Raw genomic sequence first — 283,916 nt, forward strand, 5'->3', positions numbered from 1 at the left:
AACAACTGTGTGGTCGTGCAGCTGGGATCACTTTGCTTTCCAGTGGTTCTGCCCTCACTCTGAAATAAGGGCAGGAAAAAGCCATTATTTTAAAGGGTATTGTTTGTCTGGTTAATGCTTTGCGTTGGTCAAGTGGGATGTGACCAGACTTGAGTAGTTTTGAGGAAGGTCCAGGTTTGGATAACCTAGATTTTTTGCTCAGATCGGGAGTCTTTTTGGTGGCTGGTTCAGTTCTGCTCGTAACCTCACAGGCAGAGAATTTACCTGCTGGAGTTTCCCCCCTGTGCTGCTCTTCATGATCAATGTCTGTGATAAGGCTCTAGGAATGAGCTCACCCTGCCTTGACAAAACTACCCGTGCTGGTGCTCCAGCCCCACGCACATGTGCACAGCCTTGGGAACAGCATCTGCCTCTCCTGTATGCTGGCTTTGGCTCATACCCAGCTCTGCCTCTATTGTCCCACCCTAGCAAAAACAAATGCGATCTGCTCACGTGTGCGCTGCAAGAGCCCTGCCAGGAACAAAGAAGTTCAAATATTTGCGTTCGGTTGTTACTCTTTCCATTCAGGCAATAGATGACAGGCTTCAGCAGAGTCCGTTGGTGCTGAGTACAGGATTTCCACCATACTGGCTCCAGGTTCACAACCTTACCAAGATGAAACACCTACAATTAACAGTTGGGTTTTACCTGGGGAGGGGGAGAAATGACTGAAGGTAACAGAAATATGGCCTTTAAAAAAATAACTTTGAAAAAATCATCAAACTTTCCCTGGGTCAAATGAGAAGCGTTGGGTCTTTGTGTGCAGTTTCACACAGAACAGCATTTTCACCGTGAACTCTGGAGCTCCTTTAAAGATTTCTGCCCTAGTGTCTGGGATGCCAACTGTCAGTCTGCAGGCAAATATTTCAGAGCTGACTTTCTTTGGAAAGTCCCAAGCTCAAAGCTGCACAGAAGCATGAGTTTCTCTGGGACTGCAGCTCTTACTTCTATTTGGCTTAAGCTGATCAAGGAGCCAAAGCTGTTTGCTAACAAATTAATTCATGAACTTCAGATCTCTACTTCTTGGTATCTGGGAACAGAATGGTGAAACAGCCCCAGGTATGAACTAGCTCAGAAAAGAAGCTGGTTTGGTATTAATGGGCCTGTTGAAAACTTGGGGGATAAAGAAAAGAAAGGCACAATCCAGCCTCACGGGATTTCACATGCCAACATGCCAGATCAGTAGCAAAGAGTCACTGGGAGCGCAACCATCCCATGCTCTGGCTACAGCAAGACAGAAGTCTTATGTGGGTTAAATCCTGTCTTAACACAGAACGACAAGGTAAGCAGCCATCAGGGCAATGACAGATTTTTCTTTCCTCTGTCACACCAAAATAGGTGGTGCATGAGGTCCTCACGAGTTCAATGTCTGTAGTTTATAAAATAAAATCCCAAGGAAGCCCATGCCGCTCTGTCCTGTGGGGCCTGCTTGGCTCTCAGCAGCCCACGGTCTTAGGTCAAGAGCAGGGATTCGTGACAGGGGAAGCAGCGGCGGATGTTTATGCCCTGGGGCAGAGTTCATGCTCCACCTGACTCAGTTCAGAGGGACAGGCGTGATGTGCTGATGGCACTTTGGCTGTGACATGACCTGGGAATGTCTCTGCGTTGGTTTTTTTTTTTTTGGTAGGATATGCAAGCAGTTTTTGCCAATTCTTGCAAAACAATGATGTAATCTGTGGCAAGGCTTGATCTCTAACCAGATGGCATGTCTCAGGAGCCGGAGATCTCCGTGTGCTCTTCTTTACAAATTCTACCTTTTTCTTTTCTTCCCCCACCCCACCCTCTTTGGTCTCTTTCTTTGCATTACTTTGGATCTTCCATCATGTCCAGAAAGTCACAGTGCTGCCAGCCTCCCCTAGCATCACTTGGACTGGATAACTACCTGTGCTCAACAAATTCTGGTTGGCTTCTCAAGTTAATTTGGTATTTTCCATTAGTCCCACCATGCGTTTTCTGGTTCAGAAATTTCTTATCAGGAATTCATTAGCCCTGAAACTTAAAGGACTGACTCTCCAGGCTTAAATACCGTCTATAATTACCTTCTCTTTGTGCCGTACCTTGGAAGGTATCTCCAGTGTTTCATTTTACACAGCAGGCAGCACTCTCCTAATATTAGAACATGAAATTAAATCATCTCTACTTCAAGTAACTGAAAAACTATCAAAAAAACCTCAAGAGTTTCAGGGAAAAAACCTAGTGTCAGTGATGAAGCCTTTCCTGGCTCTCTTTTTTGTCCTATTCATTGTACACAACAGAGGTAAGAAGCACTGTTTGAGTCTGCTTCAGCTGCCACCTGTATTTCCAAAAAGGGTCCATTTTGGCAGGCTCTTTAAGCTCCCTCCTTCTTACTTGGGTCACTTCTGAGATCGTGTAAGAGCTGAGGAATCTCCCAGTAGCCTGCTTCTCTAAGTGCTCTGTCCTGTTTTGCTTCTAGGCTCAGCCTGACACTGGACAGTCACGCCTGCTGGGGCTGTAATAAAAGTGCATATTAAAATGTAGATTTCCGGGCAGAGAGTAGAAGTGGTAGTGGGTAGACACTATAATGTCCGCACTAGAAATTCTTAAATTCAATCTATCAGCATAGCCTGACCCTTACATTTGCTGACTGACACCTTTGAGAAGTGGGTAGCAGAAGGCTAAATCCTTTATTGCCCTTGGGTCTGTAGCACTGGCAGTGGGTAAAGGTGGAAGACACAAGGGTGCAAGGAGATAACTTTGCTAAACATATTTCCTTTTGCAAGATAAATGAAATACAGGTTTAAAACAAACCCTTTGCAGAGGCTATGTATGCATCATTGTCTAGTTAAAAACAGCTGATTGATAACAGTTCTTGCAATCAGCACAGGGAGTGCTGTTGGAAACTTCCTGGAAAACACACGTACACAGCAAACCTCTCACAATGAGCTGCGTGATAAGAGGTATTATACTTTAATGAAGTTAGTGGGTGAAGAGTAAAGAGGCCTTGGTTTCTTGGATGGCAGAAGGGGAAAAAACCCAAGCAGATGTTGTGCAAGTCAGCAATGTGTAAGCCAGTCATTTGGTGTAGTTAGAGAATGGGTTTAATGCTGGCTTTAATCATCGCACATTCTGAACCTGGAACACCTTCATTAATTATGTTCTGAAACTTTTCATCTCTTCTCACCAGGCAGAAGCAATCAGGCAGGTACCCTGGCAGCCTTGCAGTCTAGCAGCCCAGCGGTTCTTCATTCCCACTTGCAACCTCTGGCGCTCTAGTGAGGAGGCATTTGTATTGCAATAGCCTAACATTGGCTAGTGTGTTCTTAAAAGCTAAAGAGTTGGCAAGAGCTTTGCTGAAGAAGAGCAATGAATGGCTAGCCTAACTCCAGAATATGGTGTGCTATTCAGGGCCTACCAGCAGGGCAGCTAAATAACTCGCTGCTGCCGCGGTGCGTAGTGATGCCTTCACGCGGCCGATGCTGTGCTGGCAGCCAGGGGCAGGCAGGATGCCTCCCATGTGATGCTGGTGTCGCGTGCCTCCTCTGTATCATGAGCGAACTGGCGAAATGATTATGAGGAGGACACTTGATTCATTGGGTAACAAGAGATCCTCTATGATTCAGATAAGAGTATACTTAGGTTGTTAGGACGGTATGCCTTGCTCCGGGGCCTGTTTGTGCATGGTCTTTTTACTGAGTCCAACCACAAAGAATTTCTCTGATCAAATTGGGCAGGTTGGTTTGTGGGTGGGTCTGGCAGCAGTAGCTCTCATCCTCAGCGACAGCGCTGACTTGCAGTGCCTGATAAAGTTTGTTTTGTTTCTGGTGTGTGTGTATATATATTTAAACGCTGTTGGGGCATCCTGCTTGGATATGGGGGACCCTTCTTCTGAAGCTCACTGTAAGAAGCAACTAAACCTTCCATCTACAAAGGCATAATCCTCCCAGCTCTCACTCGTACGCAATGATCAGAATGAATACGCACGCATGAGAAACTGAGTGTGCATCTTGCTTTGGCTACGCTTCCTACTCGTGTACACTGGCTTTTTCTGTGTCAGAGTCACAGGGATAGCCCTTCTGTGCCTTACACAACCATCTGTACCCGTACAGGTATCAGCAGAACTTCTTTTTTTATCGTGGCCTTAATTTGGAGTCCTGTGACACATTAAACTAATGCCACAGTGGTTACACATGTCTTTCAAGTTGATTCTCCTCCTGAGCATGTTGGCTGGCATTAGCCAGATCCTCTGCTGGCACAAGTCCATATAATTAGCATTGTTTCATCTGGCTGAGGCTTAAGGCTCCTGTAGGAGTGTGACATTAAGTTGAGAATGGTTGACTATAGTCTTAAAACATATGACCTGAGGACTATGAACTGCTTGGAGTTTTTCATGAAAGGTACTACATTAGCTAAAAGATTCAGGTTGTTGACAGAAAAACCTGACTCTCAATATAAACCCTGAGATCTGAAGGAAGTTATGCCAAACAAATCCTAGTCTTATAAACTACAGGATAATGTCATCAAAAAATAAACAAGTTCTCTTAAAACAAATAGTTCCAGTGCTCCTCTTTCTCCTAAATGCCATTTAAACTCTATTCTTCTGCCCATTTTTTTCTCATTATTCATCATATATGGTTTCTGAAGGAGAAAAATCTCTTAACTTGTAATCAGTGTTGTTGGAATGACACAATATATGTTATTTAAGCCCAACTGACTATGATGTTTTAAGTGTAAAATGTATCGTATTGCTCCCTAGACTTAGGTTCGTATTATTGTCTGTGCAAGAGAATTCAACAACCCATTAGGATCCCAGATATGTTAAGGGTCAGACAGAGACCAAATGATAAATTAAAAATAATGGGGCACTTTCTATCCCCTGTAGGTCCCCCAGCCGACGAGCCTTCCGCTGCCAATCTCTTTGTGCCCCTCTGGAAGTTACACCTGTTCAGCCAGCAGCTCCCAGGCCTTTCCACGGCCTCTGTTACTGCAGTCGAGCACCCGCCCCCACAATACTTAATGTATTTCATCCTCTCTACTCTGCAATTCCACTCACCCTGTTTTACAGAGAAAACAGAGGCATAGAGGGATTAGAGAGGTTTGTCTACAATATTTAGTTTACCAGCATTATTGTGTTGTAGCCGTAGAGGTGTCCAGAGCTTCCCAGGAAATTCTCTGCAAAGCAGGGAGCGTGAATGCACACAGGACTCTGGAAACATGCGCTCAGAGTCCCCCTCCGTGCCCTGACCATGGGGTCGGACTATTCGTGTTACAGGGTCAAGCAAGTATAAAACGTTTTGGCAGAAGGGAAGACAGTTAACCTTGTTTACTGTATTTTATAATGTGGTTCGTTTAAGGCTACATTCTGGTGTCTATGTATTTGCTAAATTTGGTTTAGTTGCAGTAGAATGGAAGGGAACTGCATTTAAATATAAGCTAGTATTAATAACTTGTTGCACATGGTCACACTTCCTGTAACTGGATTATATTAATATTGCTATTCAAGCCTCGAAGCTGCAAAAAAGTGTCCCATCCTAATTACATAACCTCAGCTGAGGTACCTTGGTAATAAGTGAGTGGATAAAACTCTTCCTTACGAGTTTCTCAAGAGTCAGAAAGAGGATGTTGGTATCCTATTATGCCATGTTAATTTTAAAAGGCTCTTGTCAACCAACAACCCAATAGCTTTCCTTCCCTCTGGGCTTTGTTAGGTTAATCCAGGAGTCATGGAATATGTGCCTACAATTTCGTGAGTCATGGGAGAGCTCCACAGCCCTCATAGTTCTGGATGATCTTGCTGTCCGGTACGGCCAGGTCAGGTGTCTTCCCAGTGCCTGTGTACACATGGCAAATGCATCCTGCAACATTTTGCAGTGTCAATAAAACCAAAATCCTTTACTGGGAAATGTTAGAGCTAACCTGGCGTATTAGCGGGCCAACTCTCAGAGCCTGTACCTAGCCCTGGCGATAGCATTAGCTGCGGACGCACAGTTCCCGTACCAGGGTTAGCCTTTTTCCTCTTGCTTTCATTCAGGTGTTTCTTTTTATTAGCGATTGTACCTTGTTGCATTTGACAAAGGGCAAAATGACAAATGGTGAGATGCGTACCTTTCTGATCTTTGACTGGACATAACCATTACTGCATTACAGTCGCTACCAAAATCAAAGTAGTACAGAAATAATTATGAGAAATTAGGTCTTCAAAGACCTTGCCACTTACACGGATGAGGGAAAGGAAAAGGCAGCAATCTAGAGGAGTTAACTACCTAAATACCTCTCAGAAATACACCTCTGCTTTGTCAGGCAGGAAGTCGGCAGCTAGGTATCTTCAGTCCCAGTCAAATGCTTCGGCTAAACTGCATTTCTGGGCAATTGCTATGCAAATTCATGGAGCAGAGAGCTCAGATGTGCAAAGAAGAGAGAAAGAATTTTAAAAATCAGGTTAAAATAACTCTTATTTCATTATGTCCTTGCCCTTACATTGTAGTCTTGGCTGTGGGGCAATAACTGCAGATATGGGTGGGTCTGACATCCTAACAGATCAGTGATATATATTTTTTTTTTTAATAAAATGCATCTGAATGCACTAAACATTACAGAAAATTCTCTGATGCTCTGCTGAAAACTCTTCTCCCCCGTCACTTATTGCTTCAGACTTCCGCGCTGGAGATTTGTCCCTGTGGTTTCCTAGAAACGTGCAAGGACGAGGGATCATCGCTTTGGGGTGTTGCAACACAGGTACAGATCCCAGCCGCTTGCTGCTGCCAACAGCAGTGTCCAGGCTCACTGCAGGGTGCATCTGTGCCGAATTTTACATTCTGGCGAGGCAGCCTGTCCTTGCCAGTTGAAAAAGCTGGCTCATAACAGGTCCAGAAGAAGTAGGGGTTTTCCGCAAGTGCTTGCTCTTTGTATCTGTAGGAGTGGGACTCAGGTGATACCTTTCAAGGCCTGAATTAGGAGTAACTGCTTGTCTTGGGCTTTTAGGGAGATGAAACCTCAGCCTCTGCCCAAAACCAGAACACTGACAGCAAATCACAGAAAGGGGGAGAGAGCTGGGCGTGGCGTAGCCTGCTGATCCGAGGCCACGGTTTGCCCTTGCCTGTGTTATTCCTGCGAGATGTTCGCCCAGCCTGCCCCAGAAAGGCTCCCGCAGTGACAGTGCTCTGCTGCCCAGGCAGCCCGCTCCCCTCCTGAACCCATCAGCGGGAGGAGAGCTCTCCTTCATTGCTGCTGGCGCTCATGTCTCGTCTTATCTCATCTCCTGTGGATGTTCCTCACCCTTACAGCTGTTCCTTACACATGCTTGTAAATAAAGGAAACTATAATTTCTGCCCTGGCTCTACATGAGATGAGTAAGGCCTCGGCTGGACCAATGCCTACTTGAAACTGTATATGCTACTGGTCTACTTGAAAACATAGACTCCTCCAAGCCAGTTAGTCATAAAGAGAAAACTTGCATTAACAGTCCCTTCCCAAAGCGAAGCTGGAAGCAGTCAGCCATCCCAAGTGAGCTGCTCCCAGGCACGGGGTGCTCCTGGCCATGCCTCCCCTCCCCAGGGGCAGCAGTGCTGAGGCACCAAACCCCAGAAAGAGCCCAGCTGAAAAAAAAAAAGCAGCCCAAGAATCCCATTTTTAAGCTGTTGCAGGTCTCGGATTTCCCAGGCTTATGATAAAGCGGTGATGTTCTATAAAGCCTGCACGCTTCTGTGGCTCTTTGCCATAAGCCTGCAGGGAAAGGTTGTTAAACCTGCTCTCAGATGGACAGGTTTTAGAGCAGGAAAATCAAGGAGGCCTCTGATTCATAACAGAAGAGATGCAGGCTTCTCTGGGAAGTCACTGCTGACTTCTAATATTTTAGCTTTCATAAGTAATTGTTGTCTTAAGGCAGCTTTTGAGAAGGTCAAAGACACCTGAGGTGGTAAACGTGTCTTCACTGTCCACCTGGACTGCTTTGGAAAGACATTCTTGGGCTGAGAGGTTCTTTCTGGCCATGATTTTTGGCGCTCTCCTGGAGAAGGAGGTGGTCCTTAAACTTGGAGGTTTCCCCTGTATAAGTCATGCCCCCTCCTCACCCCACGTTGGCCCTGCCTTATCTGGAGAGAAGCCCAGGCTGAAGGCTGAGCAACCTTCTGGCCTCCTAAATGCATGACTCCATAGATGTGAAGATGAGGGATGTGACACTCCTCCTCTTCCTCCCACCATGAGGTGAGTGATTATTTTTAACACAGAGGTCACCAAAGCAAGGGCTGGTGCTGAAGCCTGTTGGAGCTGCTGTAGAGGATCCTGTCAGAGGGGGTCCCAGAGGACCAGGGTGCCTGTGTCCCCTCCAACAAACCCTGGCTTCCCCAGGACTGATGTGAGGGGCCCGGGGTGGCACGGACCAAACTGTACGCAGATGCAGAGAGAGGCTAACGGTGGATCTGTTCTCATCCAGGACAGAAATGAGGTCTTGTAAGGAACTGCGTGATGATAACTGCTGATTTACGGACAACCAGTGTTCTGGCAAGAAATAGCTTCCAATTAGCCTGAAAACAGACTGCTCTGGGTGGAGGATTTGCAGACTCTCTCTTATTTATTGCCAGACCTCATTTTAATATTATCAGCTGCTTGACAGGCAGGTTAGGTAATGGTCCTTGATGTTAGCACTAACAGATTTGAACACTGAGTACAGCTTTTAGTGCCCAGAGCCCTCTGCCAGTAGCTGAAATGCATCTAATATCAAAATGCAAGGGGAACCTAGGAAGCCCCTTGCCAGAGCACCTTGCCGAGTACATTAAAAGGCTGCCTTCAATAATTCATAAAATCTGTTCAGTGAGCTGGTGTATAAGTCTGGGGAGGGGGGTAATAAAACATCTCAGACCTGGCCTGTCAGGGTAATTGAGTGGCTAGTTAAATCTCTCAACAGTATTAATCAATAAAGGGGCCCACAGCATAAATAAATCCAGAATGTAACATGACAGGGCTGTGGAAGTGCATGGAAAGCGATTCCTCCTCTCCTGTGCGTGATGCTAGGTGCCATACTGCTCGAGCAACTGGTATTTGAATAACCTCAATGCTCTGATAGTTCAAACATCCAGTCTTTCCAGCTGTGTTATCCCATGTTTAGATGTCACCTAAATGTCTCTGAGCCGTGCGTGCGACTGGGGGAGCAGCTGGCTGTGAAAGGTAGGCAGCAGACTGTGAACTCCATCGCTTAATTGAGTGTCTCTAGTTTCACTGATCAAGAGCTGACGTCGTGGGTGGGGGATCACTCCCTTTGCAAGATAAAAGTATTTTAGCAGAGTTGGAACGCTGTTTCTGCAGATCCCTGGTGTGGTACGAACAAATACTCTTGACATACCTTACGTTGCTGCTGCAAACTTGCAGATGTTTTCAGGGCTCCAAATTACTCATTCACTCTCTCCAGGAACGCAATACAACATGGCTGTGTTCAAAATGCACTTGTCCTGGTGTGACTTTGGTGCAATTCTACTGTCGTCTGTGTCTCACCCTTGCTGTAACCAAGCCAGAATAATCCACTAACAGGCACCTGAAATGGGTATGATTAAAAGATGTAATTTTAATTTTTTATTAAATTCAGCCTGCAGTTGCCTTCTCTTCCATTAATGCTAGGCTAATATTTACTTTCACCATTTAGATACTTGTGGACCTTCCACATATTTCTTCCACCAAACTGATTCTCGGCCAAGCATTGCATATTCAGTTCCTTCACTCCTGATGAATCTGGCAAAAATTCCAGCATTCAGGTTAGTATCGGCTCTTCCCAGATACCGGCGATTATGCTCAGCTATTAGGATGTTTTTGGAAAGCGAATGTGTAACTGTCTTAACATGTCTGAATTTGAATCAGGTTTTGAATCCAGACTAATACAGTGTCTGTATTTTCATCCAGATGTACTCTGCAACTAAGCCGTACCCGATCATTCCTATTGTGCTATTCTAGCCATCATTTTGGCTATGAAATTCTCAGAATAAGTTTCAAGTACCCATTTCTGTGAGGAAAATTAATTGCCCCGCAGCAGCACGACCTCTGTATATAGCTATGACTGTGCTACAGCTCATGTTAAAGCTCATCTTCAGGCTTAAGCTTCATGCACAGAGGAGATGTGTGGCCAATTAACAGGCTCAGTCCATGTGCAGTAACTTGTTCAGTCACACTTTGCTCATGTGCCCAAGCCTCATAGTTCGGCATTTCCCTTCCTCCAGAAACACCGATTTGTTTTCCTGGCCCTTAGTGCCTCTGTCTGTGAGACAACTGCTGTAATAAGATTACACAGGAGTGCCTTGGAGAGTCCCTCTGCATCGAGCAGAGCTTTGATTTCAGAACAGAGGTACACAGCGAGAGAAATAACTTGTTCTTTGCAATTGTGCCTGGCCAAGGATTCCCTCTCGCTTTGCAGTTACAGTGGTTCAACTCTGTGCATGGCCACTGTGAGGCTGCAGGTCTCTCCTGGGACAGCGTGGGGACCACTGGGATGGAGCTGATGAGCTAGAGAAGCAAAAGCATTTGGATCATTGGAAATGTAGCTCTCCAGCCCACAGAGGATGCTTGTGGTAGCCAAAGCCATCTAGAACAGCAACAAGAAACATGTCACCCATCTGGCACAGGTTCTTTGGCATATGTGAATGCAGGTCTTTGCTACGCAGGAGCAAATGTGAAATGTCACTTGTCCTAGAAGACATAGTCAGATGGATCCATCTTGCTCTTGGCTGTATCAGGATGGGACTGAAGTCTCATGTTCACAGAGGCTTGGGTGCCTACAGCAAAGTATACATAGCAGCAAGCAGCTGAGCGTGTACCTGCCCTCCGCAGCATCCACCCAGCTTCCACGTTAGGCTTCGCAGTCTAAAATGAAGTCCATGTTGCTCCAGGTTACTGGGAAAAGAGTTAGCTTGTTTAAAATTAGCGTAGCTGTACCTGCGTGAGCTTCAGTCACACCTTGAGCTACTGGTTAGGTACATACGTAATTTATTCCATAGGCTGGACTATGATGAGAACAATTTAGCCCTAGACGGAAAACTTTATTCTGTCTTTATTCTAAATCTTTATTCTGAGTTTGCTTGTTCTTGCATAATTCCCTCATACTTCTGTAGCTTTAACCAATTCCACGGCATAGAGGCGGTGCCAGAGACAGTTACGTCGTACCTCTGCAGCCCCGAGGCAAGGACAGCACTCTTGGACTCCGCTAGGTAGAAAGAGCCGTATTTCTGACTGCTGATTAAAACATGGTACTGGGAAAGAGTATCATCTGAGTCATCAGGGTATCAGTTGTCTGTTGCTTTCCTTCATGTGTGAATTAGAAAAAAGAATAAAGTTGCATTAAATTTAAAAAAAGAATTTCAAGGAAATATTCAAAGGTTTCCCACAGTTGGGTATACGCTTACATTTTTCTCCACCCATCATAAATCGCAGCAGTAGATCTTCCCCTACCCATGTTTTGCATTAGTAAATTGAACTATATACTCTGTCCCCCCAAAGATTAATGCCTCCATCTGAGGAAGCAGTTGAATACGTGCTGGTGGTAGTACTTTCATCATTAGCAAATGGGAGACTGTGGGAGGAGAACAGAATTTGCATGTGTTGGATGTTGGCCTAAACATATTCTGACTGAGTTCTGGACATCAGGGAAGAATTGATAGAGCATAAGTATTTAATCAGCAAACCACAGAAAAAAAATCTGAGGAATCCTACTTTTAATTAAAAAGCTTTTCAGCTGCCTTTGTTCCAAAACGAACAAATGTTTTGCTAATACCGTGTGTCTGCACAGTGCACTCCAAATATCTCGGAATTGTATTTGCTGTCAAGCAGCATTACATTTATTAGCTGTCCTTGGGTAAGTTTTTAAATCTCTGTAGACGTTTGAAATCTTTTCACTAGCCTATTTTTGGAAGACATTTAGCTGCTACAAATGTTTTACTGTCAGTTCAAAGAAAGTGCCGGGCCTCATGTGTGCGCATGGCAGCCAGTACCCCTTGGTCCTGACCCTCGTGGAGACCTCTGAGTACCTTCACAATTCTTACGCTACCCTGAAGTTCCATTTAGTCACTAGAAAGCTACCCAGTGAGTCTGCTTGAAAACAAACCCAGTTTGCTTAGAATAAAAATAAAAAGTCAACAGAGAGGAGGCTGACTTTACTGCCTTGTTCTATATGTAGCTGCATGCAGAAAGCTACCTTAGAACCCGTGTTTAATCAAAACCGATTTAAGTTAAACATTTTTTTTTTCCACAACCATCAGCACGTGAAGGAACAAATAAGCACACAGAGTACAGAACAAAGAACATTCATCACTCTGCTATTTTGGCCCCTAATTGAACAGCATTCGTATCAACTTCCTCCTTCGCCCCCGCGCTAGGACTGCGTGTCTTTGCTGTGCTAGGGAAGTAAAGGCAGAAACACCTGTGGTCGCTAGAGATTTTTACCGCAGTTCTTGCAAGAGTACACTTGCTAACCATGGTGCCCTGGCTATTCTCCAGCGAAGGGGGATAAGATTTTGCCTGCCTAGAAATCATCTAAGAAGTTTCAAAACATTTTCTTCACTTCCTGCCTTAAACTTTTGCAACTGTTATGTTCTGTATTAGAGGCAGCGGCTTTTAACAACTGGTAAAATAAATTCCTGTGTCTGCCATTTGCCAAATACCTTGATTTTTTTTTTTTTTGCAAGTTTGATGATGTTTGCCATTGTTGCTGGTTTCTGTCTTACTTTCTGAATTACCCTCTTGTGATCACTGACAAAAGCCTGAAATTATAGACCTCGTGGACGGCACAGGCCTAGAAGTGAGAGAGAAAACAAGTAGCTAAGTACATTGTATTTTTTTAAAAAGTAATTTTTTTAATTAATTCATGCTGAAGTCACAAATGCACTCTAGCCATGTTTTGGCTTAAAGGCTACTTCAACGGACCTTGTTATCAAACTCCCACTGAAGAACACCCTTATCGCTTTTACAGTTCTCACTAAGCACCAAATAACTGCTGGAATTTGAGAGGCAAATTACCACCGGTCGGGCACTGCGACTTTTATATCAGTGTTTGGTACACGCTGCCATTTTTCCACCAAAATTTTAAGCGCGGGATGGCAGCTGAACACGAGGTATCCAGCAACCAAGGTCAAAGGACCACAGGCCAGACGTTGGATCACTCAGCCGCTGCTTTTGTGCAGAAAACAAGGCCTGATGCTGTGAGGTGCTGCTTGTTCCCCATTTTTGCTGAAAACAGTGATAAGTGCAGACGCTCAGCACCCTTTGCATGGCGTATCTGTAGAGCCGCCGGCATCGTGGGGCCAGCGCGTGTTTGGTATTGCAGCGCTGATGCAGGTCAACGTACGGGTCGATACTGCGCAATTGTGTCAAAAGCAAACTTCAGGCTGGAACGTGTGAGCACAGGCGCTGCCTGTGAGCGCGTTATTGTCCCTGCAGCTGGAATATGATGTTCCGCTTTGGACATTTTGATAAGGTTGCAGGGGAAATGGAGCGTGTGCGGAAGCGGTCTGGATACCACCATGGCTGGCGGGAGCGGGCTGGGGCAGCCCGGAGCCGGGTCAAAGGTGTGAGCGGTTCCTGCAATGGGCCACAGGGCAAAGCGTGTGGGCTACTGCACAGCGAGGGACCGAGGGTGGCCAAACCGAGCACCAGGCTCAGGCTGGGAGAGGCTCCTCATGGCAACCAGTTCACGTTGAGCTCTGGAGCAGGGCGTCTGCAAAGCTTTCTGAGGAGAGCTCGATGGAGGAGAGTCCTCCACGGCTGCTCAGTGCGTGCTGGGGGCCTGGTTTGCTCCCCTCACGGGAGCAGGAGGTGGCTGTGGGTGCCCAGCACGTGTGGAGAAGGGCCAGAGCGCGCGGAGGTGGGCTGCGCTGCGGGAGAAGGGACCTCCTGTGCCCCTCGGGTCCCCCCCCCGGGCCGTGTCATCGATCTTGTGGTGAATTTTTAAAAAAAACACCTCGAACGGACTCATTTATTTAGTTGTTAGAGACACTTCCCAGAGGCTCGGGGCGGCGGGGACGTGGGGGGGTTGGCAGGCGCCAGGTGCGCAGGGCCACCGCAGACCGTGCCGCGGCGCTGACTCAGGGCCGGCCGCGGGCGGCGCCTTTAAATGTGTCGGGCTCGGCCCCCTCCGCCTCAGGTGCCGCCGCCGCGCATCCCTCCCTCCGTCCCTCCCCACCGCGCTTGCGCCGCGGCCGCCGCTCTCCGCCGCTCCGCTCCCCTCGTCTGCGCCGCGCTCCGCAGAGCTTGGCCTGGGCCCGGGCGGGTGGCGGGGCCCGGGCGAGCGGCGGGACCCTCGGGGTAGCCCCGGCCCCGCTGTGTACGAACACTCGGGGGGCGCGGGCGGCACTTAAGGTGGACTCGCGCTTAAGGTGGACCGCGCTCGTAAGGTGGACTGGGCGTTAAGGTGGTTCGCTCTTAAGGTGGTCTCTCCGCGAAGCCGCGCCTGCGAGGCGGGGAGGGCCGGGGCTCGGCATGGGGAGCCCCGCCTGAAGCGGCCGCCGGAGGAGCCGCGCCGGTCTGTCCTGAGGAAGAGATGGGGAGGGCCCGCTGCTGAGGAGCCAACTTCTCCCCGGCTTCTAACAATGACCAGCTCCCGGCCGTTCTGCAGGAAGAGGCAGCCCATGGACGAGGGCGAGGTGGGGGAGCGGAGCCCGGCGCCGAGCTGCCGGGGGGTGACAGGAGAGGGGCTTCCCCCGGGGGGCCGGCGGGTCTCCGGCTCCTGACCGCCTTTCGGGGGGTGGTTGGCGGTGTGTGTGTGTGTGGGAGGGTTGCCCCGTTGTGTTTGGATTGGGAGAGGTTTAATTTTCTTTAAAGGGAGCTCCTTCTTCACCGGCCCCCCCTTCCTCCTCCTCCTCGCCCCCTTGCAGCTCTGAAGCCCTCCCGGCCGCAGTGTCCCCGCCGGCTCCGGGGACCCCCCGGCCCAGCGCCATGGAGACGGTGGGAAAGTTTGAGTTCAGCAGGAAGGACCTGATCGGGCACGGAGCCTTCGCCGTCGTCTTCAAGGGCAGGCACAAAGAGGTGAATAATCCCTTCTTTTTTTTCCTTTTTTTTTCTTTTTCTTTTTTTTTTTTTTTTAAATGTATGTTTGGGTCCGGGCTGAGCTGGGCACCACGTCCCGGTCACCCCATCCCCGCTGGGCTGTGGCGGCTATTCTTAGCCTGGGCATCAACCCCGGGCTCTGGGGCAGCTCTGGTGATGGTAGACATATTTATTATTAATTTTTTTATTGTTATTGTGGGGTTCCCTGGGGAGGCAGGCGTGTGCCCCTGCAGGACCCGGGCAGGTGGGTTCACCTTGCGGCTGGCCGGAGCGGGGCTGGAGGCCGGTGCCCAGGTGTCCGCAGGGATGTCCGGCTCGCCAGAGCTGGCCCTTGCCTTGAAATCAAGCAAACAAAAATCCCCCCGTACCATCTGTGAAGTGTAGAGGGCTCTTGCTTTGGGTTTGGCTTGGGTTTTTTTTGTTTGTGGTTTTTTTGTTTTGTTTTGTTTGTGTCTGTGAAGTTTTGTCTTTCTCCACTTAATTTTTTCCAAGAGGAGGGGGAATCATTCACTGGTAAATAAAAAGAAACCAATCCGGCAGTGGATTTTTCCATCATTAGGGCTTGGGATAAGCCATGGCTCCCACAGTGCGTTTATTTCTAGTGATTAAATAAGAGGATAATCATCATATAAAGTAGTAACAAAAACCCAAACCTTGGGCTTTTCTCCTTGGGCTGACAGGCATAATTCGGGAAAGGGCATGTCTGAACAAGCAAGGGATAGGCATTAGGATGTGAAGTGAGAAGTCTTTACTGGTGCTGCAAGATACTTGTTTCAGTAGTACTTGTGATCTGTTAAGAGGCTGCTTATCCTAATGTAAATTAATGGTGAAATTTACATTTATTATTGAATTACATATGCATTTTTTCAGAAACCTGAGCTGGAAGTAGCTGTGAAATGCATTAACAAGAAGAACCTTGCAAAATCTCAAACTCTGCTGGGCAAGGAAATAAAGATACTTAAGGTAAAAGTAGACTGGCTTATTTTCTTCAGTCTTTGTTCTGTATGTCCTTTGTTGCTCCTAGCTTATGGCTTTGTTTTACTTTTTTCTAGGAATTGAAACATGAAAACATTGTTGCCTTGTATGACTTCCAGGTAAATACACTCAATTATGGCAAAGCATTCTGGATTTGGGAGGGGTCGAATGAATGTTGTGGAATTTCAGTTTTTAACAGATGTTTGTAATCAAGTGTGTATCCTCAGGTGGGGAGGAACAGAAAGTCTTCTGATAAGTTAGGGAAGGATAAACACGGCTGGACAGATCATGTATTAATTGTTGTCTGGACCACAGAACTCTTAATGCAGTTGGGAGTTGAGGCGGGAGCTCCTGCTCCCAGGATGTTAGGCAGTGAAATGCAGCGTGGGGTGAATATGTCTGTGCTGGAAGCTCGTAAGTTCTCAGGATGTTAGAAATAAAATTACAGTAGTTACTCTTGGCATGCCTACCTTTTATTTTCTTTCTCTGGTCTGGATATACTCCCTAAGAAAATTTCTTTTTCCTAAGCAATGTAAAAATAGCATGAGCGTGACTTTGTAGCATATGATTGTCTTCAGTTCCAGAGGATTTTCATTTGCATTTTTCTGTTGTCCTTGTGGCAATCACTAAGTGTTAAAAATTGCAGCAGACATTTTTAGATTATTGTGGTTTCCCACAGTTGCTTTTTCCTTCAAAGTCAGCTCTGAAGATCTAATATAAGAGGCTAAAACCGATCTGCTCTGAAACCCAGGTTATCCAATGACTTTTTCTCCTTGAATTTTTAGTTAAAAAAAAAAAAATCCTGGTGGGTCATGGGGCAAGTTTTCTCTGACATGTGTGGTGCTTTTTAAAAGAAAACCACCAACCTGCAGGGGGTCTAAGAGCCTGAAATGGAACCCTTCTGTTCTTTGCGTGCGGTGTGTTGGTACAGCCGGTGCCACCCAAAGGTCTGATATTTGCGAGTGGTGATGGCTGCGTGACTGCTGTCTCCGCCAGACCCCCTGGGTGGCCCTGGGGTGGCTTATCTGGAGCTGCCTGCCCTGTCCCTGATATCGCGTGTCCTGCAGGCCGCCGTGTTTGTTGACATTCCACCTTCTCCAGTGGATTGGCTCCGGTGGCCTCGGCGTCACCCCGAACACGAGTCCCGGCTGGTTGGTACAGCCTATTTGCAATGCCTTCTGGGTGCTGTAGTCGGCTCGTGTCACCCCGGCCCCGCGGGGCTCTGTCACCCGCCGTGTCCCTCGCCGTCAGGGCGGGGGCTTATGGCGAGGTGCTGCGGGGGGCCGGGACCTTGGGGGGTGTTTAGTGCTTGGTGGTGTTTTGGTGAGAGGTGGGCGTGGGGGATTTCAGGCTGCTCTGGGAGGGAGGCAGGGCTGCTGGGAACGGGTTTGCTTCTTGGAAATATCCTTTGGGTGGGAGGCCAGCTCTGCATTGCTCCTGAGCCGCAGCGTAGAACTGGTCTTGCAAAGCAGTGGCCGCCTTTGGCCTGATGCGCGCTGCCGAGTAGCTCAGAGAGCTGGGGAAGTTTCCTCTGGCACAGGCTGCTTGGGGCATTAGATCTCATGATTTTTCATTCTCCTCTGTACCTTTTACTTAGTAACTTTTCAGCTAAGGGAGTGAGTAGCTGCTCCTGCAATTCCTCTATAGTTTGCATTTGTATGAAGCATTATGCTGCTGGATTTGCCTATTGCAGATCTTTTAAAACCTTTTGTTCATGTTCCGTTCCTCACCCTGCTTCAAGTAACTGCTGGGTAGGAAGCAGCTCAAAGACATTTCCTGCGACAGGCGTGATTTCATCACTGTTACGACTGCAGCAATGCATTTTTCTCCTTGTGTGATGGCAAATGAGCTTTACTTATATTCTGTGTTTAGCAGTGTAGCCTGGTGAGATGTTAGCAAGAAGCTGTGTAAGATACCCCAAAACATGAATTTCTGAATGGTGTGGGGCTCAAGGCATGCCCAGGTGTATGTTTAGTTACCAGCTTTGTCAGAAAGTCCTTGTATGACCTGGGTAATTTGATTTCTGGGACAAAATGAGATGACATAGGTGGTGTTGGTGTGGAGTCTCCTCTGGTCTAAGGTGATGGGTTATCGGACACAGCCTGATGCGGTCCACCCTCTTAGGCTGTGTGCGTAATGCGCCTGAGTGTTTGGCCTTGCTCTGTGCTTGCTTAGCAGTTGTATGAGAGTAAATTATCTGCAGAGGTAAAAGTGCAGTTCTGTGGAAGGCTGGGTTCTGCCCACCTTTCCTTGGTTTGTGGAAAAGACTAGTTATTGCTCACCATGTTCCTCCGATACAAGATCAGTTGCTTAATTCGTAGCTGCATATATATATTTACCCTCGAAAATGTCGTAGTTGCAGTTAATTGAGCCCTTACTTTTAGGCTCTCTAAAACAGAAGAGGGTTATTCTTGTGTTACAACATCATAGAGCAAAAAGGAAAAAATATTCCTTGTGACTCTTAGTGCTGCCCTGTAGCTTTGTCTATCGTTGCACTTGTCCCTTCCTCCACACCTCCTGTCAACAGTGACTTTAACTTTTACTCGTGTGTTCCTTACACACAAGGAAATGGTTGCCAAAACCACAGCGGCTGTAAGCGAGTGATTACACCCAATGATGCTTTTGTTTGCGCTTTCCTGGTTAAAAGCTAATGCTAAGCAGGCCTCATACAAATCAAGATTTTCTGATGTAATGCCAGCTTTGCCCAGACAGACACTTGCAGTGCTGATATCTAATACTGGTAGCAGCTCTCACCCTGGCACACTTATTTTATCTTTCAAATCCAGGAAAACTGCTGTGTTCCTTCTAGTTTCATAGATCTTTGTGATACTCATTCATAAATAATAACAACATAAGAAGCCTCATAGGAATAAATGATACTGGTGAATGTTTAATGTATATAAGTGCAGTGTCTGGACTTGTATAGATCCCCTTGCTGAGTCCTGAGAGCAGCATCATTCATGAGAATGGATCACAAAATGAAATATGCATATTCCCATTATTATGTGCTCATGTATTAGTGAGAGGTACTGTGAATAGTCTGGGAGCCTAATGCGAGAGCCCTCGCTTTAAAGAGGATAAACCATATTGTATTGCACTTCTAAAAGGACCGTTTAGTGTCCATGTGGAGTTGTGGATCTTTGCTAGGTACGGGAGATGTCTAGCATAAAGTAAAAAACGGATTCCTCCATGTGCTGGGTGCGTTAGTTGCTGCTGAGCGACGCCTGCCCAGCTCCTCAGCTGGGTTGCAGAGGGGCTGGAGTTGGGGTCTTCAGACTGCAGCAGTCGAGGGGAGTACAGCAGTCTAGAGAGACATCTGGAGACAAGAAGTCTCTTTACTCTTTTTAAAGACGGCCAAATAAGCTCTTGTTCCTTTAGGTGGAAAACAATGACAACAAGGGTACAGATGATGGTTTCTGCCACATGAGGACTTGGTCTGGAAATGAGGTTTCTTACAAAATGGATTTCTGAAACTCTGAGGATCAGCTCAGCTCTTTGCGCGTGTTGACACTGAAAGCTTTGGCAGCTTGTGGTCCGGTGTATGGAACTTGCTCTGGTTTCTGTTGCAACTCAGGACATTGAATCTGTGGTCAGTGGTCCCTGGATTAGCTAAGGGGATCCGATGGTAGGAAGGTTACTCTTGAACTTGCCAGATCCTGGGAGCACCGTGCACTAGACAGCTGCTTCCAGCACTAGTAAGAAGTAGGTGCTTACATGTAACTAAGATCTTTGGGGCAATGGGAGGTCCTGGGTATGTTTTCTTCCCTGTGTTGTGCCAGCTGCCCAGGAGGTTGGTTGAATACGTGTCAGCTGAAGATCTCTCGTGTGGCTGTGTTGGTGCTAGGGCAGAAAATCTGCTATTCCTGGACATAAATCATGCTTTGGATTATTAGAAAGTGTTTTCCTGTATGAAATAGGAAGAAGGATTATTTTACTGGCACGTTTTCCCTAGTAGTGTGCTGTGATCTGAGCTTGCTTCTTAAAGCAGCCTAGTTATGGCTGTGCTTGTGGTGGGTATTGGGTGGGGTTTTGTTCTGGGGTGTTTTTTGTTTGGTTGGGTTTTTTTCCCCTCTGATTTTCGGAAGGGTGGGATGGACTGGTGGTAGAAACATAGCTGTTAATGTCACACAGGGCACTGCATTGCTGGGTTTCTGGTTTAGCCCAGGTTACCTGAGGGTCTGCTTTCCATAATTTTGTGTCGGGTTGGCTGCTTATACTCACCAGCTCGAGATGAGGGTAATGTTTAACTCACTTGTGCAGTACAGGCTCACCAAAAATATTTCTGCTGGGGTGACTGTATCACTTGGAGATCCTGGAGGCAAAGAACATGGAGTCCTTGCAGTGCAGTTTTTCTTCTGCCACCCCTGCCTGAATCCATGGGCATAACAAACACTTCTCAGCTTAATGATCAGTCAGCCTGGGCTGGTCTTCAGAGCTGAGTAATAACAGGCTTGTTCTATTGTTGCTGTATAGAATGTCCCTGTGATCAATAGGATCAGGGCTGTTGGGCTGTCACGTTCTGTTGTGCTGCCTGCACCATCATTCTTTCCCAATATGGAGCCTTCAGCTGCTTGTCTGCATCTTGTGTACGTGCCTCCTGCGGTCCCCCGGGACCTCCGGAGCTCGGTGTACGGCAGTGTCCCTTTGGTGTGCCCTCCAGCACCGCTCGCTTGTGCTGCAGCGCTTCGCTGGTGAGTGGGATGTGGGATGAATCACTGTTGCTGCAGTGTCGCCTCCTGCCCTCGCCTCCTGCCCTCACCACCTAACGCAGGATCTTCTGTTCCTCAGGCACTGCGGTTCAGGTGCCCCAGCTCAGGAGACAGGGCTCCACTGTGACGCTTGGAATGAGTAAGGAGGCACTCTGTGTCTGGGAGATAGCACTCCTGGGGTCAGGCTGCCTGCCTGGTTAAAGCCTGTTTTAATTCCATCCCTGAGCAAAGCTGGCAAGTTTCCTGGTGAGTGGGTGTAAAGCGCAGGCTTCTCTGAACTGCCAGGCAATCCTCTCTCTGTTTGCACTGCAGACAAGAATGGGGTGTCTGCTGTCCTGCTCCGTCAGCATCCTCACATCTGTCGAAGGGAATCACTCTGTTACTGAAGATTGCATCTGCCTTAATTTAGAGTTAGAAGGCAAAAAGGACAGAAAATCCAACTGCTCTCTGCCAGTAGTTTTGTAGGATGAGGCTTGAGAGTTTAGTGGACCAAAATGGCTATGTTTGTGGAGAGTAGGTAATTTTACAGTCTTGAACTCCTGTTTTATGTTGGCTTCGCTAGCTGGTTACCTCACTGCGCAGGTCACAGAAACATCTAGCGAATGTTGACCACTAAATACAGACCTTAGAGGAGTCACTGGCTTTTTTTAGAGGGAGTGGTCTTGTTGCATTTCTGAAATTATGATCACTGTTTTACTCATCCTGTGTGTAAAGCACATACCTGTGTTCCTCTCACATGATTAAGATGTCACGGAAGAGCCGAAGGAAGTTAATAGCCTCTAAAGCTCCCGTGGAAGGTAGCATTACTCAGACTATAATGACAGATTAAGGAATGTTTCCCAGGAGTAATCGGAAACTGGTAGGCTGTTGAGTTCACAGGTTGGCAGCCAAGCTCTGGTAACGGCTGGGGTGCTATTGGTGCTGCTCTTCATGAAGCTCCATCACTGTTTCTGTTATGAAAATTCCCACTGTTTAAATCCTCGTGATGATTGAATGCGTTTGGTTGGAGTGGGCAAAGTAAGGTGGTGGACATTTAGAAGATGGATGGGAAGAAGTGCCTCCTAATCAGTGGCTGGGTGGGACTGAATTCAGGTGGAGAACCAGTGTTTGCATGTCTCTCAAATATTTATAGCTCCAAACCAAATCCCAGTTAAAAGATTTGATTTTGTGGCCGGACTGGACTTAACCCTAAACTGTGAAACTGCAATAAAACTATATTTCAAAAGCTCATCTTAATGCTCAAGCATGTATAGAGAATTGGAGATACAGTTCACTGTCATGTGTCTTTCTTTTTCCCCTCTCCCTTTCCTGCACCCCCTGCCTTCCCACCTGTTGATACCGACTGAAAAGCATTTGCACAACAGGCAGACTAGCAAACAGCAGACATGGAGCTGGTGTTGGTGGTAGGAATCTGAGCTGGATTCAGCTCCCAGAGAAGCTGTGGGCCTCTGAAGCAGACACATCTGTCCCATGAGGCGGGCTGCCTTCAACCCGTGGCATGAAGTGAGAAGTTAAAGACCGGGGTGGTCAGCAGAGGTGGTGTTTGATCTGCAATGTCAAGGACAGAAGGCTTTTTTGTTTTATTTTCAAAATAAGTGTGTTCTTTTTTTTACTTGGTTTTTGTTGGTTGGGTGGGGTTTTTTTAGTTTGGGTTTTGGTTGTTTAAATTTTTTTGCTGTTGTTCATGGAGCAATAGTAAATGGCAAACTTGATGGGAAGTGAAGACAAGTGATGTGGTCTACCAAGGCAGTGTTTCTCAGGTACATACCTAAACATACTTTGCTTAAGAGAAGCCATCTTAACTGTCTTCAGATGTTATGGTTCCTGTCTGATAAATTTTAAAAAGAAATGTCCACAGCAGAACTCTGCCAACAGATAGCTTTAGAGCCTCTTTCGCACTTAGTGTGTAGCAAGAGGTGCTTTAACTGTGTGATGACTGCTGCTTTATGATGGACAGGCCTTAAATGCCACCATAAACATGAAGAGATGCTCTCAAAATGCAAAGTGAAGATCTCAAAGCTGCGTTTGTTTAATAAGCAAGGTTGTTTCAAGAGGGGCCGATAGAAATGAATTAAATTCTGTATCACCAGTTGCATAGGGCAGTAATGTTCTGTCTGGCTGCAGGAGCACCTGGCTTGTTTCTCGGCATCAGAATAACAGGAGGAATTAGGTCAGCTGAGCTGGCATACTAGAGATCAACCAGACAGTGTGGTTCCGGTGGGGGGAATGAAAGATGCAGAATTTCAAGCCGTTCGAGATCCTATTTAGCAAAGCATCTTATATCTCCAGGAAGGGAAGGTCTCCCAGCCGGCTCGGTACGTGCTGGCAGCCTGGAGCGCGAGAGCCGCTGGCGCGATGGGAAACCCCACGCATCGCAGCGGAGGGTGCGGTGGTGTCAGGCAGGGCTGAGGTGCAGCCCCGCTGGGCTGCTGGGTGGGTTTGGAGCACGTAGGTTGCATGTTTCCTCCCCGTGTGTGCTGATTAATGTCACTGTGCATGCAATCAGGGAGCTGGGGCTGGTTTCTCTTTGCAGTGCTTTTTGTTTGTGTTTGGTATTTTTTCATCTAGCTGGCAATTGTAGCTAGCCTGTTAAGTATGTTAAAACATATTCAGATTTCTGGTTTTATTTTTATGGAGTGTATTTTTGTTTTTTTTAAATACTGCAGATTCAAGCCCATGTTACTCTGGCTTCTGGTAATTGGATTCCCCCCCTTAATCTAAGACAGTTTTTATTTGAAAACCTATGCTTTTTTTTCTTCTTTAAACTCATTTTTGTAACACCTTTGTGCTGTAACAATGTGTGTTTGTTTTCTTAAATCTGGTAAATAATGAAATAAGTGGGTGTAAAAGAGAAGACTTGCAAAGGCCAGTCAGTCATGCAGCTGCTATAGAAAACCCTGTTGGTTGTTGGGCCTATAATTTCCAAAGTTGCATTAAAAAAAAACCCCTGCAGGATATCAGATTGTTTGGGATATGCCATTAAACAAACAAGCCGCTCCCACCTTTATTTGTAGAACTACGTTAATTGGTTCTAAAAACTTAAACTTCCAGATCAAGTGGCTTTGCTGTGTTCGAACATCTCAGTAAGTGAATAGGTCTTGGTGAGCGTGTGATTAAATCTGAAACGTTTGCTCTTGTAGCCTGCCTTAGTGTCTGCCTCGGCCCGTGGCACTCCCCCCAGTACTCCAGTGCTTTGGGTAGGCTCGTAAAACACAACCTTATGGCGTGCAGGGATTTCGTTCCAGTACATGTGACTGAGCTTAAGGTAATGAGGAATTCAACCTGAAGCGTTTGTTTTATGACTGTGATAGAGAAAGGAGATGAGGAATGAATATAGAAAAGCAAATCGGGTCTTCAGTATTTTTGTCTTTGTTTTTCGAATTCTGAAGTCTCCTCTCGAGAGCTCTAGTGTAATGCATTGCCATTTGCAAAAAGGAGCTTGCTTTTGTTTAAAGAAGCTTCTAGGTCTTACTCTGCCTGTTGCCAAAGGGGTAGCTACTTCTTTCCACCCCCATGTCAGAAAGGCCAAACTTTTCAGGATTCTACTGCTTTTTTTTTTTTCCCCTCTGCTGTCTCTTATCCTTGCTGGGCTGCTGCAGCTGCTGCGTGCAGGTGTGCCCTGCGCTGTGTGCTCAGGCAGTGATGCCTCCTCCCTTAGCACTGGCCAGCTGCAGACACAAACTGGTGTAGGTGGTGCCGCATTACCCGCAGACGAACATGACTGCTGCAAAAAGTGATTGCTTTTCAGTGTCCCAGCAGCATGAGTCTTCAGTTTGCTCTGATGCATGGTTCTGGTCTCACCTTGAAGCTCTGTGACTTGTGAAACCTGCCACTTTGCCTCCATACTCTTATTATGACATTAATCTGTTACTTCGGTTTCTGTGGTTAGGCTCAGATGCAACTCTCAGCTTTGACTTGCTGTAGTGTGTTGCTCTGCAGAGGCCCAGTCTGCCTCTGAAAGAGTCATGTTTTCCTGTTCAAGCCCTCCTCGAGCGCTGTAGCTCTCGGTCGTCCAGTACATGCGTTGAATCTCGGGGCTTTGACCAGGGCCTGCAGTGAACCTGCGTGAAGCCAGCAGCACCTGCCCGGTCCGTGGGGCTGTGACTGGCACCGCCACTGCCTGGGGGTTGAGGTGGGGAGGAGGAGAGAGCTGGGGCTGGTTTGGAAGAAGCTACAGAAAGCTTGTGTCCAGTGGAAGGGATGGTGAAGTTCCTTCAGGTCGCTTGAGGACAGCTGTTGTACCAGCTTGTCCAACTGTTTGTCTGTGATGATAACACTGGCCTGGCAAAGAGCAGCTCCGTGGACATGACGCTGTCTTGTTTTTTGTTTTCTTTTTTTTAATGTCACACAGTCAGACTTTAGGACTGTTGCCAGGGGTTGGGAAGTACTTTCCCTCCCTTCCGGAAGCCTGTGTAGGACCAAAGGATAGCTTTCCTGCTGTTTTTATCTGCCCTGAAGTACTACCTGTCCTGAAACAACTCATCTGTTTCATAAGCAGAGAATACCATAGTGCCTGGAATGGGGTAACACAGACCCTTTGTGTCCTTGTTCTCCTGGTCCTGCAGAAATCCACCTGCTGCAAGGCTGGCCATAAACCCCTCCTGTGGAGCAGGGCCTCCCTTCTGCTTGCCCTGTGCCTCTGCTGGTGCTTCACATCCTGGAGCAAGCCGACAGGTCTGTAGGAAGCAGAATGCAGGCAAGAGCCAACACAGACATCTGTGAGCCTCTCTGGGTCTTGCCGCTTACGCTTATTCCCTGGGATCTATGTGAAGAAATTAGAAGCCCTCCTTCTTTTGGGAAGTCAAAGATCTGCTGACTGTGGTAATAACGCTTTCCAGTCAGTAAGCTTTATTGCTGGACCCAAGTGTGCCAAAATGTGCGAAGATATTGAGTAGACCATTGGTTAACGGTGTTTGTTTGCTTGCGTACCATCTCCTGGACCCTGCTTATGGGTGACTGCTACTGCAGCCCAAGAGGAGAGTGGCTGCTGGTTCCTTACAGCGTGCTAACTCTCTTGGTGCAGGACCTCACCGGCGGCATCACGTGAATCCCAAAACTCTGTCCTAAAATGTGCTTTTGTCTTGCTGTGAAGCTGTGTCTGGGTCTGAGAAATGTTTTGTGGTATTGTGTGTCTGTGCAGAGAGGAGACTATACGGCAGTGAATGAGTACTTTCTTTGCCGTTTCTCCTCTTCTTCCTTCATCTGAGTCAATTGTTGTCTCTTGAATTGGAAACCTGCTTGAAATGTTCCTGAGTCCCTTACTGGTGAGGTTCAGGAAGAGTGAAGAAAGGGAGCAGGGCCAGAGAGCAGAGGAACACAGTAGGCTCCAAGATATTTTTTTTTCTTTCTGCGTGAGGTCAAAAGGCACGTGAATATCTTCTGGCTATTTGCTTTAGATCTATTTTTAAAGGGTCAGTATTGGTGGATGCTCCCACAATTCAGATTAATGTTACTATTGTCTTCTATCTTGCTTCCATTCAAATAGTTGCGTCAAGAGATAATCCTTGCATAGCATGACAGTTTCCCTTTCACTCTTCCGAGGTTAGCCTGTGCAAGCCAAGCTGCGAGCCAGAGGGAAATAACACCAAGAGATTTTACTGTTCGGAAAGTTTCTTCCTTCTCTTGAACAGTGGGTTGTGTCTCCCAAGCCCAGCCAGCTTGTGAGCCCCTGCCTTAGCTAGAGGCTTTCCAGGTGCCGCTGGCCTGGGAGTTGGTTTCTGTAAAGCAACGCTGTTTGTTACAGCCCGTGTTGGTGACTCCAGTACCGCTGTCAGGAGAGCAGTGACTAGAGACCATGAGCCGAAAGGGTGCTGGCTTCATGAGATCCTGCTGGCAATGCAGGGCGATGCGGTGTGCTGTGGTTCTGCTGCAGCGAAGTAGCAGAAACTCAACACCAACTGAAAGCTAAGCTTTTCCACTCTTTTTTTCTAATCTCCCACTGTCAGACCCTCAGCTTTGCTTTATGGTTCTGTTGTGTTGGTGCTATTGATGACTCCTAGCCCTGTTTAGAGAGAACTGCATGTGGGCAGTCGTCATCTCTTGGCAGCTGCTCCAGGCACTGTTTGAGAGGCAGTGTTCAGCCGCACGCGGTAGGTATCTTCTGAGAGGTACAAACCAGGAACCTTTGCCATTGGAGGGAGGCCAATGCACAGGCGGTGGTACCCTGTTCTTCACGAGACTAACAAAACCAGTTTTGAGGACTTGAGTCCATGCGGCTCTTCTCCTGTAGGCAGTAATAGCCGTGTTGGCCTCATGGTGCTGGGTATATGGCCCTAACAGTGGGGCTATGTGCATCCCCTAGGTGTTCCTCCTGCATCCCCCAGACTTCCTAGAAAAGAGGGTTTGTGTGAGGTGGAAGCCATTCTTTGCTTTTTTTTTTTATACAGCAGTGTCTGTTACAGCACTGGTTCCGCACAGATGTATGAGAACACTGCGTTGCTGAGAGTTTTTGAGTGTTTTGTAACTAAGCTTCAACTTTTTTCCCTTCCTAAACATCCTTCTAAACCTGGTGGCAGCCCAGGCGCAGGGGTAGGGTGCAGAGGAGGATTTCTCTAAGGAAGTTTTCCTCTCGCAGACTTTTTAAGCTGTGGTAGGAGGATGACTAACTGTGGGTACACCCAGACATTTCCCTTTGGACACACCTAAACATATACTTTCCACGAAGAGGATCATGCCACCTTCCAGTATGGGTGGAGAGAAAATTTAAAGGGGGACAGGACTGCTGGGTCTTGATGTCCACAGTGCCATCCCTCCCAGTGTCCCAGTGAGAGATTTTAACACGGCACTGCCCTGGGATGATTTATGTGGTACTGCTAAATGAAGTTTCTTCATTTCTTTGTCCTCCGTCAGCAGATGTGTGTTATTTGTAGACAGCAGAGGCTGTTGCCTGTTTTTACACTCAATTAAATTGTAACTTCATCGCTTGGGCCTCTGCTGCAAGAACTAAGAGTCAGGCAATGTTCCAGACTGATTAATTATCAGCTTAATGGCTCTGGCAGAGGCCTCTTGGTGCTGTTGTGGAGCGTGGTCAGGGTACTGCTGCACCTTGTGATGAGAGGAAAAGTTAGGGGGTTGCCTCTGCACTGTTCCCTTTGTCGGGCTTGTTTAGTGATGGGATTAGCCCTGTCTGCATGCACTGGCACATGGGGGTGAGAGGTCCAGAGTAAATTATCTGTAGTGCCTCTTGGACATAAGCCTCTGCAAAAACACAACACACTGTAATGTTTTTCTTGTTGCTGATGTGGAAATGAGTGGGTTGGGCATTTTTATGTCTTTTTCAGAGAGACTGGTAGCCTGAAAAATTTGGCTTGCAGCATTTTTTCCTTGTTTTGTTAATGAACAAATCAGAAATAGTGTGGAAGGATAAAAATGGAAAAGAAATAGTTTCTGCTGCTGAATCAGCTTGAGAGAAATCCCATCAGCCCATTTGAGAAAGTAGAAATCTCTTTAGACAGTTGTATCTGTTGTAACCACAGTAAGCTCTGACTGAAGGCTTTTTCCAAACAAGAGCTTTTTTCTGGGGCCCTTATTAAAATAAATGTTTAGTTTTGGTGGCCAAATTCCTGCAAATCTTCTGGTAAGTGGGTCTTGAAATGCTGATGTTGCAAATGTGGATGTTGTGTCATCCCTGCTACAGGCGCCTGCGATCTGAAAATACACTTGCTAAATGTTCTCCTGCAGTGGGTGAGCGTGCAGCAGGGTGGAGAGTGCTTCCTGGGATGGCTTGAATGTTCAAAGCATGCTGTTGCCGGTGGGTGGTTGGGGGAGCCACCTACTTCTCTCCTAAAAGCCTTTCAGGCATTGCCCTCTTATCTCTTCACCCTGTGTTGGTGGGATAAAACCACCAACCACCAAGGTCACTTTGCTGGGGAAGTTGAGCAGAGCATCTTCCTTGCCTGTGTAGGTCCTTATTTAACCCTAGTTACTGTACACACTGGCTGCCAAAAAATCAATTACTTGCTTGATGATGTTTGTTTGCAGAGTCTTTAAATTATGTACAGTGGAAAAACAACCAAACTGTACAGTGTACATACCTATTGACCAATAACTTATTGCAAATATCTTTTGGACTTCGCTTGTGTAAGCTAAGCCTCCTCTTCATTTTCTGTATCAGTAATAACACATTAAGCTTCCCCCAACCCTGCCGGCACTATACATATTAATGTGTAGAGTTACTGAGCTGCAACGATCACAGAATGTTTAAACAAGTGTCTCATTTAAAATGTTGCTGTGGCAGCAATGAACTCGGTGTGGCTGCTAAGACCACTTGAGACGCTTCCTCCATGCCCAGCAGTGGCCCTGTAGCGAGCTCCCCGGCCCGCAGCCCCGCAGTTGTTCCCTGAGCAGCTGCACTGCGCTTCTGGTGTGTCCTCGCATCTTCTGGTACGTCCATGTCTGCAGTTCCTGAAGAAGTGAAAAGCCTGGCCGTCTTTTGTGACCCTTGGCTTTCCACCGTTCCTGCTAAGGACGACAGGAGCTGGGGGGCTTTGAACGCTTCTGAAAAGTTTCCCCCAGCACTTTGTCATGTGCAAAGCTTGTGACGATGCCTGGTGTTTTCTTCTTGAACTGCTTCCCTGGGCTAGTGCTTCTAACCACAGACTGGTTTCCCACTTCATCTGAAGCATGTGTGAAAGTGGATGACTTAACATGTGCCGTATTAAATGCAGAGATTGGAAAACAAGGCCTGTTTAAAACAAGGAAAAACAACAGATGCCTTCTTGAAGTATCACAGAAAATTGCTTTTTGGACAAACAAGGGGACCTTCAAAAAGCTCAGCTGGGCTTGGCAGTGAGAACAGCTGTAAGAGCTGGGGATGGCCAGCCCCAGCATCTGATGAATGCTGGAACTGGGGGAGCCACGTGAGCTCTGGGGCTGCTGGGCTGCCCAGTGCCCCTCTGGGGGAAGGTGGCCCATGCTGCACCCAGCTGTAGCTCGAGTCTCTCAGTTGCAGGTAGCTTGGCTTCCTCCCCTCTCCCCCCCCTTCCTCCAACTGGTCTTCCAGCGAACATCTGGAAACTCAGACTTCACATTGTGAGGTTAAAAGAGGACTGCAAGAGGAATGATGGGAGGTGCTGAGGACTTGAGGCGTTGACAAAGGCAGTCAGTTTGGTACAGGATTGGTGGGAGGTAGAGTCCTGTGGGCAGACCAAGAGGAAAGGGGATGAGAGCAGACAGTGGAGACTGCTTGGGAACTAAAAGGCTGGTAGGGTGAATGCTGGGGCTTCTTGAAATTGTAGTCAGGCTTGGAAGAGGGATCAGGCAGACAGGTGTCTAAACAGCCTGTAAGTAAAGGCAGGCTGCCCTGGAGCTATGGAAATGGAGTAAAATCTCTTGCTCTGCCCTGCTTTCAGAGCTTCTCCACTCACCTGGGTAACTGCTGCCTGTGCAGGACTGGGCCTGGAGTTCAGGAGTGACTTCTAGCATACAGGTTTTTACGTAGTAGGTCTGCTTCTGTCTGTGTTCTGTTTCAGCAAGAGGATTTAGAGTTGTTCACCCTTCTGGGTCTACCCAGGGTTGAAACATCTGGCTGTTTTTGTTTGTTCTCTGCTGGTGGTTTGGCAGCTGTGCCAAACAAGTGCCAGGCAGCCGCCGGTGTCAGCGTGGGCATTGCACAGCCCCCTAATGCTGCTCCGTGGTGCTCTGTGGGGCACTTCTCTGCAGTATCCTCTGCGTGTACTGTGGACATAACGCCTTGTACACGCTTCCTAAGGCCAGGGAGGGTGGAGATCAGCTAAGGCTGGAGGTAAACTCTTGAGACTGTAAGTGCATCACAGTGCAGCACCTGTAGCAAACTTAGGAAGACGAGCATTTGGCCTGGACTTTGCTGGTGTTGACCCCCATGATAATCTGGAAAGCTTTAGCCACCTGATAATAGCACTCTGTTAATGCACATGTAGAAATTGGTTGTCCGATGTTGTGGTTTTGAGCTGAGATCTTTCCTTTTTACCCTCAAATCAAAGGTGAATCTCTTGGGTGCCTTTTGCCGTGGGCTTGGATTGCAAGTCCCAAAGTTGGGTTACTTTTATCTGTGTGTTCAGACCAACGTTGTTCATGTGGGCATAGCTGCTATAAAGGGCCAAGTTAAATGTGGAAATGATTAAGGCTCTAAGATAGTAGCGTGCCAGCATCTGCACTGCATGCCGCTGTTAATCCCAAGAGCCCGAAAGGAACATGAAGACCCAAGGCACAATACAGGAGATCTGCCTGGTTAAACAGATGTGGGCCCAGAAAGGAATAACATGCTTAAGTACCCGGCACCTGCAAAGTAAGCAATCTTCCAGGAATTAACCTATAATGAAGTTTTCACCCTCTCTCAGTATGAATCATAATAGAGCACAGTTTACCTGTTTAAAAGGAAGAGCAGCAGTTGTAAAGCATGTGAAATATATTTCAATGCATAAATCTTGTTTTTCCATTTTCTCCAGGAAATGGCGAACTCTGTCTACTTGGTTATGGAGGTGAGTGTGTATTGCATCTCTTTTTTTTTAACCCTTTCCCTCCCCCTTTCTCTCTTTTTACCTTTTTAAATTTTTTTAACTTGTGTAACAAACTGGTCTGCTTGAAACAACTAGTGCTTTCTGTTGGCAGTCTCACCTGTGACGCTTTTGCTAATCTAATCTGCAGCTGTGTGCCTTTGAGAACTGGAGCAGTGTGGGTGAAGACAGCAGCCAGGGGGATTTTTCATGCTGCTGCTGTCAGAAGGCCGTGCTGGCACAGGTTTAATCAGTCAGATGTCTTATCTCAAGGGTCACATGGGTGTCACTGGGTAGTATCTGCTTCAAAGATGCATGGAAAGAGAATTTTCTCAACACAGCCTCCCTGCAAAGCTTTTCAGTGTTTTCCTTCCTCTGCAGTCTTTGCTCTGAGGGCTTGTTGACTTTCCTTAATGATGTGGAACATGATGTGGGGAATTTCAGTTTTCAGCTGCGGCTGTTCCCAGCCTTTCCTCAACCAGATTCTGGTGGTGTCTCCAGTGGTGACCCCTCTGCTTTGTTCCGGTTTTTTCTTTGTCTCTGATGTGCACGAACACGGATGTGGATGCACACAACAGCTGGTTAATGCTGGTGTATCGTAATGCAACATAAAGTTTAGGGGAAATGGGACGAAAGAGGGGACCTACAGGAATGGGGTTTTTCCTGCCAACTTCTGAATCCGTATTTTGATGCGTGTGATTAGTTACGTTTAGATACTGTGATAAACCTGCCATCCTAGTGAAGTTTACTGTTTTTAATCTTTGATTTGCCTTGCATTAACTGAGCTTTCTGTTCTGTTTGCAGTACTGTAACGGTGGTGACCTGGCAGACTATCTTCACAGTAAGTAGAACAATATGGAGAACATCCTCTGTATTCAGAAGAAGACACTGTTTTAGCTTTTTTTAAAGTTGTTGGCATTTGTGGAAGACCTAAGCAAGCAGATTGTGTATCTTTTTTAAAATTCCTGCAAAGTAAACAGAGTATTACTGCTCTTCTAAGAGGTTCACCCTTGACAGTGATTTGAAAACTGAGAATCTATGACAAGAAAAGCTAGTCTTGTAGTCTTTCCTGTGAAGGTCAGTGGTGACTGTCAGTGGTTATGTGTTTTAGTTACAATGGCTTTATAGATTAAACATCTTCTAACACTGCTGGGGACATGGCTTATCTTTTTTCTCATTGGAAAAAAGCTATTTATTCTGAGGCCTTGCAGTTTTGTAGGGTTGGATTAAAATAAGATCCTAAAGAATATATTTCACTTTAAGTTTACCCCTAAGGGTGACCCCACATCTAGGACAGAACATGTTTGTTTCTTCAGTGTATAGAGGGCAACAGTAGTGTAGCCAGTTGTGTCGTGAGGGTGGTGAAAACTAGTGACTTCAGGGTCTTTTGGAGAATATAGCGCAGGTATCTGTGACTGCGGTACCCTGAAAAACCTTTTGGTGAGACTGAAGTATGTCTCTGCCATCAAACGGAAGGAGACATGCTTTGCATGTTATCCAGCTGTATTGCTGCGACTCAGGTGTCAATCTCCCAAGCTATTTTTCAGTGCAGCCCACTGCACGGGTACAGGATCCTGGTCTCTGAAAATCACATTGCACCTGAGTGCCAAAGCAGTATGAGGATAACATGTTGAATGAGTTGCTTAGCCGCAGTCAGACACAGCCCTTATTTTCTGTTGCCCTGACTGTATTTTTTTTTCCTTTAAAGTAGCTTTCTTGTTTTGCATGTTAACTAGAAGATTACTAAATGTGAAGAGACAACTTTAAGCTCATTTCTGGTGAGGCTCTGGATCATGGTTAAGCAAAGTTTGTTCCCTTTGTTCAAATTAAAATCTATTTGGATAATACTGCAGGCTCCTTATTTGAGGTGCATGATGCCTGGAAATGGCAAAAACTGAAGGATTAAAAGCTAAATTTACATGTGTTGGTATGCCTGGAATGATTATTTGGGGCTTGATGCTAGTATGTTGCACTCTGTTCATACAGGGTAATGAATTATGTTTGTGGACTTCAATTTTTGGAAGGGATTTAGTACTTGAAGGAAAATGAAGGAACATTCTGCCTTTCATGTGTTTCGCTTGTTTAAAATGTGAGTGAGAAGTGACAGGCATTTAGTTTTCAAAATCAGGTTTAGTGTGCTTTGTCTTAGGTAAGTGATGGTGGTTTGCATCTGTTGGGTATTGGTGTGCTTTAAAAGGAGCGTTTTTGGTGGTGGTGAAATGCTGTTATGAATACCAAGTGAAAATGGTTTTGTATTTGATGCCTTCTTTTTCTCCTTGAATACAAGTGCAAATTTTAATAATGAAATGCTTTTAAAATATAGCCAAACATCAGTTTTACCAATGTGTGGGCTTTGAACACGAAAGCTTTTAGCTTTCATGCACATGAAATGAACCTTGATGTTTAGACACTGGGTTGTGCACTCTTATTGGCAAAGCTGCATATGTAAACAAGGACGCAGCTTCTGGCCAAATGATTTATAGAAACATGGGTTTACAGAAAATCTTCCTGTTCACACTACTGCTTCTTTGTGTCTATTGTCACCTTCTCCCTTCCACCCCACCCCATCCAAAAAAAAAGGTGAAGCATATTGTGTAATTAGCTAGGACTATTAATGCAGCTCACTTCCTCGTTTATCAAATGAGACTACTCAGGAAATCGGTGGCTAGTTTGAAAAAGTGACCATGAATTGCATTTTCCAAATAATACTCAATTTTGCCCCAGTTTGGCTTGTTTGGGTTTGATCCTTCTTTGCCTGAGTTAATTTGAAAAAGTTACCTTTAGCTCTGTTTTTACCAATAAAATATTTTACCTTGACAACTGTAAAGAGCAGCTGTTGTGACTGGGAAGTTGGTGCTTACTTTTATTTTAACTCTTAACATCTGTGTGCTGGTTCCCAGTAAAGAAACCCAGCAGCACAGATGTCCAGAAGGAGCAGTCGGTAAGGGACTGCAGCAAGGAAGTTAGTTACTCCCCTCACTGCAGCAGAGATCTGGGTCTTCCAGCTCCCAGAGTGTAGATACAAGTGTCAGCTTCTGCATCACGTGGCTTTCTCTGTTCCACCACATGCTCCTTTGGGGTTTCTCCTCTCCCAGCCTCTGCAGGTGCTCAGGGTGCTTTTGATGATAATGATTTTTCTTCTGAAAGTTCAGATTTTTTCCAGGGCATTTCACTGGTACACAGGAGGCTCATCTCTGAGCGGCTGTTGTGCTGCTTCAGTTATTTTAATAATTGTGTGACAGTATTTAATTGCAACATCTACTTTCCCACTGACTCCTCAGACGTTTTTGCTGGCAGTTCCTGTAACACTTATGCAAGCTGCACATGCAAATCCCCTGCTTCTCATTGAACGAGATGCTTGTAAGCTTCCCAGTCCATTCTGCCCTCTAATTACAAGCATTAGGCAATATGGTAATTCTGTGTTGAATCCAAAGGCGCTCTAATTCTCCTTGTCTTCACAACTGGAAGACGTGCGTATGTGCACATTTCAGTGTGTTTTGGCTGGGTTATGCTGTTGGTCAGCCCCATCTCTTTGGTACAACCCAAGGTCATGTGTGTTCTAAGCACAACTTCTGTGATGATGATGTTGCTGTACTTTAACGGTACGGCACAGCTCCCTTTCTGATAGGTCTCTGCGGATGTTGCTTTCATTTAAAGCCCACCGTAGGGTGTGTTTTGAGCTGAGTGGCAGATTACTGCCGTGCATGGTAGAGCTGTGGGAAGGATTACAGAAGTGACCATCCTCTCTATAGGAATAACTGGAATTCTGTGGCCTTGGCTACTCAGGAGGTCAGAGTAGGCTGATCTTAAAATTTCTTCTTAAATTCTGTGAATTGGCATTGGCTGTTATGGACAGTCCATAAGTGCATATTCATGACCTTCCTTAAAGCTGCTGCTTGGCGAGCGTGTCTCTGAAGAAAGCTTCCTGCCAGAGCAGGGCATTTCTTGGTGTGCCCAGGACAGGTGCAAGGAGCTGTAATCTTGTAATTCATCCCAAGTGGTGCAGGGACCCCTTTGTAAACAAGAGGAGTGAGGCGCTGCGGTAACTTTTTACCCTCTACAGCTAGGGAATTAAGAATATCTGTGATAAGACCAGACTTATCTGGAATAAGTCCTCTGACTTGTACAAAAGACTTCACAAGAGTCCCACTGGCCACGCTCTGCATGGGTGGAGCTGGGGGAGTTACAAGATGGGTCTCAGACTTCAGCATGATTTGGATTGGGCCCATGTTAGAGACACTTGTGGCACCTTTGGGTAAGAGGAGAAGTTCTTTTTCCTAAATAGCTTTTCCAAGATGATGACGTCATGTAACATCAGCGGGTGTACTCCAATGCATCTACCCTTGGAACAGCTGACAAGGGCTGTTTACTACAGTTTACCTGGCAGGTTGAACATCTCAGCACAGGCTGACCAGGGTACTATTTTGGTGGTTTCACCCTTTTCCTACGTCTCAAGAGCTGCGAGGCACACAGGCCCCGCACTGACCTGCAATAAATACGTGCTCTGATCTACTGACCTGTGTAGCTGCCGTTCCCAAGGCAGTAAGCTGAGTGCCTCCTCACTGAAGTGGAGCCCATGAAAATAAACACAGGGATATTATTACTTCTCGGTAATGGCAAAGTAAGGCTTGTGAAACAGCGTTCTCTGCAAGAATGTGTTGCTCACTGCAGACATCCATGGGGATGCCCAGACTTCAGCGTAAGCTTAGTGTTCTGCCAGCAGCTTTCTGGTGAAGATGAGAATGTCCCCTTTTTACAGGGACAGGAGTAAAAGTTCCCTATTTGGGATGTAGCAAAGAGTTGTTTCATTCTCCACACTTTTTTTTTTGGTGCACATAAATTGAATGAATCTTCTGTATCTTCTCCCTCCCCTGTCAATGGTAGCTGGTCTAGAAGATCTGTTGTGGACCAATATCCGGAAGTTGCTGAAAGTGTCATTTTTATTTATGTCTCTGTCCTTCAGTTGGAGATTGCTGCTGTCACTTGGTAGACTGATGGGCTGAGTGTGAGAGATAAGGACTCTTGTTTTTCTGTGTTACGGCGTGTCTGTTAATGGAGGGAGGTAAAGGGTATGCCCCTATGCTCCTTAAGCAACTGACTGTCCCTTCTCTGTTACTGATGGCAGCTTCTCAATTTCAGTCCTACCTTGCTGCATTACCTGAATTTGTGATATTTAATGCTGCCGGAGGATCCAGCAGACCTCTGTCTAGTTCTGCTGTGCTGTGACATGGTGGCTCCATTATGCCACAGCAGATGAACTGGGGGGATCTATCTGCAGGCTCAAGACACCAGCTTAGGTTCTGCACAAGTCTGGAAAACAACACCTTTGCAGGGCTGAGAGCTTCATACAGGTTTCTGTGGAGAAGCTTAAATTCTGCAGAAAATAGGTTTAGAGGCCCTGTTTTCTTTGGGTGAATGGGTTTTTCTGATCTTAGTAGCAATGGGTTTTCTAATAAAGGGAGTTAATATTCACATTAAGGAGGCTTAACTGGTTTGCTGAGGGATGGTGGCTAGCACTGTGTTAGCCTTATAGCCGCCAAATTATATTAGGGAGAGGGTAACGCCTTAAAGATATGGCATGCTGTTGGAACTGCAGGTCAGAACAAGGCTCTCAACAGCACTGTGCCTCTGCTAGAGGCAGAGTGTATTTAGCCAGGAGTTTGTAATTGCCTGCTAGCTTAATAACATTAAGAACTGCCAAGTTTCAAGTCTTGCTTCATATTTGGGTGAAGATGAGACAGCCTGTCCCCTCCTGGGCCTGAGCTGAATTAGGAAAAAACCTTCGGAATTCTTGCCTTTTTCTTTAAGGATGGTGCTTTGACAATTCCTAAATAGATTTCCTTGAATAGAAATCACAGAAATATTGCAGAGACGTTTTGGTGGAGAGAAGGTTGAGCACAGCTAAGATGCTGGACCTTTTGATAGAAAATGGTACAGGATTGAGTACACTGACAGACTTCAGCAGAAAGTCAGGGAAAGCCTTGTTAAAGATGAAGCAGCGCTTTTTCCCAGAAGATGCAGGTGGATTTGGTAGACTTGCATCTGAGCTGCCTCTTAATATCCTTAAAAACCCCTTCACAGAACCTCTCCTTGCAGAGGAGTCTCTTGAATTCCAGTCGAGTGCCGGTTCAGGAGCAAAAAGGCCCAGTGAGGGGAGAGAAACTCTATATACATGTGCACTGGTCTCACGTGTATGAGTCCAGGACTAGCTGATAGCCGTGGTGACATTTTAGCTCTGCTTGCGCCTCCTTGTAGAACAGTGAGGTTTAGGAGTGGTGGGAGTTTATTTTCTATTCTAAGGTCTGTTTAACTTAGATGTGTCCCTTGCTGTTTCCCATGCATGCATTTTAAAAGTTAGGTTTTTAATTTCCTGTGTTGTGTTGAAGCTGAGTGCAAACTCATCTGTGTTTTCATAAGAATTCCTTCCTTCTAGCTGACTAGGTAGAGTAGCATTTTGAAGCTCCTGCCAGCTTCTTTTAATGTCTTACTAGAGAACAGCTGCAAAAACACTAATGAAGTCTTGAGTAATTTACAGGGACCTTTTACAAAAGAAATTATTTTATTCAAGTGGAATGGTGCTTGCTTTAAGCCTGACTTGCACAGTGACTGACAAGGAGGCAGGCTGGTAGCACTGTTGATCCTGAGGTTTGTTCAGCAGGCTGCTCCCAGCTTTGGCAAGAGTTTCATACATATAGCTCTTAAAATAATGAGAGCTAATATTGCATTGCTGTGATGAGAGGAGCCGGTTGAACGTTATTTTAATCCCTTCAATGTTTATTTTCACACCACAGTTCTTGGGAAGCCCATATCTCGGAGTGCAATTCAGAGCTTCCATATTTGGAGATTTTTATTACTAATATATTTTTTTAAACAAATTTGCTTATGAAAGCATTCTGAGTCTGTCTTGCTGCCTCTGTGGGTGTACGATGGAGGGTGTCAGATGACTGTTTGCAGGGGTTACTTGGTAGGGGTGTGTTGTTAGGTATTGGACTGTGGTTCACTCTCACACTGGGTTTGGGATTAGAATTATGGTTTGGTCTAGTGGGTGATGATACACAAGGGTTTGGCCTAGACTTGGACTCATAACCTGGACTCATACCCTGACATTACAGATCACTGCTGGCCGTGTACCCTAAATGACTGTCTGAATTTATCCTGCTGACCCTTTCCAGGCCCAGTATGAGCCTTAATGATTCTTACAGGCATAAATCCTAATTCTAACTGCCTCTCCTCTTATGTCCACCTTTAGTCATTGTCTTTGTGATAAAGCTCTGACCTTAGGGTATCCAACAGCTATCGACCATAGCTCAAAGGTAGTGACCCTCCCACTCCTCGGGCCCCAGGCCCTGCCTAGTGCTTGCCTAGATCTGCGTGGCAGCTCTTGCTGAGTGAGGGAAGCCCTAAACCTCACCAAATGTCACTTTTGGACCCAGTTGATAACCCAAATTCAGCACCTGCCACTGGTCCAAGTTCACCATAAGAGGCTTGGGGCTGAACCAGCCCTGACCACAGAATAAGCTGGGAATGCAAATGCTCTCTCTCCCTTGTTGCCTGTAGGAATAATTCAGAAGTGGTATGTGGAGAGTAAAAAAAATCATATGTGGAAATAAAAATGACAAATTATGGCTAATTGCTGTGGAGAATCTGCCCTCTGGGCTCTTCAAAGAACTGGCATTGCAGTTTTTACATCTGTGGTTTTTTTACCTCTTCCCTAGCTATGCGGACACTTAGTGAAGACACCATCAGGCTCTTTCTCCAGCAGATAGCAGGTGCTATGAAAATGCTGCACAGCAAAGGCATCATCCATCGGGACCTGAAACCGCAGAATATCCTCCTTTCCTACGCTGGAGGCAGGAAATCAAATCCCAACAACATTCGCATAAAGATTGGTAAGACCCCATTACAAATGTGACCCTAAGCATTTGGTGCATCGGGAGCATTTGGTGAGGGGTAAGGGGCAAGCCTCAGTCTGCCTTTGGGGAACTGTCTGGGGAGGGAAAGAATTGCTGCATTTTCTAAAATGTTCTTAAGTTTTTCATCTTCCTCGCTTAGTTCTTCTGCTAGACGTAATGATTAGTTGGCTCCAAGCAGTAGGAGCAAGAGCTTTCTGCTCTGCCAGGACACAGACTAATGCAAAAGGTATTGGGTAGGCCTTGCTCTGCTCCCAAGCTGAATGGTGCCTTCCTTGGTATAAACAAATAGCAGCCTGCTCTAACTGGCTTGTAATCTCCGGTTTACCAGCTGTTGTGACTTTTGTCTTCAGCTTTTAATAGAATTGAGGTAAATGTTGGTGTCTTAAGGCCTGAAACTAGCTGCTCTCCTGGCTGGCCTCAGAGCACAGTGGGAGTCGGGCACACCAGAAAGCAGGTGTTTCCACAGGCTGAATTAGAGGCAGGATTCTCAGCTGCATCTTGAAGAAATAAGCTTTTTTCATACTAGGCAAGTGGCACAGATGGACCAGTCATTGGGACAAACGCTCCAAAAATCCAGTTGCAGAGCACACATATCCCCTGTGGTCCCTCAGACACGAGTGCTGGCTGGTATCACCCACAACATGTGGACTTCTGATTATGTTACAGTTCACGAGCTGAAGCTGACACAAATTAGATAAAACTGTTCTTCACCTGAACCTTGTGCTGTGGAGAAAGTGTTCATGCTTTTATTCAGCTGAGAAATGAAGTCCTGTGGAAAAGTTTGAAACGTTGCTGCCGGTTTGGCTGGAGTGTATTTTGTGAAGTGCAGAGTTACCTGGAAGGCGGACGTGACTGGGAGCCGCCAGCGGGAGGGCTGCGGGCACGGCTGCTCTTCAGCATGGTGTACCCTGCAACCCCTCCCTCCTGCTTCCCGGAGGAGTACGTGGTCCAGGGAATAGCTCGCCATACCAACCCATTAGTGACACATGACAGAGCAAACAGCTGTGTCCATCTCCCAGCTTGAAATATCTGGTAACCTTGAGGGAACCTCTAAGTATCATATGATCAGATGCTGAGTAACCTGCAGAGGTAATTCGTCTTGGTATTCCTTGTCCCTGCTTTTCTAGCCACCAGGTGAACTACGGCTCAGCTTTCTGTCCTTGTGCTGGGGTTAGCACCGTTGAAACCCTTTTGAAGGAACAAAGCAAGAGTTTTCAGTAGGGCTGGTCTAGAAATGTGTATGGTGTCGAGGAGTGGTTTCTCTCGGATGTCTGTAACATTGCAGCCTTTTCAATGGAGGGGAACTTTAGGTTCCCCAAATTAAAAGTTGGGACAGCAGCAGATGAACTAGCCAGTATGAAGTGGCATCCTCTCACTGAAGTCAAGAGAGCTTTACCAGCTTCCAGCAGCTGACATTTCAGAGTGCAGGCAAATGGGTACAGGGAGAAGTGACTGTTGATATCTGAAAAATGGATGGGAGTTTGTTCTTCTGAATACTTCTTTTTGTGGCTTGGTCTGTGCTTTTCTGGTGCCTGTAGCGTGCATTAATAACTAGCACAAGGGTGTTGCTGCTCGAGGAGAGCTATCGAAGTGTAATTAAGGTGGGGTACTTCACTTGCTGCGAAGACTTATGGGAAGTGAAAGGAAAGTAGGGGGAATCAACTGGAGAAGGTGCAGGCTTTCTAGAACTGGTGTCTGATCTGGCCTACCTCTGTTTCTCTTTGTAGCTGACTTTGGGTTTGCCCGATATCTGCAGAATAACATGATGGCAGCAACACTGTGTGGTTCGCCAATGTACATGGTAAGTGTGTTTTGCTTACAGGTTTTTCTGTCTTGTTCTTGCTTCCAGAAGCAAGGCTTTGTTTTCTGCTAGTCTTTCCCCCAGATGTGAAATGTTATTTACTTCTCAGAAACCAGCTATTACACAGGGAGACTTAATAAAGTTCTAGCTGCTGGTAATGTTGGACAACAGGTGCCTGTGTGTCACCTAACTTTTGGGTGAGCTGTTGATAAATAAAACTGAACAAAACAGGGTATTGATTGCTGTCTGCTCCCAGAAGATGTGTCTTCCAGGGGGAACCAGGGCCTCTCCACTGAAGGCACTGCAAAATGAAATCTATTGCCTCTGCTATGAGTGAAGCAACAACAGAAAGTGAGAGCTGGGATGATATTTCCCACATCTGGCTGTATTTGAGGTGTTGCTTCCTTGGAGAGGAACCTCAGTAAATAACTGCTTCAGCAGGTCTTTCTGAGACAGAGTGGCTCTGCAAGCCTGCTGTTGCCTTGGGGTTTGCAGTCATTTTTGCTAAGGCCACAGCATCAGGAGCAAGATCCCTGTTTAACTGAAGTTTTGTAAAATCTCCAACTGTTTTTAGCTCTTGCAAAATCCCTTCAGATTTATGGACCTATGCAGGCAGCGATTTTTGCCATTCTGGCTAACTCACTCCCAAGTAAGCTTTGCTGTTACAGCTCAGCAGATGAGTGTAAATGGAGCCCACTTGCTTCTGTTGGCAACTTTTGTGCATTCCCACTCTGTAACCCTTCTCCCCTCACTAATTCTCTCACCAAACCAGCTGCTTCCAGGATGACTTCTTAGCTTGACAGTTGTGTTTAAAAAAACCAAACCGATCCCTTTCATTCTCTTTGTACTTTCCACTCTGGGACCAGGATGTGCAGAGGTGATTTCTTGTTTACGCTCCTGGTAGCAGTCAAGATCTCAGCATTGCATCAAGTCAGTGAAATTAAAAATGACATAACCAGGCCAGAAATAAAAATGTCCAAGCCATCCACGTAATAGTTCCTGGGGATGTGGGTGTCTGAGCTCAAAGTAAAAAGATGATGTGGATCAGTTTAGGTGGAATTTTTTGCAAGTGCCCTGGGGGCAGTAGGCACCTCATTTTGAACATGCTCTAATCCACGCTGAGTGTGTTTTTCTGTCTGTACTCTTCAGGCAGAGTTAGGCTGGACTGTGCTGCAGTGCACGGGGTGGTGGGTTTGGTAGTCTGTTCCACAGTACTAGCTCAAGGAAAACAACTTCCTCTCTCCCTTTTTTTTTTGAAGCCTGATGTTTATTTGAACTATGCTGTATGTGAAGATGATGTAAGTTTTTTTTTTCTCCTGCAAGAGCTTCCTGAATTATCTATTTTTAGTGATACTTTTTCTTTTAGAGTCTCTTGTGAAAGTAAATGAAAACACCCAGCTTATTTTTTGAAAGGGCTGGAGGAAGCTAGTAATGTCCTTTTTCTCTTTTATTTTGTTTTTTGTTTTAAACAACTCTGGACATTACAAGGAATCTCAAAGTTTCATATTGTTCTGTTTACTCTGATGGGTTTGAAGAAAGATGGGGAGGGAGGGTTCAGTTAGGATTTAGGGTGTGGTTGAAGTCTGTCCCTGCTGCTACTGTGGATCTTGTGCAGTAGCCCTGGGAACATCTGCTGGCAAGGCAGGCTCTTGTTCTGTGCTTTAGCTCATAGCTCGTTGCTGCACTTTTCATTTTTCTTTTTTTAAAAGAAAGGTATTTTACCTATGCCAGAATGATATTTCTGTCTGAACCCTGATATGATCTGTGTCACGTGAGACTTCTAACCTTCTTGTGCCGTTCTTGTGCTGTTTCCTTGGCTTTGCTTGGTGTCATGCCTGCTTCCCTTAGGGACAGACCAAGCTCCTGTCCACAGATTGTTTGCTCCCATTTCTCCCCACCACCCCATTACATAGTGTGGCCTTTACTTCTAACAGAGCTAGAAAATTGAGCCTGTTCCATGCTGGCAGCGCTGCGATGAAATCTGTTGTTATAAACGGGTTGGATTAGCAAGCCTGCCCTTCTGTCCCGCTGCTGCTGCTGCCGCTCTTAAGGCACGCTGCCTCCTGAGCCACAGGGCTTTGTGGACTTGCACCGTCTCCAGCTTCTGGAACAAGCCTGGGAGGGAGCAACCGAGGGCATGGTGCGAGATTAGAAACCAGAGTCTGAGGCACAGCAGGGCTCAAGCTGTTGGACTGAAATGCACAGACCTGCCTTTGAACCCAAACTGTGACCTTGGCAGCAGGCTCTGGAGCATAATTAATATGCTGCCATCTTAGGCTAAATGAGGAAAGTGCCTAAGTGATGCAGATCAGAATAGAGGCTGAAGCAGACCTGTGCAGTGTGAGCCTTTGCTTTTCTTTATCATTTACTTGGTACTTGCTTTGGTTTAGAAGATCTGTCCATGTGATTTCAGTGAGGCTTCTTCGGAGCACAGGTGGATTCAGCAAAAAGTGGTACGCTGAGAAGGGAAAGTACCGAGTTTGGGCAAAGTAGCGAAAAAGCATCTATATTTTTTTTTTGTCTGAGTGAAAGTCTCTGCCTCCCCCACTTATATAGTGAATTGGCCCTTTCAAGGTAGTGTTACAGTTGTGTTGGGAACAAATATTTCACGGTTATTGGGGAACTCACCTCAGGGCTTTTTAAAGAATAATAGTGACTTCTACTTCTTGTAGCTTTTTTTTTTTTCCTGGCAGCTGCATCTTTTATAAAACAGATCTCTCTCTCTCTCCCCAAAAAGGCACCAGAAGTCATTATGTCTCAACACTACGATGCCAAAGCTGACCTCTGGAGTATAGGAACCATCATTTATCAGTGTTTAACAGGAAAGGCTCCTTTTCAGGTGAGTTGCTCAGGTCTTATGTTTCTGACTCTCTTGCTTTTTTCTTTTTTTCCTTTTAATCGGATTACTCTAAGCCTTCTGTCATGTAGAATATTAACTCCCATAGATTGAGCCTCACAGAGGTCTGGCTGTCCGACACCTTGACAATGTGGTGCTTTATATGTTGTAATGCTGGATGTGTTACTAGAACATGACTCCTTCTCTGGGCTGTATCTCAGTGAAATGTATTTCCTGGTTAAAAACCCTTAGGAAGGGTCACCTCTTCAGAAAATTACCATGAATCAGTTAAAGCAGTGGCTTGTTTTTTGTGTGGTTCCCCCCTGCCCCAGGCCCACATTTAAAAAATCAGTTTCTATTTACAACTGTAGTCAGTGTATAATTTATAATTCTGGGTATGGAAGGACAATAAGGAAGATTGTAACTGCAAGGTAATGTTCGGGATGATTTGGTGGTAACTGGTGTATTGCAGCTAAATTGACCTTGTTTATAGAGCATTTAAGAAGGATCTTGTCAAAAGGATCTTATCTGTCATCTCACAGCAATTCCTTCCAGCCTGATATGTTTATGTTCATCAAGTCCAAACCCCTCTGAATATAACACAGTCCAGTAAAACCCCACCCTGTAATTTATGTCATAGCTTCTGGGTGAGCTAGAGCAGATCTTCTGTGAAAGGCCGCCTCTGATTTTAAACTTCTGAATGATGGAGAATTCATCACAGCCTTCTGCAAGCTGCTTTGGGATTACTTCATGTATTTTTCATTTTGTATATAGCTGGAGTTTGTCCAGGCTCGGTGCAGTTTTCTTGTTCCCAATCATTAGTGTGCCACACTGCTCATTACTTCTCTCCTTCCATGCTGAATGAGGTCTGCAGACTCTCCCTTGCAACCACTATTTTGAAGTACTGTACTTGTCAGGTTTTTTCCTTGCTGTCTTACAGCATAGCGGAGAGATGCTTGAGTTGCTGATACTTCTTTGCTTCTCTAATGTGTGAGCTCTGTAGAGCTCCTCTCTAATATGTGGAAAAAGACCAAATCTCAGATTTGTGCTGATGTCTAAGCTGATGCCAACTCTGCAGCTTCTTAGATAAGTTAAGGCAAATGTGAACTGTGGCCCTCTTTTCTCATGTCTCAATATCTTTGTCCTGACTCCCTAACAAAAAAACACCCAAAAGCAAAACCAAATAACAAAACACACCCAACGCCCTCCAATCAACCAAAGGAAAAAAAGTCACATTGGAGCTGTGGGTGTGTGTGAGTCTATGCTCATGTAATAAGGCAAATTTTATGAACTGCGTGACTTTCTGAGCTTTAGTTCCACAGCTTCTTGAGTGAAATTCTAAGACCTTAAATATTTATGCAGTTACATCATCAGGAAGGATAAAGTGAATTCTGAATCTGTTGCAGGAAGGAGTGGGCAAATACAGAAGTAAACTAATGGTATGTTTTGGTTTTGTCTGGAGCCAAGAACACTTCTGTCTTTCAGGGTAATTTTTTCCCTGCTGCTGTAAGAACCTTCCATTCCAGTGCTTTGTATTCTGTCCACCAGCTTGCTCTGTATTTAGAGCAAGACTTCATTTCCTTTGCATATTTCTTTTTTTATAAACACCCCTACAAAGTACACTGAAACTCCTGAATGGCCTGTTTCCCGGCTGCATCCACTTGTTGTCAGTGTTGGTAACTTTGTCTGAGAGGAGAAAATGACTGTCAGGGTAAAAGAAAATAAATATTTGTGCATTAAGGAAAAGGCTTTGGGGTAGAGAAAGCAAGATTTGACTCTGCATGCATAGGAGAGCCTTGCACTCGTTCTGTCTTGTGTCTTGGTGCCTTTTAGTCTCTAAAGGCACCTTGATACTATACTCATTCAAATGATTTAGTTATTTAATGTGGTGACTTTGTCATAGGTGTTCCTAGCTTAGTAGCTCACGCACAACCTTGGGCCATCTGATTTCTTTGAAAGGAATTGGGTGGCTTTTATCATTGGTCATTGAAGCATGTCACAAAAATGTTCCTCTGAAAATATTTGTTCTTATAGAAATGATTTTTCACAGGAAACAAAATTGAATACCAGTCAGCTTTATTTGGCTCTACAGCCAAGGTGTGGAAAGGGCAGGTGGTCAGAAAGCCATCAGCTCTCTGCCTCTGTGTGTGTCCTCAGGCTCGCACAGCAGTGAGAGCAGTCTCCTCTGTGCCTGCATCCCTCCGGCTGAGGCATGGCAATACCCTGCCTTGCCCTGGGCAACAGAGGGACATTTAGGTCCCTGCCCAGCAGGTCCTGATCCTTGCTTTGTGCTTGCCTGGCTGGATAACTTCACTTTCCTAAATACATCCAACACTTGTTGGGCTGGCGACAGGGGGGGTCATTGTTTCTCTATTTTAATTTTTCCCCACGCCCTTTCCTCTTTTGGGGTTTGTATTTTGATGCAAAATGCCAGGCCCCATGTGTTGTTGCAGTAGCAGCTGTGGATTTGTTTGATGAGGGAGAGAGAAGAGCTTAGCCCAGATGGTTCTCTGTGCACCATCTATTTGTTTTGACCATGTGTGTCACAAATTGCCTTCTCCTCGCTGCGAGTTTCAGGTGAAAGAAGCTTGTCTAGGGCAGATGTTGGAAAGCTAGTTAAAGGTTAACCGGCTTTATTTCTTGTTGGCATGACTGTGTTGTAAGAATTTGCTGATGGTCACTGAGCAGGCCAGAAGCTGTTGTTTACAGGGCTTTAGGCGGAGAGAGGGGTAGTGGTCAGAGGTGATGGAGAGACCATGAACAGGGCTGAGTGCTTTGGGAGGGATATCTGCAAATGGGTGGGGAGATAACAGGATGATTCTCTGTAGTGTCACCAGCAGACCCAGTTGTACAGGGCAGCCAGGAACTGGATTTCTGACATTAACCTCTTTGGGCTAAAGCCTCACAGTGCCTTCCCTCCCAGGCTGGCAAGGACAGCCCCTCGCCTCTGCCTGGCTGAGACTCCCATGAGAACCTGGAGCACAGGGGCGTGAAAAGTGCCGCATTTCTGCATTCTAGCTGTTCACGGGGCTGCAAACCAAAAGGGCTCCAGTGTTATCTATAGTGAGGAGGAATGAGCTGTCTAAAAATAAAACGGGGCTTTGAGGGGCTGGGTTAGATGGAGGAAAGATCAAATGTGTGGAAAGGCTGAGGCAGCTGTCAATCCAGAAAAGTGCTTGTAAATCAAGACAGATGCGTGTATGTGCGTGAATGTGATTTCTAGCTGTCTCAAAGTTAAAATTAACTATAGCTGGGTCACCCAAGGCAACTTCCCAGAGCCATTCCTGTCCCTTCCCTGCCTCCCTGCATGCAGACAAGAAAGAAGCTGCAGATGCTCAGGTGTGAACAGTTGGTAGGATGGCTGGTGAAGCTGTCTTAAGGAGCTTTTTGTATTAAATGTGTCCATAAACAAAACAGTGAGTCTGCCATAGGGATGAGATTAATGGGATTCATAATCCCTATAAACAGATTTGCTGAGCACTGTATTAATGTGGAATTGTTAATTTGCCTTGCCTAGTAAGTGGTCTGCCCTTGCATTTCTTCATTTCTGTTGCTAAGGACAGGACTTGAACAGTGCATTTCCTGGTCTTGCTGACTGGTACTGAGAAGTGTCTTGAGACTGTACTGGTTTTCTCTTGTCCTTACCTGATCTGAAGAGGTTGGGACCCAGTGCCCACCATGAGGTGATGTAGGCTGCGTAGACAAGTGGCAAGCAGAAGCAAAACTGGAGGCAGAGAAGACTTACACAAGGTCTAAAATGTCTTCCAAAAACAATCTAGTCCTTGTCAGATGACGTTTTAAACAAAATTAAAGGACCTCAATTTGGGGGGGTGGGGAAGGAAAAACAGATGGATGGTGGGGAGGGGTGAACCTTCCTGATGTTCCTGGTGACTTCTTTCATGTGATCCCTTTAAAAACTGGGCAGCCCTTGATAAGCGGACACACAGCCAAGCACATGCACTTTGTGTCAGAGCTGCCTCTGGCAGTGGGATGGGTCCGCTTGGACATCAGATCCTGCTAAGGACCGTGAAACCTGGTTGTCTGCTGCCTCAGCCTTTGCGTGAAACCACTCCTAGCTGCTTTGTGGACAGTGCCCGCAGGAGAGCGAGCTGGGGAGCAGGGAAGTGGCAAAAGAGGTGGCACAAGTTTTGCTGCCTGGTGTGGCAGCTCTGAAAGAGTTAACCTGCCTGTGTGTGTTCTCATCCCAGCTAGCTGCTAGGTGAAAAATTAATTTCTAAGCCTGGTGTACCAAGTCCATTGCTTTATTTCTGAGTTAATTCTGCCTGCATAAGTAGTAGGATTATGTATCACTTACAACAGTTGCTATGTTGTGAAATGGGCCTTGAGGAAGCCTAGGGAAGAGAGGATTACTTTATACCCAGAATTTGAACTCCTGGTTGATTTGTTAGGCAAGCTGCACCTCTGGACTGTCCTGTGTCAGTGGGGACAGGTATTCCTGGCAGTGGTAGGTTATTCCACTGAAACTGGGCACAGGGATTGACTTGTTGCTGTAGACAGCAAGCCAGTTCATTGGCTTTTGGCCCAGCATTTCCAGGTCTGGTCCTCCTCTGTTGGGAGGAGAGAGAAAAACATCCATGGATAGTTAAAGAAAAAGGTTTAGGGGGGCTTTCAGAATCCCCCGCATGACAACCACTTGGCTGTGGGAGTCTTAAAGTATCAACTGTTAAGACTGCACAAGCAGAAGGTATTTGCAGTGGGTTTTCAAGCTTTTCCCTAGAACTACTGAGCTAGAAACATCATTAGTCATTTCTTTTTTTTTTTTTTTCCTAACATATCTGAATCCCTTCTCTGCACCTCCAAATCCCCAGGAATCCCAAAGGAAGGGATTCAGACAAAAGAACAGATACCATACACCTGCTATGAAGTGTTGACTAGTGTTGCTGTTCACCGAGGGTGTGAATGTCTCTGGCCCTCTTCAGACTGAGCCGCTGGGCATTTGCATCCAGCCTTTCCCCAAGCACAACAAATCCAGCGCTGAGTGCTTTTGGAAACACCACCCTGCGTGCTTTTCGCGTGCAATTTGCTTGTGGGCAGCCAGCACTGAGTGGGATTTGGCAGGGTTACACTGAATGCCTTTGTTGGCTCAACATATTTCCACTGCTGCTCAGGACAAAGTAAGAGTGGCAGGATTGAATTTGTCCAATTGTCTTTATATATAGAAAGGACAGACAAAACCAGAGCCAGTTACACTAATGCAGCTGCTCCGCAGTAACATGAGAGGGGGAACAAGGGCATGAATTGGCCTGCTGGTGTGTCTCCTGTTCTTGGGGAAAACTGAGCTGTCCGTTCTGCATCCCTGTTTCTGACAGATGGATGCTGTCCTACAGGTAGCAGCTGGCTCCATGTGCCTCGAATGCTCTAATTGTTAGGTGCCTAAAATGTGCTTTTTCTGGTGTTTTTCTTGGGTAAGGTGTGTCTGCTTGGAAGGCAGGTTTCAAATTAAGTCCTTGGCTTCCTCGAAGAAGGAATTCAAATGGCACTTTTAGTGTCCTACAAAGATTTCTGCATTTTTTTTTTCCATGATTCTCAGAAGCACTGTTTATTGAAAGAAGAAATGAGCAAAGTGGCTGCAGGTACCATTGCTTTATGCAATGGATGCTGACAGCAGGAGAGCAGTGGGCACGTTACTGGGAGCCTGCCGCTAGGAGCAGAACTGTGTGACTCAGTTTATTAATAATGAAGTTACACAAAGATGCAGTTGGTTTTACCAAATTAATGGTGATCCGCCGTTGTCTGTGCTGGGCACTCACTAAAGAGTGACCCTGTTCCCTAGCAGGCAGCTGCCCGTGTCAGAGACCAGCCTTGGACTGTGCGCTCTTAAGGACAGCCCTCGTGAGGAAGCGGGGTCTGGGTAGGCAGGAGCCTGACACGCTGGATGCGGTCCTTGCAGAACAAGTGGGAATTGTACTGAGACAGCAGAACGTGGAGAAACAGCATCCCTACAGGGAGATCTCTTTAATTGGTACAAAGAGGAGGGGAACTTTACTGAGGATTTTGCTTCTGTCCAAGCTCGTGCATAGAAACCCTCTGTAATGAACTGGGCTTTGCATGTGTGCTGCTTTTAATATACTCAATCTTTATTGCCAGGAAAACTTCTGACAAAACAGTGTTTGAAATAGATCAGAGCTTCATTGTATTTGTGAAACAATTGAGTTGTTGTGACAGGAAATGAACAGAGCAAACAGCCAAGGCTTGTATCTCTCTGATGTGAGCAAGCACTTCGCTTCCCTGCAGTGGAGTTCTGTTCCTCCTTGCATGATACGTCTGTCAGGCATATTTTTCATTGTGCAGAGCATCGTGGCCAAGCCATTTGGTGCAGTGTGTACGCTTGCCTCGCTAAACTTTGCCAAATATTAAGAATCTAATTACAGGGCAAGATCTGCAGGGGGAAGGGTGTAAAATAGTTTTACTGAACCAAATCAAATTGAGTGGCAGCGATGGGAAACTTTGATGCATTTTGGCATCTGTGTAACAAGGTGCTTTGCTGAATAACATTCATTTTAATGGTTTGTGAAGCAAGTAGCTTTGCACTTCCTATTTGGGTCCCTGCGGCGTCTGTGTACAGCAAAGGATATGTTATTGCAGAAAGGAGAACTGGGGAATCTTCCTTACTTCCTTCTTCTAGGAATCCAGTAGATGCTATTGGTACGAACTGATAGGAGAGCAGTGAAGCTTGGGTTGCGAAGACTGTGAGAAATACTGCCCTGATCAGTGCAACACGAGTCTATTGATATTAGCAACTCTTGAGACTCTCTTTTTGGTTTCTCTTGAGGTTTTGTACCAAGCTCTCACAGTTATCCTTAATTTTCATCTTCAGCCAGAGGGAGTAGGTAATGTTGAAACAGCATCGTATGTGGCTGCTTTTCCAGCCATGCTGTGTTAGTGGTATTTTGATTCCCATCTGCAGATTGGCTTGTCTGATTTGCCGTTTTAAGCATCTTAATTGACCTTAAATGCTTCTAATTTAGAAATAGAAGTAGGTGGAAGGCTCCAGGGTTTTTTGAGCCTGCCCTGAACATCAGGAGAAGCTGCCTGTTGCCTTCTTGTTCACACTTTCCTACACACTCTGCACCAATAATTGATGGCAGATTAATCTCTCTGATCTTCCTTCCCTGTTTATATGTGCCTTCATGTCTGTGGCGTGCCAGCCAGCCTGCTCTGCCTTTATTAAAGAGACTTTGCCTTAGCAGAAAAGCTTGAGACACTAGGGTTAATTTACTGGCCTGTATTATTCATGGCATAAAAACAAATGGAGAAATGACGTTAGGAGATTTTTATGTGTCTGTGCTTCTATACTGGCGATTTTATTTTTAACCTCAGCCGTAAATCTCTTGTGCCTAGCCCTTTTCTTTTTTCCTTTTTTTTTAATTTTATCCCATCTCTCAGAATTTGGGATTTTGTCATCAACATCCCCAGCAGTTGTGTATATTAGTGCACAAACAGGAGCTGTGGCATGAGACCTTCTGGCTTCCTGGAATTAAAGTAGAAAATCCTAATTCAGTTGCTGTTTCCCCACGTTCCTGGTCTCTTTACAGATCCCTTGCCCATCGCCAGCCTCCCTGCCCCTCTTCTAAATGCCCTGCAGCACTAATCTGTGTTCTCGGCAGGAGCTGCCATTCGTCATTTGGGACTCCTCACGTCTGCAATTATTTAGCCTCCTGGGTGAGGCTGTTAGGCCAGCTCAGACCTGAGCATCAGAGCCCACTGCAATGAAGCTCAGCCCTTAGAAGGGGAGAGCAGGAGAGAACCAGGTCAGGGACAAAAAGACAGCAGGCTGAAATACTGTGGTTTCACTCTGGCACATGGCTGGCTTTTCAGTCTAAAGCAAGCTGCAGGTTCTCATTGTCTGCACTGGTTTGGTTATTGAAAAGTGCCTCTCTGCTCTTCAGAATAACTGTGAAATAGAAATGCTAATCCCCTTCCTTCATTGTCAACTGCTTCGTGCACTGATTTTCTTTCTCCTCTACAGGCCAGCAGCCCGCAGGATCTTCGTCTCTTCTATGAGAAAAACAAGATGCTGATGCCAAAGTAAGCGTTTTTCCAGTGTCACCGTTTGTATGCACTTGTTTACTCCATTTTTACACCTGTCCTCACATGCTCCTGGCTTGTCACTCAGGGAGGTGACTAAAATATTTGGCCATCTGCCTTCCCCCATTCCTTAAACCAGCAGTGATGTGGCCCAGAGAGAGTCAGCCAGCAGCAGATTGCCAAAGTTGGTGTTCTCTCTTTTCGCAGATACTATTTCTCTCCTACACTGCAAAAATTCACGTTTGTTAGTGATCTCAAGAGCCAGCTGGTGTCCTGTCCCACGTATGGCTTCCCCTAGGCTGGGAGCCTTGGGAAGAAATCGTGGCCGTTCTTGAATGGTGCGAGCATCCAAGCTTGCAGCCTCTCCTGTAACCTGCCATACCTGACTGCAGATCACATTCCCATTTCTCACGTGTCAGGAGAGCAACTGCTTGTGTCCATCCTGCTAATGTGAGGAAATATTATAACCTCGATGGAAATGGACACTACTGCAGTTTCCAAGGGGAAGATATAACTTCTTTCATCTCACTGGGCTGTATGTTACCTAGCGAAGCTCTGGCTGCCGCTCGGCACTGTGATTCGTCAGTGTATTTTGGTTGTGTTGCTGTGGTCTTTCCTTTTGATCTCTGAGCTCTTAAAGCAGAACCTCATGCCTGTTCTTAAAACCTCAGCTTGGTATAGAGGCACGACTGAAGTTCTAAGCTTATACGTCTAAGTGTTGGAAGGTGTTTTTTAACCAGAAAGTTAGCTTCCATTTGGCAGAGCTAATGCAGCCACATACTCAGGAAGTTTGTTGAGTCACTGTATGCGGATTTTTTTCCTTCCCTTATCAGTGGAGGCAGCTCCTGGAGAGAGTGGGAAGAACTGTCAAGAAGCTAGAGCTCTTTACAAGCACAGCACAAGTCATTGATATTTCCCTTTAAATACTTCCTTTTCTGATCTGGGGAGAAAGGGCAGATTTCTACCAGGATCAAATCTGGGGCATCTCTGTGCTCCTCTGGATTGAACCAGAGGGGCGTGATGGAGTAAAACACCCAAACAAAACAATCCAAAGCAAAAGCACCGCCACATAGTTGGAGCCAAATAGTCTGTGTTAGCAGAATGTAGAGCTTCTGTTTCCCCTACGCAGCCTAAAACATGGCTGCTCACCTTTGAGGTAGTCCATCTTACGAAGAGAGAAATTAATCCCTACAATTAATAAGCTTCCTTGTGCTGATCAGGCTGCCCTGCTGCTGCGTTGGCTCGTGGGGCATGCAGCAGGAGGCAGGCGAGGGGAGAAATGAAACTCGGCTCTAAGAGGGGAGCATGTCTGTTCTTGTAGGGATTAGTCCTCCTTTGTTGTGAGTCCTTGGTAGGCACTCTGCATCTACCACTTTCACTCATCCCTGCTTTTTTTTTTAACTACGACATTTCTCCAAAACTTAGATCAAGCCCCTTGTTTTCTTTCTCTGGAGAAGTCTGATGAGAAGCAGCCTTTGTGTAAATGCTGGTTCCCTGCTTTCCAAAGTTAGTTTCTCTTTAATGTGAGCCGCAATCTGTGCTATTTCCTGAGTAAACATGAATAAACTGCCTCCACCAGCCCTGCCAACACAGGATGAAACACAAAACCACTCCAGAGACCTCCTTCTCAGACTACAGCAGTGCCAGGATTTGGCTTCGTTCTCCTCGGGGCTAGGCAGGCTGGCACCCACCTCCCCGGCATCACCACAGAAAGTGGTGTGGTTTTGGCTTGGGAATGGGGTGGAGCAAAAAAGCTTATTAAATGCTCACCAGCGGTCTCTGCCTGCTGGGCTGGTGCTGTTGCTGACAGGTGAAATGCCATTCTGAGGTGGGGAGCCCATGTCAGTAGGAGCAAGCCCAAAGGCCTCACAGCTTTAATAGCGCTGATCTAAATAACTAACATTTGCCGTGCCGATTTGCACGGCAAAGTATAGTCTAGATCCTGGCGGGGAAGGAGGCAGTTTTGTTACTTATGTTTAAGAGATGGCCTTGGAAATAATACTGTCGGGTAGTGTAGCAAAGCTTGATGTTTCAGATACAAGAGATAAGAGGAGGCAAACCGGCTGTTAATCTGCACTGTCCTCAGTCTGCGTTGTGACATCTGAGGTCTACTACTTGACCTTCCTGTTTTTTGGCTTTAAAACCCATACAAAAGCTAAAGTCGTTGCTGGGAAATGGACTCATTTAGGATGAGAGCTTTGTGTCATGGATAGATAAATTATGGCAATAACACCGGAGGACTGCAGGTCTCCAGCACTAATGTATTTTTTGTGAGGCTCTGCTAGCTGTGGGTTATTCCGTTATGCAGTGTGCTTTTAAGGCACACCTTTTTATGACAAGAGGGTGTGGTTTTTTTCTTGGCTCAAACTGATTCCCAGGTTAACTGCAACCCTTCTGGAGTCCTGGTGGCCTCTTCCTTTGTCAGCTTGGGGAGGTGCACGAAACCATTTTGGTGTCAGGGATGGAAAAGCAGCTCCTCCAGTACAAACAAGGATGAGGGATGCTTGCCATCGTTCTCTGTTCTAGGAACTGCTGGGCTCAAATTCCTGTGCCAGCAAGGCCTAGGGCTTCACTGAAAAATAACTGGGTAGTACTGAAACCTATAAATACACACCTTGCTTCACGTCTCTAGTTTCACTGAACAAGAGTCTGTTAGTGCTAGCTAGCACCTCTCTTCCCTGCAGCATTTTATGTCCCAGCTTTTTTTTTTTTATCATGTTTGTGTTGGGGTGGAGGTGGTAGAAATGGTGCAGGAAGGGTTGTTTCTCCCAGGATCAGCTGGGCTTGGCTTCGAGGTGGTGAGTGATGCCAGCCCAGCAAAGCCGAGCCCTGCCCGAGCGAGCCACGTGCTGTGCTACTGAGCAGGCTTGGGCTCTGCGTAGTTAAAATTACTGTGCTGAGCACACATGCCATTACCCCAGCTGACCCATGCATGGGCAGAGGGGAAAGCCTGGCAGACCGTGGGAGCCATGCTGGCCACGACCGTGATAAACAGTCAGTACTGAAAGGAGTTGGAGCCACCTACGCTTCATTTGGAGAGCTGTGCTCTGGCTGCGGGCAGGCCCTGGCTGCTGCAGCCCCTAACAGTGCTTCTGGTTACAGAGGAAAGTCAGCAGAGCTGAATCCACTTATGCAAGAGCCGAACTTTGCTTTCCCTGCCTTGATCATTTATTCCCTGCTTCTCACAATCTACTGGGGTTGTGAAGAGGCACCCTGGCATCTCCCCCATCTGCTTGTGGGGTGAGGGAGAGTGCAATGATTTACAAGCTCTTTTGTGCTGTGATGGCCTTTGAAAAGAATATTTTCTTCCTAGCTGTACTGGAAAGTGGGGTAATAGCTGCACTAATTTTAGCTTGCTCAGCTGGCAGTTGCTCACATCTTAGTGGCCTTCGATTAATAAATGCTGTATATCAAGGAAGCAAATAGACAAAGGTCACTTGCTAGTCTTACATAAACTGCACTGAAAAAGAAGTGCCTTAATAAAATGGTAGTAATTGCTGATACATTTCAACCACTGGTGTCTTAATTGGAAGCTTCCCCTTAGTAACTGCTTCTTTTTAATGGCCTTATTCCCAATAGAGCAAGTACAAGAGAATTTATTTATTGTGTGCAAAGTGTTGTATGTTGAATGGACTTACAGAGGGATGACATTGGCACCACTGTGGAAGGGAAGGATCTGCAGGTGCTCATGGGAGAGGCCGCTAGAGCTAGACTTGCTGTAGCCCTGACAGTGATAATGGGGAGTAAAAGCCAAGCAGATGCAAACAGAGATGTTCCTGTTCAGCCTCTCTCCAGTGGCCGCCTCTTGTGTTCCTAGCCCAGCAGGCACAGAGTGAGTTTGCATTTGCAGGTTGCCTTCTTGAATATGTAAAAGCAATTTAAGTAGGCTGCAAGTATCTCTTATTTTGCTTTTGTTTTCAATCCTAGCATCCCCAGGGAGACGTCAAGCCACCTGAGGCAGCTGCTGCTGGGCCTTTTGCAGCGTAATCATAAGGACCGCATGGACTTTGGTAAGATCTCCTTTCAGTTTTAGCTCTGCTGCCTGTTTGTGGTGTCTTTTGTGCCATGGCATTGTACAAACCTCGTGGTGCTAGAAGCATCTTCCAGACACCTGAGTTTTACCTGTGCCTAGAAGACTGCATAATCTTGGGGTTTTTAGTATGTGTGCTGGAAAGGTCAGTGCTGATTCCACTAGTCTTGTAAACGCAGAGATTTGGCACACCTTCAGCAAATGTTTCTTACTCAAATTCCCTCTCCTGGCATCTGCTTTTATAATCTCTCTGAACTTTTGTTAAGTATGCTACTAGGCGAAACGTGCATCTTGTGTACCCATGTTCTTTCTCTTCATAGCTCCTTCCCAAAGCTGCAAGCTGCACCCATTTAATGAACTATTCAGTCAATACCCTCCCTTTCTCAGGATCTGCAGTGATCCAATCCAGGAGACTGTAGCTGCTTGCAGACCCTTCACTCCTTCCCCAGGTTTCTGTGGAAGGATGCCTTGGTTCTCATCAGGGCTTGAGCTGGCAGTCTCTTGGCTCTCCCTGTAGGCCTGTGTCTCAGTCTCCTGACCTGGCTGGCATGAAGATTTACTTCTTTCTTAATGTCTTAATTCATTCTAAACTGAGAACGATCATTATGTGCGAGGCACTTTTGGGTTTAGCAGCCTCTTCCAGATGTGTCTAGCTGAGCCAGGGTCTGAAGAGCTTCTTAGTGAAGCCATGCCCTAGAGCAAAGCAGGCAGAGATGGAACCTTTCCTAGAGCCCCTGAAAGGACCAGGTCATCTAAAGGCAGCTCTGAGGTCTTATACTCTTTCCCCCACCTCACCCTTCTCCTTGGGCAGAGATAGTCTAGACTGTCTCAGGTGAAAATCAGGATGTGAATGCTCTGTGTCACCAAGGAAGTTGGTGCTGGTGGTGTCGCCTCTGAGTGCAGGGAGCAGCTTCGCTTCCATGGGCCAGTGCTGCTGGTGGAAAGGGTGGCTTTGCCCCTCAGCCTCTGTGTTTGAATAAGGTTTTGTGCTGGGCAGGCCCGTTGAAGTGGTTTTCCTGAAACAAGGCTATGGGAGCAAAGCCCATGGATTTGTGTTAAGTATCAGGTGGACACTACCACATCAAGTCATAGAGCATTCTGCTTTTTGCACAGATGTTTCCTTTTTCACCTGAAAATAAAGTGTGCTGCTCTGTGTTTTCAGGATATTGATTTTTAGTCAGGCTTGGGGTAAAAGGGTTTGATATTTCTACCCTCGGGCATTGGTTTTCTGCTGTGTTTTTGTTGATTATCTGCTCAGGTGGATTGTTTCCTCCTGGGTAGCATGTTAGTTGATGAAGAGAAATTGTTCTGCAGCCTCTGTTACTCTTTTGGATTAGAGATACCAGGAAAGCTGTTCTGGGGACAGTGTCACCTGGGTGAAGCAAGCGTGTGGATTAACCGAGGCCTATCAGTTATCCAGTGCTGACTGCAAAGGACTACTGGTTACTGGGGTGCAGAAGTGAGGAAATTAAGCCTTTTGAAAAGGGAGTTGTTGAAGCTTCTGACAGACTGACTTGGATATAAGCACCTTTCAGTATTATTCCCTGCAGATCTTCTGTCTGGGCTGTTCACCTCTACCGCTTCTATCATGCTGCCGTGCATTTCAAAATAAAATATCTGAGGTTTCTGTTTCCCTGCTGTCAGAATTTGAGTCTGGTAAACCTTTTTAGCCCCCCTAGAAGCTGGTTTTGTACCTCTTGGGAGTAGACTGCGTGAGTCAGTGTCTAACACTTGGAAATTTGAGATAATATACTTAGATTTCACTCAGGACAGCAGTTACAGCACATCTTGCTGCAGAGAGATTGTTGGCTGCCCTTAATCACATGTGGGATCCTTTTCTCTACAAATCGGTGCATCCTTGTAAGATGTAATTGTTTCTCACGGAGGGTTTATGAATTTATTCTGTACAGAAACCTATATTTGAGATATTGTTTGTGCTTTATGAAAGGCCGATCTCGGTGGCTGTGTGGCATCCCATGCCGTATTCTAATATCTAGTGTCAATTGAGAGGAAAGCAAGTATGAGAGCCATGATTTATTTCGACCAATACACTTCCTCAGTATCCAGTTGTGTTCTTGGTCTCATCCACCTCTGCCTCCTCTCCTCCGACTGTCTGCTGAAGCATCTGAGCTTCCTTCCTGCTTGTGACACAACTGTTCCTTTCCCCACTGTCTGCTGGTGCTCAGTCTTAAGCTCCTCCATGTCCCTGAGGGCTTGGAGACTCTCTGACCTACACCTACTGAATGGACCCTGCTTCCTTTCCTTAGAGTGTCAGCTCAGGAGACCTTCAGGTGATGCCCCTTGCCAAAATGGTAGCAATTCTGAAATGAGAGTGGTTCCCTGTGCCCAGCTGTGCACAAACTGATCATGTCCCACAGCTCCAGATCCTGCCTGAGGCAGATCTCGCCCTTACCTTGGATGGCTCCCAGTAGACAAATGCTGTGTCCTCCTACTGGCAAACTAACCATAGGCTGCTCTCTTCACCTACACTATTGATAAAAGGTCTACTTTGGCTGATGGTCGGTGCCTTTGTTTGCTGTTCCTTCACCCTCCTGTGCCCTGTAAGGTGAGGATTCATGTGTGCTGCTGGGTCAGGGCTGATTCCTGAGCCACTCTCCCCAGCGGAGCAGCGTGTCCTTCTGCCTCTTGTTCCCTGAGGCCCTCCCTAGTCCACCTGGAGATGTGCGTGGTGCCTCCATGGAGCTCCCCCGGACTTCAGTTGATTCACACAGCAGCAACACATACGTTTGAAACTTTATTTGTTTGTTGTGTGTGTCTCAGCTGCTCTTCTACCAGGAACTGATGGTCTTTGCAATCTCAAGATTATCTAGAGGGAAGCCAGAGGGTTTCAAGTTGCAAGTTTCCTGCTGATGATTACAAGCAGGGTTGTCAAATTTTGCTTTGCAAGCATAACTAATAAGTAGTTTGGAAGGGAGGGAGTGAAAAATGAAAGAAATCGTCATTTCCACTCCCTCAGTTGCATCAGCTTAGCTGAGGGATGGCACTGTCTAGAGGAGGCTGAAGAAGAAGCAGGAAACTCCAGTAGCTGAAAAGCTCCCGGCAGGATAGGGGCATTCTTCATCCACAGCAGATCTAATCTGTGAGATTCCAGCTTTCCCTGCCAGAGACTTCCATCACTTTGTTTGTGCTGAGCTCCAGGCCAGTGCACTCCAGCTGCAGGAGCCTGACACGGCAGTGGCAAGGAGGGGCTGCGGAGGGAGGGATTGGTTTAAGTTTAAAAAGCAGACAAACAAAAAAAATGCAGTTGCTGCTTTCTGGAAAGCTCACTGGTCAAAGAGGAGCTGTTTACAGAAAGCAGAAGTTTGAAAACCTTGGGTGTTGCAACAGGAAATCCATGCCGGGAAAACAAGTTGAACTGCCTGCAATTAGCCAAATAATCGATGTTGATCCATGACTACGGCTCCTGAAAGGCTGAGTTGCTGATAGTGATAGGATAAGACTCAGCACAGAGCTGCAGTGGATCAGAGGTGGAGGAGTTAGGAGAGGTGGCTACTAGTGAGGACAGTGGCTACTTGTGAGGACAGGCAAATGCGTAGAAGGTCCCCAGCAAGCTGGGACAGAAGCTTTTCTTGGCCTGGATCTGTAGAATATCCTCCTGTAATGAGTGAAGAAAGCATCAGTTGTGTCTGGTGTGAAAGGAAGGGTGTTCTGGGCTGTAGTTCTATGGTGGCCTTTTAGAAAATGTGTTTATGCCTTCAGTGCACGATGGGTTCGGGTCTGTGTGTGATGGAAGATCATTCAGTGGAAGTCCCTTTGTCCATCATTCCTTTTCTGTGGAATGAGCGGCGGTGCAGTGCGATTAAATGTAGCTCCCCTGGATCCCTGCAGTTAGGGTGACTTGCCATCCTGATCAGCATGGGACTTTGTCTTTCAGTGCTGCTTTGCACCTTAGGATTTCTCCCTTATGGCTGATAGGAGCTTTTGATGCATGTGCAGAGACATGAGCGTGCCAGGTCTTGACATAGTCACACTATCTGGCCCTCAATAACAGATTCCTGTTCCTGCAAGTGTGAGAGCTGTTGCAACACAGAGGAGCATTAACTATTAATTTAGCTTATTCTGCCCAGTAGCCCAGGGTTGCAGCTTGCAGCAAAACCTTACTGAGTTCTTCAATGCCCTGTGGGGGAGGAAAAATCCATTAATACTGGTGGTGAGTCCCAAGGTTCAAATCCTCAAGTCTGGCCTTGATTTTGGCAAAGATTGTTTTCTGCCGTTCTTCATTCATGCAGTTGCCCCAGCTGATTTCCCTTCTCTGCCTGCCCAGCTGATTTTGCAGAGGTGGCTGGTAGCAGACGAGCTGCTCTTTCTTTTCCCATGCTTACGCGGCAATCCCTGGTTGCAAATAACTTCCCATCCTTTTTTGTGCGTAGGTCCTGCATCCAGTCCCCAGTCTGTGTTGTTGACTGCTACTGTACGCAACCGCAGTCAGGCAGCTTCCATGGTTGACTAGATTGCATGGAAAAATTACTGTAAAATACTGTAACTTGCTATGCTTTAACTGCTTTGTAAACGTCTTACAGTCATTTCCTTTCACTGAGTCATTGTTCTTGATTTTTTTCCAGATGAATTTTTCCATCACCCTTTCCTGGATGCAAGTGCCTCTATGAAAAAATGTAAGTGTTGCATTTTTGATTACAACTCTTTGAACCATGACATGACTTCCATTGCTGCTAGTTCAAAAGGAAAGAAAAAGACCGCTTTATATTTCCTTAGTTATTTAGGTAGGGGTTCAGTGTTTGTTACTGTGTCACTTCCAGATTTTGCCATCAAACTGTATTTAATTTTGCTGAGTTATCTTCAAAGGATGATGAGAGGGCTGTTTAGAAACCTGAAGCAGAAGTAAATGTAGCTTTGAAATATATTCAGCTGCTTTGTATGAAGTGCTTGGCCAGTGGGGAAGCTTGTAGGAAAGAAGGGCTGTGCAGCATGATCTTGCTTTTCATCCACGTCTGTAGGACAACTCAGGATAGCGAATGGTGGAAACTGGCACTCTGGGCCCTGCTTGCCAGGTGGTTCCCTAGGCTGGCTGTGCCAAATGACAGGCTCTGGTTACCAAATCTTGTTTGAGAATTTACCTCCGAATTCTTGATAAATGTAGTTTTAGAAAGATTAAATTTGGCTGTTCTGTGAGAACTGTCCAAAACAAAGACAGATTTCCATTGAAAGTTTGTTCTTTCCTCTTATAATTCAAAACTTTTGAAACTTTCCAACCACATGTACTATGATTCAGATGTTTGTTTTCAGAGGAAAACAATTCAGAATTGCTTCTAGTGTAAGGGATGTAATAGTCCTCTGGCCAAGAGACTTGGTTTAGTGGAATTGTGTATGGTGGTTGCCTTCTGGAAGGATTCTCCTGGGCCTTTAATCTCCTGAATACATGATAGAGCCAAGAGTTTTCATCAGTGACTGACTTGGGATGCCCAATGCAAGGGCTGGAAGTTTCGGAGGAAGCATGTCCAATGCTTTCTGAACACGAAGCCCCTCTTGGATGTATGCCATGGGTGGACACCCCTTGTCTGGTGTCCACATCGCTCCCGGCAGTCTCTTGCTTTCCTGGTTCCAGAGCAGGACTTCTCAGTTGTTCCTGATACAGATTTTAACTGTGTACTTAGGTGACCATCCTGCAGGCAAGAAAAGACGCTTCTGGTTTAGGGGAGCTTGCAAGCCAGCCAGGCCCTTATCGCCATCTGCACCAGCAAGATGTGGGGCGAGTCCTGTAAAACAGGACTGCTCTGCAGGCAGGAAAGGACTCTGCCTGTGTAGGACTGCTCCCAAGCCAGCTCACCTCTCAGCACCTGCCATACCACTGCCGCGTGGAAAAAGCCCTTCAAAGTCTGATCCCTCTGTGGGCAGACCCCCTCGGGACATTCTTGCGTGCCCACCAGCTCATCTCTTACCTCCTCTGGTAGTTCCGTTGCTTCATTGGCCAGGGGAAGAGAAAAGCCCTTGCAAACAGGAGAGGGTTCTCCTGACTTGGCCTCAGTTTCCAACGTCTGCGTGTTTGCTGTGCAGGAACCAGAAGCACCATTATGAGCAGGGGGCTGTAGCTCAACCTTTGCCCCGAGCCACACCAAAGTTAATGGTGCAGGGTCAAGGGCCAGTAAAAAGAGCACCTTTACAGGCACATAAGGACTACATGAACTCCAGACCTCTCTGCTGCCCTGCTGGTCCCCACCTCTGGACATACATCCACAGCCTAGAGTCCTCTCCAGGCAGGAGAAACAACTACTGGTTTTGAAATATGAGGGGAGAAATATCTCCACCTTGCTGGAGGTCTTTGAGTTTTTGTGCATGAAAATCTGCGAGCGAAGAAAATGGTTCTTGTAGTCTGCTGTGGAGGTCTCTGCTACAGCTGGATGGCCGTGATGGATGAAGGCCTCTGGGAAGTGCAGTGAAGAGCCTGGATGAAGAAGGCTGCATGTGGGAATGGTGGTCCTTTCAATTTCTGAATAGGTGAGAGAAGAGCCAGTGTGTCAGCAAAGGTCTGGGTTATGGTGATCTCAATAAGAAAAACTCACCTGAGATGTATGGAACGCTGCTTAACGGGGTAGCACGCTTAACAATCGCACAGTTTTAGCTGCAGTGGAAGGCTTAGCAAGGCTGCAGTTGCTCAGGGGATAGCTTCTCTGGCTGTGCATGCAGAGCTAAGATGAGTCCAAAAGTTTAGTGTGCTACTTCATCTCAACATGTGGCTCAGCATCATGAGTGTAGGAGGTATCAAAGAGAAGATACAGCTGCATCTGAATCATGGTGGTCATGCTCAGAATGAATTAGAGTCCTCGGGCCTGCAGCGGAGAACTGGGGAAGGGACAGCATGTCCTCGTGTTTTTGCTCTCCTTGGGAGCAGGCAATTGGGCGACCACTGACTTCGGTGGAAGCAGGACTAAGTAACTCACATTCGAGTGTGCATGTTTCTCTTAGGGTTTGTTGGATGATCTTTCCGGCATCTGTGTTTTAGCGTAGTATCTGTTGTGTGATGAACACACTGAGACCTCAGCTAAGCTCAGGGACCCACTGTGCAACCTTTGCCTAAAGGACCTTCCAGTTCAGAGGCACCTGCACTGCAGACGCAGGCAATCGTGCATCTCTTCAGGTCCCAAAGCAATTTCAAGGTGAGACGCCTCCTTTCCGTATGAGAACATTTTGTAGCCTGAGCAGAGCGCGGGGGTCTCTGTACCCCTGCAGGCAAATCTGCCCTCAGGTGGCAGGGGCAGAGCAGGAGAGCTGCCACCGGCACATGGGGCTGAGCACATCACCCCTGAACCTTGTCAAGGCTGCTCCAGGTCTGGTCACCCAGTGACCAAAAATAAAGCGAAAGCCATGGGCTCTTCGTTCCGTGTGGATATGTTAGTACACCATCTCATGGAATTGTAAAGAAACTTTTTTAAAATATAACATAATTTTGGAATTCTGAAAAACTGGGGAATCCTCAAATGTGGATAATTTTCTAAGTGGATAATTCTGAAGTTGCCAAGGCAGGGGCTCCCCCTTGTTTAAATGAATTTGCGTGCTTTTCAAGACACTTCAACAAAATCAACACTTCTGCCAAAAATCTTTAAATACGACATTTCTGACAAGGTCATCCTCTCCACTGCGTGTTCGAGGGATGGTTGTTCCCATGTCGCTCCTCCACTTGCTGCTTTAGCGAGGCAAGGGCCTAGGTCTGCTGCCATCCAGGGTCTACTGCAAAGCTCTGTCTGCCACAGGCTTTAGCCTGGAGAGTGGGTTTGGGGCACTGGGCTTTAACCAAAATGTGTACTTTGTTTTGTTTATATTTTATTTTATATTGTGGGGTTTGTACCTGTGACTAAGCATGTACTTCAAGATGTGTAAAAATTTATTAATAAAGTCTTGAAAATCCTGTGTCTAGTCAGAATGTCGTCTGTCTGTAGCCACGTCTAATCAGCATATGGCATGGGGCAGTGTTATGCATGAGAAGGCATAATTAGATGCTTGTGCAAGTCTTTTCTCTCAGTAAACACATTGTAATTGGTACCCGTGCAGAATTCTGGAGGTTTTTTTGCTCCTACCTTTAATGAATGGTAAGCTGGAACCTCCTTTACTCTGAGTTAAGAGACCATGAAACATGAGCAGCTATGGTTCAGAAGGGTACGGGTGGACCAGTGTCTGGAATATCTGTCAGGCTTAACTTGACTTTGACCATCTTTAAAATCTTATTGTACATTAAACATTTGAGTAAAAACTAGCAAAAAAATCACCATCACTTTTGCGTATAAAAGATTTTAATGGTGTAAACTTTTTAATGCTACAAAGCAGCTGCTTCTTTGGGCAAGTCCTTTCAGTTTTTGCACTCAAAAGTATTGCCTTGTCAGAGACTGCAATTAAGTAACTTTTTGATGACTGGTTTTGATAGAATCCAGATAATCAGAAAAATGCATCTCTCCAGCCTGTGTGAAACTTGGATTCCAAATCAAGCTTTTTTTTTTATAAAGCCTGAAGCTTGGGTATTTTTAGGACAACCAAGTGCCTGGTAGGATGATTTGTCAGCAGTGATTTCTGCAGGTGTAGGATCCAGTATCAAGATCCACACATCTGGAGCAGAGGCTTGCCCTTACGGCTACCAGCTCTCCCATTCTGAAACCAGTTGGCACTGGTTACACAACGTACAGGATGACTGTTTTGTTGCTGGAACAAGTTGGAGAGGACAATTATGAAAACAGACTTATTTACATTACAATTACAATCCAGCAATTTTTGGATTTGGGTGGGGGCCTACAAGTCCTGTTAACGTTCCCCGCATTCAGACTTGAGCTGAAAACATGATGAGCCAAGTGTTTGCACCCTTTTTAATTTTAAGCTGGGAGTGCCTGGGTGTGTGGAGATGGAAGCAAGCGTCTAGCTTTCAAGCCGCTCTGCGTGGCTGATGCTGAAGAATGCACCAGCAGGGATATGGTGGTCAGAGGGGGTATGTCAGAGACAAACCTTGTGCTTCTACATGCATTTTTAGTGTCAGGGCTGCTTGCGTTGAACCTCACAGTGTTACAGGGTGAATTTAGGGAGTTTACAGGGATTTAAGTGAGAACAGTGATTAATAGAGGCTGTATCTAAAGGTATGCTTCATGCAGATAGAGTTTTACCTTGAGTTTCAGATGATAGTGGCAAAGCCTGCCTGCTTGTCTGTCTTCCTAGATTAACGGAAAGCTGTCCAAAGCAAATAGGCAAAAATAGAAAAGTCTCAATTCAAGCCAGGTTTAAATCAATAATAAACACAGAACCAAAACAGAGCAAAGGGGACCTTGAGAGAGAACTGAAATGACTCTAACAAAAATATGAATTCCAGGAAAAATGCATGGTGATGCAAGTCTTGCAGCAAGCACCTGTGGACACAGTTCAGAAATGGCTTACCTTTCCTTAAAAGTGCCTTTCCATTATAGGAAGGTCTGTCTGTGCAGGGGTGAATTGTTCTGTAACAGTTGGAAGGGTAAAAATGGGGAGACCTTTTTTCCCCATCTCATACTTCTGCTATTAAATACATAGGGAAGGTAGCAGGGATTGCTCTGCAGGCTCTGTGGGAAGATCGCGGAGATCAAAAGCAGTGTGGTGCAGGCAGGACAGAGCTCTCCGTTTTACAGGCAAGTTCTCAGACCTCTGTGTGTGTTCCCTGAGCGTGGGGAGTGGGAACCAGCTCTGCTGGAAGAGCATATGGGGTGTAGGCGGTGTAGCTCTCTGTGCCAAGCCCCTGCCCGACCTCCCCGAATACCCATCGTCGGGGTACTGCTGTCCCTGCTCCTTTACCGGAGCCAGGGCGGTGCATTTTAACAGCACAGTCCATCAAGGGCACAAAATCAAGTGTAGAATAGATGCAGAGGCTAAAAAGTAGCCTCTCACAAAGCTTTGGAAAGATCTGTTTCCTTATGGACCTAACCCTGACACTGCTGGCAGAGTGAGCGCTGCCAGCATGGCCCAACACAAGAGGGGGAGGCGTCTGCACGTGTCACTGCCCGCAGGCCCCCCGCGGCCATCCCGCCACGGCTTCCTATTGCACAAGCCCCGGGACTCTGCTGAATCAATCCCTCTTTGCAGTGTAACTTAGCCTCTTCAGAAAAACACTTGGCTTTTGTTAATGTTAGCAAAGGGCAGAGGAGATCACTGTGACCCTGGTTAAACTGTTACGGTAGTTGATTACTTAGGTTAAAACGTATATTTTGAGTCTACACTTCTTTGGCTTCATTTTCGTGTTGTCGGATCTTGTTACGTCTCTCAGGCTGAGGGATTCAGCATCTCAGTGATTGCTTTCTTTGTGCTAGGAGACACTGGTCCAGTCATCCTTTAACCTCCTTTGATAGGTTCCACGGAAAGACTTCTTAAAGCTGTATATTAAAAGGCATATTTTCCCATTAGAATACTGTTTCAACAGTTAATTGCAGAGAGATGTACTTTTACTTTTCTAGCTGGTTGTATAGAGTAAGTACTCTGTAGAACCTAATGTTGTTAATGACAGAGGTAGTTTTACTTCAAACACAAGCATTCTTATTCTAGGTGTTATTAACCTTCCTCGTATTAAGTGCGGAGTCATTAGCACAGACCCTGTAAAGGCAGAAATCTGATACAAGGCGCTAATTCTCTGCCAGCACACTGGAAGAGAAGCAAAGTTCCTCTCCCCACTTAAGCATTGCCTCTGATATCTGTCTTAAGTCATTCAAATACCAAAATGATTGCAGAGGAAAATCTGACTTCAGACTACCTTGACGTGGGGATGTCGGGACTCCTCTCTAACTTGCGCACTGTTCGGTGTGCGGGTGGGCTGGGCAATTTGAGCCACTAAATAATTCAAAGTCTGTTAAAGAGCCAGTGTTACCTTTGACTTGTCTGCTGCCTCAGCTGAGCTGAGCTCTTCTAAGTTATTTACTGAACCTCACTTGCATAAGTCATTGGAGTTAAACGTTCTTTTCTCCTGTGATGCCGTAATTATCTCTTCTGCCTGAAGGTCAATGCTAACTAGTCCTTTTCAGTGTGAGCTTTATGCCTCTGTGAGAGTTACAAAAGCCATTTCAACAATGAATTGAATAAAATGGGCAGTTCTGATATTGAACAATGAAATGTAAAAGGAAAGGATGCAAGAACAGCCTGTGCTGTGGAACAATTTCTGTACAGAGAGATTAACAAAACCTCTTTAACTTGCCAAAGTGACTGAGGAGAGCGTGTTGAGGTGTAAGAAGCAAGGAACTATTTCCTTGTGGAATTATTAATTCTGTGGATTCGGGTTTTTTAATAGCATGTGGCCTGGGATGCCCAAGTGACTGTTTGGGCAGCAAGCACTCAGGGCTTGAGGAGGCCTGTGTTTAGCTTAGCACAGACCTCCCAGCATTTGATGTGTGTGTGCTAAGCCGCAAGGTCTGATGAAGCAGAAACTATGCGGGTATGGTTTAGCTTCTAACCTCTGCCCCGGACATGAGTAACTCAGTCCACTCTTCTGTTTATCTTCCCCTTCATTTGCAGAGGTGCTTTGGAGGGTCTTTAGGGCAGAAACCACCTTGCTACGTGTGTAGGTCAGCTGTCGGGTGGACAGCTGGCCTTGGTTGGGTGTTCTGAGACCTTCCACTCCAAGGTTTATAGCTCTGAAATAACGTGCAGAGGGTGGGATGGATGGATGCAAATCATAACTGAACAGAATGCTAATTTTTCTTTTGTTCTCCTTTAATTGGCCTTATCTGATACGTGAGATCCATGATGGTGCATGAGATAAACCTGATGGGAAAAGATGAAAAAGACCTTCTATTTATTTAATCTTAATCTAATTTAAACTTTTATTTAATCTTAGTTTGACAGCTTCTTTTGTTTTTGTCTTTTGCTGTTTTCAGCTGCTTCTGTGCCAATGCCTTCTTATCCCAGTTCAGGCTCTGGTAGTTCCTCCAGCAGCTCTTCTACTTCCCACCTGGCATCACCTCCCGTAAGTACAGCTCAGAAGTAGTGCTGCTTGTGTTAAGTCTCCCTGCTTGCTTCTCTGAAACGAGGTCTCTGCTTTTGCTGTCTTCTGCTGCAAGCCACGAAACGTCTTGGGTGTTCACCAAAACGCCTGGGTTTGGGTCACTGTCTTTTCCAGTCTGTTTAGAGTTTGGATCCTGAAGTTGCTTTTGTCTCGACAAGAAATATTTCAATGTGCCGTTGCCTGTTGTATGAAAAGCCTTTGTGAAAGAAGTTGGTATTAATGACACTAACTTGTCTTGCCAGAGACAGAAAGCTCCTTGGAACCAAAAAACCGGTCACTAATTCAGGGTAGAGCACTGCAAGTTCTCTGTTCTCACACGAAGCCTCTGCAGCTTGACAGCCCGTTCACCCTTCTTTGTAGGGTGACCCTCCTCCTTTCTGACCAGCGTTCCCCGGCGCCAAAGAGGGCCGTTCAGCAAAGCCCTTTGCTCAGACCAGACCTGCCACAGTCCGGTGGTCTCGTGAGAGATGATCTGAGCTGATGGGTTTTCTCTCTGGTTACCTGAAACGATGAAAACTATTCTGGAGGGCCGAATATTAACTGGCTAGTGAACTGACATTCCTCCAGCTCACTGAACTGACAGCTTGTTTTCAGAGGCTCTTGGTGAAAGCTGCCTTCTGACTTTGAACTCAGGAATGCTGGTGGTGTGATGGCTAGGGGAAGGGAGAAGGATTGAATTTTTTCCTTCCTGGCATTACTGCTTTTTTTCTTTCTTCTCTGAGTTTTCTTGGGCCGAGGTGTTTCAGCCTGGTGTGGGAAAGGCTGAAGTTGATGTAGGTGTTCATGATGTGGGCTGGACAGAAAGGAGAGGTCTGCTCTCTGAATATCGTGTAACTGCATCCCTGAGAGCTTCTTACCCCCTGCAGCCCCAGGGAGCGGGCTGCTTGCTGAGGCCCTCCTGACTGTAAGACTCAAGGAATGGATAGATAGTGTGAAAAACAGGTTCTCTCCCCTGAGCTTTCCTGGTTGGGGAAGGTCAGGGATGGTACAGACTCACTGCCAGACTGGGAGGGTGGTCCCATGTTAGAAGCATACTGCACTGGTCCCACTCTGCACTGTGAAGTTCTGCTGATGGAGGTGTGCTGGCTCAGCATGTGAAAAACGCCGTGTCTGCAGTGCAGAGCTAGCAGGTTGGGTGGAAAAGAGGCAACTTTGACAGCTGGAAAATTCCTTCTGCTTGCAGGTACTGCATATACAGTGAGAGAGAGTGTCCACTGGTACTGCAGGAGAGTCTTTGGAGGGTGTACAAGGCCTTAATAGGGCCCAAGTGAAAGCTGATTCAAGTCCTTCTCAGCCTAAAAATGCATTAGGATAAAGGCTGATCTGCTCCATGGGTAGCTCAGCTGTCTTAAAGCTTTCTTAACCCATCCGGCCTCTTCCATCTGTCTGCAAAACATGAAGATTGTGGGGCTGTTCATCATTTGGCTGAAGGAAGTGGGAAAATGGGACTTTTTAGGGTCTGTCCTGCCTCTGATGGCTGTGAGGTGTTCATCTATTGAAAGCTTAGCCTCCTTCAGGCCTTTCTTTAACTCCTTATCAGCACTAGAGCAAAACAGGGCTGTCCTGAAAGCGCAGGGTCACTTATGTACATGTTCCCGAGTGCCGCTTACTGCGAAAGCGTGAGACCAGATGTTTAATTTTTAAGAACAAAACAAAAAAACATAACCCAAAGGAACAACTGAAACTATTTCTGAAAGCTCTTCTCTGTTTCACAGCCACATTAAATTGCGTTGATAGAAAATGCATGGCTGATCCAGAAAGCCTTAGCAGAGGGATGCAATACCTCAAGTGAATTTTCCTTATCTGGGGAGCATCAGACATGCTGGTAGTAGGTTTTGTGTAACGAAAGATGCTCTGTTCTGACGCGGACGTAAAAGGCTGTTCCTTTTCAGTTAACTAGACAGATGCTTCTGGCAAACTATCAGCCCTGGTTTATCAGCAAAATGCTGTTTTGTAGCCTTGTACAGCTCAATTTAAAGGATCGAGCAGAATGATGGAGTAACTGTGCTGAAGCCAGTGTTTGTTTCCTTCTTGAATTAGCAGTCCCTTGGAGAGATGCAGCAGCAGCTGCAGGAGAAGGCGCTGGCATCTCCTACCCAGGATTCCCCCGGCTTTCTGCATGGATCTAAGGACTCTGCTGGAAGCAGCAGTAAGAATTCGTCCTGTGACACAGATGACTTCGTTATGGTCCCAGCACAGTTCTCAAGTAAGGCGGTTTCTGGAAATGCAGACGTTCTAAGCAGAGGGAGATGTGGATGTTAAGGATAGTTACTAGAAAGTTGAAAGAGTGATTAAACCTGTCTGGTTTGACTGAATAACCAGAATGTTTTTGTTCTCAAGCTGGACGAGACATCTGTCTCACTGGCCAGTTTCATCGGATATTTTGTAATTACCTTCAAAGATGGGATTTGAGAGTAAAGGTTACTTGGGGACCTCAATAAGAGGTTGAACCTGGAAATCCAACCGGAAAAAGAAAAGTAGGCTCACAGAAAAATGTCTTTCTCTCACAGAAGCTTGTTCCCATGTCATCCTGTCTTCGGTTTCACTCAGCATCACAGTCCAAGACAGGGTTTCAGCTAGCACACTGGCTTTTACACTTGAAAAAATCCCTGAGAAAAACTAAAAGATGATGGATTTTTCTTCAAACATTCTGAATTTCTTTTTAGCGCCTCTATGTGTTCATACTTCGATAGGAGTTGCTTGAAAATAAATACGTACATAGAGGCCCAGGCCCCAGTTCAGCCACGTGCCTAAGTATGTCCATACTTGAGTCCTTACTTAACCGGCAGGATATTGTTCAACCGTGACCATGTATGATGCTTTGCTGAGTTGGAACTTAGTGATAAATGCTGTCATTCCTCCTCCCACAGATGCACTGCATGTATTAAAACAGGAATTTGGATGAGTGGAACTGGAATCTGTGAAAGGCCTTTGCTGTGCAGTCTTTGTGATGAGGAGCTCAGTGTTGCTTGTATTTTTCTTGCGAACAGTGATGGGACCAGTACACACTTGTCTTGCACTGGTCATATTTCCAGTGTTGAGATGCTTTGGCAAAGGCACAAACTCCCGTGTTCTGTATCCAGCTGCCAGCTCATTTGGCTGCCCTGGATTTTTGCCACTTAAGAGGCAGATTTTTCAAAGCTCTATGGGCAATATGTACCCCCGTCTTTTTACACAGCAGCTAATTGCCTGCAGCGAGTAGGCATATACCTGTTCCCCCAAATGATTCTGTCAGGTTTTGTGCCCCTTCCAAAAGGGCTTCATTTCAGCCTATATTTTCCAAAACTTCAGGGTATAAGGATCAGCAGCATCCACATCAGCTTCAGCCCACATGTTTTTCTGACTTCAGAAGCGACTCAGCAGGTCTTGGAGGAGCAGGAAATTCTACCCAAAATCGCAGTTGCTCTGAATATATAAAGATTTTTAAGAAAATTAATCTGTTTCTGCACTTCCTTGTTCCTCAGGTGATCTGACTGCTGAGGCTGCAGGAGGGAAACCAATCCAAGACAGCCTGATGTACAGCGGGTAAGACCACCAAGGCACCTGAAATTGTTTAGCCCCTGGAGCGTACCGTGCATTAGGGACTTCTGGGATCCTGGTGGATGGGAGGGAAGATGTTGCTGAGTTAACTTTTGTTTCAGGGATAACTGTCACCTGCCTGGTTCCGACCATTTTCAGTTTGATCATCAGCATGTGGCACCTGAATTAACGGAGCGTATGTGGGGCAGCATGGCAGTCCCCAGGGCTCCTACGCTCAGCAGAGGGTGCTGGGCAGACACAGCTCTGTTGCTGTGCTTTGTTTTGGGGGAGCAGGGTTGGTTCCCAGGCTCTAACAGCTGGGTTCTTTCTGTCATTCTTCAGGAGTTCTCTGGTGACTTCAGCAGGCTTGGAAAGCCAGGGAAGGACACCATCTCCTTCACCCCCATACAGCAGTTCTCCTAGCCCGTCCAGGTAGGAAGGGCTGTTCAGTGGTGACTATGCAACATTGATTAATTGAACGCCCGCTGACTTCCAGGAGGGGATTTTACAGATGATGTTGTGCTGGGCAAGATCCACATCTCTCCTTTAATTAAATGATAACAGGAAACACCCAGGAGAAACTTCCCCAGCCTTGGGCACTGATCAGTCCCAGCTACAGAGCCTGCCTCTCCCTCTTCTGGCCCTCAGGAGGGGCTAGGAGAGAATGCAGTAGGGCTGGAATTAACTCTGTTCCCTGGGGGGGCAGGGATTCTTCTCAAGCAGAAAGTAAATGTGCTCCACTGGCATGCATGTGCTAGTCATCCCCTCTGTGCTCAGCCTCCAGAGGCGGGGAGTATTCCAGATAAAGACCCTTGTTCCTCAGTTGATGCAGTGAATTAGAGCACAATGCTTAGCCAAGGCTGAAATGACAGTGGGCTTGAGTTACTGGGCAAATGTGGAGGAGTGTTGCTCATCTCCCTTATGTTGAAGGCCAGATCTGGGCCGACTTAGTTGTTTGTAGTTTGCTTGAAGATCCAAAAAGCATCTTGTGCTCTGTCTGTATAAAGTAGTGCTGCTATGTGGGCCTTGTTTACTAACGGAGGATGCAGGAGTAGGAGTAACAAGTGCAAACGGGCACGGTCGTAAGTTTAGTTCCAACTAAACCAGTTGCTGTAAGCTCAGCTTTGGCCTTCAGAAATGGTGTAGGTGACAGCTGCCCACACACAGCAGCACTGGCTGCCCAGCACTGCCAGCGGGTCCTGATGCATTTGTGTTCAGAGGACGTTAATGGTCTGTGGAAGGTGATACCATGGACTCTAGAGCTTGAAGCTTTAGGGTACGTGCTTAGCTTACAGGGAACTGGTGGTGCTGCTTCCCGTCTCGCTCTTGCCTAGTGGGGAAGCAGGACAGCTTTCATCTTCTGCTCTGTCAGTGTGGCACCTGTTGGGGAGGGCAGTCGAAGGGGATTTCACACTGGGAGATGGATGACCCTAAAATCTTTCTTAAGAAGAAAATGTAGTCCCAGGCTATGTGTTGAACACAGTCGTCACATAAACAGAGCCCAGAAAATGACAAAACATAGCCTCAAAGCATACAAATTTAAAGGAGAAGACTATAGCTCAAAGCCTTGCTGACGTGATCAGATTAATTGGCAAGCACATACCACAGTGTGGAGTTTAATTGCATGAGGCTTCTTATGCCATCGCCTGCTAAGCTTTTTAACAGCTTATTCCTTAACTGATTCCTTTGCATTCTGGGGATCAGTCTTTATTAAAGGATTTGGCCTTGTTTCTGGACAGCAGCGAGTGGAAATTCATGGAAGCTGACTACAAACGCTGCCTACTTTTCACTGTTCACTGCTGTCTTCACCAAACTGACCTCATCGTATTCTGCTGGCTCACAAGGTGGCAAGTCAATGCCAGCAGCTGCGATATAAACATGTTTCTCCTCTCGCTGTCTTTCCTACTCGTTCCCAGCAGCTTCTGTGGCACCTAGCGCTACTTCCCGCTTTCTTATGGCTTTAAAGAAGCACTGAAAAGTTACTTCCTACCCTGTCCAGGATGGGGAATAAGACATAAATACTGAAAGATCGGAGCAGTCACTCCAAATCCAGAGTGCAAAGCATGATCTATGATCTGTCCCCTGAAAGCGCTTTGAACTGGTGCCTCCCAGGTATGCCTTTACTACGAACACGGGTTTCAGTGCTTCGCTGTAGATGTCACGAGGCCCCTTGGTTCAGCCCTTGGCTTCGCTGGCGCAGAGGGCTCCTGATTCTCTCTCCGTCCCCGCTCACTTGCGAGCAGCGGTTCTCCCTTTCATGTGCGGCTCTAGGCGAGCAGGCATTGCTGGATGCGGTCCAACTAGGACAAAAAGCAAAGGCTATTTTAGAGTGGCCAGCAGTGGGTTTTCCTCAGGATATCACAGTACACGCTAAAGCAGTTCTCCTTGTTGTTAACTAAGAGTGTAAGGACTAGGCAGAATTAAAATATGCTGACAGATGATCTTTTTTCTTTTTTTTATAAAACACTTCCTTGTTGAAAATGCTTAGTAAGTCTAACGAAAGGTAACTTCTTGGATGTATCCCACAGCAATTGATTCAATACCGTTTTCAAAGAGCTTTTAATTACCACCAAGTAGTTAAACTCCCTGTCCCTGCTTTATCTCTTTGTCTTTGCAAATTTATGGTCAATTGTATTCTTCGAGGCTTGAGGCCAATTAGCAGGTTTAGTGTATGTCAGCTCACTTGGATGCTTGCTTTTGCAACTAGCACCTTGTGGAGAAACCTGGCTCCTGTAAGGACTTGATATCATTCTTGGGGAGAGGGAGGATCCTTTCACCCGAGAACTTCTTTTCCTCCAAAGGATTTTGGCCAGATGGAAGAGATAGCATTTGAAATGTATCTTGAAAGTCAGGGTACGTACAAAGTTTGATGATAACGGTCAGATTTCTTGGTTAAAGTTCCCTTTGCTTTACGTCTGTCTGACACCGTGTCTTATGCTGATGGAAGGCAAAGACACCAAAGCCTCACCTTTCCACCGGGCAATTGGAAACCTTGAATGCTTTTATTTTATTGCATGTCAGTGGAGAATCAAGGCTTCCGTGCTGCCTTTTAGAGACAAACTCCAGATTAAGAGTCTGTTCTCTTGGAGGAAGAAATAAGAGCACACAAGGAAGAATATATATTAATTTTAAAAAATAGTAGACATGAGGAGAGAGGAACGAAGAAATCTGAATCATGTTTTGATCTTTCAGCTTTAATGAAAGATCTCTTCCAGTTATTATCTTGTGATGGAGTTGCATCTCTGTGCAGTGTGGAGATCTGCAGACACATTCCTGCGGGTCAGCTTTGTTCAACACTGTCACCATAAACCACAGAGTGCTACTGACACCTTCCCCAAAAAACAAATTCTGGTAATGGGATGCTTTGAGCTGCCACATAAGTCACGAACTCTTCTCTCTTCCCCTGTGCACACATGTATGTTCTTGCTGAATTAAATATCTCCTTTCATCGTGTGTAAAACACTTCCGCTCTGAGCGTTAGACCCAAAGAAGTGATATTCTCTGCTTCTCGGGCAGACCCAGGCGCGTGTCCTTGACTGACAACAAGGACAACTGCGGAAGCCTTTGTTACCAATAAGATCTTTCTGTAATTGTGCAACATCCCTGCAATTGGTGTTGGCAGTTGTAAATAGCATTGCCATAGCAATTAATCCTAGAATTCTGGAGCCTTTGGGGGAAAGAGTTTAGGTGGCTACTTAGTAAAATGTGGTGTTTGCATGGTTTTTGTGTAGCGTGGTTTGTGTGTAGTGCAGTGTACAGGCTAAGAGTAACAGGGGAAACTGTCACCCGGGGGAATAGATATCAGGCGCGAGCTGATGAACCTGCTTGGATGAAACTAGAAAGAAGTTTGAGGTCTGCAGAATGCGCCTGTCCTATTTTCTGTGTGTGGTATTCTAGCTGACCTTGATGGGTATATAGATACTAGCTCTTGTCCCCCAAGTTTATCCTCTCCTCAGTTGCCTTCTCCACCCTGTAGTTAACTTGCAAATACTCTGATATACACCACAAGTTCGCATTCTCTTCGTGGCGTGCTGCGGCTTCCACAGAGATGCCATTGCTGCAGCAGAGCCGCTGCGTGAATTGCAAGTAGCTCTTGGCAGCAAAATGTTTGCTGGTGTCCTTTGTGAGCCACGACTGCTTAGCCCCTGTTCAATGGTGTGCTCTTTGGCTGTGGATCTGAGCGGTTGGAAACTAGGCCAGTTGTGGCCTGAAATAGCAGGGCTCCAATTTTCCTGGAGGGAGTGGTGCGCTTGGGTGTGTGGTTTAACTTCAGTCTGTGGGTGGGAATCGTGCTGGAAGAAAGGTGCCTGTTTTCAGGAGATGTGTGGTGCCACTTCCCTTTGATATGACTTTGAACTACCTCCCGGTATAAACCCACAACCCGAGAGCAGCCAAGGGGACGCTCCCTGTCTACGGTTGCTTTACGAAGATAAAACTTCCAATTACCTGGCTGAAGGCCCACACCTTACCAGAAGCTTTCTTTGTGTGTCTCCTTTCAACAGCCGGCCAGGTCAGTTTTCTAGCAGCAAGTACGGACACTCCGTGCCCATTCCGGTCCCAACGCAAATTCACAACTACCGGCGGATCGAGCAGAACCTGCAGTCTCCCAATCAATACGCCTCTCCGCGGTGAGTGCTGAGCCTGGGAGGAGGGGGTAATGTCAGTGCAGGGGCTCTTGTGTTACAGCGGGGGGGTGTGTGTAAAAAAACCTGTTTCACAGTTTGTTGTCTGTACCTCTACAAATTTCCCTGTGTGATGGGCTCTCCCCCTTGCTGTAGGGAGCAGATGTGGTGTGTGTTAAGTGGTAATGTAGTTTTGGCGTATTTTTATAGCGGTGTTGAGATTTATTTGTTACCATGTACTGTACATTTTGTCTGTGTGCAAGTATGTGAGACAGCTACTGTCAACTCTCAGTGCAGGCTGAGCCCCTTTGAGACTGACAGCTTTTCCCATGCCAGCTATGTGGTTGGGTATCCAAGCAGAGAGAAGCATCCATCTGGCAGATACCTTTACAAAAGGAAAAAGCTGAGACAAACAACTAAGAGGATGGTGCTGCCAAACTTACCTGACTTTACCTTAATTGGTTCCTGTAGCTAGTCACACCATAGATGATGTGTCTTACACGAGTTGCATATTAATGTGGTTATGCAGCCAGGACCGATTCAGTCATGAGCAATTTATGCCTGTGAGGCAGAGCATGTTTTCTGAAGGCTGTCAGGAAGACCTGGATGCCAGCCTTCAGCTGTACAGCTCACCTTCTGAGTTCAGTGGTAATGCCTTGTACAGCCAAGACACATAGCGCTTCTGTCTCTTCTCGTATATAATTTCTGCTCCTTGCGGGGTTGACAGTGGCAGCCCAGGTCATGGACTGGTTGGAAGGAGACTCGTACAGGATCTTAACGAGTTTGTACAGCAGGGGCATTCAAACAGAAGTGTCTGTGAGGTGTCATGTCTTTTTTTGGATGAGTTGCTTTGGTATCTGGATTAAAGTTTAGATATAAGAAGTAGGGTAAATACCTATGTCAGCCTACGTTTGGGCTTCAGCCAGCCTAACTCAGGGTAAGGCTTATTCAAAGTGAACTCAGGGTAGAGACATGATATGTTGATATTAACCAGGGATCAGCAGAGAGGTTGTTTTGTGCCAGTGTTACTTTAATGCTATTTGATGTTCACTTCGAGTGTGTGGCACGTTTTGTGATAAGCTCCTTCCTGTTTCCTGTAAGCCTTGTATTTTTTACAGCAAAACTTGTGGACTCTGTTAGCGTTGGAATTCACAAAAGAGTCCTGGTTATTCGCGTGACATACAAAGTTGAGAGCTCTGGAGAAGGTGCACCCAGGCACGCTGTGCCTACCCCGGACCTGGTGATGGGCTGCTGAGCTCAGGTTCACGGCCTGCAGCTGCCGGTCGGGGATCAAATTGCCATGTTTTGCTCCCTTTAGTCAGCGCTGTGTAATGATGAGATTAGCATCATCCCTGCAGAGGAACTCGAGGAATGGACGCAATCAGATGATTCACGCTCTGCTTTTAGCATCTTCTCAAAAATCTCTGGTATAATGTTTTTTTTTCCTGCCCCAGGAAGGCATATTTATCTCTCACCATCACTTCCTCTAATCAGCAGATTCAGTAGACACCCTTCAGGAATGGAAGGAGAAATCTTCACTGAGCATTTAGTATGTGATTCCACTTTTCCATCAGGTGTATCAAACAGGCCATTACAGCCAAGTGCCTCGTCATGTTTGCCAAGTCATTTGACTACAGACCTTGACGTACGCTCTTGTTTCTGAAAAATCAGCCACTGTCACCTGACTGGCTGGTGTACGCCTGCGTAACGTAGCTTGTTTGTGGATAGATATGTGGCTTGTTGAGGTGGTAATTATGTGTGCGTGCTTTTGGCCACATCACCTGTCCTGCTCGTCTGCTTGCTTGCTTATCCCGTGTCTCGTAGGGTGGCATTTGACGTTCCACGTCTTTCAGCAGTGGCAGCCAGCTGGTGTTTTTTTCTGCAAGTTCCTGATAAGTAATATTCAGCCTTCTGGGCGGTTCATATTCTGGAGAATTAAAAGCCCGGGGGAGCAATACTTTCCGCCGCTGAATGTCGGAGTATCTTTTCACCTCGCCAGGTGTCCATGTCCTTGCTGGGTATTCATTTTGCTTCAGGGCCAGGCACTTGATGAGTGTTAGGCCTCTGAATCTGGAGCAGCCTGAGAAGAGAAGTGATTTTTAGGTTAAAATTTTAGAGGATTTCCTTCCCCCCCCCCTCCCCAAACATGTGAATGTAGTGTGAATTCGTTTGGCTGAGAAACATAGTAACCCATTGAAAATGGAAGTGATGGTGGATCAAACTCTTGTATCTCAACTACTGAAATAGACTATTTTAATTTTTTTTTTTTCTGAAAGTGGCATAAAGTAAAGCATATACCTAGTAGTGTTGTTGAGTAGATGTAGTGACACTTCATTAGGATGACTTTGCCATTTCTGGGTAATGTCTAGCCCTGCTTGTGCTGCTGAAACCCATATGTCTCTGTTCCTTCTGTTCAGATACATATGGGCAGCTTAATGCAGGAGGCAGGATGCCTTGGTGATAGCATCTTTCAGTGGCTTGAGCACAGAGGGTTTTTTCCAGCATATTCATTGATTCCTGTCCAGAAAACCACCTACTGGCTAAGACTAATGTTCTTTTAACAAGGCAAAAAATGTTTCCAAATTGAGAGTAGAGTGAAGGATTTGATGAAAAGTCTGTTTTTTCATATAGAGAAGTGTAGTGGGAATCTTGGGGAAGGAGCCTACAGAGGCAGAATGGCATTTCAGCAAATAGGGTTTAGGTTGTATGTTCTTAACAAGTGGTGAAAACATTAAAATATTGATAAATAATTGATGTATGATAATCCCATCTCTCTCCAGAGTGATGGAGTGGCTGTACTCACTTTCCCACTAGTCCAGTTTCCTCTTTTGTTTCATTTTAGCAGCTGGGTAATACTTGAGGTTCCTGCACACGTACGCTGCACAAATTAAGTTTAACTCCCTAAGTTGAGGCTTCACAAGGAGTTAAAGGAGTTTGGAGCCCAGGCAATTCTGACTGTCCAGCCCAAACAGAAATTCCTCTGGGTAATACTGAACGGTTTCAGATCTGACAGCCACACACTGCTTTGTCTTGCTCCGTAGCTTCTGATGTGAGTCAAAGCTGTGCTGCAGAGCAGCGCCTTCGGCACAGCTTGCCTCTGCATCGTACGACCTCTCTCACGGAGCTTTTTACCTAAATGGTAAAGAGCGTGGCTGACAGAGGAGCGAGTGGCTCAGCACAGGAGGGACACTTGAGTAAAGCCCTCTCAGGCCATTCTGAAGGTACTGCCTACAATAAACACCTTGGATGTGGCAAGATAAGACACTCTCTTTTTCAGGATTGGTGTAGATACCTGAAAGCATCTAAAAGTGACTTCTGAAAAATGACAGGCTTTGCTGCCTACGGCTAAGATAATCTCATTCTTTCTTTTCATTTGTTCTGCAAAATTTGGTTTGGATTGAAACTCTTGCAAATAAGGATTATCATCTTAATCTGGATTAGTGTAGTCCTGGAGCAGTGGGTTTTTGATCCAGGATAAACTGTCATGAAGCTCCACTTCTGTGGAAGTAGCTCTGTGTGTGTATATGTGCCTGGTGATACTGTTCTTACTCTTCTATACTGGCATCTGGAGTAACGTGTGTGCTGCTGCTGTTTCCTGTAAGGTCTGGTACGGTCCGGAGGTCCAGCAGTACAAGTCCTCTTGGTTTTCCTAAAACTGGTGCTTCCCCTCCTTATCTTGGAGAGCATGGACCTGTGCCCAGCTCTAGAAAGCTCTCCTTCGGCGGTGCCAAGCCGTTTATGCCATCACCACAAGGTAAGGTGTCAACTGGCATGTTGCTGCCCTAATAAAATCACGTGCCTTGTTCCTGTAAAGAAGGAGGTTACAACCAGCTGTAGCTGCCAGATAATAGGGAATTCAGGCTGTTGTGTTCTCCCATGGCTCTTGTCAATAGACCGTTTGACAACTGGTTTGGCTTCAGTAAAATGGAGAGGAAAATACCTATTAGCCCCAGGAGAGGCAAGCTTTGTTTTGGTGTCTGTGTCGAACATTTTGCTGCCCTCTGAAGAGGACTTCTGTAAGCGCAAAGTATCTTTTTACTGGCTCAGGCTGAGGTGAGATAAAAATGTAAGCCAGTTGTTGTCAGAGCAAAATTCTGACCAGTTTTGGAAGGGCTTGAACTTCACTGTTCAAACTGAAAAGTAGCTGTCTGAATATATGGTAGCCTGATCCAGATGCTAATGAGCAGTTCAAGTGGAAAAGGGATAAGGAAAACCCCAGTGCGCAACTGACGCAATTTGCTGTTTTCTATAAAAGAACAGACTCTGATGTAACTAGCTATTCTAAATCTCTAGTGTTTCCAATCCTGTATTAGTCTCTGCTGGTGGGGAAATGCAGAATATTCATATTCTGTTCCTCTGAATTAATGTCACTGCAAAGCCAGACCGAAACTGGCTAAACTAATACCAGACAGCTTTTTTTTTTTCCCTCCGCTTACAGGAGTTGTTAATCTTTTCACTACAGAGCTAGGGCTGAGAAGATGGGAGAGATAACCGGCATCTTCCTGTAAAACAGATGATGCATGGTGGTGTTATTGCCTATGGAAACTTGATACTGAATAACCTGTTTTCTGTTGTGTTCCCTCAAAGTTGGAACAATCCCAGAGCAGCCCAGCCAGACTGTTATCCCCTCTTCTCTTGGAGCAGAAGTGAGAAGCCGGATTCCTGTCGCCGGTGCGTTGGTCCTTACCTTCCTTCATTATTCCTGTGGATAAGGCCAGAACCGTGGTCTCAGGGCATTCAAGGTTGGGTATGGTCCTTCAGCAGCTCCCTCCATGCTTGGCCAGCCAGGATTTCTGTGTGCTGGTAGGAGTCAGGGCTGATCCATTCACGTACCATCAGCCAGCCTCTTCCAGTGCTGACAGACCCTGCGTCACAGAAATTCACATTTGTGACTTTGAAGTCAATGGATTGAGTGAAGGAAAAGCATCTCCCAACTCCCCCTCTGCCAAGTGGCCTGCCTGACGTGTCATTCCCTTGCTGCTGTCCCTTGTTCCAACCCCTACCATTCTGTGATTCTGTGACAGTCAGGGTCCCTTTCTCTGTACGGGCTGCAGTGAAGGAAAGAAGCTACACTGCTGTGTCCCTGTTGTGCCTGTCTCTTCCTCCTGTAGAGTCAAAACCCCATCGGGCCTAGCAGGTTGTGGCGCTGATCTGAGTGCCGTCCTTAGCATCCACTGAAGGTATTCATCTGTAGATGTGGATCCTGGGATCAGGCTGGCTCTTTGTGTTAGAACCAGAAATTGATGTGGTTTGTCGCTGTGTTTGCGCCCTCCAGGTTCCTCGGCGCCCGAACACTCTCCTCGAGGGATGGGCTCCCGGCTCCACAGCGCTCCCAACCTGTCAGATTTGCATTCCTGCAGGCAGAAGATAACCAAGCAACACTCTGATCCTTTCGTTGCTCACTTCGGTCATACCCCAGTCAGCCAGCCTCTGCAGATTCACGGCTTGCAGCACTGCCGGCAGCTCAGATCCTCACCGAAGCTGTCCGAGTTCATGCAGAGGAGCCCTTTGCCAACTATAATGGGCTCCCCTACAAAGGTACGTCAGGGAGTCTGCTTTTGGGGTTCTCACAGCTTGATCTGTTGGGTTTTTTGGGGGTGAAGCACCGCATGATCAGATAACTCTGACCTGGATTTATCACCACTTGTTTGCTTTTCTTCAAGGACTGTTCAGTGATCTGTGTGAAATGGGGTGGTGTCCTAGTTCTTAGTGGATGGATCTCGCTTGGCAGCAGCGTTCACCATCTGAGCAGAGTCCAGGGTTTTAAACAGGCAATGAAAAGGAGTTGCCCAGATTAGGCAGAAGCGCATTAGTGAACTGCAGTGCCCGGGCTGGTTTGTGCACAGCAGCTCGGCTTGTGATGAAGTGTGCGTCCGGTAGGAATCCCCAGCAGAGACAGCAGACGGTTAAGCAGGTGACAGCCCCGGTGTCTCACGCGAAGCTGGCGCTGTGACAGCATTTCCTCTGTGCTTGTGTTAGGCTGCTACAAACTTTCAGCAGTTTGTTGTCCTTTCATTTTAGTCTTTCTGGGATTGGGGACAAGTAACTGCGTGGGGTGGGATTCCTACCTCCTTATTTCAGACAGGTTAAGCATACGGATGAATTTTGATAAACAAATGTGGGGGCAAAGGGAACCTTCCTCCTTGGTTTTAAAGACAGATCTGTTTTTTTCTGTTCTTCTTAGGCTGTGTCCCCATTTGAGTTCCCCAAAACCCCAAGCTCCCAGAATCTTCTCACCCTCTTGGCCCATCAGGGAGTCATGATGACTCCGACACGCAACAAGACCTTGCCAGATCTGAAGGAGATGGGTCATTTTCACTGCCAGCAAACTGGCTTGGGATTGAGGCCTGTGGAAGAGATCAAGGGCAGGTGAGCTATAGTCTGCTTTATACGGTGGTGCTTTGTTCCCTTATACAGGACAGGTGGGGCAAATTTCAAACCCCAGCTAACACTGAAGTTGTAACATAGTCTGTAAACGTTCTGTAGTTACTGCTAGCACCCTTGGGTGGCAAGCAGATATGATGCAGATTTTTAAAGTCTAGATCTAAAGATTTTATAAAATTAAAGGTTTTCTGCAGCCTCACACTGTGTTTAGTGTCCAGGGTTTCATCGAGTGGGGATGCAGGATTTTGTGACTAGACCAGACTCCCTGCGATTACACAGATGTGTGCCTTGCTCTTTGTGTAGCCTGTGCCTGTTGTGGATGAGAGGGTGTTACAGGTGCTCCTTGTCCATCAAACAGTGGGCACAGGTCTTCAGACCAGAGATCTGTTTGAAAGCCATGTGCTGACTTGTCACAAGCATTGCAGGATACAAAGTCACTCGTGTGTTAGTGTTAAGTTTTCTTACGTGCCCCTCTGCAGTCTGCAGCTTTCTCCAGTGATCTGGAGGAGTCCTCTGGTATTAATCTCCATATCTTCTATCAAAGAAAAATTGTGTTGTAGCGATGCTGTAGTCAGTACTCGCATTGCTGCAGTTAGTCGCGGTATTTGTATGCTCTCTGCAAGTAGCAGTAGGTGCTTCAGATGCTCTCTTGAAAGAGGAAGAGTGGTTATTTCAGCTCCAGTTTGCTGTGTAGCGTTAAGTGGCTGTGGACCAGGAATGGCACAAACTGGAGTGGAAGTTAGCTGGAACCTTGCACCTGTAGACCTCCTGCATCGTGTTGTATGTCCTCTTTTTAGATCTCTGAGCACGGGCAGGCTCACTGACCTGCTTCTGAAGGCAGCCTTTGGGGCACAGATCTCGGAAGCTGGCAGCAACGACAGCCTGAACAACGAGAAGCCGATGGAAATTGCAGGTGAGTGGGGAGGCCAGGCAGACCTGGGAGGATGTCCTGGGTTGGGGCAGACAGTTTCCCTGCATGCCCCCTACAAATGGGAGACTGCTTTTCCGATGGCTTTTGGCAAGGGAAGTGACTGCCGTGAGGAGTGTAATGTTTGCTTTCTTTTGTGGAGCGCTCGAAGGTCTGTGAGCTACACGTGCTGTGTAACTGCTGGCTAGTGGTGTGATTTTTGTAGGCAGGGCTTCCTCTTTTGGCCCTTTCCGAATGTGATAACCTGTGGAAGCGGGACCTTTCTGCCAGGCGGATCAGTTGTGAATGGCTCTGCAAGGGTGGGTCTTCCTGGGCTCGCAGGTTGGGAAGCGAGGAGGGGAGAACAGCTGCAGCGATGCGTGACGCTGCCCAAGCTCGTGTCCCGTAGTCCATGCCAGCCTGGCCCGGTCCTGTTCTCGGGGGATGCCTCCAAAGGGAGTGCTGGCCGGTGCTGGTAGCCACTGTCTCCCACGAGAGTCTGCAGGAACACAAAACTGCTGGGTGAGGCACACCGCGCTCTGAGTAACTTTCCTGTGATGCCAGTCTGCGCCTTTCAACTGTCTCCCCAGCTCCCTCAGGTGCTTACGGAGGGACCCTGCACTCTGGTGCCCGGGCTGGGGGCTCTGCCAGCCCATCCCCAGTGATTTTTACTGTCGGATCCCCTCCCAGTGGAACAACCCCCCCACAGACCACGAGGACCAGGATGTTTTCAGGTAAAGGGCTGATACCTACCTGCCTGTTCCAGTGGGCATGCCTGGGGGCAGAGCGATGTCTTGAATTCCTTGCTGCTGAAGGCTGGTGGTGGCAGAGGCTGCTCAGAGCACAGTCCTGAGAGCTGAGCTGGTCTAAGCACCTTTGAGGTTCTCCTGCTGGCTCCTGCCAACCCCAGTTATTGCTGATAACTGTTTGCGCTGGCGCTAGGGCTAACGCCGTACTGGGGTTTTCCAGTACTGGAAGGGAGAGGCAAACCGTTCTTACACTTCATTTCTCTCTGCTTCAGGAATAACGCTGCAGCTGTTCATAGTCCCGCTGTTGCTGATAGGTCAACAAATGTAAAGGTTGTGTTGTGTTCTGATTGTTTTTCCCGTGGGTTTTGAATGAGCTATAAAAGATGAGTGTGGCCATCCGTGCCCAACAATTTCAGTGCACGAGCACCGTTAGGAAAGGGCCAGGATGGCTCTGTATGCAAAATTATTAGTGGTGTTACTTATGCTGTGAGCTGCTTAAGCAGGAAATGGGGAAATGCACTCCTGCTTGACAGATATTTCTTTTATGACTGCAGTGCTCTGGCCTCACCAGGCAACAGTTGAGACTCTGGTAATTGGCCCTTTTGGGATAGCGTGTCTGGGAGCTGGAGTCTATGTTCAGTTTAAGAAAATATTTGGACACTTGTATTTGCATTTTTGGCTTGTTTGGGTTCTCGTCTTGGCTGTTCCTCATTTGAATGTAGTCAACACTGTTGTTCTTAATTACTGCAGGGAAGGTTTGGATGTAACCATGAATAAGCTGCTTGACTGGGGTGGGGGAACACATGGGCTCAGTTCCTGGGTATGGCTTGGATTTCCGTCATAACTAAAACCACTCACATCCTTGATTGTTTGGAAAGTTAGGACCATAATCCTTTCTTTTGTCTCGTCTATTTAGAGGGTGAGCTCTGTAAGGCAGAGGCTCTTACAAAGTGTCTGATGGGCCTGTAGCACAGTGGGGTTACTATCCTGGCTACAGCCTCTAGCTCTACTGAAATGTTACAAAGAGAGAATTCAGGCTTCCTGCATTGCTTTTGCGGGGATAATAGCAATTTGGAAGCAGATCCAAGCACCAGTTTTTAGTGGGTTGATATTTGGATCCTTAAGGGTCTGCCAAACAGGCAGGATCTCAGATGGGATGCCTGCAAGAGGAGGCTGTTGAATAGTGAGCCTAGAGCACGTACCCTGTGTTGGGCTAGGGCGGTCAGAGCAATGCTGCTTGACCAGCTTTGTTTATTAGGGCTGTGCAGTAACTCCTCATGCTAAGGTCAGTGCACAAAGTGAATGGTGAAAAGGGGAGCTTTGCAAGCTGAAACTGCAAGTCAAGTGCCTGGACAAGCCATGAGTAAGAGCACTTGACAGATACAAAGGCAGAGCCTTTTCATGATTCGTCATAACAGTTCCTGCAAACAGCCTCTTGGAATTACAGGGTATCCAGAATGTGATGTTGTTGGTCCTTTCCTCTCTCTGAAAGATCTGGAAATGCCCTGCAAGCCTTTGATGATCCACTTAGCTTTGAAGCACAGCTGCCAACAGGGAGAGGGCTCTGGGAGAAGAGGAGACTGTGCCTCTCTGCAGATGAGTTGTGCATGAGGTTGCTGAACCTTTTGAAGGCAGGGTAAGGTAGCAAGTTAAATTAATGGGTAGAAGAGAAACATCTCCCTCCAAAGTATCCATGACAGTGGAGAATATCGCCTTGGTGGAATTAGTAGAGTGCTGTAGCTGCTATTGGCATCCCTGTCAGACGGAATATATCCCTCTGTGGCAGCATGTCAGGGGATGTGAAGCCCTCTGGAAGGGGTGAATATATTACGAATACTCTTGAGACAGAAATTCCTTTTGAAGTGGCCATCTTTTCTGTGCAATGCGCTCCTAGGGTGGATTCAGGGAAAAGAAGATGGTGAGGGAATTGTCTGATAGACACCATACTTACATGGTCTCCTGAATCCTGAGGTCAGCATCTTGACTCAGCTGAAGTCACTTCTCTCTGCCCAGCCTCCTGTTTGTGAAGAGGGGGAGCAGAAGTGCAGGGCATGTAATGGAGAGCTCTCCTCGTTTGCATGTAGGTGGTTGATGTTTTGAAACCACCATAAAAACCTCGCTTATCACAGGGGCTTACTCAGTGATAGTGTAAAAGGTAGGGAAGCAGGGTTCCAACCATGCTGATCCCTGGTGGGGAAGTTGGCTATGGTGGCATGTGATAAAAATCAGCCCAAGATATCATGGCAGGGTTCAGAAAGTGTTTGGACAAAAAAAAAAAAAGAAAAAGAGTGCTTCTGGATTGTCTCCATAAATGACAGATATTCTGGAAGGTGCGTTAAATCTGCATGAGCTTGTAAGCTGGTTGCTAAGGCGCTTACATTGGGGAGCAGTTATTCTGCATCAAGAGTCCTTGCACCTTCCTCCAAAGTACCTGTTGCTGGCTCCGATCAGAGCCAGGATCCCGGATCCTGCAGGGTTGTCCCCTCTGCTGGGTGGGCAATACCTGGCCTTCTGTTAATATCTTCACTAATTCTTTTGCCTGTTTTTCTTCTCAGTGGGGTCTTCCAGCTCTCTCAGTTCTGGAGGCTCGTTCACCGGCAGGCACTTGGCAGTGGGAACCGGTGGGGATGCTGCGGAAGGTCCCTCAAGTCTCCGGTACGCTTTTGCTGATCCGATCACCGCCAACCTGGAAGGTGCTGTTACGTTTGAGGCACCAGAGTTGCCCGAAGAGACGCTCATGGAGGTGGGTATATCCCAGGGACGATGTTAAAGGCAAAGGAAAGGGGGGAATAGAAGTAAAGCAAATCCAGAGGTCAGATGACTCCATGTGTGCAGCCAAGGGGCTTGCTTCCAAAGGTGGAGCAAACTGGCTTCAGAAGAGCTGGGCCAGTGCAGTGCTTAGAAAGGCCGGGGCGTGTTTAGCACAGTGACTTCTGACCCTGCTACCAAGCTGTTGAGCCCATGAAACAGCCCATGTCCAGGGTTAAAATCCACCATTTCCAAAGCTGAAATTGCAGGTTGGAAACATCAGTTATCTGATGCATTCCGTATTAGCTGTTTCTGAAGAAAACCTGAATGCTTTGGGCCTTTTCCCTTTCAAAAAGCCTCAACATCAGTAACAGCTGACTTGAGGGTGTGAGTAGCTTAGTGTGTCAAATGGCTGCCTGCTGCATGCGCCTGGGGAGCCAGGCAGTGAGACGGCCTCTGCTGAAAGGATCTGAAAAAAGTAAACCTGCCACTTCTGTTACTAACGGGGGCGGGGGGACACCACGTTCTGCAGCAGAACAGCTGAACCAGATTGCTGAGCTGAAAGGCTGCCAGGCTCCCCTTCTCCACAGGCTGAAGCAGAGCAAACGCTTTTGTAGCTGAGATGCGTTTGAAATGTAGGTCAGGCTGCCCACTTGCAGTAGAGGTGGGAGGCAGATTCAGTCACGGTTTCAGCTCTGCCCGATGTACCTCCTCGGGCCGTCTGCGACTGGGGAAGGCTCTTTGAATCTGAATTTTGCTGGTCTTGCTAAAAACCCCATGATACCCACAGAGATATGCATACATTGTTTTAAGGATGTGGGTTTGCTTTTCTACTTCAGATTTTGTTTAGCTTTTTTTTTTGTCTATGCATTGGATTGCATTCGTTTGCTTAATTACCTGCAGAGCCACGGGGCTAGGGCTTTCCACGTTGATGTGATCGCAGTAGTAGTGAGTTTAACTGAGCATTTTACCTGTGTGAGGTCCCAGAAGTACAGGGCCCTGTTAGCTGCCACCGCCTTTGGACACTGGTCTGAAGAGAAGTGTCCTAAGGAAGTATCAGCTTGATCTTTTTAATAGCACTAAGCTCAGCTTCTGTGTCTGTAATGAGTCACTGGGGTTCGGTCGTCATTTCTGCTGAGCACAGTAATGCTTTTGCATGTCACAGAACCTTTACAGCATATTTGGAGACCCCTTTGTGCTCTGTGGAGTCGGCCAGAATGGAAACCCGGCAGATCTGCTGATTTCTGCTGACACTTTCAGGGCATTGAAATCTTAGTGTTGAACCACCCTTGTTTGTCTTCAGCAAAGCTGTTAGATTCAGATGGGTGGTTCTTCCATCTTTTGTAAAAGCGTCTTTAGGTGCAGACAAGGCAAACTGAAGGCTAGGTTTTAGTTTCTTTTGCAGTGCTTCAAAAACACAATACAGAGATGGCTACAGTGGGAAAGACTCTTGTGATGCCAGGTGAGGCCACAAATTCCAGCATAATTAATAGAAGCCGACTGTATAAGCAAGAGAGGAAGGACTGTTAGAGATACCAGGCTGAGACCTGAAGGATCTCAGCAGTTCCCTGCTCTGCCACAAACTTCTTGTATGACTTGGCAATTACTTAATCTCCAAGTTCCTCCTCTGCTTTTAAAGAAAATAGAGGAAGATGGAGATAACACTTCCTTACCATACTGGACTGTCCAGGTGGCAAGGTAGTGGGAGTAGTGGGAGGGGAGATTCATATTTCAGATAGTCACAGCTGCCTTAGCAGCCAAGCGCCTGAGCCAGTGAATGAAAAACAAAAGCTTGCAGAACTTGAACATGGGGTTTTTCGATAAATTCATGTAGGAAACATCCTTACCAGCCCTCTTTGAGAGAGCTGAGCCACTGGATGTTTGAAGATGAAGCAGGTTAGCCACTTCTCTACAGAGAGAGTACGAACAATGGAGTTGTGTCTGATCCAGGCAGCGATTCCTTTTGTAGACCCACAAGCATTCCGTTTTTCCACAAATACTAACTTCCCAAGAATGCTTTCAGTGGCTTAAGCAATGCAGCTTCCCAGAAATGGGCTAATCCCCTTTGGTCTGCAATAGCAGTGGAAAAACGGCTTTGAAATGAACGTAGCGCGTAGTGTGAGAGGCTCTCTTCCCTCACCAGTGGGCAGGAGTGCAGATAAAAGGTTGTCATTGCAGTCTCTTCAGAGGACCTCACCCAGGGCTCACTGCACTGAACTGCGAGGATTTAAAGACCAAGGGCTGAGTGAGGGCCAGGCTGCAGGGTGGGACATGCTTTGTTTGCAGTTTTCTGTGGCGTAGGAGGTTGTAACTCTCATGAAATCCACACCCGCTTTCAGTTTTGCACCAGCATTGCTGCGGTGGGAACCAGAGCTGGGCCCATGGTGCAGATGGTCTCTCCCCCTTCCTGGGTGACTCTGAAAGAGCCCCACAGAGCAGGGATCCTCCTTGGGAAGGGGGCATGTCCTGTTGGAGCAAGTCTCACCAGCTTCTCCAGGGAGCTGACTGGAAATTTCTGGCCTGAGGCTGTCACTTGCTGCTACTCCTGTGGAGGAGGAACTGGTGTGGTGTGCGGACTCGAGGCTGAGTTTGGCTGTCCCTGCCCAAAGCGGAGGTGTAAGAGGGGGTTTGGGGCTCAGGTGTTATTTCTGTGAGTTGGGATGAGTTGCTGGCACAGCTCTAGGTGAGCAGCCCTGCCTGGCATGCCAGCTTTCCCCCTGTAACCCTCTCCTTGGCATCCCTTCAACAGCAAGAGCACACTGACATCCTGCGCAGCCTCCGCTTCACGCTGGCCTTTGTCCACTACGTGATGGAAATCGCCGCCCTTAAAGGCAGCTCCAGCGAGATGAGCAGTTCGGTGACATCAGAGTACCAGCTCCAGGAGAGCGTGGTGGCCGACCAGATCAGCCTCCTCAGCCGGGAGTGGAGGTAAGGACCGAGGAGAGAGCCCCCCAGCTCCCAAGTCTTCCCTTACTCACTCCCACCCCATGTATAGTTACGGACCAGAAGCCCTTCGGGAGCCTCACCGCTGTCCCATCGATCTGTTTGCATTGCGATGCGCTTTCCTTGCAGCTACGCCGAGCAGCTCGTGCTGTATCTGAAAGTAGCAGAGCTTCTGTCCTCGGGGCTGCAGATGGCCATAGAGCAGATCAAAGCTGGCAAGCTGTGCCTCTCCTCCACCGTCAAGCAAGGTAAGGGGCTGCTGGGCGCACGGCACAAGGGACTCACCTAGAACGGATGTATTAGAAGTATCGCAAGGGTATGGAGGGGGTTGAGCGAGTGTGACCCCCCCCACCGGTACGGCCAGGGCTTAGTTCTTATTGTCCCCTTGCACAGCTGGGTCTTATTTTATTCACACTGAGGAGAATGTTCCTCTCTTCACATTGACTTTAGGTCTCAAAGCTCCTGCTCGTGCCTCTGTGGGAATCTTCAGCACTAATTAGTGAGAGGGGAATGTATCTTACCTGATTCCTTGTTCACCTCTATCTCAGGTGTTTGTACTTGACGTAAGTCCAACTTAATTACACAGTGCATGTCCTAGGAAGTGCTTACTTGGCAGATGGAGACCTGTCTTGGCAGTGATGATATTTCAAGTGAAACAAAAACACAGGAAGTAAAATACTGGTAACACCAGAGCCGCTTCTCTGCTCGGTTTACGACCCTACGCTTGCAGCTGACTGGCCGGCTTGCGATGTGAGCTGGCTGCGATGCAGTGGTTAGAAAAACAATTTTTAAATGGCCATTGTAATATTACTGAGGGAGCTTTCTGAAGCACTTGAAGTACTTGACCCATCAGCCACCTTCCCCAAGAGCTCAGTCTTTGAAAGTACTCGTGCTGCCTTGGGATGGGGTGAAAAAAAATGGAAGTTAAACAGAATGAGCACCCGTACGTTGTAGCAGGCGGGATGGAGCACAGGACACTGGTTTAGCTACGCACCTTCCGCGAGTTCCGGCTAACAGGAGAGTTGTCGTAACCCAAATAAATGAGTCCTTTTCAGAGCAGGTTGCAGCTCCTGGATTCCTAGTGTAAGCTGTCCTTCGGTGTGTGGGAATTGGGCAAGGCTGTCTTTTCTTATTTCTCTCCCCACAAAATACTGCTCCCTTGAGGTTTTCCAGGGCACAGGGAGGACAAGAGGGTTTTCAAGGTGCTTGTGTCCCATGTATATGGAAAAAGCAGGGAAGCACGACAAGACGCTGCTCTGGAGTGTCCCCGGGCAGTGTGTGCCGGGCAGGGCACTACCCACAGCCACCCGCTCTTTCCTGATAATTTGGGTGCAGCTCAGAGCTCTGACTGACTTCCATGGAGGAGGATATTGCTGTGTTTGTGTGGTTTTTTGGGTTTTAAATAGTCTTTCTTGACTCCCTTCTCTCTGAGTTTCTCATTTCGCTCTCCCAATGTCACCCACAAGCTTTGGGGTTCCCACTCCCTCTCAAATTCCTTCTGGGCAAGGGTGATCTGATGGTGTGACCCTGGCAGAGCTACGTTTTTGTGCCTCAGTCCTCTCTCTGAAGAGTTACAGCAGCCTTTCTTCCTGGAGGCAGTCTCCTCTCTGGCTCTCTGCTCTCTTATCTCTGCCTGGGAAGGCTAGATTTAGTCGCAAGGCCTGGTTGTCCCATGGGGTTGCCCCTCTGCATCGTAGCTGAGAGGCCGGCTCATGCTGTGGGTTCATTTGCCTCCCCCAGGAGCAAACCATGCAGCGCGGGTATTCTCAGATGTGCACGTGGCAGTTAATACTCGTCAGATGTTGGCGGGAGTTTGTATTCGGTACTTTGTGTAGATCATGCCGTGCAGCTAGGGAGACTCAAGCCTGTGGCATCGCTTGCTGGTTTGGATTATTTAATTCCTCAGAATCATATTTGATTCCTGATTCTCTGTCCTGTAACCCTCCCATATGAGCTGCTGTGGTTCAGGAAAGGAGGTGGCCTTTTGCAGGCATCAGTGTCTTTTCTTTCTGGGACAGCAGAGTCCCAAGAGAGAGATTACCTCGCTTAGTCAGTGCCGCTCATCCACACTCAGCTCCACAGCTACCACATGCAAGTCACGTACTTCTTCACGGCACGTCATCGCCCATCGAGCAGCAGAAGCTTCGTATCTGGCACGTCTGTTGCTTCGGGTGGTGCGTGAGACATCTTGCACGGTGCAAAGTGCTCTCTGCCTCGCAGCAGCTGAAGGGAACAAAAATAGACCTGGCCTCAGGTGAACTAGGCGTACGTGTAGGCGATGCCACGTGCAGGCTTGTCACTGGTGAAGGTGACAGAGGAAAGGGAAAAGACCCTGTTGGTGCAGCAAGTACTTTCCTGCCAGTCTTTCGGCTTTAACGTAACCCCGTTGTCTGGAAGTTACTTGTTTGGGGTCCTGTGCATGGGGATGGGGAGGCACAGAGAGGGCTGGAAGTAGCGCCTAAAGCATTTCTTTCCTTTACTCTAGTTGTGAAGAAGCTGAATGAGCTTTATAAATCCAGTGTGTCATCCTGCCACTGCCTCAACATGAGACTCCAGAGGTTCTTCTTGGACAAACAGAAACTCATGGATCGGATCAACAGCATCACGGCGGAGAAGCTCATCTTCAGCTATGCTGTGCAAATGGTAATAACCGTACAGCGCCTGGGAGCAGCGTGAGCACGGGGCCAGCGTCGGGCGTTACCGGTTCCTGCTGGTGGCCTTAGCGGGTGGTTTTACTCGTGATGGTCGTGCAGCTGAGGGGCCGTGCTGGGAAAGCTGAGTCTGGTCTGGGAGTAACCTCTTGGCACGGGGTGGTTGCCCTGCAGGTGCAGTCTGCGGCCCTGGATGAGATGTTCCACCACAGAGAGGACTGCGCACAGAGGTACCACAAGGCTCTGCTGCTGATGGAGGGGCTCCTGAACATCATCACTGAACAGGGGGACATAGAAAACATCAATAAATGTGAGTGTTCTGTGGCTGGTTTTTTTCTCCCACTAGAACATGTGCTTTTCTAGCTTCATGGATCAGAAATTTCAGTACCCAGCATCCTTTTTTTCTTTTGGCTACATCTTGGTGGACATAACAGAGATCTCTTGGCTTGTTATAGCTCCTTGCAGCCTGGCCTCCTGATTTCCCAGCGGGAAAACTGTTAGAAATGCAGGTCCCTGTTCTGAGCTGTATTTTGAGAGCTTCCTATGGAGAGTTGGTTGCCAGGGCTTTGTTGGAGCTTTTGATGTGTGAAAGAACTTGCTGAAGGAAGTGGTTTGGCAGCAGCAGGGGCCTGGGTTTGGTTTCCAGCCAGAACCATCCTTCTGGCTGCACTGAGCACTTGGGAACGTGAAACTGCAGCAGCTGTCGGGCAGAGATGGCTGATCAGCACAGCGAGGGCTCCTTCCAACATGCCTTCTGAGACAGGACTGCTGGCCGGTCTGGTTCCCCAGCCCCAGGCCTGGCTGAGGAGGCGGCAGACAAATATTTTTCTCATCAGCAAGTGCTTGTTGTAGCAGTGAAAGCTGAACTCTTCCCCTACTTGCCATTGTTTGGCTTCCTCTCCCAGGGACAGACGGACCCCCCTACGTGCCACTCCGAGCTGGTACCTCTCTTGCACTCTCCCTTTGTCGTGAGGGGTGTTACGCTCCGCTGCTGCAGGCACCGCAGGTGACGCCCATGGAGTGGAAAGGCCTGACCTTACTTGCCCTGAGCGCACTTTCCCTGCCCTTATGGCTGGGGTTTAATCACCTCTCTCGTGTGTCTGTCTCTCTGTCTCTCCCCACGGGAGGCAGGTAGAGGGGATGGGGAGAGCCGTCGTCTGTTAGAGCAGCTTGACTTGGCCTCGGCTCCGCTCCACCACAGCTAAACCAGCCCATCCGCAGCAGTCCCCGATGACTGAAGGGAACGGGCGCAGCTGGCAAACCATGCCTCTCCCCTCCGCTGGCTACCGAATGCCTTTCTTGGGCCGGCGGCCAGGGCGCTGCCAGCCTGCTCTAGTCGTCTGTGCAGGCACAGCTCTCGGATGGGTAATGAGAGAAGAGATTTGTGGCTCACAGGCAATCAGTCAGTTAATTATCACCAACTTTCACAGTTGACATGAGGCTCACTGGAGGAGAGCAAAGGGAGATTGGCAGCTGGTGTGCGGTGCTGGAGGGCTAAGGGGTGGGGAATACTAAGTAGTTTCTATTGTACCATTTCTTACCAAACCTAAATCACATCTTTTGTCCAGAGATAGTTAATGCATCTAATAGAGCTCTCCCAGTTGATATCCCAGTATTCCCTGTTTTATGCTATGTTTCAGCTTCCTGATTGAGCTGCTCCCTGGTAGGCTGCAGTGGGTATGCTTTTCATTTTAGTTCTCAGGTATACGATTCCTTCCTTCTGAAAAGTAAAATGATGAACCTAGAAATACAGCAAATCTTCCTGGGGGAGGACTGAATTCCACCAAACGTTTAGCTTTTGAGAGAGTCTTGGGCTCGGGCAATGAGAACCTGGCACTGACCGTGCTGGGCTGGGCTCAGTCTCTCGGTTGTAGGCCATGACAAATGGCACTGGGGACCTTGGGTCGTCTTGCCCGCTGGCAAAAGCTGCTCAGGTAACTAAAGGTGAATAAATTGTGCCTGGCGGACGGTGGTTCTGTATAACATCTTGATACCCCTGTCAGAACTGCTGCCTCCTGGCTTTTGTTGTTGGATCTCCAATTATTCAGCCCTTCGACCTGTCCCTTCCCAGCGTGGCGTTGGTGGTCAGGTCCTCACCCAGTCCAAAGCAGTACCTGATAATGATTCTTAAGGGGCCACTTAGATTTGCTGAAGTTCTGCCTTGTTTTGTTTTCAGTCTCCAGCGTGTTTTGGTAGTCTTTATATTGCCAGGAAAATGAGAAGTTGATTTCTTCTGTTGGTTTTTTTTTTTTTTTCCCTCCCCCAGGTAAACTGTGCATCGAGCGCAGGCTGTCAGCTCTGCTGTCCGGGTTCTGCGCCTGATTTCAGTGTCGTCGTTCCTCACGCGCCTCGCCCCGGCTGATCGCTCTGTTTCCAGCGGCCTGCTGCTGTGGTGGGAAACGATTTTGGCAGTAGGAAACCTGGAGGATGAACTGCTCAATGTTTTGTGTTTTGGGAAATTATTCCACAGACTCGGATTCCTTCGCGGGGATGTGTGACTGCAGCAAGCACAAATACTTCCCTGCCCAAAGGCCTGGGCAAAGACGTAGCCGATGTGGAAAGGTTTTCCTCGTTGGCAGAGGGAATGAAGGATAGAAGTCTGCTTCCTCCCAGCACTTTGAAGGATAAGACTGCTGCCTACCCCTCTCGCTTAAGAACAGGGTATTCCAGTGCTGTGTCCATTGCAGGCGATGGATGTGCTGAAACTGCTGGCTTCAGTTCACGTTGGGGGGTGTCACTCAGAAATCAAGGCCAGTTTGTGTACTTGTCCCTACCCAGCTGAGAGCCAGGCGTCTTCAAGCGTCCTGGCAGCCCCAGGCTCCCCTCCTTTCTCCCCTGTGTCCCTCCTCAGAGGTGTTTATGCCTTGGAGTCCTTGCTGACTGGCAGAGAGGAGGGAGGTGGCTCCCTTTTCCCTGAGCGTTGCTGAAGCAGGTCCCACCTCCGACAGGCTTACGGAGCGAGGCGGGGGACGCGCTGCGCTGGGGAGGCTTGTCCCTCCCGTGGCTGCCACGCGGGCTGCCTCTCGCCTCGACGGGGAAGAGACCCCGCGCGGGAAACGGGAGGACGACAGAAAGCGTGACGCTCCTGTGTTTTAAGAAGCCAAAACGAATCCGTTCCTCCCTTGATCCCCAAGCTCAGCGGGATCAACGTGAAAGGCTCCTGGCCGTTTGGCTCAGCCTCGTCAGTACATATCTACCCGGAGGAAGCACTAGCGCTGTCCTGCTTCCAGCTGTTGGCTCGATCCCCCCCCGCCCCGGCGCCCTCAGCCCACCCCCGAACCGAAAACACTAGCTTTGTGAATCAAAGGAGCACTTTACACACTATGGGAACTTTGAGAAGTTGACTTTGCATCACACGACAACCCAGGAACGTCGCGACTGTTAGGAATGCTGTTCCTTTTATTCCTTTCCTTGCTTCCTGGTTGTTTTATTGCACTACGTGTGTGCGTATATTAATATGTATTCCTAAGGGTGAATATATATTGATATATATATATGGTTTGTGTGTAACTGTACGTATTTAACTGTACTGTATCTTGTGAGTGTGAGGCAAAAAGCACTGCAGAGTCTGTCCTGTTCCTCCTCACACCAGGCAAAGCTGACTTGCAGTCTGGCAGTACCACGATGTGTTTTGGTTTAGGTTTGTTTGGGTTTTTTTTCATCTATTTAAATGTTCTTCTAAGGACAGTCAGTATAAAGCTCCGTGCTTAAGAGCTCAAGAACAGGCAGTAAGATCCTACACACTTACAATTGGAAATGCATTTTTATAAGTTTTATTTGCTGCTTTGTTGTTGTTTTTTTTTTTTATAAAGAAATCTTGTAGAGTTGAGTTTTACGTTCAGCATTTCTTTTAAGGAGGCTCTGTAGCCAAATGAGACTGCGGGTGCGAGTGGCTCGAGTTCTGCTTGAGGCTTCGGATGCTGTGAGCACGTGCGTGAGAGGAGAGCTGGCTGCCTTTCCGTCTGTCTGAGTGCGCGTGTGAGTCTTAATTTATCGGAGTCGTGGCAGTATTTTGTTAGCGCTGGGCAGAAAAGTATCTTCAAAAGCAACTCGAAACCTCAGGCTTTGTTTTTGGGGATCTAAAATTACTTTGCACATGGTGGTTAAGTCCTTATTGCTTTTTTTTTTTCTCTCACTATTGGCACGTTCAGTGTGATACTTTACAAGGGTTTCAGGAGCAACTTAATTGAGTTTGGAGCCGGCATCATCTTGGCCAACGTGGGCGTTTCTGGTCACACGGCAGAGACGCCAATAAAGAAATTGAAAAATATTCAGGATAGCCCCGACCAGGGAAGTTTAACGGTAGCTTTCACAAACGCTTCGGTCTTGGGCCGCTGTTACGTCGCGCGTTCACAGCCTGCTGCTTCTGTGGCCGTTTGTGCTTGTGCCTGGGGGGGGGGGGGGGGGGAAGTAAACAAAAACGACAAAACCAACCAACCGACCCCCGCCAGCCTGTGGGCAGAGGTGCCGAGGAGACCCAGACTGCTTCCGAGAGGGTGGTACCAGTTCTGCAAAGGGCTACGCTGCCGGCGGGCGCGCTCGGCCCGCGCTGACTCCGCACCCCGCTGCCCCGGGCACCCCGCGCCTCCGGGGACGGGCCGCAGCCTTGGCGATCCCTGCGTGCGGCGAGCTCAGCGCTGACCTTCCAGCTGTACTTAATTACTTGAATGTATCAAAATTGTCCACATTCAATGTATACAAGTGTATATTGCTCCAAAAAATCGTGGTTTACAGACCTACAACCAATATATCTGTATGTGTTTGTGTATATACAAACGAGGATGTGTGTGTGCGTATATAGATACACACACAGACACAAACGTGTATATATGTTTTCTCTCAATACTTGAAACTTAGCCACTGTGCTTGAAGTAAAAAAAAAAAAACCACAAAAAACAAAACCCACCCCAAAAATGGGGGGAAAAAAAAAGAAAAAATCGGACAGCTGATTTATTTTGCCATCACTTTGGTGACTTTCTTTTTTATCTAACTGCATGTAGCGTGAAACCAACTTTTTTGGTGGAAAAATATTTATTGCTTTGTAGACAATAAGGTATGCAAGAAAAAAAAAAAAAAGAAAAAAGAGAAAACACCCCAAAAACCAGCCCCCGCCGTTGGTGAAGTTGCTAGTGTTGTCCGCCTGCTATCGTCATGGCTTTGTTCCTGTTGCAGCGTTTGTGTCTGGCGTCTTTACTTAGATTTCAAGAAACCTCAGTCTAATAAACACGTATCTTCAGGTTTGTGAGAGCGTATGATGGATGTTCTTTATAAGGTAATGCTTGAGACTTTGTCAACATTTTTTTATTTGTGTTTTCGTGTGACTTTTTTGGGGGGGGCTTTAAATTGTACAACATCAATTTAAGAAAATAAAATCGATTTGAAATTGTTAGTGGCCTGTTTTCTGTACTTCATAATTCGTTAGCGCAGTGTCCGAATAAGGAATTTAATGTGTTTGGTTCTGCCAGCCTTGACTGAGGCAAAAAAGTGCTGTTTCCCCCCTTTTCGCAGCGGGTGAAGCCTGGGACGAAGCACGCTCCGGTGCCCGAAGCCACGCACGGAGCCTCTGAAGCTGGAGAAGGCGAAGCCAGTTTCTGGGTGGGAGCTGTAATCGCTGGTTCGTCTGCCCGTATCTCCTCCGGCCGCTCCACTCTGTCACGAGCCGACAGCAGTGCCCTTCCCATCGTCTGTGTCTCGGTATCTGCAAATCCAGCCTCTCGGAGCTATTTACTTCCCGGTGCTCCGGCGGGAAGCCCCCTGGCGCGGGGCGGCCGTGCGGAAGGGTGCGGGCTAAGCGTGGGCTCCTGGTGGTGTTTCTGTGAGACCCGAGAGTTATGCATTATTTTAAACTTCAGCTTGTGTTTTAATCAACTTCTTACTTGAACAGAACGGTGCACAGCTGCGTTTTCCCTCGCCCACCGAGCTGTGCAAAAAATCACTGGACAGGGCAAAAAGTGCGAGGAGGACGCGTTGGGCCTGACTTGGGGTACAAGACAGGTAGTTGTAATCCCCGCTGTGCCTGAATCGGGATATAGAATCATGACGGTTGGAAAAGCCCTCTAGGATTATCAAGTCCAACCATCAGCCCAACACCCCCATGTCTCCTAAACCATGCCCTGAAGTGCCATGTCTACATGTCTTTTAAATACCCCCAGGGATGGTGACTCCTCCACCCCTCTGGGCAGCCTGTGCCAGGGCCTGACCGCTCTTTCAGTAAAGATGTTTTCCCTCATCTCCAACCTAAACCTCCCCTGACGCAGCTTGGGGCCGTTTCCTCTCATCCTATTGCTTGTTACTGGGGAGCAGAGACCAGGCCCCCCCTCACTCCAGCCCCTCTCAGGCAGCTGTAGAGAGCGAGAAGGGCTCCCCTCAGCCCCCTCTTCTCCAGGCTGAACCCCCCCAGCTCCCCCAGCCGCCTCCCAGCACACTTGTGCTCCAGACCCTGCCCCAGCCCCGCTGCCCTTCCCTGGACACGCTCCAGCACCTCAAGGTCCTTGTCCTGAGGGAAGGACCCTCTGTGAGAGAAGTCCTGAATTAATTAGTCCAGTCCTTCCATTCTTACGGAAACTGAAGCAGTAGAGGTGTGAACTCCCAGGAGCCAAATACTCTAATTCCACCAAACATTTCCCAAAACTCTGCTTGCTGGAGCGTACACGCGGCTGTTGGCCATAAGCACCCCTGGGGAGTCGGGCCCAGCAGCCCCTGTGTGACTCAGCATCGCCCCATGCAGTTACCAGACTCTGTTGGTTTTTTTCTAAGAAATTACCCTGTTTCAAAATCCTAAATCACCATGAGCTGGAATTGTTGTCTCTCACTCAGCCCTATTTATAACTTGTGTTTCCTGCCCCTGCCTTTCCCACCGCAGGGAATCACATATCACACATTCGCTCCGTGAGAACGGTCCTGCCTGGAAAGGCCGGGCTCTGCTCCCGTCCTTCAGGCCTGCTCAGGAGCAGGGAGAGGCGAGTCCTCTTCCCCGTGGAGCTGCTCCCGCGCTGCAGCGGCGTCGGGGCTGGGGACAGCTCGGGGGAGCCGCGCTTCAGCACGGTGAGAACACGGTGGTGGCGAGGCCCCACTGCAGCCCTTGGAGAGCTGCTCAGAGCCAAATAAATATTCATATACATATACATATACATATACATATACATATACATATACATATACATATACATATACATATACATATACATATACATATACATATACATATGGTGTTGCTTAAAGTCTGGCAGCTCAGTGCACTTGGATCGTTTGTTTTTGAGGGGTTTGTGGGGTTTGGAGGTATTTTTTAACATGTAAAGCCCCCTTTCGTGGAAAAGTTTTGTGTTTATGTGTTCCCTGCGGCATGGGATTGTGGTAAAGAATATACACATGTCAGTTTCTGATGCTGAGGGTAAGGGAGGGGGTTTGCTTTTGAAGCTGCCTATGAAAAAGTGTAAAGGTTCAGGTGGAAAACCCCATGCCAAACGGAAGAGGAGCGCTGTGTGTCACCTGCCCGTGCGCAGGGAGGGTTCTCTGCTGGATCCGTGGGACTTTCACAGGCAGCAAAGGGGGACGGTGCTGGCCGGGCAGACTTAAACAACAGAAATAAACAGTCTCTGCTAAAAGTGCTCAACCCAGGGCCTGAACAGTTTAAAAGCGCCGGGGAAAATGGCACACCTTTCTAGACGTTAACAGTGACGTTACGCTGCTGTTGGTTCTAGGAGAAAACAGTCCCGAGCAATTCTTCCAGGGCATTTGGCTTCGTTCCCGCATTCTATATTTAGTTGTTGGTAAATACGTCAGCAAAAACGTGCTCATTCAACCCTGAAAGATCAGAGGTGGCTTAGTGACATCAAGGAAGGCGAAATGGGTGGGAGTGCGCTGAACCGAGGCGATACAAAGACCAAGCATTCTGCTTCTAGTCACCAGCTCTTTTAAAGCTTTGTTCCAGGAGGAATTAACCCTTCGCAGCACATTTTTAGCTCTGCAGTGTTTAACGTGACCCTGCCCTCAATCCCTGCAGCGGGGCGCTGCGGTGGGTCTCGCAGTGTGCTGCCTGGGGGTCCCGCTTGCCGGGGCCGGGTGAGAGAGCCTGGAAGCTGCGATGGCTGGGGGGCTTTTGCTGAGGGAGGGCAAGGGCTGCGTGGCAGGGACGTGACGCTACCGCAGCCCCGCGGGGCAACGGCTAATGTGCTCCAGATAAGTCCTAGCGGTTGGATTTATTTACATTTATTACCATAAATGTAGCGCTGATGATGGTTGACGTTCCCTGGATGAGGAATGGCACGTAGTGCGGGGATACAAACTTCCATGGGACGTTCCTGTTCTAAAAACAGCATTTTTAGGGACAATAGAAGCAGAACCACCCCCCTCCCGGGAGCGGAAACCTGGCAGGGGATTTGGATGCTTTCAGAAAACATGTTGAATAATATATTTCTAAGAATGAGCTTAAGCAAGTGATGTCAAACACGGGTTTCTCCCTTACTTTGGACAGAGGGAACCGAGTATCCAAATGCTCATGGTTGTACTTTGTGAGCCCTCGCCGAGTCCCAGACGCTTCCATCAGCGATCCCTGGCAGCCGGGCCCAGCCACCTCCCGCATTATTAAACGTGCCGGGCTGTGTCCGCAGCAGGGCTCGGCCCCAAAGCCCCGCTGCAGGAAGGGTCGGTGCCCAAAAAAGTCATTCCCAAGCCCGCAGCGCACGGGGCAACGCGCCACAGACCTGCGGCGCATGGGGTTCGTGGTTTCGGCCCCTTCTCAGCCACTGCTCTCTGTGAGCGTTTCCTTAGGTTGGCAGAGGGATCCTTAATACACTGTGGCAGGGAATTACAAGGCTGCTAGGGTTCCTGCTGCAGGCAATCTGGAAACGCTTACAAGTGAACTGTTGCTAAACTTCTCCCAATTTAGAGTTTGTTTCAGGCAGTCAAGGCACTGCAAGTGAAAGCACACCGGCCCGTGTTACACCAGGAGCACCTGGTGGAGAAGACCACTTGACGTGCCCTCAGCCAGGAACGTTCTCCACAGCTGAAAGCATTTCTGGTGTTTTCCCCTTGCATTCTTCTGGGTGCTTATTTCCAGCTGGTGCCCTGACAGACAACTGTGGGAGAGCTGCTGACTAAGGCACTTCTTGTCCCTTGTGGTTCCCAACGTGGAGCTGAAGAGCTTTTAACGGCCACGTTGGGTGTCTCCAAACTCCCACTGCCACGCGGCAAAGAGTATTTGCCCAAATAGGAAAAACTTATCTCCTCAAATTTGCTTTGCATTTGCTTTCCCAGGACTGCAATGAAGACCTTCCTGCTGAGAGACTCAGGACACGCACTTAGCCTCGGCTCTTCTCCAGGGGACAGACCGGCTGCAGGTTTTCACCTGCTGCTGAAGTCTGGGGCTGCAGCTGATGGCCGGGTATGCTGTGCTTCCCACCCTGGCCCTTACACTCATTAAGACAATGGAACGGGTTTTTTGTTCCCTTTAACAGAAAAAAAAAATTGAAGAAAATGTCCTTCAGCACAATGTTTCTTCAGAGCTTTTTTATTATTGATTTAAATTATATTTCTCTGAAAATCTCAGGCAAATCCTCTTGAAATAAATATGTCCTTTTTCAAAACAGGCCCTGGGGAGGAAGATGAGACAGTTGCTGGGGTGACATTGGCACAGCGAAGCCGGAGGGCTGAGCACCGCGCGGGGCCCGCTCTGCCGGCCGGGGCCGGGGGGGGTAGGGGCCGAAGAGCCCCGGGGGGTGCAAGGAGGGGGTCCCCGGCCAGGGGCTGCAGGGCTGTGAGCAACAGCCCAGCCGCACTGTGTTCCGCAAGGGAACGCGGAGCAGAGGAGGGAGAGGCGTCGAGGGAGCTTTGGGGAGAAGGAGGCGGCGGTTGGTGCTGCCAGAACCCCCCCTGCAGGCGGCCGCCGCCCGGCCGCCTCAGCCCCGGGCGCTGCCGGGGCTGGGACCGGTTCCCGGGCCCCGCCGAGCCCCCCCGGGCCCCACCGAGCCGCGGGGCGGTGGCGAGGTGGCGGCCCTGGCGAGCGGCGCGACCCCGGGAGGGAGGACACCGCCAGGAACTGCCCAGGAAAGCGCTGAAGCACCCTCTGTGAGCGCTCCTATGAACCCGTCTTGAGTAAGAGCAGCTCGATACCCACGTCGTTATAAAAATAACATTAATAGCCCTCAAAAGGTGACCGTGCTGGAGCCCCTGTCCTGCAGCTGGTTTGCTCCCTGTTCCAGCCAGCTGTTTGACAAAGATGCAATTGTCCGCGAGTCCCCAGATGCGCTTGTGCTTAGAAAGCTTTTACGAGGCTGATTTCACTGCTGAGTAAACTTGGCGGCAGCGCTCTCAAGGCCGAGCAGGTGCACCATCCAACGCACCTTAATCTTATCAGTCCTATTAAACACATATGAATGTTCTGCTCCTCATAAACAGCATGGAACCTCGCAAATTGCTTGCACCGGTTTCAATTTAATCCTGGGTATATACGTGAGAGGAACGAAACCCCTTGTTGATTGAATCCCCGAAGATGCTGGATGCTCGCCGTGCGCTGCAAATCAATCCCAAGCAAGCGCGCTGGCTTCGCAGACCCCACGCGAGATCGGCAGCCGGACCTTCCGCTCCACGCCAGGATCTGCCGCCGCATCTCTGCTGCCTTTTCGTGTGAGTTACGCACCCCTGAGGGTCTGCCCTCCCGGTGCCTGCTCCCACAGAACCGGCCGACAGCAGCAGCTCCGGCAAGTCACTTTAGTTTCTCCTTGCTTTTGGTGGCTACCTGTTTAAAGATAGAATAGATGAATTAAAGAGGCAGCACGTGCCACAGCAGGTTGGGAGCAGAGCTTGTGCTGCCTGTTTTGAAGTGCCATGGCTGCTCTTGGAATGGGTAAGAGGCTGCGACACCAAAGCTTTTTCCTTCATATGTGTCTTTCTCCCGTCCCACCACTCTTTTTCTGTATGGGTTGGGGCCTTCTTCCCTCTCTCAAATTTAGCTGAAACAAGCCAAATTCAGAAATCACGGCAGGGAGGGAGGAGGGAGAGATGGTGGTGGACAGACCAGCCATGCGATTGCGTAAGCTTCACTTCCTGAGGAAGTGAGGCAAAAAAAGATTCAGACGCCCTGTTTGAAGCGATAGAGAAATTCGTATTCCCGCTTCCCCTGGCAGCAGCGCTGCACTGTGGCAGGCGATCCTTTATCACTTCTCTAAACAAACTGCCGCTGGGACCATGTGATAAATCTTCCCTTTGCCCCACGCCACTACTGAAGTAACTCAGAAGTGTCGGTTCAGAAAAGGACGCGCTGCATTTCTTCCCCTTATTAGCAGAAATAACAAGCCTGCATTTGATAATCTCGCCTGCTCAGAAACATCAACCTTTCCATTTTCCATCTGAATAAATAAATGGAGCCCTTTTACGCTAATCTCGCCGCGTGTCAGGGAACCCGCGTCCCCTCTGGGTAGCTCCGTCCTGCGAAGCACTGAAGCTTGTAGCATAACAAAACAATTTCCAGGTGCATTTGGCTTTTCGGAAGGTGAATGCTGCTGCCTGATAAGGGCGCCTGTTGCACGCGGCTTTCCCATTAAGTGCATCGCTGCAGAAAAAACTTGTTACAGAAGGCATGACCATGCGATTGCTTGAGAAAGCCAGCTGGAGGAAAACCTGACGGGAAGGTGAAACTGTAGGTGCCTGCGCTTGATGCCGGCGCAAGCAGAGGCTGTGTGGAAAGGGGCTCAGGGCCCAATGCTCCAGCCCTCTGGGGAGGGAAGCCTTGGGCTGGTGATGGCAGACCTGTGTGTCACGAGAAGCATTTCTTCCCGCTATGTTGTCCTCGTCTCACTGCAACTGGCTATTGGTAGCGCTAGTTTCCCCAGATGGGTTTGTAAGGGAAAAATGGACCGCATTACTTACACAGCTAATATTTACCACAGGAATGTGTTCGTTATCTTGCCCTTTCCCCTGCTGTTGCTTGATTTATTAACTGGACAGACATTTTTGCACGCGTTGGCTCCTCGGAGCCTGTGTGTGGCAGGTGAGACCGAGCAGGGGGAGTGCGTTACTGCAAACCCAGGAGATGGGCATGGCCACAGGGCTCCGGCGCCTGCTCTTCAGGCTGGAAAGCCCAGGCCTGATCTCGGATCACCTTGTCATCCCTTTCTAAAACTCAGAGAACGATTTTCTGTGTAGCCAGGCGCTCCGGGGAGGACCGGGCTTGCTGTAAGGAGCCAACGTTACAGGTACACCCCAGGAGCGGGCTGGGATGCTGACGGGGACGGTATCCGCGACCGCTCCCCTCAGCGCCCCTTCCCGCCCCTCAGTCCCGCCGTGTCCCCGCGCGGCCGCCGTAGGGCCGCACGTGTCTCTCTCGCGCCGCGGCCGCGCGGTGGCGTCGCTCCGCAGCGCCCGCGTAAGTGGCGGCGGGAGGCCGGGGGGAGCGGGGCGGCCGAGGGGCGGCGGCGGAGCAGCCGGAGCCGGAGCCGGAGCCCTGTTCCGGCCGGCGGAGCCCGCGCTCGGCGGACGATGCTGCGGTGGGGACTGAGGGCTGTGAGCTGCGGCCTCTCCGCCGCGGGGAGCGCGGCCTGCGGCGGGCTCCGGCGCCGGGCGCTCCCCGTACGTACCCAACCGGCCGCCGGGCTCCGCCGCTCGCTCGGGCAGGCGGGAGAGGGCGGGCGGGTCTCGCGGGGGAACCGCCTGGGCTAGGACCCGGCCTTACCCCGCCGGGCTCGCCAGCAGGGCCGCCGGGCTCGGGGCTGCCGTGCGGGCCGTTCCCGCGGGCCCCGCTGCTCCCCGGCGTGGGCTGGGCGGTGGGAGGGCCCCCTCCTGCCCCCGGCTGCTCGGACTGCCCCCCGGCGCAGCAGAGGGGGCCCTGTCACCTTGCGCCTCGGCTCCTTACTGAGTGCCGTCTGCGGCTCTGCCCCTTGCAGGCTCTCGCAATGGCTGAGGATTTGCGAGCAGTGGTTGCCAGCCCGACGAAGAGACTGAACAGCAGCAGCGAGGTGGTTGAAAGGGTAGAAGAAAACGGACATCAGAGTAAAAGGTTGAAGAGAGATGCGGGTGAGGAAGATGCGGAGGATCAGAATAAAAAGTCACCCAAAAGGAAGATTGTGTTGTTGATGGCATACTCAGGGAAAGGCTACCATGGGATGCAAGTATGTGGTTTGGTAAAACAACGTGGCCTGCTTTTTTCTGAAGTCTGTTAGGTTTCTAACTGTGGTCATAGTGGCTGAGCTTGAAAAGCCGGGGCAGGGATAGTGCATGCCTGGATTCAAATGGTAGCAACTTGAATAGAAAAAGACAGGTATTTGGTGATTCTAGTTAGGCTGCCTTTAGTGTAGAGCTTCAGCAGAAGGTCTTTCAAAAACTGCTGCAGACAAGGCTGCTGAGGAGACCGAAAGCATGGGCACTGCGGCAGTGTCAAAACCTGAAGCGCTGTCAAGCGATCCCCTTCTGACCAGCGCTCCAGCTTCTGCTTGAAGCTTTACATTTCAAAGTGGCTGGGCTAAGCTTCCCGTAGGTTAGGCCTCAAGCTGTCTCACTACGTGCAGATTCTGGAGAACTGAGCTGTGTATTTGAATGAAACAAGTGTGCATCTATGTTGCCGTCTCTCGTGCTTACAAAAAGATCATCTGTATTTGAAGACATTTTAAATTCTCCCTTTTCTGATGCACTCTGACGGGGTGGCTTGTAGCAGTTTAGAAACAGGAAAGCTGTTGCAAGGCGTCCGCGTATGGAGGAAAAGGGGTGTTGCTTCGTTACGGCACCGGCATTCGAGCAGTGCCCCAGCACCAGACCTGCCACTGCAGGCACCTTGCGGCACACAGGACTGGCAGCGAGAGGATGACTGCTCCATCTGCCGCTCCTCTCAGCGTACTGCAAGCTCCGTACACGCTCCCGAGGCGTGCTTTAAAAGCTCCATGGGATAGTTGGTAAAAATTGCACACAGACAGGGAAAGGGGCCTTTTGTGCTTATGCAACAAGGTAGATTTGTTCAACAGCGGTAAGCCTTGTGCTTGTGGGCACATCTGTGTACGCGCCTGTCACTTTACAGCTCTCCTAACTGGATGGTACGTGTTGAGGGTGTGTGCTCTGACGCCTCGCACACAAGTGGAGTTGTGCATTTCTGTTTTAGTGCATCTGTGAGTTGAGAAGAGTCACTGGAGAAAACCACAGGCTGCCTTAGACAGCAGCTCAGGTGAACTGGGCAAAAGAGCCCCATCTAATTTCTACAAGCAGAATTTGCAGAGGCTGGGTTTGGAGCAGCAGCTGTGGGCTTGCAGGGGCTGGAACAGGGTTTCATTGGTGCTGTTCCATGCAGCTGAAGGAATCATCAAAGAACTCCATTGCACAAGTATTGCACAGTGAAATTAGAAATGATCCCTTACTTGCAACAGCAGTAGAAAGTAAATCAGGTAGATTTTGTTTATGTACAAGTGTAGACTTGTAGATGTTTATTAACACTTTCTCTTAGGGATACCAGGTGGATATGTACCTCTGTATGTAAATATAATAGATGTTTATTAACACTCTGGTAAAATATAGTCAGTTTTGTTATAGAATGACAGTGCTTTTAGGGCTGTGAAGGGAAGACTTAAAGAATTTCATAACATTGTTCGATTTTAAGTTTTTCAGTTATAATCCTCAGTTATCCAGTTATTCCTATTTCTTCTACTTCTTATTTTTACTATATATCTTCTTTTAGAGAAACGTGGGATCTTCACAGTTCAAGACAATTGAAGATGACTTGGTATCTGCCCTCGTTCAGTCAGGCTGCATCCCAGAAAACCACGGGGAAGATATGAAGAAAATGTCTTTTCAGCGGTGTGCTCGAACGGATAAGGTACGTGGGATGGTTAGGGCCTGCGCTCTCATAAACTCCGGTGCACCCCCACTGGCGCTACTGGGATGGACTGGTAAAACGTTGTCTGGAGTGAGATCCAATCCAATAGCAAGTACTGTTCACAGTGAATGTTGTTTGAAATGTCTTCTTTCATCCACTGCTAAACTGCAAGCCTTTAGAAAGCGCAGGATATTGATTAGATGGTTTTTGTGAGGCTGGTGCTTCCTACCTACGCTTTGTCCATGTTTCTGTCACCTTCATCTGCTTCAGCCTCCCAGCCTGCTGCTGCTGCTCCTTGTTGTTGTTGCTGCGTGGTTGATGCGGTGCTTGAGAGTTTTGCTGCATCTCGGTTGGTTTTAAGCCTGCCACAGTGGGGTTCTTAGTCTGAACTGGAGTTCACGGCTGATCTTATGTATAAATCATTTCTTTTCAGTTGGTGCTTTGCTTATTAGCAGTCAGATGCAGTGGGATGTGATGGGAGGGAGTGCAGTGGTCCGCTCTCTAAGGTTGCTAAGGCACCGTATGGCAATACAGCACCAGCAGGTCTTCCAGGAGTACTCTGACTTGGATTTCTGCCTGTGGCCTTGCCTTTGCCTTGCTTCAGCCTGAAATGACCAGTGAGAAAAAGGAATAAACTTGTTCTTCAGCTATTTCAATTCTGCAAGTGCTATCCAAGAGCTTCCAAGGTACATAATGGTGTGTTTGTGTGTTTTATGGTTTTTATAGGGTGTGTCTGCAGCTGGACAGATTGTGTCGCTAAAGGTCAGGCTAATAGATGACATCTTAGAAAAGATCAATAACCATCTTCCTTCTCACATCAGAATTCTGGGTAAGGATACTGGAGTGGGCAGAGAAAATGTTGTTAAAGAGGAGCTTTCTCCTGCAGAAGGTCTCTCCCTTACCATTACGATTTCACTCCTAAACGGTTTCTTTTTAACATGAATCCTTGTTTCTGTTAGTTTGAAATTAGGGTCCTGTAAAATAACCTTTCTGTCCTTTGGTTGTGTTTTATTTAAAAAAATATTCTTGTTGGTAGAAACGAGATCACAATTGGGTTGTACCCTACTGATGCAAAAACTTAACGTCTCTTTTAAAATAAGGGCTGAAGAGAGTCACTGGGGGATTCAACTCCAAGAACAAATGCGATGCTAGAACCTACTCTTACATGCTGCCAACATTTGCCTTTGCCCACAAAGACCATGATGTGCAAGAAGAGGTTTATCGACTGGACAAAGAGACCCTTGAAAAAGTCAATAAACTGCTTGCGTGCTATAAAGGAACACACAACTTCCACAACTTCACCTCTCAGAAGGGACCCAGGGACCCCAGTGCCAAGCGGTACATAATGGAGATGTACTGTGGAGAGCCATTTGTGAGGGAAAACATAGAGTTTGCAGTGATCAAAGTGAAAGGTCAGAGCTTCATGATGCACCAGATAAGGAAGATGATTGGGCTGGTGATAGCTATTGTGAAAGGTTATGCTGCTGAGTCTATCATAGAGCTCTGCTGGGGAGAGGAGAAGGTAGATGTTCCCAAAGCTCCAGGGCTTGGGCTGGTCTTGGAAAGAGTACACTTTGAAAAATACAACAGGCGATTTGGAAATGATGGGCTGCATGAGCCTCTGGAGTGGACACAGGAGGAGGAGAAGATTGCTGTTTTCAAAGAGCAGTATATCTATCCTACCATTATCAACACTGAAAGGGAAGAGAAATCCATGGTGAACTGGCTAAACACCCTCTCCATTCATGACTTCAACTCCTCTGTTGTTGGGGTGCGCGCTAACAACAAAAATGCAAAGGTAATGATTGAAGCCATTATTTTATCAAGTGGAAGCTGTCAGGTTGGAGTAGCGCTTCCCTTACTAACGTTTTTGTTTTCCATGAATATCCCGTGGAAGATAACAGTCATCTGGAGTATGAAATGTTTATTATCTTTTCCGTCTTTGTGCACTTGATGATAGTGGAATGAACTATACGCAGTGTTTCTTTGCAGGGTTTTGCATGGCGAGGTTGAGGGAGGGGGGAAGGAATGCTTTAAAGCACAGGCCAATTTGCAGAATCATAAACTGGCAACAAAAATTGTGGGCGTGTTCATTACCAGCCTTGGCTACTGTGAAGCTGTTGGAGAGACTAGTTTTCAGGTTGACAATTTCCCTTTAAATACCCGCTGGCTCTTTGTATTCACTGATTTTGGATTAATTCTTCTCATTTTGTGTAATGCTCTGTTCACTAGATAAGGTTTGGAATCGGGGAAGTTTAGAACCGGCATTTTAAAGTAAACCTCCCTTGAGCTCAAAATGGGTCATCAGAACAACTCCTGAGTAAAATGGGATATTGCAAAATCTGATTTCTGACAAGGGGAACTGCTTTCAGCTCAAAGTTCCAGTAAAACAGGGGTGTAGGATACATTTTTAACCAAAAGAAAATTTCAGTTTTAAGTTAAAGAATTTTTTTTTCCCCCCTGATGGATACGTAGAATAGCCTCACAAGAGGAGAGAGGAAAGATGCTTGGGACATGCTAGAAGTAGGTTGGAAACCACACAAGGAATCTTGAGTTGAATGCACAAAGTGATTTCTTTAAACAACCACTGGATTGACTTAAAATATGACAGTGTTTGGACGAGTCCCTGATCAACCTGATCTAAATTTGACGTTGGGGGGCGGGACTTGATGGCCTAAAGATACCTTACAGTTCTATATGTAATTCAGGTTTTCTTGCTCACAGGGCTGGCAAATCCTTGAAGGATGAATGATAGGCAGGGCTAAAAATTCTGTTTAGTGTAACTCGGAAGAAAATAATGACCTTTTTTCACTTAATGGAGTCTTTAAAATTACCTTTATTTTGTGTAGATGATGATCCTGCTCTGAAGAATATTAGGTTTAATCCTGTCTCTGCCATTTTTTTGTTTGAGTATGAGAAATCTTCAACACACAAAGTAAAATTTACAGCCTCGTTGGCTAGTACAAGCAAGATACCAGCAGTTTCTCAGGGTTATTTTTGCACTTGTGGTAATTGTGTTTCTAAGCGTAGTGCTGTATGAAGGCATTTGTGACAGGAGGTTATGACAAACGCCACATTTGTTCCGTTAAGTGGGACCCAAGTGACTGTGTGGTGCAGAGAGCCCTTACCTGGCTCGGGGGTCTTGGTGATCCCGATGATCCCGGTGACAGGAATTAGTGCTGACAGGTTCAAACTCGCTGATGTATCGCTGGCAGGAGGGAGGTCTGCTTGCTTTAGATAAACTCGACCAAATACAGTCTTGGCACCACAGTTAGCACAAGCTGTCTGGAGAAGGATAAATAAGGGATGATATGACTGACTCCTTTGAGATTTTGCAGGCTGTTTGCACTTCAATGAGCTGTGCTTGCTGTTATGAAGGCAACTGTCTGAGTCTCGCAGAATTTGTTCTGTAGTAGGATATTAAATTGTCAATGTTAAATTCATGGGATTTGGGGGTTTGTATGTTTTCAAGCGGTGGTGAGGAAAAAAAAAAGGAGTAACTACAGGCATATTGTCATGTTAACCTTTCTTTATAAAATTGTTTGGTGCCAACCGTATCTGTCAAAACACTTGCTTCAAAAATTATGTAACCCCCCCAAATTTATCTCACTGTATTGACTTACTCCTGAAGGAGTGGCTCCCAGTTAAGAACTCCGACTTCAGTTTCCTTGTAAGTGGCTAACATTTGTGGTATTTCCCTAATACTACTCTGTACACCTGACTTTATTTTTAAACAAATATTAGAGAGCCCTTCCATATCTTTGCTACAGTTTGGACATAAATTCTCTGCAGCAGGCAAACAAAATTCTCAAATCTGGCTTTAAACAATATAACAAACTTAACTTTTGAGGGACATACATGAAAAAGGCACTCACTAGTTTATCTCACCTTTTATTTTGAACATCAACATTTCATGCTATTACCCCACTTTAAGTTTCCCACATACTGCAGTTTGTCATCATGCAGTTGTAAATATAAATAAGTTTTTTCTGCTGGTGAGTGTAATCCAATGTACCATTTTTTTTGCTACCGAGACGCGTCATTTACCATCACCAAAGTTTGTTCCAATAGATGGGTCTAAGACATGAAGTTGGGATCCAGCCCCAACTCCTTATACTTCTGGAGAAGTTTAAAGGCGATGTCTTTGATTTAGGTCAGTCTCTAGATGCGAATGAAATACCAACGAACCATTTTCTATTTTGCTTTACAGAACAGCAGTGATCTCGAAGGCAGTGATGGTTGCGACGATGATTCCGACTGAGCCAGTAAGTGGCTGGACGTAGGACCCTTACTGCTTGCGGTTCCCTTTGTCTACAAAAAAGTGGCCTTTCTAAATCCAGGAATCCAGTAAAGCAGGGGTTTGTGTGCTTGCAGAACAAGAACCGGATGCCCAGGAGAAACTGGGTGGGGAAAACAGCGCAGGAGAAAAAGTAAAAGAGGCTTTTTATACCACTAATTCACCTGACTGGTATACTTGAAAATAGTGTAACGTGAAATAAGCTTTCTAAAAGAATCTTGTAGTGCAGGATATCTTAATTGCTGTTTCAATAATGTTTTTATTATATGTTTACCTGGAAAATAGTATTTTAAATATGTATAATCTCTACATGAAGATGGGGCAAATCATTTTAATATACTTTTTTATTATTATCATAAAGTTATGACCCCATGAACTTTTGATTTTTTTTTTTTTTGTTATTTTCTTCACCTTTGCTTAACCTGATTTCTAAACGCCATTAAGCTTTTATTTTCCATGTCATCCGTGACTTTCCTGTGGAATAACGTGGATGGATTAGGAACTCATTATCATGTTGACTGCTGTGAATTCTTTTGGTATTGAAACAAATTTTCTGTGTTTTCTAAAGCTTTGCAAGTCTAAAAGAAAGGATTCCTTACTCAGTGAGAGGTCTTAATTTTGGATCTCGGACTAAACCATGTATTTCAAGACAAGACCTTTTATGTGGGAGATGCCACCCTCCCAGTATTGCCCCCGTGCTTGGGCAGACTCAATATAGATCGCAGCTACGTGTGTAACTGGGCTGCTACTACCTGAGGTGGTGTTTCGCGGAGCTGTAGTTGAGACGTGAGGAGATGTAAATGAACTATTAGGACTGCAGCTCAAAGCATGCAGCCATGAATGTTCTAGCGTTGCCTGTGGTGGATCACTAAATGTGTTGCTGCTGGTTTAGTATTTCTGGGTTTAGTGGAAACTAGCTATCTGCTAGATTCGGGGCTGAATCAGTTTAGCACGCGTGAAAGGAACGGTGCTGACTTCCTCTGGGCTTCACTTTGTGTGTGTGAACTCTTAATTCCAATCAAGCTGCTCAGAACAGATGAATGTGTGCAATGATGCAGGAAGCCTGTGTCTGAGGACTGCCTTCCTTTGGGAATTGACTTTAATTTTCTGTGTTTTGAGGGTCTGCATACTCAGGAGTTCTTGCTCCCCTCTCCCCAATTGCGGTTTGACTTCTCGTTCCTGTTTCCAGCTCTGTGGAGGTGGTGGGAGAAAAAATAAGTAAAGGCAGCAGCCTTCCTACCCTCCCTGCCTGTAGGATGCTTTTGGAATGGGTGGAACAAGACTCTCCAAGCATTCGGGTACTCGTACCAGTGCTTGATCCGCTTCCCTAGCTGGGTCTGTATGGAGACTTGCTTTGTAACACGGTAGCTATTGAACAGGAGGAATCACCTCTCTGCTCCGTCATTCAGCGGTTTCTGCCCAAAGTCTCTCATTTTATGGATGCTTCTGAAATTAGGGTTTGGGGTGTTTTTTTCCAGAGCACAGCTGTCCCTTAAAAAGGGATTTGTTTTATTTATTTTATCTGCATTTTAATTGGTGCTTTTTATTTTATCCTGAAGGCCTTGTTCTATTTTATCAGAGTGAGCATGGAAGTGTTCTGAAGAGGGACTCTACCTAAATTTTCATTTATATCCCTTGCTGCTTCATACTATTGACCTAATCTGCAATAGTCTTCTATCTAAACTTCTTTCTATCCCTTTCAATCTGGGAAAAAAAAAAATCTTTATTTGCTTATAATAAAGACCCCAAAACTGACATGCATCTCAGTTGAAATCAATGAGAATTTCTATTTATAGCCTTTGGAGAAAACAATAATAAAAAAGGACATTTCTTACCTCTTGGTATGCATGCTGTTTTATTTCAGGGGGGTTATCAATTTGCTATTTCAGCTCCTGTTTCCGTGCAGGAGCTGAATAAAAAATAAATAAATAAAAGATACAGAGGTGATTGAAATTCTAAAGCGGATTCTCTGAAAGGGGGAAGACTCGACCTGTGAGAGGAGGCTGAGGGCTGTGGCGGGCCGGGGGGCGCCTCAGCCCGGACGGCCCCGTCGGGCGCTCGCAGCTGCCCCCCGGCCGGGACCCGTTCCGAGGGGCGGCTCGCCCGAGGCCGGTTACAGCCGCCTGAGGGGAAACGCTGGATTTTGAGCGAAATGGAGGTTCTTTCCCGCCGCCCGAGTCGGGGCGGGGGCCGGCGTGGCGGAGGAGCCCTGCCCGCGCATGCGCCGCGCTGGCTGCTTTCCCCCCCTCTCCGTGCGGGTGCCGGCGGGAGGGAGCGGTACGGCTGGGCGGGCTGAGGCGACGGCGGGGCGGGGGCTCGCCCCGCCGGGCGCTGCGGGCTGTGCTGTCTGTTAGGAGCCATTCCTTATCTCTCCTGGAAGACGGAGGGCGCGAAGCAAACCGCCGCCTTCCCACGGGGGTGCCGCAGCCCCGTGGCGGGGCGCGGGGCCGGTCGGGAGTGGCGCAGCGGCGGCCGCTGCGAGGCAGCCTGTGGTTTCCCACCTTCCTGACAGGAAAGCTGCAGGTGAGGCTGGCCGCTCCGCTCCGCTCCGGCGGGTTTCTGGCGGGGCTTGCACCACAGGGGGTTTGATAACGCATTGCCCTTGTGCGTTCGGATAACTTAATCTTTGCACTGAAGCTTCTTCGCAGGCTGGCCAGTGGTGCTGCCGGCGTTATCACGTTTTCAAGGTGGCATTTAAACCCCGCTTGGCTTTGTATTGATGGCATACGCGGCTGTAACTGACAGGGTGAATCATTCTTTGTACTTGCAGGGTAAATCATCCTGCCCCTCCAGCAGCAGCGCTTTATGAAGCGAGAGATCTGGGCATTGCACGAGTGACGCCAGGCATCGCCCTTCGTTGCAGCTTCGTCACCGGCAGCGCGGCCGAGCGAGGCTGCTGCCCTCGAACACGCTGGGCCTCGTGAGTCCGTCCGCTGAGGAAAGCCCAAAGCGCCTGCCGCCTGTCCTGTGTCGTCTTCAAAGTGCAGGTGTGCCCAGTCAAGACCCAGTACGTGCTGCAGGAATCCTCTGCCTGACTGCTAGAAATAAAGGAACCGGATAAAGCTACTGGAATGATAAAAAATTTATATGGTTAAATCAAGTTAAAAGGTCAATGATCGTTGAGATGAACTCTTCCTGAAAGCTGAGCAGGAAGCAATTCTGTGACCATAAAAATAATTTCATAGCAAAATAAAGAGAATGTAAAAGGAAAATCAAAGGTAAATGCAGACAGAGCTTTGGAAGTGGTAGACCAATGCACCGTTTTATTGATAATGAGATACTTTATTAGGTTAACTTTACTTTAGTTCCAAAATAGTACTTCACATAGAGACTCATAATTAGCTTTGGTAACAGTTTAAAAAAAATGCAGCAACTTAAAAATTATGTACATCTAGTATATATATTAATGATTTGTGATAAAGTATTTATGATCAAATGTAAAGTTTAAGATGTGTAATTAAAGATAATTGCTTTAATGTGATTTTCTGTAATTGTAACACTATATCTAACACAATTTAAAAGCCCTCTGGAGAATATCTTAGAAATCTTAGGGAGCGCTGCACATCTCATTTTCCATGCATGGGGCTTAAATTTGTACCCTTTGTGCCTCATTTGTTGTTTTCTTTAATTGATGTTGTTGCATAAAATTTTTCCATTTGGGTCATTTGATACCCTGATAGAGATCGGTTGCTTAGCTAGCACCTCTCTGTAGGATCTTGTTAAAAAAGATCTTTGTGTTGTCAGGTTAAAGAGTAGAGAAGTACATTCTAGTCTAGTGTGCTGATTGATTTGCATCTTCATAGCTTTTAGGTATGCAGTCGTTTTGTGATACGGTAGAAAGCTGATTTGGCCAACTATGTAACAGTCTGTATTGCCGCTTTCTGTGGTTCTTTTTGATGTTCCATTATTGTAATTACTGAAATTGCAACTTTTAAAAGTTTCTCTGCAGGTGGAATGCATCTTGTTCTTCAAGTGGCTCAACAGATTAGCCAGGAGCAAAGCCAACAGCAAAGTGGACCAAACTTGGTAAGTTTACATAGTTCCTCACCTGCTCCACACAGCAGGAACCCAGCTTTCCTTCAGCAGGTACAGCAAGGAGGCTGTGATAAGAAGCACATGCTTTTGGGCCCAACTCCAGTTCCTGTACAGCAACAGGTATCAGATTTGCATATTTTATTGTATGCGGCTTTGTACAGCTGAGTTGTGTATTGTAGTTGCTGTTGTCTTCTATTTCGCACCATTAAACAGCCTATCTGGGAAGAGAGTATCCTTAGAAAGAGAGTGGTGACCTCTGTCTCGTTAAGAAAGTCTAGACAGGGTTAATTTTTGGCACTTTACCACTACTCTCTCTGGAAATTTTACTTCTGTGAAGAACATAGCTGTTCATTTATGTTGTTTGTGATGGCTACCCAGCTCTCAGTTTAAATGTTCTTGTACTGGATATTCATTTTCATTGAATCAAATTCATTTCATGCTTCCAAGTAAATTTCAGATGTGTGTGGAAGGTTGCAGGTAAGTTACAAGGCACAGCAAGAGGTAACAGCGTGTGAACCTCTCACTGTGTCCTGGCAGTGTTCTTCTTTGTGTTTTGTATTGAGACTTTGTGGATGACAGTATTTATTACTCCAACCTGGGGAGGAAGGAGCAAATAATTTCAGTAGGTTTTGCAAAAGACTTTATCAAGCACTAATAATTTGCTTCAGATAACTCTTGTGTAGCACAGCTGGCTATACATCTTTCTTTATAATAAGACTTTGTTTAAATTTAGAATGTGCTATAGATAGCTGTATCTCTTGGTTTTAATTGGCAGTGCAGACATGCCATATGGTTTTTCTTGAAGAAAGAAAAGGAATGAGAGGGAATCAGGCAGATTGTCTAGCAAAATAGTCTTTGTTCTTTTAATGAAATCCTAAAAGGAGATTTAATCAATTAATTCGACATTTTATGCAGCGCATTTAGAATAAGGAGGGGGGAAAATCACAGTGAGAATTTGTGCTGCTTGTGCTTACTTGCCAGCAGTTGCAGGACGCTTACATGTGTGAATAAAAATGCCATAAACTAAAACGTATTTGTGTATGAACTTTAGGGGGTTCTGGCCATCTGCCATTTGGCAGGGCATCTCAATTCTGTGAAAATTCTCACTGAATCATTCCTGCTCTTCTCCTGAGCTATAGAGGTACTATATTTTAGTTGGAAAAAGTAGAATTCTAAAGACTCAGTACCACTGCATCCCAAATTTCTTTACTGATTTTACATAATACTGCTGCATCACAGAGTCCTTTGGAGACTTTACATGAATCTGCACAAGATGTGTTATTCATTATCTTTTGATAAAGTGCAACTTCAAAGAGTGTAGAATGTTTCCAAGGACTGAATAATCATCTCTATTGGTTATTCATCTAATGTTTTTCACAGTGTCCCTGTCTTGGTTTTGTGTTGTGTGGTAGGAAACATACGTTTAATTGTGTTTACTTGAAGGAAAATGAGATTCTGCAGCAAATAACAGCACTGAGGAAAGAAGGTTTATGATCTCTGCAATGTCCGCCCAAACTCCAAGAGGCCTCACGGCACAAATCACACTATGACTATCTTTTGGAAGAAATGCAGTGGATGGCAACTGGTTTTGTTCAGGAAAGGAGATGGAAGATGATAACTGCCGAGAGAGTAATGGGAGTTTGATGTTTTCAACCAGAAAAGGGGGGAAGAATAGGCAGCGTTTTCATGGTTAGGACGTGGTCACTGAGGATGCGTGAATTTTGGTTTGCCTCTCCAGCTATGTTTGTGACGCTTGGGCAGTACTAAGGGAGTTGTATTTTTCTTCTTTCTTTAGAAGTAGGCTTGTTAGAATGGAGTGAAAGCTTCAAATAATTTTATGGTTTTATTCAGCTGATTTTAAGTGTGGCTTGTCATCATGCGGATATGATACTTTATAAGGAAGGATGCAAGGAAGGAGAAGTGACTGAGGGCTGTTGCTGCTTTTACTGCTAGAGAAACTGATCGTTTCTCATCCACCATTAAACAGGTAAATGTGAAAAAAAGAAAAAAATAATCTAAAGACGTGCTGAATAAGAACCTATTGGACTATGACAGCAAGAATCTTACAACTGAGCTTTGCTTGGCCCATGTGGTGAATATTTTCTGTTGGTAAAGATAGCTTCATGTTACGGTTGCATGAATAATTTGAGGCCTTTGCTTCACTAATCCTAGTCGGTGCAGCTGGCTCGCTGCAGATGTTTAAGTTTTGATGTGAGTTATTCTTGGGAAGCTCTCACTTATTAGGTGGATGTTTTCTATTCATGGTCAGTTCTGTACACGCTGTTCTTTTCTTTGAGTGCTCTGCATTGTAGCTGTGTCTGATGCCTGCCTGCCTGTTGAAGGAATGTTGAGTAATTCATAGCTGTATTTGAAGCTAAGTGCGTTCATGTTTGCAATTTCCTTCTGCTCTTTTCCCCCCGCTCTCTCTCCTTATTAGGTGGTAGGTTTAAATCTGCAAGTAGAGTTAGAAGAGAGGAGAAAGAAAGCATTAAACTCACAGAAGATCGCAAAAAAAGGTAATAACCTTTTTTTGTATGATCATTTTTTATTTCTTTTGCCTACTGGTAGTGTTAGTATAAGCTTACCAAAAGAAATGTTTTGGTGCTGCTATTGTGGTCTTAGTTTTGAGTCATAAATATCTCCCTTTTCAAGCTTGCCAACTTATTATAGCTTACTAAAGCTTTGAACGCACTGTGAAGGCTTTTTGTTGCTGAGCCCTTGTTTGTATCGGGGTTTAGTTTTACGTCCCTTGGGGGCCATGCGTGAGACTGAATTCACTAAAACTGTCACGTGTGCACCTGTGTCCCACTGCAGGTCGCCCTTGTTCCTGTAGTCAAGTTTGACAAACTGGAATTTATGTTATAGTGTAGGATTCTTTTGTTCTTCAGACCCTGGCTTAGCTGTAAATGGCATCAAATCTGTTAATGAATTATTCATCTCAGATATGGCAGCACCACACTTTTTCTTATTTTGCGCAGAAATAAGAGACACTCTGAGTAAGAAAGAGAGCCTTCAGGAGGAAGTGTTGCTTCCAGATCTTCTCACTCCTACTGTAGAGAAATATATGGCAGATTCAGCAGACGCTGCTGCTGCTGCAGAAGCGTTGTTACCCAAAGGCAGTGCTCAAGTCACAGCAGTAGTAAAAAGTTGATACTCTGTCCTTATTATGCAGCACTCTTAGGGCTTATCAGGAGAGTGGACTGGAGTGGTTAGCAAAGCTGTGTGGGATGAAGCACAATGGTGTTCTGGCTGATGAAGCTGGATTTGGAAAAACAGTGCAAGTTGTTGCTTTGTTTGCACACCTGGCATGTAATGAGGGTATGAAATATTGTAGATCTTTTATTTTATAAATCTATATTTTTAAGAGTTCATTAGTGAATGTGTTTTCAGTAAGAGGGGAAAAAAAAGAATTGCTTTTAATATGTGTAATTTAAAGAAATGTACCTGGAATAGATTTTATAGAAAAGGATGCACAGTTCTGTTCATTGTTAGCGCATGTGTATGTTGTTTGTATGTGCCCAACTGCCTTTCCTTGTTGTTCTGAAGTGGTACGTGGTCATTTCTAGTCAGGCTGTACCTTTTATCTCAGTAGGTAACTAGGGTCCTATTCTTGTTGTTTCAAAAAAAATTAATGTGCTGAAGTGGAAGATCGAACTGAAATGCTGGTGTACTGCTTTGAAAATTCTTCTCTACCTTGGGAACCCAGGAGAACTTTTTAAAAAAAGAGAGGTATTGTGGAACATTGTTTCATCTATGCATGTACTGGGTAACATAAGCATTATGCAGAAAGAAAATACCACCCGAGTCACGGTTATACCACTGTGGTTAAAAACTTCAGTATAGGGATGTCACAGCCTGGTTCTTTTCTCTTTTGTTATTTGGCATACTGGGAGATTGAAGGTATTTCCTCATTTTATGAGCCCTAGTTCATAAGCGGGGTTTGGTATTTACCAATAAATTTTGCTTTGATGACCAGCAACGTCTGGTGAGCCTCTTTAAGTTGTAGGTATGTACTTACTGGCATGATGTCCCTTTGCATGGGTATGTTTGACTAGTACCTAATCTCTGTATGGGAAAACTCACGTCTTCGCTCCAGTGACTTGTACCATGTCTCAGTGTTTGCAGGAGTTTATTAGGAAAATGTGTTGGATTTAGCCATTTTCTTGGATGAGAAATTGATGCATAACCCAGAAGTAGCAGGAAGTTTGGTGTGTATTTTGTAGCTTAGAAGCCATGTATGTGTTTTCTGGCTTCAAAACTTCACTGAACTTATTTGCAAAATATGCTTCTTTTTCCACCCTCCTCTAATTTTTGTATTTTCAACTTCCATAGTTACAAGAAACTTCTTGGTTTCCTCCATTAACGCTTTTACAACATACAACTTTTATTGCTCCTTTTGGGATGATGTGTCTTTTCCAGTTATTTTTCAGTTTCTTTCCTTGTTGGAATCCTTTATATAATCTTAGATTTACTAGCAATTTTTCCCTTCTCTCTTCAGTTTGTAGAACTGGGCCCTATAAATCATGTAATAACTTTTTCTTGTCTTGTGACCTGAGCAGAGCAGAAGAAAATTAACAAGCTTGCCATAACTTTGAGCATATTTATTCCTTTAGTTCTATGACTTCTTGCATTTTTAACTTTCTGGTTTGTGTTTCTAATATTTTATTTGCCCTTGAAAGTAAATATTAGGATGTTAATTCACACGTTTGACAGTTTTTGCAATCAAGTCCGCAATAATTTTGGTACTTCTGGGTAGCATTTATTGTGAAGACAGACACATATGAATCTTAGAGATTAGAATTTATCCCTGAAGTATGTATGCTATTGATAACCTGTAACAACAAGTGTAAGTATTCTGAAACGTGTCCAAACTCTTCAAGGAGCAACTGGGAGGATGGCTTTTCATTGCCAGTTGTATTTGGATGGCTAGGAAACTTGGTCTAGGGTGCTTTGTAGGAAAAGGTTTTTCTTCTTTAAAATAACAGTTTCCATTAAGGATATTTTATACAGTGTTTCAAACACCACAACCAGAGAGTTAAACTGAGCATTCTCTTCCCTTTTGGGAAAAATCCTAAACTTTGAAGAACTGCACTGGGAGAAAGTGCAAGATAATCAATTTTAATCCCAGAAGAGGAACCACTTAATAATCTTTACTCTGAAAGCCATCAAAAAAGCCCTTAGGATTTGTGTATTTTATGTTGCGGGAATGGACTGACCCCAACAACATTAACATATGTATTGCCTCCTGCAAGCAATTCTTTAAAGACTATGGAGCATTCATGAAACTACAATGGAAGTACCTAGCTTTAGATGACAGGCAGAATGGTAATAATCTGATGGAGAAGCACTGGGATGCGATATTCAATCTCCGGAGGTCTGAAGCATTCTTTCAGATTTTTCTTTTTGCTTTTATCCTTCAGTTACTTTCTAAAATAACTTCAGTGCTTATAATTGCAGGTTTTTAAAATTTTCTTGCTGTGATATAATTTAAGATATGAAACAGATCTTACCTTCGTTGTTATCTTCATTGTTCACAGTCATCATCATTTACTCTTGGTGGATATGCTTCTGCCTACTGCCTTGAAAGATCTGTGGGCTGTTGCCTGTTCCCTGATTCCAGGGATTTCCAATCCTGTCTGGGTTTTATGAAGGTAGCATCTGTGGAGGGGAATGAAGATCATTACCAGAGAGCTGCAGGGAGGCTAGAGAGAGTGCTTCTTCCTTGAGGATAGTTTCTTAAGACTAGTATCTCTTTCTCTGAGAACATACAATTAGGAAATTATTGTTTTGTATTCTTTTAGGTAGTGCAGGCCTTTATTTTGTGGAGGTCCAAAATGCACGTTGAGAAGCAGTTACCAAGGAAATACGAGCACGTGCTTGGATGCGCTCTTTCTGATCGGCAGAAGTCAATGTATAAAGACATCTTGTCTCGACCAAGGTACATCTGTTGAGTAGTTCTTAACTGTTCATTCACCGTTGAAGTTAGGAACTGTTCCAGTTACAACAGGAGAGCTTGTTTGCTAGTGTGTAATTTCTGAGTGAGTCATGGGCAAACCTAAAGATTAAAGCACATTGGCGTAACCATGGTGCTGTGCAGGCTAATCGTTTTCTACACTGAGTGGTAATTGCATTCAGCTTTTCTCCATTCTGTGTTTGTTTATTTAGATCTAGTTGTTTTACAAGGTGAAAACAAGCATAAATAAACAATATTTGTGGATTATGGGACAAACTATGTATGAACCAAAAATATTTATGATTTACACAATTGACCATGTGTCACAGTTTTTGTCTAAATTTAGTTCTAAGTAATCTAGGAACCGAATATCCTAGGTTATAAGCTACCTTGTTTTTCTGATATGTCTATTTGTATTTTCCAGTGATTTTGATAATTTAAAGTGGTATTTTTTCGGGTATTTAAAAAAAATGCCCCTAATATTGACAATATGTGTGTTTCATATATAATCTGATGTCATTTCCATTTGAAATAGAGTGGCTATTTGAGAAATTCAGGTTTATGACAATGTGAGTTTTAAAATCAGAATATAGTCTCTGAATTATTAAAAGTTTATGTGAATGTGAGAGAAGCTGGAGGAATGGAGGACTGCATTTTTAAACTAACTTTCTAAGTTTGATAATTTGGTGTTAGCAGATTTGAGCATGCAGAAAGACCTAAGCTCCTAAAAAGCACTTTGTTTTAAAGACAACTTAAATTATATTTTCATTTTAAAAAACAGAACTCAAGAATATCTTAGAAGCAGGCACTTTGTCGGTGTCCTCCATATTCTGATGCAGCTGCAAAGGGCGTGTAGTCATCCTGATCTGATAAGTCCCCAGCTTCCACGTACTTCCTGTGTGTTGGACACGCTGGAGTTTACAACTGCTTCTCTAGTGTTGAAGGCATTAGGATGGGATCTTTGGAAGGTGAGTAGGGAAGCAATTCTCTTGTGGTCAGCTTGATTTGATTGGGAGAGCAGGTGGCTTAGGACATAAAATTTCTTACCCATAATTCAGGTCCAATTAAATTTCAAAAGATGACTCGTTAATTCCTTTATTTTTAGAAGCAACTGCTAAGATTATAAATAATAACCGTTGTAGGTAGGCTGGGAGTTTACTCTCCGTGTCAAAAAAGATCAGACTATTTTGCAACATGTTTTGGTTTTGTTTAAAGTTCCCGACTAATCGAAATTGATGGTTCTTGGAATCAAGGGAAAGGTGCCATTCTTGTCTTGTCCTGAGGAGAGGTAAGGGATAGCTGAGCTGTGGACAGCTCTGGAGATGAGAAGCTGGCTCAGATTCCACAGTTTAGTTTTAACTAGAGTCTGTTTGTTAAAGTTATATTGCCAGGATTTCATCAGTTTTCTTCCTAGTGATTTCAGCAATACTAGAAGCTTAAGAAAGACTGGGCAAAACTAAAACAGTAGCATTGTGTGTTGTGGGAGATCCAGATAGTTACTTCTTTAAGCCTGTTGGAAAAATAATTTTGGGGCGGGGGGACAAGGTGTGTGTCAAAGGCTTGTGAAGGAAGTAGGGTTAATGCATCAAGGTGTGCAAAAGGGTGAGTCTGGAATGGCAGGTGTACAAACACAAATGTTTTCCGTACAAGCGCTGAATTAACTGCAGAGCTTGTAATTCGAGGGTGCTGTCCTGTGTTTGACTCTTGGTAACATGAGCATAACACTCTGCTTTCATGGTGTAGGTTGCTGAAACCTTTTAAAGTAACGGCAGCTGCTCTCTGCAAAACCATGTGACACTTGGCTCCTCCACGTTTTGGATTAATGCTGGCATCAGCTGTGAGCTTTTTAGTCATTCTCAGATAATGTGGTATTATTACTACTATTATTTTCTTTTACTGCAGCTGAGTGGTAGTAGAATATTTATTTAGGTTTGTTTTTTTCTTTTTTTCTTTTTATCTTTTTATAACTTAAGCATGTAGGCAGGTCTCTCATGTGATGGGGATGGAAAACCGAACGACTTGCAACGAGGCGCAAAAACTGCCAAAACTGAAGGTAACTAGGAAGCTTATTGAAGAGATCTACTCTTCTCCTTCGTCCCCCAGACTTGAGCCAGTGAAGCTCAGACCAAATAGGTATGCAGTGTTCCAGGGACTGATTGAGTTATTAAGTTTTTACTTAATAAGTTACAAGTAAAAAGGAATAATATTTGTGAGGGCCGAGAGGGTTTTGCTGTCTTTTGTTTCCAAACTGATCACTGCTGAAGACTGTATGCCAGTCTTCTGAGGGAAGGCAGACTGGTTTTTACCACTTAATAGTTCTTTTCATTTACGAAGGCTCAGTTGTAATCTTTCCTGCCAAACTCAAGAGAGTTGAAGTCTGTTGTGGTTTTGATCAAACAGTGGAAGTGATTTCTGCAGTAGAGTTTCCTAAGCAGAACAATTAAATATTCTCCTTCTAGTTAATTTTAAGTCTAAGATGTGCTTGCAAAGCACTCAAAGAAATATTGGGGTTTTTTTGTTTTGGTTTGGCTTTTTTTGGGGGACGGGGAAAAGGGGAAGAAACAAAGGTGTTCTGTTAAATTTTGACCTTTTGTTTTTGCTGTCGACTCTTCTCTCCAAAGAGCAGTTGGTAGGGTTCATATTTGAGTCTTGGAGCAAATGTAATTCTGCTGTAGAGCAATATAGGCTTTAAGATTTTTACAATAAATTAACCGGATAAGAGCGGAGTATGGGCATGGTTACTGCAGCCCCAGACAGCCTGTGTAACACTTGGCTGTAACAGGTGACAAGGCGGACACCCTGCACTAGTTCCATTAAGCAGTTCTGCCAGAGGGGAGCTTTGTCAGTTATTGAAATTTAAGAATTTGAAGTGATAGCTAAAATACAAAGCTGAAAAATAGCTCATTCTTTTACTGTTTAGACATCTTCAGTTTCCCTGCAGTAGTATACATGAAACAGTTACTGTGAAGTCAGCTTTTACAATTGCAGGATGTTTTTAAAACCAGCCTGCCTTAAGATGGGTGGAAGCAGAGATCCCCTGCTTTTCGTACTTACATTGCACCAAGGCATAGCAAAGAGTTTGCTCCATAAAGAAGTTGGATCCTTATTAGCATCTTCTGGGGAGTTTTCTTGCTGTCTCCAGACTCCAAAGATGATTAAGGAATATGGGAGATCTGTCATGCTTGTACCCCTCCATGTAATCTTTCAGAGAAAGCTGGAGCCTCAGAGCATTGGTGTACTTGCATTTTACAGTACTCTGTGTTTCTTCGGCCTGTTGAGAGCAGCAGAATCCCTCCTGCCGTATGCTCAGCGGCTGGGTACCTCGTCTAGCTCAGATTTCTAACTAAAAGTTACTATTTGCTTTTTAATTTGATTTTGTCTTAGGAAGAAGGGGTTAACAACTTCCTCGTGTGTGTAGAAAGACAATTTGTTAATTTGTAGGTTATTTACACCAGTGCAGTACGGACAGAAGCACAAAAGTAGGACTAGAGACTTCTCAAGGTCTCAGCTGCAGCAGACAGTGGGTGCAGCAATGGTTATGGTAGATCAGCATGAGAAAAAACAGATGACAACCCCTTGCCATGTTTTCAGAAAATCAGCATAGGAAAGGTGTGTTGTTCGTATAATAAACCATTGCTTGCTGGTTGTTTTTTTTTTTAATATTGCTTGAATTTGGGGAAGAAACGAGGTTGTACTGAACACGTTTGTGCTTTACATATTGGAATATCGAGTTCCATTAGCAGTTTTCTAACAGGAATTCACTCATTAAATCAAAATGAAATTCCTTATTATCTGTCTGTCTTTTATAAATAGAATGATACTATTGTGCAAACACCAGAAATTTTGCTGGCCATTGTGCTGATCTCCAGGTATACCGTCTTAATGAAACTCCCTCTTCAGACCTGACCTGCAGTGTGTGAGACAACTTTTCACATGTCAGTCTTAACTGACTGATGGGATTTAGGCATTGGCACTGTCCCATTCCCTGGGTCTCTGCTGAGCCGCTGCTAATGGTCATTATTAACTGGGTCTTTTTTACATGATGCAGCCCTTTGGAACAGACCCTTTTCAGATGATTGGGGATGCAGTGTGGTATCTCAAGTGCACTTTTTTCCAGGCCTTTTCTAAATTCTCTGCATACTGGTTTCAGCTGGGTCCAGTATAAATTTTTGCATGGCTGAATGGGAAGCATTCAGTATGAAGGGAGACTGAAAGTTATATCTGGTAATTATTCTTTTGTGGTCTTAACTGTTCGAAGAACTTCTTTCATTGCTAAAAATGAATTGTGCAGGAAAAAAAAATCTCTTATTCTGTGGCCATTTTCCCCAAAAACTTTGCTTAAAATACACCTGTGCAGACTCTTGAAGTCCTTGCAAAGTTGGTACATTGTCAGATCAAATGAGTACCACTGTGAAATACCAGTCAAACTGTATCTAGGAAATAATCCATTTTTTTTTATAGGCCTACCAGTGGTACTGAGGGGAAGAACATTTTGTGTGTAGTTTAAGAACACACAGTATTAGAGGGAGACCTATTCTGTTTGCAGTGAAGTGCAACTCAAGAGTTATGTCTGGAGTAAAGTTGCCCTCGTTGGAAATAGGGCGCGCTGTACGCATGGGATAAGCAGATAGTGTGCGGTGCACAGTGAGGAAATTCTTGTTTTTAAACCTTGTACCTTTTTTGTCTTCTCTTAACAGTCAGCAAGATAGTACTCTGCCCAGTGGCTTCTACAGCTGGGGCACAAGTGAGAGCTGCTCAGGCAGAGAAGCCTGTAACATTACAGTTTAGAAGGAAAACATGTACTTTGTCGTACAGTCAGTTCTGTGGCTTGTTGGTAGACAGTCTCTGAAGCATCAAGGTAAGCTGCTACATGATTCAATTCACTTCTCTCTTTTTCTGTTTCTTTTTTTACTCAGAAATCAAAATTCTAGAATCTACAATATCATATTGTAATATTGTGTCTGTGAAATTAAGTTATGTTTCTTCATTAAAATATTTTTCTTGTCTTGCTGCTTTCCTGGGAAAATGCATTTATTAATGTGACAGTGGATGACTTGAGTACTACTAAATCTAAAACTGTTTCTGCACTTCCATGTCCAACTCAGGTACTATGCTAACTCTTTATATAGAATCATAGCATCATTAAAGTTGGAGAAGACCTCTAGGATCATCGAGTCCAACCGCCATCCCAACACCCCCAGGCCTCCTAAACCATGTCTGCACATTTTTTGAACACCTCCAGGGATGGTGACTCCACCACCTCTCTCTGGGCAGCCCGTTCCAGTGATAGAGTATATACTTGATCATGAACAGCCTATAGCTTACAAGCTTCATGTGTGCTTATCTGTTTGCTGAAATAGTCAAAGCTTTAATATTTAAATCATGTTGAATATCGTAACTGGCTCGTCTCATCCATCTGTACTAGTGGAGTCTGCGGTGGTAGTTTGAAAGCCCCATTATATTTTTCCTAGTAGGCATAGAGTAGGAAAGCAGATTTATTTTTCATTAAAATACCAAACATAACATCTGTCCTTGTATCACAAATACTATTCTAATTGTCAGCTTTTCCCCTGCTCACATCTGCTTTCATGGTCCCTCATAGAACTCTTGCATTAACTAAATCATCCTTATTTTCAACTCTCTTTTGCATAAATTTTGTTTTTGTGTAAGCTTTATCTGGTCGAAATACATTCAGAAAAGAATTTTGAATTTAAAGGGTATCATAGAAAGAAAAGACAACTAAAGGAATGCCTGGACAAAATATTGAGTGTAATATATTGAATATATGAGTGTCGTTTTTCCAGAATCCCCCTGTATGGCTGAGACTTGTTGGAAATTTGCTCTTGGATCAGTGAAAGAGAAATCTCTCAGCATTGTTCTGCCAGGATTAACAAATGGTGCTGGGCTGGCTTTGCAAATTGCCTTCCCAGTTCGAGTACTTCAGAGGTCCTAAAGGATCCACTGCAAGAACTCCTTCCGACACTGAAGCAGCATCAGGTCGCCCCGAAGGATGTTGTTACTCGGTAATTGAGACAAATCCATTTGTGGTCTTTGCACAGATTTGAGGGGCACGTACGACCATCCAAACCAGGGTATTTATGTAAAGTACTGTAAAATGCTAAAAGTGATAAATGAGTTGCCTTGTTTTATCCTTACTGCAGCCTGAATTGCGTTGTGCAGAATCTATTTGCGTCCCTGATGTATAATATTAGATAACTCTAAGATTTTAAAACTCTTAATAGTTCCATGGCAATTGTATTAGTTATATAGCAATTCTAGTTTATTTTGACATATCTTGTGTTTTTACAAGACCTTGTATTTGTATACTTTTAAAAAAATAGGAGTAAGTCAGCTTATCTGCTTAACTTTACGGACAGTGGTAATTTCCTCTTGTCTTGTTCTGATCTTGAGCAGTTTTGCATTTATTTGATGTTAACATAAAAATTCACCTACTGATTAACTTTCAGTTACTTTTAGCCAGGCCCTTTATGCTTCCATGCAGACATCTTCTTTGTTACTGTTTTTGAGTAGTTAATAGCCCAAGCTGGTAAAAATTTAGTGTATTAAAGTTTTGGTTTGCTTTATAGAGGTCTGCGCGTATTGGCAGCTGTCACTGTTGCTACTCTGCATTTCTGCGTAGCAAATCCTCCTTACGCGTACACCCAGGAAATGAAGATCTTGAAGTTAAATCTAAAGGAACAGATTTTCCATTCAAGGCAGCAGATAGCATTTTCTGCAGTTCCCAGATCCCCGGCTGGTGCAGCGTGAACCAGGTATTAAAAAACCCACCACCTGTCACAGCTGTGCAAACGTGGCTCTCCAATTGCTGAACAGTACCTGTGGAACCTTCAGGTTCTTATTTCGTGAACAGGCAGGATGGAAGCTCTGGCTGTCTTGCTTTGGAAGCTGAAAGAAAGAGGATGTCGTGTATTGATTTTGACGCAGACGATTCCAGTGCTTGATGTATGGGAGCTTTTCTTGAACTTCCGTTTTCTCGCGTACATAAGAGTTAATGAGAGTGGTGCTCGGAGTTGGCATTATCTGGTAAGAGGACCTCTTACTCAAGGTAATAGTGAGCAGATGCTCATAACGGGAGGAAAATGCTAAAGGGAAGTATACTACATTTGCAAAATTCATTTGCATGATTTCATTAGTTATTTAAGCAAATTATGTCTGTAGCTGTAGCACAAAATATGCCATTACTTATGAAATATGTCAGTCATATTACTATTTGATGAGGCATCCGGGGTGTTTCCAGGAGGTATGCCACTAGTTGTCCTACGTTTATGAGTAATTTGTGCTTGAAATACAGATGTTTTATTTCACAACAGCGTTTTGATAAATTGCTTTTGCTTTCATTATCTGTAGCTGTCTACACTGTTAGTACTTTAAGTGCGGTTGCTGGTTTTGTGTTGGCACTTCCTCAGCCTTACTCCAGGGGCTTTTGTTTTTTGTAGAGTGCCCTGGCATTGCCTGAGGATAAATTGAAAGTATGCTCATTTCCCTCCCCAGTAAGATTCTTAGTATCCTCTGGGGCCTACGATTAGAGCAGACATTAACAATATAGTTAAGTTATTCTTTTCTTATTTTTTTTTAATTTCAAATTGCATTGCTCTGCTTTCCGTCAGATGCAGTATAAACCGTAAAGGGATACCTTGCCTTAAAGCAACACAAGGCAGCACAATAGGGGGGATTCAATTTATTCAATAGACAAGAAAAACGATGAAGCGCGTGCAGAATGTGATAACCCAGTCAGGTGTGCTTAGTCATAGGGCATAATGTGACTCCTGTGATAGATCCTCAGATGTTTATCTGGCTGACTGCACCATAAATTAATGGTTTTAATGGTACAGAAAATAATTTTGAATTGTATAGATCTGTAATGTGGGCAGATAACTTCAAAGGTTTGCAAGCTTAATGTAGGTTGGGGAAGTAATAAGAAAGCTATTTTTCTGAGCTTCTCATTCTGTAAAAAAGTTCAGAGATTCATGCTTTATTAATGTGAATTTGTAACTAAGTTGCTTGTCTCCCCATTTTAGGAATCCATAAAAAACCCCAACCAAGACAAGCGATTCTTCTGTGCTATTCTTTCTTCCCACACTCCTTCCACAGATGTCAGCCATGTAGATGCAGATATCATTGTCTTCTGTGACACAGATTTAGATCTGCTGATGGATACAAAAGCTAAAGAGTGGTGTCATAAAATTGCAAGAGACAGAGATATTTGCATATATAGGTGACTTTTATGCTAAGAAATAGTATAGGTATTTTAAAATAAAAAATAGAGGGAAGATGTTTTTAGGTGAAAGGATTTTTGGCTGAGGTAGTCCTTTTTAGTTCAAGTCATTTGGTCTTTTAAGACCCTGTTAAAGATTGGATCAGTCAGGCATACTTCCCTTCAGACTAAAGGGAAAATAAAATCCCTGCCCTGTCCTTTCCCTTACTGTATCCTCTATTCCTGCCTTTCCCTCCCACTTTCAGCTGGTGAGCCATCTGGATTTCTGTGCTGGGGCAGTCAAAACAAAGACTAATATCTGTGAGCATTTCGTGCTCTTGATAAACAATATATGTCTTTCCTGATGGTCTGTCACTGGATTTCAGATCCACTAGTGATGAGATGCTGAGCTTCATGTAGTTCTAAGATGTATTTGGAAGTTTCTCTGCAGTGACTGTTTCTTCTCCTGGAAGGATGTGCTAGGAACAGAGGGGAGCTCTTGCTCACCTTACGCCACTGGCCAAGTATGCATGGGTGGTGTCCGTTAGCGAATACCTGGATGTTGTAAGGATCTTTTTAAAATTCCCATTGTATAGAAGACACTACTGTTTAGTGTTCATTTTGAAAATAAGACCGTGAAAGAACCTGGTGTTTTGAAAATACGAAAAAAGATGTGAAAAGAGTGCAAAAAGATGTAAAAAGAAACCTGTCCTCTAAGAAACTGGAAAAGAGTACAAAACTTCCTATGAAAACACCTGACGGACTCTAAACGAGCGTGGGTGCTCACTGCCGTGGGCGAGAAACATTAGAGGTGAAACACTTGGGTTTCAGAAAGTGCCACTGTTTTCTAGGGAACAGCGTTTAATGAGTTTCTTTGTTTTACAGGCTTGTAAGTGGTAATTCTGTTGAAGAGAGGCTGTTGAAAAAAGGTATTAAACATTTGATTCAAGAAGTGGCTGCTCAAGGAAATGATTGTTCAACAGACTTTTTAACTCAGGTACTGTAACGTTACAATGGGCACAGTTCTTTAATGATATGTAAAAAATAAGTGCTTTACTGGATCAGAGTCAGAATTTTAAACATCATCTAGTTTTATATTTATTTCCAGACTTGTTTGGGGGCCACTGGTATGTGTTCACAGTTAAAATCAGTAAAAATCCTGAATTGTTAGCTTGCACAGAAAACAGGAAGATAAAAATATCTAGAAAAGACCCTCTGTTTGTTCCAATGATGATTTTACACTATTTTCGCCATTGTTTTAATCAAACAAAAACATCTCCTGCAGTAAAACGTGCCAGATATGTCTGTAATCTGACTTCTTAAAACTCAATTTTAGGATGATTAAAAAACTCTTGACATCATATGCTGTCTGATCGAGTACTTGAAAACATGTTTCCATAAGGTTCTTTGCTCTGAATATGGAAAAGAGGATTCCAGAAAGTTTATGGAAGAGACATGGTCTGAGTTAAGAGGTGACATAGATTGAGTTGTATGATCCCTCACAGTTGGAACAGCTGGCTGGCTTTGGGGATGAGGTATGATAATTTCTCTTGGTTTATGTAAAGCTTTAAAAATATTTGAAATCTACTTTCCTGAGCAACAACCAAATGGCTTTCATAAAATACTTTATTTCTGCTCCATTTATATGAAACTGTTCTGTGCAAACTTAAATACTGAACCGGTCCTGGCAGGTAAGCTGAGCTTGTTGATAGATCTGTTCGTGTACTGAGACATGTAAGTCACCAGATGTTCTCCTGAGAATTGTGAAGTGCATTGGACTAAATTGTATCTTGTGATATAAAACTGTTTTACAGCCCTGTGATTTGCTAGATACTTGTGTTTTTTCTTAAAGTCCTTGGATCTGTTCTTCTTAACCATGAAATGACTATTCCTAGCATTCCCTAAGTTCTGTCAGAGCCTCATGGTCTCCTTTTCCCTTTGGCTACCTGGGCAGAACCCAACTGCATCGTAACAACCAGTCAAGAGTGAGCACAGTAACTTGGATGGGATTCTCAGGGCTTTTTTCAGTGAGGAACATGGAAGCCAGTAGTTGGAGCCTGTTCTCAGTGACACTGGTGGGACGTGAGCAGACTCAAGAGGGACCAGAATGTCAGATTTTTGGTCCTTAGATCTCTTCTCTACCCTAATTATGGTGCCATTATTTGCAACCAAAACAAACACATTGATTGGTTGGGGTGGTGTTCTGCTTGTTTTTAAATCACTGGTTATTTTGTTTCTAAATCAAAAGCTAAATAACTAGCAATATGTCAAAATGTTCTTCTGAACAGCTTAATCCCATTGAAAAGTACGCGATGAATTCCGTGGATTTGGTTCACACTTTGAATGATCAAAAAAGCCAGAAAGTCAACAAGGTAAGCGACTATATTTCATTTTCTGAGTGTCATTGTTTTAGCTGGGATAGAGTTAATTTTCTTCACTGTAGCTGGTGCTTTGGATTTAGTATGAAAACAACGCTGATAACACACTGATGTTTTCATTGTTGCTGGGCAGTGCTTGTACTAGTCAAGGACTTTTCCAGCTCCCCAGGCTCTGCGGGGGGCACAATAAGCCGGGAGGGGAGGGGGCACAGCTAAGAAAGCAGATTCAAACTGGCCAAAGGGATATTCCGTGTCATGTAACGTCATGCCCAGTTGTTACCTGGGAGGGGCTGGCAGGGGAGGGAGGCAGCGATCGCGGCTCGGGGACCGGCAGTGTCGGTCGGTGGGTGGTGAGCAGTTGTGTTGTTTGTGGGGTTTTGGTTGGTTTTGTGTGGGTTTTTTTTACCTTTTTCCCTTTACCTTTTTATTATATTATTAAGATCAGTTTAATAATTAAAATAATTATAATAATTATGATGATAATATTATCTCAACCCACAAGTTTTTTTCCTTTTGCTTTTGCTCTTCCGATTCTCTCCCCATCCCACAGGGGTGGGGGCAGTGAGCGAGCGGCTGCGGGGTGTTTAGTTGCTGACTGGGGCTGGACCATGACACCGAGTAATTAATAAAAACAGAATAGAAACCCCTAACTATTGTCAGATTTTATTTTTTGTTTGTTTATTTGGGGGTTTTGTTTGTTTTTTCTTTGAGCACTGAAATTTTGCTCAAAACACTCATGGTCTAAAACCACACTGGTTCCTGATTAACGGGTAGACAGACATATTTCTCCTTCTCTACACTGGTATGAGGGCCTTACCCAAGAACGAACACTCAGTTTAACTAACTTTGCTATGACTGTTAGCCCGTAAAAGGTGAGACTCCAATCAGTGGCAATTTACTGCTGTTAGCAGATTTATTGTGAAAAGTGGTAGTATTTTAAAGTGTACAAATTTTCTTCCTAAAAGGAGTTAAAAACTGCAAATATAAAATGGGAGTATCAGCATGCCTAGGAGCTGGGAAAGGCAGAAGAAAAATTTCAGCAGGAAATGAAAGAGGAACTCTCAACCTATACCAGACAAGATGCTTATAACATGGTAACATCAAGGGATCTCCAAATCCCTTCTTTTCGAAGAATTTGCATATTGTGACTGTAAGCCCTGTATTGAAGTGCGTCTGTTGGGTTTGTGTTGTGCTGGTCTTGTGCCCTCGCCCAAGCAGTGTACTCTTGGCATTGAAGCTGGCGCTCTGGGGAGAGGTTTGGTTCTGTTGAGTAGCAAGTTGCTGTTCAGCAGGAGGGGTGTAGGTTTGTAGGTCGACTTGGAATTGCACAGTTATGTATCAAGGTAATAACTGGAGGAAGAGACTGAGAAAAATAAGCTGCCTTTTGAAAATGAAGATTAATTCCTTAAAATAAATTTTTTTTCTAACTACTGTTTATCATAGTTATTGCAAACGGGCTTATGTTTCTAAATGCTGGGTTCTAGGCTGGCTGATGTATTGAGGTATCAAAAATTCCTTTTTTCTCATACAGGTATTGGTCTGCAAAGGCCCAGATGGAGAAATATTTAATTTAATGCCTGTAAGTCAGTAGCCATTTATTTCACCTGAAGGAAACCTTGCCTAAAATACTTTAATTAATGGCAAACTGCGGGTTGTTTATTGATGTTTTGTGTTGGGTTTTGGTTTTTTTTTTTTAAGCTTTGGGCTCCTCCTGTTGTACCTGAGAACCATGATGATGATTTATTGATTCCATTATGTGTCTGATGTATCTATAACCCCGATTCCAGAGTCTAAGCTTCCACCTCTGTTTGTCAGGAGGGCGTTAAGCAGCAGAGAACAGATCTGTCCTGTAAGTTGGATTCATAATTGCATGGGGAGGTGCGGTAACATTTTTGTGTGAAACAATATGAAAACTCATTTGCAAGAATATCTTTAAGTTTGTGTTTAAAAATTTAGGCATCCGTGTACTGTTATCTCTGTTAAGCTTGAAATCGCTCAGGCAAAATGATTGAATGTAGAGTGAGAGCAGAGGGAGTGCACTGTGAAAACATGCTGTTGTCCTTACGAATTAGGAATAGAAACACGGGTGAATTAAATGAGCAGGAGTTAAAGCAGTGAGACTTGTGTGTGCCCATTTGATCTGTTTTTAAGCTTATTTTCTTAGTGAAGCGAGAAGCTGTTTAAAAATGACTGATTAAGTCAAATACTGCACTAGGATGATCTGCAGCCATCAGCTTTCTGTCATGATCTTGTTGCACGGGGTTCCTTTCTCACTGGAGATAACAACTTCGTCCTGTCAATTAGCTTCGGGTGAGAGAAAGAAGCGTTGCCACAGAAGGATGTCTGTTCTGCCGCCCTCACTTTTCAATCAAGTGACTCCAAGAATATTGAAAAGACGGCAGAAAAGCAAAGCTCAGAAGACCCTCCTTTTGGTAAAACAGCAAACATATTTTGGCAGACCTTTGTCAGCCCTCATCAAGTCAGTGGCTGACACTGTTTCTAGTCTTGTGGGGCCAGTTGCTGAAGACTCGGCCCTGTTGAAAGCAAGCTGGTACTTTGTTTTTATTGACTTCAGAAACTTTTTACTTGGAAGTTTATTACAGCATCCATAGACCTTGCTTAATACAGGATTATACATGCTTGTGCGCACAAGAAAAGCATTTAATTGGAACATTACACTGGTTTGATTTCTCTCCGCCTCCTAGGCGGTGAAACAGTTACAGGCACTTCCTTTAAAACTTGCTATTGTGTCACCAGGACAGACAGCAAACCAGGACTTTGTCAGCAATGTCGTTAACGCTTGTAACTATGTCTGCTGCTCCCCAAAGCAATGCCAAAATCATTACCTAACAGCACCTGCAGGTCCTGAGGGCAAGGTGAGTTTAAGTTGAAATGTGCATTACATTATAAAGACTTGTGATTTCTTTGTTTGGTTGTTTTGGTTTTTTTTTAACTCCTCATTGCTCTTAGTGGACCACATGAGTGTGTAGTAAGCATAAGCAGAGTCATGACTATATTTTAGAATTTTGAATAGCTTGGTATACAGGTGAATGCTAGTAAATATCTTCCCATCAGTATGACTGCTATAGGTTGTATTTATTATAGTTTCCATACACTTAAGAATATGAATTTCCCGGATACCGTGACAATGAAATGACCTTGGATGTATCACATTGCCTTATCAGTATATTAAAAATAAGGAAGGGGAGCTGTCTATTTTAACTGCTGTTTAAGTGGGAGGTTATGAATTGTCTTCAGTCAAGACTATTATAAACTGATTTTTGAGGGAGGGCACTTTTGACTACTTATTTTTGGTACCTAAGCCTTCAATTTCTAGTTATTCCAGAATGTAGGTGGTTATCGTCTGTGTGTTAGACAAGCCTATGTGAAAGACCAGAATTTCTGAGTGTACTCAAATCTCTATGAACCACTTTGAGTTGATGACAACTGCTAGAAAAAGAGGTTCCTCAGATAGGTTTCTGTACGTTTACTTCTACTGTCCGTGATGACTTTTTTCCCAGATTTGACATTTAAGCAGTTTCGTGGCCTGATTTGGTGATTTTTTTTTTTTTTTTTTTCTCTTAAGCATGTACTTCACAGCAGCATTTCTCATCAGAGGTGCTGTGGTGACCTTCAGCCTTAAGCTAAAGCAGTGCATGTGCCGTCACTGAGCCACCCCTGTGCTTGTGCTGGTGTAAAGAAAAGCTTGAAGTGCTTCAGGTAAAGAAGTGGCCAGAGCTCCTTGCTAATCCCAGCATTGTCAAATCTTAATTGCAGAGTCCTGTGGCAGAATTTTAAAATTCTTTGTGTTAAATTGTCATGAATATTAAATAGTTGCATAAAATTAAGTTAGTTTAAGCTACTTCATCTGCTTTCAGAGCAGACAACTATGACAGCATGACACCCATGTCTGAAGTTGTTTCCATCTGTGCAGAGACTGCGATGATGCAGGAAAAGGTCCGTTCAGTTTTTCCACATGAATTCCATTCTGTACATTCTTTTTAATTCTTTTATGTTTCAAATACTTTCTAAATACTTTTTCCTGTAAAAACAATGGGAAAGGCTGGGGAAAAAAATAGCATTTTTTGAAGACTGAAAATTATTCAGTGTGGGTTTTGACTGCCTAATCCCCTTTATCAGCACATCAAAGCTATCAGCTCTCAATTGTCCATCCCAGGTATGTTCCCTTACTGTGCTGTGGTGTTCTCGTTTTTGGGCATATTGGCCATGTTAGAAGCAGGCAACCATGATAAATAATAAATTTTTGTCAAGACAGAATTTTTCTGTTGCAATTATTGGTATAGAAAATTAGGAATTCATTTCAGGACAAACCTTTACATGACTTCGTGGTCCAGAGAAGGGCAGTGAAGCTGATGAAGGGTCTAGAGAGCAAGACTTATGAGGAGAGGTTGAGAGCCGGGGTTGTTTAGCCTGGAGGAGGCTGAGGGGAGACCTTATTGCTCTCTGCAATTGCCTGAGAGGGGCTGGACTGAGGGGGGGTTGGTCTCTTCTGCCAAGTTACTGGCAGTAGAACAAGAGGAAATGGCCTCAAGTTGTGTCAGGGGAGGTTTAGACTGGATATTAGGAAAAGTTTCTTTACTGAAAGCATCGTCAGGCATTGGAACAGGCTGCCCAGAGAGGTGGGGGAGTCACCATCCCTAGAGGTATTTAAAAGATATGTAGACACAACATTTCAGGGCATGGTTTAGGAGGCATGGTATTATTGGGTTGATGGTTGGACTTGATGATCCTAGAGGTCTTTTCCAGCCTTTGATTCTATGAATCATGGCAACAGTCATGGTTTGCTTCTATTCTGAATGAAAACATTTTAAAAAAAACCTTATTGCTGTGGTTTCTGCCCCCTGCCCTTCCCCTACCTCTTGTCATAGGCATTGACAGAAGAACAAATAGTTGCACAGCTGTGGGAGCAACAGCCTAGTCGGGAGCAAGAACAGGAGCAAAGGGTGGTGCAAATCCAAACCCAGTGTCAATCACAGGGGGGGAACAGTGATGAGAAGTAAAAACATGATTGCCATGTGGTGCGTGAATTCAGTTCACTCCTGCAGTTGCAGGCAGAGAAATCTGTTCGTCCTGGCTAAATGAATCTGTAAGCCCGGATTCACGAGCGCTTAGGGCGTCTGTTTTGTCTTCACTGAGGCTGCGTGTAGGACTCCCAGCAAATCTGGAGAATCCGGGGTGTTGAATAACAGAAGCATCTTGTTTCACCTGAGCTGAGGTGAATGGACTTAAACGTTACCAAAAGTACAGTCTTGTTGTTCAAGGACATAAGAATAGTGTTCAAAGAATAATTATAGACAAGCTCCTTCTTAAAGATAGAGAACTTTGGGCTTCATCCCAGAGTGGGTTTTATGACGCTGAAATAGGATTTCCACATATGGAGAGGAACAGAGGTCATTTTATGGTACTAATATAGTTGTACTTGTTCAATGTATTTCTCTCCCTCACGGGAAGAATTTTGTAAAACTTCATGCCCTCTTTCGCGATCTCTTCAGAACACTTGTAGATGTTAAAAATACAAGTTTATTTTATGGCGCTTTCAGGCTTCAGGAGGTACCCCCTCCCCAGCCGTAGCGGTGTTACAGCGGGTGTTCGTGGTACCGGCTGCTCCAGCGCAGCGGGAGCCCACACGCCTTGCACGTTTTTTCAAGCAGAAGCATCCGACAGCCTCAATTGTAACCATCGCACTGATGATGACTGTGCCGATGGAGACGCTTTCGATGACTCATTTACCTCCGGTAAAGTTTTACTTTTTATTTTCAGTTTACATTTTGCTATTGAAAACAAATCTTCAGTGCAGCACTGCTCACTTTAAGATTTACTGACAAGTGAAAATGATGGGAGAACAGCCTTTCAGTGAGTCCTTTCCACTTTAGAAAACAGTATAGCCCCAGATGCTGTATTATTTAAGTGTAATTATATTTAATTAAATATAATTTTAAGCACTGTCATTTTTGTATAGTCGCTCATTTCTTTCCAGTTCTTTTCCTCAAAGTTTTATCTCTATACTTTTTACTAGTAAGCAATATTAATCTAAAATTTTAGATTTAGTCACAAAAAGTCCCCGGGACCACGTCCTGATCCTCAGAGCAGGGCGAGACTCCTTTGGCACAGGGGGGATCCGTGCAGGAATCGGCCTCGGGGAAGGGCGCCTGCAGCGACAGCCCGCTGGCCTTCTCTGGCAGGTAGAAGTTATATTTTCTTCATTGCTGAACTATTCCCCACGTGTTTGGGGCACTATTTTGTTGTAATCAAGAGGAGTGGTAGGTTTTTTTTCTTCCTCCCTTCTGCATTTATCCCTTCACGTTGTACGAGGCTTTTATCGCGCGCGCTCCAGGTAAGCGGCGTCTCGTGCCTCCTTTTTTGCGGATTTTACGCTAAATCTGGAAGTAAAGGGCCAGCACCGTTCCCTGCCCTGACAGGAATTACTCCTCTAACGCCTCCTCCACCCCCCTCTATGCACCCAATAAACGTTACTTTTCTGTCCTGGCCCAGAGTCCGGTTCGTGGGCGCGCTGTCCCCCAGCCCCCGTCCCCACACACGGCGGGGCGAGCGAGGGGGGAGGGGGATGCGAGACCGGCCGGGGGGCGGGAGCGCGGCGCGCATGCGCTGGTGGCGGCGCAGGCGCAGAGCGCGGGCGGGCGGGGCGGTGGCGCAGGCGCCGGGAGCGGAGCGGGGCGCAGCGCAGGCGGCGCGGTTTGTCTCCTGCCGGCGCTGGTAGCGGCCGCCGCTCCCGCCGCCCCCCGCCCCCGCTTCCTGCGCGGAGCGAATGGAAAGTCCGGCCCCGCCGCCCGCGGTAAGTGGGGCCCGTCGGGCCGTGGCGGGGGGGGTGGTGGTGGCGGTGGGCCCCGCTCCTCACAGCCTCCCCCCTGCGGGCCCCAGGCCCGGCGGCGCCGCTCCTGGCGGCGGGGGCGGGGGCGGGGGTGGGGGGCGGTGGAACGGGCCTTCCGCGCGGGCCGGGGGCGGGCAGGGCCGGCCGCGTCCCGCCGCCGCGGCGGGGGGAGCGGGGGAGGCGGCGGCGGCGCTTCCCGGGCGGGCCGCGGCGGGGGGAGCCTCGGGACGGCCGGGCCGGGCCGGGCGCTCTCCGTGGGCTCGGGCCCGCCGCACACTTCGGTGTCCGCACACAAAAGGCGATCGCTTCTCCGCGGGCCGGCGGCGGCAGCCGCTGGTGACGCTCCCTTATCGGCCTGATAATTAATTGTTCTCTCTTGGGCCGTAAATGTTAGCGAGGTACAGGTAATTAAAATAATAAGACCTTGTTACTGGCGATAGGTGATATCGTTTGAATCTTAATTATTTGGTATCAGTACTATTAAAGAGTCACAATGCCACGAAGTATTGCGGTATTATGAAGTCTTTTGGAAAAGGTGCCTGTAAGGAGCGGGATGTGGTTTTCCCCTCCCGCTCCGCCCAGGGCTCTCCCCAGACGGGAGCTGCGGGGGGCGAGAGAGACGGCCCCCGCCCGGAGAGGTGGGTCGGTGCCGGGGCCCCGCGGCCGGCGCGATCCCGCGCTGCCGAGCGGCCCCTGCCGCCTCCGGAGGCAGCGCTCCCCCGGGGGCCGCGTCCCCGGCGCCGGGGCGGGAGCGGACCGCTGCAGCGAGCGCAGGAGAGCCAGGAGCCGCGCCGTGTTGCCCCGCCTGAGCAGCGAGCGGGGCCCCCGAGCCTTTGCGGGGTGCCTGGGGGGCGATACCGCCGCTGCCTGTCGCCACTTGCGACCGACTTGAGCAAAGGCGAAGGAAGGACAGCGTGCTTGTGTGTGCCTTTGGCCTGAAATACCCAAACCATTTTCAAAACGTGAGCGAGATTTTGAAATTTTGAAATAAAAAAAAGAGAAGGTTTCATTTTTGTGCTGCTGCTGCTGTGTGGTGCCCAGTGCTGCATCTACCTGTCCGTGCATGTCAGTGTAATTTTTTATCGTCAATGACTGAAATACAAAACCGGAACGTTTTTGGAATTCCAGATCGCTTGGCTCAATAAACGGCATTTTAAATGAAATGCAGATTTGGATTAATTTTCATCTCTTTAAGGGGTTAGCGTTCGGAAGGAAGGAGAAGGCAGAGTTAAGTGTTAGGTACAACACTTTTTCAACCATCTAGATGATTTAGGAGTGAGTTTTTCATGACACTTTTTTTTTTCCAGCAGCTAGAACAATAAAGTTGAATAGTCTGTCCATTTTTTGTCATGTTTCCAGTTATTGTTGAAGAAACATGCTGTAGATTTTAAGCAACTCTTGTGTTTTCTGGAACATGGTATTAAGTGTTAAAAGCACTGAAACATTGGGAATAACGAACACAAAAAAGAGTAGATACTTTTGATGTTGGAGCCTGTTGATCCTCCAAGTCCCACAGAAAGGGAAAAAGTAATTTTTTTAAAATCTGAAGTAATTCTAACTAAGAGGAACGTATCATATGCAAAACTATTCAACAGCACTTTGATGGCTAGAGAAATGTATGAGGGATTTGAGTGAGCTTTTGTGGCGATGAGGATTTCAGATGATGTATGTAAAGCTGATGATGTAAAGCATTTTAAGTAACTGCACAGATACGATAACCGAGTTCTTACTGTAAGGAAGTCTTTTGAATAGTAACTAAATATTTTCAGTTACAGAAATATTTTTACTTTCCCTGAATTTCTCTTTTTGTGTATTTCTTTAGAGTATACTGTAAAAAAACCTAGAACAGTGAGAATGCACCATGGTAATGGTCCTCAGAATGCCCAGCGCCAGCTCCAGAGGTCCAGGTCCTTCACGGGCAGTGAGGGAGAAGAGCAGCAGGCAAATTTACCCCAGTCCCCTGCAGCCTCCTTTGCACCTTCTGCAAGTCCATCTGCACCCCAGTCCCCCAGTTACCAAATACAACAGTTTATAATGAGCCGAAGTCCGGTAGCTGGGCAGAATGTGAACATCACGCTGCAAAACGTCGGACCGGTGGCTTCAGGAAACCAGCAGATCACGCTTACCCCGTTGCCAATTCCGAACCCAACGTCACCGAGTTTTCAGTTCAGCCCTCAGCAGAGGCGGTTCGAGCATGGATCCCCCTCGTATATTCAAGTTACGTCGCCGCTGCCTCAACAGGTTCAGTCTCAGAGCCCTACACAGCCTAACCCTGTGCCCGTGCAGACGCTGCCAAGCGTTCGGGCAGGCACTCCAGGCCCCGGCTTGGGTATGTGCAGCCAGAGCCCTACCAGAGGATTTGTAGATGCTAGTGTGCTTGTGAGACAAATCAGCCTGAGTCCTTCCAACGGTGGACACTTCGTGTATCAAGAAGGGCCGGGAATTGCACAAATTGCCCAAGGCGCTGCCGCGCAAGTACAGCTTCCATCTTCTGGGGCGCCTGCAACGGTGAGGGAACGCAGGCTTTCACAGCCTCACTCTCAGTCGGGTGGCACCATTCATCATCTCGGTCCTCAGAGTCCTGTAGCTAGCGGAGCAAATATGCAATCCTTGACTAGCCCAGGCCACATCACGACGACCAGCTTGCCGCCCCAAATCAGCAATATTATCCAGGGGCAACTTATGCAGCAGCAGCAGCAAGTGCTTCAGGGCCAGCAGCTGGGCAGACCCATTGGATATGACAGGACTTCTGGAGGATTGATAGCGGGAGTCGGAGGACCTGGTGCGTTTGGAATGACATCACCGCCTCCTCCCACAAGTCCTTCACGGGCCACTGTACCACAGGGGCTGTCGAGTCTTCCTCTTACTCCTACAGTTAACACGGCAGTGAAAAAACAACCCAAAAAATTGGAGGAGATTCCTCCTGCCAACCAAGAGACTGCTCAGATGAGGAAACAATGTTTGGATCACCACCACAAGCAGATGGAAATTCTTAAGGAAACTTTTAAGGAATGTTTGATTGAACTGTTTTTCCTGCAACATCTTCAAGGGAATATGATGGACTTCTTAGCTTTTAAGAAGAAACATTGTGTTCCACTGCAAGCGTACCTGAGGCAAAATGACTTGGATCTGGAGGAGGAAGAAGAGGAAGAACAATCTGAGGTCATCAATGATGAGGTAAGGCATCTGTTGGTTAACATTTTGGATTAAAATCGTAGATGAAGTTGTGGCACCTGGAGTATTAGAGAATGGGATCGTACCTGAAAAATCATCTTTACTTAAGGAAGTACGGCAATTTTTATTTAAATAGTTGGTCTGAGAGAACGCGGTTCTGCAAGGTAGCATGAATCGACGGGGTGGTTTGAGCGTGCCGTTAGAGGTTGTCTTGAAAAGAGAAGAACAGAGAGGTGAAAGGAGCTTTTGCTGTCCTAGTTAGTCCATAAACCAACACACGAATGAAGGTGCATTTGGTGTGGAAGCTGTTTTAAGCGATCAGAATGAATGTGAATAGGGATCATAGATCAAATTTCACTTACTAGATTTAGGCAAACCAAAAAAGTATAAGCAAGAAGTGTTGTAAGAGATTAACCTTTATTTGACTCGTGCGGCTTCTAACCATAGATGTTACTGAAGTTCATTGTTGCTGTGGCCAACAAAAGATCTGAAGTTATCTAATTTCTCAGAGAGCACATGAATCATAGTGTAATTGGGTCCGTAGCAATGATTCAGGTTGCTTAGGCTGCCTTAGAGCTCCGTGCATGTATTGCTTTCCAAATGATTAAAAACCAGCGCTTGTAGACTGGACAGTAAGAAGTTAACTTTGTTATTTACGCAAGGGTTTAAAATTACTAACTTCAATTCAGTGCTGATTAATGGCAAAGGACTTGAACTAAGCTCGCCCCAGCCAGACGTGCAGCATCCCCCACGCGTTCGTACCTACGCGTGCAGCCCTTGGCCTGCGGCGCCCCCGCAGCTGCGGGGGCCGAGCCCGTCCTGCGCAGCACCCACCGCAAGCCTGCGCGCGGTGCGGCTGATGCCGCTGCGTCGCTCGGCACTCACAAATGCCGTTTAAAATTTGTAAAAATGTGGATAGGAATATAGTGGCCGGTTTGTAAAGAACCAAACCAAACCTGTTAGGTAAAGAAACTCATACTGCTTTGAAATACCGGCTAGAAATGAGCGTCTTCAGTGAAAATTGATGACTGTCTTAGGTGTGAATCACTACTGATCATGTCTGCGGTTGGAATTTGTGGGAAGTTTTAATGTGAAGTTGAATTTGTTCGTGGTTTTGTGGTCTAAACTTCTTGACTAGGAAAATCTATTTTTACCTGTGGATGGTTATTGATAATTTTGGAGGAATTGTTTCTGTATATAGTAACATAAAAGCTAGCCTGGTATTGTAATTTATGGACAACAGATTTTCAGTATTTATTTTTCACCTGGTTTGTATTTTGTCAAACTGTTTAGGTGTCCTTGTTGGCTTGCGTGTTTGTCAGCTGAAATACCAGGTATTTTCAACGCCAGTACGCTCGTTTTGAGAGATCTTTAGCGGGTGTAAATTGTAAAGGTTCACTGAAGTCGGTGGAGCTTTACATCAGCTGAGGCTCTGCCCCCGGGTCTTTCGGGTCGGGAGTTTGCTGTACTTCACTGCCTTCTTGTGATGGATTGTCTTGTGTTCGTGCAAGCCGCTTGTCTGTTTAACTGCCGGAGAATTTTGCAAAGTGCAGCAGCAGAAGTCTTTACGTGTTTCCAAACGATGAACCCTTTTGAAAGATTAAGACATCTTTCGAGTATGTTCTTTCTTTGTATTTTTTCGTCGTCTTCTCTTTTATTTCCCCCTCCCCCCCTATCACTTTCTGCTAAAGCAACTCGCTTCATCCCTCTTGCCTGCAGAGGTTGATCACTTGGGGAGTTCGAGGGGAGAGCGAGTGGTGGCTGTGCTCATTGCTTAAATAAATGTTGGAGCTCTCTTAAGTTCAAACTGTCTGTCATGCTAATTTGTTGTCCGTTAGGCGCAGCAATCATTAAATTTAAAACACACTTTTCTGTTAACTGGATTTAAGAAAAAGGTTTCCAGTGGTGAGAAGTCACTATAAATAGTCAAGGCCATGCTGTGGTCTGCTATTAAAAGTGAGACAGAACTCTTCGAAAACAGCCTGCGTTCAAACCGAGCCGTACCGATGGTTATTTAGTTATAATCCCCTCTTCAGTGAGGTACCATCGGTACAAAGTGAGTGTGTTGAACGGTACAGAGAAAAAAAAAAAGAAGAAAAACTTTTAAAAAGAAAATGATTCTCCCTTCTTTTTTTTTTCCCAAAATATTTCTCTCAGGTAAAGGTTGTGACAGGAAAGGATGGGCAGACTGGTACTCCTGTCGCTATAGCAACCCAGCTTCCTCCAAATGTTTCTGCTGCTTTTTCATCCCAGCAGCAACCATTTCAGGTACTTTTCAATGGTTCTAAAATGTAGTTTCATCCCAGATTTTTTTTCTTCATTCAGATTTGACATTTCTTAGATGAATTAGAATTTTCCCAAGAGCCCATCCCTTATCATCTAAACAAAACAAAACAACCCTTGGCAATCTTCAAATGCATCGGTATTAATGAAGCCTTGAGGAAGTTAAATCTTTGTCTCCAGGTTGCTGGCTTATTTCATTAACTTTCAGCTTGAACGTTTTCACTTTGGTTTGTTTGTCTTTTGTTTCCCTAATGCATTTGGTTCATTTGTGCATTCTGCATAGTGATAATATGGATTCTTTTGTCTGTGGCGTTGTAATTGTGGATTTCTTCTAAATTTCTTTTCTTTTTTTTCCTTATCTGTTAAAGGTTTTGAGTATGGCTACAGAAGGTTTTGGATTTGCCTCCCCTGAAATGTTTTGAACAACAATAATAACGCTCTGACGCTTTTTTTTCCCCTGCTTTCCACTAGCTCTGCGATAAGTGTTGGGAAGAAGAAACTGAAGTGCTTATTTTTATTATATAAATCCTTTTTTATATCTTTTTTTTTTTTTTTGCATGAGGGAATACTGAACAAAGTAAAGAACTAAATGTGATAAACAGTTAAAATTTCTGTGGGTCAGTAATGATGCAACTTTTACATTCAGTCTAGTATGGCTTTATGCAGCTACCTTCAAATCTCTGCTACCCAGACACCATTGCTTGAGGTAATATACCCTAATTCCTCAGCACCTAAAATACTTGCCTTTTAGCTCAGTCACACTTAAATAGCAGGTGTTAGAGGGTGAATTACGCTGCTGTACCCTGGAAGCCATACAGTCTGCACTGCCTTCGTCTAGATTTTGGAAAATGGAGAGTTAAATGAAACGCAAAACGGGTTGTGTTCCCGTGTATAACAACCGGGGTCTTCACCGCGATGCTTTACAGATGAGGTGCATAGTTAAGGGGCTTGCACTGAGAGCTCGTTGTTGTGGCCAATGCTTGCATGGCTTGGAAGTCTCCGTAGGCTTCGTCCAAGCTCTTTAAAATCTGTAATGTTGTATCAGGTCATTTATTACAGTGATCAGGGTAATGACCAAGCTCTAGCTACAGCAATGATGAAGTTCTTTTGAAAGTATTACACCATTTCAGATCTGTTTCGGAGAAACGAGCAGGTACATGCCAAAAATGTACAAAACTCTGTAATTGTGATAATACCTTTTAGCGCAAACTGTTAACAGCAAGTATCATTTCATCAGTCTTTCCCTTTGTAACTGTTTATAGAGAAATAATGTGCCCCGATCAGCAGCATCATTCAAATTTGAGTGCGTAAGTGCAGCACTCAGAATGATTATTGTGGGTGTGCTGCATAATCATGACCTCCGGGGAACTACATTATTTTAATTAAAGTTAGGACAGTTTTAGTCTAATATTAGTGGTATGTGACTGCAATTTATAAAGACAGAACAGCTTTGCTCTTTGAAGCGTCTGGCCTAAATTATGTGGTGATAATGCAGACAGCTGGGAGGCATGCTCTTAAGAAAATGTCACTCAAAAATCCTGAAGTAGAGATGCAGCCTGAAACTGTGAGTATGCAATCATCCAGAGTGAGAGTGCAGGTGAAATAAACGGCGTTTGAAGCAGAGGTTGGAGAGCGTACTTTCTTAAACTGATGTCCCTGAAAGCATTTGATGTGAACGGGACGTAAGCTGAATTTGTTAATTAATCCAGTAGCCTTGTAGAAGGTATGTTTTTGTGACTTATTTTGAAAATTCTATGAACGCCTCAGTGTATGATGCTCTGCCAGACACTGGACTTGAAATGTGCTGCATGTCTGCCTTGTGAGAAGACAAACATCTGAAAACTTGATCTATATCGAGTGTGATGCGACAGTGAACCATGACCGTTAGGGATGAACATGCGTCAGAGATTCTTAAAGCCAAAATTCGCATCTTAAGGCTATAGCTGTATTGCTAGAGCGGCCACAAATGCCCTCACGGCAGCAAAGAGATTAAATGTCATTAATTCACAGCTATTGATAGAATCCGAGTGGCGTGAGATATATTCAGCTCAAAAAGGAGTGTTTGAAACCCAGTTGCTTTAGGTGACGTTGGCTATGTTTATTAATACAGTTCGATGAAGTGACGGCTATGGTTTATTTCAATATAGACTGGCGTTTACTTCCTTAGGCTTAATTTACATTGACAGAATTTCTGTGAAAAATCAGAGAAGAAAAGACCTGTGAGTAAACTAGAAGATTCTTTTGGGAAGTTGCTGTCTTTGCTCTGTTGTCATAATAAATTTTCACAACGTTTGCAAACCCTTACCGTACTTTGATATGGCAGAGGCTCTCACCAACAGCAAATTACACTTAGAGAACTTGAATGTTAAATTAGCTCGTTTTCCAGGACATAGAAGCGCACATAAATTCTGTCGTTGTATTTTCTGATAGAATCTCTTAAGCCCTTTCTTTAGACCCCTGTTTTACTCATAATAAGTTTCATAGTAAAATATTGGGTATAGCATGGCTAAATATTGAGAAGAACTTGAAAACACTTGGAAACTCACTGAAAAGAACTGGGCTTGCACAGACGCTGGCAGACATTAACTACTTACCGGTAGTGCTGAGGGCCCAGAGGGCATGGAAATCCTCATGTACCCAAACCTGCTTGTTTCAGTAATCCTGCGTGAGTCTGCCAACCGAGTTTGATGCTGAAAGGAATATCTAGGTTATAGTCTCTGCCATCATTGCCAATATTAATTGTAGTAATTTTTAAATAAGGGTTTCATGCACTGTGTAATGCTACTGAAGCTAAACTCCAACCTGCTGAATCAAACCCCTGTGATTTCTTTTGCATCTCAATATCAATAGTGCTCTTCCAGGGTTGCTAATTCATAGTTGTGTGACGTTATCAGACCAAATGTCTAGTACATTCTGATGAACTCTGGTGTCACATTAGCCGTATGGCAATATTGTGCTTCTCCTCGTGGTGTTCCTTTGCAGTACTCATTTTGCCAGCTGTGCAAACAACTACAAGTCTAGCATCCAGAAAACTGGAATTGGAACTTGTGTAACTTGGCTGAGATTCTTTTATTCCGAGTCTTGGCAGCTTTTCCTGAAGGATTTCAAGGCTCACTTTAATGGACCTTTATCCTGAGAGCAGCAGTGGTAGAGCCTCGAGTAAGCTTAAACTGTCTTCAGGATGAGAGTTCGTGTGTGTGTTACTAATGCTTCACCCAGAGCGAAAAGGATTCGCTTCCACACACATATTGACTCTCATGTCTTACTCTTGTGCCTTGCTGGTTATGATACAGTTTATGCACAAATTTTCTCTCCTCATTTAATTTCCCTTCTAATGAAGTCATAATGTTTAATTTTTGCCATGTGAGCTTTTTATTGCAGCTATATACTATATAAATATGTCACTTTGATTTCATTGCAGCATTTTGTGAATGATGAAGGGTAATGCATTAATGAAAATTTCCATTACCAAAAAAAAAAAATACTGGGCAAGTTTATTTTTCACATATCCCATTTTCCTGGGTTTGGTATCACTTTTTAAAAAACATAGACGTGTGTTATATATAACCAACTTCATCAGTATAGCTACTGTTTTAAAATTTAAACTCAGCGAAGGGTATCTGTCCATTATGGACATCTGCAGCTTTATAGCAGATATCAAATGAGCCTTATTTGCTGCATCGTAAAACTGTTCTCAAGGATTATTTGTTCTGGACCGGCCTCTTTAGATCCGTTTGTAAGTTATATCTTGATGTCAGACTACCTACAGATTGAACTTTTGTGATTTGTTTTCTTTTTCCAATAGCAAACGCATACAGGGACTCCAGTACCAGCGACTGTGAACACCATAGAAATTGAAGCTTTTAAGAGACAGCAGGCACTTGCACCAGCAGGTATGTTCTGCAGACAGATTTTCACCTTGGTTCTTTGGTTTTTTTTTTTCCAAACAGTTAATGGAGCCCGCTGTTCTGTAACTCTTGAAATACAGTTTTGCCTCACCTTGGGAGTTGCCAGATCCTTAGGACTATCTATTGTGAATGGTGCTGTGTGAAGCACGTGCTCTGCTCACAATAGATAGGACTGGATTTGGCAGGCATGGAGACATCGCTAGGTTGATTGTTCTGGCTAAGAAGATTGGAGATGGCCAACTTGGACTTAGAGGGACTCTGCCTTTGGAGCATGTTCTTCATAAATGCTACACATGTTTAGCAGTCGTAGCTTTCTGAGCTGATGTTGGAATCATGTGTAGTAGTTTGCTTTGTAAATTGAACCCATTCCATTATACCGTGCCATAAATGGAATTTGAATATCACAGATTCGTCTAAGAGACCACGAATTGAAGTGGGCCGTCATGGGATGGTTTTTCAGCACCCGGGTGTGGCTTCAGGAGTTCCTCTTCAACAGCTAATGCCAACGGCACAAGGTACTGTGTCACCACATGCCAATTGCACATTAATTTAACAAGGAGATGTTAGTGATGGGACTAGAAACTTGGGCTTCCGGCCTTCCAAGATCCTAGTCCCACCACGCACTTCTCCATGTAAATTAATACTTGGTATGCAATGCCTGGTTTGTTTAAGGAGCTGAGTGACGGGCTCCAAAGGTGCATGTGGGCATGGAAATACGTCACAGGTGCTGATGCAAAATGGTTAATCTGAGAATTCTGGAACCGAGCCAATGACTTATGAAAAGGAAACCTCCTAATTTGCAACATCACGACAAATTTTTATCCCGTAGTCATGCCAAGCTTTAGAATATGTGTTAGAGTGATTGTGTTCAGAACGAAGTATAATATAGGCTTGATGCTGTCACTTTAGGTTAAATTCCATTAGCTCACCAGTCCTTTTTTATTTAAAGTATAAGAAATGCAGAAGACATATAACGACATGGGTTTTTTTCATAGTTGCTGTGCTCCAAATTTTAGTTGCAATCCCGTGCATGAAATACTTTGTCATTTATTGTAACGGTGATTTATTTTGTGATTGTGATGTGGTATTTTCAAGTGATGGTGTCTTGTGGCAAAGTAAGTAACAAATTAGTCTATTTGCGGTTGATTTCCTCTTTGTGTCGGTAAAGAGCATGGGACGTTTTAATTTCATCTATGTTGTGTTTCCTCTCACTTTGTAGGTGGAATGCCTCCCACTCCTCAAACTGTGCAGCTGACTGGGCAGAAACAGAGCCAACAACAGTATGACCCATCTAAAGGTCCTCCCGTGCAGAACGCAGCAAGTCTGCACACCCCTCCGCCGCAGCTGCCGGGGAGGCTGCAACCTGCAAATGTCCCCATGACGTCTCTCCCAGCTGCGCTGCAGCTTTCACAGCAGCAGCCGCAGGTAGTGGAGTCTCCAGCTCAGCCTCAGATTCAGGTGAAGATCCAGCCTCAAAGCGTACCCCTGACTTCTGCTCCACTCCCAGCACCGATTCAACAGCAGGTGCCACCAGCAATCCACGTGCAAGGACAGACACCGAACCAAGTGTCGCAGCCACAAGCTGCAATACAGCAACAGGTATGTGAACTTTGTTGGGGTGAAAATACGCTTGTTTCGACGCCCAGTAAAATCCAAGAACCTTATCTTCCTGAAAATACATGAAATACGTTAATGTTTTTTAATTCCACTGGACACTGAAATCCTTTCCTTACAAAAATGCAGGTGTTTGTTTTTTATTAAATTAAGGTCAGCATTATCTTCTGCTGTAGTGTAGACAAGCATCAAATCCTAAACTCATCCACTATCAAATGTGTTTCTTGGGCAGACTGTGACTCTGACACGACCATCTGCAGATCCTGCTCAGACTTCTCAGCGTCTTACGGCAAATACCCTACCGCCTACCTCATCCGTTGTGCCAGCAGCTCTCTCAGGCACAACACCGCCTTCCACATATCCAGTACAAACAAACAGGACCTCTCCAGCAACCAACAAGTCCCTGTCTCCTATTGCATCAAAACCCCCAGGCTTAGCAGTAGCAGCAGCACCTAAAACACAAAGTCCGGCTCAGAATGCAGCAGTATTACCACAGGACAACTCTCAAGACAAGCTTGCTGAGCAAGTAAAGCTGGTAAGATTTTTTGGGTTTCCCCAAAACTTATGGACAGTTACGACGCAAATAACCATGAACACGAGCGATGTGTTTGAGTTGTGAAAATGGGCTGTTTTGTGGAGGAGCGGGGTGTTTGGTGGCGTTTCTTTTTTAGTCTGCTTTACGTAGTGAGTTTTGCATTTATGGGCATTCAGAGGGGTTGGAGAAGGCGTGCTGGCATTCGTACTGCTGTTGCGTTCTTTTTCTTTCTATATATTAATGGTATCTACTCATTCGGGATAACTGCAGCCTTATTTATTTTTATAGCTAACTGGAGATGTTGCTTTGCTTATTTGACAGGACCGTCATAGAGAACTTGTGGGGTTATATTTATTTTCTTTGGATAAACACATCTGCAATTTCAATTTATGAAAAAAAAGAAGAGGGTTATTTGATTGCAGTTCACATGTGTCTTGTAACTTGTTTTTTGTGCTGCCCAGCGAACCTTTTTCATCCCGTTATTTAGCAAAGTACCTCTTGGAATACAGGCTGAAGTGTTGTGATTCTCTTTACGCATAAGTTGAATTTAGTCCAGTCAATTTTTCATGGACGCGGTGTTCAGGCTTGATTTTTGTAATGCATGTGTTACACTGTTATTCAGCCTTTTTTGCTGTCAATTATTTTGTTGGAGTGGGAGCAATTGCTGTTTTTCTATTTGGCTACTGGTTTAGGTGCATTCTGCAGCTTCATTGTAACTCTGTGTACTTCTTTTTAAGGAAAATCAAATCCATCAGCGAATCGCAGAACTGAGGAAGGAAGGTTTATGGTCCCTGAGGCGACTGCCTAAACTCCAAGAGGCTCCAAGGCCAAAATCTCACTGGGATTATTTGCTGGAAGAAATGCAGTGGATGGCAACTGATTTTGCCCAAGAGAGAAAGTGGAAGATGGCAACTGCTAAGAAGGTACTTGAGAAAGACTGTTTTGATTCAGAACAATTAGCATTGCTATCGATGAGCGGGGTAGCAAAGCTACTTAAACGTTCTTTTTCTACAGATAGAAGTGATGGGAATATAAGGCACTGATTTTTAACTTAACTGAGAAGCCATGTTGTCAGCTTCGGATATTCCAGCATGTGAAACTGACTAGAGAATCGTGGATGCAAATAATAGTTTTGGATTTTGTGGATTTTATTCTCCTGGAAATCAAATTGCTTGTTTTGGGGACCCAGTCAATATGTCGACTGGGTCGTATTTTAAAAGTACGGCTCTCGTGCCTGTCTCATTAATCAGTTATTCCCTCTCAGTGATGAGTAAATACAGAATTTTGTAAATGACTTCCATTGGATGTGGTTGTCTGTCTAATTCTTCTCTCTTAGTCTCAGAAAAAGATGAAGGAGAAACCATGGAGTTCTAAGGACAGCAGGGGAAACATGGTAGAGAACTGTTTCCGTAGGGGAAGAGAGCAGCACAGTGGGAATAATTAAGTCAGTGATGGAATGAGAATTGGAGAGGTGTGAGATAACATGTAAAATCTGTTTATTTACAATAAGCAAGGGTTTTCTATGGATTCTAGCAATGTAGTGCCGCCTTCTGATATATTTATGACCAGTTTGGGGTAATGAAGAGAGCAACGGAAGGTCATTAGTTTAAATTGCCATGTTGCTTTCTATTGTATATTCTGAAGTGATGGAAACTCAGAACTCTCTTCCTTATGAGCAAAGTATTGAAAGAAGTGTATCATTTTGTAAAATGAAGGTCTGCATTTTGACTATAATTTAAATCTGGATTTGAAGCACTTACTCCATTTGTGGCCAGTGGTGGGTTTCTAAGAACAGGGGAAACAGGAAGGGTAAATATGAAATGATCCTTCCCCTGGCAGTATGCTGCAAACTTCTGGAAGTGCATGTTTTTAGGGACCTTCTGAGCTAAAGGTTGCAATCAAGTCAGTCTTTAACAGCCATTGACTAACCTTTCACTCATGTATGTACACTCTTTTTTTTGAGCTCATTTTCCCTTTGGCCTCTGACATTTTGTGGTGTCGCTTCTATGACTTCATATGTGCTGTCTGAAAAAGAGTTTTCTTTTGTGTGTTTGCTGCTAATTTCAGTAGATTTTTTTTCCTAATTGTTTGACTGAGAGTAGTGAATTAAGTTTCCTACTTGCTTGCTTAGTTGTAGTTCTTGTATTTTCTTTTTTCCTTCGAGTTCCATATCTGTTGTTTTACTGGTACTGTAAGAATTAGAAATATTGGAGGTGAGTGCTATGTGTGTAAAGTTATGGCCAACATCTGGCTGCTGATAACCACTGTAATCTTAAGGAACACAATGGTGTGTATTTTGAGGTAACCTAAATCAATATCTCTCATGGTATTTTAGATGGTAAGAACTGTGGCTCGTTATCATGAAGAAAAGAAACTTAATGAAGAGCGAGCGAAAAGGGAAGAACAAAACAAACTAAGGCGAATTGCTGCATCAATTGCTAGAGAAATAGAATACTTCTGGTCTAACATTGAACAGGTAAAACATTGATGCACTAATACTTGTGCAAGTCAGACTTTTTTTCATCTTCAGTAATTTATTTATAAAATTTAAGTGCTTTATGAGGCTTGATTTACATTTCAGGTTGTTGAAATAAAGCTGCAAATTGAATTTCAAGAGAAACGGAAAAAAGCTTTGAATTTAAAGAGGATTTCAAGGAAAGGTAATTGGATTCCATTTCTTAAGAAATCCAGTATAAATTCTGATGTTATTGCTTTACGTAATTTCCTTCAGTGGGGTTTAATCTTGTTGGTGATAGAATGGTGAGATGCTAATAATAGGTTGTGAACAGTTCTTAACTATGAGCTACAGCGTTTTTTTAATGCTCTTGGGCTAGATTTTGTTAGTATTTCTTGTGGTTTATGTCAAATGCATTTAAAAGTTGATGTAAGGAACACAAAATTGTGAAGTGACCGATGCATACATCAAGTATAATAATCTTCCAGGTAAGGATTCAAAACCTGTAGAAGACCTTTTATTGGAAAAAGAAGGTGACATGGTAAGTCTTTCTGTTTCTTAAAAACCCATCAAATTTATTTAAATATGACTACCTGTATGAGAAAGTTCTGATAAATGAGAAATGTTTTTCTTAAGTACATGGGGACGAAAAGCACATTTCTGCGTAGTTACTGATGATTGAACATATTGTCATAAGCACAAATATCATTTTTTCTGGTTGTGAACCACAACTTTTAACGGCGAAGTGGATGCGGTTGATAAGTGTCTTGTAAAGGAAGGATTCATACTTACCTCAGAGGCTTTGAATCAGTATTTCTAAGATTGCAAGACCAAAAAAAAGTACGACTTAATTGCCAGAGTTTGTTTTGGGCAAGTTTCATCTGCTGTAACCAGGGGTAAACTCTGTGGGGCATGAAGGCATGTTTTCAGCTGTTCAGCTGTGATCTATATGCTGAGAGGTGTAGGTATGTTACAGAATGGATCAAACTGAATGAAACTTAAATATCTTTTTCCCTAGATGAAATGTGCGCTAGGACTCCTTCGCTACACCTGTGCAATTGGGAAAAAAAAGAGTGAGGGATTGTGGCGAGGCCCTGAGCCATCTGGCGTGGCACAGCTGATGCCCATTGCTGAACTCCCCTTTCACTGGGCAGAATGCCTGCATCTGAATTTCCTGTTAGGAGCAAGCTTTAGCACGTGTTAGCAGCCAAACTGTGGCCTAGCACTGTTTGCAAGTGTTAATTTGCATGGGCTAAACTGCTGCAGACTAGGCTGGGCAGCTGAGAGTGAACCATTGTAGGCCTGTCCCATATCCCTTTGTTATTGACTAGTGGCAGTTTAGTCCTTCATTCCAACCTGGGTAAAAGTTTTGTGCCTCAATAACATTTTTTAAGGGGAAGAGTGTATTGTGGCTCTGTGCCACAGCTGGACCCGAGTAATGTGAACCACAAACACCTGAAGTGGCACGCCACCTTCAATACAGAAGCACAGTATCTGTTTTTGCGTGACCAGGGAAGGGCTGGTGTTAGTGGTAATAGGTGTTAATAGGTGTTAAGTGTCTATTAGCCAGTGCTGCTGTGACTGCAAGGCACTTGTTGCTTTCTTTAAACAACAAAAAAAAACCCTCCCAAACTTTGTTTTCTGTGATTTTACATCTTGTAATTATTTAATGCTAGGGTGGTTTATCATCTGGAAGGAAGAGGAAGGCAAGCACATCTTTGACTGATGAGGAAGGTAAGTCGCTTTTCAAAATTGTGCCTCTGTAGCGTAGGACATAAGTTTTATATTAAAACCCTGAAACCACAGGTTTTCAGTCTGTTACTGTGTGGCCGCAGTGTTTTTCACAAACAAAATACCTACCCTCATCCATTTCTTAGAGAGATTAGATAGTCAGACAGAAAATATTCCTTAAAAGAGCTGCAGTGAAAATTTGAAAATAAAATTTCCCCTGAAAACATGCTGCCGTCATTGTTGTTGGATTTTAATTCTTTCTGTCCTCATTCCTTTGTTTCTCAAACCTTACTAGTAGTCTTAAAATTCTTTTGAGGATTGCAGACTGAATAACCTGTCTACTTCAGTTCCTTTCTTGTGATGACATCTGCGTCATGTTTCTCACGAAGAAAATCCCCAGTTTAAGGCTACAGAATAACCTGTCTCTGGTGGCCATTGTCAACCAACGCTTCAGAGTTCAAGACTGCCTTATGTGCCAAGTGCTTCTCTCTTTCACTTATCTGTTGAGTTCTATGTGTAGTTCGTCTCAGATGTTCTTGTTTTCCATGTTTCATTCTTTTTGAATCCTGCTAACTTAGAATATTCTACAGTAGTACCCTTCAGAGGCATGTAATTACAAACTTCCTAAATTATTGTGTAATTTGAATGCAAAGGTTAGCATTTGTTTTTATTGTAGTTGAAGATGAAGAAGAAACAATTGAAGAACAAGAAGCTAAAGAAGGAAACATAAACCATCAAACTGAGTTGTCTAATCTAGCCAAAGAAGGTAGGTGTGTAGCGTGATTCCTCTCTGTGGTGGGCTCTGAAACAACCGGTAGAAACACACAGTGGTCATTGTATTTGTAAATAGGGTTATAGAGGAGGAGGAGAATCCATTCAGATGTTCAGTCATGTAATCTGTATTTTTTTTCTTCTGTTTGGGAAGTGGTAGTTGTTAGTTTATGGGATGACGATGGGCGGTCCGTGTACTTACCTAGTACACGGTAGCCTGAGGTAAAGAATTTCTCTGCTGAGGCACTGCATTTCTTTAAAACCTCACACCAAAAGACTCTCAACTGAAGTTCTAGGAATGCATGATAAATACTTAAAACCAGAAGTGTATCACATTGAACATGGACATTTTATCATCAACTGTCTTGAGTATCTCAGAAGGGTTTTGTGACCCACCTGATAAGTCTGAAAGGGCCCTGAAGTGCTGATCTGGGGTGGGGTATAAATACGTGAAGATAAGGGGCTTTTAGGGACAATGCTCAGGCTAGCAGGTCTCTTTCCTTAGCAACATAACAATAACTGCTATGCCGAGCTTGATGCATGTGGAGTATCCCGTAGGGATCACTTCACTTATCATGGTAAAAACCTTGCTGATTTTTAGAGGCAAGCTTCCCACTAAGCTAAACCCGCCTGGTAATTAATACGCAGTTCCCAAATCCATTTGATCTGTTGGCAGCTTAGTGGCTGCAGCCAGCTGGCCAGTTGGAGGGATTATAACTCTTGGCCAGTCAGCCAAGCTCTTAATGGGGATGTCTTGTGTCGATTGGCCACCACCAGCATGCACGTTCCTGCTTTGACACATCAGACAAGGGACCATGGAGATACTGTTTAGTGGGGTTGAGGTACAGCTCAGTTTTGAAACTGAAGTCTTGAATTGTCTTTCAACCACTAGGCTGGATTTGATGCCCCAACCTCCCCAGGCAGTGGTTTACTCTCAGTTTGTACGGGGCGTTTGTAATATAGTACAAAGCAAGCTGGGTGAGCAAACTGCTTGGTGTAAAGCCAAGTGTTCTCTGTAATTGAGGTCATTAAATAAGTATTGCCATCATCCACCTAATAATTACCTCTCCAATTAAATTCCGATTAGAGATCTGGCTTTATACAATTGTGAAGAACATAATGAGATTAAAAACAAGGGTATTGATCGTGACAAGTTTTGATATTTTTAAACTTAACGTCCTTTAATGACCTTCAGCTGAATTGCCTCTGGAAGATTTACTGAAGATGTATGAAGGTGCCTTTGCAGAAAATTTTCACTGGCCCCAGCCGAAGCCTGACAGTGAAGAGGACAGCAGTGAGGAAGGTAAATTACTTTTTGTTCAGAGGAAGTTGTACTGACTTACAATGTGAAATAAATTCATTGGCTCTATGGGTCTCTGTTAAAAGGCATTTTATAAAAAAAGATATTGAAAACAAATATTGAGTGAATCACATCTAAATTGTTTCTTATTTTTTAAGTGAAGAAGAACGTTGTATACAAGAATGAATGGAAAGTACAGTGGCTTTTTTGCTAAGCATTTGGAATGATCATTAGAAAAATGAGATTTATTCCTGTTATTACTAAATATTTTTGGATAATGGTCTGTGAAGAATTTATTCCCTTTTTTCATTTCTCAGTTTATGAAAAGAGGGTAGCATTTGCCTGTGTTAAAGTCAAGATGTGTGAGATTCTCAGGAGCACTAGCGAGCCATAGAAGAGCCTCTCTACACTGAATTAAACAGCACACTTGATAGCTAGCTACTATTACACAGTTGCCATCTGTTGCGTATTGGAGTGATGATAGAATTATATATTTGAGGATAGGTTTTTGGTGGTACAAGAGGACCTCCCTAGAAGTTGTGAAAAGCTAATGGTCATGTTAGCGTAGCTAGTGTGAACATCCAGAACATGTATGTGATCCTGAGCTTAGGCTAATTTAATTTTAGCTTGACTAGTTTGAAAATCATAGAATTGGTTTTAGAAGTCAGCTGCCTCCTTTTAGACCCTGTCTGAATTCCAGCCATCTCAATTCCTTCGTGTAACCGACACTTAAGTTTGTTTTAAATGCCAATATAATTTTTCTCTCTCACAGAAATGGAAGACCATATCTCTGATAGGGAAAATCCTCAGAAAGAAGTTGTCCTCATTGACTCCCTTCTCAGCATTGACCAGTACAAGAGTATGGACAGATCAAGTCCTCCAAAGAAGCATACACGAGACATATCAGAAGTTGCGGCTGCAGCAGAAATGCTCTTACCTAAAGGCAGCTCTAGGATAACAACAGCAGTAAGACTCCCTATTTTCTGCTACGCTGTGTGCTTACTTTTCCACAAAGAGTGCTTTTTTTCATGATTTCACAGACTTTAGCAACAAATCACAGTAAATATTTTCCAGTTGTTGAACTATAGAATGGTTATGCTTTATGACATGCTCTGTGAATTTAACTCAGGGAAAAAGTATCAAATCATTCCCATTGCAGATAAAATACAATACTCCATCGCTGCTCTATGGGGCTCTCAGAGAATATCAGAAGATTGGGCTGGATTGGTTGGCAAAGCTGTACAGGAAAAATCTCAATGGCATTCTAGCAGATGAGGCTGGCCTTGGAAAAACAGTACAGATTATCGCCTTTTTTGCCCACTTGGCTTGTAACGAAGGTAAGTTCTTTCACCCAGCAATTGCAGACAGGTACTGGGCCAGCATTATCTTTGTGAATTGCAGCCCAGGGTCACATTTTTTTTCTGCTGAACCGTACCAGACTTTAGTTAATGCACAGAATAGGATTATGTCAGAAAAACCTTCTTAGGTTGTATGACATACGGGTGCCGCCTCATGAAGTATTCTGTTTGTTCAATCTGCTGTTACTTTCTAGGTGACAAAATTCTTCCGAAGCCTAGTTCATTAGAATAAAAAAAGCCTTACAAATTGTTTAATGACCAGATGGCCACAGATAGTTAAATTCAAGGAGTAAATATGAACAGTTGGACAAGTGTGTCTTGTATGTCATCTCAGATATTACTAGTAGTGGTGTTGTAGTCACGATGGTTTAAGAACATGAGTAAGGCAAAGCTTGTTGTGGAGGTGGTATTTCTTATTCAAGCAGTTGATGGAGTTGAGGGAAAAATAGATATTAGGTGCACAAGGGGTACTTGAGGTCTGAAAAATAATAAAGAATAGATTAGTCATTAACATACCTTGGATGTTATTGGATCTCGTTTTTAATGATGAATTTAGTGAAGTGCATGTAAAAAATCAGGAGAGAATACAAGCCACATGAATTGTCAGGCTTCTCTTTCTACTGTTAAGTGGTGTGTTTCCTCTTCTGTAGGTAACTGGGGCCCTCACCTCGTTGTTGTACGGAGCTGTAACATACTGAAATGGGAGCTGGAATTGAAACGCTGGTGCCCAGGGTTGAAAATACTTCTGTACTTTGGCAGCCAAAGGGAACTTAGGGCAAAAAGACAGGTGCTGTATTTTGCAACTCTTACACTGTTGTGTTTAGCATTTTAGATGGCAAGACTCTTCCTTTAATCTGTGTTTATCTGTATGTTCCTTATGCCCTGATGAAATATGAGAAGTTTTTAACAGTACAAGTTGCTTTACAAAGAGTTGCACAGCTAACAGTTCTAGATTTTCAAAGGCATTTTTGGAACTCCCCTGGTATTAAGCAGTACAGGCAATACTTAACCTGCTTCCTGAGCTGACTGGAATTCAAAGACCAAGACTGTCTTTTAAAATCGTAGAATGTCCCGAGTTGGAAGGGACCCTTGGGTCATAGCATCTTTCTGGTGAAGCATTTTTGGTGAAGAAATAGATGGTTGTAAGATACTTGAGGGCTCTGCCGTAACTTTTCTGTCTCATCCTCCCTTTCCTTTTCTGTAGGAGTGGACAGAACCCAACAGCTTCAATGTGTGTATTACGTCCTACAAACAGCTGTTCAAAGGCCACCCAGCATTTATGAAAATGCGATGGAAATACTTAATAGTAGATGAGATGCAACAAATAAAGAACATGACAGAGAAACACTGGGAGGCACTTTTCAGTCTCCGCAGGTATAGAGCAGAGGATTGTTTTCCTGCTGGAAGTGGGTTTTTCTCTCTCCATGTCACACAGTTCTGTCTTTGACAGAAAACTGATAAAAATCCTCTTGATTTGGTCTGCCCAAATTCCTGTGCAACATGCACCTACAGACCTGCCTTTAGTTGAAACAATCGGGATTTGGAGACATGCTCAGGATCTTTTTGTTTCCACTGTTGGAACACTGTGATTCTTCTTTGCTGATACTCTGTGCTCCCAGACAGATCTCCTTTTATGTTCTGATATTTTGCAGCGAGGAAGCTAGTTTGGCGGTGTATTCAAGATTAAAAAGATAATTTATCCTAGCTGTGATTTTATTAGCGGTAGTATTTCTTCTGTGTATCTGACAAACCTAAAGCTGCAGTAAACAGTGTTTGAATATTGGTGTCCTTTTCATGCTGTATTGGTTAAAGGTCATCTTTTATTATTCACAGCCAGCATCGTTTGCTTCTGATAGACACTCCTCTGCATAACACGTTGATGGAGTTGTGGACCATGGTACATTTCCTGATTCCGGGAATTTCCAGACCTTATTTGGATTTTCCAGTAAAAGCAGCCAATGAGGAGAACCAGGATTATTGCCATAAACTGGTCATCAGATTGCACAGAGTATGTTGTCATTTTTTTTTTTTACTTCTTATCTGTCCTACTGCCGCAGTTAAGCTGTTGGGGGAGGGAAGGGAAGAAGGGAAAAGATGTGGTTCACCTTGAAATTTCCAGCCTTTCTTAACACCCTGTTCAGTTCAGACAGAAAGTCCTGCTGAAAGCAGCGGTTTCTGCTACCAGAATAGTATGGAGATTTCTTGGAAAAAAATAATACAAGGCTCAGATTTTGAATCCTAACACGCAGAAATTAAATAACAAATGAATGCCTATACAGCTGCATGCAAAGCAATATGATTATATATGGCATATGAGGTTTATCACATCAAATGTGGTAGGTGTGAATAGGTTTAGCTTCCTGTTATAAAACTGTGTCTTTGAAGTGAGAATTTTTTTTCCCTCAATTATGAAATATTTCAGATGATTCAGCCATTTATTTTGCGAAGATCAAAGAGAGACGTTGAAAAGCAGCTAACAAAGAAATACGAACATGTGCTAAAGTGTCGTCTTTCTAGTCGACAAAAAGCTATGTATGAAGATGTCATATTGCAACCAGGGTAAGGAGTTAAAACAGTAAATAAAAAAGGCTGTTGTTTTTGGTACTTAAGCAAGATGATAAAAGAATGTCACGGTTAGAAGTGCTTTAGTCTTTTTTCTGAAGTTTTCCATTATGACCGGTGAATAGAATGTGATTACATTGTAAACTAAAATTACAGGCAAACGATGCTATGAGCCTAATGAAAAACACACGTTTACATCTGGGATCTAAAAATCAAGTTGTAATGGTCAGGTTTGCTGCTATTTTGTTATAAAATTTGTCTCTAATGAGTGGTTCTTTATTTCTTAAAGCCCAAAGTGTTTCTCCTCCCACCTGCCTGTTTACCTGTGCTGTGATGTCAAGTGGTTATTGATAGGTGCAGGGATGAAACTGAAACAAAGCAGGTAGAGGACAGGGAGCTGGTCAGGTCGTAGTGGACTGTAAGGTAGCACTGGTCCTTAAGTTTCACGTTTCTGAATTATATTTGGTACAGTGCTACTTAAAATGCTCTAGAAAGACACTAGGTAAAATCTGAGCTTGTTCTAAGACTTTTGCATCTCATGCTGCGTTGCACATTCTCACCTTGCTGATTTGGGGATGTCTCCATAAAAGCTGTACTTAAATGAATGTATTTCTGTATAAATTATTTGGTAGAACCCAAGAAGCCCTCAAAAGTGGACACTTCATCAGTGTCCTGCATGTCCTGATGCAGCTGCAACGGATTTGTAATCACCCTGATCTGATAAACCCCCGGCTCTCAAGTACCTCTTACGTATCAGAAACACTGGAATACAGAACTGCGTCTCTGGTACTGAGTGCCCTAGAAAGGGATATTTGGAAGGTGAGTAGACAAGTAAACTGTTTTTTTCTCTCTTAGTGCCCTTGTAGAATTTCAGTACATAATATTGTTCTCTTATATATCATCAGTCTACCTGAAGTGCATAAGAGAAGGAATTCACTGTTCCATAGCCGTGCCTCCCAAGCACGTACTTGCTGCACCTCTTTTTTTGTAATAGAGGTTTGAGCTTTTCAAGTGGTTTGTAGTCAGTGATTTTTCATTAACTACTTGGTCAAAGAGAGATCAGCTTTGCTTTCATGATACTCATGTTTGCCGGAATTTTCCAACACTTAAAACACTCTGGGTAGCACCGTGCTTTTTTACAGCATTCTCTAATTTTCTTTCTGCTTTCAGTAGCTAAAGGAGAGCAAGACTTACTCTTTTTCACAGAAGAGTAAACCCTGTGATTCAGTGACTAAATTAGTACACTTCTCTCAATCCATTTGAAGTACCTCTATTTGTGTTACCAGTAAAGAAGTGATCCCCCTCTTTGAGATAATCAAACGAAATAATTGCATTAGAGAGAAGTGTAAGTAATGGAGCAGATGAGGTGATATTTTTGGTTGATCTTATTTCCGTCCTTCATGTTTTTCTACTCCTAAATTATATGCGTGCCTTTCTAGTTTGAAATTTGAGCTCAATAGTTAACAAACATCTTCAAAGAGTTCTACTTTATTCTTTGAAAATTACGGTATATGAATATGGTGTATTGTTAAATGTGACTTGCTTTGATTTTCGTAACCGGCTAATGATTTCAACTATTTTTCTGCTGATTCTTGAAATGGGACTGTCTGAGATATATTTTCAAGGTTTCTACACAGTTTTGGCTAATAATTAGTAGTTACTTTTAAAACTTGACAGCATTTATTTCAAGTTAAAAATAAAATATAGAAGGTGAATTCATACAGAACATAGAGAGGACTTAACTGTTCAGGTCACCGCATAAAATAAACGTTATTTTACAATGTCCCTAGGAATCAGACCTGTCTCTTTTTGATCTCATTGGAATGGAAAACAAAATGACTCATTATGAAGCACAAATGTTGCCAAAACAAAAGGTTACTAGAAAGCTGATTGAAGAAATCTACAGCTCCCCTCCACCACCGGCTAGGCCCAACCCTGTGAAGCTCAAGCCAAGCAGGTATGTACAGCCGCCCTCCTTTTAAGCAAAATTACAGGAGGAAGATGTAGTTCTGGGGCTATGTGTACAAACTTCTGTCTGCATCCCTGCTAAGGAGATTCACACAAAACCTCAGGCTTCACTTTGCATTTCATTATTCTGTTGCTTTCTTGTTTACCCTTGAAAATAGGGATTCTATTTTAATAGTTTTTTTGAGGTGTACAATTCCATTTGGAGTTTATGGATTTCCCAGAGTTTTTACTTCACCAGCAGATGAATTTTATTCTTGGGGTCCTTGTTTATGGCAAGGCAGTGTTGTGTTGCAAAATTAGCATGGAAATAATTCTTTAAGCTGGGTGTACAGTGTTAGCTGTACTTGCAGTGTATAAGAGACATACAAAGTTCTACAGCAGTAAATTTTTAAGAGTATGTCTCTTCTAGTGAATTAGAGACCTCAAAGTGATGTGGAACTGCTTTTCTGATGCAGAGGAGCTGCCTGATGACCTGCAGGCACGTTGATGTCTCTCTGGAAATGATACGAGAACCTCATTCTTTTTCCAGATATCAGGCTAGACTGTTTAAGCTGTTTGCTGTAATTCTGATGCCTCCTGCATTGAATCGGATGCATGGCAATGAAAGTTTTCTTCTTTCTCGGCCTTAGCAAAATGACTTTATAGAATGTCCACACGTGAAGTTTGCTGAAGTGATGAGTCTTGCCAGCTTCAGCCATCTCGAGAAAGAGATTAGCATCTGATGTGATCAGTTTGTACTTCCCTCAGGTGATAGAGTTTATATTTAAAAGCTAAACCATGATCTTCCTGATAGACTTTGACTTTTCATGTTCTTTTCAGGTTGTTTCAGCCCGTTCAGTACGGTCAGAAACCTGAGGGCAGGACTGTAGTTTTCCCAAGCACTCAAGTACAACGCACGGTGACCACGGCGACGGTAACTCAACAGGGCCAAGTACGAGGGAGATCACCCATAGCTACAGTGTCTTCAAATCAAGGTAAGAGAGTTAGCGCTGGGTTGGTTACCTTGAACCTCTGCATAGACGATACAAGTTAGTTTGTAAATAGAACTCCTTTTCCCTCCTAGCTTAATGGTCTAGAATACTAATGGCTAAAAAATACCAACAGACTAATTGCCAGTAAATTTCCCCGCTAGTTTCTACAGTACGATCTGATCTGCCAACGTAATGCAAAACTAAGCTTTGTGTAACCTAACTGTTAGCATGTGGAGTAGATACGGCACAGTTGGTATTTAAACCCTGATCACCTGTAATGTTCTGTCAAAGATGGGAATTTACAGTGCTTTTGTGTATTTATTTAACCTTTAAACAATGCTTTCCAAATATATAATATTGTAAAAATAGGGTGGAGTAATAGGTGTGGATAGAAATCCCAGTCTGTAAGGACAAGCTATTCCTGTAGCCATTTTAATATCCTGTTGGAAGGTTTCTTTTTAATGCAGGTTGTTTAAAAGAGTGGAGTTAAAACCTCTAACAGCTTGCACAAACAACCCTTATTGATTGCAGCCGCAGCAGCACAGTTTCAGACAACTCAGGCTTCCACCAGTGCTCCAAGACACCAGCCCGCAGCGACCTTCACCACAGCAACTAGCACAGCCAACCCTGTGAAACCGCGGGGCCAGACCTCTGCGCAGGCCTCTCAGCTAGGCCAGGCCCAGCCACAGGCCCCCTCGCACACCATCCAACAGAGTGTGCTGCCTCAGAGGCTGGTACTGACCTCTCAGGCCCAGGCACGGTTGCCTAGTAAGTGGCCTCCCCTTTCAAGGTTTCTCCCACCTTTGTACTACAACGAGGTTAAGTTACTAGGCACCCTAAAATGTGTACAGAATCGTTGTTTTTTTTTCACTCTTCTGATTAGCCTTGCTCAGTACGTTGCTTATGACCAAGGAAAATCGAAAATTGGATAAGAAACAATAGAATTGCTGTGGACACACATTAGCGGTGTCAACTTAATCTCCTATTTCTGCATGTTCCTTCTGCTGGCAAGACTTCCTTCAGACCAAATGTTTTAGCTCTATCCTAATTATTCCTTTCATATTAAACACTAATCCATCTGCTAAAGGCCTCTCTCGCAGAGAGGAATGTTGCAACTGTTAGGCAGAGAAAAGCGATGAGGCTTTGCTTTAAGGTTGTATGTGCACTGCCTATTAGCATGTGTATAGAGTACTGAGCACTGATGTATTAATTTTATCTCTGGGGTAATGCACTGCCTTTACAAAAGCTAAAATTTCACGCCAATATTTTCTCAGTATCGTAAAACTTAATGCTTAAATGCCTCTAACCTTCCTGCACTGAAATCACAAAAAGCTTGGTCCTTGTCACTTTAAAGCTTTTTGGTTTATCTAAGTGCAAATTGCTTAACACAAATCATGTTTCGTCAGCAAATTTCAGGCCATTTCAAGTGTGTGTCTACAGTGCCACACGTGTGAATATTTTTGTCTCTTCCTTAAACCTTGGTTCGTGCTCTTGAAAAGGCAGTGAAAATCACTTTAATGTCTATACTCGTTCTGTTACAAAGTGTCACATGAGTTTTCAGGTAGCTCTTAACTTTTTTGCTAATGAAAGTGATAACTTCTAAAATGTTGATGTTCTTACCCTTTAAACAATCAGCTTTTTTCCAGTTTGTCCAACAAATATAGAAAGCAATACCTGCTTAACTTTTATATGACACTTTTTGATGCACTAAGTATAATTATGCATGGAAGGCGCTTCAGCACCAGTTTACTAACCAAAACTTAGAACTGTGAATATTGAACAACCTGCCTCCCACTTTGTTTTCTTTTTTTAATGCCTGTTTCCCTCCTTAACAGGTGGTGAGGTAGTAAAAATAGCCCAGCTGGCCTCTATAGCAGGAGCACAAGGCAGAATCGCTCAGCCAGAGACCCCCGTAACACTGCAGTTCCAAGGGAACAAGTTCACTTTATCGCATAGTCAACTTCGCCAGCTCACTGCAGGGCAACCCTTGCAGTTACAAGGTACTTATTTCAAAACAGGGACTTTTCCATTATTTAGAATGCTGGGGAGTTTGATATGGGCAGCACGTTCCTTGTCGCTATATGTTAAGGAGATTTTTCCATCCCTATTGCTTGGGCTGTTCTGCTCTGTTTTCTGTGTGAGATGGGGATAACAAGGAAGCTCTGTTTTGAAAAATAAATGCATATCTAATGAAAGACATGGTTACTTTCTTTTTCTGTGTTGTATTTTGAGATTATATTATTGAATTTGTTTTCACACGTATGGAATACAGCTAAAGTAAGGTGAGGCATTATTTCAGATAAACTCCCTGAGGACAAAACCAGACAAAACAGGACATTCTTGGTTTGTTCTGAAGTGATGTAAATAATGCTTCAAGATCGGTGTGCCTCTGAATTATGACCCAACTATTACCCTGACCTGAATGCTACGATATACTTTGCCCTCAGATTTCCCTTGTTTGTTGTATGTGTGTTGCCAAATTCAGGAGAACCTGGGAATCTTCACTCTCTGTGGCCAACAAAATAAATAGAGGGAACGCGGAGTGAAGATATTTTGGTTGATTGGATTTCAGCCAAATTCTGTATAAAATACCTAGATTTAAAACCATACTCCTGCAACAACGATCTGCTCGTTAACTATGAAGACTTAAGTGTTTTCCTCCTATTGGGTTTGATGGAACTTTAAATGAGATTGGTGTAATGAACTTGTCTGGGAAAATTTAACGCAGTTTGAAACAGTAATGATCAGTTTGTAACAGTAGTACTTTTTGCTAGAGAATGCATTTATTTTCCACTCTATCCAGCCTAATGTTTTTAAAACCTTCCATTGCAGGCAGCGTTCTTCAGATCGTTTCAGCACCCGGTCAGCAGTATTTGAGACCTCAGGGTCCGGTTGTCATGCAGACGGTTTCCCAAGCTGGAACTGTTCAGAACGCTCTGAATGCTTTAGGAAACCAGCATCAAGCAGGTGTCCCAACTTCCACAGCAGTGACACAGCAAGGTAGGTTTTCTAGCCTGAAGAAACACCCCTGTCTAAACATTCAATTCCTGAAATCACATTGATAAATAACTCCAAATTGTTATAGACCGTAATTCTAGAAGTTGAGTTTAGAAGCAGGTAAGCTATGAGGCAAATCCTTCTGATTTGTGTGTGATACGTACTTGTGTTGTAGATAATCTTTTATTACAAACTTGGGAGAGCTTGAAACTGTATTAAATATATAGATTTTTTTCTTTTTACCAGTTGTGTCTTAGGTCAGATTTTTATGGGAAGAAGTGAGTTTGAAATACTCTTAGTTTTTTCAAAGAAAGATTGGGTTGATTATTTTTTATACTGACAGAGAATGTCCAGCTATTCTTTCCATTTTTCCACATTAATTTTGCTTTTATCTAATTTTCTCCGCCTCTTTATCTAATCAAGCTACTGTTTTCCCTTTCCCTCTGCAAATGCTGCTTAGGTGTTCGGTGCCTTGATGCAAACGTGATCAGTTCCTCGCTTAAAAACAGTCAAGATGTTGATCAAAAAACAATAGAGAAATTGCTGTCTAGGATGCATTTACAACAAAACAACAGACTGTTAAATGGTTATAAATGCAATGCTAGGAGTTTGTTCCCTGGAAATGGTCATCTGCTGTAATTTCCTCTGGATAGAAACAGTTCCCTTAGAACACACTGTTTACTGCTTCTTTTTGATGTATTAATGTGCCCTTGGAGTTCATATTTTGACTTTCTGAAGAGTAAACATCTCGCCATAAAAAAGGGAGAGGAAGTTTCAACAGCCTCCCAGTTGTTGGGAGGTAAAGGATTTCTGTCATAGTTTAGAAGATCTGGGGCTCAAATGTTTCACCCTCCAGCTCTGATTACGTTGCAGGTACTCCTAACATGGCCACAGTTCAGAATGAAAATTGATGTCAGATCTCTACAAAAACTCATGCATCTTACTGCTGTCACGATGGTAAACAGAGTGCTCTATTAAAAGCAATAACAACTGAAGTACTGTTTCCAACTGATAAAAGAAAACATTATTGTTTTTGCTGTTCATCTTTGGAGAAAGATGTAGAGCATATGGAAAACACTTAATTAGACTTTCTGAATTTTTTATAAATGCCAAACAAATTCCATTGCTTTGGGTGATTGGAAACTAGAATTGCTGGACTCGTGTAGCTGTGTAGTAAAACTGGGTCTATACTGGTTATCTGTGTTAGCTTCTCTGTAATAAAAATGCGGAAAGGCAAAGCTTAAACCTCTGCACGCTCCTTGGTGTCTGTTATTCTTAATGTAAGGGCTAGCGCTTGCTTGTTAGCTTGAATGCAGTTCTTCATGCATGTATTCACTCGCACTACACACAGTTTCACAGTGATTACTGGAGGTTTGGGCTGCTTTTCTAATACAATTCATCAGTGCTGATGGGCAACACATTCCAGCTGAGATAGAAACATATATATCCTATCAAGAAAATAACTGCTAGGCAGTGTCTGTAGTCTGCTAGTAAATGAAAGGTATTGCTGTAGTTTCAGTTTACTTGTGTGTAATGTGCTCATAGTTAGTTAGCTGTCTGGGCAAACGTCTGCTAGCAGTTGAATTCACAAGAATGCTACTGTGAGATGCTATCATATAGTTTCATCAATTTCTAGATATACTGAATTCATATGTTTTCTGAAAAATCTTAGATTATCTGTTAAAGATAAATTAGAACGATCTTTTCCTGATTTAGAGTGTAACTTAATACCTGTTGCACTATACACAATGTTTTGAATAAACTACAAATGTGGCAGGTGTTTGCAAAGCAAAACAAAATTCCATTGATCTGTCTTGGATTTTTGTGAAAAGAGTCGGTGTAAATATCCGTCAGATATCTGACGTGTGACAAAGCACAAATTTGCAATTCCCAATGGACATTTAGGGTAAAAATTTGTCTGCAGTTATGACGTGTTACAGGCATGAAATGTCTACTTGTTGAAAACAATAAATGAAACCAATCTTCAGAAGAATAAATATATAAACACAAGGTTTATCCTCAGTTTGTATTCCAGGTAGAACCGCAGTTACTAATTTGTCATCTGGTGACATGGGAGTGGCGTTAAAACCAGCACCTACACATGGACAATCACAGGTACTTGATTTGTGTTTTCTTATGGAAGCACACCTCTTCAGCATTGATACTAAGTCCGTGTAATAGATGGGAGCTATAATTCACAACGCTGGAACTTTTATGATTACAGATCATGTAAAAAACCTGACTATTGTTAGTGTTTCATGTTGACAGATCTAATGCATTTTCATCTATAATCTGTAGTTTCAGATAAAGTCTGATGTATATAAGCAGCTAACAGCTTTCTAGTGCTGTGATAGCAGACAGGTTCTTACAACTGTAATATGTCATAATTACGTAGTAATGCATAAATAAAGGAACCGTAAGATTTTCTGTATGTTTTGAACACAAAGGCAATTGGGCAAATCTGTATAGATTTCTAATCTTCACAAGTTTGTACAAAAGATTCTCAAGCAACCTGTAAAGCATAGGGAAACATTAAGTATATGTTAAACTGCAAGAACCTGCACCTCATCAATAATAATAATGTGTTAATTGAAATGCCCCAAATATAAGTGATTAATTTTATTTCCAAAATGATGAAAAAGTACTTTAAAAAAGGCCAGAAGATACTAAACTAAGAACGATTTGACTGCTTAATATGAATTGAATTTAGCTGTAGTCTTCAAATTTTATCTGAAATTTACACCCTTTGTGATTGGTCTAAGCAGTTGTCAGCGTCTAGGATGTCGGTGGTACAAAGCACATTCTAAAGAAACTCAGGTTTTTAAGTGATGGTGAGGAGCAGCAAATGATGTTTTCAACTTTTCTTGGCAAAGGAAACGTACGAAGAAAAGAACCGGCTTTTGAAGGAGCGCCTGGACAGAATATTTTCTGGCAATGAGCGCCGTTGTTCACGGGCACCAATGTATGGCAGAGATGTGCTGAGTGTTTGTTCTTTGACTGGTGAAAGAAAGCCCTCTCAGCTGTCTTCCAGTGAAGACAGCAGTTGGAGGTGGACTGGCTTTGTGAACTGTTGCCTTTCTGCAAGTGCCTCTGGAGGCCCAAGTAACCCACTGCAAGAAATGATCCTGACTTCGGTTCAGCAACAAGAATCTCTAAAGGATGTTGTTAACAGGTAATGTGTGGCTCTGCCGTGTAAGCCTTTACCGCACTTAGTTATTTCTTAAATGCTCCTTCTCACACAAGCTTTAAAACCTTGTTTCTGTTCATGAGCTTGTTTGGTTTAGACTGATTTATTTAGCAGTAGATGATGTGCAGTACGAACGTAAAAATAACAGTCACTTCTGTTTCTTTTAGGATCTTTATAATAAGAGTTCTTAGTGCCTCGTTCCTAATTTCAAGCCCAAATTCAGCCCATCCTGCAGCGTACATTCTTATGCTTTGTATTTCCTTCTGATTAGGTACCTCTTGGAGGCAACCAACGAGAGTTAAGACACGGAGATGTAGGCAGGAGCTAGTTTAGCTGAAGCTGAAGTTTAGTGGATTGTGTGCAGAGCAAGAGCTGTGGTTTTCTAGAAACACAACATGCAATTAGAAGAACTCAAAACTTTTTTGAATTGCTTGTAGTAAGTTTGGTATGGTGGGTGTTTCTTGTTTGAGCTCCAGTGACTGAATACAGTGCTCACAGTGCAAACACCTTAACAGACACTATCATCAAAGCGGACAAAACAAACCAAAAAGGTAAAGGGAGATAGAGAATATTAACACTTTGAAGGTATGCAGCGCTTACTAAGACACTTCAGCAAAGTGGTTAGATAATAGCGTAAAATTACATGGTTGACAGGCTGGAAGTTATTGCTGCAGATGATCGTTTTGTATGTAACTTTTTAAACCAGTATTCCCTTGTTTTGCTTTTCACAGGGCTCTCTTCGTATTGCCAGCTGCAGTTGCTGCTCCCCCATGTTTGTATGTAGCAAATCCTCCCCCTTCGTACAGTCACAGATTGAAACTCCTTAAGCACAGCCTTAAGCAGAAGGCAGCTCCTCACCTGCATCAGTTGCAGCAGATTACAACTCCTCACTTGCTGCAGTTCCCTGACCTCCGGCTGGTGCAGTATGACTCAGGTAAAGGGGGCATTTGGTGATAATACTTCAGTAATTTCCTGTTTTGCAGGAGTGGAATTTCTATATAAAACTGTTATTGGCTTTCTTGTTTGAAATACAGGAAAATTAGAAGCCCTTGCTGTCTTGCTTCAGAAGTTGAAATCTGAAGGGCGCCGCGTGCTGATTTTGTCACAGATGATTCTGATGTTGGACATACTGGAATTGTTCCTGAATTTCCATTTCCTCACGTTTGTGAGGATTGATGAATATGCTAACCAGGAACAACGGCAGGTGAGTTTGCCCTAACGATTGTCCACTGGTACAGCAATATGTGCTGCTCAGGCTTTTACACGCTACAGCAGGGGAAGGAAATTTGCCTTGTTTCTTACTCATTTTGAAACGCTTGACTTGGTTTTGTTTGTTTTTTATTAAGGCTATAGTGAATTTGGTTCGGTATTTTATTTTGGTGTACGGTTTATTCACTCCTTGCTTTTATTCCATTTATGTAGGAGCTGATGAAAATTTTCAACAGAGACAAGCGCATTTTCTGTGCCATCCTTTCCTCTCACAGTCGTTCCACTGGAGTCAATCTCGTTGAGGCAGACACTGTCGTGTTCTATGACAACGATCTAAACCCAGTGATGGATGCAAAAGCTCAGGAATGGTGTGACAGAATTGGGAGGTGTAAAGATATCCACATATACAGGTGATGGTCGCAGGTCAACAACCACTCTTTAACATGCTTTAATGTAAGGTTAATTTAGATAGTGCCACTCTGTTATGACCCGAAATAAAGTGGAAACGGTGCTGAAAACTTTGTCTCACTTCAATAAAAGAAATGCCAGGTTATATGAAAACGTTGTCTCTCTCAACACCAAACATAATGAATGACTCATCCCTGCATGGGTCTGTTAGTTTACACAGAATTTTTTAAGTGAGGTGGGTTTTTTTGTTTGTTTGCTTGTTTTTATATTACACTAATTGTTAAAAGAAGGCTTTAAAGTAGAGGTGGTAGTATGTGTTTTGTGCTGCGCCTGTACCAGAACTAAAAAAAACACCCCACAAACCACCACATTGTCAGAGTTCAGTGTTAGCCACTAAGGACAATTTCTCTTTTTGTTTCTGAAAGCTGTTTGGGAAGGGACTTATCAGATTTCTCTTCTTTTTCCTTTTTTTTTTAGGCTTGTCAGTGGTAATTCTGTAGAAGAGAAGCTTTTGAAAAATGGCACAAAGGACTTGATCAGAGAAGTAGCTGCTCAGGGAAATGACTATTCAATGGCCTTTTTAACACAGGTAAATTAATACCCAAAATACATCCAGACACCTGTGTTGCAGTGTTTAATAAAGCCAAGCATCTGTGTTGGAGTGGTTTTAATAACAGCTTATTAGAAATCTGTTTGGGCTAGAATTGTCAGGTAAGCATATTAGATTTCATTATTGCTTGAGCTCTAGGTGTTACAGCCACATGCTCTCAAATACTGTCCGCCTGCCTTTGTTCTGTCAGTTGTGCAGTGATGCACAGGCATCGCCTCTGTGACTTAATACATTCTGGTTTCTTGCACCCTGCTGCAAAATTCTGCAGCACTTGTGAGGATGAAGGTTTCAACAGCTTTAAAAATGTGAAATATAAAGTTTGGGTATTTAGTGAGACGGGCTCTCAGCTGCTGCTCTGAAGATGCAGAGGCAGTGACTGCACTGATGAAGCTAGTCCCTCCCGTTCTGGCACTCCCAGTACGGTGGTGCAGGATGAGACAGTGTGTGTTTCGGACTTTCCTATAAACGAACTGTTAACACTTCTTTCTACTCTGTAGTCCTACAGGAGAGTTACAGAGAGGAAACAGGCAATAATAGATTTTATTTTTTCTTTAGTCAGTGCATAGCTTATAAGGTCACTTGAACCTGAGCTAATTCAGAGTTATATTAAAAAAAAAAAAAAAGTCCTAAAAGCTGAATGTACCTCTCTTTTTTTTTTTTTTTTCCCCCCTTTTTTTTCCTTCTACTTACCAAGCAAACGATTCAGGAGTTATTTGAGGTTCATTCTCCTATGGAGGATTCTGGATTTAGAGTGAAAGCAGAAGAATTTGTAGTACTTTCTCAAGAGCCGTCTCCAGCAGAAAATATTTCACCTAAAGTGGCAAGACCATTTATACAGGTAATTATTAAAATACATTATTAATAATAAATAAATAAATAAATAAATAATTAAAATACAGCTGTGTAACATTAGTATTAAACAGCTGCTTTATCTTTTTTTATTTCAGTAAATTCTGTCAGTATCTTTTTCTGGTAGTTTTAAATTGTTTTGCCATTTTTCTTGTAATAAAACTTCCAAAAACCCACAGTTGAAATGTATACTTCCTGGGGACCGTGTCTCTTGCCTCAGCAGAGACGTATTCCAGAAATTTGTGTTGGATTTCAGTGAACATCATATAGGGTTTCTTTCCATATCTTTGAAGTCTTAATCATTTTTAAAATACGTCTTTCTGAAAGGCCCTCAACTGTATTGAACAAGAAATAGGACCTGATTCAAGCATTGAACCTTTCATCTCAGAGCTCTGCGAGACGAAATACAATGAAGAGCCCTCACAGCTGCAGGAGCTGGTTGCTGTTGTGGATCAGGTACTGTGACTTTCCATTAATATTTGGGTAAAAAGTAATGTTTAGGTCAAAGGTTTCAATGTTTGCAGTCTGGCCTTAAAGTAACTTCGTTGTCTATGGGATTGATGCTCCCACTAAAGGGATGGGAGATCTACTGACTTAAGGTGTCAAGCCATCAGAGAGGGCGATTAGTTTTAAGGAGAGCTTTGATACACTCCCCTTCGGTTAACATTTCTTTTATTATTATCCCAATACTGACTTTTTTTTCCCCTTGATACGTTCTCTCAGCTGACTCCAATTGAGAAGTATGCTTTGAATTATTTAGAGCTCTTCCACGTTTCAGTTGATGACAACGAGCCACGGTTGAATGAGGTAAAACAACAAGTCTTTCTTTTCCATGTTGTTCTATCACAGTATGTACCAGCAGGGTTATATTTTCAATGTGAAGGGAAAGTTTCTCCAATGACGTGGAATATATTGTAGGCACTTCTGCAGTCTTCTCTTGCTATACTTTATGAACACTGGAATGCCTTAGAGAAAGCTTATTATTTTGGGATTCTCTTGGTCGAAGCAGGTGTCAGTTCTTAATTTATTTTCGATAAAATGGGAATGACATTCCTCAGCACAGCTCAGCAAATATTTGTTGTACTCTATTGATAGCGAGGGAAAAAATTCATTAATTTCAAAGAGCCTGCTTATTTGGGTAAAGGAGCTGTGTTCTGCTTGTCTTGGTTGTTTAACTGAAATTCTGAGTTTGCTTTATTTCGCGGGTTTAAAGATCCTCAACAGAGACCAGAAAAGCTCTTCTAAATGATTGTGAAAGAAATCGCTGTAAGATTTCTGTGCCTGAAAGTGTGAGAGTTTGAGGAGTTTGTCCATAAAAATAGAAACCAATAACTTTTAATCCAGTGTCTGTTGCTGCGTAAAGTTTATCAGGAGTCTGACTTTCATCTAGATGGAGTTGAAAACTGCAAAGAAAGCATGGGAGGTGCAGCATATGAAGCAGTTAAAGGAAAAAGAGCAAAGAATGCTTTGGGAGGATGAAGAGGAACTTCTAACGTACACTCGGGAGGATGCGTACAACAAAGTAATTCCCGATTTGTCTTGTTTTTCTTAATAGTGTATTTCTTAACAGTTATTCTGAGAATACCGTTTCCTTCAGGGTTCAGCTGGATCATTTGAACTGATTTCTCTTTTTTGCTGTGTAGGAATATGTCTATGAAGGTCCAGATGGACAAACCGAAATAATGCCAGTAAGTAAAAGTACCGCCAGGCAGCCTAAATAGGCTTTTTTATTGTTTTGAAACGCAAAGACCATGGAGAGTTAATATTGCAATAACTACAAATTTTGTTCTGTGCAGCTTTGGACTCCTCCCACTCCACCTCAGGATGACAATGACATCTACATAGATTCTGTAATGTGCCTGATGTACGATACCACCCCTATTCCAGAATCAAAGTTACCTCCAGTGTACGTCAGGAAGGAACGTAAACGACACAAAACAGATCCATCTGGTAAATGGTTGTTCAAAAGTGTTCTGAGATTTATTGCTGAAAGTTTAAAAAGCAGTTTTAAAAAACAGTTTTAGAAAATGGGCATTCTACTATGTGAGTTAGGACAAAGCTGATCTTACTTTATGCCAGCCTCTGTCTAGTTACTGACCATATGCTTTTAAGAAGCAGTGGGGGGTACTTTGTACACATGTGGGAGCATTTTGCAGCTATAAGTAGCAGAAGACTCAAATAATGCTAGTAACTATTTACTGAGATTTTTTTTTGGTCTTAGCTGCAGGTAGGAAGAAAAAGCAACGTCATGGAGAGACCGTTATTCCACCTCGCTCGCTTTTTGATCGAGCAACTCCAGGAATGTTGAAAATGCGCCGAGAGGGAAAAGAGCAAAAGAAAAACATCTTGTTGAAACAACAAACTCAGTTTGCAAAGCCTTTGCCGACTCTTGTCAAGCCAGCTGCCGAGGCTGGACAGGATAATCCAGAGTGGTTGATCAGTGAAGACTGGGCACTTCTGCAGGTCAGATGATACCTGAACTTTCCGCTGTTGTTGTTTATTGTATTTTTGCTTCTAGTTTCAGAAATGGCTCTTTCTGCGCTTTATCTCTTCAAAGTTATTTCTAATTCTTAATGGTTGGTTTGACATTTTGCTGGCGTAACTCAGAACAGATTGCCTATCATTTCTGCTCCTCTAAGGGTAAATTAAAGTTTAAACTACAGAATGCACTAAGTCCTATTTTTGTTGTAGAGACTGCATGCTATTATGTTCCAGATTAGTTGTGCTGGTTGAACAATGGATAATGCAGCTAAGGTTCTGCCCACCTTTGAGAAGAGAGCAGCACTTGAATGGCAGCTCTCTGTTCCAACCTCCGAGTGTTTTCTTGCACGTCAGTCTGCATAATAGCATTTTATGCTGATTTATCCTCTGTGAATGTAGGTGAGCCCATAGCCTGAGCTGTGAGCTATCCGTGTCATTGTAGTATCAGTGTATGGACACATGCAGATAAGGGTAGGTTTGGATGATGGGAATGATTTGTCGTCTGAAGTGTTTGTGCTTTATCTATTGTAGGCAGTGAAGCAGCTGCTGGAGCTTCCTTTAAATCTTGCTGTTGTGTCGCCAGCACACACTCCCAATTGGGACCTTGTTAGTGATGTTGTTAACTCATGCAGCAGAGTCTATCGCTCACCAAAACAATGCCGAAACAGATACGAAAATGTCATTATTCCAAGGGAAGAAGGAAAGGTGAGTTTACATAGAATGATGCGTCTTTTTATACCTTAAGTTTGTAGAGTTTTTTTTCCTTATCTCCGTAAACGCTTGTTTTTTGTTAAATGTTTCAACAGTGTAAATACATAACTTTTAAAAAAGATTATAAAATTATCCTCATCAGGATTTCCACTTATTTTATGTGATTTCTTTGAAAAGAAAAAGCACCTGAACAAAATCTTCCACAAAAGATCATCTAACTTTCCTTCTTATTTTACAGCTAATGTACGAAGCTAATCCTAAAAAGAAGACAAAAAGTATTTATAAGGTGTGCATTGGTATTCTTTCAAAATCAAATCTAGACACTGTGGTATTTAGCAGCAATGGAGGTGGGCAGATACTTCATACGAGATCCATGTTGAGTGTTACTTGAGTTCTGAAACATCAATTAAAATTCCAAATTGATTTTTCCTTTCTTTGTTGATACAGTGGATTGACACCAGACTTCAGCTTTTGGATTTAGTAGATAAATTTTAAATCATGCACGAAGTTTGTGATTTCACATAAACTGTAGGGGGTATTTTTCCACCTAACAACCACCATGTAACTTATCCTGATTATTACGATGGTACTTAAGATCTGTAAGAATGTACTTCATGCTAGGGTCTGAGCGGCTTACAAATACATAGTGAATTTAATGCTTGAAGCGCCTTTTAGTAAATGAGGATGATAGTACTCTACAGAAGTAAATTCCAGATTATAGACCACGTCTTCCAAACCGTACAGCAATTTAGTGACAGAACTGGGTAGAGAATCTAGAACTTCTGACTGTAGTCCCATTCTCTGGCTAATAAGCAGGTTTGTCCCTGACGGGCAGTTTCTACCTAGGAGAAGCCAAGCGTTAGAGTGGCATGGTGTGTTGGATGTTAACATAGCTTTGTTGGGAGAGCAGTGCAGTGATGGTTTTATGACATTATGTGTGCGCTATACATAACTCTAAACTAATGGGCTCTTGGTTTGGGTACTGAATTAAACTTGCAAAATCTAAACTAAAGCAAAGATTCTTTTTCAAATTAGAGTTTGCCATTTCGTATGTCCCCAAGTGCTGATGCCAGTGTGACCGTGAGAACTGCTCATTATTTTGCTCTTTCTTTATATATTTCCCATAGAGTTTTGTGTAACAGTAAGTTATCAGTGACAGGAACCAGTCTGTGATAGATATGTTGGAGGACGTTTTTAAATAATCTACAAGCGCACCATGTGTTTGTGCATAGACAAAACACCACGCAGGTGTGTTTGCAATTGAAAGTTGGTTTGTTTTCATTTTTTAGACTAAAAACAGTCGCCCACTTCGTACCAATCAGATCTATGCTCAAGATGAGGGTGCCACCCACACGCAACTTTACACCAATCATTTTGAGATGATGAAAATGATTGCAGGGAAAAGAAGTCCGCCTATCAAACCTCTGTAAGTTTAACTGGGATCGTTTGATCTCCCTGTCACCACAGATCTCCTGGAAACTGTTCTGAATCACTTTCACAACCCAGAGATATTTTACACTCTGTTTCAAACTGCTGTTTTGTTTCTTTTTGTTCTTGATCTCTTTCTGTGCGTCCTGGCCGCCTGTTATTGGAAAACACCTTCATATTTCATGTGTTTGGGTTAGAGTTTACTCACTGCATAAATTTGTTTTGTGTGATTAAGAGCAGAAAAGCAGTCAGGTGTGTTTTTTTTAAATCTACTTTATAAACTACACTTTCCATTTGCCTGAATTATAAACATGTTGATGTCTGTGCTGTTTAGTAGTACATTGCTTCCTATGTGTGTTTTTGCAGTAACTTTTTCTGTATTCATTTAACATTTTTTACTCCGAGTCTTTCTTAAAATGTGTATCTGTATGCAGGCTCCAGTACTGGGAATATCATGAAAACTTCATCAAAACTGCGGTGTCATCCACTAAAACATGTCAAAACAAGTATTGCTTTTAAGTTGTTTTTTCTGTCTCTAGTAATACATGTCTGCTCAATTTCAGACTTGGCATGAACCCTTTCCAGAAGAATCCAAAGCATGCATCAGTGCTTGCAGAAAGGTGGGCACTCTCTGTCTTAAAGGAGTTATGAATTGTGTAAAAGTGCTTTTTTTCTTTTAACTTCCAGTTATTGATTTTTAATGATTGTGTGCTTATCACTGTTTCTAGTGGAATCAACTATGATAAGCCTCTTCCTCCAATTCAAGTTGCATCCCTCCGAGCAGAGCGTATTGCAAAAGAGAAAAAGGTACGGTCTCCGTCGCAGCTATACACATGACCGCACTAGTTAAAAACTTAGACGACAGAGGAAGTATGAGAAAAGCTGCCTCCTGGGAGAAGTTTGGCAGTACAGTAGGTGTTACGGGCAGCTGCAAATTGTTCATGTGCTAGGGTTTAGGTACCCACGGTCCCAAGTGGGACCTTCCCTTGGGCCTGTATGTCATGCTTATTGTTTAGAAATATCTTTTTGGAAAACGTACTAAAAACATAGAAATGTTGTTTTATTCTTGACCATTCTGTAGCCTCCTTATATTACGCAGAAAGAGGTACTTGTCCTTGCTTGTTGATGGTAAATCGCTTGTTATGCTATGCTCTATCTAAGCATATAACCATGACCAGGGCTTGTAGTTTGAAACTAGTTAGGTCATGTAACTGGGAGCTAGAGAGTTATGGCGAAGGCAGATTTGTATGCTGTCTCTGCACACACATATCTATTAAGTGCTTAGAATTAAAGGGGGTTTGTTTCTTGTTTTGTTAAAAAGATACGTCTTGATTGTTACGTGCACTGTTTTGACGACTATGAAGCTCACGCTTTGATTTCCTAGGCTTTGGCTGAACAGCAGAGGGCACAGCAACAGACAGGTCCGCAGCCTCAGCAGCAGCAAGCTGGCCAGCAGCAAGCTCAGCAACCGGCTGTACAGCAAGCACAAGCCCAACCTCAGCCGCAGGCTCAGGCACAGGTAGTTCAGCAGCCACAGGCAGTAGTGCAGACTGCAGTAACTACTGTGGCCAACACAGCAGTATTGGTAAGAAAGGGAGGGCTTGGTGCCCCTGATGTAGTAACTTCAGTTCTTCTCTGTGTGTACCACATTTGCGTGTTTTGTTTCCTCTGGAAAGTGAGAATTTTAAGTCAGTGTAGTGAGGTAAAAACTCTTTCTTTCTTGCTTTCTTTCTTTTCTGTTTTTTCCCCGAATATGCTGGACATCATCTTTTTTGCTTATTTATTAAGGCTATGTTTGTATCATTATAGCAATAGGTCTTGGCGTTCTGAGGTGGAAAAACACCATATTCTTTGGAAAGATTTTTTGCCTTTTTCAGTTTAGACTGTAATTTAATCAAGGTCTGAGCAAACACATTTACACGGTCAGAGAACAGCGTTGTACAGAGGTCTTGGACAATAAAGAGAATGTAGCTGTAAGAGCTATACGTTAAAGTAGCTTAAAAACCAAAGCTTTATCAACCTTTGCAAGGCGAGTGGAGTGTTGCGTCCTACAGGACCTATCATGGCTGTTTTATTGCAAATCTGTGCAAAGTTCTCATGGCTTCCTTAAGTCTAGAGTCTGTTTTAATGAGTCTGATGTCAGGTCTGGGGCTTTTGTTTTTAGAGCCATTCCAGTTAGCATGCTAATGTGTGCGGGCAGCAGTGATTTTATTTGGCTTGTTGAAGGGCAAGAATAGCACAGCTTTTAGAGGCAGAGGATGGGTTCTGGCCCGTAAGCATTGCTGTGTATCTACTGCTCAGTGGTGTTCATGTGTAAGTGGTTGTCTGCGGCACGCCAGAGTAATATATTGCTCCCTTCTTCTGCTAACAAGGATGTCAAATGACCAGTATTTACCAAACATTTGACTGGTCTCCAGTTGCTCGTTAGTGTGGCAGAATCCTAATGCACACATCAGTTGGTGGTGTTATGTAAAATGAATGAACATCTGCAGAAGTGTCTGTGCATTTTATTGCATTTTTCTCAGTTTGTCACTTCTGGAATACAGCATTGTGTTGAAGAGCATAGTCGCATAAGAGCTATATTCAGTTTTCTTTTATTGCTTTTCTGAACTGTTAATTGTCTTCTAACTAGGCGGGCACAATCAAAACAGCAGTTACGGGGACAAGTATACAGACTGGTAAGAAGACTTTATAATCAGGCATTGGAGATGATAGGACGTTCGGATTTTAGTTTTTAGAATCTCACATTTAGTCCTGGCTTGCTTTCAGCTACAGTGAGTGGAAATGTCATAGTGAATACCGTTGCTGGAGTCCCTGCTGCCACCTTTCAGCCCATCAATAAACGTCTGGCTTCACCTGTTATACCTGGAACGTTGACTGTGAGTAGATCACATCACTAGTTGTGTCCCTGGATTGCATGCTTTATCAGCGAATCTGCTTTCTTCTTCAGCTTTCCCTGTTATCAGAAACTCTGCTTCTTGCAGATTTCACGTGCATCATGGGACTCTGTATCAAACCCCTCTCCCTTACCAAAATATCAGAACGCACTGGAACAATTTAGCAGGAAAAAACGTCTAATATAGATACAACAGTTAAAAATAGTCCATAGGCGAGTGCTGTCATAGGCAATGTGTTATGTCATTATAATTTCCAGCCTGTAACTGTTCTGGGCTTTGTTAGTTATGCTCTTTATCATTATTTTGATGGTTTAAGGCTGTGGAAGATAAAGCAAAACATTGAAAGGTAGTAAAATAAAATTTCTGTCATGGAGTTAAGGGTTTGGTGATCAGCCTGTTTGAAAAAGATGTAACCAGATGCTGATCATGAGACATATCTGAACAGATAGATGTGTCAGAAAGATTTGTTTTTTGCAATGCTTTTGTATTTTTGATGTTTGCTTCTAAAATTGTGTAGTCCGTTTCCGCAAGGTTCCATAGCTTATATATGAGGTATGGAAGCTGTGAGAGCTAACGACTGTGTTCCTTTTCAGACTTCGGGAGGCACTGCAACTGCGCAAGTGGTCCATACCCAGCAGCGAACTGCGGCAGCGCCTGCTGCGTCCACAGAACTGGTGACCATAGCGTCTACCCAGGGAGTTCGTGCAGTAACGTCAGTGACAGCATCAGCAGTAGTAACTACAAACTTAACACCCGTGCAGACCCAGACGAGGTCTCTGGTGACTCAAGTTACACCAGGTAATAATCGTGTGTTCAGGGATTTTTTCTGAGGGTCCATAGAGGGGCCCAGAATTTCTGTAGGTTGCTTGACCACCATAGCTCCACAATATTTAAAGCCTGGATTTTTTGGCAGCACGATTAAACAGTGCTATGATTTTTAACTTGCTTTATTGTTGGGGCTCAGATAACATTTTTCTCCAGTATTTCTGGATAAAGTGTTGCAGTCGAGAGCTGCTTGGGCCCTAGGTGTTACAATTAAAACTGATTATTAATAATCCAGCAGTAAAACATTAGAACTGACTGTCTCGACTAAAAACCATTGTGAAGAAAGGAGCGTCCATTTTATTATTTATTCTGCTTTTACATCATGTTTATGCTAACGTGTTGTTATGTGTAGTTAGACCACGAACTGCTGGAGCAGAAAAATGCATTTAACAGCTTGGCTTTTCAGGTGAAATCAATGGCTTAAACTGAGTGTTGAAAATCTTTCTTCAAAGCATTTTGTTCTTCTTTATTCACAGCTACACCGACAGTCCAGCTGTCCGGCAAAACAATCACCCCTGCTCACTTCCAGCTTCTGAGGCAACAGCAGCAGCAGGCTGCTCAGGTGCAGGTCCCACAGATTCAGGCTCAGGCACAAGCCCAGTCTCCAGCTCAAATAAAAACTGTGGGGAAATTGTCGCAGGTGAGGAAATGCTTCTGAAGTAACGTGGCATGTTATGGTAAGCGTCCTTAGCGGTGTGTTTTCTTGGGCTAGAGTGAAATGCAGCTCTTTCTTAAATGTGATCCTACTAAAATTTCATGAAGGCAGTGAGTCCAATCGCCGTTTCAAACGGCGCCACTATCGCAGTAGGTCAGGATGTAAAGCGCTTGCTGTTACTTATTCACTGGCAACCCTTTGCGTAAAGGAGCTGTGTTCTTAGCTCTTTGATCTCAACTGAAGTCTGGCATAGACTGTTTCGCCTTCAAAGCTCCAGATTCATCTCCATTTTTTTCCTGTGGTCGTGTAAAAGATTGGAAATGATGGAAGTGTTTGATTTTTGCAGGAGCAGCTGATCAAGTTGCAGAAGCAGAAACTGCAGCTTCCCCAGCAACAGGCAGCGCAGCAGACGCAGCAAGGGGCACAACAGCAAACGGCGCAAGTGCAAGTGCAACAGCAACAGCAAACTCAACAACTCACGGCTGTTACAGCGCCTCGTCCTGGCGCGGTTCTCACCGGCACCGCTGTGACAAACCTACAAGTCGCTCGCCTTGTAAGTTGTCTTTGACTTTGCAAAACCGGTCTTAAACACCTTTTTCTCTTTGGTGGTTTAAATGAACTGGATACTGGTCGTTCACGCGGACAAGTGCCCTTTGCGTTACTTTGGCAGTACAGAAGATGTGGCTGTAACATAAATAGCTTTAAATTGCACTTACCCACTGATACCATCTCTGAGTTGTATTACTGTAAAGGAGCAATTATATTTAGAAACATTTACAACTACTGCTTTATAATGACCGCTTATACGCAGCAAATATTTTTTGTGCCAGCTAATAGTCTTCATTCCTTACTGCTTAGACTCGTGTTCCTGCTTCCCAGCTTCAAGCACAAGGACAGATCCAGGCCCAAACTCCACAAGCAGCACAGGTTGCTTTGGCAAAGCCTCCGGTGGTGTCTGTTCCAGCTGCCGTTGTGTCGTCCGCAGGAGTCACTACGCTCCCCGTGACTGTTGCAGGCATTAGTGTTGCCATTGGGCAGCCGCAGAAAGCAGCGGGTATGTCAAGAGACTTGCTAAAACATAGTAAGATTTTAAATCCCACTTTTTTAAAGGTAGGATGTTTCAAGTAATGTCTTCTGTGGGAAACCATCACTTTTTAAAAGCTAAGGTGATAGAGGTTGCATTCCTGTTTGTTTCAAAAAGGAGGTTAGAGAGTTACACTTATTCCATTTAATCTGGAGGTTAGCATGAGTCTTTAGTCACATGGGGTTGGTTTGGTTTGGTTTTTAAATCTGTGCATGAGACTAGGCGAGCACATGTAGTTGTATAAATAAAGACAGGACTTTCATAATTTTTTTAAAAATGCAAAATGGAAGTAGGAAGACTTGTATTTCATAACAGTCTCCCATAGTACGGACAGAATTTTTACTGTAGGAAGATTATTGTTAGAACACAAAGCTTACTCATGCCACAGACAACAGAATGTTTTTTTTTCTCCACGGTCAAAATCATATGTCTTACGCCCATTAAAATCTGTGGGTTATTAGCGCTCAAAGCTACGCAGATGTATAAGTCTACAAAAAACACAATCTGTGTTTGCAAGCTGTGATTACTGGGACAAAGCAATAAAATGAAGACTCTTACAGTTCTAATTATTTTTGTAATTTTCAGGAGGCCAGACGGTAGTTGCACAGCCGCTGCATGTCCAGCAGCTTCTAAAACTCAAGCATCATCAAGCAGCACAGCAACAGAAAGCTATCCAGCCTCAGGTCGCACAGGGGCAAGCTACTGTGCAGCAAAAGGTACTTGTTGTTTGCTCTCCCGTTATGTAACGCTTCTGTCATTGCAAAATTCAGCTCGGAGTTACGAGGGCGCTCCTAGAGAGTCAGTCGGTATTTCCAGGGGTGAATCTTCAGTATAGCCAGAGAGAACGGTTCCTCACGTGCCTTGTCAGGTGCTTAATAATTTTTTCAGTAAGGTGGCTGTTTGGTGTGATTTCTCATTAAGATGAAGATTCTCTTTAGTCACTTCTAATATAACCAAATGTGGAAAATTCCCAAAGATTTTCACTGTTTGCAATATAATTTGTGCAAAATACACTTTTTCCTGAAATGTCGTGCTCTCATGGGCTTTGCTGTCAATCAGCCACCAATGCACTTCGAAAAATCCACGTTATCGTTTGAAGTGCGCGTATGTGTGCATGTGTGTAAGAGAGAACCTCTTCAGTAAATACTTCAAGTGATTCAGAATATTTGTATGAGTGTATGAACGCTTTCACCTAGTGCTCATTTTACTGCTACTAATCCTGGGAGGATTTTGTTTCAATAATTAAATGTAATTAACCTTGTTAGCTATGTACCTAGTCTTTAAAATACATGTATATTTTGTAGTCATTGATGCCTTTTTTTCTCTTCTGCAGATAAATGCTCAGCAGGTTACAGTCCAAACCCAACAGCAGACTTCACAGCAACAAAAAGTAACTTATACTACACAGCCTGCCATTAAAACACAGTTCTTAACAACTCCGATTTCCCAAACCCAGAAACCAGGTGGAACCCAGCAAGTGCAGGCCCAGATTCAGGTACAGGTAACACAGGTTTACGCCTTTAAACTCTGCTGTGACTGGAGAACTGTAAAGATGACAGGTGATGTAGCGCTTCAGCACCCACTCGTATTTATTCTAGTCGCACATTTGTTTAATTTGACTTCATAATAAAATTAATTGGTGAGGAATATGTGACCTTATAGCTGGTCAGAGGAGCTATCTGAGCTATGAGTTTGCCTTTCTTCTTTGAAATAAATAGATGGAATCGCTCCTTTTTATTAAGCAAGGAATTCCATACTGTTTCCATCCTAAGGAAAATTCAGCCAGAATTCTTCCTGTTTCCTGGTGCTGCCTGCCAGCCTAATCTCTGGCAGTAGGTGACAGTTCAGTTATCTTCTCTTAACTGGATCAGTCTAACCAAGGAAAAAGGAAGGGGTTAAGAACTGGAAGCCTTACTCTTTCAAAAGTATATCTAAGATAATGGAGCCCATTAGAACCTCTGTGCTTCCTTCAATTTTATGTATAGTTAAGAGGAAATGACAGTGTTGCAGTTAAAATTGAAAACATTACTTTTCTTCTTCCTCTCCTAGCTAAGTTCTTCAGTACGCTGATCTAAAAAGTTTAACAAAGTTCGGTATCACTGAGAATGCCAAGCTGCAGCTTACCATGAGCAGGACTTTGGAAAGCTTCTCACTTGGTAGCAGTTTTGACGGCTATGGTGTTTTGCTGCTATTAGCAATTTTTTATTTTGACCAAACCTTTCTATATTTCACATCACTACAGGTTGCAAAACTTCCACAAGTGGTCCAGCAACAGGCTACTGTTGCCAACATTCAACAGATGGTTTCGGTTTCCCAACAGGTAGGTTTTGCCCTTGTCAAATATAGCGCTAGCAACACGGTCCTACTGAAAGCTCATTTATTTGGAATAGGGGCATTTTTTCACCTTATGTGTGGCGTAGGCAGTAGTTTTGAAGGATACAGCAAGTGCCCTTCTATAAGAATGACTTGTGACTACTGAGTCAGCTGCTGGATATTCTCTAGTCTAAAACTTTGGTAGATGGAGCAATGTTTGTTCCATCACTGTAGATAAGCTGAAAAACAGATTTTTAAAAAATATTTTATAGAGCTGAAAGAACGCTTTAAAATTGTTTCCTTGTGATGTATAGTCAAGATAGCAAATAATTGAACTAATGAGTGCCATCTGAGTTTGTTCTACAAAAATTGGGACAGATCGAGGGTTATGAGTTGCTTTGTTCCAGTTCATAAAGCTGTGCCAAGTGCTGTGTAAAAGTCAGAGTGGTGCTGTTTCTGCTCTAAATGTGGTATGATAACAGATGGGACTAGGGCAGGAGAAGGTCAGACGGTCTGGGTTCCCCTCCCCTACTACCAGGTAGCTTATTTAACGCCGTTTAGAACAATGTCATTCAGACCATTAGCAGCAGGCATAACTGATGCAGTTGACTGGCAGGAATGATTTAACTTTGGACAGTGGATGAAGTTATTGCCTTCAGTGCACAAAAATCTGAGCCAATCGGCTCTTAATCTGTCACCGTTTATAGCGCAGTGTTTTAGTGCGGAATAAAATCTGTGACTGTTTATCTTAAAATGATGATAAAGTGGTGTAAGCTGAGTGATAACCACCTCGGATGGGAATGCTTCAAGGGCAAGGTAGACAGCAGGGAGTAGAAACCTCATCAGTCAACACAAGTTGAGTTGTCCTATGTAGTCAGTAGGAGCTCCTAGGTAATTTTTCAAGGGACATTAAAAGCTGAGTTTTCAGAAGTCATTGATGTTGGCATAACTCTGGGACTGTTGAAGTCCGTGGTGAAAAGACAGATAGACAGCTCCCCTCCCACACACGCCAGCGACATCAGTGGCAGTAGGATTAGGCCACGCAAAGTGTTTTTAACACCACGGTCTTGACGTGTACGTGGCATTCTTTTTACCTGCATTGTTCATGCTTCCCAGTTGATTCCTCTTGGATCAGTCAAGAGTTAACTTTGCCCTGGAGAAGCCCTTGCAGCTTCATTTGGCTTCTGCATCTGACAAAGGCGGCCGAAGTTGCGCCGTTTTCATTACCTTGTCCTCTGAACAAGGAGGCGCTGAATCTTTCTCCCTTGCTCTGGGTAAAGCTATGAAAATTAGATTTCTGGATGGAGTTCAAACTGTTCTACCCTAGGTTGGCAATAGAGACAGGCAGGTGTAGTCTGAAAGGGTAATGTCAGAGACTGGCAGGAAGCCCCAGTGGCTGTATTTATTGTCACAATATGGATGCAGTGTGGGCATCTTCCCTTCTTTGATCCTCCATCTATCCCTCTGTTCTTTTCCCTGTTACTTTGGTTCTGCTTCTGTAGTACAGGAATTTTCCTGTTTAAACAGCAGGGATTTTTTACCTTCCATCTCTTCTGTAAAGGATTTGGGGGAAGGTCCTTTGATTTGCACTGCAGAGATCTGAGTTCCAGGCATCTGGGCTTTTAGTTCTGATTTATAAGGCTCTAGAAAATGTGACAGAATGTTGTTTCTCACTGAAACCACGGAGCCTATTTTCCCAGAATCCTTCCCAGCCTTCCTACTTTGCCCAAGATGCTTGTCAGTCGAGAGAGCAAATGCCTGCATAAGATGCCTTCTGTAGAGTGGAAATTTAATGAATGCTCAGTTTAATGCCAAACTATCCTTTTGTCATCCTAATATCTAGGTACAAGCTCAACCCCAAACCGTGACGCTTTCTCAGACGACAGCAGGTCAACAGCAGGTCCAGGTGATTCCTGCAACAACTGCTACTGCTCAGGTCGTCCAGCAGAAACTGATACAACAGCAAGTCGTGACAACAGCATCTCCCCAGATTCAGGCTCCAGGTGTACAGAACCCAGCCCAGACACCAGCAACATCTGAAGCCCAGAATCAGCAAGCGAAAGTACAAATGAGGACGCCTACTGTCAGATTAAAGGCACCTACTAAACCCAGTTGAACTAATGATTAAAATGCAATAACAGGGAAACGCAGCATTTCTTGTTTGCTAAGCCAAGAGAGAAGCTACTCCGAACACCCAAATGAAGACAAACCGCCTCTATTTTTTCTTTTTTTAGCAGAAGGTTTTTTGCTGGTGAACATTTAAACATGGAAACTCTCATGTAACTTCAGCATATTCACAACTGTTTAGCACTCACAAACTGTACAAAACGCATTCTTCCGGTGTTCTCTGTGCTCATTCAAACCAGATAAAGCAAACGTTACTTACATTTAAATTCTGCCCAGCTTCACAAAAGTAAAACGGTAATATGCCATAAATGTCAGTAAAATTCATCAGTGTTGGCGTACCATAAGCTGCCTGTGGGAACATGCAGTTCTTTGCTATAGTTTGGATGCGCACTCAACATCCACGGCGAAGCCCTTCAAAGAACCGAGTGTGGCAAATATAGCAAAGTATCTTCCATCTGTATAAAAGCTGCGTGTTGTTCTCGTTTGAGGTAAATACCTCTGGAGGATCTAACGTATATTTGAAGTGCTCCCTGCAAAGTTTAGCCAATAAATGTGAAAACCTGTAAGTATATGTAAGTAAAAGGAAAAAAAAAAGTTTCATTCTCCATTTTTGTAAGTCTTTTAAAATGTTTGTTAGTAGTTTTGTGTACAGTTTACTGAATCACCCAACCTGTGCGCTCATTCTCATATTTCACTTTAAGGTAATGGATATTTTAGGCATGAACTGAGTAAATACTGTGTCGATAGTAGATGTGTATTAAAGTGTAGCCCATTTTTTTCTTTTTCTTTTTGTAAGAGAATTGTTCAGTGGATACAGCTAAACAAATGATCCGTAGCTGTTTCTCATGGGACTTCTGTCAAGGAAACTCTCCAATGGATAAAATTTAATCTCTCAGTTTCATTCTGCTCTTGCAACATGTTTAAATGTTCAGTACTTTCTACTCAGCTTTCAGCGTGGGGGGTGGGAGGGCTGGGCGAAGGGGAGAATAGTGAAATTAAATCTAAGACTTAATTCTTCAACTGTGTAAAGAATAAGATCTAACTTTTGTACTATTCTTTTACTAAAGCTAATGATGAATGTATCTTCAGGTGGGTATTTTGGATGTGAATAGAGCGTGGCCTCTTCCTCCAAATCGGTTTGCCTTATTGTTGGGGGGGGGAACCCAAGCAAAAAGCTGCATAGAACTCTGCGGGTTTTCTTTACTTTTCTTGCATAAAACGGAAAACAGACTCTGTTTGCGAACAGCACTGGGCGAGGAATCAAAAAGCTCTTGGCTTGAGTGGATTTATTTTACTTTGGCCATAAAACTGCACGACGTGTAAAATTCAGACAAAATTATAACATTCCTTTTCTGAGATGGTTTTAAAATTATGTTTCCATTCTGTGATCTTTTTACTCTTTTAGGAGGGGAGCTTGTTGAAAGCGTCTCTTTTGTCCTTACCTCTGTATGTACGCACCCGTTGGTACCTAGCAGTCCAAATAGCTTAAACGAGAAAGAACACCCACTCCTCTGGTTTAAGTAGGATTCTGTTAAGATCATGAATGTCAACACTGGGTCAGGCAGCATTCCTGTTTTGGTTTGACTTTTTGTTTTGTTTTGTTTCATTTTATACCTCTTTTCTCCTGCATCCTCTTTTCCCCAGACCCTCAGGTCTGCAGATTCGGGGGCAGCGTTGGTTTAAGCTGTCTGTGGGCGCAGTGGTATTCCCCTGACCCCGCCGAGCCACTGGCTCGAGCCGTTACCCGAACTCCATCGCTACCGCGGAGCTGGTAGCGTTGGCAGCGGCGTAGCTTGAAATGCAAAGCAAATGCAGTGGTGACGGAGAACTGACACTGTGTACAGGATAGCGTTGCTCATCCAAAAATATTGCTTAGTTAACCCCAGTTTTACTTTTAAGTGTTCAGCTCTTCCGTGCATGAAAGTCGTCGGGGTGGGAGGAACGCTTGCAACAGCGGGATAGCCGTTGACTACATCATTGTGCTGGTCTGATTTGGTGTCTAAAGAGGCAATTGTTTCCTGTTTAGGTCAGTTAATGAAGATAAAAATCACCTTTTCCTCCTCCCCCCCCCCCCTTCTTTTTTTCCTTTTTGATGTGTCTTTCTCCCAGGAGTGTGTTCTAGGAAGTCAACCTGTAAATAACTTACGAACATAAGCATTTGTACTTGATCCAGTAGGAGTGTAAGGAATAGTGATGTATCCTACCTGAAGGTGTAATAAAGTGTACATTTTTATAGCACCGCCTGGCCCTGCCTTCTGTCCCGCGCGGGGAGGGCGCTGCCCCACGGAACGGGCCGCTCGGCAAGTTTTTTTTCCTCAAAAAAATGCCGTTTTTAGGCTGGCGGGGCGGGCTGGGGTCCGCCGGCCCCGCCTGCGGGCGGAGCGGCCGCCGGCTCCTCCTCCTCCTCTTCCTCCTCCTCCTCTTCCTCCTCCTCCTTCCGCCGGCAGCATGGCGCGGGCCGCCGCGCTCGCCGCCTGCCTGGAAGCCGTGCTGGGCAGCCGCAGCAACGCCAACCGCGTCTTCGAGATCCTCGAGCTGCTGGCGGTGCGGGCCCGGCGGGGGCTGCGGGGCGGCGCGGGGCCCGGCGGGGGCTGCGGGGCGGTGTGGGGCCCGGCGGGGGCTGCGGGGCCGTGCGAGGCTGCGGGGCGGCGCGGGGCCCGGCGGGGGCCGTGCGGGGCTGCGGGGCGGCGTGGGGCCCGGCGGGGGCTGCGGGGCCGTGCGGGGCTGCGGGGCGGTGTGGGGCCCGGCGGGCGCTGCGGGGCTGCGGGGCGGTGTGGGGCCCGGCGGGGGCTGCGGGGCCGTGCGGGGCTGCGGGGCGGTGTGGGGCCCGGCGGGGGCTGCGGGGCGGTGTGGGGCCCGGCGGGGGCTGTGGGGCGGTGTGGGGCCCGGCGGGGGCTGCGGGGCCGTGCGGGGCTGCGGGGCGGTGTGGGGCCCGGCGGGGGCTGCGGGGCTGCGGGGCGGCGTGGGGCCCGGCGGGGGCTGTGGGGCGGCGCGGGGCCCGGCGGGGGCTGCGGGGCTGCGGGGCGGTGTGGGGCCCGGCGGGGGCTGCGGGGCTGCGGGGCGGCGCGGGGCCCGGCGGGGGCTGCGGGGCCGTGCGGGGCTGCGGGGCGGCGTGGGGCCCGGCGGGGGCTGCGGGGCCGTGCGGGGCTGCGGGGCGGTGTGGGGCGGCGCGGGGCCCGGCGGGGCCGGGCGCGGCGCAGGGGTCTGAGGGCCGGGGAGCGGGGTCCGCCCGGCCGCCCCCTCCTCAGAGACGGGCTCTTCCCCAGGGCCGGGAGGAAGAGGAGGAGGAGGTGGAGGATGTCCTCTGCGCCGCCAGGACCTGCAGCCGGCTGTTCGGGGCGCTGCTGGAGCGGAGGGAGCTGTTCGTGGGCCCGCTGCCCGCCGAGGAGGTCCCTCTCGGCGGTGAGTCGGGAGCTGGGGGGTCCTCGGCGGGGGCCGCCTGCCGCGGGGGCTCGTCCCGAGCCCTCAGGGCCTGCCCGCATTTCCCCCACCAGGGAACTACAGCGCCGAGGACAAGTACAAGATCTGGATGAGGCACCGCTACAGGGACTGCGTGGGTTCCTTGGCAGAGCTGATGGGGCACGGAGCCTTCCAGGTCAAGGTGGGTCCTGAGCTGAGGCACAAGTTCACGGCGGGGGCCCTCGCGATGCCGAAGCAACTGTCGCCCCATCATTTTGGTGTAGGAGGGCAGGCAGTGCTGTAGGCGTTGCTGGTGCCCTGGCTCACTGCCGCTCGCCGGCCTGCTGGTAGCAGGCACGTGGCTTTCTCAGTGAAAAACATCTTCCTTTAGAAGTTGCTTCTTTTGGGTCTGATCCCTGGTGTCCTTGTTGAGGTGACTTTTTTCTATTGTTTTGGTTTTTTTTCTAAAAGGAATTGTCACTCTGCACCCTCATGAAGTTTGTTGAGTTGGAGGCACAACATCCATTGATCAAAGCAGAGTGGAAGGGGTGCTTAACTTTTCCTCGTGAACTTCTTAAGGTAAGCTGCAGAACTGAAAGGTTCCTCCTGTCAGTTACCCGATGGCACACACGACCTTACATGCTCACCTTCTCCAGGACTGAAATTCCAAGCTAGGAGGTTTTCGGTGCAAAGGGCGGGTGGTGGTCTAGAGAGAGGACTGAGACCTAGGGCTTGTCAAAATGGCTTGTGAATGTTGCCATTGGGCAGGCAGTGCACAGCCGTGCAACCTGCCTGTCAGAAAGACAGGAGGATGCCCTCAGCCGCCACAGCTCGCTGTCTGCTGCAGTACTGTAAGAGGCTGACTCCTTGCTTTCCCTTACAAACCTTTCGTTAGGTCGTTGTCGATGGCTTACTTCCCTTAAATGAGGACGCTTCACTCCTGATCTCTCGCTTTCAAGAATATATGGAGTACGACGATATTCGGTACTTTGTCACAAAGGCAGTCACGGAGAGTATTGGACAAGTCATGCAGAAGACAAAAGAGGTAACAAATTGTTGCTGTTGAGGTGGGTCTGAATAAACTGCTCTGAAACGTGTATCTTGTGTGTGAAGCAGGGAGGGACTAGTGGCGTTTGGAAAGACTTTGGAAGCAAGAGAAATGAGCGTGATCGCTTGAAGGCATTGGGTTTTTTCTCTTCTTTTCTCCTTGCTCACAACATATGTCAGTTATGCTCAGGCTGTCTTTAGTCTGAAACTGGAAGTACAAGACACACGTACTGTTGTTCTTGCAAAGCCTGATCCGGGCTGTAGCTTCTGTTTCACCCAAATCTCTGTAGCTCAGGTGGCACACGCAGAACTTCTAGTTCTGTTCTCTCTGGTGCAGAAGAGTCTGTTTTCTTTAACTGGATCCACAAGTGTGGCTAAACAAGCATTAGTTTAGAGAGAGGTTCTGTGCTAGGTGAACAAGTAATATTCCAGGGGCAGCAATAGAGAATATACCAGTATGTAGTTCAGCCATCAGCATTTTTCCTTTCCTCAATATGTTCAGTGCTTGGGAGATAGGGCGATGTTGAAGTCCAGCATCTAATCATCTGTTGTGGAACTTGGTTCCTGTGTGATTATGTGCTTTCTTTTCCTCAGAGGCCACTGCCGTTTTACCAGCAGAACGTATTTTCCCTCATTTCGCCCATTAACATGCCGAACAAAGAGAGTGACATGGTCAAATTTATGGTGAAGCAAGGTTAGTAAGCTCCATGTGATGAACTGTGTATGAAAAGGAAAATCAGGTTTAAGATTTTTATTGTGTAAAGACCCTGTTACTGTTTGCTAATGAAAAATGTCTGCTTCTGTGGTCACAGTGATTCTAAACAGTATTACAAAATCCACATTCCTTAGGCTACAGTGGGGTCTGTCATGGCCTTGTGCCAAGACAAGGACTTCAGCCCAAATTTTTAAGTTATCAAAAGACTAAGTCAAAAAGGGTCACCTTAATTTTTTAAACATCCATTTCAAGCTCAAAATCTGTTTTCCCTTTCCTCTTAGATAACTGGGAGGAGTTGAAAGTGTCAAAGCTGCAGGTAACTGTTCATCCAGTGCTTCAGGGTTGAAATTTTATCTACTTAAAATAGAACTTTGTCTGCACCGGTGTGTTCAACTCACTGCTTGCACTTCTGTTTTAAGGCACACAAGCAGGCGTTTGAAAAGATGTGGCTCAGTTTTTTGAAGCACAAGGTGAGTGTTACTTCTGCCACTGACCTGCATTGTGTTCCAGTCACTAATTGCTAGAGGCTGTGGCTGTCCTTGCACGGAGCTCCTGGTAGGACCCCGCTGTGCTTTCCGTGTCAGATGAGAACAGCCCAGTCACCATTTCTGCCGGCTTGTTCTGCCAAGAAGCACGACCTCATGTACGGTCTGCTGCTTCTTACTTGGCCTTTTTTACCCCCCCCTTGAACAAGCCTGCATGTTAGGAATGATCTGCAGCATAACCACCTCTGTTCACAAGTTGAAGGTTCCCAGGTCTTCTTGCTGGTGACTTTCCCCTCTGAGCTGTGGTGACACTTAGTTGTGAGCACGTGCTGCTTTGAATACACTTAATGGTCAGGTGTCACTTGTAAACTCTCCCATTTGGGAGCTGTTTCTGCACGCCGTTCTGTGTTTTCCTGGCACATACCCTTTTGCTTGTGCGTTGCCTTTTTGAGCCATGGGTTGCTGTTGCTTTCTGTGTTCTCCCTGCAATGATGTTTCACTGTATTGTTTTGTCCATCACAGCTTCCCACTGGCCTTTACAAGAAAGTCCTTGTCATTCTGCATGACTCCATCCTGCCGTACATGAACGAGCCCACTCTCATGATAGACTTCTTGACAGTGGCCTATGGCATAGGTGAGTGAAAACAGGCTTTTTGTCCTTTGTGAGGCTCTGCAGCATGGTACGTATGGACTTGGAGGGGCTGCTGGATACACCACCACCGCCTGGGTGATGAAATAGATGTACTTTTGGCTGGGAGGAAGCTAAGGAACTAGTGTCTGCTCCATTGTCCCTAGAAGTGAGATGTTTTTGCTGTGTTTGTCAGTGGTGTTGCTCCTTGTAGGTAAGGAAGATCATATTTAAGGCTTTGGGAAGAGTAGAATACTGGAGCGATTTCTTTTAGATATAGAGTTCAGCCAGCAGTGCTGATACCTGACCTGCATCCAGACGCAGGGTGCGCAGATTCCTGCAGAACTGTCCTTCCTGAGGAGACCTTTGCCTCCCCAGTGTGGCTTTCTTGGGGGATTAGAGCAGCGTGTTTGTGTCTCTCAGTCCTTCAGAGCCTTTTCTTCTAAACTATACCTTAATCTTTGTAAGTAACTTATGAGCCTCTGGATGGTTTTAGATGAAATTGGGTTACCTTACAGCCGTTGTGCTGGCTTTAATTTCAGCTACTCTTAGTTTTGTGTTCCTTGTGGGAAGGTTTTACAATAGAAACAAGTGGAAGCTGATATTTGTTTTCTTACTGTGTTGACACCTGCCTGCTTTCTTACAGGTGGAGCAATCAGTCTTCTAGCCTTAAATGGATTATTTATTCTGATTCATCAGCATAATCTGTAAGTGAAAAGAGCATCTCGTTTAAAGGAACATGGGTTTTTGCATTTATATCTTTTTAGAAAGGAACTGAAATGGATTCTACGCATCTTCAGGCTTTAAAATACCCCCATGAGAAAACCAACCTCTGCGCAAGAGGCTCAGCTGTTTGGATGCTCAGGTCTTTTGATAGTCTGACCCTTTTTTTTCAGCTGAGCCTAAATATCCTCTTCTCCAGACTGTGGTTCTCAGTACTTGAAAATCAATTTCCATTGATCTGATGACCTAGTGAATCCGTAGTCTGTGGCATGCCTTTCACTGCGTCCTGGGCCATTTGCAGTCAGTGGACATAGCTTCACATCCTGAAAGTGTCTGGGCACTGCAAGAGCCATAAATTCACCTTAGAGCTTGTGTTGAAGAGGTGGCTCTGGAGGGAAGCCTGAGAAAGCTGAAGAGAGCACAGCAGTGGTCTGGGGTAGTCTATAATGAAAGCACAGGAGCATTTAGACACAGTGTAGTCCCGTTGTACATCACTACTGGATGTTTTCTTTCCCCTTTTTTTCACAGGGAATATCCTGACTTTTACAAAAAGCTGTACAGTCTTTTAGACCCTTCTATATATCACGTGAAGTACCGAGCCCGCTTTTTCCACTTGTTTGATCTGTTTTTGTCTTCATCGTAAGTAACATATTTATTGTGTATGTTCTCATATTTTCCTCCTGCTTTTCTGTTGGCCGGAGACTGTTCTTGAGCAGTCCCTCACAGTCTGGATGTAATGTATTCAGTGTGCCTACCAGATTAGATTCATTTTTACTGAGAAAACTGAATCCAAGAGTGTTATTGTAGTGTCATGCAATTTTTCACGTGCTATTTTTGAAGATTTGCCGCACAGCCATCTAGTTTCAGAAAGTAAAAATGCAGTTAGTTATTAGAGTTTGATCTGCAAGTGATTATGGATGTATTTTGTTCTGTCTTCTACTTTGGCTGAAAGTGATTATTTTTCTGGCTGTTTTATGAATATGGAAAAGTAACATTTGAAGGCTTTTTATAGATCATAAAGCTGTTGATGAATTGATGACCTTTAGCAGGCATACAACACTGAAATACAAAGTGTTTGACGGTCTGTCTTGATGCTGTCAATTCGTTGTGTACAGGGAAGAAACTAGATAAGCAGCTGGCCATATAGTTGCCATCGTGTTATAAAATAAACCAAGAGTAATGCTGTACAGTTCAGCATTAGGCACTTAATATCAAACCCCTTGTATTAATAGCGTACTTTGGAGAGAGCAACAAGACCTCCCAGATGGTGTCCTGTGGGGGTGGCTTTGCTGAGCCTTGCAGGTGTAGCAAGCCTTAGGGCTGAAGGCTGAGTGGCTGGAAGTTGTCATCTTTCATCCTGGCACTTCTGACCTGAAGAAAGTGCCCAGATGAGCTGATTGCTGTTAGAAATTTGCATTTTTACTATAAAAAAAGAACTATCCTGCACATTTACATTACAGCAGCTTTATGTTCCCATTAACAGCTGCGCTGCTTACTTTAGTCCTGGAAGTATTATGTAAATTTAACACCATGGCCATGTATTAATTAAACCCACAAAACGACATTGGAAGAATATAATAAAGGTTGTCTGGCTAAGCACTCAGAAGTTTATAAAATGACTGAATAAAAAGACTGCTGCGTGAATGACCACGTACGAGAGCTTGGCTATGGCGAGTGCCTGGAGTGGTGCCATGCATCTGGATGGAATCACAGTGTGATTTGAAATTACTCATGCATTGGATGGAAATGCCCCCAGATTTGTTCCAGAGAGTGCACAAGACCCTATATTACTGCTTGAAACCAGGATTCTTCTAGCTTCTCTTTACTCCGTAGCCCAAAAAATTCTGAAGAGCCGCGCTGATGTTTCACCTGACGTGCTGTTTGGATTGGTGAGGCTGCTGGCTCACTTGCCAGGACTCTTACATGCTGGTTTCTTCTGTCTCCTTTCCAACAGTCACTTGCCGGCGTACCTGGTGGCAGCGTTTATAAAGCGCCTCTCCCGGCTGGCCCTCACTGCTCCTCCCGAGGCTCTGCTCATGGTCATTCCCTTCATCTGTAATCTCTTTCGGAGGCACCCCGCGTGCAAAGTGCTAGTACACAGACCTAACGGGCCAGAAGGTAAGAGGGAAGGTGGGCAGGGGAGTTCTGTGTTATGCCTTCAGGCATCATAAAGAGCAGGATTCCTGTGCAGGAGGAGGAAGGTAGATCCCAGACCCAGTTCTGAGGTTTAGAAGGATCCCTTTGTCCCTTCAGTTTGTGGAAAGGCAGTAGGCTGCTCCTGCAAGTTCTCTGACTGTGACGACCCATCTGCACTGCTCCTCTCTGACCTTAGGCCTCACAGTTGGCTCCCCTGCCTCTGTGGTTCCCTGGGAGAAGGCTGCTTGGAGCCTGGCACACTGACCCAGGCTATTGACAAATACCGAAGGGCTGGGGTGGGGACACAACCTCTACCAGACACAGAGCTTGTCTTGTTCACCTCAAGAAATGAGGAGAAAATGGATCAGAAACCAAAGACCTGTTCAATCTCAGTCTGTAGCGGTTTTGTGTAGGTTGCCCCACTGGGGCCTCAGCAGTCTCCTGAGCTTTTACCTCATCTCTCTGTGATTTAAGTGATCAGTGAGGAACATCAGTAGTGACCGTTCAGAGTCACCTGAGATACCCATTGCATCAGGCTATTCCAGTCCTTTGTGCCCTACTTCCTGTGCTCTTCAAGAGTGATGTGATTCTGCAGTGCTGCATACAGCACCTCTTGGGTCATGCTGGGATGTGTCAGCTTGTTCCTGGACCCTGAATGTCCTGGGAAGGGGCAGCTCTGGCTGCAGCACTGCCCTGGGTCTCTGTATTCCCTTTGGGGTTATGTACATCACGCAGAAGGTGTTAGCTCTGTATCTCTCTTTCCTTAGACGTGTCAGAAGATCCATATATTATGGAGGAGGAGGAGCCATCTGAAAGCAGGGCTTTGGAGAGCTCTCTCTGGGAGATTAAGGTATGTCATCTGAAAAGGAACATCGGCGTCTGGTGTGGGCTTCTTCTACCCTTGCTGCTTCCTTCACACCTGTTGGTGGTTCCGCTTACAAGAACCTGCTGACAAACGTCTTGCAAATGAGATGAGTTTTGGGCTGATCATCTATTTTGTGTCCTTTTGTATCCCAGCGTAAGAGGCAAAGGATTCCACATGCTGGAGAACTGGTACATGCTAATTAGTAGGTGACTTGTGAGCACACATCTGACTGTGCAGCTGAAAAATGTGCAGTTAACAGCTGAAACAGACTAAAGAGCTGCAAATGTATGAGGCTTTTTATTTGCTTTGGAGGGGAGAGAGGAACTCGCTGAGCACTGATGGAAATTAATTGGGTACAGCTAGGTCATCCTGTAGAAATGGGTTTCAAAATGCTAGAGAAGATTGTAACGTTCACCTTTCACCTGGATCATTTGTAGGATGGTGTATGAAGGTTGAAATTGGTTGAATTACTCCTGATGGTTCTAAAACCTTACTGCCAGGATTATCACTTCCCATTTATATGCTGCAAGGGTTTTGTTTAAGGGGCTGACGCAGCAGCAAGAGTGTTGTGCAGGAGCAGGAAGCCCAGCGAGGGGGCTGGGATGCAGCACCAGGGCCATGGGAGGTAGCAGAATTGGCTTATGCATTGTAGGCCTGGCCTGCGGAGGAGCCCATCTGTCTTGAGCTGGATGTGAACCAGGCGAGAGGAGCCTTTGACGTGCTTGAAATATGGCTGAAACCGGGATTTCCTGAAGCTCTGGAGTAGCACAGTACACCAACGCTGCCTCTGCCAGAACTTGATGTTCACCCAAGATCTGACCAACAAAGGGGCAGACACCTGTGTGGGAACCCAGATGGGCGTGTGTTACCCCATACTTATTAGACCATCTCCTCTTTGTCTTGCTTTTACAGTCTCTACAAAACCATTATCACCCAGATGTGGCCCAGGCAGCTGCTGTCCTGAACCAGTCGCTCTCTGAAATCGAGGATGACATATCAGGGCTCCTGGAGCTCTCGGCTTATGAGGTAGCGTTGCTGTGCCTTTGTGGATGATGGGAGCCAGAGGAAAGGAGGCTGGTTCCTGGACGCAAGAGCCGCGTCCTGTTTGTCAGCCTTGCTGCTGGGGCAGAGGCGAGACTGACTTTTGGTTACCCAGAGCCAGGAAAAATGGGAGAGTGTTGGGAGCATGAGGCAGCGGTGGTGACGGGGATGGCTTTTATATACGAGGTTTACTGCTGGGTCTTTTAAGAGGTTAGAGTGAGCAGTGGTATCACCCAGGGTGAAGAGCTTGTACTGAGTTTTGCCAATATCTTCTGTTTTTTTTTCTTTGTAGCTTTTCGATAAAGAAGTAAAGAAAAAAGCTGTCGATGTGCCCCTGGAGTTTGAGCAAGTACGAGGTTTGTTTGGGAAGAAAAATGATATTTTTGCAGAGCACTTCACTTTAGATTGATGCGATCTCTTATAAACACATCTGCACAACTGACTGATGTTAGGGACATGCACAAAGCTCACATGTTGTGCCCAGCAACTCTGAAGTATCTCCATGTGATGAGAGCTGGACTGCCTGGGAAGGGTGCAGCCTTCTTCAGTGACCTTTGCCACTACCCATGGACGGACTTTCCTTCGTTGCTTCTTATTGCTCACACTTGCATGTTGCCGCCTGATATTTGGGAGGGATTTTGCATCGGGGCAAATTTTACTGGACTTGTTCGTTGCTGGGATTCCAGCCTTTTTCTCCGAAGCTGCTGGTGCTGGCTGTGGTCGGTGACTGCATCGACAAACCATCTTGCTGCCATTCGATGGGACTGAGGGGCAGTGCAGTCTCTTGATTACTGCTCTTATTTTTCAGATGTGTTACTTTCATACTAGAGCTGATAACCTGTTTGTAGCAAGTGACTTCAGTACATAGCTGTGAACACCTGATGATATTCTAGTGTTTTTATATACACTTTTGAACTTGCATCTTCAGAGGGATGTTTAACTTCTATATACTTGTCTTAACATTCAGTTTGAGGCATTGAAAGCTCAGGTTTGTCAAAAACAACTCTTGGAAGATGCTCAGTGATTCTGTCTATGAAGTGTGCTGATGTTCCTTCATGTACATCCATCCCATGCTGTAAGGTTGCTTTGGGAATGAGGATAATCCTGGTGACGGCTGTAGCTAGGGAGGCCAACTGATGTGCGGTGGGAGGTGTGTCTAATCCTTGATTTTTTTGCTTCAGAATGATAAGCAGCTTAATGTAGCTTTGCTTGCAGCCTGCAAGTGTCGTAGGAGCTCTGGCCAGTGTGTATCCAGGTGCTAATCAAAATTTAACCAGTCCACTGATACCAGGTGTTTTTAATTTGGTTTGTTGATATAGTTCCAAAAGTCATACAGAAATTCCTTCTGGCAGGGTTTTTCTGCACCCCCAAGGTTTTAAGTTTGAGATTAACTCCTTATTAAGAACACAGAGAAAACTCACTTAGGACTTTGCTTTCATAATAATTTTCAACAACTTATATCTCATTAGACTTTAACTCTGCTTGTGTATTTTGAAATCATATTTTGTGGAGGAGGAAAATACAGTCAAGAAAGCGGAGACCAACAAATCTGATTCCTGGCAGACAAGTCTGAGTTAAGGAAAACTTCAGCTGTCCTGGAGACACAAAGTGCTACATTTTCTTTATCCAGTTGTCTTCACGCTTTCCAAGCGATGGACATGTGTGCAGAGTATAGAGCTCTACCTCTTTTTTTTTTTCCTGATGCTTTTGAATGCAGGTGGGGTGTTTTTCAGGATCCTTTTTTTTTTTCTTTTAAAAGAAGTCTCCCTCTCTGTTGTTCTCTGGTGAAAGAGCAATCCTCTCTCCGCCCTGGCTGGCCTGCTTTTCTTTTTTCTTTGACTTCTGATATCCGTGGTAGGAAGGCAGAATGGCTGAGATGATAACTTACAACTTGAGAGAACTCAAAGAGTTCAGGTTCACCCAAGCCTTGTATTTCAGCTCTAAAATATATTTCCCTATATCATATGTGCATTGTACATATGTGTTTGGTCAACTTTTTGAAGTGCTCTGATGCTGGGGTAATGAGGACCATATAGCTACCTTCTAAAGAAGTATTAAGTGTGCCATCTTTCGGGTGAAATGAATGAATATATTGAATATTGAAATGAATGGATGCATATATATTGAATACCTTTCTCTGCATCTTTTTGTTTTACTCAGGTTGGCCCAGTTACATCTGTCTGAAATTACTGATGGGCAGTGTCATTCCTATCTTCCATAATGACACTCTAGGAGTGTTAGCATTCCTTTTTAATGCGCAAATATTGAACCGTTTGAGCACGGGGCAAGCCCAGGTCTTGTGGTGCTGAAAATGAGGGAGTTTGGTCAGGTTCTTTTAGGTGGACAGAGGGTAAGCAGAGTGTCCGTCAGCAGGGCGTCTGAAGGGCTGCGTAAGCTGCGTGCCTGCCTGTCCTGGGCTCTCCTGGCCCCCAAGGAGGGCAGCCTACGCAGGGGGCAGGTGGATTTGGTGGGGAGCAGTGGAAAGTAGCAGCCTCTGCCTCCCGGTGTGGCCGCCTGCTGCCTTGTGGGCAGCGCCTTGTGTGTCTGCGAGCGAATGGCCACAGACTGAGGTGGTATCAGTACGCTGCGAAAAGGGATGCTACGGGAAACGGGGGGCTTTGCTTTTTCCCAGGAGGAAGGCTGCGAAGGCATCAGCATCTTTCACCAGCCGTGGATCCTAAGCACAGTAATGCAATTAATGGTGACTTGATTGGACCAAGATGCAGCTTATTTTTTGGAGTGCGTTCCCAGCACCCTGTGTGCAGACTGTGGCGGCTGCTGCTGACGTGGAGAGAGAGGGTTAGGCTGGCACAGTGTGTTTTCACATCTCTTGGCATATTTTGGTGCTGAGCTGGAAATGCTGTTAGCACTTCCCTTAAAGTATGTGCAGCTTACCTGGTGTGACTTAATTATTTTGCGGTGATGCCTGGCAGTCCCAGGCACAGCCCCGCTGTGCTTGGCGCAGACAAGACGAACCGCAGACGGCTCAGAGGAGCTTACAGCTTTGGTGCACTTTAGACAAGCCTTGAAGGTCTTCCAGGCACATCATTCCCCATCTCTGATGCTGCATTTGCCTAAGCAGTGTTCTAAAACCAGCTCTTAGGTGGAGATAGCTTTAAGCCCCTGCCTGTCCTTGGAAAAACATTCCACCTGGTATTTCATCAAGCTTTTATCTTTAAACTTTCACCCCGCTGCCCTCAATAGGAGGCATCAGGAAAAAAAATCAGCAGTTATAAATATTAAAAGTTTCATCTGCACTGAGCGAACAGCCCTTATCAGGCTGCACACCCGCTGCTGCTGCTGATCTACAGGTCTCCACAGACTGCAGATTATAGATGCTTTAATCATAGTGTGTATTAACTGGAAGGCCAGATTGAAGTACCAGGCAGAGAGTGTATAAGTCACTCCTGTTATTATTTGATTTTTATCAGATGTGGGGAGGGGGGAGACGGCTGTTCTGGGGGCTTTTTGTTGTCATTGGGTTATTTCAGCGAGCATAAAAGATTTATGGAAACACTGACATAGTCCCCCAGCCTCCCCGCACAGCACTGCCTCATTCCCCCACCAGGGGATAGTGATAAGGTCTCTCTGGGTTGCAAAGGCCTGCCGTTGGTTTATTTTCCTGAGCTTTCATTCATTTAAAGGCCATTCAGAGTCATCCCAGTCTGAAGGTGGAAGACAGAGCTGCTCCTCAAGAGCTCAATGAGATTTGTCTTGTGAGCCAAGGGTCCACGTGACCGTGGTGTTTGTGTTAATCAGCCTAGAATTTTAACATATTCACTGGGGGACAGAGGGAAGCGCACGTTTACATCCATAAATAGATGGAAAAGTGCAGATGCCAGCTGGAGGCCTGGCGTAGGCTTGCCCCAAGAAGAGGGATCTCTGCTCCAGAGCAGAGTCGGTGCCTGTCCTCTTCCACCGCAGCAGGACACACGTATGCTTGGTTGCAGGCTGGCAGCGGTCCTCCAAGAAATTGGGCTTCTGTGTGTAAAATAACTTGCTTTTCACACCATACGTTCAGGTATCTCCAGCGGGTGTTAGGAACTGCCTAACCGGCATCCCCTCCCTGTTGTCTTTAACCACCTGGGAGTCCACCTCTGCTCCTCCAAATTCTGTGGAAGCTCCTCTCTGCGTACAGGAGCTGGACACTGAGTTGATAAATGCTGTCTTAGCTCCAAAGGGGCCAGATCCACAAGCTCCATAGTGCTTAAAAAAAGGGTAAGAAATGCCCAGCCCTGCTGGCCGGCTGCTGTTAGCATTACGGTGGTTTCCCAGCCCTTAGAGAGTGAAAGCTGCAGTGCAGCCATAAGCCCTGTGTTTTCCACTACCTAGTTTTAAAAAACAAATGAGCTCTCAGGTAATTTACAGTCCTGCTCAGGCAGAGAGGGCTACAGGATCTCAGTTCGACTGACACGAGCTTTCTCCAGCACTATCACAATCAATATTCATTAACTGAAGTCTATTGGACTTGGAGATTTACTGCTATTAATAAGCCAAGAGTCTATCTTAGTGTAGTTTATGAAGGAAATTTTAGGTCTGTTAATAAAAAGAATTGCTTTTCTGCAGTTTCTTAGCCCTGTCCCTGGGCCACACTTGCATCTCTGAAAACAGGGAACTGGAGCGTGTGGGTAGGGCCAAAAGAGGTAAAAGCAGAGGGAAACTTCTCTTCAGAGCTGGCGGAAGGCACCTGCGGCTGGGTGAGTGTATGGCCAGCTTGGAGAGAGCTGACTCGGTCTGCTGTGATTTTTCTAAGCCGCCATCCTGCACGCGTGTGAGAGGAGCAAAACTTGAGCTGTTTGGGAACATCAGCCCCTCGGCAGCAAGCCTGAGCTCGCTGGCTGCTTTGCCTGGGTACCTGGAGCACCAGCCGTCGGGCATAAGCACGCTGCTGGGACCCAGGGAGCTCACCCTGTGTTTTGCAACGAGGGTGTCTGCCAGCAATGACCAACTAGTTCCTCGTGGGCTGTAGTGCCACATAAACCCCAACAACCATGTCAGCCAGGGCGCTCTGGTTGATGGCGCACACACGGAGCGGGTGAATGTCGGCTCCATCCGAACGGAGTGAAAACCCGCGCGCTCTCTGGCCTGCTGGTATCCCTGTTATGTTGATAAATGAACAGAGCGAACCTTATCAAAATGAGCAGACTGCAGTCCTGCTAATGTAGCTGCGCTTGCGCTAGAGATAACTGATGCTTTAATAATGCTACGTATTACCCAGATTGTGGCTGGAGTGCTTGTGTGGGGAGAAGCATCCATCACAGGTGGCTGTGTTTAACTTTTATCAAGTATTTAGGCGGGTGGCGAGGTGCATTCTTGTGCTGCTCTGGGGCAGAGTGTTGGTTTTTGAGATATGAAGCGAATGAATCATCACATCCTTTTTGCCTTCATCAGTTTCCTGCAGGTTGGGAGAGTGAGGATTTATGTTTTAGTTATCTCAGCTGGAGATGGGAGGTACCACGGGCTGCTGTGGTATCGGAAACAGAGGCTTGATGACCAGGAACTGCAGTTCCCAAGTGGAAAGCCTTCAGTCTCATCTGCTGGTGAAGAGATGGGTCTCTCTGCTGGGTGTGCTGCTCTGCCCGGATCAGGTCCTTCTGCAAGCTGGGCAGCAGCTGCTGGAGTCGAGTAAGCTTGAGAGAAGCTGTAGGTGAAATCTGCGGCTCTGTCACACAAGTAGCCTTACAGAGGGAGGCCAGGGCGAGGGATGCAGGCGGTAAGTGAAGCCCCAGCACCGTGCCAGCCCCAGGGGGCTGTGGGCAGGCAGCAGGGATGTCCGCAGCGATCCCAGGGTGTGCTGCGGGGCTCTGCTGAGGAGCCCAGCAAAGCGGCTCCAATTAGCTGTGTTCTTGGCTGGATCCGTGGGCCAGCACGCGGTGATCTTGTCTGCTACGTGCCTGAAGGGTGTCTGACCGCTCCCCAGCTTCACGCACTCTGTGGGATGGCTCCAAGCCTCGGTGGAGCCAAAGGGAGCTGGAACGGATCCACTTTTGCATCCTGTCCCTGGGCTTGGCTTCCTGCACTCGGTGCGTCATGTCTGCAGTCATAGCGTGTGGCTCCTTCCAGGGGTACAGTCCTCTCCTGTGAAGCTTTTCCTCGTTAAGATGACTCCTGAAGCATCCTGCCTGCCTGAAATGTTTTCTCTGGACCATGTCTGCCCAGAGGCTTAGTTTCTCAAAGGTATTTAGTAAATGAACTGTTATCTTTGAGTAGCGGAGTATAAATATTGATGGGAGCTTTTATTCTTTTCCAGCTTATCAAGAGATTTATGGCCTGTTTTCCTTCAAAATTTCTCTTTATTTCATACTTGGCAGCAGAGATAGTTTTCCCAGCAAAAATCCTCCCTGTTCTCTGTGCCAAAGTGGAAGGCTGGAGCCCCCCGTCTCCCTCCTGGGGCTGTTGCTGTCACTGGCAGCTTTTGCCTGGGCTCTCTGGTCCTGGTAATCTGAGTTGCTGATGTGGAGCCTTGCCAGGCCAGCGAAGCTGGGAGCCTCGCGTGGTCCTCTGCAGCACCCAGGCCCTGGGGAGCAGCTCCGGGGGTTCTCCCAGCTGCCCTCCCACGTGCTCGTCGCCTTGTTTGGAGGGAAATGCTGCCCTGGCCATTCTGTGCAGAGCTGGGCAGCAGGCGATTGCTCTTCGGGAGTTTCATCCGCTGCCGGTCTCTTATCTCTTTGTTACAAGGCTGTGGAAAAGCATCTGCTTTTAGAGGCTGGCGCTGTGTGCTATCATGGAGAAAAACAGATTAAAAAACTCTGGTTTGAAACTAAAAGACAGGGATCAGAAAGAAAAGTGGCGTCTGTAACGTCAGTTTAGTCTCCCACCATTTCAGCGCAGAGACTGGTGAGGTCGTTTGGTCTCAGAGGGCGCCTGATGTGTGAAGAGGGACGGGGGAACTGGCTCTTTGGAAACTTGCTGGCGTAGGGTGGCCCTGCCGGGTTATTTGTCCTAGAGCCACGCTAAAGCCAGCATGGAGCGAGGAGGGGTGAGAGAGCTGTCGTGGGAAGGACCTTCAGGTGCTGTCAGGTCAGCAGGGCACGAAGAGCAGAGCAGCACGCTTCGGCTGGCCCAGGACCTGCGTTGCCATCACAGTGGCCTTTGCCATCCGGGTCCCCCTGAGATCTGAGCACCCTGTTCCCTCTCTGCGGGGCTGGCTGCCTGCCGGGACGGAGCTCAGCTTTGGAAAGGGTGGCAATTGCTCTGCCTATATCTGCTCTTGGGGCAACAGGTAAATCCAGAGCCTTGCTGATGGTTAGCACGGTAGCTGCGCTAGTGGTTATTGCAGCGATGACAGTCCCAGGCTCAGCTGAATGGGGGAAGGAGTAAAGGGACCCCGGCGTGCTGAGGGGTCCCTGCAATAGGGAGAGCGAGGGCTGCGAGGAGGGGGGCTGCGGTCAGGGCACTGCAGGTGGATCTGACCCAGAGCTGCCCGGGGGCTTTGCCTGCTCCCCTCTGCCCTGGGGAACCAAAGCTGGGCCAGTGAATCAGGGCTGGTGGCCACTAGAGGACGGTGCAGACCGGGCCAGGTGGCTCTGCTCAGCGTGCTGCCAAGGCACGGCTCCTGCGTGACACTTACGTCTGTGTAGGAAAGGTAATACATAGCCCATTTACTATGAGATTAAACCGAAACCTCCGATTCCTGCAGCTCCCTTGGGAATACATGTGCCCACCCGGGCTTGAGCATCACCGCCGGCGTGGAAGGTGTGCAACCATGTAGGAGGGTAAATCCTCCAGCAAACTGAAGAGATGTGGGGGTTAACGGGACCTGTGGTGGACCTGCTTAGGAAACTGTCCCCCTGTGATCCTACTGTGCCATGTGGGGCGATGGCTTTGTGGGGCTGAGGATGCTGAAAAGGGAGGAGGGAGAAATAAAAACCACGGAGCGCCAGGGTGCGTTTTGGTGCGAGGTGATTGCAGGGTGGTCTGGGCCACTGTCCTCCCTTTCTGCTGCTAGGGTTGTCTCACAGCTGTCTCAGCAGAGGTTGCGAGGTAGGGGAAGGAGCTGATCGTGCTTTGAATGAATGGTTGCACTTAGGGGCGGTGATAAGGTAAACTCCAACCCTCCTTCGAGCCGGGTGACTTGTGTGTCACCGGTTGCAGTGACCGAGCCCGTGTTGCTGCATCGCTCTGCTGTGTGAACAGCCTTCTGGTTCTTCCCAAAGTAGCCTGTCCTGGTTTCAGCTGGGGTAGAGTTAAATTTCTTCGTAGTAGCTAGTATGAGACTATGTTTTGGATTTTTGCTGAAACAGTGGTGATAAAGTGGAGATGTTTTAGCTGTTGCTAAGTAGAGCTTACACTGGTCAAGGATTTTTTCAGCTTCCCATGCTCTGCCGGGTGCACAAGGGGCTGGGAGGGGACACGGCCGGGACAGTGACCCCAGCTGACCCCAGGGCTGTCCCACACCACATGGCGTCAGGCTCAGCATGTAGAGCTGGGGGAGGAGGAGGAAGGGGGGGACGTTCGGAGCGATGGGGTTTGTCTTCCCCAGTCACCGTTACGTGTGATGGAGCCCTGCTGCCCTGGGGATGGCTGAGCACCCCCTGCCCGCGGGGAGGAGGGGATGAATTCCTTGCTTTGCTTTGCTTGTGTGCGCGGCTTTTGCTTTCCCTATTAGACTGTCTTTATCTCAACCCATGAGTTGCCTCACTTTTACTCTTCTGATTCTCTCCCCCATCCCACCGGGGGGGGTGAGTGAGCAGCTGTGGGGTGCTGGGTTGCTGACTGGGGCTAAACCACGTGTGGCATTTTGTCCTAATGTTTTTACAGCATGTCCTAAAAATTTTAGTCCCAGTTTAGGAAAAGATTCTGATTCAGGGTAATGCTTTATATATGTTTTAAATATATAAATATGTATATATGCTTTAAATATCTTGCCAGGTGAGATGTAAATTTGTGCTTTAGAGCATTTGTCTGTGTTTAATGCTCCCCTGAATTCCTTACTGAAGAACTGGGGTGGCAAAGCACCCACTGGAGGACATCTGAACAACATACCACAGGGCGAAGACTGCAGCCCCAAGTGCCAGGCTTGCCCTCGGAGATTCCCTCAGCCTAAGCAGCAACTCCGTCTCCAAAAGCCATATGGCAAGACGAAGCACTCGGTGCAAGTGCGGGAAAGCCGGGGGAGAGGCTCCGCTTGCCGGCGGGGAGGGTGTGCTTGACCAGCCGCTCTGTCCCCAGAGCTGCCCCGGGCACAGGGCTGGCTTCGGCGTGCTGGGACCCTGCCTACGCGGTCAGCGCTGAGCTCGGGGACGGGTAGCCCGCTATCCATGCTGTGCCTTTTGTGAAAGTCGCGTTCTCGCGGTGATTGGCAGGAGTCGCTGGCTGCAACTGAGGGGTCCCAGCTCCGCTTCAGTGTTACGGAGAAAATGAGGGGGTCTTCTGGTGCCGGTTTGTCCTTCTGCTGAACAAGTACTTTACCCCAGCAAAATGTGTGTAAGCGTATGTAGAAATCGGGCTAGTGCCTGATATTCAGCCATGGTCTCAGAGAAGACATTGTCACGGTCGCCTCTGGCTTTCAATCTGATGATGGGTGAGAGGTGCTCATACAGATAAATAACGAGGAGAGGGAACATCCAATTAAACACTCATTGCAGCCACCCGCTCAGAACTACCCCTTTATCACTCTAGAATGCATCATAAAGCCTCTCTTGATGGTTTTCTACTGCATGTAGCAAAACAGAGCTGGATTCTGCTTCTGTTTTAGCTGCTTCTAACAATATTCATCATTGCTGTATCTAAACATGATCTTACTTTGATAATAGGGCTCCAAGCAGTGATAAAATAAAGTGAGATTAAAATAACTGCATAATAAAATTCCAGATTAAGCTGAAACTATGGTAAAGCTTTCAGAGCTGCAGAGAGGTAACAGGTAAGCTGCACGGACTCGGTGTTTTGTTGAATGACTGTGATAAAATGTTTTGATCCACATTATAGTTTTATGTCTCTTTCTGTATAATAACCGTAACTACAGTCCAGCTGCAGTTTGGCACTTTAAAAGATCTCCTTTGAATGTATAACTTGTTGCATGTCTTTTGTTTGGCTTTTGTAATATCCAAATATTAAAAAAAACCTTTTCTTGGGCAGTAATAGGTGATGGGTATTGGCTCATCCCTGGGCACAGGGGTTATTAAGATGGGAAGGACAGATCCCTTTTCCCCTGCTAGGAGCTCTTTGGTTTGCCTGGTTCAGGATGGTACCCCTGCAAGTCCTGAATTAAGCCTGTAGCTGTAAAGGAGAGGGGAGGGGGGTGTGCAGGGGCACCCACGAACTTTGGGAGTGGCTGGGACCCCCCCTTGCCTCGTCTCTGGCACACAGAGCAGCGTGCCCCAGGTTCTGCCGCCGGTAACGGCAAGCTGCCTGATGGCCCAGGCAGCCTCCTGGCCACGGGTTCCCATCTGCCAGCAGCGACGAGGAGACCCTCGGCTTCTGGCTGAGGCCTTGCTACGGCCCTGATGGCACCCGAGAGCTGCGAGTCGTCTCAGCCCTGTTTGCTAATTGCGGGAGAAGCCCGCTGCGTGTCTGACGGCGAGCGCTGCTTCCTGAGGCAGAAAGCCACGGAGCTGCCTTTGAAGTGATGCGCCAGCCAGCCGCAGGGACCTTGGGTTGCCCCTTGCATCCCACACTTCTCATGTTCTGTTGTACGGTTTTGGTTCATGAAGAGCAGAGCCGGGCCGGGGAAGGGGAGCACAGCGTTGGGGACTGGGCTGGGGTGAGCTGCCCGAGCCCCGTGCTCCGCGTTCAGCCCATGCTAAGCAGCCTACGGCGAGCTGCGGCTGTGATCACCCGCAACGGCGTCAGGGCTGCGGTTCCTCCTCGGGCACAGAAGCTGGTGCAGGAAGAGAGATGCCTCCTCCTTTTATGGCGCTGAGCTCACAGTACGGGTTTGGAAATCTGGGAGGGCAATTGCTCGCAGAACAAGTTACAGATCATCTTGCTTTACAGAACTGATGGTACTTTTGTGTTCTTCTGATTTACTATTTATTCTTTCAGTTCAGATCAGTGATCCGGCACTTGGCTCTGCTTAGTGTATTGATCAGTCCAGAATCCCATCTGCCACTTTGCTGCAAGATGTTGTAAAACTATTGTAAAGCCCTGAAACATTTCCAAAATAATATCAGAGCCTCGTGCTCTCCTTGCCAATGAGGATCTCATGGAGCAGCTTTGAAGGCAGACAGAGGAGGGAGGTTACTGGAGCAGGATTTTAAATGGAAAACCAGAACTTATTTAAGAGCATGATCCAGCCAGGGATCACCCTCGGCCTGGGTCCATGGCAGACCACTTGGTGCTGGACTTTTACTCTACAAAGTGAGTCCAGATGAAGCCTGGCCCCACACTGTGGGACTCTGCCACCTGCGAGCGGCGCTGGCAGCGTGTCCGTGGTGCTAAGCCCGATCCCTTTCCCTTGCCGTGGCTGTGCCGTACAGCAGCCATACAGTGAGGGGACAGCGGGTACCATCTTCTGCGTGTTCCTTGACCCCATCACGGAAACCTGAGTGTTGCCAAAAAGAGACAGAGCCTTTTGCAGGCTTTGAGCAGGGATGGGAGGGAAGGAAGAGCAGATCAGAGTGCAGTGCTGGCTCACAAAGGGTTTTCCTCCACCGAGGCAGGAGTGGGAGGATGTGCCATGAGAAAAGGCGCTGTAGACAAGTCAGATGCAGAGCTTTGAATTCCTTGAGTGACATTTTCCTTTCAATTAGCAGAGTGGAGACTTTCTTCCCCCCTGCTCTGGACCACTGATCCTGATCCTCTGGGATGGACCTGATGGCGTTCAGGCTGCTCCTAAAAGCCCTTGCATCAGTGGTGGACGGACTGACTGACAGAGTTGTCTGTCCTCCAGTCTGACGGGTCAGGTACATGGGGGTAAAGCACAGCAGCCAAATGCTTCTCCCCAGCAGAGCATCCGTCTCCAAGGATGCCCCTTCGCGCCGGCCTCAGAGCTGGATTTCAGCTCTTTGGAACCAGCCGATGTTAGAGAAGGAGACTTTGAATTTTGAACATGCAAGAGCTTGCCTCTGTAGGCTTGAATTACTTATAGAGTACAAACGATGCCTGAATGTTAATTTACATTTCAGCATGAATGTTACAGAGTTGATAACTTCACTAAGTGCAGCAACATTGCACCAAAGGTGAATTCAGCCCGGGGTGTTTGCTGGCAAATGTACCACCATCAATCCCCGCTTATTCCCCCGAAACACTCAAGCTTTTGTTGACCCGTGAGCCAGGAGGACCCCAGAAGAGAAGCAGGAAGCGGGAAACAACAAAGATAGGTCTGTACATTGGAAAGGTAAATTGCTCCCTCAGAAAAGATGTTCCCGGGGGTTAGCAAGTCACCAGTAAATACTGCAGCAGACTAGAGCTGAAGAGAGTCCCTGGGAGATGAGAAGATCAAGCCTGGAAGGCTGCTGTCAGAGAAACCAGCAGGGCTGAAGTCTCCAGTGGCCCGGGACTAATTCTGACCCTGCCTGTAACAGGCAAAAGCAGTAGTGGGCGCAGCGTGGCTGGGAAGGGAAGGTTGATTTGCCTGGCACAATGTGCATTTTAATTGCTCATTTTCTTTCCTTTTTTTTTTTTTTTTTATGTGATTTGATTGTGAATTATGTTTTCTGCATTTGTAATTAGAGGGTAGAGCAGATGGTGGCGGCTTTGTCTGAAGTGATGTAGCCATTGAAATAACTCATGCCACTGGCTGACAGTTTGCTAGGAAAGGGGGTGTTGCACCATCAAAATACCCTGGGAGTGGCTCTAACAGAGACCCGCTTTCTAAATAGTCCGAGACAGATCTTCAGAGGATAGAAATCAGCATCACCCCACTGAAGTCAGCACACAGGCTGGTTTACGCCACCTAGAAATCTGTTCACTGGGGAGAAACTGTTTTGCCCTTACACCTAGAAATGCCTGCTCTTACCCTGTGTTTGCAGCAGCTGTGCTGTGTTGGTTTCCATGTAACGTGCCGCAGCCAGCCCGCAACACGCCAGCTGGGTTTCTTTGCCTGCGAGTTTGAAAGGGACAGCTCTTCACACGCCAGGAGACGCCCGGCTCTGCTTTGTCCCCGTGTCCTGCACTGAGAAGCAAGATTTTGTAATTCAAAACTTCCAGCAGAAGTTACAAAGCTGGACTTTGAGAGAGAAACCTTGGAAAGTTGCAAGAGTTCAATGAAGGGTGAAATCACTTTGCCTCTCTCTCTGTCGACTCCCATTCATCAGCTTCCCACCTGGTTAGTGAATTGCAGAGAAAACGTTGGACTAGAGTCTCACAACAGTAGTGAATCCTAGTCATATTTTTGAAAAAGAGAGGAAATCCTTCCTAGAAAGTTGCTTAAATATGTTTTAGACTTTCATTCGTGTCGTCTCTTATCAGACACAAGCTTTTGGCGATATGCCAGATTCCAGGGCACGGAGCTGAGCTAATAAGTCTGTTTCTTGGACCTGTCATTGAATGGGCCTTTCCCATTTCTAATTTCTGTACCTCTCCAGCAGACCCTGGCCAGCTCTGTGATACTTCTGGTGTAGTATTTTAGTGAAAATAATTGTAGCGGAAACCTGCGCAGTTCAGGTCCATCATTTTGTATCATTTACTTTTATTACTAGGAAAGCAAATACCTGTTGCAAGTGCAACACGCTGGGTTGAGACCGCCAGACGAGGAAGAGGAGGAGGAGGAGGAGTGTGACCTGATCTGTGTTTGCAGAAAGCAGAGGAGCAAGGCTTTGAGTAGGGGCTGAGGGAAACTAGATTCTTAACTCTGCCGGGGGTTTGGTGCCTTGGGGACCGTACCTTGCAGGGCTGAGTTTCCCAGGCATTGGGCACGCACGCTGCTGAGGGAAGTCAGTCGCGCGCTGGTGATTTTGCCTCTGTTGAGAGTCTCCTCTGTGTGCACAGGGATGCCTGGTCTCGCAGCAAAGCCATAGCCCTGCTAAAAATCGTCCTGCCCTTGGTTGTTAGGCATGCTTAGAAACTGAGGGGAAAAAATGGAAAATCCTCAGCTCGGTGTTTTGGTTAAAGCTGCCACCAGGTTGCTGGGTCCTTTTTCCCAAGCCCGTGGGAACTTTTCTGTTAACTTCAAAGGAGCTTTGAACTGAACCAGGAAAGCGGTGCAGAAAATGCTCTCCTGGATGCTCCTTGGCGAGGGCTAATTAACGGCTCCTCAGAAGCACCAAGATCTGTGAGGACCGCTGCGTTACCACGATGTTACGGGCACAGAGCATCCCGGCGTGCTGGTGGTCCCACAGTGGCCCTTCTCTGCCTGTGTTAGGTAATGCCAGAAGGGCAGCTCTGGAACGGCTGTGTGTGGAAGAAGGACATCCCCGTGCACGGGTCTCAAAATGAACCGCAACAGGAGTGCTCAGTCCCCTACAAACAAGTAAGAAACAGCTCAAACCAGGCCCGTAACCCACCTGTGCGTGTATGCAGCTCCCAGAACAAGCTGTTCTGCCACCCTCCAGCCTCCCACTGCAGCAAGATGAGGGGGTTCCCACCGCCTTTCTCCGCACAGTTAGACCTTCTGCTTTCCTTCAGAGGTCCCCAATGCAGTGCGGGTGCCTGCTTAGCAAGGCTCAGGAAACGCTGACGTTTAGTTCCTTTCCCAGGCTGGCTGGAGGACACTTGTTTTGACACTAAATAACGATACATGGAAGACATACGGAGTTTAACCCATATCAGCTCTGTGGGGCACGGGACTGCCTCCATGATGAAATGCGCACAGATGAACGTTTTACAGCCCTGGTTATTGCCGCCTGCCTCTTCCACTTCCTAGGAAAACTGATCCGAGAAGGAAATATGGGCAGTGCTGTGTGAGAGCAAACGCTGTGCGCGATGAAACTGGGCAGTGCAACTTAAGGTGAACTTCAAACGGCTCCTGCACACATCCCTGAGGACTTTGGTTGTTCCGCAGAGGCAGCAGAGGACCCCACAGGTGCCCCCTGCTGAGGTCCCTGCACACCCTTAGCGGCAACCAGGCACCTGCACCTCACTCTTCAGGCTGCACCGATACAGCTTTTGTGTGTTTTGATGCATAAAGGACCACTGAGAAGACCCCCAAACAACTCAAACCTACTTATGGGGATGCATGCCTGCTCTGGCAGGGCTCTGGTGGCTTCTGAAACACAAGGGAGGAGGGGTGGGAGGTTTTCAAAGGGCCTTTTGCTGGCCCTGGTGGCTGCAGTCAGACGGGCTGTGGTGTGATGGCATCCTTCATCTTCTGTAGCGATGTGGTTACCTACCTGTACTCTCCAGCTGGTGCTTGCAAACACTCACCGATTTTTTTATATTTTTTTTTTACTGTTTCATACAGCAGCACTGTGAGCTCTTCCATTTGTAAAATCTATCTAAAAAGAATTAAAGAAATACATTTACAAATGCACACACAGGCGCACGTATATCATTTAAGACAACAAATAACTAGGAGAGGTGAGACAGTAGTAATTCACTCTCGTTTTTCCTCTGATGTTTTTAAATGCCTCAAGTTTTCCTCTTATGGTTTATGATGTTATCATGCTCCTGTCTAAACTACTACCTTAAAATACATTCTGCGGGGTTATTTTCTCCATAAAACCCTGACAATAATAATTCCTCCTGTAAAACCTTCAGTTCCTACTTGCACTGTAATTTGGGATCTGCCAAGCCATCCACATCTATTTGATGGCTAGCAAATTGCAGGCTAGCAGGTACCTGCTATCCCCGCTGACGACTCGCAGGTCACATTACTCCACTCTGATGACTAATTCCCTGAGCTGGCAGAGGTGGGCTCACCAGCAAGGATGAGAGGACATCAAGAGGCACATTTAATGGATTGTTTCCTTTTAATATTGCAAGTGCTGTCCCAGGCCGGCTCGTGCTGCATCTGAACACGATGCTGGTGACCTTGAAAATGGGCTCACTAAGGGCAATGTGTTGGTACATGTCCCACCTGTCTGGTCTGATCCGATTTAGCTCTTTGTGTGTTTTTTTGCAGGCTGCACCGCTGTGAGCTGTGTCGTACTGGGACTTCAGCGGCAGGTTGTGCCCGGCCAGGCTGGTCCTCGCCCTGCTCCCTCTTCCAGATGCCACTACGTTCATGCACGGGCAGGGATTTTGGCACCAGCAGGGATTTCAGCTGAAAGCGTCCCAGTCTGGAGCTATGCTGGGGCTGCCTTTCACACTGAAGCAGAAACACACCTTTGAATGCGACAGTGCTTTTCTGGGAGCAGCTGCCTCTGCTCGTGTTCCAGCGAGTGCCCAGTAACCACCGGCTCTTTGGGCTTTCTCAGAGGAGCCGCTCCTTCCCATCCCAGGTGAGCAGGAGAATCACACGTAACCCCAAACTGGCGGGGGTTGGAAGGGCCCTCTGGAGCTCATCCCGTCCCACCCCTGCTGGAGCAGGCACCCCCAGAGCAGGGGCACAGGGCCGCGTCCAGGCGGGGGGTGAATGTCTCCAGGGAAGGGACCCCACAGCCTCTCTGGGCAGCCTGTGCCCCTGCTCTGGCACCCGCACAGGGAAGGGGTTTGTCCTCATGTTCAGGGGGAACTTCCCGTGTTCCAGCTTGTGCCCATGGCCCCTTGGCCTGGCGTTGGGCACCGCTGGAAAGAGCCCGGCCCCATCCCCCTGACACCCACCCTTCAGATATTTATAAGCACTGATGAGACCCCCCTCAGCCTTCTCTTCTCCAGGCTGAACAAACCCAGGTCTCTCAGCCTTTCCTCCCAAGGGAGATGCTCCAGCCCCTGATCCCCTTGGCAGCTCTGCGCTGGCCTTGCTCCAGCAGCTCCCTGCCCTTCTTGAGCTGGGGGCCCAGAACTGGCCGCAGCCCCCCAGATGTGGCCTCACTGGGGCAGAGCAGAGGGGGAGGAGAACCTCCCTCGCCCTGCTGGCCACACTCCTTTCCATGCCCCCCAGGACACCGCTGGCCCCCTTGGCCCCAAGGGCCCGGTGCTGGCTCAGGGTCACCTCGCTGCCCCCCAGCACCCCCAGGGCCTCTCAGCAGAGCCGCTCTCCAGCAGGTCCCCCCCAGCCTGTGCTGGTGCGGGGGGCTGTTCCTCCCCAGGGGCAGGACCCTGCACTGGCTCTGGTTGAATTCCCTGAAGTTCCCCTGGGCCCAGCTCTCCCGCCTGCCCAGCTCTCACTGGGTGCCAGCACGGCCTGCTGGTGCATCAGCCGCCCCTCCCAGCTTGGTGTGATCAGTGACCTTGCTGAGGTTACGCTCCGACCCTTCATCCAGGTCATTGATGCATATATTGAATAGGACTGGACTCGGCACAGTCCCATAAGTAAGTGTTCCATAAAGTAAGCTGAATGTTCAAAATAAAAATTAAAGGATGATCTTTAGACCTTTAGGAGGAGGAGCAGGAGGGTACCCCATGTGCCGTGCCAGCCACACAGTCACTGAGAGCCACAGCGATGCTACCTTTAATGTGTGTTTTGCTGAGGTGACAGTTGAATTTCTGGTTGCAGTCGTCCCTCCCTGCTCCAGCATCTCCCCTCAGTCACCTCTCATGTCTTGTAACTTGCCCTTAGCCAAACCAGATGCTTCTTGGAGAAATATTTATCATCTGTTGTAAGCTGATGGGTTTTTCTTCCCTTACTGTTGGAAATCGTTCCCACATGAACTCTGTCCTGGTTAGGTTTGAAGCAAAGCCTTTGCTCTCAGATTACAGCTCTTGCCAACTCATTTATAGCAAGGAAAGGAAAACGTGGGGCATTGCTAAACCATGAGCACATCCTCGCAGTGCCTGACGCTGCGCTTCTGTATGGTATCATTTTTCCTCTAGATTGTTTCAGATCATCTGATAAAAGGGCAAGATTATTTTTTAGGGATTTTTTTGTTTGTTTGTTTGCTTAAGGCCCAGTTTAATTTTTATTTTGAACTTCCAGCTTACTTTATGGAACAGTTTTGGATCATCTGAGATACCGCCTGCTCTTATCTTCAAAGTACACTGCTGAAGAGCTGTAGGGGTCTGGCTTCAGCAGGAATTAAGTGACTCTCTGGGTTTCAAGACAGAAAAAGCGTGGCATCCTGTTGCTTGCATATACCATCTGTTTAGTCCAAAAGTTGCTTCAATCTAGTCCAGCGCAAGCAGCAGTTCATCTGCTGGGACTGGTTCAAAAGTTTTCCACGTGTCTGAGTCTGTAACCGGCACATTTGTCTGTGCAACGTCACCTTGCTGAAATATGTTGACCCACCACGTGGCTAATGCCTTTTCCATCACTTAATAATTATGGTTTTGCCAGCCTTTACAGAAAAAGGCCATGAGCTGTGGCTAAACAGGTGATACGCAGAGACACTGCTCGTGCATTTGCCCAGCTCTACGACCCTCGTTGCTTCTTGCACATTGATAGAAACCAGGAGTAGTTACCATTGCTCCTCCCTTGCTGCCTCGTGGCCGAGAGAGGAGGAGGTCAGCAACCAGCACCCCCCGGCCCCATTTTTAAGGACCATAACAACAAATCAGGCCCTACATGCACAAAGGAGCTCAGGAAACATGGGCTGTGGCGTTTCTAACCCCCATCCCTTTACTGCACTCAGCTGCGTTAGAAAAGACAACATCAGCTGCGCATGCAGGACTGCAGATGGGCTGCTCTGCCGAGGAAGCAGAGGGGTACGAGTTAATCAATGAGGACCCCGGTTCCCTGGAGTTATGGTAACGCTGCTGGTGGTGATGCAGACAACTCAACCTACCAGAGATCAGCCCTTGGCCTTTGGAAAGGCATGGAGGGGGATAAGGAAAAATGGGTGTGAAATGACAAAAGGGGTTGGGAAAGAGATTTAATGGGGGAGACAGGAGGGTAAACTAATTTAGTGTTAAAAATAATTCAAACTATTAGAAGACGACATGATTTGGCATTAGCCTTAGAAGAAAAGATACTTGTATATAAGTACCTGAGCCAGGTTAACAGGGGCCTGTTTGTTCCTCTCCATAAGGAGCTCAGCAGCGGCTACACGCTCTCACCGACTGCCAGGACTTGGGGAGGCATCACCTCTCTGCCCCGTTTGGCCTCAGTCATTAATTGCTCAGGAACCTGCTTCAGCAGTAATAATCCAATTGCCAGAGTATCAAGAGCAATGTCAAAAGGAAGATCTTTTTTCTTCTATGATGTGACCTAGTATAGTGAAAATTAGATGGTAACACTTCTCCAAGGCTACAGAGGGGTGGCTTTTCTACCCAGACCGGCAGATGGCTGGACCTGGGCTGTGACCTGCGCCGTGGTCCAGCGTTAGGGCTTTGCCTGGGCCACGCAAACATGAGTCTGCCTCCCCAGCATCCCTCCCCACCGCGTGGCCCATGCAACTGGAGTCCCATCTCTGTGCATGAGCAAGTACAAAATCCCCGGGGTAAAGTGTTTCCAGAGAGCTGCTGAGGGGTTGAAGCTGCCTGAAGCAAGCCTGAGGGTGAGAAGGGGCTGGATCTTTCTTGTGGTGCATGGTACCTGCCCCCCATGCTGTATTCAGGGGTGAGCAGCCCCAAAGCCCTGGTGATGGGCACGCAGGGGTTTGTTCAGCGGAGTGATGTCTAGTGATGTCAGGGTCATTCAACTGCTGCCAGAAACTGCCTCCCCCCCGCACACAGACACATACGTGCAAATGAAATAGCATTTGTATAGCGCAGACGCTGTCACGCCTAACAGGCTTCCCGCTTTACCACGCGAACAGCCCGTGCTTTCTCCTGGCTCCGTTGCACGACGTCTCTGCCTAAAGCTTTCTGCACGGTCGGTCACGAAGCCCCGCAGCGGAGCGGAAAGCACCGCTGTTTGCAGAGGCGCCAGGTCGCCGCGGGTGAGGGGGAGCCTGTCGAGCCCTTCGTGCGTGGGCTGCTCCAGGATCCAACGGGGCACTCGAGCGCGTGGGTCAAGTGGGAATTCAAATGCAAGCCCGCTCTTTTCTAAAGCAATTTTGTTTGTTTGCTAGATTAGGTTACGGTGGGAAAGGTGACCTCCGGGCTGAGTGTTTGTAAAGCAGCTCATAAAAGCGAGGGGAAGGGACGAGGGCATCTACTGCAAAAGATAATGGACTGTTTTGAGCACGATTTGGGGATCTGTATGTTAAAGCCGCTGCTTTGCCTCAGATTAACCTGAATTGTGCTTGCAGAACTGAACGGAGCAAGGCTTTCTGCCTCATTTTGCCCTTGAAATGCTGATTCAAGGAGAGAACGTGCCTGTTACACACTTTGGGACAACGCTGCTCTTGGTGGCTCCTTGGTCCTGTTCTTCTGCCTGGGGCAAACTCGGTCCATCACTCAGCAGGGACCTTTCTCATGTTTCTGGTTTTATTTTTTCCCTCTCTTTACCTCCCTCTATTTATTTTCACAAATAAATGTACTGCAAATAAGTAAACCACACACCAGTAAAGTGTATCAGTATTTTGGAAGAGATATTAGTGACATATTTGCTACAATTGATGAGGGGAAGTAAATTAGCAGGACATCTCATGGATGGAAGTGTGTATTTTTTTCCCCTTACTGCCCACTTAGCTCTCAAATGGCTGTAAAGTAAAGCTGACGCTGAACAGCAGAGACACACAGTTTCTTTCTTTTTCCCCCCTTCCCTTTATTTTATATATATATACAATATATAAGTTGTATATATAAATATAGATAAAGGCCAAAGAATAAGGCCAAAAGAATAAGGCCAAAATGTTGTCCTACTCTAACCACAGTTAATGTTCCAAGGAATATGGTGTGTTTTCATCCTAGAAGTGTAATTCCAGAGGCCAGCACACACGTAGCGCTAACAGAAAGAAATGATACAGTAGCGCTTTTTAATTTTTGTTGGGATTTTGGTTTGGTTTTTTTTTTTAGCATGGCAATCGCATTTGCATTTCATTTTTCTGCTATAAACATTTGTACTTGTCACCGTTTAACAAGCATATTAGCAATGAAAAATGTGAGTAAAGAAGAAATACAACGTGACCATGTTGCAATTAGCCCATTATACGTATAATGATATAGCTTGAGGAGTTCCCTGTGCGGTGCTTGTTTCAAAAACTAATTATAGCCACTGCATTACAAACTGCACCATTGCGATCTGCTGCCTTCGCATCCAGCAGCTGGGAGTGATTGTTCAGTCCTGGAAGTGATCTGAAAGAAAGTGCTGCATTGATGGGGGGAAAGACGAGCAGAAGCGCGCGCTCTGTGGTCACGTGGAGGCACCGAGGGTTTATCCTACGGCAGATATTTTTCAAGAGTATCGTCATGACAACTGAGTCAAGGAATTCCATTTCCTGCCCTTGTTACAGCCGTTGTTAGGTGAGAATTGACTCATGGCATTCAATTTGCTGTTTAATTTTTGTCTGTGCTGTGGGTGTTCTTGATTTCATGCCCTACATGTGATACAATTGCTGTAAACACAAATTCTTGGCATCTTATTGTATCTTTTAGGGTTTTTTTCCAAAAAAAACTTGGAGGGAATCTGTTTTGGTTTGCCTTTTTTTGTTTGTTTGGTTTTGTTTTTTGTTTTTCCCCCCTCCCACTGGATTTAGTGGCATTACTGTGACGGCAAAGTGAACAACCAAAGAATTCAGATACTTTATTCTGAGCTTTTAACCCACTACCTTACACCACCAGCCGCACAACAGCGGCACGTCTGACTCGCGTGGGGTTTCACACAGCAACCTGAGCCAGCTCTGTCTGTCTGTCCGGGGCTGAAGGGTGCCGCTGGAGCCTGGCAGCACTGGGCGGGGGTCGGGGTACACATGCACTGCCTGACTTGCCCCCCAAAGGCGCGCCTGGGCTACGCCTCAGCGCGCCGCTGCTGCGCGGTTCGTCCAGCTCGCAGCCGGCGCAGAAACCCTGCAAAGGGTTTTTACAAACTGCTCAGGCATTGACTTGTTTATTGGCAGCTTGTATTAACTGGGCTTAAAGACTCCAGCGTGGCTTTATTTCTATGTCTATTACGTGCACGAGGCAGAGGGAAGATCTGAGGGGTGAGGCCATCGTTCCCATGGCTGCAGCATCAGCAGCCCTGCGATGTACCCCAGTGAGGGCTCAGCTCAGCACCACCCCGCCCTCTCCCACAGCAGGTTGCCTTGGCTACGGAAAGGCAAATAAATACACGTGGGACTTATCACCCGTGGCCTTCGCTGAGCCTGGGGCCTGTCCCTGCACAGCTCTTGGCCAAAGCGTGGCATGGGCTGGGGGCTGCGGTGAGGGTGGATGCTGACAGCGGCGCGGATGCTACCGGAGCGGGTCACACCGTGCAAGGGTGGAGCCCCGGGAAGGATTATTTCTTTCAACATCGCTCTGGTCTCCGTCAGCCGGTGCAGCCAGAGGTGTCACTTCTGTCCAGGAGCCAGAAATAATGTGCCTGCCATCTAAGAGGGGTTAAAGGGGTGCCACGGTGCCAGGAACGTAACCCTGATCCCCCCCAGCACGCGCTCAGCCCGGCCAAAACGTGCAGGCGTTGCTGGAGTGGAAGCACGGCTGCAGCCCAAGGCCAAAACGAGCTTACGGTGCTCCCCAGCAGGGCCTTGCTCGTCGGTCGCGATGATGTACTGGCGCTAACTGGCCCCGCGGCTGGAGAGCACCATGTCCGCGCTGACCCTGGAGGCGGGAAGGAACAGGCAAAAGACCTTCAGCTTGTGCCAACACGCCCGTGAGCCAGCGCTAATGCTCTGTAGCATCATCCTTCCCACAGGCAACCTCTGTACTTGTCTCCTTTTTAAAAGTCTTTGCTTATTTATTTAAATTGCGTCTGAGGCTTCATCCTGAATAGCTGACAGGGCAGGAGCAGCCTTTGCTACCCTGCAAGCTTGCTGATGAGTGCTGGGGCTATTCTTGGCTCACACGCGTCCAAGTGACCATGACCAATGCCAGAGCATCTGGAGTACCAGCTGCACTGCCAGCTCTGCAGGACACCTAGACTGCTGCCTGGCACGTCCGGGCTTTGCTGGACAGTAACAGAGGGTCATTTACAGAAATTGTGTTTGTTTCTAAAAAAATAAATAAGGTGGGGGCAGCAGTTGGTATCCATCCACCCAAACTTGGAATTTAGAAACCAGGAGCAGGACAGGCATTTGCAGCTCACGTTGCTTCGCTCATCGAGGCGACACGTCTTTAGAGCGCTGCTCTGGGCTGCTGCATCCCCAGCTTTGCCACCAGCATGAGGCTTTGGCTCATTTCCTTAAGCACCCCTGCCCAGGATGCCATGCTCTACAGTATTGCTTAGAAAGCCAAAAGGTGATCGTGAGGTGGCACTTTTTTTTATCCCTTTGATTTGAGAAACTTCATTTTGGGTGAAGTTGCCACTTCAATTTGCTTTTTTTTTTCAAAAAAAAAAAGTTTGCTATGTACAGTGACACCATCAACTGGCAAAAGCCCAGCTAATGAGATATTTTTTTTGTCTCTGTATTGACTCTGACTGTAGCAGATAAAATCCATGGCTGCCACCTGCCCGCCCCAGGCCGCCGGCGCGGGGGCAGGGAAGGGCGCGGAGCAGAGGGCAGCCGGGCTCTGCAGACGCCTCTCCGGCTCTGCAGTGCCCCATTCGCTTCTCCTTTGTAAATGAGAGTAGCACCAGTGGAGGCCAACACCATACAGCGGTGGGAGCATCAGTCCTACTGCACAGCGAGCCTCTTGGCACCTCCGGAGCAAAGCCATCCGTCGCGGTGAGTAAAATTGTAGTGAAGGCGAAACAATAGGGAAATAAGGCAAAAGAGGGTTAGCGGCCAGGGAAGGGCTGCCTGTATTCAGCCAGAGCCACGGCAGCAGCCTGGGGAAGCTGGCTGCAGCACAGGCTGGAGCTGGACTAGGTGGTGATGTTATTTCTTCCCCCCGGGTAGCCTGGGTTCTTTGCCATTACCGCGGTAGCTACAGCAACCAACTTGCATCCTATTATCTTTGGGAACAGCAGGACCTGCGTATTAAAGTGACATATTTATTTTTATTGGATTTGTACATTTAATTAGCTGCCTTTGTATAGGGGCCACATCCTTGACCTATTTGTGGCACCTCAATAAACAAGCTCTGTGCAGCGGTTCCCCAGGGAAACTGCCTTTTGCAGGCGCGCAGCGTTGGCAGGTTCACTGTTGCGGGGCTGTTTTGATCTAGGAGATACTTCTGGTGAATAACTCAGTCGTTTGCCAGCCGGGGAGAGCACCCACCTGACCGTGGGCCCAGTGGGGCAGGCTGCGCACTGGGAGCCCACGGAGGCACCAGCTCATTCAGAAGAGCCGGCACACACAGAAACGCACACCTCCTGGCCGCATGCTGCCGAAATTCCTGAATTCATGAGCTGTGCGGGCAGAACTGGGGGGCAGCCATCCTCCCCGTAGTCCCGACGCAGGCAGGAGCTGCTCTGACTGCAGGGCACGCGTGGCCGCCGTGGGACTGTGCGGCTGGTGACGGTGGGGTGGCCGCTGAGCACTGCTGGCATCACGGTGCATCCCTTCGTGACTGCTGGAGAGGGCTGCAGTGTCCGCCGTGGCTTGTAGCTCAAATCAGGCACAGCTGGGATACTCTACACTGTGATTAAATGCCACGTGGGCTCGTTGGTGGCTTTAAATGTCAAATCTGTATATTCTTATAGGCTCTCGGCCTGCCTCATGCTATGTTATGTGGCTGCACAATAGTTAAATGCCAGTGTGAACCGTAACCTTGATGTCCTGTACATCAGGAAAAATAAATAGCTGTTCGCATGCCCAGTTAAAGATATGCCTCAACTTAATTAAAATGAATTATTTTTCCTAAAGATGAGTGATCTGCTAGGGGAGGAGGAAAGAGAGGCTTGTGTGGCCTTAAGGTTTCAGATAAAGGCTTTTTCTTGTCATGTGGCAGCCGAGGCTTGTTTATGGAAAACAATAAAATTTTGAATCAAACTCTTAAATCTTAATATTGTGCATAAAATATCTAATGAAATCGCCTTCAGCTCCCTGAAGATAAAGGCAATGCTTGTTCGTGACAGAGCAGCCTTTTCTTCTCCCCGGAGCTGGACTCTAAAAGTCGGGGAGGTGATGGAAGCAACGCTGGCTTGTGACAGTGGGTGACAGGTGCTGGGAGACGTACGGCAAAGAAACTGGGCAGCAATTTAGTCTTCCTTGTTAGTGCTGGAGAGGTGTGGAAGTGACTGGTCAGAAATGAGGTTAGCAGGTGGAAGAGCTTGCTGGTCTGTTAGTCAGTCTGACATCCTCAGTATCTGCGCCAAGATCTAAGCACAGGAGGAGACCAGAAGACAGGGAGCGGGGAAAAAAACGAACCCTCATGTGCAAGTCCCTAAGCAAAGCTCCACTGGCAAGAAGAGTATTTTTAAGGGTTATGCAGCTGAGAGAGAGAACAGAAGTATTTCTACAGTCATTTTATGAGCATGATGTGATGGCAGCATTGCAGGTTAGGGAAGCCTGGCACCAAGTGCAATTCATTTCCAAGATCCTGACGTTCAGATGCTGCAAATTCCCACCAAAGTGGGGAGCTGTCAGTGTCCCGTGGCACCTCCATGGCCAGCGCGCCAGTAACCCTCCCTAACTGCTGCCTCGGCAGCAGCCAGCACTGACGGCGTGTCATCAAAACGCTGTTTGCCGGCCGCTTCATCGCCGATGCGGACGGCAACCATGGCAAGCCTTTTCCAGCCACGTGCATGGGTGCTTTCGAGGGTGAGACTTGCTGGGTTTGGTCCTTCCACTCCAGGGGTTTGTTACAGGGGCACAACCAACGTGCCTGCAATCCCAGTTGGGGCAAACCACGAGGGAAACTGGCTCCAGCGACACCTGGAGGGTACGGAGCGCTCTCCGCTGCGCCACGCTCACACACCGATGCATTAAGGTTTATGTTTCTGGCAGGAGGCAGTGTCCGAGCTGGTCACCAGATGTATTGAACCGCTCAAGAGTTTGTCTGCACTGAGCAGGATTGCGCCAACCTGCAGAGGGGTGAGGACCTTCGTGTGCCTGCAGGTACTGACAGTGCTCAGCACTTTGGCGCATAAAGCCTCGGAAAGGGAAGGAAAAGGGAGGCAGGGAAGGGTTGTCATAGCCTGGGAAAAATTATTGGCTTTACTTAAAAGCTACAGCATAAGCCGTAGACACAAAGCAGAGGTGGGAGAGACACGAAGCAGCAGTCTGTGACCGTGGGTTTGTCGTCTGAAGTGACTGAGAGATGCTGTCCTGGGAGCACGTTTGATCCAGCAGCCTTAAGCCAAACAGCCCCGTAGGCACCACGGCAGCCTCAGTTTTGGAGACGATTTGTTGAAACTAATGCATATAGCCAGATAAAAGGTAAACCCAAAGAAACAGGTGGCAGAAGCACAGAGCGTTAGCTCTTGCGCTCGGTAGCATGTACTTCACGGTGTGCATCTTTCATCCCCCTGTAGCTGGTGTAAATAACCTGGAGCCCCTTTCCAGGCTGTAGCTCACCTTTGGCAACATCCCCTCCGGGGAGCACCGGAATTACTGCAGCTCCTCTTTCCATGACATGTAGCCGTGCTCCCGGTCTGACACAGTGGTCTGGTTTTCTTCTTTCAAAACTTAACTTTCTTCTTTGTTTTTGAAATAAAAATTAACTTGCTGTTCATCTTTTATTTCCTTTTCATGCTCTGAGCAGCGAGTAATTAGAGCTGCATCACACTGGAGAAATTACAACAATATAATATTTCTACAGTTAAATCTGCATAAATATAATATCTTTGATAAATAACAAGCTGCTCTAAGGGAAATTAATTATCCCATTGGGACAGTCATTATTCTGAAACAAAAGCACTCGGTTTTCTTTACCCACTTTCATTTTGAGCATTTCTTTCCTTTTAAGTACTGGCCACATATTCCTGTCCTTTTCTCTGTGTCTGGAACATAAATAATATGTTTAAAACAGTGTAAAAAAAAAATCTGCCGTGGAACCTTTTACAGATATCATGAGACTATTAAGCAACTTTAAAATAAAGTCAAAGTGCATGTCACAACTCTGTTTTGGTGGCTATATATCATTACTGGTCACCAAACCAGTTCAGCCCATCGAGTCACATCTTCCTTGGCCATTTTTTTGTGAGTTGTTGCTTCTTCTTTGAGGAACATGACTCCATTTATCATAACAAGCATTTATCATCTGGACGATCATCACCTTCTGTACCCAGGCGCAAGCCATGGTACTTAAGAGGAGCTTCTCTTTTATTCAAAAGGGAATGGCTGTGCTGTACGTGGTGTTCGCCGGGAAGGCTTGTGTATGCCACAAGCCTTGGAAGGCAGCCGCTGGAGCTTATAGCAAGAGGCTTGAAAGACAACAACGCACGACGTCCGTGGCTTAAACCATACGCTGACTTCTAGAAGTGTATGAAGGTACAGAGGCGCAAGCAGTGCCATTGCAGGGCTGGCCTCGGGGAAGGAAAGGCGGCGCGTTGGGAGCACCGCGCGTTGTACGCGGGCGTCTCCCGCACGGCTGGGCAGCGCTCGCAGCCCTGAAGCCAGCCCGCACTCCTCGCAGGATGCAGCGCGACGCCCATCACCTGCTCGAGGCTTTGGCCGGCGCAACGTCCGGCGGGAAGCCAGCCTCAGAGTGCGCGAACGCCCAGGCAACCGGCCTAAATGGGCCCAAAGCGGCGCTGTCGTATTTGTACTTGGTTGGGCAGTGCAGGAGGCATTGCTGCTGCTGCTGGAGCAGCTCCGGGCCACCAGACTTGGTGCTGGTCTGCGTCCCTGGCCAGGACTACATGAGCATGCTTTAAAGCAGGGCAAGGTCTTCTGTGCCATCTATCGGCCAGCTCTTTTTATTATTCTTATTCTTTATTTTTTAAAATTATAATTATTATGGTCATTACTTGACTGTAGCAGGACGTGGCCTGCTGGCTTTGTATGGTGCGCGCAGACGCCGAGTCCTTGAGCTCAGCAGTGAGCTGTGCCGCTGTAGGGCAAGGAGAGCGGCGCAGTCCCCCAGCAGCCTTTCCCTGGTGGGTAACAGCTCTCTGGGCGACCCTGTGAGTGACGGCCAGCACTTAGACTGCTTTTGCTTTCGTGCACCGATGTTGGGCTGCCATTATTTTTAGAAAGATACTTTCATTTTACAGCTCACAGTTTTTGGGTGGGTTATTGGTATTTCTGTATTTTCCCAATATACTGGGGGAAATGAAAAAAAGGCTTTGTCATTGCACAGGTAAGTTCGCAGCAGTACAAGTGCGGAGGCTCAGAGAAAACCCCCTCCCACCAAACCCATTACCAAGCTTCACGTGTGTTTGTAAGAGCTTTTGCAGTCAAGGTGAATTACAAGGCCTCTTGCTGAATCCCTGACAGATACAAACACTTAGTTATCCTTGGCTTTGCTGCTGAAACTAATCAAAGATATTGTTTATTAAACTCCTATTGTCTCTGCAGTGAAGAGCAAGGACAAGCGCCTCTGTAGTGATTTAATACTTCCGACAGTTCAGTGTAAGGATTTATTACGGGCAGCTGAAAGTGCAAACACGCAATGCCCAAGTCCTTACTTCTAATTTGTCACTTCTTTAAAAAAATGTATACACAGGGCTAAAACCCAAGCCTGTCTCTGCAGTTCAGCGTGATCTCTTCTCAGCCAGGGAACAAAACAAAGCACAAACCCTCACCTTCCCTTCAAACAGAGGCAGGACATTAAGATTTAGCCCTGCATTTAAAGGCAGATTGCCATGCTCCTGCAGCACAAGCGGTTTTAGACTAGAAACTGGTATATATAAAAAAAAAATAATGAGACTTTATGGTTTAAATTAGCAGTTTATTATCCAGTTATACCTGTGATCCTCTCTGAGAGGATCTGTCAGAGTGGGAAAGACGGGTCTGCTTCACAGAGAGGAGCTCAGCCCTGCCGGTCCCACGGACAGCTCTGGCCCTCCGCGCCACACCTGGGTTACAGCGAGAGTCCCCCGAGCAGGGTCGCATAAACCGAGCCAATGAGAGATGTATGGGGTTTTTCCTCAAGTGAAGACCCTTTCTTTGTGTATCAATTTTATTAAGGTTTCTGGGAGCGTATCGTAATAAATAAAGCACAAAGATAAATGAGTGAGCACAATTAATAAATGCAATGATTCAGCCCTCTGAGCTTTTAAACTGCTTATCTAATCATGTGTAATCTTTATTCACAGTGTTAAAACTCTTCCATTACAACATTTGTAACTCAATTAGGAAAATGGCTTTAACGGTTTAAAGAAGGTAAAGGCAACGTGTGCTTTTCCAGGCTACAGGCGCTCAGGTGAACGGAGCTCTGGCTTGGCAGGTCCGCCAAGCACCAACATCCAAATCTCAAAGGTGACCCACAGAGTAGAGCTGCTGCCTTCCTCCCCTGTGATACGTCACCCCAAATCCGGCAGATGGATGGGAGCCGAGAGCTCCATCACCATCCTCCATGGCCACTTTTTCTCCAGCCTGTTAAATCACACCAGTCAGACACTCAACCCAAAATACTCTTATCCTTAATTATCACAGAAGTCCTAGCTATAGCAGCTTCTTACTACGTGAACAAAATTTTCTCTCTCTTTGGCTTTTTAATATTTCTAAACAGTGTTGCTAGCTACTTTTCGTTGGTTCTTGTCTGACCCGAAAGCCGAGCCCACCCTCGCAGCAGCAGCACGGCGACCCCCGCTGCGGCGGACGTTCCTGGCGATGTCTCTTGACTTTGAGTACGACGTTCTTTCTCTTCGCTATCATTTAATTTGCACGTAACTCTTAGAACAAGCTACTTCTAGCTTAGATTTTGTGTCTATGCTGCTTGGATTTAACACAGTGGTTCCCCAACCAATTTTCCCTGGCAGCTTGCGTGGGTCGGCTTCTGCTTTACTCATTTCCAGCCGCTAACCCCCCCCCCCGACTCCAGGCCTCCTGCGTAAGTAGCAAAAATTAAAGCAATACCCCCAAAGCCCATGTTCTCTCTGTATTCCTGCCACTTCTTTTTTCATTTAACAACTCCCAGGTTTCTCTCAGGACGCGTGCATTAATTTGCCCCAGACTTCTTGCTCCAAGAGAGGCCATATCTTGTGTACTGTAGCATGGAAAAACCAAAAGACAAGGCTGAATCTTTGCGGTGCCCCGGACCCCTATGCGGGATGGGCTCCCTGAGGGATTTCATTAAAAAAAACCAACCCAATAATTTCCAAATGTAGCAAAAAATACATTCGCTCTGCCAAGGTGCATCGCTCCGGCCGCGTGGGCGCCGCGTCTGGAGCCCCGTGGTGCCTGCGCTGCCGCAGAGAGCTGATGAGCGATGCCCTGCCGGGGCTGAGAGGTTGTGCCTCCCTCCGCCTTCTCGAGGCTGAAATTTTACATGGCTTTTCAGGTAAAAGGAAAAAAAGTTCTTGTCTTTGATTATGGTTTATCTTTTTGTCTGGAAAAGTTGCTTGGAAAGCACTTTGTAAGGCTCATCTATGGACACCCTTCTGTAATTCTGCTGTGACCTTTTCCCCATCCTTCCAGAAGTAACTCTGAAAAAAAAAAAAAAGGAAAAAAACCCCAAAGCCACACCAAAAAACTGTAAAGAGATATATTTTTTTTCTACCTTCAGAGAGTGTTTTTTTCCCCCCTGCAAAAGCACGTGCCTGCTTTACAGGCCTCTAATCCGACTGCAGAATCAGAACAAAATCAGACCAGCTTTGGCCAGAGCACCGGGGAGGCACAGCCTCGAACCAGGTTGCGCTAGTGAGCAATAAGTTTTTTACCTGTTGAAAAGGTCACACTTGAATTTCTATTCGGAGTTAATACTTCCCTGGAGAAGTGACAGTTATCTGTTGGGAGAGGAATTGAAGGGAGAATATGAATATGAAGAGGAAAAATGAAAAAAGGACCCAAACCAATGCTGGCCAAACAGTAAAATCTTCAGTACTGATGAAATTCTGAACGCAAGCTTACGGGAGATTTAAGGACACTTTCCAGGTGGTATTGCACTGTGCACTGGTTTTTTTTTTTTGGCCAGACCTGGAAACTTTGAAATATCTTGGAAAAGGAAAGCTTTTGAAGGGTATTTCATTCTCCTGAAAAAATGGAAAAGCTACAGAATAAAAGCTTCACAAGATCACCTGCTTTTATAACAGCACTTTCTTCTCACAGGCTGTATTTTCATATGCCATGTAAAAGCATTCCTGAGATTTCTGAGATTTTCTTGGCTTTTTCTCTTTTTTTTTCATCACTAGCTGAGTGTCAGGGCCTGTTTCCATCTAAATGCAGATGAAGGACTTACCTGGCTGCATTTCAGAGGGCCCCACCATGTTCCAGCAGCTGGGAAAGAGCATCCCCATCCCGAACCAGCCCATTACACCCGTCCCAGCGCTGCAGCACACACGAGTCCGGGCAGCCACACGCCCCTCCATTAATAAAGACATTGTCACAAAACCCACTGAGCCATGAAATGCAGCGAAACCACCTCGCAGAAGGCCTTATGTTTGGTATTTGTTGTGCTTTTAGCCTTTTAACGCGGTTCTTCAGCTGGGCCGTTGGGTTTAAAAGGGCACCACGGCTGCAGCTCGGTGGGTGCCGCCGAGGCGACCGCCAGCGCTGCTGCGGCGTAACTGCAGGTTTCAGGCTGGGGAGCCGTGGTTTCTTTTCCCCCTCCTCTCTCCAGACTTTGAGCCCGCTCTGGCGGTCATTGCAAAGACGGTGAAGTCGGCAGAAACACCAACCTGACCCCTATTCTGCCTTTCCTGAACGTTCACCGGCCCAAACCTGTTATGTGCCTCTAAGCCAGACGCCAGGCTCTGGTGATGACACAGTCACTGGTATGGATAATTTGGCTCTTACGTGTTTTCTCTGTGCTTTGAAGAAACATCTTCGAGCAGTTTCTTAAATGTCATTCTTTGCAGTATACAGAGCAGGCAATAAACAATAAAATTATTCACCTTGAAGAAACCATCTGCTGTCTTTAAGGACATCATCAGGATTTTTGTTGCTTTGAATGGTCCTCTGGGATGCTGTAAGTGTCATTAAAACACTGTGTTTCCCATTGTCTGCGTGCCAGACTCATTTTGCTTGAGAAACAAAAACGATGATGGGTAAAATAAGCAGAAATTTCATTCTCTATTAGTTTCTATATTTCATTTATTTCGTGTTTTTGTTGTACATAATGCTTGGTATTTGGAGTTATTCTTCGAAGGCTGCATCAGACTGATCTAGCCCTTGGACGTGTGGCGCTCCGGGCGCAGCAGGCTGACCCGCTCGCAGGCTCCGCTGTGCCTCGGCGATCGCGCTCTGCCATCTCAGCGCCTCGCTCCGCATGCAGCTGCCCAGCGCCGAGAGAGCTGACCCGCACGGTGCGCTTTGCTGACGCCCGGCTGCAGCAAAGCAAGGTTACAGTTAACCCAGGGACATCTGTCTCCATTTTTCTCATCTACTCAACCATGGATGGAGAGGACATTGCCATTTAAAATGAAAGTTCAACTCCCTCCTCCACCTCCTCCCATGCCTGCAATATATATGCTGCCTTCTTTTCTTTCCTCTGTTCCTTTATAACGATGACGTGCTTGACAACAGCAGTATGTCCCTGTGCAGGGGGAGATCTATCATGGCCTAAAGAGGACTTGTCTCTTGCTCCTTGGGACAGCAGTGCTGCGATCCTTAGGAAAAGGCAGGCGGAGCTGTTCCCGCTCCCCTCTGCTACACCCGGCTAATCACTGGCCTCTTTCCTGCCTGCCCCCACAATCCTCACAGCCTTTCCTGGTTCTCTTACTGAGTCTAAAACAAAAAGCCCAGCAACGCCCCTAAAACTCCATCCCCACTTCATAGGAAGAACCGGAGGCTCAGGACAGAAATTACAGAAAATATTGCAGGAATGTCCATCTCACAACTCGCTCCCGCTGCCCAGGACATCAGGGTGTGGGCGACAAAAGCCACGTGCACCTACCCCCAAAACTCGGCTGCGGCAGAAACCCCTCCCGGCACAGCCCTTGGCACGGGCAGGCTCCGAACGTGGAGGTGCGGCTGGGCTGGGGGATGGAGCCGAAGGAACGGTCAAATAAGAGGCGGTTTTAGTGAAAGAACAAAGGTTGAGAGCTGCGTCTGGAACGGGCTGGGAAAAGTAATGGGTTTTAAAAATAAAGCTCCACCGTTTTAAATGCTGTGTTGTTTGGAATGTGTTAGCTTCCTCCTAATGAAAGCCTGCAAGAGCAGATCATTGACGCACTAGTCTGTGCCTTGCAGGGTTCAACCTTAGTTTCAAGGTTGTAAGGTTTATTTCTGGAGGCTAAATTTACTATAAAAAACTTTCCAAAACCTAGCTAATGTAATGAAAAAGCAATCAAACGTTAAGAAAGAGCCATCGGATCAGAGACAACCCACCATTATTAATCTAGCTGAAACCAAAGGCTAAGGTCTGTCAGCCTTAAAAAATCAAATTAATTCTTTTTTAGCTCTACAGGCTTTAATTGTTCCTCTCACCAATCGATGAGTTATAAAAATATGAAGAAAATATTCGAGCCAAACCAAAGCTTCTTTTAAAATGAAATGAAATAAAAGCACAATAAAAGCAGCTCAAGGTTCTAGTGGCATCAGTTTTGCTGTTGTGGTTTCCGAAGTCAGAGCCTCCTTTGATGGGATTATTTGTTCATACCTCACGATCCATTCGTTATTGTGCCCGTATTGTAGATTTCATGTTACAGTCAACAATAAAAAAATACCCTTGGCAACCTCCATTACATCCTGCAGTTAATTTGCGTTCTCACAAAGTGCTTATATTTACTATGAGTGATAATCATACATATGCATGAGACCTTAAGTGAGGGAGAATGCACTTAGGAGCCAATACAGCGGGAGGTTTGCCTAGAAGAGATGTCAAAATCAGTCCACTTTTGTTATATATGAGTAATTTAATTTCCTCTACAGTGTTACTAGGGCAAGAATGAAGTAACATTCTTTGGCATAATTGAAGCAAATACCGGCACGACAAGGGGATAACAAAGCCTTCCCATCTTGTCATGTCAAATTCTTACCTACTATTCAGTGCGCACAGATGCATTCTTGGTGTTGAATTAAATTATCCAGTTGAGTTTATTAACTTGCTATGTCCCATGACCTTCAGCATATTTACCATTGGGTCTTTAAACTTCTGCCTTTCTTTAATTTACTCCTTCACAATCGACCTCATTTTTGTGTCAGACCAGAAGCACTGGTGCCATTCAATCCTTTTTCAGCTCTCGATTTCCAGCAGTGGCTCCTCTCGTTAAACCCTAAAACACGCTCTCCATTTCCAGCGCTCCCTAACAGATTATAAACCAAACAGCCAAGGGAGTCCTGGGACTGGGAAGGAGATGTGGGAAGCTGGCTTTTTCCTTTCCCCACAGTCCCTCATGTAGCAGAAAATGATGCTTAAAGGCATCAGGGGTTGCAGCCCCCCGGGACACAAGCCCAGCAGCCACTGAGAGCAGCTTCTGCGAGCTGCGGAGCAGCCCTGCTGCTGGTGCCTCTCAGGGGTGGGCTACTTAACTTAAATTTAATTGATTTAAAGCTGTAATATCCTCCAAAGGAGAAACTGGAGCTTTCTCAATCTAACATGCTAATCGCAGGACAATCGGTTATTTGTGGGTTCGCCAAGGCTAAGGCACTTGATGCTTTTTTTGTGATTTCCAGCCCTGCAGCCTCCCCCACGAAACTCGGTGCAACACTTCTGTTGGCGCAGAAGGTTTGTTGTCCTGCAAAAGCTGCCTGGTCTCACAGCTCTGTACTGCAGGTACTGGCAGACGGCCGCCCCGCAGGGCTTCTCCCTGAGCAAGCCCTTGTAAACCTCGCGGGTCCGAATTCACCTGGCCCCCAGATCTAAATTTACCATATTTGGCCCAAATGGGAGCTGGGGTTGGCCAATGACCAGCTCATATCTGAACGCAAAAAAAAAGGGCAAATTTTGAATACAAACAGTGATTGACTCTGGGCACGAGGGACAGGTGAGAGCTCACGTTTATCCCTCCTGCTTGCTCGCTAAGCTAATCCCTTGGCAGAGAGAGCAAGGGTGATGCTGGGTGACGGTGTGCTCCCCAGATTTCAAGCCAGGAAGAAATAAGGGTAAAAACAGTGGAACCCAGCACCAAGGGAAATTATATTCTTTATCTCCCAGTACCTTTCTGAAAGATACTTTCGTAGTGGGAGGTGAGAGGTAGGGAACAACATTTCTTCCTTGCTTTCTAGCTCAGGGAATACAGCTTTTCTCCACTCGCCTCTGGGTCCATCCAAAGTGACAGACAGACATGTCCAGACATGCAATCTGATGCAAGAGCTGCCTTTGGTATTTATTTGATACTTACCAAACGCTAAGAAAGTCCTGCTTGGCACGACCCAGCATGGCAGAGGCACATCTAACTCTTTGTACCCCTGCTTGAGACCCAGCCGTGCTCTTCTGTTACTGCCATCCCTGCTACCTCATCTGTAAAATAGGGATAAATACTATTTATGCACCTGTGAAAGCATTTGAGGGCATCACAGGAAAGGTGGTGTGCACATGGATATATTATTGCATCTATTCGTACAAAGAACAGTAAAAGGGCAACACAGAAGCAATTTACAACAACACATTTTAGCACTGTTTAGCCTGGGAAGGTCATTATGCGCAGCTGCTCCAGAGAGAGGAAGCTTCAATGCTCTGAGCAGAGCATGCCTGCAGGAAGAATACGCCATACACCAGGCCCCGGGAAGCCTCAGCTTACAAATCAGCTTATCTTGCCCGTGCACAAGTTAGCCTTTTTTTTCACATGGTATTTAAACACTCTTCAACTTGTGAATTCCTGAATATGCGAGATAAAACCAAGTCATTGCAGGATGAACCTCAGCTCCCTAAAGCTGCCGAACAGGAATGGAATGGAGAGAAGCAAGAAGGAGGGGATATTTCCCAGGTGTACCAGGTGGAGCCACAGATTTCTCGCAGATGCTGTATGTCTCATTTGTCATATTCTGCCATTCTTCCCTTGTTTTTAATTGTCCTCTTGAAACATTAGTCCTACCTAGCCGAATGGTGCGGCTGTTTAACTGAGAAAGGTGGTAAATAACAGTCATTTCTAGAAGAAAGTAGTAGATAAATAGCAGTAAAAAATAAAATAAAATGGAATAAGAGCAAGCAAAGTGAGTTTTGTTGGAGTTTCTTACAGTGAGAAATCAATGCCAAAGTCCTCCATATCCAAAGAAGGGTAAGTCATGAAAGTTAGGCGTAGCCTGTCACCCTTTCTTGGACTTAATGGATGCTCCACCTTTAGGTATCAGACATTTTCCAGGTGTTTAGGATCATTCAATCCTTCAGCCTTTCTGCAGAGACAGTCTGCTGGCCCCTCTCTGCCAAGCACAGCGATAGGTACCGCTTACCTACGGGATATTGAACTGAGCCAGCGAGATCATTCCGCATTTACCAAAGGCCAGTCGTGAGATGCTTGGAGCCACCTGGGTCCATCAATAACATCTCAGTTTGAAACGTACCACTTGGCAAGTTACAAAAAAAAGGCAAACTCTACCCACTCTGCGGTGCCCTCTGCCAGTGCCAGCACCGCTGCCTCCGTACTGTGCTCCACACGCCCAAACTCAAACAGCTCCATCAAAACGAAGGGCGTCTGTTTACAGCACAGCCAGATCTTCTCGGTGGACTTAATCAGGATGAGAAAAACGCCGCGCTGTGCTTTTATTACTTGCTTACAAGTTGATGTGGTGATTCTGGGATTTTTTAAAGGCTAGAAGAAAATGTAACTGTCTAACCTGACCTCCCGAATCGCAGGAGATCACCCACAGGTGACGGGTGCTCTCTGCTATTGGAGGAATGCAGCAAAGGCATAAGCTGTGATTTTACCCTGATGTAGACCGCTGCTGGTGGAACAAAAACGGGAACTCTTGAACTCTCTCCCTGCCAGATAGGGATAGAAAATTGCTTTCTGGCCGGTCTAGGTAAAGCTGCATTAAGCTAAGCTGTAGATGAAATTATTGTTATATTCATTGCAAGGGCTGCTATGACAACAGATGAATGCTGCAGGTAATTTGATTACATTTCTGTCAGCCCCTGTGCCTTTCAGGCGACAATGCAGAAGCCAACAGCATTTTCTTTTAATCTCACAGGTGGCACGGAAAATGTCAAATTCTTCTCCAGAGGGCCTAACGAGAGCATTTCACTTGTGTCACGAAGCATTATTTAAGTATCTTGAAGGATCACTCATGTTTTTTTCCCAGCATCTCCAATTCTGTGCATGTTTGCTCCGTGGTTTCAGGAGCCATGCTGCACAGCGGCACTTCCCGTCCCTCTTGGTGCTTGCAGGCTGAATCCCGACAAAAGCTGTCTGCACCCCCTGCCCACCCCACCGGGAGAGGAGGGGATGAGAAACATGTGAAAGTCGGAGTTCGCCGAGCAGGCGAGAGCGCCGAGAAAGCCGCTGCGTCCCCCTCCTGCACTCGTCTGCCTCAGCTTCGGTGTGGTTTGGAAATCAGCGCTCACTTGATCGTATTAATGGGAAAAAGCTTTGGGGGAAGGAGGCGAGAAAAGTTCCTTTTTCCCTGTGATCATGAACTGCACAGCAGGGAGAGGAAAACAACTGCTTTAAGGACAAAGTATTGACTGATATAACAGAGGGAAGTTAATAGATATTGACTCCCACTTGGTTTAAGTAGGTCACACAGTGCAAGAACATGCTGCACATCCTCCTCTGAGGCGTGGGGACAGGCAAGTCTTGCCACAATGAGCAAGATTTAAAATGTTTAATTTAAATGTATCATTCCCTCATCCTAAGTGACGGTATTTTCGTATGCAAAAGTCCTAATTTCTGTACAGCTGGGTGAAAGCCTGTGCTGATGGGCAGTACTGACTTCTGTGGGCGCTGTGGGAGCTCAGCATGACTTGGGAAGTGATCTGTGCCTCACCAAGGCCGGCCCCAAGATCATTCAAATAATCTTATAATTCACATTAATTAAAGCAGGAAGATGGCACTTATCTATTGTTTATCTGAGGAAACTGAGGAGCACTACTTCCATAGCAGGGTATAAGCTCAGCTGCCATGTAATTAAGTCATAGTTACGTGAGCACTGAACGAATGTGCAACAAGATTCAGATAATACATTAAGGCGATAAGAAATACCCAGGCATTTAGCTGGCATCGAGGAAATTAGCCACACCAAATTAGATATCAATGAACACATTTGCTACCATGTCAGTTATTACTCGGAGTATAAATTGAGAGTTAATCAATTATTTCTAGACTTCTAACATTAATTCATATTAGGAATTTTTAAAAAATACTGTTATTTTATTATGTTAGGTCTGCTATGCGTTTTATGACACTGATGAAGAAGATAAGATGTCACTGCCCTCTCCTCAATACCTCCCTAGACTGACGGGAGAAAGGGGGAATGACAGCAAGACACAGGTTAAGGTCAGCAGTGAAGAGAGTTGGCAAAGCACTGAGGGCAAGTCTTGGAAGACCTGGATGCTTTTTCTGAACTCCTGAATAACTTTGTGCCTTAATTTCTCCTTCGGTAGATGGAGATAAAGAAAGTCCCATTGTGAGGAACTTTGAAATATCTCTGATGAAAAGCTCTACAAAATGACAAGTTATTTCTCATGCTCATCCATCAGGTTTGGTGGAGTCCCGTGCGGCCAGCCAGGGCCCAGAAATGCATGATGAGCTGCCAAAGAAACATTTCTGGATATTCTGCCTGGAAAAAGAAGCAGGTTCTGGTCACTGGATCACGATCAAACTGCAGAAAATAGTTAAATGCGTTAACACCTAGAACACCCAGTCAGCATGGGAGGCACTGATCGTACATTAATTCATGCTGGATTCTTCTCAAAGGAGTAAGAAAATAGAGAGTGATCTGATGAACAGATAAATAAAGCCTGAATGTAATTTACGAATTCAATAAAGGAGACACACCTGAGCTAATGACAAAATTCATAAAGTGAGAAGAAAAGCATGAAGAACAAAGAGTTATTGCACCTTTTACACATACCAACCCCAGAGCTCCAAGAGGGAGTAAAAACTGGGGTGGTGGAGGCCTCACTTTGGGAGTCAAAGGAATTACGCTATTTGCTAAAAGGCAGCATTAACCAAGGATAAATTAATGTGCGTACAAATATAGAGAGAACTGTATATACACACACCTAGAAGGAGCAGGAGCAGATAGGTGTGCAATAAAGCTGTGAGAATAACCCGGGTTTTGGGTGGAGGCACTGCAAGCTATGCAGGTTGTTCCAAGAGAACGCCGATAAAAACTTGCATGTCCACCACATCGTCCCTCTATTCTGAACACTTTAGAAGCAATTCGGGGTTGAAGGGCACTATTTTTCATGTCTTTCCACTGATACAACCAAGGTCCCTTGGCAAGACAAGTCAAAATGCAAAAGTAAAAAAATAATTAATGCATTTTAGGAACCACTAAAATTAACCTAAAATAGCTTTATTTTATGTTTGCAGTTTGAAGCTTTAACAGCCTTGGACTTTTCAAAGCTGCAGCCAGTTGTCTACATCTCACTGAAAGGCTTGGCCTTGTTCTCAGAGGTATTCAGTTCCCGGTCCAACCCTCCAATGACATCAAATGATTTCACTCTATTGTCAGCAGGTCTCAGCAGATCAATGATTGGCATAAGCTCTTCCCATTATTATAGATAACGAGGTTGATTGTGCTTCCGACTCCAGCTATGTCTTTAAATCTCCGTTCTCCACTAGCTACCTTGCCTGCCCGGCTCAGCCCTTGAGCTATCAGCTCTCTCCACGTGGAACCACAAAATGATGCCGCTTGCAACCATGCACAGGCTGAAAGCCCTTGTAGATCAGCCGTGACTACATCAGGCTCTTGTGATGTTCCCCCCCAGCCTCAAGAAGCGGCAGCAGTGGTTACAAGAAAGCCCTGTAGCAGGTATTACAGCAAAAGCAACTCCGGGATTGCTGTTCCGGGCTGTGGGAGGTCTCACCTATGTCGGATGCACATGCTGAATGTCCTTCTGTATGACACTACCCTGCAACAAAAGCTTCTGATCCCTGACCCTACCTGCCTCTCCCGGAGTTTTTATCCTCTTCAGAATTATTTAAGAACCCCACAGTACTGGATGTGGCAAAACAGGACTTGTGACTCATGTCAGAAAGGCTACAAGAGCCTTCAAGTTAACAAGTCACCCCATTATCTTTCAAGGATACACCCAAACCTGTTACTCAAGGTCTGCCCAGGGGCATTCCTCATTACCTTCCTCTCCAAATACTTAAGGAAGAATGTCCTGGAAATCCTAATAGCCACCCTTGTTGTCCAGCCCCTCTCTCCCTCCGGAGGCAATGAGAGGGCTCTCCTAAGGGATGTACGTATCGGTAAATTAGTTTCTGTGTGCGCTGCAGTTACACACAAGCATCTAGAACCTGAGATTTTTCCATATGTGTTTTTCCCCAAACATGGTATACTCCCTTGCCAGATGAATGCCTCCTCACATCCCTGTGAGATCAGGACCTATTTTCAGACAAGTCTCTTAAAAATGTAAAAAAATGCCTTTTTTTGGTAACGTCCTACCACCACCTGCCTCTCTGTGAGCTCTGAGGAAGAAGGCACAGTCTCTCCCTCTGCCATCCCTCTCGACTGTCAGTTCTTACATGATTATTCAAAGTAGTTTTATTCATCCTTCAGACCTAGTTGTCTGGCAACCTCCAACGCCCAATCTCTTTTAGGGTCTGGCTTTTTCTCTGATGAAAAGGAAACATTTTGGTATGTGCATCCAGCCTCGCTGTTTGGACAGTTTAATGAAAACATCAATAAGGCACGGACCGGCGAAGGAGAGGGAGGCGCACAGTCATTAAGATCTGTTATTAGCATTTTGCACAACACCACAAGTTTTTGTACATGAGCAATTAATACAGCAATAAAACCCACAATGAGCTGGAGAAACCTCATTGAGGCTGGGAAGTGTAAACACTGCCTTCCACTTAAAATAATTGTCAGAAGCAGTTACGAACCTTCATGGAAAGGAATAGCTGAAGCTCCTGCTGCAGACACAAGAGTCCATCCCCAGCCATGACAGAGAAACCTTCCACCACCTTAAAAAGAAATCATCTGAGGGAGTCAGAACAAACGCTAGCCCAACCATCCTTCCTGGTCCGTACGCTACCGGCCCACCCGGATGTAAATACTAGGTTTAGAGAAGGGTAGGCTGGAGTTTGCTTCTGTTGATTTAGCCGGCACCGGTCAGCTATTAGCCAGCCAGCGTCAATTAGCTTTATTCTGGCTGCATGAAGAAGCACGGGTAATACCTGATCGGGTCATACACAATTAACTCATCAAGAATTCCTGTGCACACTGGAATGACAGACTGAGCTTATACAAGAACAATGTTTCTCTTGTTTTTTTTTGACTTGGTGTTACAAACCCTAGTGCAGGATTTACTGTCCCGCAAGGCCATGGCTGGAGATAAGTGTTGATAGAAACATGGGATGCCCTGTACAGCCGGAGACGGAGCCTGGCTCTGCCTGACATGGGGTCAGATTCCTTGAACCTGTCTTCAACCTTTGCCCCCAGATACAATCCTTCACCCACCCATTTAAAATATCTCACAAAGCCGAGTTTCCTCAAGGAAAGCACAGACTGCAAGAGTCTGCTCCCACAGTTTGCCTGTAGATGCTAGTTACCAGCAACTTTGCTAATAACTCATTGCTCATGCAAATTAATTCAGCTTAGAGAAACAAGTCTTGATGATTATAAAATACTGCAATCACAGTATTGCTTCCGGCCAGCTGAGAGTAAATTCATCAAGCATTTGATATTTAAAGCTGCTGTGGTGATAAATGCTTGCCTTCATTTATGACTGTACTCCAAGACAGAGAGAAAATGGAGTACAGAAAAAATGACTGCATGATGGGAATCCCAACAGAAACCACCGGAGACAAAGGCGGAGATATGAAATCTCTTTCACAATCAGCTGCTGTAGCAGCTCGTCCTCTCTTATTTAATAAGGAGCTATTAGAACAAAAGCAAAAACAAGTACCAGTTTTACTCAGACAGAAGCACCGAGTGGTGTTCTTGTTGACTGTATCTGATAAAAGCCTTATTATGCCAAGGTCAAGGACAGCGGTACAGTAGTAGGTGTCTCTTCTGCCCGGCAGTACGCACGCAGCCAACCGTTATGGTTACGGATGCTCGCGCTATGTGTGCAGAGCATATAAAGGGGAGGATAAACTCCTTTAAGGTTTTGATAACACCCCTGCTGCTGCTGTGTACCTTTGCGCTGTAGATGACATTACGGCAAAAAAAAACAAAAGGAAAATGGATTGAAAGCTAAATACCCACCATTACACTGCACTAATTGTTTTCATGATTTTATGTGGAGTCAATGTTTCAGGCAATGCTGTCCAACCCAGAGGAAATAATTAATTCCATTGATATTCAGAGTAATGGCATTAATCATAACGAACTCTCTTACTAATGAATGTGGTGAGAGTAGTACAAGTGGGGGAGAGTTAGCCATTAGTTTTCATTCAACTAGAGCTCTGCCCAGCCGCTTCACGGCAAACGGCCTATGGGTCCTGACACCATGGCGAGTCCCTGGCTCGCCCCAAGAGCACCCGAGCGTCTGGTGGTGGAGGGATTTCAAATTCCCCAAGGTGATGGTCAGAGTGAGGATACTGGTCAGACTGGGACAGCTTTTTTCCCCCGATCGCTCTCAGGACTCCTCGTGGCAGTCGCAGGGTCTCTTACTGGCACGACGCTGAGAGCAGCAGCACTGACCCGTGGCTGATTTGCTCTCCGAGAGTCTTTCTAATGGATGAGGCAGTAAGCGTGTCCTCCTGCAATGTGTGGGTGTACAGCATCCCATAGCAGATCCCCTGTGTAATGCTTTATAAATACCATCTGCACCATCTGTGGACAGAGAGGAAACGCTCGTCTGGGCTTGGCTGGCACGTCGGAAAGAACTGGTCCCAGACGCAGGAAAAAGGAAGATCCAGGGACAAAAGGAAGCAGAAAATCCTTGGACATAAACCTCTTGGCAACCCGTGTTTGGCAGACCTCTATTGTCATTTATCCTAGGATAACATCTTAGAAAAAGGAGCTGAATTCCCATCTACTGCTCTATAAGGAAATTATAAAGCAGCTATCTATTTTTTCATTAAAATTAAATAATTGAATCTGTCCGGATTCATGTACTTTTTCCCCATGAGATATCCAGGAGAATTAAGTTTCAATTGACTTTCCAGACCTCGGTTATCATAGGAAGCTTTTCAAAAATTGGGATATTGGGCAATTTGAAATTCAAATAGGTTTCAGTCAATATGTTTACTATTGCCAGACAGGCATCTTTGTCCCCTGGGTGTTTAATGCCTCAATAAGTAATTGGTCCTTTCATCTTTTATAGGCACCAAGTGAAGAGTTTATGGCTCATACAATGAATTGTCAATACAAAGGATCTTTGCACCAGTCTTAAATAACCCAGCTCCATCAAATCCTGTTAAAAATCCTCCCTCCCTCCACACGCCCACAACTGGCCTCTGAAGATTTTTTTTTTCCCCTCCCCTGATTTTCAGTGGCATCCTTAGAAGCTGTCTCTGCTTTACTCACCAAGCCAGATACAGACAAAGGCAGGGAGGTGAACACGAGGAACAACAATATGCCCCCACCGAACTGAAAACTCCAAGGATTTCCAGGAAAACCCTCATTATGCATTTATCCATTAGGTCTGAAATTCAAAGTGGTCCTTGCCCCTCTCTCTAAAGATCTGAATCTCTGGATACAAAAATGCAACAACATCAGTTTTGCATGAATTTTTTTTTTTTGATTTAGAGATATCTCCTGAAGCTAACTATTCAGCTACATGGGCAGAGCTGTCTGTAAAGCTGAACTGAAATCAGGTTTTCTGTTTTACATGAAACTGCCCCTTTTTCACCTTCTTTTGCTTTAGGATTTTTAAAGAAATACATTTGCCGGAAGTTAAAATGCTTGAAATTTATTTTCAGATAGTTGAAACATTATTTTTCAATCAAGAAAGTATCTGCCATTGAAATTGGGCAACTCTCTTGTACGTTGTGCGCTACACACACGTGTGCACCACCTAAGTACAAATATTAAAACCAAAAAAAGTGGTTTTTTTCCAAAGGAAAAATTGCAGTGTTACTTTCCAAGAAGCTCAGAAATGAAAGTTACTGACCTGCTTCTTCAAAACTGAGGCATTTTCAGAGCGTGCTTTGCTCTCGATGAGTCAGAATTTTACCAGAGGAACTGTTTCTCTTGGCCAGTTTCTGATCTGCTCTGGTGACGTGCTAGAGCAGGCAGGACACCAAAGGAAGCCGGTTGCGTTTATTGAGCTGTGACGCCGTATCATCGCACTGGCAGTGCACACGTAGAGCAGATAGGGTTTGTACCAAGTTTATGTTGGCTTATGCAAGTTGCAGGACAGATGCTACCTGCGGTGCTAGCAGAGCTCTGCTCATCCCTTTGCAAGAAAAACCGAGCTCGCAAACACCTTTCTCCAATACAAGACCCTAAGAAGCACAGCTAACCTTCTACATTTTCCTTTTTGAATCTGGCACTGCATGCCAGTTTAGGGTGTGGAGGAAGCCCAATATCAAAACTTGCGTCTGGGTTTTGGGCCATGAAGAATTATGGGATGTGCAGAGTTTGATTTAACTTTCTGTCATGATGGGAATAATTTCTTTCTTTTCTTCTTTGTTGTTTTCTTTTTTTTTAAATTCAACCACCACAAATCATTTTTTCAGGCTCAGTTTCTCATTCAATTAGATCTAGAAAGGTTTGGAAAGGGTAATTTCTTGAGGACTCCAACACCAAGGGCTGCAACATGATTCTGATCAGGCAATGCAGCTTCTGAACCACAGAGATTTTCCCAGACTGAGTGCAGAAGGAAATATTGAGCTGTTTCACAATGGATCTACACCATTACCCTCATCCCAGCATCCACCAGAGGTGATGATACAGCACAGAGAATCTGCAGTAGTGAACGAGCACAGCTTTCCTCAGCTCATCTCTCCGTACCTCTAGCATTATTTATCACCCAGCCCACGGCCTTCAGGGTGGAGCATGCTGCAACGCTGGCTAGTCACTAACGACGCCGTACAGATTAGCAAATCTTCTGTAAGCGTTCATTAGACTTGCACTGCGACGTTTTATATTTAGTAGGCGTGCTCTCTGTGCGACACAGAACGTTTTGTCAGTATCTGGAGGTGACTCGGGAGGCTAGACATTGATGCTGAGGTCTACAGGCAGAGGAGACAGCAGCGTGTAGTCAAGGACAAATGCAGACAAACTGATTTTACTGACTTTAATATGGGCAATATAGAGCTTTCTCTTTTTATATATGTCAGAGTTCAGATGACACACTATTTCTTGCTATGATGCAGGGATGAAGAAAGTCTTCACAGATTCAGACCAGAATCCTTCACTGCTGCTAATTGTTCATTTTTATTGCATATGTCTTTATTGAATTTAATTAAACTTGGCTCACAAGCTTTGCATACTCAATAATGAATAATAGTTAATAGTCCATTTCTCATTACTTTTCAGTCAAAGGATGCCTTAATGTTCTACAAAACAGATAGCGTGCATTTAGGACTTTTTACCCAGCAGTGAAACAGCCATCTCTCATGATGCCTTGTAGCAAATCTTCAGCAGTGCAAAGAAATCCCCCCCCTTACCTCAGACTAGACTACACAGATACCAAGTGCAAATGAAATGGCCGTCAACTAGGGATTAGTAAAGAAGCTATATCGATTTATATCACAATCTGGCAAACGGCTTGCAAAATCAGATTTGTGTTCTGTGAATGGAGAAATAACTCGGCGTTACTTTTCCTTATCAGAATGGCAGCACGTCCTCTTGGCAATGAGAGATCAGATGCGTCTACAAGTAGCAACTATCTTATCCTTTAGTCTGCGAAGTCAGTCAAAATCACAGCCCAGGCTGAGCAGGATGAAAAGTGCTCTCTCCAGTCAGTCATGTTTTCAGTCCATATTCGCTCAGCTCTGAAAGGAATAACTAGAATACAAAACAACTTCCAAAGCAACAGTCCTTGTATTGGCTAAAACATTCAGGCGAGGTGTTTAGGAACTTTGCTAAATATTTTGTTTACCCATGGGAAACCCCATTCTTACACTGTGACATGTGGCTTCCCCTGGGATCTCTCTACCAAGCTTCACATTTCTAGGGGAGGGGGCTTAGTCCCCAAATACACACTGTTAAATGATGATGGGACGGACATAGTCACCTCTTCACTAAGCTGAGCAAGTGTCTGCCACGTTATTTCTTTTTTCACCACAACCTATACCATAAAAGTTCAGAGGGAAAGGGCGTGTTGGCTGTCCTGTAACCGGAGGTGAAGGAGAACTTGCTGGGGGATAACTGACATCACCTCTTACAACTGTTATTCACCACTGGAGACCTGATATCAGAAGTCAGTGGCACGTCCTAGTTTGGGAAGGATCCACCCCCAGTCCGGGTGGCCGAGCCCCTCATTTTATGCTGCTGAGCCTGTGCTAAATGGTGAGCCTGCTTTAGGGCTGCGACAGCCGTTTGCTCTGCTTTCCCAGTAGTTCTACGGTGCTGATCAGCATGGTGTCCAGGTGCTCATGGCCACCAGCCCACGGGAGTGGAATAGTGGCAAGATTTTCATATGACAGAGCCTTCTAATAGCAAGTTAACACTGACCAGTCCAAGGGCCTGTGTGTAACTATAAGCCGCAAAGAACAGGCAAAGGAAGGATCTTAGACCTCCCTCCTGCAGGAGCCAAGGATGAATCCCATTCCTAAAGAAGGTAAGCTAACATGATATTGCTCTGAGAGCCAGGAACACATAGCACAGAGCCAGTCCTAGGTTTTGACAACCCTAGAGGACCCTGGACAATTAACCGCCATCAGGAGTGAACGAAGCGATTCACACAAAGGGAAGCGATGAATTCAAGCCCTTGCAGAGCAGACTAGAGACGTATGTTAAGCATGTGTCATCTGCTGCGATCTCATGAATTGCAAAGGTCAGACATTTCTCCTCTGCAAAAGTCTGTTGCAGGGCAGAGATACAGCTACACCTCTCACAAGATTAAACAGAACGAGGAGAAAAAGTAAACTCAGCTGAAGATGAGCTGTGTCTTCAAGGCATGCAAAGAAAACACGTGGAGGATATGGTGGGGTTCTGCCCAGAGCTGGTCACAAAGACCCCATTCACCTCAGACCTTTGGTAGCATCCTAGTAACATCTGCTGCTGTTGCAACACAGCATCAACTCCCTGTGGCGCAGCATGAGAAATACCTTTTTCTAGGATAAGAAGAGGAAAAGTAATTAATAGATAAGGGTCTTCCCAGCGAAGGCTGATTTGCTTTCTGATCCACAAAGCATTGCAAATTAAAAGCTGGAACTAAACAATTCATAAAACCTGAAACTGCTGGAGAAGTGGGTGCTTTTTTCCTTCGCAGATTAGGGAGACCTTTACCCTCATCTGCAATCACGACTGCAAAATTCCCCCGTCCAGCATGCCTGCTAATCGCTCCCCTTGCTTCATTAAAAGGAGGGCAAAATGAAATTTCCTGCACTGATTAGAAATGTGGAGGAGGTAATCACTGTCATTTGCATTCAATCAGATGTTTGTTCCCCCTGATAGAAGAGCATCAAGATTATTTGAAAAGCACCAAACAAGTGCTATGCCATTTCACTAATTAAACCCACCTTTCTGCTCTAAAATTGATGAATAACGACTGAACTTGACTCATAATCCCTTTGTCTTCTATTATTTACTCTTTTTTAACAGTGATTTATGGCAAGGTGGTGCTTTCATTATTCTTGTTAATTACCTCTGTTCTCTACTTCAGCTTGTAAAATGTAATTGCCTGAAACATAAATCTAGTCTTGCCACCTATGTTCACACATCATTAATGTTATTCTGGCCATTCTTATAAAATCTTTATAAAACATAATTATACATGTGCCGTTAAGCGCTATGTTGCGTTGAAGATGCTCGAAGCCTTTTCCGCGGACTAAGCTGGTCTGTATATTTAACCTTCCTGTTTGCGTTCCCCTAAGGAAAAAAAACCCCGCCACATTAATTGGTCAGTGAATGTTGCGAATAACTAACACACCTCCTCGGCGTGCAAGCCCTGCTAAGTGGCTGCTGACAGTCTTGCAACAGGGGAGCAGAGGCACTTCAAGGAACTCTCCTTCGCTCCCCACCCCTGGAAACAATAATTTCACCGAACTGAACAATGATCGCTAGGCAAGAGGGTGGCAAACAAATGCAGCAGCTCCTCACTCGAGTGATTATCAAGTTTCTTTCCATGTGTAGATAATCCCCAAACAAATTATTTTCATCCTCTCTGCCCCTGATACTTCAAATCAAAAGAACTGCACATCACAGAGAACAGAAATCTTCCGGCGGCCGTTTTTTTCCTGTTGTAATGTTTCAGTATTGCTTATGATTATATGTAAGGAAAAAATCTATTAGAGGAGAGGAAATGCATTATCCCCAGCTGACTGTTGACATGATATTAGCTCAGTATTTGTCAGGTTCCTGGTAATGAACAAGTTTATACGCAGCACTTCATCTCTCCAACAAAACACTTGGCTATATGAACAGCAGTAATATCCCAGCTGAGCCTGGTGAGAGAGAAACATGTTTATTATTTCTCAAAAACACATAATCTCATTCCTCCCTGATTCATCTACGACATTATTACCTAAGCATGCATTTGGAGGTACTAGATCAGCTAATGTAAGCCCTTCAGCCAACAAGTATTATCAAGTGTATTTCCATTAACTTCCATTCTCCACAATCATAGGCAGGACAGCCTATAAAATATTGCAATTGCATTTACAATTGTTAATTACTGTAAATTCAGTATTTGAGATAAGAGCATTTGCTCTCTCCAGGTCTTCTACCTGATGTATCATGGCTATTACGGCTTTTAGTTGGATTCGCAGCGGCGAGGACCTGTCTGTGGGGTTTCTCCTGCCTTACACCAGCGTGCAAGATCTAAATGAGACCTTCCCGGCACTACAGCCCCACCAGGGCTGGGACTTTAATGGCTCAAACCACAGTGCATGGGCTGAGAGGCACAGGCCAGGAGGGGAGCGAGCAGCGTGTCGTCTGGTAGATGAAATCAAGACTTTTTCTCCACCTTTGCCTAATCGTTAGACAACTGCAAGGAAAAATATTTCTTGCCTGACCCCACCTGTGGTTTATTGAGTAATGGCATTCTTGACAATGCATTTTGCCCAAGGAAAGCACTGTAACTTGGTTACTTTGTGGGAGAGCATGAAAATGGGATGAGAAAGCTGAGTCTTTAAGTCAATTTTGTAAATCTATGGCAGATTGGGGTGGGCAACGTGGAAGAGGCAGGTCAGAGGGCAAATTCACCATCAAGTACAGTTCCCAGAACTAGACAGATTAATTCTTTTTTTCAGGGAATGCTTTATTTCTTAAAATCAAATCTATCTGATAGAAGCCATAAAGCTAAACCAAGTTCTAGGACCCAGCTTCCTTCTGAATGCAGATCTGCTGCAGAAGCATATAAGCCTTCAGGAGGTTTCTCAAGAAACATAGATAAATCCCACTCCAGACCTAAATTTAAACTGCTAAAAGTGACTCCCCAGCCTGACCTTAGTCATTCAGTAGGGCAACCACGAGGCAATCCATCCCATTGCAAGCTGGTTGCGTAGGAAAAGTTGACTGACTTGCTTCTTGGCAACCTGCTTTTCTCCATTTAGTTTCAACTTCTAGATGACCCTCCCTCATGCCCAGGGAAGCTGCCACGTGTGTGGCTTCCTCACCTCCTGCACACTGCTGTGGGATGGGCACCAGCAGGACGCGGGCAAACGCTTGCCGTGGCCCAGTTCCATTTCTGGGTGGGTGTTTACGTCTGAGACATCTGCCGACAAATTTACAGAAAGCTAAAAGACGGGCTTGGTGGTTGCAGCCCTGCATTTGGGGAGTGCTGCTCCGGGCACGCTGTCCTGGTGTCTCCTGCCTCCTGACCTCCTCCCCAGTGCCGGTTTGAGATACAGGTGTCCGATGTGAATGGTCAGCAAGGAAGGCTGGATCACCGGGGTCTCCTTACAGCCAGACACAGAATATATTTTCATCTTCAGAGGGTCCCTCTGAAAGTGATTTAATTAAAATTTCTGAATTAATAAGCCTATCCTTCATTAGTAGGCAGAGTAATAAAAGCAGCATGGAATTTCTCTTTAATGAAATAAAGCATATCTAAAAAGCGAAGAGGAAAGTGAAAAACCAGTTTTACTCCGAGAGCTGCTTTTGCTGCTGCTGGTGCATCATTACAAAGATTATCAGGCAGCTGCTGTGTGTGTTCTAGTGAAGGAGGAAAGATTGGACAAAGGAGCGCATATCAGAAATAACAGAATCGACTTTGGAAGTTAAAAATACCAGTATAACAGGAAAAAAGCTGTGACCTGGTGTTGCTCAGGTATGCTTACGGACCAGAAGACCTCATGTATTCAGAGGTGGTTACCGTTTATCAGGAGACCAGCAGAAGAGATTACCTAAAACCTCTTCTGTGTTTATCGTCTCTATGAAAAGAAGTCCTAGACGTGGAGATCCCCGAGCATGGCAGATACGGAGACCCGGATCACAAGGTCATGCATCAGGCTTATCTTTAATTCTGGATGCATCATGCACCACTAAGCACCTTTCTTCTTTTCTTAAAGTTTTCTGTTGTTCTGTAGTTTTTCCTAAGTTTTACAATCTACTGTTACAAACCTAACATGGTTGTATCTCCTGCACAGCTGGGGGTTCCCGAAGCTAGTTTTCTAAAGAAAATGTATTTTCCATCCACTGCCTCCACGAGCTTCCCTACTGAGAAGAGTTTATGCTTAGCTACACTCAGGACATAATAAATGTGAAAGAAAAGGAGGTAAAGTGAGGATTTAAAGAGCTGCATCAAACTTTATCACTGGAAGGTCTGGCAATGAACACGATCCTATTTTCTTCTGTTTAGTGCATTTTGGAGTTCATTTTTCACAGAAAACACTGCACCCACCTAAGGGATGGGTTTTTTTTTTGAAGTGCCTAAATGGGTGAACTGGTCAGACTCTAATTGCATCTGAAAGGCTACAGTTGACACACACTAGAGACTTAATTATGTAGCGTGCGGCTCCATCTGTCAGCTGCAATATCTTTTGTTACCAAGAATTAGACTTCCATAGAAGATGACGTGACAGATTCAATTTGCTTTCACAAGGATAACTGTTATGTGGGCATTTGAATGATGCTGGGAATTAGAACAACATTTACATTTCTTGTGTAGACACTGAAACGGTATTTACGGCAAGGTTTCTCCAAAACATAAAACTAAGATTGAATGGGTGGCAGCCAATACAAAGCTGAAAACCAGGAAACAATTATTTGAACTATCATTAAATGGAGGATAGTCTTACACAACGCTGCCTGAGTAAAGACACACCCATACACACGTAGAAAAATTCTGAAGAGTTTGTTTTTGTGTGAAGTTAATGGAAACAGCTGTTGTACTAAAATTCAAGTGCTTTTACAGCAAATCTGATGGCAAAATGTAAAGACCAAAAAAATTCCAGTTTGGGAGGGAGAAGGGATAAAATTTTCCCTTAAATTAGAGATTTTTGACCTTTTTCAACTCGTTCACGGCGAAGTTTTTTCGAGGCTGATGCAGATTGCTGTAAAACTATTTAAGCGTGATGTCTATAAGCTTACCTTTCCTTTCGCCTTTGCAGATAGCTCACTGAGCACATCTCCAGATTCACTGCGAGGTAAACAATTATCCTGTGTGGCTGGGGAAGTCCAGCTCACGGTTACCTCGGCCTTGCTCCTACCCAGCCACTCATTTAGCTGAGGTAATTATGGCTGTGGCTCCAGAGCCTCCGAGGGACACCGCTAGCCATGTATCGCACGTAAGCAAGAAAGGGGGAATAAACGGTATTTTCAGAGATGACACACGAACCGTAAGTTCCCCTCCAAGTTTTTGCAATCATGTTTTCTTAATTTTTCTTAATATCCATCTCTATCTCATATGAGTTTGTGAAGCCCACACAGACTACATGGGAAGGAAAGCAACTGATGACAACATGCTGGCATATTTACAAGGAGAAAAAACAGAAGAGGGAAAAATATACTCTGACGGATTTTGCTATTTGCTCTAGAATGAAGAGGCTTGTTAATTACAAAATTCTTTCACAACTAATTTAATTTGAAATGGGGGGACCCCCTTCATTTGCTTACAGGCCGCGACGTATTTCAACCGACGAACAACAACATTATTTTTAGCAGGCTATACATTCATCATACAGCGATGCATCTGGAAGTGTAACCTGCCATTATGTCAGCATGCAATATACAGTTTCAAAAATCTCCCTATATTTATCAGCTTTTGAATTCAACAGTTGTCCAATTATCTCTAAAATTGTTATAATCTCAGTTTTAGCTGAAAAGCTTTTATTGAAAATCTACCAGTAATCTTCCGTAAATGTTAGTCATAAACAACACTGCTAAATCATAAAATTATAACTGCTTGTGATTAATCTGGAGAGAGACTTACATTAACATATTCAGTTCTAAATGGTCTCTCATCCCAGCATCCGATAAGTACTGATAAATTGAATTAGCTTACTTAGCGTGAGGTTTGCTGGGAGCTGGCTTGTAAACCTCCCCTGAATTTCTATTTTAGCATCCTGGCAAAAGTGTGAAAAAGCAGCCCCAGACCAGATTTGCTGAGAATGGCACCAGTCTATGAGGATCTAACAAAATCCTCTATCCACACTCCTCTGAATGCCTCTAACACTCATTTCACATTCAGCGCCTATGCAGGTTTTACTTCCCATAGGCGCAAAGCAACCTGAGGCCAAGCAAACCATGATTTCTCCATAATTGCATCCCATTGCGAGCCTAGAGGCTCTGCTCAAATCGAACCTCTTTCTTCCTGCCTGCCGCGTTTACCCTACTCTGCGCGCACCCTGCATGCAGATGCGCGATGTGATCTGCATCCACGAGACAAGCGAGAGGCGCGAGCAGGGGACGCTGACGTGCCGACACCACCAAAGCCTACGGATGCCACCAACAGGGGCACGTACAAACGCGCCCTGGCTGGGAGCAGGAAGACACAGCTATGTCGGGTTGCTCAGGAATGTAAGTGCTCCCCGTCCATATTTTGGTGGAAAAGAGCTACCAGAGAAAACCTCCATGCTTGTTAACATGACAGGGGCTGCACAGAGTTTGGCTCCTCCGTAGCAGAGCTGCAGCCGAAAGGCAGATGCACGCAAAGGATGGGAATGATTGGACTTGATGATCCTAGAGGTCTTTTCCAGCTTTCATGATTCTGTGATGTCAATGTTATGGGCTGGCGACAGCTGCAGCTCTGAGCTGAGCGAAACCATGACCTTACGGCCTCCACTAACCACGAGTGGATGCATTTTCCATACTAATTTGTATACTTTGCAAATACATAAAATACACCTCTTACTCTGCTGCAATTAATCCATACCTACTTCCAGTCTGACAAACTATAATTGGAGCTGAAGCTGAACAAGAACTAACACTGGTCAATGAGAATTCACTAAACGCTGGTTTGAATATTGCTCTCATTTGCAGCCTAACTAGAGCTTGAGAGCTGCCGAAGGAACGAAGCAAATCTAATGAACGTAAAACCAGGGCATCAGTGCTGCTCGCTTAGAAAAGAATGGCCGAATTACGCTGCTGGAGCAGCTTGAGCTGCCGCAGAAATCTGTTCTCCGGAGGCCCTGCCAGGGAGGTGCACACACGGCCGGGGCTCAGGGCCTGCCCACGGCACCGGGCTGCTCCCAGCTCCCTCCCGGCAGCCTCCCTGCGCCACGCGTGAGTGCCATTCCTTGCAGAGATCTGCCAGCTGGCACAGCTATTCTGCAGGATTAATCCTGCCAGCTGACTGCAACGCTGGGATGAAGGCGCGTTTATTTTCTCCCGATATTTGTCTTTTCAAAGACCCCCCCTTTGCCTTGCTAGCAGAACCACCCGGAGGCAACCTCGGGGCGTCTCTCCCTGGGTGGGGACCGGGAGGTGGGAGATGCCTGGGCATCGCTACAGGAGCTAAGGGTGGCCTGTCCAGCAGCCACATGGGCACCTTAATACCTTTCACATACAGATAATGTCCCTCCCTTCCCAAATGCACAAATCAAGCAGAAAAATCCCTCCAAACAGCTCAATTAAATCCCATCTAACTGACACCATGGGAGGCTTTTGACCAATGTGAAAATCTAAGGTATGTTTTACTTCAGTAAAACGAGTAAATAGCTTCTCCAGCACACCAGAAATATGTAGAAAAGATGCAAACTTTAAACTACCATTCGCTGTTAAATACTTGTAAAAGCCTTTTTTTTTTCCTTAGATTAATATCTCACGTTTATCTGCTCTATAGATTTTGGAGACGTAGTGAAAATTGCTTATTTCTAATAAAATGTAGCAACTGTACCCTGAGGAAAAATTACTGTGTTATGAAATATTTTTTCCCTCTACCACAGCCAATTTAGTTTTCATTTAAAATTCAATAACTGCATCATACTCAGAATCTTCCACGACTGTCATAATGACTTTGAACAAAAAGTGTGCTGTAAACAAGGAAGATTAGAAAGACATTATCAAGGTAATTTCTCCCCAAGTTTCTTTCACACAGACAGAGATGCAGAAAATGGATGCAACAGTTAGCGTGAATATGATTTAGAAATAAGTAGGAAAAAGGAAGCACTTTGTTCCACAGATACTTTCTTAATAAAAGCGTTACTTCCCCTGCTTTATTTGAGGTGTCTTTCACCACTTGGTAGAATGAAACACTTTGTTGTTTCGTCACTGAAATATTGATATAAGTGAAGACGACAAACAACATCATATTGCTAGGAAAATGCTGCCTACTTGCTGTAACATTTCCTTCCCTTGCATCTCGGGAGGAGCTCTGACAGCGGCGCAGGCAGGGATCAGCTGTGAGGGAACTGCTGGTCCATCTCCCCCATGCCGGCATCTCGGTGCTTTGTCAGTGGCCGTCACTTCAGAAGAAAGTATGGAAAAAGAAGAGTCTTTTGCTCGTCTCTTTGCCCGGTCTCTGAAGACAAATTCTGCTCCTTTCATGTAGAAGGGGAAGAAATTTCAAAAAAGTGCCTCCCTCGCCTACCTGGGGCTCCGCTCCTCCCCGAGCGCGCAGCCAGGCCTCTCCCCCAGCAAAGCCCAGAGCCTCCATTTTGCAGAAGGTGGTTGAATTCCTGCAAACGTACCCAACAAGGAAAGCTGTGCACATCCAGCTACGCCGCTTGGCGTCGTTCCCTGCGTAAAACATCTTCACGCTTGCAAGAATCATTCCTATCATTTTTATTTTAACTCAAAACAATCCCAAGGGCTGGAAGGAAGCCAGTGCTTTGTGGTGCACTGAAGAAGGATGGGTGCTGTGACACTGACTTACCCGGCATGGGAGCTGTGACTGATGGAAAGCAGTGAGGAATTAAACAATTCTGTGGTTCCTCTTAGAGAAAGCAACAAATCTGGATGTTTTCCTTCCGAGACCAGTTAAAGAATATTCCCTTTACAAAGGTTTCTGGTATTTTTTCCATCTGACTGTACTGCAGGGTCGATCTTTGCCTGGGTACAAATTCCCACCTTCCCCGAGCTCGTGGTCTACAGCTGCAAGGAAATCCTCTCTTTTTCCATAGAAACCAGACACAAAATGCACTAGAAGCTTCTGTAAACCTTAAAAATAATCTGAAAACTTTTAGTCTAAGTAAATTCCATTAACCTGTAATTGAAACAGGCTGAGACCCTGACCCTGCAGTTGCTCCCGATGCTCTGCCTCATGGCTCGCATCTCCCCAGGACCTTCTGTTATTTCTAGTTGCTAATAGCTGACCTTGTAGGTCTCTTAGCACCATTTGAGTTTACCAGAAAGATGACAACATCCACATTTGTGCAAAAAAGTGGGAAAGCCGCGTTTCCAGTAAAGCTGAAAATCATAGTCTCATCATAAACCAGCAAAATTTGTTTTATAATTCTCTATTTTTCCACTCCAATAAATAGGGAAAACCTAGATGTTTTTCCTATAGAAAGGCAATGTAACTCAGAGAAGCTTTCCGTGCTATTTCCTCTCTAACCTCTAGAGTTAAAATAGTTCATTACCAGCCTTCTATCAGGTCCTGTTCCCCACGTCAGCATTCCTTATTCCTGATGCAATTATTTCCTCAGGACTTTTCTTGGCACACCTTAGACACCTGCAGCAACTGCACCCACCAGGCGCGTGCTATTACGCAGCGATGACGTTACTGGTATTTCATATTCTCATATTACAACTTGATGCATAGAAAATAAATATAACAATTTCTGGGAAGAAGGTGAAAGTTCATAAAGCTGCTACACCCAGCACCCACAGTGAGTCCCATCTTCTGCACCCACCGAAATGGCACCCGTGAAACCCTGCTCTGCTCCCCTCTGCTTTCAGCTGCTCTTGGAGACCACCTACATGGTAACACAGCACCTGCACAACAGAAATACCCGTGGGTGCTGCTGCTTTGCAGTGGCAGGAAGAGAGGAGAGAAGCACCCTGGGCAGTCGGCTGTTCTCAGGAGACAGAGAGCTGGTCAGTCAAAACGCCTGCATTTCCCCCACTTACATGGGATCTGTTCAGAATGAACTGTTAGAGTGGCCGTTACAGTCTACTTAAATTTTAACAACGAAATCTGGTCTTCCCTTCTCTCTCCAGGGCTGCACAATAAAACAGACCTGAGCAGCTGCCTTCTCCCTGAAGAAGGACTGTATGCTCTTGTTTAACAGAAGCATGCAAACTCAATTTGAAAAATATCTGGTTTGATTCTTTTCTTCTTGTCTGCTCTAATCAATGTACTTTAAAATGCTTATAGTAATTTTCCAGGGTTTTGCCAGGTGATTAAGCCAGAGGAGGTCTCTGTATGCCAAACCCTGATCATATTTATACCAGACAGTCTTACTAGAGCTCTACAGACACAAGATCCTGTTAACACCATTGACTTTCTGCCCCAGTTCATTCATCTGAAATAAACATTTATATCCCAGGGATTGACAGGCCATCTGCAAGCAGAGGTAGTAGGGCATGCCCTTTATACAAAGCTATGGTATAGGTGTTGGCAAGGAGTACAGGAATCTTCAGAAAAATGGACTATGAATTACAAACAGAGCTATCAAGAAATAAATCAAATGCCTCTAAGCGAGCGAGAAAGTACCGGCCTGCTGTCTGACACATGCAAGGTAAGAACCTGTTTCTCACTGCACATGACTGTCCTCAAGAAATGGATCCACGACATGGATTTTCCACATGTGGGTGAAGGGGTGCTCTGTACCATTCACAAAGAATTAGGTGTTCAGGTCCAGTACCTGAATCCATTGTTCAATGTGGGCTTCACAAGACTTTTTAACATCTTACCATAAAAAAAAAGAAAAAAAAACCCAAAAAATTAATTCCCTTGCCACCAGGTACTTCTAGATTTGATACGACCCGTCTGATAAAAGGGCAAGTCCCACAGCTTACTCTACGCTTTTTATTGTAGGTCACAGAGCTGACCTTTAGCTGCAGATTCCAAGAGATACCACACTATCAGAGTGAACAATTCAGAATATTTACCAGGTTTCCTTCTCACAAAGTACTGGTTCCTATGAAATAATAATAATAAAAAAGGCTTATTAAATTTTCTGAATACCTGAACCCGAATGTGGAATGGGGACATAAGGACAGTGAAGGCCTTGGTGATTCTATACCATACATACAAAGATTTGGCACCTGCTAGATTCATGCCTTTGTCTCCACTACCGTTCAGTGTTTGTCACCAGTCAGCTGCTGATCTCTGAAAAGTCAAGAAAAAACCCCTGCTATCTCCTAGAGAACAGCAATGTGTCAACCACCAGTAAAAACCGGCTTTAAATTCATGACAGCCTTCTGCTATTTCCACATGGGACCTCCTTTTTGGCATAAATATTCCTTCCTAGTCCTCCGGTTTGGGAAAAGTAAGAAACAAAAGGATGGATTCTGCTTGGACTTAATGCTAGGCTTTTGTGCAAGAGGACAATAATGGTAAAAGTACTTTCTCAAAACTTGGCCACACCATGCTGAATCAACAGGCAGTTGCTATTATGAGATAAAAGGATGCTGTTCAGTCTGATTAATCAAACCCCCTTATGCTTGCCAAAGCCTAATTATTCTTTGATCTACATTAATGACTTCAGAAAGCATAGCACACCTGGTGGGAGTTCTCAATGGGGAGCATTTTAGACTGAAAGGAAAACTCCTCCCTGTGTCACAAAAACCTAATTTGCTTATATCAGTAGAATCAATTGTTTTATACAGAACTGTGGTCTCCCACAGGTACTGTTGGTTGTACTGAAAGATAATGTATGCAGTTTTTACCAGTATCAAAAAGCTATTGTTTGACAAATAGCAAACTCCATCTCAGGGTGACTTTAAAAAACACATCACTATCGCATACTAGTGCTGTATGTGGCTTTTTATTGAGCAGTCTGGCTGTAACTCACTGGGGCACAGAGACACATATCTCATAGCTGTCTGTGTTCTGAGTGAGATGAATAAGCTGCCTACATCCAAATTTAAAATTTAGTAAGAGAGATTAATTTACAGTCCAGACCTAGAAACATTCACGTGGATAAGGATGACACAGCATCACACAAGAAAAAATAACCTATGAATAAAGAAATTTACCCCAGCTTTACCTGATTAAAAAAATTCCTATCATTAAAACAAAGTAAATTGTTGAAAACATAAGGTCCATGCTTTTGCATGTGGAACTCGATCAGGAATTTACTACAGCAAATGGTACTTCATAGTCATCTAATGGTGGAGACATCCAGGGCCAAGAGACACACAGAGAGCTATAGTAGAATTATTTGTAGCAAACCTTCCTGGAACTGCATCAGTTTATAACAGAAATTGTAAGATTGGCATGAGCAACATGAATGGAGATGTGTGTCTGAGCACCGGGCAAAACAGCGGAACAAAGGTTTAAAGAATGGCCTGCATTTGTAACAAGATTAAGTTACAGTAAACTAATAATGCCCATGGGGATCTTTTTTGGTCTCCTTCATGCTGTTGAGGATAATCGTGGGAAGAAGGTGGGTGTCCTTTGCTTTACAAGGAATAGTTCCTCAAATCCCAAGCGAGGAACACAATTTCCTGTGTGTTTGTGGATGAGACCACGCTGACAACCCTCTAAAATTTGAGAGGCTGATACTGCTTACTGAAGAATTTAATGAAAGAAATGAGGAACAGTGATTTTACACAAGAAAGAACTGCGTCAAGAGAGCTGTTGTCCATGGAGACCTCAGAAGAAGCAAAGAAACCAACATTCTGGTGTTTCCCTTGGGTGCATGAATATTTGAGAGCCCTGGAATAAATTAGTGCTGGAGTTTCGCAACAAAATGACAGACATGAGTTGTGTTTGCCAGAGAATCCTGGAATGCATCGGTTTCCCAGCCATATGCAGAGAAGAGGGGCAAATCTGTACGGTACCAATACCACTTCAAACTAGAATATATCCTCCAAGGTTCCTGGAGTCCAGCTTCTTAGTATTGGCTTCCCTCAGTGGTTATGAAGCTTAATATCTATAGGATCCAGTGAGAAAATACATGACAAATTTTTATTTTTAAACAAACTTTTCTGATTTAAGAATAACTGAAAACAATTAGTGGTACATATCTAGACAAAAATAATACAAATTTATCCTGACCACCAGTCCAGATCCAAAGAGCCCAGACGAGCTTCTGGGAAGTAATTCTCCCAAGGGATTAATGGATATTATTAAAGACTATCACATATGGCTTTGCTTAAACTACAAGTTTGAGCTAGAGCTGCAAAACAAAGAACGTCTTCATAGGTTATGTCCCAGAAGCAGGAAGAAGGCTGCTTAGGCAATGATATATCATACGCAAGATAAAGTTCTCAAAGAGAACTCAGGCCGTTACAAGGGTTTAGTCAGAGCTGTTTCTCCCTACTCTTCATTAGGCCTTTGAATACTTCATACCCATTGCAGTTTTCAGTCTTTCCCAGTCCTTAGTGATGGGCTGGGTCCCGATATCAACAAATTCCCTGGCGAGGCTGGAAGAGCAGCACAGAGCGCTTCACATCAGGATTGAAAATAGACCACTTTTTCACATCCACTTAGATGATCTCATTTTTTTCTTCTGGGTTTTCAGCCCTTTTGCCTCTACATGTAGCACCAATCAGAGTGCGCAGTGCTAAACTGTGGGAGTTTGTGGGTGCCGTCACAAGAAGCAGTAGTAGAAGACCGGCAGGATACAACTGGAGAGAGTCTCCTGCTGTTGACTGCTTCCAGAACTCAGCTCATTGACCAAAGCAGGAAAGGACAAGTCTTAAATCAAGCACAAGACAGAAATGCTTAAACAGCTTGATGGAAAGATCAATGATGACAGCAATTTGCTTCTTTCTTCAGCATATTATAAGCACATAGTATTTTCTCTTGCAGCAGAATTCATTAGTTTAATGTGAAATGCTGTGGGAAGGACAGCAATCATAAAGCTGTAAGGATTACATGTTTGTCTCAGATGATGTTGCCCAGAGCTCTTTTTTCTTAGTATTATTATTCCTTTCTCCATTTAAATATGATTCCTGCCTGCGTGTCATTCTTTTTTCTCCAGATGACTTTATTTTAGGCCTTTTGAATTTTAATGCCCTGGGCATAACATGTTCAACATACCTGTGGGTCAGACTCCACGGCTGTGTGTGGCCATGAGAAAGCACAGCGTCTGGAAGGGAGGTACAATCTTGCTGGTTATAAATCAACCTTTTCCATTCATAGCAGTGAGGCATCTAAATACCTTCATATGCCGTTAGTGCATATAGGAGCCGTGAATCTTGTCCTGCCAGCCCACTGAGAAGCTCGCCCAATTCAAGGGACCAAAGGTTTAGTTGATATCGATCTGTCAATGGAACTTCACTGATTTATAACAGCAGACATTCTTGCCCTGCTATGCTTGCTTTGTACTATCATTTCCTTCTCATCAAGAAACAAACTCAATTATACTTTTCTCTGCTTCAGGCATAACTAATCAGCAGGCAACTCCCTCAGTAAGCCCAGCCATTTCAAATACCTCCTCTCATAAACAGATATCTCAGAAAAGGAGTGTTACTTCTACACCCCTCAAGGGGTGCATGCCCAGTCATTAATCTTTCCTTCATCTTACAGAATGCTAATAAAACAATCACCTCCCTATCCCCGGATTGGGTAGGTCCCAATTAACATGCTAATTGGGCAGATCTTCCCTAATGACTCCCAAACCTCAGCAGTAATATGTTATTTAGATAGAAGAGAGTTATCTAAAAGATAGGTAGAATTAAAAAAATGGCAAGCCAGAGCACAGTTTAGATAGGCAAAACACTGAAATGGACCTTTCTACTTCAAGAATTAAAATTCTCCACCTGCCCATGCTACAGATCATATATTTACAGATTCAGCACCTTGCAAGGTTCAGAGCAAGAGACATTTTGAAGATAATATACAGCTGTAATAAAGAACACCATTCAAGCAGAGAGAAAGGACGTATGAGTAACAATGAAGTTTTTAAATATATTATTAAACCTGTTTATTTTAATATCTCTCTAAATAAAGCTAGCTTTTATTATCTGACACAAAAACGTACAAGTTGCTTTGCAAACCCAGCAATGCCAGAAGCACTGGCAGTTTGTATTCATGAGCAACTTCAAGATGGATAGTTCAAGTCTTAATGGAATTAGTCCACTGGGGCTAGTATTGTGTTTATGCAGTTAGAGGCTCGATATAATCAGATTTCTGTGCATTTGCTCTCTTCAGAAAATAGGACTCAATAATAATTTAAATCCCCCATTAAGCTAAAATGAAAATATTGGCAGATGCCATAAAAGTCATTGTTCTAAAGTTTTCTTTCATGCACACCTCATAGATAAAAGCAGAGTTTTGTTGGTAAGAAATTAGAAGTTTTGAATCATAAAACAAATATCTTGAATGTGTCTCTATTGAAACTCCTACTGCAGAAGTCCCTGCACACATGGCCTTGTGCTACCACGGCTGCACACGTGGTTGATGAGCGCAGCGGAGCGCGCTGGCTCTGAAAAGCTGCATTTCTGTCAAAACCACCCACACAGCCAGCCAGCACTGCCTCGCTCCCCCAGGCTGGGCTAGGGAGAACAAATTCAGCGTGTCAGTACATAGCAGCAGCTCACCCCAGTCTAGGCAACTGAGATGAACCCAAAGCATGTGCTTTGGACCCAAACTGGAAAACCTCAGAGAAAAAAAACAGATTTTATTTTTTTACTGTGCTTTTGGAGCATGCAGGAAGAGAAATACTGGCATGGGGACACCGTGGTAATATTTTATACAACTTTCTGGACTTTATTTAACTCTATTAAAAAAACTATGAAAAAGATTCAAAACATTACACTGTGATATTCTGTTTTGCGGTGCAGAACAATTTTTCATTAAAAGTTTTTTTTACGAGATGTCAAAAGCTAAGATAAAATGTTTTTGTCCTGGTTTCTGCTTTTTTTTCTCCGGTTTTAGTTTTTATGGCCCTTGTTCACAAAACCAATGTTCTTTCCTCTCCTTCCCCACCGCCCATTTTACCATGACTGCAAATAAAAAAACCAATTCTCCACCTATGCAAATGCTTTTCCCTGCATACGAAAGAGGGACAATCAATGCAATAGCTGTTACTTACAGCATGACAGACCAAGAGAAAATGAGTACAACTAGGCTTTAGACAGTTTGGTCTCTTTCTTTCCGTCTTTATATACCCAGGCAAGCCTCCTCTCACTTCTGAAGGCCCATTTAATAAAGAATCTGCTGGTTTCATTTACTGGCAACTACAATAAAAACACTAGCTTTAGATGTGCTATCAAAAGTCCTGTTAGAGGGTCACACCTTGCTCCACCGAAGTCAATGAGGTATTGATTTAACAAGGCCGCTTAGCTCCTTTGGTACCACGCTGCTGCTCTTGCCTTCACATAGGCACAGTTTATAACGTACACTTAGAGAATCCTACAGAACAAGAGGCATCACTCCAAACAACTGAGACATGGTCTAAGTAATATAAAATATAGTCTAAAAGAAAGTTAACCTTTTCTGTGTATGCAATACTGAAGTGCGTGGGATCACAAAAACACACCACTTTCCACATACTTTATTTTCATAAAATCATAAAGTTGGAAAAGACAGCTCAGCTCATCATGTCCAGTTGTCACCCCAACACCCCCAGGCCTCCTAAATCATGTCCTGAAGTGCCACGTCTACACGTTTTTTGAACACCCCCAGGGACGGTGACTCCCCCACCTCTCTGGGCAGCCTGTGCCAGGGCCTGGGCACTCTTTCAGTAAAGATGTTTTCCCTCATCTCCAACCTAAACCTCCCCTGGCGCAGCTTGAGGCCGTTTCCACTCACCCTGTCACTGGTGACTTGGGAGCAGAGACCAGCCCCCCCCCTCACTCCAGCCCCTCTCAGGCAGCTGCAGGGAGCGAGAAGGGCTCCCCTCAGCCCCCCCTTCTCCAGGCTAAACCCCCCCAGCTCCCCCAGCCGCCCCCCAGCACACTTGTGCTCCAGACCCTGCCCCAGCCCCGCTGCCCTTCTCTGGACACGCTCCAGCCCCTCCAGGCCCTTCTTGTCCCGAGGGGCCCAAACCTGAGCCCAGCACTCGAGGTGGGGCCTCCCCAGGGCCGAGCACAGGGGCCCCATCCCTGCCCGGCCCCTGCTGGCCGCACCAGTGCTGACACAAGCCCGGGGGCTGGTGGCCTCCTTGGCCACCTGGGCACTGCTGGCTCATGCCCAGCCGGCTGTCAGCCAGCACCCCCAGGGCCTTCTCCGCCGGGCACTTCCCAGCCCCTCTGCCCCAGGCCTGGGGCGCTGCCTGGGGTTGGTGTGACCCAAGGGCAGGACCCGGCACTGGGCCTTGTTAAACCTCACACAACTGCCCTCGGCCCATGGATCCAGCCTGTCCAGGTCCCTCTGCAGAGCCTTCCTGCCCTCCAGCAGATCAACACTCCCACCCAACTTGGTGTCACCTGCAAACTTACTGAGAGTGCCCTCGATCCACTTGTCCAGATCATTGATAAAGACATTAAACAACTGTCCTCAACACTGAGCCCTGGGGAGCCCCGCTTGTGACCAGCCACCAACTGGATTTAGCTCCCTTCCCCACAACTCTCTGGGCTTGGCCATCCAACCCGTTTTTTACCCAGCAAAGAGTCCACCCGTCCAAGCCATGAGCGGCCAGCTTCTCCAGGAGTGTGCTGTGGGAGAGAGTGTCAAAGGCTTTGCTGAAGTCCAGGCAGACACATCCACAGCCTTTCCCTCACCCACTAGGCGGGTCACCTGGCCATAGAAGGAGATCAAGTTGGTCAGGCAGGACCTGCCTTTCCTGAAGCCATGCTGGCTGGGCCTGATCCCCTGGATGTCCTGCACATGCCTGGTGAGCTCACTCAAGATGAACCACTCCTTAACCTTCCCCGGTAACGAGATCAGGCTGACTGGCCTGCAGTTCCCCAGATTCTCCTTCTGGCCCTTCTTGTAGATGGGCATCACACTGGCAAGCCTCCAGTCATCTGGGACCTCCCCTGTTGACCAGGGCTGCTGATAAATAAGGGAGAGTGACTTGGTGAGCTCCTCTGCCAGCTCTCTCGGTGCTCTCAGGTAGATCCCATCCATCCCCATAGACTTGTGAGTATCCAGGTGGCTCAGCAGGTCATAAACTGCTTCCTCCTGGATTATGGGGAGTTTGTTCTGCTCTCCATCCTTGCCTTCCATCTCAGGGGGCTGAATACCCTGGGGATAACTTGTCTGACTACTAAAGACTGAGGCAAAGAAGGCATTATGTACCTGAGTCTTCTCATCCTCAGTGGCAATGTTCCCCCCACCCCCATCCAATAAAGGATGGAGATTCTCCTTGGCTCTCTCTTGGCTCTCCCTTCCAACAGTAGCTGAGTTCTGGGTGGGCTTTTCCCTTTCTAATTTTCTCTCTGCATGACCTAACGAGATCCCTGTACTCTTCTTGAGCTGCCTGCCCCTTCTTCCAAAAGTGGTAAACTCTCCATTTTTTCCCATTCCTCGCAAAAGCTCCCTGTTCAGCCAGGCCAGTCGTCTTCCCCGCCGGTTTGTCTTACAGCCCATGGGGACAGCCTGCTCCTGCGCCTTTAAAACTTCCTTCTTGAAGAATGCCCAGCCTTCCTGGACCCCTTTGCCCTTCAGGACTGTCTCCCAATATCAGCTTTTTTTTCAGAGTTACTGACAGAAAATAACAGTACAATGAAATTACTGTAACATGTATTGGGCTGACCTGTTTTTTTTTTTTTGTCTTGATATTCTGTTATATAGCATAATGGGGCTGGAAGGCTCTTGGGTTGAAATTGCTGCATTACAGACCAGGCTTTTATTTCCTAGCAAGTTCTTATGGAGCATCCTCATCCCTGCCTGACAAATGGATAATTACTTTTGAGCACACAGAACTCTTTACAACACCATTAAAAAGCACCTGTTTATAGTGTCTTCACATTCACCAACAGATAAGGGGTCTGCCAGTGATGGGAATCCTAGCTGGCATTTACAAAAAAATAAGTCTCCTCCCTGACTGAATTTCAGCTAGACCTTATAAAGCTAACTCATGCCTCACCCGTGCATCAGATATTGCTGGGCTGCATCAAAAGAAGTATGGGCGGCATCCCCAGCAGCGCGGGCAGCAGGGCGAGGGAGGGGGTCCTGCCCCTCTGCCCCGCTCTGTGAGACCCCCCTGCAGCGCTGCCTCCAGCTCGGGGCTCCTCAGCACGGGACAGACACGGGGCTGTTGGAGCAGGGCCAGAGGGGGCACAGAAATGCTCCGAGGGCTGGAGCCCCTCTGCTGCGAGGCCGGGCTGGGGGAGCTGGGGTTGTTCAGCCTGGGGAAGAGAAGGCTGCGGGGAGACCTTATTGCGGCCTCCCAGTGCTTAAAGGGGGGCTGTAGGAAGGATGGGGGCGAGCTCTTCAGCAAGGCCTGTTGTGACAGGACAAGGGGTGGTGGTTTCAAACTAAAGGAGGGGAGATTTAGACTGGGTAGAAGGAAGAAAATTTTTTACAATGAGGGAGGTGAAACCCTGGCCCAGGTTGCCCAGAGAGGTGGTCGATGCCCCATCCCTGGAACCATTCGAGGTGAGGCTGGATGGGGCTCTGAGCAACCTGATCTAGCTGAAGATGTCCCTGCTCACTGCAGGGGGGCTGGACTCGATGGCCTGTGAAGGTCCCTTCCAACCCAAACCGTGCTATGATTCTAAGATTGCATATTTTGGCATTTGTCTGGACAGGAATAAGGGATAGCAAAGCCCCCTTTGTGCTGCAGGGCAACAGCTCAGTACAGCTCACACGCACCGCTGCTCTGCTGATCATCTCAGTGTCACAACTGTCCAGCCCAGGCACTGCATTTGCTTCCTACTGAAAGCAGAGTGTGCAGGAGAACTGTGGGTGGCAGGGCCGCCCCTCACCCCAGAGACACAGCTGAAAAGCACTTTGTAGTCCCACAGCAGAGATGCAGCTTCTGGGCCAGCATCAATTTTGTGTTACACTCTACTCAGGGTGGGTACTCACACAATCTGATGGTTCAAGGTAATGTTCTGTATGTGTGAGAGTCCACACCAAAGAAAGATACCTAACAGGGCTTCCTGGGATCTTCAGTTCTCCAAATTATTCCTAACAGAATCAGGAATTCTGACTTCAGGACTTCTGCTCAAGTGATCCTGGTAATTCTGGGCTACTATTTGTCCATCTAACTTTGCAAATCTAGTTTCATCATGAAGAACGGCTTTAGAATTGAGTTTTGCTAGTAAAACTGCATTTGAAATGAAAGGGCACTTGCTATCGTTTTTGTGAATGAGCCAGCTCTGGTTAATGGGTAAGGCTGCAAGCCAAGACTTGTGTAAATGCTAAAGAAAGCAAATAACCTTACAATTTCCCCCCTCCCTCTGATTTCTACAGAACTTCAACTAGAAAAGCACTTACATGAACATAACCAGACAATTCCTGAAGTTCTGATTTCTCAGAGGGCCCCATCTCTAACATGGACAGCTGAGGAAAGGCCACAAATACGTCCTTCCTCCAATCCTTTCAGGTACAGGGGTTGGGGAACCAGGAGAAGCAATGATCAAAGATTTGAAGCTTCCAGCTTGAGACAAGACCCAGATGAATATTTTAGACACCAGTGTGATAAACCACACTTTGGGGGAGCTAAGACACTACTTGGTATCAGGATATATGTGCAAGCATTTTCTATTTATTCACAAGCAGCACACAAATTTAACGTGGTAAAGCCAGCAGTGGGATACCTTCAGCAGGGCAATGGTTACTGGTTGTTAGGCTCTGCAGGAAGGTGGAGGATAGCCTGGTTTTAATTACTGTAATCCTAAAGATAAAGATTGAAGAATAATAAAGAAACAAAAATGCATTTCCAATTTTCAGTTGGAAAACAAAAAAACCCACCATGCTAACCCATTTATCCTGTTACACCCCATCCAGAAGAGACACAGGCCCTTCTAGGGACTTCAGGAGCTGGGAAGAACATTATTGCTTTATAGCTTGAACGTGTAGATTTTTTTTTTAAAAACATAGTTAAAAGGCAACCAAAGGCAAAAACTATAAGAATAAACCCCAAACCCTCCAGAATGTGTGCAGCCAACTCCTTTCCGTGCCTCAGAGACAGACACAGGCAAATTACTCAGCCTCTTTCCTCTCGGCAGCACCTCCGGGGTGTCGCAGGGTGCGCAGGCTCCGATGGGGCACCGGGAGGAGGAGGTTTTCCTTCTGAGCCCAGCTGAATGAATGCCTCAGTCCAGTCTTGCACCTACAAGGGAGAGCAGGAAAGAACGTTCCCTTGGAAGGACAGCCAGGATAACACAACAGCTGGATGTTGCTGGCACCATGTGGGCTATTGTGAAAGAATCCAGCAGAGCTCTTTTATACAGCTTTGTACCTGTATTTATGGATCTATAAATACCAGTGACTACATAGATACACTGTTCTTTTTTACTATATAACCTCTATGCTAATATTTCTGTGTACCACAGCATGGCACTGTGCTGTGGAAGCTGGGTTTGAAAGAAAAGCAATCATGGAAAAAAGATCTCAGACATAGGCTTAAAAGCAATGCAGCCAGAGACAAACAGCTTCAGGGTGAGGTATCTTAAGAGGTGTGTTTTGCTGACAGAAATACAGTTCCCTGAGCTGTATTCACATCTTCTGCACTCTCGCATCATGGTTTAATGATATAATAAATCCAACTTAGATCAAAACTACTGCAGCTGTGAGACACAAAGCACTGATCCAGTATAAATTTGCTCCGCTGATTCAGATTTGTTAAGAAAAATAAAATGTTGGCAGGTTAACTTTTCACTGGCAGGCTTTATGCTGGGTCATGCACCATCTGTCTGCAGCACTTTAACATTGTTTGAGATCCCATGTTGCCTTCAGCTACCAAAAAATAAGTATACGCTCTTTATCTTATATTTTGGCTAATTCACTAGAGATGCAATTGTGTGTCCATACCTGATTTGGTTCAAATCTGTATTGCTGGACGGTCCTGTAAGTGCGTAGATATGGTATAAAGACCAGAGAATAACATCTTCAGCCTTTGCCGAACAGTCCCAGAAGGTATTGCCCCCGGGCAAAATCTCTGGGTGAAGCCGGGGGCAGGTGTGCGCTCCAGGTGCTGTGAAAAGTCGTTCTGTGTGATTTGGAGCCAAAGTCATGGTGCCCCCCTTAAAAATGGATCTGGCCTGAAACCCAAAGCTGCTGCTAGCTTTACTGAGGCTGGACCAGATACATACATATATTTTAGTTAATATGGACTGTGAAGTATTTAAAATGCTTAAAAACAATTGCCTTGCTCTTCTTGAAAACATACCGTTTTGCTTATTGTTTCAGAATCGCTTTTCTCCTCTTTGTCTTTTTTTTTTGTTTTTCAGAAATCAGTTTTAACTGAACGAACTTTTAGCTGCCCGCAAAGAACAAAATAAAGAGAGGAAATTTTAGATTTGTAACCTTTTCTAAACAACACAAATGCATGTGGAACATCCCCTGGCGTGACCTGGGTCATGATCCCCTACAAGCCATCCCCACTCAGCTGAAGGCGAAATGGTTCCCGGTGAGCTCAAAAAGACCTCAGAAGAGGCAAGACTGTTGAGCCCAGCTGAGGGTCTAACCTTGGTCTTTCTGAAATAACCTGTTTATTGAAGTTGCTACATGGAGTGTAATAGATCAGTGGGCTTTGAAAATTCACTGAAGGATGTATTGGCTGAAAGCACTAAGGTTATGTAAATGGAAATTTTCTTCCTAAAGAGTGAAATATGCAGATTTTGCTCATTGCTTCCACATAAACGAGTGACCAAATGAAGAGAAAACTGATCAAGAAAAATGTACGCATAATAAAAATGTGTACATGCTTAATCTAAAATTCATTGCCTCTAAAGGTTCATCAAATAATTACTTAATCTTGAACAGCTGCATGCACAATAAAATTTGCTTGTGCTAGATCTGAATAGAATTAATTTTTTTTGATAATTATAACATAACCAATACCCTCCAAATGTTCAGCAAGTGCCAACTCCAACTGAAAATGACACTGAAGTAACTTGTATTTAAAAGGACCTACAAAAACCAGATTGATTCTGAGCTGACATTTGCTGGTTGTAATCACGTACTTCATTGTATAGTAGCAGGAGCCTGAAGAAATAACAGAGCTACCGTGTACAGAAGTATATTAATGAGTCAAATCCGATCCATGCATTGCTTTCCTCAACAAACCTGAGAAGCTTCATATCACAGCTGAAATATTTAATTCCTGCTGTGAACTGAGGAGAGGATATTTATGCCCTGTGCAGGAGATTTTAGACCTTGTGCCCATTGCAATGTCAGAATTTCCTTTGCTTCCCCAAACCTCTGCAGGGCGGGGGTCTCAGGCAGGGTTTGGGGGTATCATTCCTCGGTGTGGAAGGAAAGGGAGAGCCTCAGTAAGATTTTTGGAGCAGAACTTCGAAGAAAGAGTCACTCCACCCCGTTCTGACAGCAGGATTTTTTCCAACACGTTTCATTTTTAAAGCATTTGCCTCCATCAAATTTCCTTGAATAAGCTTTATTACTGGGTCACCTGTATTGAAATGGGAGCTGCAGGCAGAACTGCTGTCCTGGGTCACTAATGTCCTATAACCTCTGTCCTCACTAGCCTTCCCTGCAGTGCTGTCGCTGTAAGACGTTCCCTAACTGCCAGTAAAATACACTACCCACCACCCCCTGCTCCCCTTCCTGCTTGTAGGAAGGGAATGTCACTGTTTACTCTAGTAAGACAAGCTGCTCGCCAAAGATTCAGCTCCCACGGTGGCCAAAGGGGTGAGGGATGTTCTCAATTTGCCATGGATAGCTATCCCTTGCAGCACCAGGCAGCCTGTTTCCACGCTCAGCTATGAAATAAAAGTTTTACAATAGCACAGGACCAAAGACGGCCTTTCCTCTCCCCAAAACTGAACGAGTTCAAAATGCTTGGGATGACAGATGACCACATGCATAGTCAGACAAGATGGGTAGCAGCCCATGGAGTTTTGTAATTAAGCTAGGTTTGCAAGGTTTTTATTTTGGATAAAAAAACCCAACAGGATCCCTTATAACTGGAAACGAAACTAAATGAATGCTGCTGCCTTTATTCTGGCAGCTGAATTCCAGTAATGGTTAGCAATTGCCGTGTTTGTAATGTAAATATACTACTGTCGCTGCACTGAAATAGATTTCTTCTTTTTCCCTACTCATCAAAGTAAAAAAATCTTCTCCAGCTGCTGCTGATCAAGAATTTGGAGAACATTACCCAGACCATCGGTATTCCGCACACACTGCCAGGTGCACAGATAACTCACTAGCATCTCTCTCTCTCTCAATCCAGTTAATTGAATCATGGCTCAATTGAGCTCAACAGACAATAAAAAATATTGTCCCAGTTTGAAAAGTTTTGACCTACCTCAGAGAGTAGAAGAGCGATAAGGGACATCTCCACAAGAAAAATCAGGTTTGCTAGTCTCATCCAGATCGGTGTTCAGTTTCGTGAGCTCTCAGCTTTTCTTTTGCTTCCTTACTCGTATTTCTGTTAGTGCTGCGAGACAAATGAGCTATCTGATACCACAAAAGGTCAAAAGACAGATATAGCAAGAGAAATTTTAGCATGACTGGATTTTCTTATCCATTGCATGGTCCTGCAGCGTACAGATGGGGTTTCTGCTCTGGTTACGCTCTCAGATGGGACCACTGCAGCTGCGCCTAACAGAGGCGGCATTGCCGAGGGAGAGCTGACCTGCGCTGCGGGCCCATCTAGCTGGGTGTCCTGCTTCCCCCAGCAGCCGTCAGAGAGCACTGCCCTTCTGAAGGCTGCAGTCTGAAAAAACGACGTTATGGTTTCACATCAGCTGAAGCACAGGAACTCCCAAGGACAGGGAGCGTGCTTGGTTTGTCCATTCGATTCAGCTAGAAGGAAACTAGCTATAAGGGAAATGAAGGAATTCTACAGCTGAGAAAACCTTCTATACAATGCAGAACTGCCAGACCTTTTTTTATGGAAACCCTCTTTTTTATGGAAACCGAGTACCCTCGTGCTTCCTAATTGTCCAAAGTGTTTCTGCATTTGCCAGAGGAACCATGAAAATCAGCTACAACAGTGGCTGAGCCAGACAAACCCTCTTCTCCTGCCGTGTCTTCAGCTTATTTCTCTCTTTCCCCACCTGACGCTTCCTAAACTCCCCACTTCCCATGCTGGGGAGCCCCATAGCATCGCTCCCAGTCCAAACCTCAGGGCGCAGCCGCAACATCGAGCCAGCTAACGGAGGAGTACAGAAGGCTGAGGCCCGAATCCCTGCAATCTTAACAGAATCTGGAGTGTTTGACAATCGCTGCCTAGAAGGGAGCAGAAGGTCCAAGTGGACAGAGCAGAACCGCGCCGTCAGCATCCGCAGCACTAACAGCTTTGCCGTTTCTTGGTGACCTCGCACGAAACAGTCGGGAGGCCCACGTGAAGGCTGGCTTTGGGCCAACTCATGCATTTGCCGCCTGGCTTTGTGATCAGGTTTGAGCCTTCAGCCTTACCATCATTGCATACTTTTCCACCTATCGCCCTCCTCCTCCCTCCTTTTCTGGATTGCAGCAGGACAAGACTCACAGCTGATGCAAATCTGCACACCTCCAGTAAAACTAGCAGGGCTGCAGTGCTCTGTGCAACGTTCCCTCACCTAGAAGGGTCCAGAGATCTTACTATTTTGTAAAAAAATTAGGCATGACACAGCAGGGATAAATCTGACTAATTCTCACAGCTTTGAAGTCCCATTCATTAGCTTCTGTATAATATTTCTAATTTCCTTGTTTATTGAAAACTAGTGTTTCCTAAACACTCACTGAGGGTACTTTTTTAATACAGACCAGCCTCAAGTAATTGTCAGTCCATTCAAATTCTATTTAACAAGCTCTTGAGTAGAGCCTGTTCTTCCAAATTGGCTTTCTGTTTTGGGCAAACTTCAGCAGAGGACAGGCCAGCTCTTAGCATCTAGCTCTGCTGTATTAACTGCCATGTGTTAAAAGAAAAAGCCCAACCCCCCCAAAAAAAACAAAATACAAATCAAGAATTGAGAGCTTTCAGCTGCATTCAGTTGTCAAACAGGCTCTGGAGTATGAACAGATGCAAACAGTATGTGTTTTGGTGCAATTAATATAGAGAAGGAAGGCTGGTGATGCAGAGTTAAGCATCAGATTCTGAATTAAACCCTGTTTTTAATGTGCTTGACTAAGGTGAGCTTTATTTTAGCGTGACACCCACCAGCATAGATGAAGTTCAGTGTCTGTCAGCATTTTCCAGTCTAAGCTAGGTCTGTTTTCCAGAGCAGGCAGGAGGTCTGGGCTGTAACTCAGCTGTAACCATTCTCTTGAGTCAGTAGTTTGGCAGACAAGGTCTCCTCTGAGGACAGTAGTGTTTGTTCTGCTAATTATTGTTCCAACTGGTTTGACCTTTTTAAAATTAAAGGTGAGTTTGAAAGGAAAAATGTATGCAGGGCAAGTTTCCCACAGTTTCAGATAATTTCTTATGGCTTGAGATACTGTGTTTTGTATCCGGGAGCACAGAATGTGGATGAGAGGTCAAGAAAAGACTGCAAATTAAGAATACGCCCCTTCAGGTATTTGATACTAACCCTTCCCAGAAAAGGCCTTTAGGTGGAAGGCTACAAAGTGAGAACTAGTTTAGATTCCTTCAAATCATGAATTTGATTTGGTTTGGATCACTGTTGACTCAAAGTGATTCATCATTCTAAATAGCACGAGCTTTTTTGCTGGTTTTTCAGGTAGGCTAGAAACAATGCAGTAAATGTAATGCTTCGATCAGCAACACTACTTCTGCAAATTCTAGAAATAAAAATGGTATCTGGAAATTGTTAAAAATTGATAAACACGTGAGTGAAAACGAACTGCTGCGAGGAAATTTAAATGGAGAAACCACGGAACAAAGAAAAAACAAAACAGAATTTTTTGGCCCATAATGGAGTTTTTCCTTAAAAAGGGTATGCATGTACAAAAATGAGAAAAATACATAGGAGGAAAGAGAGCTGGAAAAATATTTGCACCAAGGGACATATAAGGCTCACCCAGCCGCCTCTTCGGAGTCAGAAGAGAAGAGATGAGTATTAATTTAGCCCTATCAGGGAACTATTTTTGACTGCATCAGTTACTGTTATGCTGAACTCGGAAGGAGTTTTGATGGAAGACTTCAGCTGGAATTTCCAGCATCCTCAGAATAGGAGGCCTGATCCTGCCATGTCTGGGAGTTTCAACTGGGTGAAGGTTGTACAAAACCACCCAGACTAAGAAGCTGCTCTGCAGAGTCCTTACGTATGACAACTTGTCCTCACAACCAGAAATTGCAGCATGTCAAGCTCTAGAGTATCCAAAGATAATAATAAAATAGTAAGATAATTAATACTTAAGAAAAAGAATAAGATTTTTTTTAACTCATGAGGTTAAATAAGGTATAAGGATTTAAAGACAACTCTGCTGACTGCAGTGCCTAGTCTTAAAAGGAAAAGTCTGTCCTAACTGTGGATTCAGAATACCAGTGAGAAGCTGGCACTAAGCTTATGTCACATATTTGATGTGTACAAACGAAAGAAAGAGAGGTCATAACTACAGGGAAAACTGAACCATCCCTGTCACCTGCAGTCATAAAAGTCAGGCCCAAGTCTGATTTTCCCTGGGCAGCAAACACTTACGGCATGGCACTTATGACACCTGGGAAAATGCTTGGGTGAGCCTGACCCATCAGCAAATGCTGTTGTACATAACGGAGCACTGGAGGGTCCTTCTCTAGACACTGACAGTGTGTGGGTAACGGTAACCTGCCTCAGAGGACTGTGGTCTAAGGCTCCCAAACTCTAGGGCAGATAGATACTCATTCCTTCTTAAAAGTTGGAGCCTTACAAACACTTTGCATCCCTTCTGCGTAGGTGTCCTTTTTTCATCTCCTTTGGCTGTCATAAGGTCCTGCAATATTTACAGCAACTACGCAATGTCTCAGTAATTTATCCAAGATTCAGCAAGTTTCGCCATCTGCCACACTTTATGTGTGCTTAAGGAGCCTCCTAAAGACAAGGCACTCTTGAATTTCTGAGCTCAAAACTACAGTGTTAGCCCTGACTTAAATACCAAACGTGCCCTTCAGATAAGGCACCAACTGATGTCACACTGCCACTGATTAAACCAAGTAGCTTAAAAGTAAAAGTTTATATTCTCCAACAGTGTTTTGTGGGTTGGTTTTTTTTTTTGTGTGCAGTATTTTAAATATCCACTTCAGGCAGAATGCTATTTGAAGAGGCACTTCACCAAGGGATTTTGGTGTGGTTTCTAGCCTCAAAGGAGACTAAGACTTTATGCCTGTGAAAGGTGTTTCGTTTAAAGAATCATAGTGTTTCACAAATAAGTATTCATGTATCATGGTAAGGAAGCTGAGAGGTTCAGATGGTCAACCTACCGCACAGACACACGCTTAGAAAATCACTGCTCTAAGTACTTCACTTCAGGCATATGAGTGGAACTTATTGGCAACTTTGTCTTAATTTTATTTTAAAAAATAGCTGTTCAGAGACCAAATATGTAATGAAGAAAGGCCTGGTATTGTTATTTTACTGGTTTGAAATGGTGAAAAAATCTTCCGGTTTTGTATTCAAAAAGTCAGTCTAAATTTCTTGTGTTAATAAGAGTTAAATTCCTACTAAGAAAGACAAAAAATAGAAATCTTTTAGTTGACCCAAACTTCCTCTTTCTTACCCTTCTAATTTTGCATGTTTGAAAAAAATAAGAACATTCTGGGGTTTTTTGTTAACAATTTTAAGATCTGGAAAATTCTCAGAGAATGAGAAACACTTCCTACACGAGGTCATATGTGAGTAATCAAAATCAAACCAAGCATTTTTCTTCTAACATCAGGAATGCGTATAGTAAATTACACTGCGTGAAACACAAGAGAAAGGGAACTGCTCTTTTACTTTTGTAAGGTGATATTTACGCCAAAGTTTACTTTGGACATTGGTTCTATATGTGATTGTGCTCATCCTTTAACATCATCTTCAATTTTTTAATCAAATTTGCTTAATTCATTCAGAAGACAGATTTATTCAGAAAAGTCATTCCTCTTCCAAAATAAAACCAACCACCCACCGAGTCCATTAAGACCAGTTAAACGGCTTGACATTCAAACTTTGCATCTTGTTCTACACTTTCTTGAGTATAAATGCAAACCTTGGTTCACCTTTTTCTCCTTCCCTTCCTGCTGTCCCTCATCCAAGGCCATTCGAGACCGATAATTCAATGAGTGGTGAGATAACATTTGCCTGAATAAAGACACTGCTCGAGCCCGCTGGAGAAGCACGCTGAGCGCTTTCATGCCACCCCCTCTCCTACAAGCGTCCTATGCTGTCACAGCTCCTCCACGAGATGTTGTCACATCGCTGAGGCACAAGAAGTTGGAGCCATCTGTTTGCTTCAATTAATTACAGCTTGCTCCCAAGATTTCTGCTGGGACTCTCCCTTTTCAGGCATGCTGAAATGAGACCTGCAAGCATTAGGGGAATTGACCACACTGACCCACCTTTCAAACATGAATAAAATGAGATGCCCTTCCAAAATAAGAAAAATGGTGTTATTTCAGCTCCCTCAGAAGTGACTGGTGGTATCTTTTCTCTTCAAACGACTATTTACCGCATACACAAATGCAGCTAGGAGAGGTCGAAGTGTCAAGAATGGTTGACTTTTCAGCTACTTGCTCTCTAATAAATAATGACAGGCTGCACTTGGAGTTCAGCAAAGAAACTCTACTGCCTTTCTCCTGCCAGGACATCTTTATGCATTACGGGATTGGACACAAAGTTTCCTGACACAGCAAGGTTAGCGCGGTCATGCACTTGAAAAGACGGCCCAGTGATATTCAGGGTCGACAACTGGCAAGAATCAAACTGTTCAGGTGTTATGCTTTTGTTTTGTGAGCTCCTCCATTTGCTTATTTACTGGAGACGTCTTCTGGGAGATCAGCAACGAACACATTGACATTTGGGTCTCGTTGCAAGAAGGACTGTTCATAACTCCGAAGGTGAGATTTTTTCCAAGTACCTAAAGTAAACACTTAGTAATATAATTTGCCAATTAGAAACAGAACTGCTGGCTCACAGCCTGAGAAATACCATGTTATATCTGATTTATCCTCCCCTCCCAAATACACATGACTAACTAAGGAAGGTCATGAAGTAAAAAGTCCCCTCACCTTTATGTGAATGTTCATGTAAGCATATGATGTTACAGTTTCTGTCACAAAAATATTGAGTCATCTCCCTCATTATTTCCAAGGCAATGAAGTAAAATTTCCATCATCTTCCAGTTCCTCCACAGTTCAACTGAGCTAGATCTGTAATTAGATCCTGGAGTATCATTAACTTGCCACCAGCCTTATGACCTACTCTAAACTCAGCTTGACATTGCAGCATAAAGAACCAGCCTGAATTTTGCTGGATTATTCCCAAATTCACTAAAACCTCCTTCTTATCAGCTGCAATGTGATGCTAAACAGTAAAGAGTAGGCTAAATCTAACTCCTTCAGTGTTGCTTAGTCAGCCAGCCAACTGCTCCTTGGGGCTCCCGACAGATACACCCTTCCCTCCAGGATAATCCAATGCACTTGTTTATCTTAAGCTAGCATCTGCTAGCTTCTCCCAGCTACAAAGGGAAATATGAAGTTAAGTTTGTAAAATGTTTCCGATTTTTGTCTCACTCTGGTGTCCAGTCCCTGCTGCAGATGCAATGAATTACAGTGCCCTGTGCTCACAATGAGCACTAGGGTTGCAAGGGGAAACAAGAGCAAGCTAGTAGCTCTCTCATTAGCAGCTCCACTGCTGGCAGGAAAAGCACCTACAGGTCGTGGTTTAACCCCAGCTGGCAACTCAGCCGCTCGCTTACTCCCCAGTGGGATGGGGAAGAGAATCAGAAGAGTAAAAGTGAGAAAACTTGTGGGTTGAGATAAAGACAAGCAAAGCAAAGGAATTCATCCCCTCCTCCCCACGGGCAGGGGGTGCTCAGCCATCCCCAGGGCAGCAGGGCTCCATCACACGTAACGGTGACTGGGGAAGACAAACGCCTTCGCTCCGAACGTCCCCCCCTTCCTCCTCCTCCCCCAGCTCTACATGCCGAGCCTGACGCCATGTGGTGTGGGACAGCCCTGGGGTCAGCTGGGGTCACTGTCCCGGCCGTGTCCCCTCCCAGCCCCTCGCTGGTGGGGTGCGGTGAGGGGCAGCAAAGGCCTTGGCTCTGTGCAAGCCCTGCTCGGCAGGAGTGAAACCACCCCTGGGGTATCGACACTGTTCCCAGCACAAATCCAAGCCACAGCCCCATATGACCCACTGTGGAGAAAATGAACTCTTCCCCAGCCAAAACCAGCACGTTCTATCTCTTAGTTTAGCCTGGATGGGATAAGAAAACGGAAGGGAAATCAATGTAACCTGCGCATTTCACACCGCCTTCAGAAGAGCCTCAGCATCCTCCACCAACAAAACCTTAGTTAGGAAGCTTGGAAACTTCCAAGGAGGACTAACATAGTTAATTAATTTCCACCTTTTGTTCAAAATATGCATAGAGGTCTAAAGCCTGAGGTTCATAGTCACTAAACAGAGCCACTTCAAGAGATCAACTGCAAATAAAGGAACGTATATCCAGCTGTTAAAATGATGCAGCCCATAAATGCCAAGAAACAGCGACTGTTTACGAGAGCTGTACATCTGCTACTTTCTCTTTCCTTCCTCTCCTTTCTGGGTAAGGACGCCCTTCAGATGGTTCTTTCTTGTAAAAAAAGGAAAAGGGGGGGGAAATATGTGAATGAAGATCTTTCAATCAGAACTACATGTTCTGAGCTGCTTTTTGATAGAGAACTTGGAGTTTGACTGTTCACAAGCCTGAAACCTGACTTTCCTCTCCCAATACCAGCAGAAAATGAAGGAGATGGTAGGTTGCAGCATTAGCACAGTAAAGTCTCTCCTTAATCGGTTCTTACCAAGAAGCTGATTTTGGGAGAACCTGATGACAGCTCTGTAAACCTTTCCAGATTAATCTCAGCTAGTGAAGGACATTTGCAAGGGTTAGACAGTGCCGATTACAGCCTTGGGCTGCAACTCCTTTAAAGATTCTCAAATTCAATAATCTAGGATGAATGATTCAATTACAGAATTATCACCAGTCAGTTTAACTAGAAAGTTCTTCACACCAAATTTTTAAATTCCCTTTTCTTCAATAAATCGAGGCATTTATTCTCCCCATCATCCATCATCTACTTGTTATTTGCCTGGCTTAAATATTTTAGCAAGTGCTTTAAAAATGTTTGCTGTTTAAAAATTTAGGTGGTGAATAAATATGCCAGCTTCCTATTTCTTAAGCCCCACTGATGCCAGGGACCAGATATTCATGGGAACACTTTTCTGCTGAGCTCTCACTACAAGAATTATACATTCACATTGTTGTCAGAGGGCTTAGCACTGGATTGAATCAGTTCAGTGCTCTTAGCACATTGTTTTCTTAAACATCTGTAAATGAATAAAGCACATTTGATGAAAATCTGTCACGCACTAGTCATCTGCATTAGCAGATTTTTAAATTTTCATGAGAATTATGTTAGGCTTTAATAATGATAAAAACCCCAACCTTGCCGCATGGAACATATGCGGGGAGTAAAGGGACATTTTTTTGCACACAGATTCAGGGGTTTTACATGTATGAACTCCACAGTAGAGCTTACGTCAGCAAGGACAAAGGAAAACTTACATGGTCTACAAACTATTCACAGGATACAAAGAACATAAGGATTGAGGAATGAGAATTAATAAGAAGTATGTACAAGGAAATACGCTGGATTTATTCAGACTGGAAAGAGGGGAAAAAGTAATTTTTCTTCAGGAAGACCAGCCCACATCTTAAAGTCCTGTGAAAATCTCATATACCTAAAGCTGGGTACACCTGGGCATTTGGTTAGTGCTGGGTTCAGCTAAAATAGAAATTTAAGAATTACTTTTTGGGAACAAGCAACTCCATTGTGGTCAAGAAATTATCCTGGCCTTAGAGTTGGGCCTGTTGTATGCACTCCTCGGTGTCTCTGGATTTGCTTCCTGATAGTTGCGGGTCCCTGAAAAATATCCCTCGTTAGTCAGCAATAGCTGAATGATCATGGTTCTGGGGGGGGAAGAAACCGAAACCCCCAGAGAATTAATCAAGAGCATAAGACGGGTATTAGAGATTTCTCCCCTCTTTACCCAATCACAAAATTATTCATGAACCCAAGCAAGAGGTTAAAACAGAACCTCAGACTTCTTTGAAGTCTGTTAAACAGTGGGCTGTTTTTCGTGCTCTCCACTGAGATCAGTCAGAAAGACAAACAGCAGCCCACTACTACTAGACAACAATCCTTTGATGGAGCTACACAGCCTGCAAGAGCTTTGCACAGCACGTGCCTTTGCAAAGTACATGTTGGACACCTTCTGAATTCAGGCTTCCACGTATGAAAAACCATACTGAAAGGTGCGCTTCTCTGCAGAGTGGACAATGAACAGTAATTTAAGAACCTGTCTGGTTAAACAAGACCTCCTAGAAATGAAAAATGACATTCCTGATACAAGGCAATTACTGTAGTTCCAGCCATCCAGTCAGGAGCAAGGTATAAGGGAATGCTTCCTGCCTTTAATTTCCTACAAAACCAGAGGTATTAATTAACTTGACTTTTCAAAAAGGTGCTGCCTTTGACATTTGAGCACATGCAGATTTTACAGAGGTTTGTAACCATCTGCTGTTTGAAAACTTATTCTGGTCTCTGTGACCTGACTGAAGAGCCATGCAGTGCAGCCTTTAACTGCTGAGAGATGGAATAATTTTTTTCTTCCTTCTTCTAAGATATTTAACAGCCATAGTAAGGGAACAAACCCTAGCTCAGATGGGTCTGCCGACTTTTCAACAGCAGTAACAGTTTCTGTGGGTATTAGCCAGGGGAAGTAAATAAGGAGCAGATTAAGAGCTCGCCACCATGCTGATTTTCTGATTAGAAAGTAGAGGAGGTAGGTTAGATGATTAGATGTATCTTTGCTTGAATAATGAAGCACCGGGAAAATTGTGATGCACTGCAAGATTGGGAAGCACTATGGAGAGTTTTTTTTCCCCTCGGATCCTAACACTTTTTGCAAAAGAAAAGCCCTTCCTAGAACAACAGTGAGGTTAGTAGGCCTGGCTGAGGGTTCTGCTCTTCCAAGGGTTTGGAAGAAAATGTCTTTTTACGGCCCTAAAGCTAGTTTGGTGAAAAACTAAAATCTCCAAATTCTGTTTGCGTTATATCCCAAGCCAAGTTTCCATCTAGTCATTGTTATATAAAAGCAGCTTGATTATTCTACCATGGTCAAAGCAATAAATCTACTGCATCTCTGTAGGCAACACATTCTCCCCTGCAACCCGTCTCTGAAAGCAAGCACAGCTCTACGCGCATCCTCATCAGCTGCTGCATGTCTGCTTAAACCTTTCTCTTTTCCGTAATCCTCAGTCCTGTCCTGAGCATCCTTGGCTAATGTAAATTGAAAGCCTGTGCTGTGGTAGCCTCCTCGATATACCACTGGCACGAGGCCTCCATAGATGCACTGTGAGCTGATACAGCTGCTGCCAGATGTTAGCGTCAGGTACCCGGGCACTGAAAGGCCTTGCTGCATACACCAAATATCTCCCTGTCTCTCGTCAGTGCTCTTCACAATTCACAATTATGATCTTTCCACCATACTTACAAGTGCCTAGCCGTTAATAAGCACTGTCACTCCAGTTATTATGTCTCAGATAAATACATTGCAGTAATTAATAGAGTAACATTTTGATTTAAAAGATACTGGCTTGCCCCGGTATGAAGAATGACTTGACTGTCACTGCAAGCTCAGCTAGTCCTCCGTTAGATGGTACGTGCAGTTCACATGGGGATCATACAGAAATCCCTAATCAGTAAAATTCTATTCATTAGCCCTCAGTTTAGAAACGAAGCTGGTAAACCAACTTTATCTGCTGTCTGTGGGGTGAAGAGCCTTGTGATAACAGCTTTGTAATTAGATGAGGCTTCTTAGCATCAGCACACGGATAAGTGAAACTGCATGAATTACCTATACTTTGAAAAACAGATCCTTTGATTTGGAATACAACAACAACAAAAAGATTTTAACATCAAAAGTATTGGGGACAGGACTGCTTATGAATAATAGCATCTGTATAAATTATAGCAGAAATAGCTGCAGCAGAGATGAATGTCTGTAAAAATGAGCCTGTTCACATCAAAACCCAGAGAAATCCAGTGCCAATCGACTATTAAAACTTCTAGCCAGTTCCCACTCAGACGGATAAGAGCTGCCTCACGCTCACTTTTGCTTATGGGACCTTGATTATAAAACATTTATCACATTTTCATCCCTTGTTAAATGATTTCTTCCAGGGGAGCTCTTTATTGGCAAGCATATCTAGTGCTTCCATATGCCAAGCAAGCAGGATAAACCGCAGGAGAACAGAAAGACTGAATATTTCATACAGCCCCTGGTTGCACAGTTGTGTGCTTCTGGGGCACTCAGCAAAAGATACTAGGTTTAAATAAAGCTATTTCCAAGAAAACGACTGCTAGGTTTCCACTTTTGAACCTGCTAGTCCCATAACTTCTCAGGTGGGAAGTAACCAAGAACCTGAATTCAGCTCTTCCCACAGGAGCACTGGAACTAGACTCCTGAGAAAACCCAGCTTGCTCACAGCTTATTCACGCACTGGACTCGAGGCTTTCACAGACACAACTCTCTTTCTTTGCTGCTTTTTCCATAGAGAGAGAAGAAAAAGCAAGCTATGGGCCAACAAGATGACTGCAAAAGCACCTATGGGAATAGGACAGGATCTTACTCTTTGCCTCTGAGTTTTGACAGAAGGCTGCTTTTAATGCTGGATTTCAACTTCCTATTTGCTAATACATGGAGCATGGCAAAGTCTGCGCAGCCACTAAGAGAACCGGGAAATTGTTTCATCGGTGTGTGCTTCTGAAGATTCTGATAGGCACCCATCTTTTTCTGTAGAGTAAATATACTCACACTGAATCATGAATCTGATATCTATTTTCCTTCAGCAATTACTATGTGCATCCCAAGCTTCCCTCTAAACCTAAACCTCCTCTCATCCTCTCCACGCTGTATGTGCAGAGATAACGTGCTTCTGATACTCAGGGTTAGAGCTCTCATTTCCATACTGAATGGTCGAGGGCAGCAGTTCCAGGTCGCTCATTTTTCACTACTGTTGCCTCTGCCAGACTCTCGTAGCTGGAGGTAACTACATATTACCTACCAGTGCTGGTGTTTGAAAACCAAAATACAATGCTCCCACTGCAAAGCTCAAACTGTAACCTGGCACAAACCCTGTGCCAAGAGATTGAAATCTTCCTGGTAAAGAGTTGACCACAAGGTTGCGAGACCCAAGTCTGAGGTTTTTTAGAGGGACAGAGCTTGCACAGTGGAAGCATAACAGCAAAAGCTAAGCCATAGGCCGTATTTGCTTCCTATCCACATATCGAATGGCTTGTACCATCCAACCTAGCCTGGAAAGCCATCCCCAGGGTCCTAGACCTGACAAGTGCACCAATTTCTCATCAGGTCTCTGTAAGAGAAAGATTAACATCGTGTGAGGAAAATGCAGAGCCAGGCAGATTCTAGAGGCTCCAGGGCAGCAGGATTTCTAAGGTCCAGGTGAAGACGTGACTGGTTCTCAACCCTGTATGTCCTTTACATGAGTTAGGAAGAAAAAGCATCCTCCTGAGCTGGCATGAGGCTGTCCTATTGGGGCTGTACTGTCCTGTGATTGAGTAACTAATTTTTAACACTAGGATGCTGCATAGGAAAACACCACAGCTGTCTACAAGTTGTCTCTGCTCCCATGAATGGAGCTGAAAAACGGAAAACCTCAGGTCTGCTCCTCCACTTGTTGTTCAAGGGTTATACCATATATATATAGATATGTGTATGGTGTATATATGTATATGGAGACCTGCTGCAGGAAAAATCAAGCGTGCCAAATTCCCAGGAACTCTTCACCTTCTCCCACAGGGATGGGACCCAGCTCCTGCCAGCACCCCAGTACAACACCACCTGGCTTTGGCAGCACTCTCCTGCCTAAGTTCAGTTAACAGACTTCATTAACATGCTACTTCCAAATGGATGCACAGCTTTAAGTTTCCTCTCGAGGCAGGTAAAGCTGGCTGCCACGTAGGTCTTTGTGGAGGCTGTTTGTGTTGTTACCAAGTTCCTTTGAAAATTCTGTAATACTCCCCTGCCTGCTCAACACTGAATTTTATGGGAAAAGATCTTGCCTGGGTTTGAAATAATTGCACGGAGAGAGGAGGCAACCAGAGCAGCACACACCTTTCTGAACAAAGACAGTTATTTTACATACCACACAGCACCATTGTAATTTAAATGATGTCAAGGATCTCTCTGCTCCAGGCAATAAACTTCCAGACAGTTTTAATACCATTCAGTTGTCAAACAAAGTAGTAATTTACATAATGGTGTACTACTAGGTCTCTGAAAGTCCCAACTCCTTCATAAGACTCCTTGGCATAGCGCTTCTGCCTCTAGGAATATTTACATTATTTTAGTCAGTACAATGTAGCTCTGTGGGTCCCAGCAGATTGAGCTGTCCCAAATGCATTATCCTTGAAGCTATGGGAGTCTTTTGTGCTTCTTTGACAGAAGAAATTCCACCATCTGGTCTCAAAAGACTTGCAGAAGCTCTCTACTGGCTTCAGCACGACACAGGTCTTGCCCACTGCCTTAGTCATGGAAACAGCTTGCATGTATTCTCCTGCTTCTCAGCAAGCGAGAGGTAATGAGCAGAAAAGGGAATAATTCAATCCTGAATCTGATTCCTATTCTGCACACCAATGCTACTCTGTAATCCATGTCCCTCTCTGCCTCCAAATGCACTGGGGTTAACGGGTTTTTTCTGCAAGCAGTCAATAGGGAGGGTTTGACAGCACTGACCACATCTGATCCCACCTGGCAGAGGGCACAGGAGGGCAGCCACATCCCAGACAGCTGGCTTTTATTGCAGTATCAAGTAATCTGATTAACATCTGCATTCCAAACATCCACAAACCATTTTCTCCCCCAGCAAAATCCGAAGACAAATTGAAAAAAAGAGTGCCTGGGAAAGAGCTGAATTCTCTCTGGTGTCAGGAAGCAGGGTTTGCACTCACTCTGCTATTGCTATTTCAAGGTTCGAGGGCAGCGCGGGCCCAGGCGCCATGCACACATGCTGCGTGAGAGCCTCTGTGGCACTGAACAAGTATGACTGGCAAAGGTTTGCAACACGTGATGTAAAACCTGAGGAACTCGGGCAAGAGGGGATTATATGACCTGTTGTGCCTTTCTGAAGGTCGCTCATGGTGTTTGCACAAATCTCAAGAGCCTTGTCACCCCAGATCATTTTAAAACCCCAAAGACTTCTGTTCTTTACTCCAGGAATGTCAACTAAATCTGAGTCTGAAGGACACGCCACTCTGTTTGCCACTTTTGCGCTGTGTTATGTCAGGAAGAATACAGACCCTAAACGCTTAGGTCAAAAAAATAAAACATCCTTCTCACTGGTACAGGACAGCAGCCTCATATGGTTGAGTAGCTTTACAGGACACATTCAAGGTCTTTTCTGTGTCAGAGGATCTCAAGAAATACCATTTAACTCCAGTTCCTCTTACCTCTTATTGAGTGCTCCACCCCTTTTAGTTAAGCTGCATATACCTCAAATATAACCTAAGAATAAAGAAAGGGAATGACCCAACCTGGAGGAAAGAAAATCCAAGACAAAACTGGAAGGCTGGAATACACAGCAAGAAACCCAAGGGTATGCCTGGAAGTCTTTGCATTTCAGCTGGTTGTTTTTATCCTGGCTGCAAGGTCTGAACTGTGGGAACATCCAGCCATTGATGGTGCTTCTCTCTCCACTTGAACGTCACCTCTAGGACAACCCCCTAAGAACACTTATAAAACAGGACGTGCACATGATCAACCAAGAACAGCTCTATTGCAGAATTACAGCGTAGCTATCTCTGCGTTTACTTTGATGAAAATCTAATCCTTGTTCTTCTCTCAGTAGGGCTGTCTCAGCTCAGTCTCTACGCTCTGATAACCTTGCTCTGAATCCAAGTAGCTGCAAGCTCACCACTTTCCAGTATGTACGTTGTTTTGTTAGGTGTATGCTGAGCATTTTAGGAAGTACTGCAGTCATTAATGAACAGAAATTCAATCTGCTGTCATC

The 283,916-nt window shown here is 45.4% G+C and overlaps 4 protein-coding genes, 2 long non-coding RNA genes and 1 other non-coding gene across 28 annotated transcripts; 6 read left to right on the plus strand and 1 right to left on the minus strand.

Annotated features, from left to right (window-relative positions):
* The first annotated feature begins 14,142 nt into the window (after positions 1-14,142).
* Positions 14,143-97,680, plus strand: ULK1 (unc-51 like autophagy activating kinase 1). Of its 5 annotated transcripts, none has more exons than XM_064466459.1 (29): positions 14,144-14,609; positions 14,841-14,991; positions 15,883-15,975; positions 16,065-16,106; positions 31,121-31,153; positions 31,973-32,009; positions 38,884-39,057; positions 40,809-40,882; positions 43,620-43,721; positions 51,709-51,767; positions 55,695-55,777; positions 60,381-60,431; positions 67,641-67,729; positions 69,809-69,974; positions 71,233-71,293; positions 71,630-71,719; positions 75,790-75,915; positions 79,512-79,663; positions 80,497-80,580; positions 81,185-81,447; positions 82,094-82,278; positions 83,091-83,206; positions 83,791-83,934; positions 86,505-86,692; positions 89,447-89,625; positions 89,770-89,888; positions 92,126-92,283; positions 92,466-92,601; positions 94,558-97,680. In XM_064466459.1, exons 2-29 carry the CDS (start codon positions 14,902-14,904, stop codon positions 94,611-94,613), a joined length of 3,150 nt encoding a protein of 1,049 aa, XP_064322529.1. In that variant the 5' UTR covers positions 14,144-14,609; positions 14,841-14,901; the 3' UTR covers positions 94,614-97,680. The 5 variants fall into 5 exon arrangements, with proteins under 5 accessions (XP_064322533.1, XP_064322529.1, XP_064322530.1 ...); XM_064466460.1 differs by having other exon boundaries at positions 69,812-69,974; XM_064466463.1 differs by lacking the exon at positions 83,791-83,934 and having other exon boundaries at positions 14,143-14,609.
* Positions 97,681-104,582: 6,902 nt separating this feature from the next.
* Positions 104,583-113,213, plus strand: PUS1 (pseudouridine synthase 1). Of its 3 annotated transcripts, none has more exons than XM_064466467.1 (6): positions 104,583-104,652; positions 105,170-105,394; positions 106,945-107,082; positions 107,809-107,911; positions 108,183-108,880; positions 111,293-113,213. In XM_064466467.1, the coding sequence occupies exons 2-6, from the start codon at positions 105,179-105,181 to the stop codon at positions 111,341-111,343; spliced, it is 1,206 nt and encodes a 401-aa protein (XP_064322537.1). In that variant the 5' UTR covers positions 104,583-104,652; positions 105,170-105,178; the 3' UTR covers positions 111,344-113,213. The 3 variants fall into 3 exon arrangements, with proteins under 3 accessions (XP_064322537.1, XP_064322535.1, XP_064322536.1); XM_064466465.1 differs by lacking the exon at positions 104,583-104,652 and adding an exon at positions 104,676-104,855; XM_064466466.1 differs by lacking the exon at positions 104,583-104,652 and adding an exon at positions 104,701-104,773.
* Positions 106,744-113,583, minus strand: LOC135315834 (uncharacterized). The gene is made up of 3 exons (XR_010375318.1): positions 113,215-113,583; positions 110,211-110,367; positions 106,744-107,687 (listed from the first exon to the last, which is right to left on the minus strand). It is a non-coding gene; the product is annotated as an uncharacterized LOC135315834 (long non-coding RNA).
* A 66-nt stretch (positions 113,584-113,649) lies between these two features.
* LOC135315835 (uncharacterized) lies at positions 113,650-137,904 on the plus strand. Of its 3 annotated transcripts, XR_010375319.1 has the most exons (19): positions 113,650-113,902; positions 114,150-114,597; positions 115,318-115,405; positions 116,858-117,059; positions 117,277-117,401; positions 117,852-117,930; positions 119,004-119,143; positions 121,216-121,352; positions 122,149-122,335; positions 123,341-123,500; positions 126,065-126,225; positions 127,172-127,390; positions 127,955-128,140; positions 128,239-130,579; positions 130,985-131,117; positions 131,871-131,954; positions 132,926-135,680; positions 135,839-135,917; positions 136,850-137,904. It is a non-coding gene; the product is annotated as an uncharacterized LOC135315835 (long non-coding RNA). The 3 variants fall into 3 exon arrangements; XR_010375321.1 differs by lacking the exon at positions 136,850-137,904 and having other exon boundaries at positions 133,492-133,539; positions 133,659-136,205; XR_010375320.1 differs by lacking the exon at positions 136,850-137,904 and having other exon boundaries at positions 133,492-136,205.
* On the plus strand, positions 128,786-128,924 carry LOC135315883 (small nucleolar RNA SNORA49). Its single transcript, XR_010375366.1, has one exon. It is a non-coding gene; the product is annotated as a small nucleolar RNA SNORA49 (small nucleolar RNA).
* A 718-nt stretch (positions 137,905-138,622) lies between the features above and the next one.
* EP400 (E1A binding protein p400) lies at positions 138,623-189,456 on the plus strand. 14 transcript variants are annotated; one of them, XM_064466468.1, is made up of 55 exons: positions 138,623-138,774; positions 140,633-141,987; positions 144,142-144,252; positions 148,073-148,160; positions 148,583-148,690; positions 149,395-149,774; positions 150,022-150,324; positions 151,062-151,247; positions 152,660-152,800; positions 152,906-152,984; positions 153,268-153,320; positions 154,456-154,513; positions 155,187-155,276; positions 156,477-156,584; positions 157,354-157,547; positions 157,741-157,918; positions 158,590-158,726; positions 159,144-159,313; positions 159,773-159,947; positions 160,362-160,498; positions 161,134-161,320; positions 162,292-162,458; positions 163,289-163,443; positions 163,972-164,208; positions 165,276-165,440; positions 166,273-166,440; positions 168,461-168,552; positions 169,311-169,609; positions 170,356-170,558; positions 170,659-170,828; positions 171,047-171,243; positions 171,719-171,830; positions 172,546-172,689; positions 173,028-173,156; positions 173,424-173,507; positions 174,091-174,222; positions 174,344-174,388; positions 174,497-174,650; positions 174,922-175,163; positions 175,713-175,886; positions 176,131-176,178; positions 177,182-177,318; positions 177,884-177,940; positions 178,049-178,127; positions 178,705-178,905; positions 179,953-179,998; positions 180,090-180,199; positions 180,811-181,015; positions 181,519-181,682; positions 182,044-182,250; positions 182,556-182,751; positions 183,367-183,497; positions 184,115-184,282; positions 185,024-185,101; positions 186,938-189,456. In XM_064466468.1, exons 2-55 carry the CDS (start codon positions 140,665-140,667, stop codon positions 187,208-187,210), a joined length of 9,375 nt encoding a protein of 3,124 aa, XP_064322538.1. In that variant the 5' UTR covers positions 138,623-138,774; positions 140,633-140,664; the 3' UTR covers positions 187,211-189,456. The 14 variants fall into 14 exon arrangements, 13 of the variants coding, with proteins under 13 accessions (XP_064322538.1, XP_064322539.1, XP_064322542.1 ...); XM_064466469.1 differs by having other exon boundaries at positions 184,115-184,276; XM_064466472.1 differs by having other exon boundaries at positions 178,705-178,839.
* Positions 189,457-189,632: 176 nt separating this feature from the next.
* Positions 189,633-200,388, plus strand: NOC4L (nucleolar complex associated 4 homolog). The gene is made up of 15 exons (XM_064466482.1): positions 189,633-189,765; positions 190,488-190,623; positions 190,716-190,822; positions 191,092-191,199; positions 191,516-191,665; positions 192,262-192,361; positions 192,664-192,698; positions 192,802-192,852; positions 193,390-193,501; positions 194,142-194,202; positions 194,747-194,857; positions 196,173-196,336; positions 197,122-197,204; positions 198,132-198,245; positions 198,553-200,388. Exons 1-15 carry the CDS (start codon positions 189,670-189,672, stop codon positions 198,667-198,669), a joined length of 1,545 nt encoding a protein of 514 aa, XP_064322552.1. The 5' UTR covers positions 189,633-189,669; the 3' UTR covers positions 198,670-200,388.
* The last annotated feature ends 83,528 nt before the right edge of the window (positions 200,389-283,916 follow it).

This window comes from Phalacrocorax carbo, chromosome 15, assembly GCF_963921805.1.
Source record: "Phalacrocorax carbo chromosome 15, bPhaCar2.1, whole genome shotgun sequence".
Taxonomy (NCBI): domain Eukaryota; kingdom Metazoa; phylum Chordata; class Aves; order Suliformes; family Phalacrocoracidae; genus Phalacrocorax; species Phalacrocorax carbo.

What these genes read in the sequence shown, in the direction of transcription:
- ULK1 (XM_064466459.1), top strand. Translation starts at nt 14,902, where the DNA reads ATGGAGACGGTGGGAAAGTTTGAGTTCAGCAGGAAGGACCTGATCGGG. An exon ending in TCAAGGGCAGGCACAAAGAG is followed by an intron (nt 14,992 to 15,882) that starts GTGAATAATCCC and finishes GCATTTTTTCAG; the next exon opens with AAACCTGAGCTGGAAGTAGC. An exon ending in CTCCTCAGCCGGGAGTGGAG is followed by an intron (nt 89,626 to 89,769) that starts GTAAGGACCGAG and finishes CTTTCCTTGCAG; the next exon opens with CTACGCCGAGCAGCTCGTGC.
- PUS1 (XM_064466465.1), top strand. Translation starts at nt 104,766, where the DNA reads ATGCTGCGGTGGGGACTGAGGGCTGTGAGCTGCGGCCTCTCCGCCGCG. An exon ending in TCCGGCGCCGGGCGCTCCCC is followed by an intron (nt 104,856 to 105,169) that starts GTACGTACCCAA and finishes TGCCCCTTGCAG; the next exon opens with GCTCTCGCAATGGCTGAGGA. An exon ending in AAGGCTACCATGGGATGCAA is followed by an intron (nt 105,395 to 106,944) that starts GTATGTGGTTTG and finishes ATCTTCTTTTAG; the next exon opens with AGAAACGTGGGATCTTCACA.
- EP400 (XM_064466468.1), top strand. Translation starts at nt 140,665, where the DNA reads ATGCACCATGGTAATGGTCCTCAGAATGCCCAGCGCCAGCTCCAGAGG. An exon ending in TAGAAAGGGATATTTGGAAG is followed by an intron (nt 161,321 to 162,291) that starts GTGAGTAGACAA and finishes CAATGTCCCTAG; the next exon opens with GAATCAGACCTGTCTCTTTT. An exon ending in CTGTGGGGAAATTGTCGCAG is followed by an intron (nt 181,683 to 182,043) that starts GTGAGGAAATGC and finishes TGATTTTTGCAG; the next exon opens with GAGCAGCTGATCAAGTTGCA.
- NOC4L (XM_064466482.1), top strand. Translation starts at nt 189,670, where the DNA reads ATGGCGCGGGCCGCCGCGCTCGCCGCCTGCCTGGAAGCCGTGCTGGGC. An exon ending in TCAGTTTTTTGAAGCACAAG is followed by an intron (nt 192,853 to 193,389) that starts GTGAGTGTTACT and finishes TGTCCATCACAG; the next exon opens with CTTCCCACTGGCCTTTACAA. An exon ending in GCTCTCTCTGGGAGATTAAG is followed by an intron (nt 197,205 to 198,131) that starts GTATGTCATCTG and finishes TTGCTTTTACAG; the next exon opens with TCTCTACAAAACCATTATCA.